This window comes from Bos indicus x Bos taurus, chromosome 3, assembly GCF_003369695.1.
Source record: "Bos indicus x Bos taurus breed Angus x Brahman F1 hybrid chromosome 3, Bos_hybrid_MaternalHap_v2.0, whole genome shotgun sequence".
NCBI classification, from domain to species: Eukaryota; Metazoa; Chordata; class Mammalia; order Artiodactyla; family Bovidae; genus Bos; species Bos indicus x Bos taurus.
In genome coordinates, this window is record NC_040078.1 from 41,429,945 (window position 1) to 41,718,302 (window position 288,358).

The window sequence follows — 288,358 nt, forward strand, 5'->3', positions numbered from 1 at the left end:
GATATCCTTACTGTGTTATACCAGGAGAAGAAGCAAATACTGTTCAAAGTACTCTTGATAATATTTTATAAACATAAAATCCTTTTAAGTCTCATTTAAAAATTACAGTGCACTAAATACGTACTAGTTTTACTATATTTTTATTTCCCTATACATTTACAGCCATCAGTAAGAAAGTTTCAATGTTTTGATAGAAATATTTAGAAGACATAGAATCATAGTATTTTCCCCTATTGATTATTGCGATAACTTTGCAGAGATTTAGCTTTCATGTCATTTTTACCTTTATATGCAACCCAACAAAGCAAGAACTGCCTACTCTGAAACTTGATACCATTCATTCACCAAGTTCCAAAGTCTGATGGCGTAACTTATTTATATTATTTAGTGTAAATAACTCTTGATGATTGCACATGTTAGTGAACAACATATCTTTCTTAGGCCATTGGTTAGGTAGCTCTCTGAAAGAGACGGAGTTACTGGAGGTGTTTTCGGCATTTTTGTCCCCATCTACTTCCTTTGCATATGAATGGACACTAAAATATGGTTGGTAGCTACCTACTGTGGTAGCACAATATTTTTCTTTCCTTCTTTCACTTGATCTACTAGTTGATTGGTTGTTATGATTTCCCTCTCAAGACATCTCACTTCTTTTCCTCTACTGAGGCTGTTTTGGATGATAGGACTTTTACAAGCAAAAATAGCAGCTGCAAGAAAAGAAACAAAAGAGAGAGTGTCAGTTACTAGAAACAGAAACGCCTAATATCTCCTGTTCCATTGCTATTTTCCAAGTAGAGCTTCTGACCTATTTGTCACCTAAGCACTTGTTATAAAACATTAGGCATAATATGGGATTCTGTTTCTAAAATATAGATGACTTTCATATATGCCTTTTGTGTAAAAAGACAACCTATTAAACTGCACATGTAATTATTTTATTCCCCTGCAGGATCAAAAAGAAAAAGGAGAAATCTTTTAGTAGGAGTAAAAAATATTTTAGCTCTCAATCTGTGTCCCCTTGGATAATTTACACTAAAATGATTTAAAAGATTTCAAAAGAATTTTGTGTCTATGTGCCTGCACACATGGGGCTTGTAAAATCTAAAATTATATAAAGTTGCCTGAATTCAATTTCATGATAGCACTATTCTGTTTATACTTAGCAAATAATTCCCTAAAATATCAATAATATGCATTAGGATTATTATAGTATATTCATTAGCTATATTGGAATCTTAAATCAGAATTCACTTAAATGTTGTTCAGTCATTAGTATGGATCATCAATGAGTAGGCAATTTGTTAAAACCTAAATACTCCAAGTCAGAAGGACTTGAGTGAAACTGAGGAACCCACCATTTAAATAAGTGTCTTGAATAACTCTGATGATAGTTAACTGAGGACTAAATTTTAAGAAATATGTAAAAATAGGCCTGTCGTTAATTTGGTGCAATGTGAATCAAAGACAGTCTAATGAAGGTGGAAATGTATAGTTTATGGAATTAGATTGCTTGACTTCAACATTAATTCCTTCACTTACAAAATGTGTAATCTTCGTTAAGCCAGAAACTGTGCCTCAGATCCTTTACCTGTAAAACGGAAAGTAGAACAGAACAAGTTTTGTAAAGATGATGTGAAATAATTCTTCTAAGGATTTAACATGGTGACTGACACAGAGGAAGTGCTTAAAAACAGCTGATTCATATTGATTTTCTCTCTTTTCTCCACAGGTTCTACAGATCACCTTCTTGTTCTCCAAAGTTCTAATTTCATGTGAGAATGTTCTATAGGATACCCTCATGTCATAGCCAGTCTCTTCTATATTTATTCTATTTGAATTTTAAGAGAATTTTGAATTCTGGACTTTCTCTAACATATCCTTTTAAACATATCCCTGGGTTTCCCTGGTAGGTCAGATAGTAAAGAGTGTGAGTGCAATGCAGGAGACCCAGGTTCAATCCCTGGGATGGGAAGATCCCCTGGAGAAGGAAATTGCAACCCACTCCAGTATTCTTGCCTGGAAAATTCCATGGACAGAGTGGGTAGCAGACCATAGTTCATGGGGCTGCAAACAGTCGGACATGACTGTGCAAGTAACACAATACAACAACATGACTGGTTGACTATTTTGTAGGAAAGTTGCCCTTATCTAATTGAGTATCTGTGCATCTCCTTGTGGAGAAGGCAATGGCATCCCACTCCAGTACTCTTGCCTGGAAAATCCCATGGACGGAGGAGCCTGGTGGGCTGCCGTCTATGGGGTCGCACAGAATCGGACACAACTGAAGCGACTTAGCAGTAGCAGCAGCAGCAGCAGCAGCATCTCCTTGTGGCTCTCACTGCTTCCTTAGTTCTACCAAAGATGTGGCTATGGGGTGGGAAGATTTTCTTCTCATTGAAGTCAGGGTTAAAAGTTTTGTTTTTTTTTTTTCTCCATTAAACTAGGTAAACACTATTATATGGTCCCATTACTGCAAAAACCTGTAATTATATTGGCACACTCTGTAGGCAGATGTGAAAAAGGAAATGACAACCCACTCCAGTATCTTGCCTGGGAAATCCCATGGGCAGAGGAGCCTAGCAGGCTGCAGATCATGGGGTTGCAATAGTCGGACATGACTTGGCAACAAAACCATAGGCACGTGTATAGACTACATACTGCTCCTTCTTAATTAATCTTTTTTGTGCTTAAGTTCATATGTGAAGCATATTTCAAAGAAAAGAAGAGGAAAGGGTTTAAATGATCATGACCAATGACATCCCCCAAATTCAGTAATCATACTTCACCCTTCCTCCCACAGAAATAATGAATAAAGAGAGGCAGAAGGAACAGACATGATTCTCTGACAAAGTCCTTCCTCATGGAAATGCAAGATGGGAGTGAACAGGACTAATCAATATCCATTTTGGTAATGTGCAGCAAGTACAGAGGCAAGGCCCATCAGGGACTGAAACACTGACATAAAATGCAAATTTGAATATAATGTATCTGGTCCTTTGCACCACACCACTATAACAGGCTATGCTTGCTTCTTTCTAAACATGGAATGATGCAAACTTGCATCTTTGAAATTCAAATTTTGAAGTCCTTGTTGCAATATGGCTGAGTTTTACTATACTTTCCTAACAGTTGGTCAATGGCAAATTGGCTGGTAGTATACAGTATATAAAACGTACTAATGGGGTAAAGTAATTAGTATTTAATAATGTAAATACTAGTTACAAAGACAAAAGTAGTAATTGTATATACTGTGAAAGATATCTGGATTTTCCTACAGACACTCTATATATACACTGCCTCGGTACCTTCACTTGGATCTCTGTCTTTCCCTCCAACCCTCAGGATATCTGCAACCAGCAGGAACTAAATGTTCAACAGGTGTGCATGATACATTTGCTACATATTTTGAATATTCCCTCTTAACATCAGTTTCCACCCGCCCCTCCCCAATCAGTACCATTTCAGGATGAAAACTTAATTAGATGCAACAGTTCATTATAGTGAAATAAACAAGCCAAATTCAAGGAGCTCACCAAAGAAACAAAAACAATGACTAGGAAAATAACTATTTAGCAAAATACATATTAACAGAAAGTATCACTCATACTTTCTGCCACTTCAGTCTACTAGATCTCTAGCCCTTTCCCCTTCCTACTATTTCAAGTAGTCCTTTGCCTAAAGAAGTCAACTGGTTCTGGACAAAAGAACCATTTCCTAAGCTCAGGGCTGAGATGAAAAGCAGAAGCATCCCCTTCACATTGCAGCATGAAAACAGGTCTTCAGAATACAAAAAAGAATTTAAGGTACTCTTTCCCTAAGGTACGTGTGTACATATGATGGCTTATGATGTTATTAGCACAGTAGTATGCTTTGTCAATCTTGGATGATCTAACACTTGAAAAATTATTTCTAAATGGAAAATTGATAGGTATGATGTTTAGAGATTCTACCTATGTGAAAGTTAGATAATTCTTATACACTTTCCCATCAGTGGTTACAAAATTTTACAAGGTTATTACTTAATTAGATCATGTTTAGATCATGCTCTGAGATTCTTGACACTTAACCTTTACTTAGGGCTTCCCTGGTAGCTCAGCTGGTAAAGAATCTCGCCCTCAATGCGAGAGACTCTAGTTCGATTCCTGGGTTTGGAAGATCCCCTGGAGTAGGCAACAGCTACCTAACTCCAGTATTCTGGCCTGGAGAATTTCATGGACTCTATAGTCCATGGGGTTGCAAAGAGTCGGACACAACTCAGTGACTTTCACACACAGACACCTTTACTTAATACATATAAATTTAATTCTTTCTTCACACATTAATTTTGAAAATGTTAAAAAATACAGAGAATGTACAATAATATGTTAATGTATTATTGTTGTTTATGGTTTGTATATATGTATAACATATGTAAAAGAAATCAAACGTTACTAATCGTGTTGAAATCTTTATTATTTCCTCTGTTCTCAGGGGTACCTACAATAGTAAATATAGCTTATTATTTTCCAAAATACATTATATTTTTCATATTTATTGGTGTCTATAAACAATGACAATATTATATTGCACATGTTACTCATATAAATCATACTTGACCTTTACTTTCAACTCTATTTTCATCCTCTTATTCTGTTGATGTATTTAAATCATTTAATTTATTTCAGAAATTGACAATAATTAATTTCTTCCCTTTCTATTAAGAAACATCTAGGCAGTTTTTCTGATTTCCCTATTACTAACATTTATACAAAAGGTTCTTTCTATACAAACGACACATTCTCTAAAGTATCTACAGAGTATGAGTTTTTTCCACAATTATTACATTTTGAATTATACTGCAGTTTTTTTGATCCTTTCACTAACTCAAATTCAACTTGAAAACAAAATAAGCACAATGTATTTGCTTTATGATTTTTTTATTACAGATACCTCTCTGTATGCCAAGTATAAAAATTTCAATTATCCTACAATTATCCACTAACAAAGCAGGCACAGTATTCTGGGAAATCATTAAGTTCAGACAAAAACAAATATTTAGGTTTAGATGAGAACCAAAATAGGATTATATTTGTCAGGTGTCTATTGTTATAAGTAATCCTGTATCATCTTCATATAGTGTCAGAGATAGGATGGTTAGAAGCTGTGCATAAAAGTCTTCATGAAGATTGTTTTATTTGAAGTTCTCCCTTACTTATAGAGGTGTTAGTACCTCGATTTCTCAGCCCAAAATAAGGATGTGGCAGGGTAGTAAGTTGACGATAGAACCTGGAATTCAAATTTGTGTTACCTTAGCCCCATGAACCTATTAGAAGGTCTGCTAAGTTTCTCAGTCTCCATGCAGACTCTTCTGAAGGTGGCAGACGCTCTTAATGAAAGTGTAGTCCTAAATGCTAGGCTTTCTTTCTTTCTTTACTCTCCCAGATCATGGTCTCAACACTGTCATTGTCATCAGAATCCTCCAATGCCTTCAAGTAGCTGTATTTGTATTTCCCTTGCTCTCCCAGTCCTTCTCAGTGAAAGAGGTGGTTCAAATTATCTAGTCACACATTACTAGAAACAGAAGTCCTCTGTGATACTGGTATTCAATTCCTTCCTACTGGAATTTTTCTTCACTCCTGCTAAATTATACCCTAATCAAATTTCATTCTCAAAATCCTACCTCAGACAGATTCGTGATTGGTAGGGGCACCATGAGGATTTTGAATGAGTGTGCAAAATAATCCCTTTATAAATATATTTTCAAGTACAGCCTCTCTCGACTTCTTTACTCCCTATATACACATATTATGATTTACATTGGGAGATGGACACTAGTTACCTTCCCTTGAATTTGGGTTGGCTTTAGTTAGTTGCTTAAGAAAACGATATTACAAATGTGACTGTGGAGCTTCTGAGTCTAGGTCATAAGAATCTTTGTAGTTCATGGCCAGGTCTTCAAGAATACTTGTTCTTGGGATGCTCTCTCAGAACCTAGCTACCATGCAGTAAGAAATGCAAGCCACATAAAGTGGAGACATGGAGGTGATCTAGGCAACAACCCCACCTGAGCAATCGACTCCCAGCCAGCACAACTGCAACCATGTGAATGAGCCATTTTGAATATCTTGCCAAGACTAGCTGCAAGATGACTCATCACTTGTCTCTACTCTCTCTTAATGAAAATGACTACATTTTCATTCAAAGCATCTGCCATCTTCAGAAGAGTCTACATGGAGACTGAGAAACTTAGCAGACCTTCTAATACCTTCTAAAGTAACACAAATTGGAATTCCAGTTTCTATCACCAAGTTACTACCCTGCCCCTATCCTTATTTTGGGTTGGGATATCAAGATACCAACACCTCTGCAAGAATGGTTTAGGCAAAAGAAATGCTATTAAAGATGTTTAATGGTCTTCTATGTCCTCTTTAAGAGAGGAAGAATGTTAAGGGAACTACACAAATTAAATTTTACTCAATTATTGGGAGACAACGGTTAGAAAAGACTGGAGAAAAGGCAAAAGACCATATTATGCAGGGACCTGGATTAGTCATTTTAAGGAGCTCACATTTGATTGTATAGAAGATAGGGAGATGTTGAAGGCCTTTAATCTGAGAAACAGCATGGCCAAATTAGTCTTTAAATCAACCATCTCAGGTGTTATGTAGATGATAAATTGCAGATTGAAGTAGAAGACAGACAATGCCTGTGACAGAGTTGGGTCCTTGCAACAAGGATCATTTGGCAGACACAAGAAGATGGTCATCTGTATGATGACCAGAAAGCAGACCCTCTCCTGACACCAAATCTGGACTTCCAACCTCCAGAACTAATAACAGAATTCCCAGTCTTCAATTCATGGCTTCCCAGAAGAAAGACTCAAAATCCAGATTTCTTCAGAGAACTATGACCATGTGGCTAAATTCTGGCCAGTGAGATAAGAGAAGAAACGATGTGCCTTAAAAGAGAAATACTTGACCCAACCTTTTCCTCTGCCACACAGACAGAAGATAAACTAAGGTCACAGAGTGGCTGGAAGAGACTTGATTCTTAATGTGCAGAGCTGCTTGGAGAGAGAGAAAGTAACGCTCTTAACCGCTACTATATGGATTTAAACAAAAGTAAAAGAGAAAGAAATACTTATGGTAAAACAAGGGAAAGAAATCACTGTTATAATTCAGATCATATAAAATAAGATCTTGACCTAAGTATACATGGAGAAGTAGGAAGGACTTCAGAGATATTATGGAGAAAATTTAACAGCATTTTTGATGGATTGAATGCAGGGATAAAGATGAGGGAGGAATCAAGTGTGACTTCCATTCTTCTTGCTCTGAAATGGAAATAAAAATGTGCTAAAAGTTAATATGATAGAGGGAAAATATAGGTTTGACTCACTGAGTTTGAAGTTCCTATAAGAAATTAAGTTAGTGACATCCAGCAAATCTTGGCTATATAAATGTGCATGGAGGAGCTAGGGCTGGAAATTCACTAATTCACTAACCCATTAATGATTAAGTGGCTACCCAGCCCCAGGAACTACTTTAGGTGACAGATTTAAAGCAGAACCCTTCCTTGTGGAAGAAGGGACAATAAAAGGGACAGACAGTAAATATTAATATAGTAAATAATAAATAGAGAATAATTAAGGTACTATTTTGATAGACTAGTTAGGAAGGGTAGGGGATCTAGATGGGAAAGACTTAAAAGCAAGCAAGGGAAAGGTACCTCAAGAGAATAAAAAAGAAGAGAGCAAAACATAAAAATGTGACAGTACTCTGCTAGGTCAAGGACCTTAGGAAATGAATCAAAGACTGTTTTCATTTATATAATGAAAGGTGAAATTTTTCTCAAGTGTTTATATAACTACAGGATTATTGTAGGATAACCCTTTTTAAAAGTGTTTTTCTAAAATAACTGTCATCAATATTAAATGACAGATAAAAATCAAAGTAGGGAACAGCATTTCTTAGCATAATGAAACATCTCTGGAATTCTGAAACAGTATAAACATATATGAAAGAAGCATATCATACAAGTTTCTTATCAAAAGACTAACACATAAAATTATTATGCTAATAATATAATCCATATTATTAAGAATTTACATATGTAATATTGGACATACATTTTTTTAAAGTTTTATTCTATATTCTGCATGTGTACGTGAACAATATAAACTTATTTTTAGGTGTGACTTCATAGACGAAAGTGTTAGTTGTTCAGCCGTGTCTAACTCTTTGTGACCTTATGGACTGTGGCTCATCAGGCTCCTCTGTCCATGGAATTCTCCAGGCAAGAATACTGGAGTGGGTAGACATTCCCTTCTCCAGGAGATCTTCCTGAACCAGGGATCGAAACCAGGTTTCCTGCATTGCAGGTGGATTCTTTACTATGTGAGCCACTAGGGAAGCCCTGTAGAAAATACTGGCTAAAAATTTTTAAAGCACTTTATAAATTTCAAAGCAATTTTACACCCATTGTAAATATAGAAGATCAACTTCAGTTAGATACATAAATATCAAATATTTTCTCATGTAGGACACAATATATAAGGAGTTTCATGGACTTTCTAAAAGGAGGAATGCTGTATGAATCGCTATGTACATATGATCTGGCCTACAATATTGTCAAACTGACTTATGGAACTATAAGAAAGCTTTACTACAAAATAAATGACTAACAGAAACAATAGAGTTATATTTTAGAAAAATGTGCAGTTTTATTTGAGTATTTTTTAAATACAGAGGCAGTAGTAGACTATTGCTTACATTTAGCTACAGCTTTTGCTTTTCAGTGGCACGTTCAATAATTTTTGGTTTATTAATGAGCTTGAGTGTTCTCTACAAAGGAATAAGCTTCTCTTATAGAAAGTATTTTTTATATATGCCAAAATCATCTGTTTTCATCTGTAATACAATTATCATCCATTGTTTACTTCAGATATTAAAATATTATCATCTTGTATCACGTTTTCATAGAATTTGTCTTATTAACTGCTTGTCACAAATGAAATTCCAGTACAATGAAATAAAGGGAAATAGAGTTGAAAGGAAAAAATGTGCTTATGTAGGAGTTCTTGTACAGTCATTAATATTGTGAACCATATATGAGATCAGAATAATTTTTATTCCCAGAAAAAAGCATTGATGTCATTAAAAGAATAGCAGTTGATCTTGAGGTGATAAAAATTGACATGATGGTTTTCATATTTTGTGTGCCTGTTAAATACAGCTTCCTGTACTCAAAATACAGCTTCCTGTACTCAAAATAATCATGCTGCACTGACTACTGAGAGGTGGAGATTGAAAAAAATCTGTAGAAGATATTTTGAGAAGAGAGAAAAGCACGTGTAACAACAGTCAAACAATCATGTTGTATTAAGTACAGGTAATAAAAATGCACTATTATAATCACCAAGCTACTGTACCTCTAAAAGCTCATTTTTAAATTGTGCAATGATTTGAAAGGTTTGAAAATGGGTGCAGAATAAAATTTCCAACAGTTTTTATTGTATGGGTCACTGAAAAATACTCTATACTGATTTACCTTTGATAGATGGATAAAGAAACAAACGTAAAAAGAGAAAAACAGCCTTAAACATGCTCTAGGAAGTTATTCCAAAGAGTGTCAGACATAACTCTGAATTTTTATCTATTACCTCCATAGAAAAGTTCTGTTTTCTGTTTAGGCTAGGAAATAATGGAAATTTCAATCTGTGGTTGATTGTCAGGGTTATTATTAAACTAAAAACCCTCAAATAATTCCACTTCCTTTCTGTTATTCTGCAATCTCTTTTTCTGATACATCTCTTCAAAAGAAATTTTCAAATTTATTTCTCATTACTTTTCATAGGAAAAAAAGCCTCAAGATATCACACAAACTTGCACACATATTCACAATATCAGGGTAAAAACAGGTGTAATATGATGCAAATCTTTAGGGATTATAACTTTGAAAAGTATTTGAATCCTAATAGAGATTTCTTTAATTAAAGAAGTCTTCAGTAAAAGTTTGTAGAGATTTTATACACAGTATGTGTCTGATGTCTCAAACAATTTATCCACTCTTTAATGTGGAATAAACGCTCATATTTCCAGTTCACATGCTGTAAGTCTTAAGAAATATAACTTCTAGAAAAATCAACAGAAAACATAACTCAAGTCGTATTAAAGGCATAATTGTAAGAGAGAGTGGTTGTCAACTCTTCCCCATCTTTTTATCTTATGGAAAATATTTACTTTTTCCAACTACTAAAACAAAGCTTTTTGAGTACAGTTAAATAACTCAGGGTATATGAGAGAGTTAGTTTGTCATTTACTCTCTCTGCTCCTGTGAGGCAGCTAGTCTGCCTCTTTTCTTGAGCTCTAGAACACAAGTATTTGGAAGCTTAGAAATAATGCTTTTCCCATCCCACTGTCCATCAATCACTGAATTCTAATCTACCTCAGGCATAAACACAATCAGATTGACAAGGATATTATTTTTCTGGGAATGACTGTGTATGAGGGGCCGAAATTTCAGGTGTATAGGGTCACTAGTAGAATATCTCATTTACATGTTAAAAAAAAAACTCTTCATTTATTTATGCGTAGCTTTTTCAGATGATCAAAAGCCCTAGATAGATTAAAAACACATGAATTCCTAACCAAATATATTATATATGCATATATAATAGCTACGGACTGTGTGCTTTGAGAAGAAAATACACATTGATAGTCTGCATTGCAAACTTTCTTTAAAGGACTAAATATGGTATCAGGTCCTCTGTAAATGACAGGAGACGATTTGTTTCATAATCCTTTATCTAGCTGACTACTTCTCTGCAGATGAAGATGCCAGCAAATGCTGAACTGGAACAGGAGAGTCAATCCTTGTTTGGTAACAAATTCCTCGCAAAATATCTCCCCAAGCCCCCAGGAGCTGTAGTGATGTCATATCCGTTGTCCAGGTCTCCACACCTCTCTCAGCAGTTGCTCCCTTTATCTTTTTCTTGGGTCAAAACTTTTGAGGTGGGCTGGCTAGATAGCCCCGGGAGAGAGGGTAAATTGGGGCGTGAGGCTTGAAGGCGCTTCAGCACCTCGGTCAGCGCTCACCGCAGCTCAACCCACCCCTAGAGCTCCCGGACTCTCAGCTCTGAGAATGCCTGCGGAATGATCGCCCCCCAGGGCGGCTGCCGCTGCTGCCGCTACTGCTGTCGCTGCTGTTGCTACTGCTACCGCTCCTGCCACTGCCTCTTTCTCCACTCTGCTCTGACTGGCAGGCAGAAAGTGCAACTGACGAAGGAAAGGTCTCTGCAGTGAGAGTGGAGTGCCTACATAAAAGAGTAAAGAGGGGGCAAAAACGCAGATCAGAATGCAGGCGACGTCCAACCTACTCAATCTCCTGCTGCTGTCTTTGCTTGCTGGATTAGATCCTTCCAAGGTACGGGCAATATTTTAACTCTTGTTTGAAATAAATGTGCAATATGTAACAGACCGGACAAAAATGCATTAATTATGCAAAAAAAAAAAAAAAAAAGGAAAGAAAGAAAAGAAACATTAAAGACAGCTTTTCTAGAAAGCCTGTGATGCCTGGCGTATCCCACTGCTTGGAAGATACAAGGTGAACTACCCGAGGAATAGCTCCTCAAGGTAGAGTCCTGGAGAGAGGGGGGAGGGACCAGGAGCGAATATAACGTGTACTGGCAGCGGGCAATGCGGCTCTCCGGAGAATTTAGCTTATTTGATATCCAAGAGCTTAACGTTCTCTTCTGAAGTCGGACGGGTAATGCAAAGGAGTTGGCAGTTAAAATAATGCAGTTTGTAATCATGTTTAGGAGATGTGAACCTTTTCTTTGTTGAAAGGAGAGAAGCGTTTTCCAGCTGATTCTGGTAAATAATACTCCCGTAGCAGACGTGCTGCAGTTTGTGTCCAAAACATTTGGGATGCTGCTGGTAACACGCACGGCAGAGCAGCAGAGCTCTACTCCCTGCCATGGCTGAGAGGCAGTGGGCAAAGGGGCTTGTGTTTGTTTCTTTCTTTTCATTAAGGAAATTAGAGAGCACTGAGAAAGTTCTGATTACCAGTGTTAAGAAACAGGAAGTGAGAAACCTTTGAAACTAAGGAGTGGAATAGGAAGGATGTGTCCTCTCAGAGCTGTTGAACTCTGAAAATTATCCAGTACTGGCAATTAAAGTGAACGCTAACCTCTTTTGATAAAAAGTCAGGAAATATGGAGAAATATTTTCAGCAATATATAAGAAAAGTGTTGAGGATAAAGTGAGATAATTTGAGAGCATCAGCATTCTAATAAAACTGTAATTATCTGGAATAAGATACAAGGCATCTAGTAAAAAGAGTAAGGGAATACAATTTCAAAAACTATTTTATTTAACTGGTTAAGAATAATTTGACACAATAGGAAAAATGATGTGATGTGACAAAGTTATATTTTTGAATATAGTAAAGTTATTTTAAAATAACCATGTAGTGCAGAGAAATTGTTTCTTTTCACAATTGAATAGAACTAAGCATAGCCTAATATTGTGGTTGACTGAATATTTCTAGGCCTAAATAAGTACATAGTGAAAATTTAGAATCATGTCATACATACATATAATTATTTCTGCACACTTTTCATATTTAAAGACCTGATGAGAATAAAATAATTTTCTTTTAAAGTTATGGTTATGCTGATCAACACTGTGAAATTTTCATGTAGTATATTGTCTTAATGATCTTAATGGAATATTTTATACACTAAGGTATAGCTTTAAAGCATTTTACATCCAGGTACAAAGTGCTGATTTTGCTTTCATATTTTTTAATCTTTTTTTTTCCATTTTTTTCTATGGATTTATGGTGACACATTACTTTGCCATACTTATATTCATTACAGCTCCGAATACATTCTATTATATAATTCATTTGGAATATTCTTGGTAATACATTTTTAAAAAGCAAAGCTAATTACTGAGTTATTACATTAAAAAAATCATTAGACTTAAAGTAAACTTTGTAATTCTTTAAAATGATTTCATAATGCAGAGTTTTACTAACAACTGCATGTTCATTTGATTTTTATGATATCTTTAATGCATAAATATCTTCATTTCTGTATCCCATTCTTCCCCAAATTAAAAATATATATAAGAAGAGCTTCTGATAAATACTGAGATAAATCCTCCAAGTAAATGATCCTTTTTTAGTTAACATGATCTTCTAGTATTGATAAGTTTATTTCCATGTATTCAACAACAGAAAACTTTCCTTCAGACTTAATTCTGGCTGTTTGATACAACAGAGCTGAGAAATCTAGAAAAGAAAAGGCAAACATTAACTTTTCAAACTGTCCTTTTCAGCTTCTAGATATTGCAATGCAGTGTGCAAAGAACACCAGATGGGTATTTGCTCTACACCATATATGACAATATAGAGAATATTAAAATGTTCATAGCAAGTGATTTTAATGTTGTAGTCTTTGGACAGTAGACACATTTTGCTTCAAAAAAGTGAACATGTTATGTTTTATCAAACTTTTAAGAATCAACACACTATATCATCTCTCCTCCCCAAAATCACAAATGGTACCACTGAATTCTCAGAATGATTGTCAATTAGGTTATGAAATAGAAATTATATCAAATGTTATTTTTTTACTAACTATATATTTTAGATAATAAAATAAGCATCCATAATGTAAATTGTTTGGTAAAATTGAAATTAAATTCTAATAATACAATAGCACACAAGACCAGTTTGTGGACAAATAAGTAATAATTAAGTGATGAAACTTAAACATAGAAAAATTCTAAATAGCTAATTTTTTAATATTTTAACATGTCAGGGCTGATATATTTCAAAATCATATTTTCAAATAAATCCATTTAAGTATTCTTCTCTATTATTACATTTTTCATTTATACTATATATAAATCATGCATGAATACACACAAATTGGCAAAATAGGAGAGCTATTAAAATGGAATAGACTTTTTTTAGGTAAAATATTATCACATATAACAAATATTAGAGAACTAAATTTTAGAGCATGCTTATTATATATTAATTTGTCTGGAAAAAAAGGCCTTCTAACAATAGTACCAATTCCATTTCATAGAAGATATATTTATGTTTATAATCATTCTTCCTGAGATTGAAACTTACAGATCATATATGACTTTATAAAGTGCTTAGATATCGCCATCTTATGGTAAGATAAATTACTTGAAAATCAATTTTATATTTAAATTAAAAAAAACATTTATTATCATCGGATGAACTTACTTTCAGCATGCATTTACTTTCTTTTCTCTCATTTAATATACCAGAAAATTGGTAAGATTAGTATTTTCTTTCAGTAAAGGAATGCAATTCAATACTAATCAATTATTTGTATTTTATATAGACATTATCTATTTCCTCTCAAAAAAATCATGAGAATCATGTTTTCTTAATTAAAATCTTATTAACAACGTTCCAGTTCCATTCAGAAAAACTCAAGGGTGTATCACTTTGCTTATTTTAAGAGCTATCAAATAATTTTGCTTGTAATGGAGTATCTGAACTACAGGCAATGTGCCAAATCATCATTCATTCAATAAATAAAGAAAAACCTGAAGCTTGTAAGAATTCAATTATTGCAGAGAAAGGACTATTTCTGTGTAGGAAATTCCTGAGGGCGGCTGCTAGATGGCATCTCTGTGCTTTTAAACTGAAGGCACAGAGTTTAGTAATGACCTTGATAGTAGGAGAGTGAACCTCTTTTTCTTTTACAAGAATATCTTTAGCAGACCATTATTTGAACATCATAACAAAACAGTAATCCCTTGAAACAGAACCATGAATTTCTCTTCTCTGCAATGCTGAATTATAAAGAAAGAGCTATAAACGTGACTGTGCAGATTTCAAACAGAACATTTATACCAGGTTCAGACACTTGGGGAGCAGTTAAAAAGAGGTGACATAGGCATAGCCACACATTGCAGTGACTGTTAATACTTTAAAGCAGTCATACTTGTGTGATAAATATATTGCAAAATGCCCTAGTATGCTTAGACTGAGAAAGCATTCACTATGTCCTTACCTAGAAATATTTTAAAGAACTTATTACCATGGTACTTGCTGACACCACAGACATAAAATGAAACAATGATTCAGCAATAATCCTCAACACAAACTGTTTTTCCTCTCCAAAACAACTTGGCCCATTAGAACTCTTGCTTTAAATAAAACAGTTGTGTTAAGCCATATAAACATGATAGGAAGTAAGAGAATTTCAATAATTATATTGTTATATCTTCATAACATAAGATGTTATGTGCCTACGTAAAAGTGCCTTTGTATTTTGGTATTGCTAAAGAAAATTATCAAAGACCTAAATTGGCTAGGGGTGGCTTCAGTATATAAATCTAGTTAAAGTTCATGTTTTTGTAGCTTTTAAATGAAAATGATAACAGCAAAAACAGCAAGAGAAATAAATTGAGATCAGTATCAATTTGCTTTAAAAGTCATCTTTTAAAGGTGACTTAAAAATCTATCTTCTCCTGTAACTCCTGTTTGCCAGACACATCCTCTATACAACAGGATCAACTCATATTAGAACAGAAAATACTAATCGATAGAATCTGGCAGGGACCTGTAATTACACACCAATAAACTCTGGTATGGTAAAAAAGTGAAAAGTTCAATACAGTCCATCTATGTTTTGAAAAAGTAAATGACTTCCTTACTCCCATTCTATAACACCCTTCTTAACACAATTAAACGTTTATTTTGAAATGTAAATATTCTTTCTTACTCTTTCAGTAACTTGACAAGGTTAAAATGGTACTGCTCGCCTTTATTTTTCTTTGAAAATTCTTTTTTTTTCATCATTTTTTTAAAATTTTATTTTATTTTTAAACTTTACATAATTGTATTAGTTTTGCCAAATATCAAAATGAATCCACCACAGGTATACATGTGTTCCCCATCCTGAACCCTCCTCCCTCCTCCCTCCCCATACCATCCCTCTGGGTCGTCCCAGTGCACTAGCCCCAAGCATCCAGTATCGTGCATCGAACCTGGACTGGCAACTCGTTTCTTACATGATATTTTACATGCTTCAATGTCATTCTCCCAAATCTTCCCACCCTCTCCCTCTCCCACAGAGTCCATAAGACTGTTCTATACATCAGTGTCTTTTTTGCTGTCTCGTACACCGGGTTATTGTTACCATCTTTCTAAATTCCATATATATGCGTTAGTATACTGTATTGATGTTTTTCCTTCTGGCTTACTCCACTCTGTATAATAGGCTCCAGTTTCATCCACCTCATTAGAACTGATTCAAATGTATTCTTTTTAATGGCTGAGTAATACTCCATTGTGTATATGTACCACAGCTTTCTTATCCATTCATCTGCTGATGGACATCTAGGTTGCTTCCATGTCCTGGCTATTATAAACAGTGCTGCGATGAACATTGGGGTACACGTGTCTCTTTCCCTTCTGGTTTCCTCAGTGTGTATGCCCTCTGTAATTTTCTAACAGTTCTCTTTAGAAAATAAGTATTGTGATGACCCATTCTCTGTTGGGATGGAAAGCAGCACCAGAGTGAGAAGCAAAGGGGTCAGGATTCCAGACAAGACCCTCATTTTTCATCCCAACTTTGCCATTCTTATGTATATATGTGTGTGTTTATTACATATGTGCTCATGCTTGGTCACTAAGTTGTGTTCTACCCTTTGTGACCCCGTGGACTGTAACTCATGTAATTTTCCAGGCAATAACACTGAAGTGGGTTGCCATTTCCTATTTCAGTTACATATATATAATATAATAAATATACACACATATATAACTTTGTGAAGCTTTGATCTCAGTGCTCTCACCTGTAAAAATGAGAAGCTGACATGTTCTTTTAATTTACCTAGGAGTATAGTTGATTTACAGTGTTGTGTATATGTTCTATATATCAGCTCATTTGTATCATTTGTTTTAGATTTCACATGTAGCTGATATCATATGATATTTACTTTTTCTAATTTCACTCAGTATATCACAATCCCTAGGTCCATCTATATTGTATCAAATGGCAATATTTCAGTCTTTTTAATGGCTGAGTAATATTCCATTGTATATATGTACCACATTTTTTATACATTCCTCTTTGATGGACATTTTAGGTTACTTCCATGTCTCGGATATTATAAATAATTCTGCAATGAACTTTGGAGTGCATGTTTCTTTTTAAATTATAGCTTTCTCTGGATATATGCCCAGGAGTGGGATAGCTGAATCATATGGTGGCTTTGTTTTGTTTTTTTTTCTCCATACTGGCTATACCAATTTACATTGTCACCAAGAGAATAAGAGGGTTCCCTTTTTTCCATACCCATTCCAGCATTTGCTGTTTGCAGACATTTTGATGATGACCATTCTGACCTCTGTGAAGTGATACTCCATTGTATTTTTAATTTTTATTTCTCTAATACTTAAGAATGTTGAGCACCTTTACATGTGCTTCTTGGCCATCTCTGTATGTCTTCTTTGGAAAAAAAATGTCTATTTAGATCTTCTGCCTTTTTTTGGATTGGGTCGTTTGTTTTTATGATATTGACCTGCATAAGCTGTTTGTATATTTTGGAGCTTAAGCCCTTGTTGGTCACTTCATTTGCAAATATTTTCTCCTATTCTGTAGGTTGTCTTTTGTTTCACTTATGGTTTCCTTTGCTGTGGAAAAGATCTTAAGTTTAATAAGACTCTATTTATTTTTATTTCCATTACCTAAGGGGTGGATCCAAAAAGATATATGCTGTGATTTATGGCAAAGTGCATTCTTCCTATGTTTTCCTCTAAGAGTTTTATAGTATCTGGTCTTACATTTAGGTCTTTAATCCATTTTGAGTTTAACATTTGTGTATGGTGTTAGAGAATGTTCTAATTTTGTTTATTTACACATAGCTCTCTAGTTTTTCCCAGTGCTACTTATTGAAGAGACTGTCTTGTCTCCATTGTATATCCTGTCTCCTTTGTCATAGATTAATTGATCATAGGTGTATGAGTTCAGGTATGGGCTTTCCGTCCTGTTACATTGATTTATATGTTTGTCTTTGTGCCAGTATCATACTTTTTTTTTTTTTTTTACTGTAGCTTTACAGTATAGTCTGAAGTCAGGGAGCCTGATTCCTCCAGTTCCATTTGTCTTTCTCAAGGTTCCTTTGGCTATTTGAGGTTTTTTTGTGTTTCCTGGGCTCCAAAATCACTGCATATGCTGATTGTTGCCATGAAATTAAAAGACACTTACTCCTTGGAAGGAAAGTTATGACCAGCCTAGACAGCATATTAAAAAGCAGAGACATTACTTTGTCAACAAAGGTCCGACTAGTCTAGGCTACAGTTTTTCTAGTGTAGGGATGTGACAGTTGGACTATAAAGAAAGCTGAGCACCGAAGAATTGATGCTTTTGAACTACGGTGTTGGAGAAGACTCTTTGAGAGTGCCTTGGATTGCAAGGAGATGTAACCAGTCCATGCTAAAGGAGATCAGTCCTGGGTATTCATTGGTAGGACTGATTTTGAAGCTGAAACTCCAATACTTTGGCCACCTGATGTGAAGAGCTGACTCATTGGAAAAGACCCTGATGCTGGGAAAGATTGAGGGCAGGAGGAGAAGGGGACAACAGAGGATGAGATGGTTGGATGGCATCATGGACTCGATGGACATGGGTTTGGGAGGACTCTAGGAGTTGGTGATGGACAGGGAGGCCTGGCGTGCTATGGTTCATGGGGTCGCAAAGAGTCGGACATGAGTGAGCAACTGAACTGAACTGTGTCTTCATACAAATATGACGCTATACACAGAATGCTATTAGAGCTCATCAATGAATTTGGTAAAGCTGTAGGATACAAAATTAATAAAAAAATATCTCTTGCATTTCTATACACTAACAAGGAAACAATCCTATTCACTGTCATATCAAAAAGAATAAAATACCGAGGAATAAACCTACCTAAGGAAATGGCAACCCACTCCAGTGTTCTTGCCTGGAGAATCCCATGGACTCCTGGTGGGCTCCAGTCCATGGGGTCGCAAAAAGTTGGACACGACTGAGCAACTAATACACAAGGTGGCGAAAGACCTGTACTCTGAAAACTATAAGACCCTGATGAAAGAAATTGAAGATGACATAAGCAGATGGAAAGATATATCATGTTCTTGGATTTAAAGAATCAATATTATCAAAATGACTACACTGCCCAAAACAATCTGCATGTTCAATGCATATCTTATCAAATTATCAATGGCATTTTTTGCATTCAGTTCAGTTCAGTCACTCAGTCGTGTCTGACTCTTTGCAACCCCATGAATTGCAGCACTCCAGGCCTCCCTGTCCGCATTACTAGACAAAAAATCTACATATTCTTGAGACTTCTTTGTTAAATTCTAGAATAGCTCCATGCTATGGTCTGTATGCCTGTGCCCCCTCCCCTTCCCACAAGTCATAAATTGAAGCCTAATCCCAAGGTGATGATATGAAAATGGGGCATTTGGGAGGTGATGAGATCATTAACATGGAGTCCTCATGAATGAGATTAAAGTTATTATACAAGAGGCCACAGGGAGATAGTTCACTCTTTCAACCATGTGAGAATGTAAGAAGTCTGGGACCTGGAAGAAGGAACTCAACTGATCAGCTGTAACATTGATCTTGAACTTCCGGCCTTCAGAATTGTGAAAAGTAAGTATCTGTTTACAAGACGCCCAGTCTGGGTTATTTTGTTATAGTAGTCCAAACAGACTAAGATATTCTATTTAATAACGTGTGACCACTCATTAAAAATTAGATTTTTTTTGTAGAGTCTAGCTTGTAAGATCACAAATTTTGAGAGACCTGAAGGCTGCACTCCTGACCTAGTCACCTCCTAATGGCCCCGTTTCTTTATATCATCACTTTGGGCATTAGGATATCATCTCATGAATTTAGGGAGAGAGAAACATTCAGACCACAGCAGTAATGGAGAAATGACCACTTCTATAAACATAATTTTCTTTTCTCTTGGATTGTCTTCCACTTCCTCTGTTTATATTGGTTCCCTTGCTTTTCTCAATAGAGACTTTACTATAAACTCCTTATAAAGACTTGACCCTAAATTAGACACAATAACATTTCTCCTGATTTGCACATCCAAATAAAAGTCCACCTAAGTGATTCAAGAATTGATTATTTCATACAAAGGGTAAAAATAGATGAGAGCAATCATATAATATCTAGATAGACCCTATCCATGACCAACTATTATTTAAGAAATATAGTATTTCAAAAACACCTGCAAACCGTACTGCGGTGACGTTTAAAACACATGTTACTTAGACTGAAAGCCATTCTTGAGAAAGGGGGGGGGGTGGTTTCCAAGATACAGAAATAAAGTAAGAGCAATTTGATCAACAGTGCCAATAATATAAATGGTGCTAATATTAATAAAAATACTCAAAAATGTTTTCAAAAGAATATAGTTTTCTAAAAACACTTATCTTTTGCTCTTTAAAAGGTTCAGGATGCAGAACACGTGTATACCTGTGGCAGATTCATTTCAATATTTGGCAAAACTAATACAATTTTGTAAAGTTTAAAAACAAAATAAAATTTAAAAAAAAAAATAAATAAATAAAAACAAGGTGTTGTAAAGCATATATCACAAAGTTATGCCTCCTGTCATTCTCATACCAAGCTTTCAGAAGAATAAAAATAATACCAGAAAAAGGGATCACAGACACTGCTATGTTCTTGCTTTTGCCTCTCCCTGGAAAGCTCTATCCTTCTTCCCCTTGTCAAAATTTACCTACATTTTAAGATGCAACTTAAAATGTCACTTCTTCCAGAAATCCTTTCCTGACACTCTCTGCACCCCAGGAGGAGGTAATCCTGATAAACTAAGAACTCTTATAAGAAAAGAATCATGTTTTATTTATCTTTGCATCTACAGCCGCTGGCACTGTGTTTGACACAGAATAGGTGTTCAGTGAACACAGAATAAATTGGATTTCTCCTCTTCCTAGACTTGTAAAACACTCTCTCCAATCACCCTTATTATACTTACCACTTTCTTTAAAACAACAAACAAATTAAAAAAAAAAAAAACAACTGGGTATTTACCATAATGTGTTTTCCCTACTAAATTATAATGTAGCTGAGGACAGGCTCTGTGTCATTTGTGGTCATGATTTTATCCTTTCCTATCTATCAACTAGCACAGTGCCTGTTCAGATATGGAATTTGTCAACATTTACTGAATGAGCAAATGAAGAAATGAAGCAAAAACCTTAAAGTCCTAGGTTAAATGACTCAAATCTGTGTTCTTTATCCATGTGCTCATTAGATAATATCTTAAGGGTAGGGAAGTAAGATTAATTTTAAGAACCTTGTTTTTTAAGGGCTTGGAACTAATACCAGGTTATTTATATTGAAGAATGCTGCAAGATTATTATCTTTTTAATTTTTTGATTAATTTCCTGTCCTATATCCCTATCCTTTAGTTCAGTTCAGTTCAGTCACTCAGTCGTGTCCAGCTCTTTGTGACCCCATGAACTGCCGCACACCAAGCCTCCCTGTCCATTACCAACTCCCAGAGTTCACTCAGACTCACATCCATCGAGTCGGTGATCCCATCCAGCCATCTCACCCTCTGTCCTCCCCTTCTCCTCCTGCCCCCAATCCCTCCCAGCATCAGTCTTTTCCAATGAGTCAACTCTTTGCATGAGGTGGCCAAAGTACTGGAGTTTCAGCTTTAGCATCGTTCTTTCCAAAGAACACCCAGAACTGATCTCCTTTAGAATGGACTGGTTGATCTCCTTGCAGTCCAAGGGACTCTCAAGAGTCTTCTCCAACACCACAGTTTAAAAGCATCAGTTCTTCTGTGCTCAGCCTTCTTCACAGTCCAACTCTCACATCCATACATGGACTACTGGAAAAACCATAGCCTTGACTATTGGTAGGTCATCCTAAAATGGGGAATATTTATTTCTTCTAAATGTATATCATCACCCATTCATCCTCCTTCCTTCTGCTTACAGACACTCAGGTTATGAAAATTAAGAATATAATCTATATTTCTTCTACTTTACTCTTAAAAATCAAAGTTATATCACTAAGAAAGCTATAACAATCCAGTTGGGGACATACAGTGACACACACACACGAAATGTAAAAACACATAAGCTCATGTCATATCCCAAGCATTACAACATATTTAACATTTATTTTGTATCATTCCTTTTCATTAGCTTTTGAATATTTAATGAAAAATAGAGTGAATGACTATGTTTCTACTGTCTTTATCAAACAACATTCAAAACTAAATGTACTTCTAGATTTATATGAAATATAAAGGCCATCTATTTTAATTTTTCATAACGGCAAAAATTGCCTCTAGCATAACCGATAGATGGTTGGCTAGCTTGTGTCTATATGTTTTTAGACAAATAGCTCAGTCTATTTGGTAGTAATATAGTATCCATGTAATTATACTATTTTTAATTGAAAATAACAAATTTTTATTGAGTTATGACTTAGAATGATATTTTCCAATAATGAGCTATGGTTCTTTAGGTTGCTAAATATAGTAAGAAAAAAAAAAAAAGAAACGTGAACTGTAGTAGACAGAATAAGGTCCTCCCAATAATGTTCATATCCCAATCTACAGATCTTGTGAATATGTTACTTTACATAACTAAAGGGAATTTGCGTATTTGACTAAATAAAGAGTCTTCAGATGGGAAGATTACCCTGAATTTTCTGATGGGATCATGTAACCAAAACATTCCTTTGCAAAGCAAAGAAAACTATAAACAAAACAAAAAGACAACCCACAGAACAGGAGAAAATATTTGTAAATGAAGCAACCGACAAGGAATTAAGCTCCAAAATTCACACAGAGTTCATTCAGCTCCATACCTGACAATTGTAATCCCTTATGATCATACAGTAGAAATGACAAATAGAGACAAGGGATTAGATCTGACAGATAGAGGGCCTGAAGAGATGTGGATGGAGGTTCATAACATTGTACAGGAGTCTATGATCAAAACCATCTCCAAGAGAAAGAAATGCAAAAAGGCAAAATGGTTGTCCAAGGAGGCCTTACAAATAGCTGAGACAAGAAGAGAAGTGAAAGACAAGAAGAATAGGAAAGATACACCCATCTGAATACAGAGTTCCCAAAAATAGCAAGGAGAGATAAGCAAGCCTTCCTAAGTGATCGATACAAAGAAATATGAAAACAATAGAATGGGAAAGACTAGAGATCTCTTCAAGAAAATTAGAGATACCAAGGGAACATTTCATGCAAAGATGAGCACAATAAAGGACAGAAACAGTATACATGTAACAGAAGCAGTAGATATTAAGAAGAGGTGGCAAGAATACACAGAAGGACTATACAAAAAAGATCTTCATGACCGAGATAACCACGGTGGTATGATTACTCACCTAGCACCAGACATCCTGAATATGAAGTCAAGTGGACCTTAGTAAGCATCACTACAAACAAAGCTAGTGGAGGTGATGGAATTCCAGCTGAGCTATTTCTAATCCTAAAAGATGATGCTGTGCAAGTGCTGCACTCAATATGCCAGCAAATCTGGAAAACTCAGCAGTGGCCACAGGACAGGAAAAAGTCAGTTTTCATTCCAAACCCAAAGAAAGGCATTGCCAAAGAATTGTTCAAACTACCACACAAGTACACTCATCTCACACACTAGCAAAATTATGCTCAAAATTCTCCAAGCTAGGCTTCAACAGTACAGGAACTATGGACATCCAGATGTCTGAGCTGAATTTAGAAAAGGCAGAGGAACTAGAAATCAAATTGCCAACATCTGTTAGATCACTGAAAAAGCAAGAGAATTCCAGAAAAACATCTACTTCTGCTTTATTGACTATGCCAAAGCCTTTGACCATGTGGATTACAACAAACTGTGGAAAATTCTTTAAGAGATGGAAATCCTAGACCACCTGGCCTGCCTCCTGAGAAATCTGTATGCAGGTCAGGAAGCAACAGTTAGAACCAGACATGGAACAATGGATTGGCTCCAAACTGGGAAAGGCGTATATCAAGGCTCTATATTGTCACCCTGCTTATTTAACTTCTATGCAGAATACATCATGCAAAATGCCCGGCTGGATGAAGCATAAGTTGGGATCAAGATTGCCAGGAGAAATATCAATAACCTCAGATATGCAGATGACCCCACCTTATGGCAGAAAGTGAAGGGGAACTAAAGAACCTCTTGATGAGGATAAAAGAGGAGAGTGAAAAAGCTGGCTTAAAAACTCAACATTCAAATAACTAAAATCTTGGCATCTGGTCTCATCACTTCATGGCAGACAGATGGGGAAAAAATGGAAACAATGACAAACTTCATTTTCGTGGGCTCCAAAATCACTGCAAATTGTGACTGCAGCCATGAAATAAAAGATGATTCCTCCTTGGAAGAAAAGTTATGACAAACCTAGATAGCATATTAAAAAGCAGAGACATTACTTTGCTGACAAATGTATATATAGTCAAAGTTATTGTTTTTCCAGTAATCATATGGATGTGAGAGTTGGACCATAAAGAAAGCTGAGTGCCAAAGAACTGATGCTTTTGAACTACGGTGTTGGAGAAGACTCTTAAATGTCCCTTGGACTGCAAGGAGACCACATCAGTCAATCCCAGAGGAAACCGGTCATGGATATTCATTGGAAGGACTGATGCTGAAGCTGAAACTGCAGTACTTTGGCTACCTGATGTGAAGAACTGAATCATTGGAAAACATCTTGATGCTCGGAAAGATTGAAGGCAGGAGGAGAATGGGACAACAGAGGATGAGATGGTTGGATGGCATCACGGACTCGTTGGACATGAGTTTGTGCAAGCTCTGGGAGTTGGTGATGGACAGGGACGCCTGACGTGCTGCAGTCCATGGGGTCACAAAGAGTTGGACAGCATTGAGTGACTGAACTGAGTTTGATTCCAAAGGGAAGAAAAAAAGTTCATGTCCCAACTCAAAGGCATTTAGGGAGAAGGAATTTTCTCTTATTCATTTTTGTTGCTGTTGTTGTTGTTTTATTTAAGACCTCAACTGACTGGAAAAGACCCATCTACATCCGGGAAAGCAGTCTGCTTTACTTAGTCTACCAATTCGATTCTTAGTCTCATCCACAAACACCCTCACAGGAAGACCCAAAGTAATGTTTGGTGAAATACAGGTATACCCCATGGCCTAGTCAAGCTGACACCTAAAATTAGTCATCACAGTAGTAAAATTTTTAAAAATCTATATAGCTATATATCTAATTGTCTCTATATCATATCAATCTATCTAATCTCATGTATAGTTATCTAGCTAGTTTTGTAACCATCTACCTATTTCAATTATCAAAAGAGTAATTACTGAAATCCCAACACCTATCTTAACCCCAAGATTTCTACAATTTTATTTTGATTATCTGTCCCTGCCTTGATCATATCATGCTGATTGAACTCCCATGAAAGTCACACTGAAGATTCTTTGAATCATAGATTGTATCACCATCATCATGCATGGATATATTATTACTCAATTATTAAAATTATTGTAAATCCCTTGGTCACAAATCTGTTTTCAGGATAGTTTCCTCTTAATAAAATACAAGAAAATCCCAACATAATGTTAAAATTGAAGCCCCAAAGTTTAAATCACATAAATGGGTTGCCATGTTGTAACAAAGGTAACAAAATAACTAAAGTAATCCTGCTATAGAAGTTTGGGATTAATCACTGTTACATGATATGTGCATCACTAGGGACTTCTGAAAGACTTTTACCGTATTTGTAGAATGTTTTCCATGTACCAAGAGCTATCTGAAATCTAAAGATATAGCAGTGACCAAGAAGACAAAAGCTCTGCCCTCATAAAATTAGTCTAATAAAAAATAATAAGCAAATATATGTTTCAAAGTAATACATTCTGTAGAAGAAAAACAAAACAAAGTACAGTGATAAGCAGTGGTACATATGGGGTAGCAACAAACAGAACAGGTTCCATAGTACACATGATACTTGAGCAAAAAAATAAAGAAGGTGAGATAATAAAATACAAATATCTGCAAGAAGAGAATTCCAGGCAGAGAAAATTGTGTTCATTAAAGCAAGAGCATATATAGTAATTTTGGGGGAAAGCAAGGAGACGAGCAAACAAGAGAATTGAGCAAGTGGAAGACTAACAATGAGGCCTGATTATGTAGATCCCTGGAAGTGGTTTCACAGATTCTGAGCGGGATAGGAAAAGTCCTGTGGATTTTGAGCAAAGATGGGAATGAAATGTATTTCTCTTAAAACAATCACTTTGGCTGCTCTGTGAAGAATTTATTTCTAGTGTTAAGGGAAAAAGTAGAGAGACCATGTGACATAAAAATTAAGTTAATGTTGATGGTGGCTAGAATTTGTGAATGCACTGGAAATTGGTTATAAAAGATCTTTGACTTATGTCACTGGAGAGAAGTGTGTCCCCTGAGATACAAACAAACAAACAAACTAAAAAAAAAAAAAAAAGAAAAACCTCTGGGAGAGGAGCTTAGGAGTTTGATTTTGGACATAAGTTTTAAATGTCTATTAGACATCCAAATAGATTGTTTGAGTGTTGGGAGTTGATATCTGGAGTCAGTGGAGATGTCTGGACTGAATGTATCATTTTGGGAATCATTCATACCTATACAATATTTAAGCCCATGAAACTGGAGGGGATCACCAAGAGAAGTAGCCAGACCACTGTGCCTCAAATATTTAGAGTTTAAAAGCTGAGGGACAACCAGCAATATAAACTGAGTAGTCCACAAATAGGGGAAGATACTGTCCTGAAAACAGTGTGAAGAAAATGTCTTAAGGAGAAAGATTTATTAAATTACTAAATTATCATATGCTTCATATGGGCTAAGTAACATGAAAATTGAAAATTATTTATAGTCTTTAGAAATAGAAATCATTGATGACACCGATAAGTGGTTTCAGTAGACGGATGGTGGCAACATTCTCATTTTAATGGATTCAATAAAGCATGGAAGAAGAGCAATTTGAGATAGAGATAAATGACTTCTAGGAGTTTTGCTATGTAGAGAAGAGAAATTGGGTACACCTAGAGGAAGATACAGCATCAGACATGTTTGTTTTTTCTTGATGTCTAAAATTAGAAAAACAGCACCATATTATAATGCTGATTGGAATGACCTATGAGAGGTTGGTTTTAAATAGGAACACAGATAATTCTATGGGAAGAAGTGGAAAGGAAAAGTATGTGTGTACAAATGTTGGCAGATTAGATAAGAAAGTGCAAGCATGTGGAAGCTCTCCTGTCATTGCTTTTATCTTCTCAGTGAAATAGAAAACGCAGTCATCAGCTGGAAGTGAGAGTGAATTATTGGTATAGAGATAAAAAGAATATCCTGAAGACTGCAATTAGGAGCAAAGAGCACTTTTCCACTGCCAGATTTAGTAATAGAGGAATGTGGCAAAGGGTTTGAGCTCACTTTAGAAGCAGCTGTGCTTCTAAACTCAGAGGAAAACCTGAGATTTCAATAAAAGTAAAAAGGTGAAAGAAATTTTCAGGGAAGTGAGCAGACATGAGGGAATGTCACAGTTGATTGACTGTGAGTTTCTCACATGTTGCTGTCTGCATTAAATCAATAATGAATCTTTCATGTACATTGAAAGACAGGAAGTCTGAGTTTTCCCCAGGAACTAGTTATTTTTTTCACTGACTTTATGAAAAGGTTGGGCAAGTTCAAATATCTCCAGATACAGAAAACATACAGAGCCATAAACTAGTTGGAGGGCATTCAACAAACATTATAGTAGAAAGTAGGAAGATGTATTTGCTGCTGCTGCTGCTAATTCGCTTCAGTCGTGTCCAACTCTGTGTGATCCCATAGACGGAAGCCCACCAGGCTCCCCCATCCCTGGGATTCTCCAGGCAAGAACACTGGAGTGGGTTGCCATTTCCTTCTCCAATGAATGAAAGTGAAAAGTGAGAGGGAAGTCGCTCAGTCGTGTCCGACTCTTAGAGACCCCATGGACTGCAGCCTACCAGGTTCTGCCATCCATGGGATTTTCCAGGCAAGAGTACTGGAGTGGGGTGCCATTGCCTTCTCACTCCCTCCCGTTTTACTCTGGGTTAGATTTGTTTTAGGCGTCACATCATACTCGAGGGAAGATTCATCCATTGAGTCTTAGAAGTAGATACGGTATAACCAGGAAAGAATGGCAGAGCTAACAGCAAGCAGAGTTATATATTTTAACTATAATGGGTCAAAACTCTATCCTGAAAGCTACCTTGGAACATTTTTAAAACAATACAAGAAAGGTATATCACTGATTGAGATGAGAGCTACCAGTTCTTTTTTTTTTTTTTTTGAGAGCTACCAGTTCTAAACAGCAATATTCTTATGTCCAACAGGTCATATTGTTTCAGCTTCAAATACATAGGAAATCTGAGTTCACCTTTGTTTCTTCCATAAATCCTGCAACCAAAATAAAATCTTACTTCAGTGTACTATATTAATGGAAAGAAATTTGTTGTTTGTTATATTTAGCAGTTTATCGCTGCTTTAGCATATGCTTATGGAGACCAGGCTCATATATGTCTCTTCATCAGTTATTGATGTCTTTCTAATTATCAAACAAACATAGAAGAAGAGAAATGTTTAGTTTAGCTTTATGTGACTAAAGCAAAGAAAAAAAAAAAAGGATCTATGGGATGTTCTCATTTTCCTTGCTATTGGGTGACATTATAATAATCAAAAGCATGTGTAAGGTAATGTAACGATGTTGAGAAATGGAAAATGGAATATTAAAGCATGTTTCTGTATATGTGTACAAGTGTGTTTGTGTGTGAAAGTGGAAGTTTTATCTGATAACTACTAGAATAAAGCCTCAACAATCCAAACTAATTATACCAATTATGAAAGTAAACAGCATGAATTGTAAAATATTTATAAATATAGCTTATTTCCAAATTACATAACAAACTTAGTCCTACAAATTGTATTTGAACTCTTGCCTAACTCTTGTTCTAATCTTTAGAACTCGTTATAAAAGCAGGTGAAATGACTTTCTAATTATCCTATCAATTGAATAAACAAGAATAATTTAAATTTCCTGTAAAAATTCTGTTAACATTTTTTTAAAGCTTGTTTCCTTCCATCCTTGTTTCTCTTCTTTTATCCTTTTATGCAAAGAAAATGTCATTTTTTACCTGTCACAATTATTACATGGTCCAAATGATAGGAAAATAGTGCAAAAAATGTTTATTTATTAAAATTGTAATAAATTACTTGTCCTGCTTGAAGCATGTTACTTCTCTCTAAATCATACATTTTTTTCAGTGATACAGTGGGGAAAATAACACTTCCCTTATGGGACTAGATGAAAGTTAAATAAGATAACTTTTGGGAGCACCAAGTCCATGGCTTGGCATTTAGAAGCTACTAAATAAATAGCAGCTTATTTCTTCAGTAAATCAATGTTAAAGAAAACATTGCTTGTGCTATATATCCTACTTCTTCACTAAATGTGCTAAATTTGTTAGCTGCCATTACTTATTCAGTTTCTCTTATTCAATTTTACATTATTTCCAGTATACTTCTGAAAACAGAAAATACATATTTCTTTCAAAATCTCTCCACCTGTCCTTGTCCACATCATCATAGAGTTGAGATTACCTTTTGAAACAGTGGTGTGTAATTGTTTATATTCAGATGACCAAAAGAGAAAGGAAAGCAACATTCTTCAAAGCAAAAAAGGCTATGTCTATAGGAACAAATCAAGACCACAATTATTTAAAAAAATAACAATCAATGATTTGCCACAACAGCTGACAAAAGAGAGGTGAAAGGAAGCAATTTTATGTTTTATCTTTACTTGCTTACAGACTGTCTCTGATCTTTTGAACACTGACTGTTAGCATTAATATTAAAAACCTTTTGATAAAATACAATAGAACTGGATTAACAAATGACCCCTAGAATCCCTTTCAATTCTGAAATGTGTTTTAATTCAACAAATCTTTGCTTAGCACATGTTCAGTTCATGTCCTCCAGATGCTTGATTTTAGTTGGTTCCCCTCCCAATTTTCTATGTCTTTTTTGTATTCATACCCCACTTGTTATTTATCCAAAATCACAATAAATGCTCAAGGAAAAACAAATGAATATAAATTTTAGTTATTGTAATACAGCTCTTTAGAAAACTATATCAAAGAACTCAAAGATTAATTAAAGATGAACATAAAGTACCAGTTATTTAACCCAAAACATGAAGATGCCAAAATAGAATAAATTTGGTTACTGAATCATCAGAGAACTCTACCCAAATGTTATAGTCAAAATGTTAAGATTAAGAGAAAGTTTGATTGAAACCCTCAAATAAACATTAACTATAAATCCTTTTCGATCCCTTAATTTTAATAAAGTATGCTAATTCTACCCTTAGCACCAATGTTAATACACATAGTTTATTACTACCATTTACTACCATTCAGGTTTACAGAATGTAAAATTCCTAGTTTACTATTACCCAACTTATAGAAACTAAAGGCATTTTTGAGAGCAAATAATTCAGAAAAAGTTGATTATACTAGTATGTCAAACCAGGTTGTCCATGAGGTAGGAATGTATACTGCAATATGCTCTACCTCACTTCATTATTCCTACTGAAGTATATTTTTAATCATGTGAAGTAAATGTATTAATGAATATATAAATCATTTTGAGATTCTCAATAAAGAGATGAAAAAGTTCTTTCTTGGAGTCTAGCATATGGTAAGCCTTCAAATATATATATATATATATATATATATATATATATATTTTAGTTTAGGGAAAGGGCATAGTTACTAAAAACTCATGATATAGAACTAGAATTTATCAAGGATTGCTACTTATTAGCTATGGAACTCTGAGGAATTTTCTTTACTTCTAAAAGCCTCAGTATGTTTGTTTATATTTATGTATGTATGTATATATATATAAAGTCAGAGTAAAATAAAACATTTATCATAGGATTGTTGTGAGAAGCACATAAGATACAGTTTCTGGCAGTATCTTGGAACTCATAGTAAGACAGGGACAACAAAGACACTAATGGTTATTATAGCCTGATAACTAGCTCTATCATTGATATTAGTACTTTTGTGTGAGCATAGTGTCTCTTTTTGGTTACCAATTATGTAAACCTTAAACAATTGTGCTTTTTCCAAGTGAAAAAGGTGTGGGCACAGCTAGAAATCAGCAATAATCTGTCCAGTCCTGGGCATCCATCCAGTGACCAGATGGTCACTACAATCCACCTGGATACATAAAATTCTCCCACAAATAATATCAGGTCAGAGTTTCTTAAGTGGAATTTAACCATAAAAAGGGTAATTTGAATTTATCTAATTATATACTAGGTAAATTTATTTTAAAAGGCTAATGGAAAAAGCTAAACAAACAAAATCTGCTAAATACATACTGACTGTATTGTGTCCTAGAATTTTGGGGGATATCTCTTAATCTTATATTCTTTTCTATCCTATCCTTATTAATTTTACAAATAACTTAAAATATGCCACTTGAATTTACTAATGTCCACCAGACTACCAACTGTGACTATGCTTTTGGTAATTTGTCAGTCAGTCAGTTCAGTTGCTCAGTCGTGTCCGACTCTTTGTGACCCGATGGACTTCAGCAAGCCAGCTTTCCTATCCATCACCGATTCCTGGAGCCTACTCAAATTCATGTCCATTGTGTTGGTGATGCCATCCAACCATCTTATCCTCTATCGTCCCCTTCTCTTCCTGCCTTCAATCTTTCCCAGCATCAGGGTCATTTCCAATGAGTTGGTTCTTCACATCAGGTGGCCAAAGTATTGGAATTTCAGCTTCAGTATTAGTCCTTCCAATGAATATTCAGGACTAATTTCCTTTAGGATGGACTGGTTAGATCTCCTTGCAGTCCAAAGGACTCTCAAGAGTCTTCTCGAACACCACAGTTCAAAAGCATCAGTTCTTTGGTGCTCAGATTTCTTTCAGGGCTTCCCTGGTGGCTCAGATCGTAAAGCATCTGAGCATCTGCCTGCATTGCAGGTGACCCAGTTTCAATCCTTGGGTCAGGAAGACCCCCTGAAGAAGGAAATGGCAACCCACTCCAGTACTCTTGCCTGGAAAATTCCATGGATGGAGGAGCCTGGTGGGCTACAGTCCATGGGGCCGCAAAGGTAGGACACAACTGAACGACTTCACTCACTTTCTTTATAGTCCAACTCTCACATCCATACACGACTACTGGAAAAACCATAGCTTTAACTAGATGGACCTTTGTTGGTAAAGTAATGTCTCTGCTTTTTAATAGGCTGTTTAGGTTGGTCATAGCTTTTCTTCCAAGGAGCAAGCATCTTTTAATTTCATGGCTGCAGTCACCATCTGCAGTCATTTTGAAGCCCCCCCCCAAATAAACTCTGTCACTGTTTCCATTGTTTCCCCATCTATTTGCCATGAAGTGATGGGACCAGATGCCATGATCTTAGTTTTCTGAATGTTAAGTTTTAAGCCAACTTTTTCACTGTCCTCTTTCACTTTCATCAAGAGGCTCTTTAGTTCTTCGTTTTCTGCCATAAGCTTGGTGTCAACTGCTTATCCGAGGTTAATATTTCTCTGGACAATCTTGATCCCAGCTTGTGCTTCATCCAGCTTGGCATTTCACATGATGTATTCTGCATAGAAGTTAAATAAGCAGGGTGACAATATACAGCCTTGACATACTCCTTTCCCACTTTGGAACCGGTCTGTTGTTCCATTTCTGGTTCTAACTGTTGCTTCTTGACCTGCCTACAGATTTCTCAAGAGGCAGGTCAGGTGCTCTGAGATTCCCATCTCTAGAAGAATTTTCCACAGTTTTCCACACAGTCAGAGGCTTTGGTGTAGTCAATAAAGCAGAAGTAGATGTTTTTCCAGAATTCTCTTGCTTTTTCAATGACCTAGCAGATGTTGGCAATTTGATCTCTGGTTCCTCTGCCTTTTCTAAATCCAGCTTGAACATCTGGAAGTTCACAGTCCCTGTACTGTTGAAGCATGGCTTGGAGAATTTTGAGCATAACTTTGCTAGCATGTGAGATAAGTGCAATTGTGCAGTAGTATGGACATTGCCTTTATTTGGGATTGAAAACAGATGACCTTTTCCAGTTCTGTGGCCACTGCTGAGTTTTCCAGATTTGCTGGCATATTGAGTGCAGCACTTTCACAGCATCATCTTTCAGGATTTGAAATAGCTCTACTGGAATTCCATCACCTCCACTAGCTTTGTTTGTAGTGATGCTTCTTAAGGCCCACTTGACTTCACATTCCAGGATGTCTGGTTCTAGGTGAGTGATCACACCATCATGATTATCTGGGTCGTAAAGATCTTTTTTGTATAGTTCTTCTGTGGATTCTTGCCACCTCTTCTTAATATCTTCTGCTTATGTTAGGTCCATACATACCATTTCTGTCCTTTATTGTGCTCATCTTTGCATGAAATGTTCCCTTGGTATCTCTAATTTTCATGAAGAGATCTCTAGTCTTTCCCATTCTGTTGTTTTCCTCTATTTCTTTGCATTGATCTTGAGGAAGGCTTTCTTATCTCTCCTTGATATTCTTTGGAACTCTGCATTCAAATAGGTATATCTTTCCTTTTCTCCTTTGCCTTTAGCTCCTCTTCTTTCCTGTTTGTAAAGCCTTCTCAGACAACTGTTTTGCCTTTTTGCATTTCTTTTTCTTGGATATGGTTTTGATCACTGCCTCCTGTACAATGTCACGAACCTCCGTCCATAGTTCTTCAGGCACTCAGTCTATCAGAACTAATCCCTTGAATCTATTTGGTAACTTGTAGCACATCCTTAAAACCTGCTTCTCATTCCTCCTGTGCTTTCCTTCCTTCTTTTTTTTCAGTTCTCTGTGTCATGTTTAAATATTATTTTTCCCTTCTTTTTCAACTCTCTATATATGTATATGGTACTGTTACTTGTGTTCTCCTGAGTACTTTTTTTTCCCGAATACTGTACCTCCTATGAAATAACATTCTGCTGCCTTCATCTTACTTTTGCTGTCTCTTTTTATTAAGTTACATCTGTATGTGAACAGAAATCTCTTATGAAATCATTGTGTCATTAATATTTGTAATGTTGCAAGCATTAACAAGAGCTTTATGTTTTGGGTGGTAATGGTCACTTGTATTTACAAATGACATTTCTGCTGGCTGAAATGAGACTATTTCTGTCCTCAAACATTGATATTTTGGCCAAAAAAAAAAAAGCCTGGCTGTAAGTCAGAAAGCCATCAGAAAAATGCTCCCCTTAGGAAACAAAGCAGATTATTTCAGATATTTTGTGAATCTGTCTACCTCAAGGGGAAAAAGTGACATATTACAAAAACAGAAAATCTTTCAAAAATGTTTCTACTACTAATTATTTAATATCCAAAGGATACTACTGCTTATGGTTCCTTACAGGTAAAAGCATCAGTGCATAGATAATAAGCTCAAAATCATGTTATAAACTACACGTATGTATGTGATTTAGTCTTAATAATTACTTTCTAGACATGGCACTATGTAGGTAAGTTGCCATACACTTTAAATGTTAATCTAAATTTTATCCAACAGTATCCAAGCCACTGCCCCCAAATAACAACTATTTGCCTGGAAGAAACCTGGATATGGAGTTAATTCAGATAACCTAAATAGTATGCTTTCTGTTGCACAAGAAAAATTACATGCTTTGCTTTCATCTGTAAAGCACATCCCTCCATGGAACATACGCTGATGACCTCCTACTGGCTTCCCACTGGTTGAAGTAAAGTCAAAATCAATTAACTAGGCAAGTTCTGTGATAAGGGAGATTGAGTCAGAGCTTTTCTCATGTCATCACCAGTGGCATCAACCACATGAACAACAAAAACATGTCCTATTATTGAGTCCCCTCCTTTGTGAAAGGGAACCTGAAGTACAACAGCTTTTTCTCCTTTCCCATTTATTCTACATCTTATTTCAGAGAACACACTTTAAGACCATGTTAGGACAGTTCCTTTTTAATGGGACTTACAATCTGGTTGTGAACCCAGACAGAGTCAAAAAATAGATAAATAAGTATCAAGATAATGTAGCATCTGCAAATTTTCAAGAGACTAGTTCAGGGCATAAACATGAGGAGATGGTAAGGTTATGTAGCATGACTAACCCTGCACCTTGTATCAAAAACCCAACAGAAGTACAATAATAAATTTACAGGTTATTATAGGTCTTTATCATCTGGATAAAAGGAGATCTAAAACACCTCCACAGTGGCATAAATGTAAAATTATGAAAGGAGAACCACTGTTGCAGTATCCAAAACTAAAGAAAGTGACAGCACCCTTGGTACTACCAAGGTGTCTAAACCTCAGTAATTCTGAAATTAAAGAGCTAGGAGCTGATACTAAAATATTTATAACCTAGTTACAGCTCCTTAAAATAATTAGTTATGAGCAGACTGATTTTAAACAATGTACTTTCTACGGAAATACTCAAACCCCTAGAAGACCCATTTATCCACTTATTAAGTCATGTGTTCATGCTCTGATTTAGTCTATAAACTATTAATGAGTAAAAGAGTAAGGTGCTAGTCCTTGGGAAGCAGTATGAAACACTGACCCTGCAGTGGGTAAAAATACTCAGCAATAACTGCTAATTTTGATACATACTTTCTGGGCAACTATCAAGTTGCTAAACATGTTCCAGGTATTAAAATCTTTGTTAGTGGTGTAGAACCTTTACAAGTTATAGAAATAAGAAGAGCTGATGCTCAGAGGGTCAAGAAAAACATCAGACACATGCAACATAAACTGGGTCTTAAATCTTAAGTAGAAAAGTACTCAGCATGTGAACCAAACAAAAACAAAAACAAAAAACCCAAAAACTGGGGTTGTAGAGATGTTTTGTAAAAGTGGATAGTTTAAGCTATATGATTTCAAAAACCCTGGGAAAACATTAAATCAAATCAAGTAGATTTTTCATCTGTTTTTCTTATCAAAACCTTCATTAACCTCAAATTTTCCTCAGGGCAGAGTGGGGAACATAGTATTTCATGTAAAATTCTTTACACTGTCACCTCATCTCTCTTTCTAGTCCTTGGACACTCTCTGACAAAGCTGTTTCAAAACTATTCTACTTCAAAAACATCTGTGCCTTTTGAAGTTTCTATTCCTTTGCTTTATGATATTTATTTTCCTTAGAAGACTAATATTTCTACTCTTTAACTCTTAAAACCAACTGATTCTTCATGGTCTCACTCTGCAGAGAGAATTAGCTCTTTCTTCCATGGGACCTTAACACTGTTTTTAATTTTTGCTATAACATTTAGACAGTCTATTCTTTTGGAATCATTTGTATTTGTGTCAGATTCCCTCATGAACAGTTCAAAGCCAGAAATTCAATCTTCCTCATTTTTACAAATGCCCCAGAGGAAGCATGCAGTAGCTTCTCTACATGTGGCTGTTGAAATAACTGAGACTGACAGATACGTAGACTCACTTTTTGTGGGACATATAGATTAGTCTGGTCCATCTGGCTTCTCTCCAAGCCTAGAGATCAGTTGAGGAAATCATTAAGTATATAAAACAGGATGTGGACCTCCCTCTTTTGAACAATTGTAGAGCTTTTATACTAAGGCCCCAACCTGACAAAAGTACTGGCTTATGCTCCAGAGCACTGAAGTTCTAGCTCTGGATCATGTTGACTAAGAAATAAAGCAGCCTCACTTAACACTCTGGACCCGGTGACTTGATCTAAATTCCAAGGGGTTGGACTCAGTCATATCTAATATGTTTTCAACAGATATTCAGTTCAGTTCAGTCGCTCAGTTGTCTGACTCTTTTTGACCCCATGGACTGCAGCATGCCAGGCTTCCCTGTCCATCACCAACTCCTGGAGCCTACTCAAACTCATGTTCATTGCATTGGTGATGTCATCCAACCATCTCATACTCTGTTGTCTGCCTCTCCTCCTGCTTTCAATCATTCCCAGCATCAGGGTCTTTTCCAATGAGTCAGTTCTCTGCATCAGATGGCCAAAGTATTTCAGCTTCAGCCTCAGTTTTTCCAATGAATATTCAGGACTAATTTCCTTTAGGATTGACTGGCTGGATCTCCTTGCAACCCAAGGGACTCTCAAGAGTCTTCTAAAATACCACAGTTCAAAAGCATCAATTCTTCAACGCTCAGCTTTCTTTATAGTCCAACTCTCACATCCATATATGACTACTGGAAAAACCATAGCTTTGGGCTAGATGGACCTTTGTTGGTAAAGTAATGTCTCTGCTGTTTATATGTTGTCTAGGTTGGTCATAGCTTTTCTTCCAAGGAGCAAGCATCTTTTAATTTCATGGCTGAAGTCACCATCTGCAGTGATTTTGGAGTGCAAGAAAATAAAGTCTGTCACTGTTTCCATTGTTTCCCCATCTATTTGCTGTGAAGTGGTGGGACCAGATGTCATGATCTTTGTTTTATAAATGTTGAGTTTTAAGCCAGCTTTTTCACTTTCCTCTTTCACTTTCATCAAGAGGCTCATTAGTTCCTCTTTGCTTTCTGACATAAAGGTGGTGTCATCTGCATATCTGAGGTTATTGATATTTCTCTAATTAATAAATACTACTCAGCTATAAAATAAGAATTCTTTCCAAAATTCTATTGAGCCATTTGTAGAGACATGGATGGACCTAGAAATAGTCACAGTGAAGTAAGTCAGAAAGATAAAAATAAATATATTAATGCATTTATGTGGAATCTCAAAATACTGATATTGGTGATCTTATTTACAGCATAGAAATAGAGACGCAGAAGTATGTGTTGGTCACACAGTCATATTTGACTCTTTGTGACCCCATGGACTGTAGCCCTCCAGGCTGACTCTGTCCATGGATTTTCCAGGCAAGAATACTATAGAGGGTTGCCACTCCTTTCTCCAGAGGATCTTCCTGACCCAGGGATAGAACATGGGTTTGCTGCATTGCAGGCAAATTCTTTACCATCTGAGCCACCAGGGAAACCCCAGATACACAGATGTAGAGAACAAATGTATGAATACTAAGGGTGAAATGGAGGATAGGATGAATTGGGAGACTGGGATACACATATGTACACTATTGTTGTTCAGTTGCTAAATCCTTTCTGACTCTTTGCCACTCAAAGGACTGTAGCACGCACTGTCTACCAATATCTCCTGAAGTTTGTCCAAGTTCATGTCCACTGAATTGGTGACACCATTCAACCTCATCCTCTGTTGCCCTCTTCTCCTCCTGCCCTCAATATTTCCCAGCATCAAGGTTTTTTCCAATGAGTTGGATCTTAGCATCAGGTAGACAAAGTACTGGAGCTTCAGCTTTAGCATCAGTCCTTCTAATTAGTATTCAGGGTTGATTTCCTTTAGGATTGACTGGTTTGATCTCCTTGTTGTCCAAGGGACTCTCAAGAGTCTTCTCCAGCACCACAGTTCAAAAGCATCAATTCTTTGACACTGTGCCTTCTTTATGGTCCAACTCTCACATCTGTACATGACTACCAGAAAGAGCATAGCTTTTTTTTTTTTTTTTTTTGGCCTCAAGGCATGTGGGATCTTAGCTCCCCTACCAGGAATTGAACCCACACCCCTGCATTGGAAGGTGTAGTCTTAACCTCTTGACCACCAGGGAAGTCCCTGTAGCTTTGACTATAAAGACCTTTGTCAGCAAAGTGATGGTTTTGCTTTTTAATACACTGTCTAGGTTTCTCATAGCTTCCCTTCCAAGAAGCAAGAGTCTTCTAATACCATGACTGCAGTCACCACTCACAGTGATTTTAGAACCCAAGAAGAGAAGTGATTGGACCAGATTCTATGATCTTTTTTTTTTTTTTAATATTGAGTTTTAAGCAGATTTTTTCATTCTCCTCTTTTACTGTTATCAAGAGACTCTTTAGTTCCACTTTACATTAGAGTGGTATCATCTGCATATCTGAGGCTGTTGATATTTCTCCTAGCAATCTTGATTCCAGCTTGTAACTCATCCAGGCCAGCATTTTGCATGATGTGCTCTGCATATAAGTTAAATGAACAGGGTGAATATATATAGCCTTGACTCCTTTCTCAGATGAACCAGTCAGTTGTTCCATGCCTGGATCTAAACTGTTGCTTCTTGACCTGTATAGAGGTTTCTCAGGAGACAAGTAAAGATGGTCTGGTATCCCCATCTCTTTAAGAGTTTTCCACAGTTTGTTGTGATCCACACAGGCAAAGGCTTTAGTATAATCAATGAAACAGAAGAGAGGAAGATGCTTTTCTGGAATTCCCTTGTTTTCTCCATGATTCAGCAAATGTTGGCAATTTAATCTCTGGTTCCTCTGCCTTTTCTAAAACCAGCATCTGGAAGTTCATGAATATCTGGAAGTTCTCGATTCAAGTACTGTTGAAACTTAGCTTGAAGGATTTTGAGAATAACCTTACTAGCATGGGAAGTGAGTGCAATTGTGTGGTAGTTTGATCATTTTTTATACACCATTAGTACTACGTATAAAATGAGAACCTACTGTATAGCAAAGAGAACTCTACTCATGCTCTTTCATGATCTAAATAGGAAGGAAATTCAAAAGATTACACTGTTGTATAGTAGAAATTAATACAACATTGTAAAGCAATGTCTAATAAAAATTTTAAAAGAACACAGATGAAAATAAAATGTTTTCTAGAGCGATGTCCTACAGTCTAATCTCAAGAATTAGCCAATGAAAGATAATAAACATTTCAATCATCAGAGATAATCCACTGGAAAATATCATCAAGCAACAAAGGAGTGAATTTTTTAAAGTCAAGATCAATGCATTAATTTTTGCCACTGAAATGTATGAAGAATAGCAGAGACTACATATAAGTATTATCATAAAGACACAATTTTCAACATAAACTGATGTTTTTAATATCCTCTTGAAAATATCACAGGACTGTCTTCTAATGAGATAAAAATACTTTATCTACCTAAGAAACAGTAGGTGCCATATCACCATTAACTTCTCAAAGACAAAAGAGAGCAATAAAATTAAATGTTGGGGACTCGAAAAACCTGAACAATAACTTTAAAAAATAGTAATTATGCCTTACTATTATAGATCTGCAAAGAGAGACAAGTCCAGTTGAAATAAATACTTACTAAACCACAAATTCAGAAGTTTACTTTTAAAAAATTATCTTAAAACAAAGTTTAGGAATATATACACACACACTCATATATACATACATGCACCCACACCCAAACTCTGATACTTAAAGCAAAACCAAAATAGATTATCAAACTACTGGCATTAAACTACATAAAAGAAAGATATCCTTTTATTTCCTCTTTGGGATACTTTTCATATTCCTAACATCTTGCTTCATAATAAGTGAAAAAGAATAAATAAAAAATGATTTGACCAAATTTGAAGTCAAGATCAATGTCAGTTTTCAGTCTAGTTCTTTAACTTCAGCTATCTCCAGGTCACACTAAAACCTGCACTGACTGAACCGCATATATAAATTTAATATTGAAAAAAAAATCACACATTTCACTTAAATTACTTATTCAGTTGAACTTATTAAGCATTTAAAGTGAATGTAGAAGTTTTGCTTTAACTCAAAAAGGTTTTCTAAACTCCACATTGGAATGTGTGTGTCTTTGTGAACTACTAAGAATGCAGTCTGATCTTTTGGAATGTGTGTTGTTGTTCTTCAGTCACTTAGTTGTGTCCAGCTCTTTGTGACCCCATGGACTGCAGCATGCTAGGCTTCCCTGTCCACGGCTATCTCCTGGAGTTTGCTCAAACTCACGTGCATTGAGCCAGTATGCCATCCAACCATCTTATCCTCTATCATCCCCTTCTCCTCCTGCCCTCAATCTTTCCCAGCATCAGGGTCTTTTCAAATGAGTCAGCTCTTCACATCAGGTGCCCAAAGTATTGGAGCTTCAGCTTCAGCATCAGTCCTTCTAATGAATAGTCAGGACTTATCTCCTTTAGGATTGACTGGTTTGATCTCCTTGCAGCCCAAGGGACTGTCAAGAGTCTTCTCCAGCACCACAGTTCGAAGGCATCAATTGTTCGGCACTCAACCTTTTTTTTTTTTTGTCCAGCTCTCACATCCGTACATTACTATATGGATCTTTGAAGGAAAAGTAATATCTCTGCTTTTTAATATGCTAAGTTTGTCATTGCTTTTCTTTGAAGGAGCAACTGTCTTTCAATTCCATGGCTGCAGTCACTGTCCAGGATGATTTTGAAGCCTAAGAAAATAAAATCTGTCACTGTTTCCATTGTTTCTCCAACAACTTGCCATGAAGTGATGGGACTGGATGCTATGACCTTTGCTTTTTGAATGTTGAGTTTTAAGCCAGCTTTTTCACTCCCCTCTTCCATATTCATCAAGAAGCTCTTAAGTTCCTCTTCTCTTTCTGCCATAAGGTTGGTGACATCTGTGTATCTGAAGTTATTTCTATTTCTCCCAGCAATCTTGATACCAGCTTGTGCTTCATCTAGCCTAGCATTTTACATGATGCACTCTGCACATAAGTTAAATAAGTAAGGTGACAATAAACAGCCTTGACATACTCCTTTCATGATTTGGAACCTGTCCACTGTTGCATGTCTGGTCCTAACTGTTGCTTCTTGACCTGCATACAGGTTTCTCAGGAGGCAGGTAAGGTGGTCTGGTATTCCCATCTGTTAAAGCATTTTCCACAGTTTGTGGAAAATCACAGTTTGTGATCTACACAAAGGCTTTAGTGTAGTCAATGAAGCAGATGTTTTTATGGAATTCTCTTGCTTTTTCTATGATCCAATGGATGTTGGCAATTTGGTCTCTGGTTCCACTGTCTTTCCTAAATTCAGCTTGTACATCTGGAAGTTCTTGGTTCACAAAATGTTGAAGCCTAGCTTGGAGAATTTTGAGCACTACTTTGCTAGCATGTGAAATGAGTGCAATTGTGCGGTAGTTTGAACATTCTTTGGCATTGCCTTTCTTTGGGTTTGGAATGAAAACTCACATTTTCCAGTCCTGTGGCCACTGCTGAGTTTTCCAAATTTGCTGGCATATTGACTGCAGCACTTTCAAAGCATCATCTTTTAGGATTTAACTTAACTCAGCTAGAATTCCATCCCCTCCATTAACTTTGTTCGTGTGATGCTCCCTAAGGCCCACTTAACTTCACATTCCAGGATGTCTGGCTCTAGGTGAGTGATCACACTATCATGGGAGGTATGGCTGTTCTCTAATTAAGAATAAGAAAATACTTTTACTGATAGCAGAGAACAAAAGAGTGGAAAATTGAGTTCAAGCATTCTGAGGTCTTTGCAACTGCTTTCTTTATAAATTGCCTTTTCACTTTTGTCAGAAAATAGCTGGGGAAAAGGAAAAAAAAAAAAAAAGCCTGTGTCATCCTAAATCCTAATGCAAGGGTTATCCCAAATCCCACCTCTTTCTAATTCTGTGTACAAGTGATCATCAATCCCTGTCATATCTGCACCTCTCATATTCCTGCTCAGTTCCTCAGCCGTGTCCAATCTGTGATTCCATGGACTATAGCCACCAAGCTCCTCTGTCCATGGAATTTCCCAGGCCAGAATACTGGAGTGGATTGCCATTTCCATCTCCAGGGGATCTTCCCAATCCAGGGATCAGACCACATGTCTCCTGTTTGGCAGGCACATCTTTTACCACTGAGCCACCATGGAATCCCATTTGCACTGCTACTCTGATTTACTCTGCCCTTCTACCCCAATTCTCCTGTGACTGCAATTACTCAGGACCTCATTTTCTCTCACCTGGACTAGAACAATGGATGCCTACTTGTTTCCCATTCTCTATTTTCTCAGTACATCAACATTGCTCTCAGAGTAATCTTTTCAATAATTGCTGAAAAGATAATTATTTCAGAATCCGACTCAAAACTCTTCAAAACATTTTATAAGCACATTTACATGCATTCAAAGGCCTTCACAATCTGGCTATGCACTGTTGATCTCCCATCACTCAGCTCCCTCACATATTTTGCCAGGCAGTAATGTGCTTTAAAATTCAATATGTGATTTTATATTATGCCAACTTATACTAACGTGCATAAGGTATTCCTTCTGATGGGAATATCCTTCTCTCCAAGTTATTCTACCTAGCAAATTCCTATCCATGCTTCAGTTTAAACTATTCTTCTTGCATGACGCTTACTTTAGCTGAATTTTTTTTTTCTTCTGCTAGAAGAAAAAAATGAAAATAAAGAATCTGCTATAACAAAATGAGAACTTGCAGTCTGAAGGGTCCATGAGGGGACCCCAAGGAAACTCAAGCATCATAAAATCTAAGAACCTCTTATTTCTATTTAATTCTTCATCTAGAAATGAAATGTCCTTTACCCTGGTCCCAGTACTTTCTTATAGCTCTGACTCACTTATTTTCACCGTCATTTAGAGTTGACACAACCCCCTTCCCTGACTTCTACCCAGGTGTATTCTATTAATGGCACAGAGACAAAAACAGTCCAAAGGGGTAAAATCAATACAAAGGCAAATTCAAAAAAATCATCCTCAAGGACTACATTATGAATTGAAGGATGTAAAAAGAGAAAAACCCACGTAAAATTTTAGAACTGGCTGCATAATTTTGAAGTCTGAAGAGACAGGAAGGAAATGGATCATTCAAATAAAAAAGAGAGAGTATATATATTTCGACCCAACCAGTCCATAAACATTTATTAAAGTACCTCCTTATACAGGCCACTGTGCTTGGCCATTTATGAGAATAATAAGAAACGTTAGATATAGCTTAGCTTGTTTACAATCCAGGTAAGTGAAATAACAACATAAATAGTCCTGCCATACAAAGGTTGCTTACCCTTTTCCCCTAACGCCATTATCAGGAGAGAAACTGAAAGCCCTCAGAGAATCTCTGAGCTTTGAAGTAGAGACAGGAAAACCAATAAAAAGGCAGAAAATGTTCAATGGGACTCTATCAATCATCAGTATTCCCATTTTTAATTTCTGGTCTTCATTCTTCCTGGTTTCACTTGACTTCCTTGTTATTCTTACTCAAAATTCTACCACTCAAGAAATCCGTGATAAAATTAATATCTTTAAAAAACTACAATTATTTCAAAGAATGTGAAAAAGCTACTGATTTCTGTTCACACAGTGGAGTTTATTCAAACATACAACATTCTTCCTATCACAACGAAGGCACTCAGAGATTGGCCTAATTTGATTCAGGAGGAGTAGCTCATTTGAGGAGAATGTGACAACTCAGTGGTGTGGTAGGGGTTAGTTTTACTTTTGCCTTAAGGCAGGAGTATATGGAACACGTGTGGGATAAACATGAGGATGGGGAAGAAGTTCTAATAGTATTTTCTTTCCTGAACAATAAGAGGAGCAAGTCCTGCTTTATCTTATTTTCTTTTGTTCAGCGACATTCTGCTCTTAAGAACTGAGGTTAGTGTTATACATTAGCTATGCTGTGGACTTAAATGTAAATTCAGTTCAGTTCAGTTCAGTTCAGTCACTCCGTCGTGTCCGACTCTTTGACACCCCATGAACCACAGCACGCCAGGCCTCCCTGTCCATCACCAACTTCTGGAGTCCACCCAAACTCATGTCCATTGAGTTGGTGATGCCATCCAACCGTCTCATCCTCTGTCGTCCCCTTCTCCTCCTGACCTCAATCTTTCCCAGCATCAGGGTCTTTTCAAATGAGTCAGCTCTTCACATCAGATGGCCAAAGTATTGGAGTTTCAGCTTCAGCATCAGTCCTTCCAATGTACACCCAGGACTGATCTCCTTTAGGATAGACTGGTTGGATCTCCTTGCAGTCCAAGGGACTCTCAAGAGTCTTCTCCAACCACAGTTCAAAAGCATCAATTCTTTGGCGCTCAACTTTCTTTATAGTCCAACTCTCACAAGCATACATGACAACTGGAAAAACCATAGCCTTGACTAGACGGATTTTCTCTGTAAAAATCAGAAAACCTAAGCTTCCTTTGACTTTGGATCATCATTTCTATGAAAATTATGTTCTCTGAGTCCCAAGCAGCTGACTTGGAAATTTCTTGAAACATAATTCTTTATGTTGTGGTATTTTCCTCTGTATGAGGAAGGTAACTGTAAAAAGAATGTCATAAGACCATTTAATCTGGTGCCAAATACATAATGTAGAAACAGTATGAACTTATAAGAAGAAGAGTTTCTTCTTTTAATTGAAGTAGAGTTGACTTACAATATATTAGTTTCAGGTGTACAAAAATAGGGATTTGATAGTTTTATAAATTACACTTCATAAAAGTTATTATAAAATATTGATTACATTTCCTCTTTTGTACATTACATCCTTGTGACTTATTTTATACTTACTATTTGTACCTCAATTCCCTTCACCTATTTTGTCCCTCCTCCCACTCCTCTCCTTTCTGTTTTATATTTTCTAGATTCCATATATAAGTAGAAACATATGGCATTTGTTTTTGTCTCTCTGGCTTATTTCAGTAATCAATAATATCTTTCAGGTCCATCCAAATTGTCATGTATGGCAAAGTTTCATTAATTTTTGTTTGTTTTTATTCAATCTCAACTTAATTCCTTTTTAAAAAAAATTTTATTGGTGTACAGTTGATTTAAAATGTTGTGTTGATTTCTGTTGTACAGCAAAGTGAAAAGCTACCCATATACATATATCTACTCTTTCTTACGGAGAAGGCAATGGCACCCCACTCCAGTACTCTTGCCTGGAAAATCCCATGGATGGGGGAGCCTGGTGGGCTGCAGTCCATGGGGTCGCTAAGAGTCAGACACGACTGAGCGACTTCACTTTGACTTTTCACTTTCACGTATTGGAGAAGGAAATGGCAACCCACTCCGCTATTCTTGCCTGGAGAATCCCAGGGACGACGGAGCTGGTGGGCTGCTGTCTATGGGGTCGCACAGAGTCCGACGCAACTGAAGTGACTTAGCAGCAGCAGCTCTTTCTTAAGATTCTTTTCCCATACAGGTCATTATTGTATACTCAGAAGAGTTGCCTGTGCTATACAATAGGTCCTTGTTAGTTATCTATTTTATATATGGCAGTGTGTATATGTTCATTTCAATTTCCTAATTTATCTCTTGTTCCTACTTACACCCTGGTAACCATAAGTTTGTTTTGTACATCTGTGACTCTATTTCTGTTTTTATGAATAAGTTCAGATTCCACACGTAGGTGATATTGTATGACACTGGGTTGGACAAAAGTTTGTTCTGGTTTTTCCATAATATCTTTGGGGGAACCCCAAACAAACGTTTTGGCCAACCCAATATTTGTGTTTGTCTGACTTACTTCATTCAGTATGACAATCTCAAGGTCCATCCATGTTGCTGCAAATGACATCATGTCATTCTTTTTTATGGCTGCATGGACAGGGAGGCCTGGCGTGCTGTGATTCATGGGGTCACAAAGAGTCAGACACGACTGAGCGACTGGACTCAGCTGAACTGAACATTCGTGTGTGTGTGTGTGTATCTCACATTTTCTCTATCCATTTACCTGTAGATGGACACTTAGGTTGCTTCCATAACTTGTCTATTGTAAATGCTTCTATGAAAATTGGATGCATGTATCTTCAAATTAATTTTGCTTTCTTCAGATAAATATCTAGGGGAGGAATTTCTGGATTGTATGGTAGTTCTATTTTTTAATTTTCACCTCAATACTGTCTTCCATATTGTCTGTACCAATTCACTTCCTCATCAGCAGTGCACAATGGTTCCTTTTTTGGAGAATCACAGAAAGTTGTATTTCATACTTTTCACAATATGAAAAGTTGAAAGTGAAAGTGAAGTCGCTCAGTCATGTCTGACTCTTAGCGACCCAATGGACTACAGCCCACCAGGCCCTCCGTCCATGGGATTTTCCAGGCAAGAGTACTGGAGTGGGGTGCCATTGCCTTCTCCATTCCTTTACAATATACAGGCTCATAATAACTAAATAGGATGCCAAGCTACTTGTTTTGTTTCCTTTGCCATCTTGTTGAAATTAAGGCATCACGGAACTACTATCAAATGAACAAAATAAACCAGTTGGCTAATTGGCTTCCTGAAACTAGAAACATTATAGGAGAAATTAAGCACTCTCTTGATATGCTTAATCCAAAAGTAACAGGCGACTAACCTGTATTGAAAAGGACATGGAGTAAAAGGGAAAAGAATGAATGAAGATTCTGGGAGCTAAAGGAGATGAATACTTTGAAAATGACCACTACATAGCACCCACTGAAACTCCTCTAAAAGGAAAAGAGTTAGACTTAGGCTATCATCCCCATTACTTAAGATTTATCAGGATGGAAAAACACAGTAGAGTGAGAAGGCGATATATACTTTTTTAAAAAAAATTATATTTAGTTATTTTTAATTGATTGATGATTGTTTCATAATATTGCAATATATACTTTTAGATCCATTGGAAAAGACCCTGATTATTGGAAAGATTGAGGGTAGGAGGAGAAGGGGACAATAGAGGATGAGATAGTTGGATGACATCACTGACTCAATGGACATGAGTTTGAGCAAACTCTAGGAGATAGTGAAGGACAAGGAAGCCTGGCTTGCTGCAATCCATGGGGTCATAAAGAGTCAGACATGACTTAGAGACTGACCAACAAATGAGTGTACCAATAAAACAAGAAAAATATTTGAAATATACATAAATTTCCCAAATATCAAAAATTCATTCCAAAATTAAGCTTTCATATCTGAACATTAACTGAAAATATAAGAATACTGGGACTTCCCAGATGGTGCAGTGGTAAAGAATCTACCTGCCAATGCAGGAGATGCAAGAGATGTGAGTTCAATTCCTAGGTTTGGAAGATCCCGTGGAGTAGGAAATGGCACCCCACTCCAATATTCTTGCCTGGAAAATTCCCTAGGCAGAGGAACCTGGTGGGCTACAGTTCATGGGGCTGCAAAGAGTTGGACACGGCTGAGCACACACATGTGAGACCACTAGCCTAACATCCCAGCAAAGAATTCCAGAGCTTTGTTAAGTGTAAAGTAGAAAGTCAGGACTTACTATTTATCTCTTATACTGACTATTTGGTTTTCTGATCAGTACACCACATGAAAAATATTTCCTCACAAGCTAATAAGCCTTTCACCTTTTAGTAAGTGGATACCTATCAATCAGATTCCTGGGAGAAAACAGATGGCACATTCAAATGAGGAACTTTAATGAAAGATTGATTTATTTACCAAAGAATAACAAGATTAAGGAAAACTGATGAGAGATGGAACAGTGCTTTGAAGATAGCAGCAGAAGAGAGCAATTACTACCCCAGAGCTAAAGGGAGAAGGGAGTTAGCAACTACCTTAACTGGACAGAAACACACCTGTGGGAGAAGCTCACCCCAAATAAACCAGGAGTCAGGGTAAAAGCAGGGAGTCAGAGGAATAAGTCTATCAACTTCACTTTCCTTCTGCCTGCTAATGTCTTGCCACCACCTCCTACTGGTCAAATTCAGTCAGAAGCCAAATATCTCCTGCTCGTCTCCCAAACATACTACAGGAGGAATACAGAGTGGACCAGGGAGATGCAAATTGAACACAGGTTCTTCTTCAGTAATATGAAGATTTGGGTTATAGTGGAGTGGATACTATGAGTACAAATATCGTGTTTATTGGTATTAATGATAGAGTAAAGTAAATTGAAAACATGAACTGTATCTTAGCTTTTCCCCAGAATGCTGTATTTATAGCTTCGGGTGTAAACCCAGTGACTCAAAACTGTATAAAGATATGGGAGATCTGGCTTGTATGTGTCTGCCAGATGGTATGGGATGAATAAAGATCTGGATAGCTAATTTTACACAATAACCACTTTTAATAGGAGTTTTATGTTGAAACCTCTGACATGCTTTAACCAGCAGTTGTAAAGCCAAGTCTGGCTATAATAAATGTGCATGATTTAATAGCTAATTGTTCAGAAACATCCCTTTTTTTTCCTTGCTTCAAAATCTTTGCCCTCTTTAGCAACTCACATTTTAATTCTACAATCTTCATTCTTCTCTTGATCCTTTTCTGGGAAGTAGAAATTCCCATTATCCTAGGCATATACATCCTATTGTGCACTCATTCAGGAGATTTGGAGATACTTTTTGCCACAAATGACAAAAGCTCTGTTTCCTGAGTACTATGGAAACTCCAATTACTACTTGTATTTTCCTGAGGTCCTTTAATGACCTTTAAGCAAATGTTATTCTCCCCCTAAAAGAGTTGCTGCCTGTGCAATTTCCTCAGCTTTTAAACCTCATCACAATTTAAACAGGTTTTGAATGATCGCCCCTCTTTGAGCCAGAAAATAGATATGAGTTTCTTGTACTGTCTAATCTGCTGTCTCAGACTTGCTTCCTGATACTGTACTCACATTACAGTACACACCCCTCATATAAATGATAGGGGGACGTGGCAAATCTCCATTCTCCTTGCGGTTTTGCCTTTCATCTTACTCAGTTTCTATTTTCTTCCACTGGTGTCTACCAACTTGTATAAAATAAAAATGCATTTCTCCTGCACACTGGCATTTTAATGTTTCTGTATTGAATTTTGTTCCCTTTTACTTGAATTAAATCAGTGCTTGTGGAGAAGTTCAGCTTTCAAGGATTCAAAAGTAAAATTCCCTGGTCCTCCTCTTCATAATTATGAAGTGAAAATAGCACTTTCTCATCTTAAGCAAGAAATTCATTTTTTTTCCCCTAAAACTGAAAGTCTGAAAATCGTAGCTCCTGGATAATGGTGAAGGTCTACTGAAATCTGTACATATGTAACCAAGAGAAACACAAATATTTGATAATGACTGTTTCAAAATATAATGTATATTCAATAAATGAATTTTCAAGTTCTTCATTTATAAATTGATGACAATATATCTTACTCTAAATTAACATGTTTTTCACTTACAATTCTTCAAAATCCCCCCATTATCCTAAAGATAAGATGCTTACTCTTCAATGTGGCACACAAAACCCACACAGCATTATCTGATCTCACCCCTTGCCTTCCTCCTTCTGCCAAACACTCCAGCAATATCCAAGGGTCGCCAACGTGTTCTGTCCCATATTTTGGCACTTGCTGATCCCTTGGTCTGAAATGTACACCATGATCCTCCCAAACTCTACATAAATTTACTACCACCACCACTCACAATCTGCTTCAAGACAAACACAGGAATCTCTTCTATAAAGCCAACCTCAGTGTTAGCTGAACTTGTAATAAAAAATAATCACTGATCAGGCATCAATGAAAATGAAAGCCATGAAATATGGGCAAAAGCTTTGTTTTTATTATAATTTTTGAATATTCATACATCTCAGGCACTATACTAGCCTGGCAATATACCCATGAAAAAAAAAGAACCCATGCCTTCTAGGACATGGTCATCCTTGGCAGAATTAAAAAAAAAAATTGTAAATCAGTATTTGCAACACATTTAATAATTGCAATGTTTGCTGTGTTAAAAACTACTAGAATGAATATCTCCCTTTCCCCTGTTTCAATAGAGAAACTGGTAAAAAAAGAGATGATAGGGTATACCTCCAACCCTATATGAGGAATTTACAGGAGGGATGAAATAAAATCTCTTCGCATCTCTTGGTCCCCTCATCAATACCAAGGATATAAAAAGGACATGAAAAACTGACAAAGTGAATGAAAAGAAACTTACTTACAAAAGGAGCTCTACTCTGTATGTGGTGCATCCACTAATGTCAACTGAATTTCAAGAAAAACATCCCATCAAGGAACTTGTAAAAATCCCAAGTCATACAGTCAGACAGTCAACTTTAATCAATTGCATCTCCACACAGTAATATCAAATTTAACTAGCAGCCCAAGGAGCACAAAGACACCTAGCTAAAAAGAACTGGTTTATTCCGTACCACTGCTGCCCTTCTATGCATCACCCTCAAACGTCAACTTTGGCAGAGAGTTAACCATTTCAGAAGGATGGAGACAAACAAATTGGAAGGATAAAAAAGAGCGACTAAGAGCTATCTATAGGCTTCCACTCTAAATCCAGTTGAAGAAGGAGCAGGGAAGAATACTTAACATAGAGAAACTTTTGTTCTTTCATCATTACAAATTTCACACTAATTTCTGAATCAGATTGTTTGTTATTGAAGTAACTTTAGAATTGTGTTATTTTTGTCAAAATGTAAAATCTCTAGGACCTGCTGAAACTTTCTCCCTGGGACAGAGAAGTTAACTCTCACTGAAAAAAGGATTGAGGATCAAGAAAAAGTCAAAAAGAAATGGCATTTTGATGATAATTTGCATGTCATTTAGCACAACAAACTAGTTATAAAATGAAGTATAATTTTTTCTCCAAAACTCATTATGGAAATTTAAAAATTTTTATTTGATATTTCTGTACTTTTTTAAAAAGGAAAGAAAACAACACAGCTGACTTTACAATCATCATTTACATTAATCATTTGTCAAAGTCCCTACTAGAAGAAAAGTGCTTTGCTAGGTATAGCAGTTCAAAAAATGTGGAAGGGCAGTTGTATACTATCTAATCAAAATTCCATATATGTTTTTGGCACTGAATTGTGAATCTCTGCAAACCTTGCAATCTCTATAGCTCTAACCATTACCCCTTCCCCTTCCAACACTGACCCCTCAAAAATAAGAATATACTGATAACGATAAGAAATGACTAACAATAAGCTTTTTATTTATCTTCAGAAAATACTTCTGTGTCTATTTCATACAAGAGGCTAAAAAAAGTCAGCAAATTGATAATCTGGACAATAAATGAAAAAATTGACAGGATTATTATTACATAAAAGTGAGCTCATTTATTACGAATGTTAGAAAAGAAGCCAACAAAAAGTTAAAGGAAGCTAAGCAGTTGAATCTTGAGCTTATCAAAGAACTTCTCACAGTCCTCAATGAGTATACTGCTAGATAATTTCTTACCTTAGAATTTTTTAACATATTAGCTCTAAAGCCTAACTCTTATGTGAAGTTTTATACCCAGTTTCCTCGATCACTTTGCAAATTCTTTCAGTCATAAAATTATATTGGTTATTTAGCTTCCAACCCATGATAGGAGTTTGATTTTTGCTAATGTTGCAGGAAGGGGGACCCCTTCCAGGGCCCAAAACTGGGTTCTTTTCTAACACTCGGAAATGAATTGTCCGAGGAGACACATGTGCTGACAAAGCAAGAGATTTTATTGGGAAAGGGCACCCGGGTGGAGAGCAGTAGGGTGAGGGAACCCAGAAGAACAGCTCTGTCGCGTGGCTCGTAGTCTTGGGTTTTATGGTGATGGGATTAGTTTCCGGATGGTCTTTGGCCAATCATTCTAATTCAGGGTCTTTCCTGATGGCACACGCATCACTCAGCCAAGATGGATGCTGACGAGAGGGATTCTGGGAAGTGGGCAGACACGCGGTATCTCCTTTAGACCTTTCCCGAACTTTTCTGGTTGGTGGTGGCTTATTAGTTCCGTATTTCTTATCAGGATCTCCTGTCATAAAACAACGCATGCAAATGGTTACTATGGTGCCTGGCCAGGGTGGGCGGTTTTAATCAGTGTGCTTCCCCTAACACTAAGGCATGTTCTCGCCTCTATGTCTGCAGGATATCTTTATCTACTCTTTTGTGAAACACTGCAGTATTACAAATCACAACAACAATATTAATGACATTTTATTACACAGTCCATTAGTCTATTAGGAACCAAGCATCGTTAGGAAAAGTACTTCTGTAGGTGTTTTCTTCTATCTCTAACTTTATCATATTTATCTGACTCAAATACTTTAATATATTTTAAACTTACTTTTTCATTAAAAAGATTTTCTAATGTTAAACATTATTATTTATGGCTCTGCTCTTTTTGACTAATAAAGAAGGCTTGACATGTGGTACGTAAGAGGGTCAAGGAATCAAGTTATTGAAGGTAAAATTAAATAGATTACAAAATACAGTATCCATTTTAAGTATGTTATTATAATTTACAAAAGACTTACATTATAAGGTTTAGTCAACTTAAATTTATCTATATACAAATTAGCTGTAAAATTACATCAAACAAATTATCTTCTTTATAAGATTCATCACAAAACAACAACCATTAACTGCTTGAGAAATTTGCAAGTCATTAATTTTGTAAAAATACACTTCAGAGAAATTTTCATTGCCCCCAACATCCTCCTTCATCAGTTCTGTAGATGAGCCTTCCTGATGACAAACTGAATGTCTCCTAGAGCCACTGACCATTCTAGATATATTATCCAAATAAATCTTATCCTATTAATTGTATTCCAATATTTAGAATCAGAATTTTCTTCCCAGTTTATTTTTAAGCTAAAGATTCATTTAAATATAGTATGCTTCCTCTAACCACTCAAAAGTTTAGAATTATCATATGTGGTTTTTTTGTAAGTAGATGAAATGTTAGACCAGTGAAAGAGTCCCATTCCTATAAGAGTGCCAAATACAGGGATTATGTTAACATAACAGAAATGGGATGTTTTACAAATGCTTTTCTCCCCAGGCATGTGAGCTGCAATTAAGAGAGTAGAATGATAATGAGCCTGTGCACCCAGGTCACCTTCCCCAGTAAGATGTACCACCACTCTTGCTCTAGACTTGTGGCAGGTCATACTTACTGTTGAGGCAGCCACAGTAACTCTGAGTTATGCTTCCAACAAGTCAGCATTTACACTCAATTGCTCTTGCACATTTATAGCCTCTCATGGTGCAAACTGAAGCTACCATGAGCCGCCTCCCCAAGTTATTCAAGTAATCTCTCAAGGGACCAATTAATTGTTTGTGTTAGTGTTCTAGATACACAATTACATAGGTTTGGGGTGATCTGTTCCAATCCCATTTTTCCCATAATACTATAATTTTTAGTATTGAGTTCTTCAGGATATAGAGTTTTTCAAGAATCCAGGTATCACTTTACAACAGAAACGTGTAGATGTTACCTTCTGTAGGGAGAATTAAGGGTGTGTGACACTGGCGTTATTTGAATTATATGACTATGTCATCTTATTTTGACGTCCTTTGCTTGAAGCAACTTCTGATCATGACTGGTCACTCAAATGCAAATACCCAACCTATCTGTCATACTGCACATGGGAGATTATGTCTGCATTTCTATTACATATATCAATCTTATGTCAATTTGGATAATATTTTTCAGCAAACAACTGCTCAGTCAAGTCCAAGCACTAACAAAATTGAGTTTATGAGGTTAAAAAGCTGAAGATCAGACTCTGAACACCTAGAAACTATTAGAGATTAATGCCATCCATTAAGGTCTTGACTCGGTCACCATCTGGCCTCATCCAAGATTGATCCATCTTTCTATCTTACTGTGAAACCTTTAAAAATGTCTAATTTCTGTACTACAACACAATGGAGACCAATCGTGATTCAAACACTGAATTCTAAATGAATCAGTTAGCCTCACTGAGCCTAATTTTCTACCTTAAGAAATGATGTTTACATACCAATTGCATAGGGTTGCTGTGAAAGTTTTACAAGCATAGCACAGTGCTTAGAATGCAGAGGTACTTCTTAAAGTATATTCATTGTTATTATAATTCATGGTGATCAGTACATCATATTTGCACCAGTCCTTTCCCACCATGAGGTCTCTAAATTCGACAAACCTTTAAAAAGTAAAAGTTGGGGGTGGGGAAGGGCAAAGGGAGGAAAAGAAGAATGCATTGGGAATTTAGAAATACGTTGTTTTGCGATCTGAGACCTGGCTAGTTCACCTTTATAATTCTAACTTCTGGCATATTCAACAGTAAAGAAAATTTATTTCTGTAGTATTCCTGAAAAGAAAAGGGTTATAAACTATGTCTATATATAGATTACAGCCTCAGATAGATGCAGATCTTAGGAGGTCCAGAGCAACTCCTAGAGCTGTATTATTGGTAGAAAGCTCTATAACTATCCTACCCCAAATTACATTCTTAAGTCAGTTCAAAGACTATGCATACATGTTCTATTTGAGGAAAAAATAATGTTCCTCAAGATTCCATTCTCATGCTCACACAGTTTAACCAGGAAATTCAGTCTATGTCTTTTTCAAATCCAATTTTCATTGCCTGCTCAGAGAGAGCAAATGTAGCTAGCTACATTCTAAAATTCTGAAGACAAAAAAGCTTACATGTCCTGAAGAAAACTTAAAATGCTTTCAATCTTGACACTCCTCTGACCCCCAAATCTATAATGCAGTCTTGTAAAAAATACTCTGAATTACTGAATAATCTTGACTTTTACTAATAAATTGTCTGAGATAGGAAAACCCTTAGACCTATCTGAGACTATTTTTTCTGAGGGGACTAATCATGTGAGTCATGCCTACCACTTCCAATTTAAAAAATTCCAAGGTAATAAAAATAGCAAATACAATAAATATGCATTTCTAATTATCAGTATTAAATAAAGCATATAGTCTGTTTTTCCCAAGATACTTTTAAAAGTCTCAGTTTTTTAAGGGAATTGGGTTGGCTATTGCACGTATAAAAATTAGAGAAAGAACAGGTCATCTAAACCATTCACTCACCAATGCCATCTCCTGAATGCAACAGCACCTCTAACATTCATTCACTTAGCTGAATAAATCATTGCTTAATCTAATAGTTACTGCATTTCTTTCTGGTGCACATTTACATTTTTATCTGGTTGTAAGTTAAATGCAAGCATTATATTACCGTTTTTCTTTTTTTTTTTTTTCTCCCCTGGTATATTTCCTGAATTAAATGCACTTAAGAACAAAGTGTTGTCTGAAGTTTCTCTAATTTCCATTCTCACTTCCTTACCATTCTTTGATATATGATGCTTGGAACTGGTGATTTGTCAGTTTTAATGGTGTCTAGCCTTTTAAGATCCTACGATAGTATCCTTTCACTTCCTAATTATTCAGCCTCTTTACAGACTGACCTTACTTGTGTAATATCTAGCCTTTAAAATTTCCTTAAATTTCACAGGCAGAAAGAGGAAGTACATGTAGTTTAAGCATTAATATCAAGTAATCTCTGTAACCATTCTTTGGCACAATAACTAATCATACATTTAATTATTTCAGCCATATTTGGCAATAAAATTAGTAACAATTAGATTTTTATGTGATGTTTTAACAAAGATTGAGTTAGATTTTAAAAATTTTAATCTATGAATTCCTCTGTGTAGTTTATTGTGAAGGTGAAGATGATTTTAATTTGTGTTCAGAGGTTCCTATGTAGGCTCTCAAACCATTCCTTTGGTGTTTTCTTAATCTATTTGCCTTCTGAGCTTCATTGTTTCTGGCACTCTGACAGAATACATTACATGAGCATTCAGTCTAAGTGTTCTTCAAACATGTCTCATTTTCAGCAGTCGAAACACCAAGTAAAAGGCTTTACTTGCTACTCTCTGGTAGAATATTCAACTCAGACACAACGGCTATAAAATTACCTTGTTTTTTCTAGGAATAATTATTTCTGGAACTGTCCTTCAAATACATACCAATGCCTTTTATATTATCAGGAGTACATCATTCTCCTACTGGAAATCAAGCACTAGGATAACAAGCCTCCCAAAGCACTACACGAGCATTTTATATCAGATACTGCCTAAAAGCACAGAATATTTACATAAGTGCAGGCAAAAATGAAATAATTGAGTCTAGAAGTTTATTACCTAATTTTGTTCAAATGAAAATTGGTTGAATTACAAATGTAAGATCATTGGAAAGAGAAAAGTTGATGAGCAGCACTTTCAAAGATTCCTCTTTGCAGCAATTAAAGATACAGGAAAAGTGTTTCTCCTGATTATATCCCTCCCCAAACGCTGTTTATTGGTCCTCAAACTTGCCATGAGCCTAATGCCTCTGAGAATGTACTGTTCACTCAGTTAAGAATGACACTGTTCAATGTTCTATCAAGACACAGCTAAAATTTCACAATTTCTGTTACATTTTCTCATCTTTATACTCCAGACTCATCACTCAACAGAATTACTTGCTTCCTTTTATATGGTTTTATGATGTTTGGTTTATTCCTCTCATAACACTTATGGTTTGGCTATATAACTACTTTTATATTTTGTATATATTAATATATGCTGTCTCTCTGAATAGCTTGTGAACTCAATAAAGTAATTCAAACTCCATACTATTTATAACTAACTAGCTAGCTAGCTAATTAATTACTTATATTTACTGACCATACTCTGAGCTCTAAGCCAAAATTTACAATAGCCATTTGATATCTCCTTGTATATGTGTCAGAAATATCTCAAATTTAACATGTCCAAAAATAAATTCATGGATTTCCAGTCCTTAACATGAACTTGGCTTAATATTTTCTGCCCTAATATTTTCTGTCCTCACATCCAATTGTGTGAGCCAGAAACCTAGAAGTCACTCTTGACAGTTTCTCCCTTATCACCTTCATCTCCATTCCTCTTGATTTTGCATGCTAAATATCTTTGAGCCATTCCAGTTTTTGCCATTTCTACAACCCCACCCTAATCTAAACACCAGCACCACAAGTCAGGTTAGGAGAGTTTAGCTAAAGACAATAATTAAAAAGTAACATATGAATATAGTTATAGGTTTTGTTGATTAAAAACAAATTTTAAAAAAATGATAAGATGCTAATCACAGAATCCCTACTTATTAGGATTAAACTATAAAGATATAAAACCAGCCTCCAAAAGTGCATCCCTCATGACAGACCCTCCCAAAGAATATCTTTAGAAGGATAGCTGTACAATTGGCTTTAAAACCCCACTCCAGTACTCTTGCCTGGAAAATCCCATGGACAGAGGAGCCTGGTAGGCTGCAGACCATGGGGTCGTGAAGAGTCGGACACGACTGAGCGACTTCACTTTCACTTTTCCCTTTCATGCATTGGAGGAGGAAATGGCAACCCACTCCAGTGTTCTTGCCTGGAGAATCCCAGGGACGGGGGAGCCTGGTGGGCCGCCGTCTATGGGGTCGCACAGAGTCAGACACGACTGAAGCAACTTAGCAGCAGCAGGCCTATTAATGAACACTTTAATTAATGGTGGCTCAGACGGTAAAGCATCTGCCTACAATGAGGGAGACCCAGGTTTGATTCCTGGGTCGGGAAGATCCCCTGGAGAGAGAAATGGCAATCCACTCCAGCACTCTTGCCTGGAGAATCCCATGGACTGAGGAGCCTGATAGGCTACAGTCCATGGGGTCGCAAAGAGTTGGACATGACTGAGCGACTTCACTTCACTTCACTCCACTTCACTTCAATGAACACTTAATTCCAAATGTGGGATGGACTATTGTATAGAAGGAGAGAGGGAATCCTCTGTGCCTCATATCAGGAGAGGTTGTATGAGAGGAGAAGAAAGAGTGAGACTTCAGCATTCCTCAGTTTTCCCTTTAACGAATCTTCATTGATATTGAATTTTGTAACCTGCAGCTTGAACTTTTCCCTTTATTAGCCAGAGGTCCCAGGCTAATCTGTCTTGCAGGAGAAGAGAGACATACAAAGCATTTGCTGTAATACAGTATGATAAAATTATGTACAGGCAATGGCTTAAGATAGTCAAAGACTAAAAAGATGCAAACCATGGCTCCTTTTTTCCTTCCAATTCCTGTAACGTATATTCAGTGTGTTTGAAGAAATCTGTCCATGTGCAATTAGATGCTCTTTTCTACTAAAAGACCAAAACAGATATTTGAAGAATTACAAATACCCATTCAAAATGCTAGGGCCTTTGTTGATATCAGTTGTTCTAGGTTAGATAAAGAATTAAACAAACTACCACCTTCAGACTCAAAATTTCCAAAGCTAAATTTATCATTAATGTTGAATAGGTCCACTAGCTAAAGAAGATAAAGCTCTGGCAGGGGTTCAAAGAGAGAGAAAAAGAATATTTGAATATTGACAGGCAAAAGATATTTCCCAATAATGGAAGGCAAGTGTGAAGTATTACCAGTAGGAGAATAACATGGAAAAGGCATGGAGTTTTAAAACTGCTGATACGTGAGGACCCATTGGAAAGTGTGGTACAGCTGGAACTAAAGACAAATGGTTCTATGAATTGGAGTGATAAGAGATGAGATGAATTAATTATGTAGATCAAAACCAAATTTTAGAGCTTTATATGATACATTAGAGAGTTTTAATTTCATCTAACAATCAAAGAGTTAAAAAAGGAGTTTAAAAAGATTTTTGATTAGTAGCATTACATATTACTGTGAAATTTAGATGGAATGAGAAAACAATGAAAACGAAAAAATTCCAAGAAAAATCCTGAGAAAGTTTTATGTGAAAGTGGGATTGGGTTGAATTGAGAGTCAGCAGATATAAGAAAGAAACATGAAGTAAAATAAATCAAATTTGGTGACTGGTATGAGAAATATAAAAGTTTAATAACTATGATTTATAGCTTGATGGTGGCTGGTGATACTCTTAACTGATATAAAGAATACAAGAACAGGAAGATACTTTGCAGGTGGTGGTAACGAGAAATTGTGAAAGTTCAGTAGTATTTGAGGAAACTCAGGTATATTCAGGGCTTCCCTGGTGGCTCAGAGGTTAAACCGTCTGCCCGCAATGCGGGAGACCTGGGTTCGATCCCTGGGTCAGGAAGATCCCCTGGAGAAGGAAATGGCAACCCACTCCAGTATTCTTGCCTGGAGAATCTCATGGATGGAGGAGCCTGGTGGGCTACAGTCCATGGGATCACAAAGAGTTGGACATGACTGAGCGACTTCACTTTATACTTCCTTAGGTATATTCAAGAAGCAATTAGATGTTAAGTATAAAGAGTTCAGGACTGAAGACATAGGTTTGCCACATATCAATACATTAGACATCTAGGAACAATATCAGAAGTCTTAGAAACCAAGGGTGAAAAAATTTTAAGAAGCAGGGAATAAGTAATATTAGTAAAAAGCATACACACAAGTAAAGTAGTGCTGAAGACAAGTTATCAAAAATGGTAATCATGAATTTATTAAAAAACGTGTGTTTCCATAAGTTTTCCATAAGTTTAGGCAGGTTAAATTTTAAAAAAGAACAGAAGTCAAGTAGGTGTAACAATTCAACAGAATCTTACTTGTATATGGAATAAAAGAATAGTGTTATAACTTGATAAGAAATAACCCAGGGTGATAGTGTTTTGGATGAGAGATGGTTTTTTTACAAATTGGGTTGATCTCCATTTCCTAATTCCTAAACAGCTAAGGCAGCATCATGATGATACTCAGCAGACCTATGGACCTGTAAATTCTGCCTTGATCCAATGACTGCTTTTTCCCTTTGAATCCCCAGGGGACATATAGGGAAACCAGCAGCAAAAGACTTTAACATTCTTCTTATAAACTAAGATTTCAATCTCAGATTCTTTGAATTTTAGCATGCCAAAATGAACCAAATAAAGAATTTATTTTACATATTATTTGGTCTAACTGAAACAGCCTAATAATGAAGCAGGCTATAGTTCAGTCTTCCTTATCTCTCCCCCAACTCCAGCAATCAAACTGAGTTTGGTATGCAGTAAAGTCACACATTCCCACAACACAGTGTATTCTGATCCAAAACAGGAAAAAATGTGGGAGACAGCAACTCCTATAAAGGAATGACCTTGAAAACAGTCGTACTTAGCTATCTGACATCATCTGAATGTATCACTTACCAGCATAGCACCCAATAAAATGTTTTAAATTTCCGCTAATCTATATTACCATTCTTTCTTCTTTGCTGCTGCTACTGCTAAATCACTTCAGTCGTGTCCGACTCTGTGCGACCCCATAGACGGCAGTCCACCAGGGTCCTCCGTCCCTGGGATTCTCCAGGCAAGAACACTGGAGTGGGTTCCCATATCCTTCTCCAGGGGATCTTTCTTCTTTAGCGTGGAATAAAAGAAGGTGGGCTTCCTCACTGAGAAGGAGTCAATTGTTACTACTATCTAAACTTCAGAAACATTGTTATTTACCTTATATTTAGTTTACATTTATATTAGGACACATCTTGTTTGAAATATTTATAGAGGTGTTGCTTTTAGGTATAAGTCATTATTGACAATGTAAGAACTCATCTTAGGAAAGCTATAAAATCTTTAAGGGAATAAACATTTTAGTGTGCATGTTATTTACAAGCAAGGAAAATTATTTCATGTCTCCAAAACCATGATGAAATTCACTTTGATTTCACAAGTTATATATACCAATTTATACTATCAAATTTTTTACTTTTACTTATATTATTTCTAAAATAAAAACCATAGGTAGAAGAAATCACACAGTCCTACTGTGTAAAGTACTTCAAATATTTGAAGTAATTTTTTTTACAGTGAAAGTAGACAAGTTTATTTGATTCTGTCATATAAGATAGAAAAGCAATTTGCATTTTGGCTACAATTCTATTCAAATGGGTAGGAGATTTGGTCAGTTCTTAATCATAAAAGAAATAGTGGTATTACTAAAATAATCTTAAATGAATAATCCAAAGGTCATTTAAAAATTTATGTTAGAATATATATTTTAACAGTTATACTTAAATATGAAGGTATCCTAGGAATAAACTTCATTTTAAAGAGAATAATACTGTAATTCATGAAGATCAACACAGGAAGAAGCCAAAACCCTGAACAATTTCCCTTGCTTTCTTAAGGCTCCCCAGGACCTAGAATCTGACCTGGTTATTTCCTACTATCTGTATCTAAATTTGTCATACTCTTACTTATGTCTCTTACCCAGGGACTAGAATAGGGCTAAATGTGTTGGACACAGGTCACAATGCCTGCTGGGCACAGCATCCTCTTTGCCCACTCACAGATATCTGAGAAGGGCAAAAATATTAGGTTGAGTTTTTGCTCAGGGTTAGCCACGTACTGGTTGGAAATGAATATCTGATCTATAGGTTGGATGAAATGGCCTGGCCAAAAATGCTCCAACCAAATAGAATCAATTGAAATTGGGCAAATCTGTTTGTCTTCCAGAATTTAGACTAGAGGTTACAAAGAGGTTTGACTAATTCACAGCAGGAAGAGGTGGAAGGGACATACAAAGAGAAGCAGAGATATCACGAGCTGTCTTCTAGAACAGGGATGTGCTTTTTTTTTTTTTTTTCTGTACAGGAACAGACAGTAAATATTTTAGGCATTGCATTTTAGGTTGCATGCATTACATTCTGCACCTGTGGCAACTAATCAATTCTGCCACTGTGGCAAGAATGCAGACATGAATAAATATGTAAGCAAATAAATATGGCTGCGTTACAATAAAAATGTACAAAAAAGGGTGATGCACCAAATTTGGCCAACAAGCTGTCACTTGCCAATTCCTGTTCTAGGGTACTGTTATCCAGCAGAAATATTCAAATGTAAGTTATGTATCTTATTTGATATTTTCTACTAGTCACATTAAAAAGTTAAAATAGGTGAAGTTAATTGTATTAATATATTTTCTTTAACCCAATGTGCCTAAAATGCTGTCATTTTAGCATACCATTAATTTTTAAAATTACTGAGAAATTTTATATTTTCTTAAATACTAAGTCTTGGAAACACAGTATGCATTCTACACTTAAAACACCTCTTAATTTAGACTATGCATTTCAACTAAACATAACCTTTCAATTTAGACTAGACATGTTTCAAGTGCTGAATAGCCACCGCTGATTAGTGGCTATAATACTGAACTGTGTGACTGTAGACTATAAAACAGATTGTGAGCAGCCAGTAGACTATAAAACAGATTGTGAGCAGCCAGTCTCCTGTGAAGCCCAGAGTCCTTATGGATTTCAGTTGTAGCACTTTTTTAAAAAGATAGCCTGGGAAGATCTTGTTCTTGGCAGTTCAAAGAGCCTCACCTAGATAAATGCATGAACGAACAATGGGACAAATGCTGTCAAGTCCATAGATCATCTCATCCTATATATATTTCACATGACAGTGTTTTCATTATTTTTTAAAGTGCAAATTTTAAGAGAAAGCGGGTTTTGTGCTGCATATATTTGTGATTCAGTAGCTCTCCTATACCCTTTTTCTTATTTCATTCCATGGAGATGTTCAATAACTGCTTCTTTTTTTTTTTAATAAGCACCAAATGTGATAGTCACTATATTTATCACATACTCACAAAAATGTATGTTCCTTTATTTTTTTAAATTTATATTAATTGAAGGCTTATTACTTTACAATATTGTGGTGGTTTTTGCAACACATTCACATGAATCAGCCATGGGTGTACATGTGCTCCCCATCCTGATCCTCCCTCCCACCTCCCTTCCCAATCCAACCGTCAGGGTCATCCCAGTGCACCAGCCCTGAGCACCCTGTCTCATGCATCAAACCTGAACTGATGATCTATTTCACATATGATAATATACATGTTTCAGTGCTATTCTGTCAAGTCATCCTACCCTCGCCCTCTCCCACAGAGTCCAAAACTCTGCTCTTTACATCTATGTCTCCATTTCTGTCTCGCATATAGGGTCATCGTTACCATTTTTCTAAATTCCATATATATGCGTTAGTATACTGTATTGGTGTTTTTCTTTCTGACTTACTTCACTCTGTATAATAGGTTCCAGTTTCATCCACCTCATTAGAACTGATTCAAATGCATTCTCTACAATGGCTGAGTAATATTCCATTGTGTATATGTACCACAGCTTTCTTATCCATTCATCAGCTGATGGACAACTAGGTTGCTTCCATGTCCTGTCTACTATAAAGTGCTGTGATGAACATTGGGGTATACATGTCTCTTTCAATTATGGTTTCTTCAGTGTATATGCCCAGCAGTGGGATTGTTGGTCATATGGCAGTTCTATTTCCAGTTTTTTAAGGAATCTCCACACTGTTCTCCATAGTGGCTGTACTAATTTGCATTCCCACCAATAGTGTAAGAGGATTCCTTTTTCTCCACACCCTCTCCAGCATTTATAGTTTGTAGACTTTTTGATACCAGCCATTCTGACTGGCATGAGATGGTACCTCATTGTGGTTTTGGTTTGCATTTCTCTGATAATGAGTGACGTTAAGCATCTTTTCATGTGTTTGTTAGCCATTTGTATGTCTTCTTTGGAGAAATGTCTGTTTAGTTCTTTCGCCCTTTTTTTTATTGGGTCGCTTATTTTTATGGAATTGAGCTGCAGGAGTTGCTTGTATATTTTTGAGATTAATTCTTTGTCAGTTGCTTCATTTGCTATTATTTTCTCCCACTCTGAAGGCTGTTGTTTTACCTTGCTTATAGTTTCCTTAGTTGTGCAAAATCTTTTAAGTTTAATTAGGTCCCATTTGTTTATTTTTGCTTTTATTTCCATTACTCTGGGAGGTGGATCATAGAGGATCCTGCTGTGATTTACGTCAGAGAGTGTTTTGCCTATGTTTTCCTCTAGGAGTTCTAGAGTTTCTGGTCTTACGTTTAGATCTTTAATCCATTTTGAGTTTATTTTTGTGTATGGTGTTAGAAAGTGTTCTCATTTCATTCTTTTACAAGTGGTTGACCAATTATCCCAGCACCACTTGTTAAAGAGATTGTCTTTTCTCCATTGTATGTTCTTAACTCCTTCGTCAAAGATAAGTTGTCCATAGGTGTGTGGATTTATCTCTGGGCTTTCTATTTTGTTCCATTGATCTATGTTTCTGTCTTTGTGCCAGTACCATACTGTCTTGATGACTGTTGCTTTGTAGTAGAGCCTGAAGTCAGACAGGTTGATTCCTCCAGTTCCATTCTTCTTTCTCAAGATTGCTTTGGCTATTCAAGACTTTTTGTATTTCTATAAAAACTGTGAAATTATTTGTTCTAGTTCTGTGAAAAATACTGTTGGTAGCTTGATAGGGATTGCATTGAACCTATAGATTGCTTTGGGTAATACACTCATTTACACTATATTGATTCTTCTGATCCATGAACATGGTATATTTCTCCCTCTATTTGTGTCATCTTTGATTTCTTTCATCAGTGTTATAATTATAGTTTTCTATGTATAAATCTTGGAGGAGGCAATGGCAACCAACTCCACTACTCTTGCCTGGAAAATCCCATGGATGGAGGAGCCTGGTGGGCCACAGTCCATGGGGTCACTAAGAATTGGGCATGACTGAATGACTTCACTTTCACTTTTCACTGTCATGCATTGGGGAAGGCAATGGCAACCCACTCCAGTATTCTTGCCTGGAGAATCCCAGGGACAGAGGAGCCTAGTGGGCTGCCGTCTATGGGGTCACACAGAGTCGGAGAAGACTGAAGTGACTTAGCAGCAGCAGCAGCATATATAGATCTTTTGTTTCTTTAGGTAGATTAATTCATAAGTATTTTATTCTTTTTGTTGCAATGGTGAATGGAATTGTTTCCTTAATTTCTCTTTCTGTTTTCTCATTGTTAGTGTATATGAATGCAAGGGATTTCTGTGTGTTAATTTTATATCTTGCAAATTTACTATATTCATTGATTGTCTCTAGTAATTTTCTGGTGGAGTCTTTAGGGTTTTCTGTGTAGGTTTCTCATCTGCCAACAGTGAGAGTTTTACTTATTTTCCAATCTGGATTTCTTTTATTTATTTTTATTCTCTGATTGCTGTGCCTAAAATTTCTAAAACTATGTTGAATAGTAGTGGTGAGAATGGGCATCCTTGTCCTGTTCCTGACTTAAGGGGAAATGCCCTAAAATGCTTTTGTCTTTCACCATTGAAGATAATGTTTGCTGTGGCTCTATCATATATGGCTTTTATTATGTTGAGGTGTGATCTTTCTATGCCTGTTTTCTGGAGGGTTTTTATAATAAATGGATGTTGAATTTTGTCAAAAGCTTTCTCTGCATCTATTGAGATAATCATATGGTTTTTATCTTTCAATTTGTTAACGTGGTGTATCACATTGATTGCTTTGCGAATATTGAAGAACCCTTGCATCTCTGCGATAAAGCCCGCTTGGGCATGACGTATGATCTTTTTAATATGTTGTTGGATTCTGTTTGATAGAATTTTGTTAAGGATTTTTGCATCTATGTTCATCAGTGATTTTGGCCTATAGTTTTCTTTTATTGTGGCATCTTTTCCTCTTTTTGGTATTAAGGTGATGATGGCTTCATAAAGTGAGTTTGGAAGTTTACCTTCCTCTGGAATTTTCTGAAGGAGTTTGAGTAGGATAGGTGTTAGCTCTTCTCTAAATTTTTGGTAGAATTCAGCTGTGAAGCCATCTGGTCCTGGGCTTTTGTTTGTTGGGAGATTTCTGATTACAGTTTCAATTTCTGTGCTTGTGATTGGTCTGTTAAGATTTTCTATCTCTTCCTGGTTCAGTTTTGGAAAGTTATACTTTTCTAAGAATTTGTCCATTTCTTCCAAGTTGTCCATTTTATTGGCATATAGTTGCTGATAGTAGTCTCTTATGATCCTTTGTATTTCTGTGTTGTCTGTTGTGATTTCTCCATTTTCATTTCTAATTTTGTTGATTTAATTCTTCTCCCTTTTTTTCTTGATGAGTCTGGCTAATGGTTTTTCTATTTTATTTATCCTCTCAAAGAACCAGCTTTTAGCTTTGTTGATTTTGGCTATGGTCTCCTTTGTTTCTTTTGCATTTATTTCTGCCTTATTTTTTATGATTCCTTACCTTCTACTAACCCGGGGGTGCTTCATTTCTTCTTTTTCTAGTTGCTTTAGGTATAGAGTTACATTATTTATTTGATTTCTCTCCTGTTTCTTGAGGTAGGCTTGTACTGCAATGAACCCTCCCCTTAGTACTGCTTTTACTGAATCCATAGGTTTTTGGTTGTTGTGTTTTCATTTTCATTCATTTTATGCATATTTTGATTTCTTTCTTTATTTCATCTGTGATTTGTTAGTTATTCAGAAGTGTGTTGTTTAGCCTCCATATATTTGTATTTTTAGCTTTTTTCCTGTAGTTGATATCTAATCTTACTGCATTGTGATCAGAAAAGATGATTGAGATGATGTCAATTTTTTTGAATTTACCAAGGCTAGATTTATGGCCCAGGATGTGATCTATCCTAGAGAAGGTTCCGTGGGCACTTGAGTAAAAACATGAAATTCATTGTTTTGGGGTGAAATGTCCTATAGATATAATTAGGTCTAACTAGTCCATTGTATCATTTAAATTTGTGTTTCCTTGCTAATTTTCTGTTTAGTTGATCTATCCATAGATATGAGTTGGGTAGTAAAATTTCCCACTATTATTGTGTTACTGTTAATTTCCCCTTTCATACTTGCTAGCATTTGCCTTACATATTGCAGTGCTCCCATGTTGGGTGCATATATATTTATAATTGTTATATCTTCTTCTTAGATTGATCCTTTTTTGATCATTATGTAATGTCCTTCTTTGTCTCTTTTCATGGCCTTTATTTCAAAGTCTATTTTATCTGATATGAGTATTGCTACTCTTGCTTTCTTTTTGTCTCCATTTGCATGAAATATCTTTTTCCAGCCCTTCACTTTCAGTTTGTATGTGTCCCTAGGTTTGAAGTGGGTCTCTTGTAAACAGTATATATAGGGATCTTGTTTTTGTATCCATTCAGCCAGTCTTTGTCTTTTGGTTGGGGCATTCAACCTATTTACATTTAAGGTAATTATTGATAAGTATGACCCCATTGCCATTTACTTTGTTGTTTTGGGTTCGAGTTTATAAACTTATTCTGGGTTTCCTATCTAGAGAAGATCCTTTAGCATTTGTTGTAGAGCTGGTTTGGTGATGCTGAATTCTCTGAGCTTTTGCTTGTCTGTAAAGCTTTTGATTTCTCCTTCATATTTGAGGGAGATCCTTGCTGGGTACAGTAATCTGGGTTATAGGTTTTTCTCTTTCATCACTTTAAGTATGTCCTGCCATTCCCTTCTGGCCTGAAGAGTTTCTATTGAAAGATCAGCTGTTATCCTTATGGGGATCTCCTTGTGTGTTATTTGTTGTTTTTCCCTTGCTACTTTTGTGTGTGTGTGTGTGTGTGTGTAATAAAGTTTTATTAAAGTATAAAGGAGATAGAGAAAGCTTCTGACATAGGCATCAGAAGGGGGCAGAAAGAGTACCCGCTTGCTAGTGTTAACAATGAAGTTATATAATCCAAAGACTATCTGGAGGTTGTAAAGACCTCATCAGACCTACTCCCATAATTTACATTTTAAGATAACACTGTCCTCAGGCAAGATACATCCTTGTAAAGACCAGGTTAATATTTGTTCTTTGTGTTTGATCTTCATTAATTTGATTAATATGTGTGTTGGTGTGTTTTACCTTGGGTTTATCCTGTTTGGGACTCTCTGGGTTTCTTGGACTTGGATGGCTATTTCCTTCCCCATTTTAGGGAAGTTTTCAACTATTATTTCCTCAAGTATTTTCTCATGGCCTTTCTTTTTGCCTTCTTCTTCTGGGACTCCTATGATTCGAATGTTGTGGCATTTAACATTGTCCCAGAGGTCTCTGAGGTTTTCCTCATTTAATTATTTTTTCCTCTCTGCTTCATTTATTTCCACCATTCTATCTTCCACCTCACATATCCTATATTTTGCCTCAGTTATTCTACTGCTGGGTCCCTCCAGAATGCTTTTGATCTCAGTTATTGCATTATTAATTATTGATTAACTTTTTTATTTCTTCTAGGTCCTCGTTAAACTTTTCTTGCATCTTCTCAGTCCTTGTCTCCAGGCTATTTATCTGTGATTCCATTTTGTTTTCAAGATTTTGGATCATTTTTACTATCATTATTCTGAATTCTTTTTCAGGTAGACTCCCTATCTCCTCCTCTTTTGTTTGGTTTGGTGGGCTTTTATCATGTTCCTTTGCCTGCTGAATATTTCTCTGCCTTTTCATCTTGTTTAGGTTGCTCTGTTTGGGGTGGCCTTTATGTATGCTGGAAGTTTGTGGTTCCTCTTTATTATGGAGGTTCTTCCCTGTGGGTGGGGTTGGACAAGTGGCTTGTCAATGTTTTCTGGTTAGGGAAGCTTGCGTTGGTGTTCTGGTGGGTGGAGCTGGATCTCTTCTTTCTGGTGTGCAATGAAGTGTCCAATAGTGAGTTTTGAGGTGTCTATGGATTTGGTTTGACTTTTGGTCATCTGTATTTTTCTGCTCAGGGTTGTGTTCCCGTGTTGTTGCAGAGTTAGCTTGGTATGTCTTGCTCTGAAACTTGTTGGCTCTTGGGTGGAGCTTGGTTTCAGTGTAGGTATGGAGGCTTTTTGATTAGCTCTAGTCAATTAATGTTCTTTGGAATCAGGAGTTTTCTGGTGTTCTCAAGTTTTGGATTTAAGGCTCCTGCCTCTGGCTTTCAGTCTTATTCTTACAGTAGCTTCAAGGCTTCTCCATCCATATAGCACCAATGATAAAACATTTAGGTTAATGGTGAAAAGATTCTCAACAGTGGGTGATACCCAGAGAGGTTCACAGAGTTACATGAAGAAGAGTAGCGGGAAGAGGGAGATAGAGGTAACCAGGATTCCCCCTCTTCTGAGGGGGAATCAAAAGGGGAGACAGCAATATAGCCAGTATTCAATTCCCTAATTGCTCTCCACAGTCTGGAACACTCAGAGAGGTTCATGGAGTTCCATAGAGAAGAGAAGGAGGAAGGAGATAGAGGTGACCAAGAGAAGAGGAGGGGGAGTCAAAAAGAGAGAGACTAATCTAGCCTGTGATCAGTTCCCTAAGTGTTCTCCAAGCCCAAAACACCCAAAGAGATTCACAGAGTTAAGTAGAAAAGAGAAGGGAGAGGGAGGAGATAGAGGTGACCTGGAGGAGAAAAAAGAGAGTCAAAAGGGGAGAGAGCAATAAAGCCAGTAATCACACTCCTAAGTAAAAATGGGTACTGAAGTTTGGATTCTTAAAGGTACAGAACTGATAACAAATACCAAAAAGCAAAGATTAAAAATCTAGAGTAGAGTTAGACTCTCAAAAATACAATATTAAACAAAACAAAACAAAACAAAAGCACCAACGTTATAAAAAAATATGAAATTTGTTTTAAAAATAGGGTCTTTTTTTGGAAGGTAGTAGTAGGTTTTAAAAATGAAAATTAAAAGAGTAATAAAGAACTTAAAAATAAAAAATAAGAAAATTTAAAAATGATAATACTAAAATATATCTAGTGATTTATCTGGAGCTATTGAGGGCAGTGTGGGGTCAGTTCAGTTTCAGATTGTTCCTTGTTCCAGCTTATACTTCTTCTCAAGGTCTATAGGTCCCTTCCAATGTAGTCAATGCTAACTACAGGGTTTTAATCTGTTGCACCTGTCACTTCCAAAGTGGTTCCCTCTTTGTTCATTTTGGCTTCCTCTGTTTGCAAGTCTCTTCAGTATCTAACTTCCGCCCTGACACAAGGGGGCAAAGGTGGTCATTTATTTAGGCTCACTTGTTCAGTTGTGCAGCAGGGAGGGAGGAACACTGCAAACAAACATCACTGGTGTGTGTGGGGAGTGCTCGCAGTGTCTGGGCCACACTGGGTTTCCCCCTGGCATGTATTCTTTCCCAGTCTACATTGCTCAGGCTCCAGGTTGCTCTGCAGGGGAACTATCTAAGGTGGGCCCTGAGTTGTGTGCAATTCCAGGTCTAAACCACTCAGGTTCAGGTTCTTGGGTACTCCACAAAGGCACAGACTCAGTTGGGCCTGCGTTTTGTGCCCTTCCCAGGTCTGAGCAGCTTGGGTGACCAGGTGCTTGGCAAGCACACTCTCTCCAGGTGGGGCGGTGCATCTTATCACCTCCCCGGTCCCAACCGCTCAGTTTCCTAGGTGTGCAGCAGGAGTGCTGTCTCAGGTGTGCCATGCGGCTCCTCTGGGGAGCTTATCTCTGGCTGTGGCCCTCCTGGCAGATGTCAACCATCCAGGATCGCAGCAAGACTCTGTTAGCAACTGGAAGCCTGCTCACAGTTTGGTAGAGGATCCGTCTCTGGGGCCGAGGTTGCCCCTTGCCTTCTGGCTCTGGCTGTCGCCCGCCTGCCTCTGGCAGGGGATGGGCCTGTCCGCAGCTGGCTAGGCTCTCCTCTGGTATTCACTCAGTCCTTTGTTTCTGTGAGAGGCTGATAGTGTCTTAGGTTAGAGCTTTTCGGGGGAAGTTCTCTCTCTCTCTCTCTTTCCTCTTTTCTCTCTCTTTTTTTTTCCTCTCTCTGGCTATCCCACAGTTTGGGTTGCTATCTCACGTTAGCTCCCTCAGGTTGTCCTTGGCACTCAGGCCTGGTCCTTACCCTAAGCATGCAGCCTGCTCCTCCCTGTTCAGCCCTCACTTGCTGGTGGTGGATGCGAGCGTCTGGGCTACTTCTCTGGTGGGAGTTGCAGTTAGGTGCATAATCTGTGGGTTTTATTTATTTTTTCCTCCCGGTTATGTTGCCCTCTGAGATTCCAAAACTCCCCACAGACCCGCCAGTGACAGGGTTTTCTGTTTTTGGAAACTTCTCCTCTTTTACAACTCCCTCTTCGGGATGGGTCTCCATCCCTAACTCTTTTGTCTTTCTTTTTATCTTTTATATTTTGTCCTACCTCCTCTCGAAGACAATGGGCTTCCTTTCTAGGTGCCAGGTGTCCTCTGCCAGGGTTCACAAGTTGTTTTGTGGTATTTGCTCAGCATTCAAATCATCTTTCAAATGAATGTGTGGGGGAGAAACTGGCCTCCCCATCCTATTCCTCCACCATCTTAGGACTGCCCCCCTATGTTACATTAAAATAAATTATTGATCCATAATCAGAACTGTATTAAGTATTAGGTAACTAAATCAAGAAAAATGAAGTAACTCAAGTATTCTATAAATTATGAGCTTCCTGAGTGTCACTGACTTGATATATATAGGTACATTTTACTATATTTACCATCTGCTGCTGCTGCTGCTGCTAAATCGCTTCAGTCGTGTCCGACTCTGTGCAACCCCATAGATGGCAGCCCACCAGGCTCCCCCGTCCCTGGGATTCTCCAGGCAAGAACACTGGAGTGGGTTGCCATTTCCTTCTCCAATGCGTGAAAGTGAAGTCGCTCAGTCGTGTCCGACTCTTAGCGACCCCATGGACTGCAGCCTACCAGGCTCCTCTGTCCATGGGATTTTCCAGGCAAGAGTACTGGAGTGGGGTGCCAATGCCTTCTCCGATATTTACCATCTACTCACAAAAAAGCATTGGAGAAGGCAATGGCACCCCACTCCAGTACTCTTGCCTGGAAAATCCCATGGACGGAGGAGCCTGGTAGGCTGCAGTCCATGGAGTCGCTAAGGGCATGACTAAGTGACTTTACTTTCACTTTTCACTTTCATGCATTGGAGAAGGAAATGGCAACCCACTCCAGTATTCTTGCCTGGAGAATCCCAGGGACATAGGAGCCTAGTGGGCTGCCGTCTATGTGGTCACACAGAGTCGGACACAACTGAAGTGACTTAGCAGCACCCAGGGACATAGGAGCCTAGTGGGCTGCTGTCTATGGGGTCACACAGAGTCGGACACGACTGAAGTGACTTAGCAGCAGCAGCACAAAAAAGCATGTGACTTCAAAATAAAGTATTGAACCATAATACAGAACTGTATTATGTACTAGGTAACTAAACACATGGTAACTAAGTACTAGGTAACTAAATCATGAAAAATGAAATAATTAAAATATTCCAAAAATTAGCCAAAAGATACCCATATGTAATCAAGTCAGTCCAGTAAAAGAGCAAGAAAGGAATCAGAGAGGCAGTCTTACTTGAGTTAAGTCCTAAAAACTAGACAGGTGTTTCAATCAGTTATTTATGATGGTAACCATGTGGCCCTGGTACTGTTTATGTAATGCTTTACAATCAAGAGAACCAGGGAGAAAGCTATTTAAAAACAAAAAATAAGATAGACAGCTATTAACTAGCTAAATATTTGGTATTTAAAATATTTTTGTGATTTGAATACATTTAAATATCTATGCATTTTAGCTTTAAAGAAACAATTATTCTAATTAATATCTCTCAATATACCATCTATACAAGAATAGAAAAATGGAAAACTACTGTCCTCTTAAATCTTTTTTACCATGTGGGACAAAGAAAGCTGAGTTGAATGGTTTTGCTGACCCAAACTGAAAACATGCTCTTATTTTTAAGACTGTAAGATCTCATAATTTATCATTCTGAATGAACCATTTATAGATGTAGAATATTTCAAAATCTATCAAGAAGAGAGCATGTTTGCTAAGGAAATGGCACCTTAGAAGTCTTGAATCTGGCTGACCTTTCCTTCTTTTGGCTTATTCAAGATAAATGGCTGCAGAGAATGACTAAGTGTTGGGAAAAGAAAAGCAGCACCAGCTAAGAACCTCCAGAATTCTGAGGCACTTATGAACAGTAGATCATTCCCTCTCATTGCAGGAACACTTGCCAACTTCTGATCATTCTGACAATTAGTTCCAACTAATCATGAATGATTCATTAAGTCACTCTCTAGCTTATATGAGTTCTAAGCTGCACACACCTGGAATACTGAGATAGGAAAGAAACAATTGTATTGAATTTAAAATAATATTTTCCCCAAAATGTAGATTAATACCTTAGTTTCCTTGAATATCCTATTGCATAGAAAGTAAACTTCAGTTAAAAATAAGTTGTACATTCTCACAAAGCATTTACAATTATGAATTCAAAATGTATTCACTCGTCTCATTCGATCTGCCAAAATACACATTTATGGTTGTTATTGATTTTTATCTGATGAAATTGGCTCTCAAGCAATTTAGAATAGAAAAATTAAGGCACTAAAAAGCTACATTTCCAAATAGTTTCTGTCCAAACTGTCATAGTATTATAATCCATTTATTAAACTTGTATATATGTTAAAGTATCCGTATGGTATATACTGTCATTTAATCTAAAACAGACCCTGCAGATCAGACTGATCTTCTTGCTGAGAAAATTAATCAGCCAGAATATAGAGCTTTTATGTAACATTCCTGAGCTGCAGTAAGTGGCATTATCTGGAATTCTTTTATTTGCTGAACCAATAAATATTTATTGAATTTCTTTTCTGAGCTTAGCCCTGTTCTAAGGGATATAGCAATGAACAAACCAGACAAAGTCCTTGTTCTTTGAAGACACTCTAGTAGACAGAGGTTGTCAATTAAAAATAATTACAATTAAATAATATCGCTAGCAATAGGGGTTGGTCAGGTGAGAAATCCATCCAGGTGGAGATAAATGGTAAAGGGTTCAAGTGGTTTGTGATTTTTATACATCAAGGTTAGGCTGGGCCTCTATGTTAAAATGACATTTTAGCAGATATGTGAAGCAAGTAAGAGAGTACATGTACCAAGACAAAAAAAGATAAAGGGGTTTAATGGTGAATCCTGTTGGTATATTCAAGATACACCAAAAAGACAAGTATGCTTGAAAAGGATTGTGGAGTAATCAGAAATGATATTAGAAAGGTCACTGGAATGAGATCCCAAAGACTTTTAAACATAATAAGCATATTTTAGATCAAATCTTCAGTAAAACTGCAGTCATCAAAGGTTTTTAACAAAGTGACTGGATCTAAGCTTTTATTCTGCAAAAGACAGCTCTTTCTACTTTGTAGAGAATAGAGTATAATGGGAGATAAAAGGGTAAAAAAAAAAAAAACAGAAATCAATGTTAATATGAAATTGTCTAGAGGCCTGGCAGTCAAAATATGAGAAAGGTTCTGATTTTGGAAACATTTTAAAAGTAGAATCTACATCATAACTTAGAATATATAATTAATTTACTCTTTATTGCCACTTACAATCTTTGTAACTTTTCCTTTCAAATGATAGCTGCTCTAAAAATATAAATTCAATCAAGTAATTTCAAAAGAAAAAAATTTTTTATTATTTACTTAATTCTTTACTGGTTTGATTGACTGTTTATTTAAAGATATGACACTAAATGAAGTCCCAATATTGACTTGCTTAACAACTTGGTAAACTACTTTTGTTGTGTATGTCCCTTTATCTCAGGATTTTCATTAAGAGGTAGGAGGTATCTTCCTACTTCCCTTATATTCATCACATTCAGCAAATTCCCTCTCTGTAATACGTATTTATTTCAAGAAGGAAAAACATCCTCTCATCTCATTTTTTTTTTCTGCTTCTTTCTCTACCTTTTATTTTTTCAGGAAACATTGGCTGCTCAAAATTCTTTGTTGCTGCTGTTCATTTAGTCATGTCCGACTCTTTGTGGCCCCATGGACTGCAGCACACCTGGCTTCCCTGTCCTTTACAATCTCCCAGATTTGCTCAATCATATTCACTGATTGGATGATGCCAACCAATCATCTCATCCTCTGTTGTACTCTTCTTCTCCTGCCTTCAATATCTCCCAGCATCAAGGTCTTTTCCAATGCATTTGCTCTTTGCATCAGGTGGCCAAAGTATTGGAGTTTTAGTATCAGTTCTTCCATGAATACTCAGGGTTGATTTCCTTCAGGATTGACTGGTTTGATCTCCTAGCTATCCAAGGGACTCTGAAGAGACATTCCCGACACCAATTTAAAAGGCATCAATACTTCAGTGCTCAGACTTTTTTACTGTCCAGCTCTCACATCCATACATGACCACTGGAAAAACCATAGCTTTGACTAGATGGACCTTTGTAGGCAAAGTAATGTCTCTGCTTTTTAATATTCTGTCTGTCTAGGGTTGTCACTGCTTCTTCCAAGGAGTAAGCATCTTTTAATTTCATGGCTGCAACATCATCTTCAGTGATTTTGGAGCCCCCCAAAATAAAGTCTGCCACTGTTTCCATTGTTTCCCCATCTATTTGCCATGAAGTGATGCTACGACATGCCATGAACTTTGTTTTTTGAATGCTGAGTTTTTAAGCCAACTTTTTCACTCTCCTCTTTCATTTTCATCAAGAGGCTCTTTAATTCCTCTCCACTTTCTGCCATAAGGTTGGTGTCATCTGCATATCTGAGGTTGTTGGTATTTCTCCCACAATCTTGATTCCAGCTTGTGCTTCATCCAGCCTGACATTTCGTATAATGTACTCTGCATAGAAATTAAATAAGCAGGGTAACAATATACAACCTTGACATACTTCTTTCCCAATTTGGAACCAGTCCTTTTTTCCATGTCTGGTTCTAACTGTTGTTTCTTGACCTGCATACAGGCTTCTCAGGAGGCAGTAAAGGTGGTCTGGTGTTTCCTTTTCTTTAAGAATTTTCCACAGTTGTTGTGATCCACACAGTCAAAGGCTTTAGCATAGTCAATGAAGCAGATGTTTTTCTGGAGTTCTCTTTCTTTTTCTATGATCCAACGGATGTTGGCAATTAGATCTCTGGTTCCTCTGCCTTTTCTAAATCCAGCTTGAACATCTGAAAATTCACAGACTGGTGAAGCCTAGTTTGGAGAATTTTGAGCATTACTTTGCTAGCATGTGAAATGAGTGCAATTGTGTGATAGTCTGAACAATCTTTGTCACTTTCCTCCTTTGGGACTGGAATGAAAACTGATCTTTTTCAGTCCTGTGACCACTGCTGAGTTTTCCAAATTTACTGACATATTGAATGTGACATTTTAAGAGCATCAACTTTTAGGATTTGAAATAGCTCAGCTGTAATTCCATGACCTCTACTAGCTTTGTTCATAGTGATGCTTCCTAAGGCCCACCTGACTTCACACTGCAGGATGTCTGGCTCTAGGTGAGTGATCACACCACTGTGATTATCTGGCTTATTAAGACCTTTTTTGTGTGTAGTTCTGTGTATTCTTGCCACCTCTTCTTTCTATCTTCTGCTTCTCTTAGGTCCACACCATTTCTGCCCTTTATTGTGCCCATTTTGCATGAGATTTTCCCTTGGTATCTCTAACTTTCCTGAAGAGATCTCTAGTATTTCCCATTCTATTGTTTTCCTCTATTTCTTTGCATTGTTCACTTAAAAAGGCTTTCTTATCTCTCCTTGCTATTCTTTGGAACTCTGCATTCGGATGGTATATCTTTCCTTTTTCCCTTTGCCTTTCACTTCTGTTCTTTTCTCAGCTATTTGTAAGGCCTCTTCAGACAATTTTGCCTTTCTTTTTCTTGGGGATGGCTTTGATGATCCCCTTTCTGTACAATTTTATGAACCTCTGTCAAAATAACAATACCAAATTAATTAATTTGTATGCAGCAGAAAACAAGTTGGTAACTAAGAACAATGAATATGGATGTGGAATCAATTCAGTTCAGTTCAGTCGCTCAGTCGTGTGCGACTCTTTGCGGCCCCATGAATTGCAGCACGCCAGGCCTCCCTGTCCATCACCAACTACTGGAGTTCACTCAGACTCACCTCCATCGAGTCAGTGATGCCATCCAGCCATCTCATCCTCTGTCATCCCCTTCTCCTCCTGCCCCCAATCCCTCCCAGCATCAGAGGCTTTTCCAATGAGTCAACTCTTCAGATGAGGTAGCCAAAGTATTGGAGTTTCAGCTTTAGCATCATTCCTTCCAAAGAAATCCCAGGGCTGATCTCCTTCAGAACGGACTGGGTGGATCTCCTTGCAGTCCAAGGGATTCTCAAGAGTCTTCTCCAACACCACAGTTCAAAAGCATCAATTCTTTGGCACTCAGCTTTCTTCACAGTTCAACTCTCACATCCATACATGACCACTGGAAAAAACATAGCCTTGACTAGACAGACCTTTGTTGGCAAAGTAATGTCTCTGCTTTGAATATGCTATCTAGGTTGGTCATAACTTTTCTTCCAAGGAGTAAGCATCTTTTAATTTCATGGCTGCAGTCACCATCTGCAGTGATTTTGGAGCCCCCAAAAATAAAGTTTGACACTGTTTCCACTGTTTCCCCATCTATTTCCCATGAAATGATGGGACCAGATGCCATGATCTTCATTTTCTGAATGTTGAGTTTAAGTCACCTTTTTCACTCTCCTCTTTCACCTTCATCAAGAGGCTTTTTAGTTCCTCTTCACTTTCTGCCATAAGGATGGTGTCATCTGCATATCTGAGGTTATTGATATTTCTCCTGGCAATCTTGATTCCAGCTTGTGCTTCTTCCAGTCCAGTGTTTCTCATGATGTACTCTGCATATAAGTTAAATAAGCAGGGTGACAATATGCAGCCTTGATGTACTCCTTTTCCTATTTGGAACCACTCTGTTTTTCCATGTCCAGTTCTAACTGTTGCTTCCTGACCTGCATACAAATTTCTCAAGAGGCAGGTCAAGTGGTCTGTTATTCCCATCTCTTTCAGAATTTTCCACAGTTTATTGTGATCCACACAGTCAAAGGCTTTAATGCCTAAGTTTAATTCCAAGCCTTATCGGTTTTGAGACTATGTACAAGGTACCATATCTTTTCTGCCCCTCAGTTTCCTCATTTGTAAAACTTCAATGGTGTTGTTAGTAGAGCTTATCTCAAAAGAGTTTTGTGAGAATCAAATAACTGGATACATGTTAAACAGTTAAAATTTTGCCCAACTCAATAGTATTATTTGTGTTACAGTCATCTTCACAGATGCAGGGGGAATTAATTCATTGCTTCCAAATGACAGGCATTTGATAAATATCAAATCAAATTAGATTCTTGCTGATACTGATGCACTGATTTTTCCTCCACCTTCTGCAATCCTTGGGTGGTTTTCAAGATTTAAAAATCGCTCTGTGGGAGAGGGAGAGGGTGGGAAGATTTGGGAGAATGGCATTGAAACATGTAAAATATCATGTATGAAATGAGTTGCCAGTCCAAGTTCTATGCACGATACTGGATGCTTGGGGCTGGTGCACTGGGACGACCCAGAGGGATGGTATGGGGAGGGAGGAGGGAGGAGGGTTCAGGATGGGGAACACATGTATACCTGTGGTGGATTCATTTTGATATTTGGCAAAACTAATACAATTATGTAAAGTTTAAAAATAAAATAAAATTTAAAAAAACAAACAAACAACAAAAAAAAAGAAAACAGAAAAAAAAAAAATCGTGCTGAGTAAGGTACCAAATTGAGACTGGATGATAGTACCGAGGATACCCAGAGGCATTTTATGAGAGGATGAGATGATCAGAAGTATCACTCCTATAATACCAAATTTTTGGAAGATTTTTTTTTTAACAACTCCAGACTCCTGCCTTGTCCTTGACTCAAGACCATTAACAGAAAGTGTATTCCATTTTAATTCATTTCATTATAATTGTAATCTTCCTTTATGCTATTATGTTTTTCTTTACTTTGTTACTGTTGTGTTTAGTGTTTTTGATTTTAAAATCACTTTATTGGGACAAAATTAACATATAATAATAATACATATTTTAAATGTACAATTTTATAAGTTGTACTAATTTTGACGTGTATATTCACATATAAAATGATCACTACAAACAAGATAAAGAATATATCTATCACCTTGAAAAATTTCCTCAGGCCCCTTTGTAAATCCTTTATTCCATCCTTTCCAGACCCGTCCCCCAGTAAACCACTGACCTACTTCTTGTAACTATAGATTACTTTGTATTTTCTAGAATTATATATAAATAGAATCATATCACATGTACCCTTTTGTCTGGCTTTTTTAAAATTCAGCATTATTTTTAGATTCATTCACACTCATCAGCAGTTAATTCCTTCTTATTGCTAAGTAGTACACCATTGTAAGGACATACTATAATTTATCCTTTCACCTCTTGATGAAAATTTGGGTTTCCAGTTATTGACTATTTCAAATCTGTTTTGAATATCCATATACAAATATCTGTATTGGACATATGTTTTCATTTCTCTTGCATAAATACCTAATAGTAGAATGACTAGATGGTATAGTATATGTATATTTGTTTTTTCTTCAAAGTGGTTTTGCCATTTTAGGTTTTTACCAGCCATGTATGAGTATTCCAGTTCTTCTACATCTTTGCCAATATTTGACATGGTCAATATTTATAATTTTAGACATTCTATTGATACTAGGTGTGTAGTGATATCTGATTGTGGTTTTGACTTACCTTTCTCAATGATTAATGATACTGAGCACCTTCTCAGGCCTCTGATATTTCCTCACACACACTGATGCAGTGCTGATCACTATCTGCCAAATAATTGGTTGGCCAAAACATTCGTTCAAGATTTTCCATAACACCATATGGAAAGATGCTACAGAAAACATATGAAAGATATTATGGAAAATCCTGAACAAAATTTTTTGTGTCCCCAATACTTGAGGTACACATTTTCAAATCTACACATTTTTCTCTCTGTGTAAATCTGTCTTCTACAGAACTCAATTTAGCAAGTTCTAGTCCAAGATTCTCAGGACTCCTCCTGAGATTCCCTTCCTCTATAATCTGGAAATCCCAACAACAATAAACTGAGATTATATTAGTCTTCATTCTGTTTCTTTCCTATCTCTCTGAAATTATTACTCTTTCTTATCTGGTTCCAATGTTGTTAAAGTCATTGTTTGATATTTTTTTCAAGCTTAAAAATATATCAGAAGAGAGAGCAAATCTGTTCCATTTGACTGCAGGTTAGTCAGAAACTGAAATTCCCTTTCATGCTCTTATGGACTACTTTTATAAATCTATTAGACCCTACATCACAACCAGACTTGCATTATGGTGTGTTTTTGTATTTTTTCATTATGAGCACTGGATTCACATAAAGGTATAATACCAGGTAATCTATCAGCTATGTGAGCTTAAGTAAGTAACTTTACTTCTTTGAATCTCTTATTTTTAATTATAAAATTAAGATAATCATATTGCATATAATATGTAAATCATATTATTAAGATAATAACTCTTATGGTAGAGTAAACTTTAAATTTGCTAATGCATATATATGTTTTGCATAATAACTGGAACATAGTTAATAATTAATATAATGTATTTTAATACATGACCAACAGCATATGTCCCAGATACTGCTAATGGTATGCTGGCATATCTCAGAATGAGGACTGGAGGAAGATAGACAGATGAACATATGAAATCAAAATAGGACAGTTAGAATCATTCATCTCTTGGTTAGCAATTATTTTCTCAATGGGCCAGCCTCTTTCTTTAAGTAGTACTTGAGCAAGTACTATCTAAGTTTGTCTCTGATACTTTCCTTTATTTCTTCTGACCAATTTCCATCATCTGCTCCTTTCAATTACTATATCTGTTTTAATTATTAATACAATATGGTTATAAGCAATTCTTACAGATTTATAACTTTTGCATGTAAATTTCTTTGTGTATGTTCTTATCTATGACAAGTTAATATTAACATTTCATTCCAAGAGCTTATTTTTCTAGGAATTGACAGAAATTATATATAATTTATGTGTAATTATAAAATACAGAAATAGACATAGATTCCTAAAAGACACTGACATCAGAAATTTAACCATTCTTTTATTACTAAGAATAGTAAGAACATAACTTTCAATGACATTTTCTGTTGGGGTTACTTTACCATACATTTTTAGTCACTGCTGCAAAAGGCAAATTTTTTAACTTAATTTTAAGCTTAGGGTAGTAATATGGTGCAAATACATTTTATTTTTTGAGTTTTATTAATTTAACCAGGTGTGTGTGTGTGTGTGTGTGTGTGTGCGCGCTCAGTCATGTCTGACTCTTTGTAACCCCCTGGACAGTAGCCCACCAGGCTTTTCTGTACATGGACTTTTCCAGGTAAGAATATTGGAGTGGCTTGCCATTTTCTACTTCAGGAGATCTTCCCAACCCAGGGATCAAACCCACATCTCTTGTCTACTGCATTGGTAGGCAGATTCTTTACCAGTAGCTCCACCTGGGAAGCCATGATTAAATACACCAGTACACAGTGTCACGGATTCTTCTGTGGCTATCCCCATGCAAATACATGTTGAAGGGTATTAGATATACATACATAGATATACAAAAGAAGATGTATAAATATACAGATACCTATATCTATGTACTTTTTAAGAAAATATTTCAGCTAAGACTGATAAACAACATACTTACAAATTAAATGAGAATAATAGAAAACAGTGTATCTACAATAGTAGTTCTCTAGAGATCCAGATCTCTTTAATATTTTGCAAACTACAAGGGAATCATCACGTTTCTCTCTAAATGAGGGTCACTCTTTCTATTGAATTTGTATATTTTCTGAGGACTTAAATAGATAACCGAGGTTACTGCTCTATAGGAGGTGATATTTGTATATGTGTTTTAGTGTGTTCAACCAGAGAAGCAGAACCAATAGGAGGTGAGTAAGAGTTTTTATTGCTACAAATTCTCTACACACAATCATGGGGTGGTTAGGTAATCCCAACATCTGTCAGACAGGCCATCAAGAAGAGTAAGCTGAAACTCACAGCACAGGCTGAAGAAACTATCCACAGGTGGGATTTCTTCTCTCAGGTAAGCCTCAACTCTATTTTTAAGGTCTTTTCAGCTGATTGATTCAAACCCACCCAGATTATTTGGGATACCTCCCTTATTTAAAGTCAACTGATTATAAGCTATAATTACATATACTTTCACAGCCAACATTTAGATTTCTACCTGACTGCATAACTTAAGATTGTAGCACAGTTGAGTTGACACATTCAAAAGACCATCATAATGTTCCAGTGTCCTGTTACAAGACTTGGGACTAAAAAGCAGAGGGTTTGCCAATCCTGTGTGTTTCTGAGCTAAGACATCCATAGATAATTCCCATCCAAAGGTGCTGTAAGTGTCCAAGTTCTAAAGAGTTACTTTCATCAGCCACTGTTATTAACCAAAGAGGAAATTATGGTCTAATTGCTAAAAGGTTAAAGGTTATTCTTAATTCCCCTCCCCCTTTTCTCCTAATAACAAAGCAAGGGCAGAAGTGTGGCTTCTTCTAATGCAATGCTATTATTCAAAGATGCCTCTCCAGTAATGTATTCATTAACTGTGGAGGAAAATAATTTCAGAGTCCTCATAGTGTACCACATGCATCAAAGAACAGTTCACCCCGTGGCTACCAATTATGACAGGCAACTGTCTACTAGTAATTGGGAAAATCATAGAAGATCCGTAAGACAATGAACTGTGAATGTTCCATATAGTGATCATGCTGATTACTGCTATAGGAACAGAGAAAGATGAAAGATGCATCATGGGAATATATAGAAGGAAAGAGCAACTACAGAGAACCCTTTGCCCCAGTGTGAATATATAAATACATTGGGAGGAAATAGTATCATTGCCCTGGAACTCGGGATATGACTTCAACTGCGAAAAAAACCTCAGTTCTTGAGTATCAGTGGGGGCACGGGTAAAGAAGGCTTTAAATCATTCTAGTTATCTTTGTTTTCTTATTTTATTTATTTTTTTACAAAAGCTCTTCACTTATTAAACCAAAACAGTACAGTGAAACAACATACCACTAATCCTTGACCTGACTTTCTATTCCTGGAGTCTTTCAATACATAGGGTATACTTAACTATGTCTCAGAGTGTTTCTGAAAGAATATTCTAATTTTGTATACATGTGTGTCTGTGTAGTTTCCTGGAAAGAAAACTACCACTTTCTTTATTCTTTCCTGAATATTGTATTAAACTAAAATTATTAAGACACACTCAGATCCTATAAGATGATGCTGTGAAAATACTGCACTCAATATGTCAGGAAATTTGAAAAATTCAGTAATGGCCACAGGGCTGGAAAAGGTCAGTTTTCATTCCAATCCCAAAGAAAGACAATGCCAATGAATGTTCAAGCTACCACCCAACTGTACTCATGCACATGCTAGCAAAGTAATGCTCAAAATTCTGCAAGTCAGGCTTGAACAGTACATGAACCAAGAGCTTCAATATATTCAAGCTGGATTTAGAAAAGGCAGAGGAACCAGAGATCAAATTGCCAACATCCATTGGATCATAGAAAAAGCAAAAGAATTCCAGAAAAAACATCTATTTCTGCTTCACTGATTATGCCAAAGCTTTTGACTGTATGGATCACAACAAACTGTAGAATTCTTAAAGAGATGGGAATACCAGACCACCTTATCTGCCTCCTGAGGAACCTGCATGCAGGTCAAGAAGTGACAGTTAGAACCAGACATGGAACAATGACCTGTTCCAAATTGGGACAGGAGTATGTCAAGGCTGTATATCGTCACCCCGCTTATTTAACTTCTGTGCAGAGTACATCATGCATAATGCCAGACTGGATGAAGCACAAGTTGGAATCCAGACTGCTGGTAGAAATAACAAAAAACTCAGATATCCCAATCACACCACGCTTATGGCAGAAAGCAAAGAGAAACTGAAGAGCCTCTTGATGAAGATGAAGGAGGAGAGTGAAAAAACTGGCTTAAAACTCAACATTCAAAAAATGAAGATCACGGCATCCAGTCCCATCAATTCATGGCAAATAGATGAGGAAATAATGACAGACTTTATTTTGGGGAGCTCTAAAGCCACTGCAGATGGTGACTGCAGCCATGAAATTAAAAGATGCTTGCTCTTTGGAAGAAAAGGTATTACCAATCTAGACAGCATATTAAAAAGCAGAGATGTTACTCTGACAGCAAAGGTATGTCTAGTCAAAGCTATGTTTTTTCCAGTAGTCATGTATCGATATGAAAGTTGGACCATAAAGAAAGCTGAGTGCCGAAGTACTGATGTTTTTGAACTGTAGTGTTGGAGAAGACTCTTGAGAGTCCCTTGGACTGCAAGGAGATCAAGCCAGTCAATCCTAAAGGAAATCTACCCTGAATATTCATTGGAAGGACTGATCTGAAGCTGAAGCTCCAAGACTTTGGCCACCTAATGCGAAGAGCTGACTCATTAGAAAACACCCTGATGCTAGGAAAGATTGAAGGCAAGAGGAGAAGGGGACGACAGAGGATGAGATGGTTGGATGGCATCACCAACTCAGTGGACATAAGTTTGAGCAAGCTCCAAGAAATGGTGAAGGACAGGGAAGCCTGGCGTGCTGCAGTCCATGGGGTCACAAAAAGTTGGACAGGACTGAATGACTGAATAGCAACTGAGTATAAGTCAGTACTCACAGCTGGGTAGTTGTAACTGTAATCTAAATACTTAAGTTCAAAATCCTTGTGGCCTAGGGTGTGATTTCATCATTCCTAACTTTGATTTTCAGGCTTACAAAAACTGGAATGAAAACACTTCTTGAAAGGGCTACTGTGAATAATAAATAAGAAGATAAATATGAAAGCAGTTAATTAGAAAATGTTCTATATAAACACTTTTGGGTTTCCCCGGTGGCTCAACTGGGAAAGAAGCTGCTTGCTAATGCAAAAGATGCAAGAGTCTGGGGTTTGATCCCTTGGTCAGGCACTCCAGTATTCTTGCCTGGAGGATCCCATGGACAGAGGAGCCTGTCAGGCTACACCCCATGGGATCACAAAGAGATGGACACCAGTGAGGGTGCACACATGCATGCATTATATTAACACTTTACTGGGATCTTTTTGATGCTAAGGGAGTATAACTCTTGTCTTCTCCTTAGTTATTTCTAACAGCCTGGAAAGATTACTCAGGCTGGTACAAATGCTCTACTTTGAAACAGTGATGTACTTCAGTTTTAGCAAATGTTACTTATATTTTGACTTGTAGGTGTTTTTTTTAACCCTTGGTAGATTCTAGCTTCTGAAATATATACGTTTTTAAAGTTTTTAATATGTCCCTATAATTTTAACTTTTCACTGATGGGAATTTTCCTTTTATTATAAATCTGCCTTCATGAAGATGCATACAAGTTTGTAAAAACAAATAAACAAAAAAAAAAGTGCTAAAAAAGAGTGTGATTTACATCTACAGTTGTGCTTTCTGCAGGGCCTGGACCATGTATAACCATCTCCATAGGCACAACATATCTGACCACTAATGAGCAATGGACACATTTGCTGGATGAACAAATTAATGCAAGACATTACTTTCAAAATATGTTTGTAATCTAAATTGCCTTTAATAATATACTTCTCCATATAATTTATGTGTCCAATTTTAGTTTCCAAACAAGTATTTAAACAAGCAAGTAAAAAAAGCAAGTGAATTAGTTTCTTGGAAAAAGAAGTTTAAGAGACTTAGTATTAGTATATGAGTTAGAAATTTTTACCTGGCCATAGTACTGGATGGTATCTGTGCCAGCTGTGTTTGGCTTACTTTCTAAAGATACTTTTAGGGTCTTTTTTTTTTTTTTTCAATTATGGCATGGATTTTACAAAATAAGTCCTACTTCGGTATTATAATTTACAAAAGTAATACTAAAACAAGGACAGAAAGAAACAGCTCTCTCTGCAGTCCCAGTCTCTCAGCAAGGACTCCAGGCAATTTACCAAAGAAGCAAAGCATCTGGGATTTATCCTGGTAAATACACTGATTCTTAGCATAGAAGAAGGATTTGGATGAATACTTGACAGAGACATCAGAATTCTTTTCAGCTCTGGCCAAACTTGTTATAAATACCTTGAGAGAGGGAGCTGTAAGAAACTGAGAAAGTAAGCCCATTCCCTGGTGGCTCAGAGGGTAAAGAATCTGCTATCTGAATACAGGAGATCAGGGTTTGATCCCTGGTTTGGGAAGATCACCTGGAGAAGGGAATGGCTATCTACACCAGTATTCTTGCCTGGAGAATTCCATGGACAGAGAAGTCTGGCAGGTCACAGACCATGGGGTTGCAAAGAATTGGACACGATCGAGTGATTAACACTTTCACTATACTAATACATTGTAGGGAGCAAAACCTTTAACACAAGTGGGTCAAAGTTGTTACCGCTCTTTAGCAGAAGCAGCATGTGCTGTTATGTGCATAACCCAAGGAAACTTTGTGCTGATGATCTAGCAATAGTCAAGTCATCATTTAGTGGCCAGGTAAAGGCTGAGATACATAACTAGTGGAAGTGAAGTAAAATCTCTCAGTCATGTCTGACTCTTTGCAATCCCCTGGACTATATAGTCCATGGAATTCTCCAGGCCAGAATACTGTAGTGAGTACCCTTTCCCTTCTCCAGGGGCTCTTTCCAACCCAGGGATCAAACCCAGGTCTGCCACATTGCAGGCGGATTCTTTACCAACCGAGCTATGGGGGAAGCCGAGATAAAAAACAGACAAACCACCAGGAAATAGAGCAAAGATAACCAAATGAAAACAGGTATGGGGAATAGGTATGTGAAAATAAATTTATGAAATTAAAAACACAGAGTTTATGTATGAAGTTTACTAAGTTCAAATCATCAATTACTTACTAGCTAGGTAAAAAAGGTAAGATCTTAACTACATTGTGCTTCACATTTCTTATATATAAATTAGGATAATAATATGTCTATATCACAATTTTTGCTGTGAGTACTACATAAGTTCTCAGGTGGTGCTAGTAGTAAAGAACCCACTTGCCAATGCAGGAGACATAAGAGACGTGAGTTTGATCCCTGGGTCGGGAAGATGCCCTGGAGGAGGGCATGGCAACCCACTCCAGTATTCTTGCCTAGAAAATACCATGGACAGAGGGGCCTGGCGGTCTACAGTCCATGGGGTCGCAAAGAGTAGGACACAACTGAAGGGATTCAGCATGCATTACATAAGTTCATTTAAAGTGTCTGCATGTAATAGATATACAATTAATATTACCTATTACTAATATTATTGTCACAACATAAAACAAACCAAATCTACCACTATAGGGCTTGGGTGAGTAAAAACAGCAAAATAATTGATTGTATTAATAAGCAGGCATTGAAATTATACATATAATACAAAATAGTAAAACATCTATTCATCCATCTACCCATCCATCTCTTCTTTCATTTTTTATATCTGAATATCTGTTATATATCAAATTCTGTTTAAAAATCTCTTTCATAGCTTTCTTAAATAAAGGAAACCTGCATGCAACAATCATGCAACTCTCCCACCTTCCTAGAATAGGGCATGAATAGGCATGGAATAAAAGTAAAACAAAGAGAGACACTTCTCCATATGGAAGGATGACATATATTTGAGAGTTGTTACCTGAATCTGAGTAGCATGAGACAGAGGCTTGGGAAGCTAGAAGTATGAGGAGTGATATTCTAGAGAACAAGGTCGAGGAAGGTAATAGTGAGCTGAAACTAAAAGAAGAATATGGAAAATAAGAAATTCCCCCAGGAGCGGATATGATTGATGAGAATTTAGACAGTAAGAGTCAGTTGTCTAATATTCAGTTTCATTTCTTGATTTGTGTTTTTTGCAGGGTACACAGTATATAACATTCACTCCTGCCTCTAATCAACATGGCTTTGTTTTAGTGTTGCTTAGGGTAATTGAAAGAGATAGGAATATGTTGCGTGTTTGAATCAATATGGCACAGAGAGGAGAATGTGATTATGGAGACAAAATATAAAGAGCTTCAAATTTGAGCAGTGTTGGAAAACCGGAGTCAATACCACTCATACCAGATAATCTACATTATGTTTGAAAAGCTACTAGAATTGCTACTCTCTGAGTAGTGAAACTAAGCCATTTTATTAATAATTAAGGGATATAATATTCTCATACAGCTGAAAGACTTGAGAACCTTCATAAGCATCCACTGAAGTGAGTTTGGTGGACATTTTTGTAAGTTTTTATGTGAAGGTGAGCATACAGAGAAAACGTTCCTAACTTTGCAGGTGGGATGGTGAGTCTCAGGGAAAGTGTTAAAGACACAGTGATATTTGAAATATTTTGGTAGATAGGCAGGAATTACACTGGGGAAAAGTAATGTAAATAACATAAGCAAAGACCCAGAAACATGAGAAAGCATAAAGGATATTTTTAGGTTATGCTTTATATAAACAGATTACTATAATACATGATACTGTTTGTCTTATAGGAAAATTAGAAATATATGTATAATATTATTAGATCTTTATCAATATAAATTACATATAGAAAAATATTTGGAAAAATGTTCCTGGGCACGTTAGATTATATTATTTCTAAATTATTGCCACACCAAATTGAAGCGAGTTTCTTTTACACTATGCATAAGTTAAAGAGCCTCCAGATGATTCCATCTCCTAATCTTGAGTCTTCCAGCTGATAAACCCAGATATTAAGGAACAGAAACAATCCATCCTCCCAGTAACCTATCACAATGCCTGACCTGTAACACTCATGCAAGATAATACATAGCATGATTGTTTTAAGCCATTAAGTTCTGTGGTAATTTGTCAGGTAACCAGAGTAACCAGAAAAATATATTCAAACATGTAGGATTAAGACTGGAGAAAGCAATGGCACCCCACTCCAGTACTCTTGCCTGGAAAAATCCCATGGGCAGAGGAGCCTGGTAGGCTGCAGTCCATGGGGTAGTGAAGAGTCAGACATGACTGAGCAACTTCACTTTCACTTTTCACTTTCATGCACTGGAGAAGGAAATGACAACCCACTCCAGTGTTCTTGCCTGGAGAATCCCAGGGACGGGGGAGCCTGGTGGGTTGCCGTCTATGGGGTCGCACAGAGTCGGACATGACTGAAGCGACTTAGCAGCAGCAGCAGGATTAAGACTAATCAAGAAATCCACATGCTTGGATATTTAGTTTACAAATATGGTACAAGCAGTCACCATTATTTGCAAACTATATATCACAGTTATTATATTACAGTAGAGTTCACAATAGTAACATCTGTTGTCTCACTAAGGGATTATAATGGGGCTTCCCTCATAGCTCAGTTGGTCAAGAATCTGTCTGCAATGCAGGAGACCTGGGTTCGATTCCTGGGTTGGGAATGGACTCGCAAGAGTTGGACATGAATTAGAGACCAAACCACCACCAAGGGATTATAATACACTACACAAACCCTAAATCTGAAGCCTGATTACTTGGGTATGGAATCTAGCTTGCCATACACTAGTTGTAGGACTTCAGAAGAATTAAGTAACCATCAAATGTTTGTTTTTTCATCTATACAATGGGGATAATAATAGTGCTGGCCTCAGAGGATTGTGACAAAGATAAAGTAGAAACACTTAAAGTCCCCACAAGTTGACTGGAGCACAGTAAGCACTTATTAACTTACTGAATGTTGGCTGCTATTATTATATTATTCTTTGATTTGTTCAGCAATACTGTAAAATTAAGTGTGAATATTTTTCCAACTTTATAGGTAAACTGAAACTCAGTGAAATTGAAAGTTTTGCCCAGGGACATGCAACTAATAGGTAGCAAAGCTAGATGTCAAATCTGAGTTTTATTATACCAAATCCTATTTTTAAATGCATACTCTTGATTCTCACAATAGCCTTACTAAATCAGAATGCAAGGTGGGTCCATCAATCCTGTTTAAATACCAGTCTAGGAGGTTCTAAAGCACAGGAAGGTTTGATAACTACTGCACCTATAGTCAGTGTAGAGAACAATAGATTTCCACAAAAGAAAATTTTAAATCAGTTTTGTTTTCTTTTTGAAATCTTTACAGCATGGACAAAAATCACTCTCTGCACTTTTTGTAAGAGTGCAGAGATTTTGCCTAAGTATATCATGATCCCTAAGTATATCATGCCCTTTGAAAAACAACTGTTCCATTACTGTAGGTTGCCTTTAATTGACCATGTGAAAACAAGAAAATGAACTTCTCCCCAGGAGACAGGCTTCCCTGTTGCTTTTTAGCAAGGATAAATGGTCTTAAGTATTTTTAATCTGTTTACCTGCTGCCCACATTGTTACAGAAAATTTCTTTTATCTGTTTTCCTGAAATAAGCCAAACTCACATAACCCAGTGGATTACCAGTCATCATTAGGAGAAGCAACTAGTGAGCTCCCCAAAAGCTATACCAGGGGCACAAGTCAAAACACCTACTCAGGTTTGATACACATTTAGCAGCCTACACAGCTATACTCAAGGAATGTAGCCCGGGGATGCCATTTTGGCACACTTCTTCTGCCTTGCTCCAGCTCTCCAGTATCTTCCAGAATGGAGCTTATATACTCATCTGGAATCCCAATTTTTGCAACTGCTTATCAGGGGACATCTCTAGATCGCCTGGCTCTGTTGGCCAGCAGGGCTCATGTTTGAGGCCCCTGAGGACTGTTATTATTTGACTTTTAAAAAACTGTTGCCTGAGGGTCTAGCTTCCACTCAACCTGAAACTGGGAGATGAAGTCATCTCCTTTGTGACACGATAGGTATCAGCACATTCTCAACTACTGGAAGCTTTTAAAAATATAATAGGCTGTGTGAATAAACAGAGGTTTAAGAGATAACCAAGAGCTGGGGCAGGGCTGAACAAAAAATTTCATCTCCTACATAAGACCCTTCCTTCAACACTGGAAGAGGTAGTTGTCTCATCTACTGGATATAAAGAAAGCAACACAGAATCAGATGAAATGAGCCTCATGGTAACAAAAAACCAAAATGTACAATAAACACACAGATGATATAAAGAAAGGAATGTAAACACACCACTAAGGAAAAATCATCAAAACACAAAGAAAGAGAGTAAGAGAAAAAGAAACAGAGAAGTACAAAAACAGCTAGAAGATAATTATCATAAAGACAATAAACATAAACATATTAATATTTACTTTAAATATAAAGTAACCACCCAAAAGAAATAGGGTGGCTGAACGGATATTTTAAATGACCCATATATATATTGCCTACAAAAGAAACACTTTAGAGGTAAGGACACAGACAAAGTCAAGGGATGAAAAAGATATCCCATGTAATGGGAAACCAAAAGAAAGCTGGAGTAGCTAAATTTACATTTGAAAAATAGACTTCAAATCAAGAACCATACTAAGAGAAAAAGAAGGACATTACATAATGATAAGGGGTCAATCCAACAAGAGGATATAACATTCATAATTATTTATGCATCTAGCATGCCATGCCATGCTAAGTTGATTCAGTCATGTCCGACTCTTTTAACTCTATGGACTATAGCCTGCCAGGCTCCTCCATCCATGGGATTCTGCAGCCAAGAATATTGGAGTGGGTTTTCATGCCCTCCTCCAGGGATCTTCCCAACCTAGGGATCAAACCCACATCTCCTGAGACTCCTGAATTGTAGGTGAATTCTGTACCACTGAACCACCTGGGCAGCCTGCATCTAGTACAGGTGTACCTAAATGTATAACGCATATATTAACATACCAAAAGAGAGAGAGAGAGAAATATAAAAATGGCAGGGGACCTTAATACCCCACTTACTTCAATGGACAGATTATCTAGATAGAAAATCAGTAAGAAAACATTAGCCTTAAATAACATGGTAGGTCGGATGGATAGATATTTACAGACTATTCCATCTAAAAAGCAATAGTATTCACATTCTTTTCAAATGCACATAGAACAGCTTCCAAACTAGATTATATGTGAGGCCACAAAGCAAGTCTTGATTATTTTCACCAAACAGAGAACATATCAACCATCTTTTCTGACTACAACAGTATGACACTAGAAATTAATTACATTAACAAAACTGAAAAATTCATAAATATGATGATATTAAACAACATGTTACAGATCAGTGGGTCAAATAAGAAATAAAAATGAAATTAAAAAAAAAAAAAAACCCTGGAGACTGCAAAATGGAAATGTAACATACCAAAGTTTATGGAATGAAGCAAAAGCAGTTCTCAGTTCAGTTCAGTTCAGTTCAGTCGCTCAGTCGTGTCCGACTCTTTGTGACCCCATAAATCGCAGCACGCCAGGCCTCCCTGTCCATCACCAACTCCCGGAGTTCACTCAGACTCACGTCCATTGAGTCAGTGATGCCATCCAGCCATCTCATCCTCTGTCGTCCCCTTCTCCTCCTGCCCTCAATCCCTCCCAGCATCAGAGTCTTTTCCAATGAGTCAACTCTTCTCATGAGGTGACTGGAGTTTCAGCTTCAGCATCATTCCTTCCAAAGAGATCCCAGGACTGATATCCCTCAGAATGAACTGGGTGGATCTCCTTGCAGTCCAAGGGACTCTCAAGAGTCTTCTCCAACACCACAGTTCAAAAGCAGTTCTAAGGAGAGAATTTCATAGCAATAAATGCCTACTTAGGAAGCAATAAAAGTCTCAAATAAACAACTTTATACCTCAAGAAACATAAAAAGAAAAACAAATGAATAAATGAAGCCCAAATTAGAAGAAAGGAAATAACAAAGATTAGACAGAAAATAAATAAAACAGAGGCTAAAAAGACAAGAGAAAGGATCAATAAAATTAGACCTGCTTCTTTGAAATATAAATAATATTGACAAACCTTTAGCTAGACTCACAAAGAAAAAGAGAAGACTCAAATAAATAAAATACTGAGGAGTTACTGCAATTGATACCACAGAAATACAAAGGAGACTGTCAATAACCATTATTACCAACAAAATAAACAACCTAGAAGATATGAATATATTCCTAGAAACATTCAACCTGCCACAACTGAATCATGATGAAATAGGAAATCTAAAGAGATTGATAACTAATAAGAACATTGAAATAGTAATCAATAACTTTCTAACAGACAAAAATCCAGATCAGATGGTTTCACTGGGGAATTCTACTAAACATTTAAAGAACTAATATCAGTCCTTTCAAACTTTTTCAAAAGTTGGAGAGGAGGAAATACATTTATACATTTTACAATACCAGTATTATCCTGATACCAAAACCAGACAAGGATACTACAAGAAAAGTATAGATTAATATGCTTTATAAACATAAATTGGGCTTCCCTGGTGGTTCAGCCAGTAAAGAATCTACCTGCAATGTGGGAGACCTGGGTTTAATCCCTGGGTTGGGAATATCCCCTGGAGGAGGGCATGGCAACCCACTCCAGTATTCTTGCCTGGAGAATCTCCATGGACAAAGGAGGCCGGAGGGCTACAGTGCATGGGGTCACTAAGAGTCGAACATGGCTGAGAGACTAAGCAAACACATAAACATAAATGCAAAAATCTTCAACAAAATATCTGCAAAGTAAATTCAACAATACATTAAAAGGATCATACACCATGTCCAGTGGGATTTATTGCAGGGATGCAAGTGTTAGGTAGTTAGGATAGGGAAAAGGAGTCCAAAATGGCGGTGGCTAAAAGACAAGGAGGGGAAAAGCCCATGAAAATAGAATAGAGGAAGGTCAAAGGAAGGTCCGAGGACCAGAGTGAAGACTTCAGGTAGAACAGCACTCCCGACTAAGCCCAATTTGCATAGGGTAGGCCCACGGGGAAGGAAAAAACATATAAAAAGAGGAGCCAAAGCTAGCTCTCTCTCTCTCTCCTGCGCACTGGGGTGCTCTTCTCCTCGTGTCTTTGGATCAATGTGCCCTCACGCCTCGAAGATGGATTTTCCTGCTATCTTCTAAATAAAATAGAGCTGTAACACTGAGCTGTAACACTGATTTCTCTAAGAGCTATAACACGGTCTGTTCAAAACCTGAGAGCTATAACACGGTCTGTCGAAGACCCGAGAGCTGTGACCCATGGAGGGGACTTTAATGTCCATCACTCCAAATCTTTGTTGTGACGAGACAAAAACCGAGGAGCATACACTCGCCTGACACAAGGATGGCAAAACATTCTCAAATCAGTCAATGTGATACACTACATTAATAAAATGAAAGATAAAAACCATATGGCCATCTCAAGGACCTCAAAGGCATTATGCTAAGTCAGTCAGTCAGACAGATACAGTCAAACACTGTATAATCTTATATGTGGAATCTAAAACAAAAACAAGCTCATAGATATAGAGAACAGGCTGGTAGTGAATTAAGTTTAAATAAGTTAAATAAAATTTTTACGATATTTGAACCAAAAACATATGGATTCTCATGAATATGAACATCCTCCAGTCTTTCACCGTTTCTTATTATGATCTAGTCATCCGCACGATATGGCTATGGGCACCTTTATCTCATTTTCTCTGTAAACTCTAAATTTGACTTTATCGTGTAATATATTTGTGAATACTGTGTGGGTTGCCATTCCCTTCTCCAGGGATCTTCCCAACCCAGGGGTTGAACCTGGGTCTCCTGCACTGCAGGCAGATTCTTTACTGGCTGAGACACCAGAAATGCCCTTGTGATAGCTAGTGCACTAAGATGAGAAACATTATTACACTGACAATGGATGCAGGTTTAGGGAAAGGAGGACAGAGGGATTCACTGAGGGATACTTTTAAAAAATGTGTAAGAGCAATGAAAAAGGGAAGAGACAGAGGAAGATGCAGGAGAGTAGATGACTCCCCATTGGGAGAGCTGATTTACATGAAGGTTCTACTCAGTAGAGGGGGAAAAAAAAACCTTTTTTCTTTGGTCTTATGTATCTTTATGAGCTCAGTGCATTCAGTTCAGTTCAGTCACTCAGTCGTGTCCGACTCTTTGCGATCCCATGAATCTCAGCATTCCAGGCCTCCCTGTCCATCACCAACTCCCGGAGTTCACTCAAACTCACATCCACCGAGTCGGTGATGCCATCCAGCCATCTCATCCTCTGTCATCCCCTTCTCCTCCTGCCCCCAATCCCCCCCGCATCAGAGTCTTTTCCAATGAGTCAACTCTTAGCATGAGGTGGCCAAAGTACTGGAGTTTCAGCTATAGCATCATTCCTTCCAAAGAAATCCCAGGGCTGATCTCCTTCAGAATGGACTGGTTGGATCTCCTTGTAGTCCAAGGGACCCTCAAGAATCTTCTCAGTGCATTAGCATGGTATAAAAATGTGAGTTTAGTGGAAGTCATGAAGAGCTTATTCTTGAAATACAGATATAGTTGATCCCATTTGTGCTGGTTTAGATACAAAAACTTCTTGAAAGTAACCTGCAGTTAAAAGACCTCTTAAATATTTCCATATTCCATTTAAAATGCTGTTTTGCATGGCAATTTTTTGAGTAAGGTATACCATTAATTTGAAAAGTAATTATAAAACAAAATATCAATATGTCTAAAATCCTCTGAGGTATAGCAAAAAGCACATTCCCACTGACATGACTCCTTTAGGTCTCATTGTGCAGAAAATCCCTTTCAAATTGTCAGGCGAGTGTATGCTCCTTGGTTTTTGTCTTGTCACAACAAAGATTTAGAGTGACAGACATTAAAGTCCTCTCGGCCTGTCACAGCTCTCAGGTCTTGGATAGACTGTGTTATAGCTCTTAGAGAAATCAGTGTTACAGCTCAGTGTTACAGCTCTATTTTATTCAGAAGATAGCAGGAAAATCCATCTCCGAGGCGTGAGGGCATGTTGATCCAAAGACACGAAGAGAAGAGCACCCCAGTGTGTGGGAGAGAGAGAGAGGGAGAGCTATCTTTGGCTCCTCTTTTTATATGGTTCCCCAGCCCCACCCCCCTGGGCCTGTCCTGTGTAAATTGGGCTAGCCAGGAGTGTTGTTTGATTTACCTGAGGTCCTCACTCCAGCTCAGACCTTCCTTTGTTCTATTTTCCTGGGCTTTTCTCTTCCTTATCTTTTAGCCACAGCCATTCTGGACTCCTTTTCTTTATTCTAACTACCTAACAAAATCAAACAGAATTGATTGCTTTATGTGAAAATGCAGAATCTCTGGATCCAAGTTTAGCCATTTACTAATTTTATACTCTTGGGACAATTATTCAATGTCCTAAGCCTGCATTATCTCATCTGTGTAGTAAGGATTATGGCATCCTTCTCTATAAAGAGATTCTAGATTTTCCTTTTATGGAATTGACCACCCTTTTCTTTAAAGTTTTGTTATAACCTACAAGTATTTTTTATCAGAGCACCTACCGCACTTCTGACACCCACCCACACTCTACACCATACAGTTGTACAATCAGGCAAACAGTGAACTCTCAGTGCGTAGGTGTATATGAATCAATGAGGAAAATCTTGTGCAAAACACTTAAGTATATTCAATCACTACCATTTTACAGAAAATAAACCTAAAGCTCCAAAATTTTAAACAATTAGCCTAGAATCCAGAACAAGAAGGCGGAAAAGCGAGAATTTAAATCTCAGTTGGATTCCTTTTATTTCTTTTTCTGCTCTGATTGCTGTGGCCAAAACTTCCAAAACTATGTTGAATAGTAATGGTGAAAGTGGGCACCCTTGTCTTGTTCCTGACTTTAGAGGAAATGCTTTCAATTTTTCACCATTGAGGATAATGTTTGCTGTGGGTTTGTCATATATAGCTTTTATTATGTTGAGGTATGTTCCTTCTATTCCTGCTTTCTGGAGAGTTTTTATCATAAATGGGTGTTGAATTTTGTCAAAGGCTTTCTCTGCATCTATTGAGATAATCATATGGTTTTTATTTTTCAATTTGTTAATGTGGTGTATTACATTGATTGATTTGCAGATATTGAAGAATTCTTGCATCCCTGGGATAAAGCCCACTTGGTCATGGTGTATGATCTTTTTAATGTGTTGTTGGATTCTGATTGCTAGAATTTTGTTAAGGATTTTTGCATCTATGTTCATCAGTGATATTGGCCTGTAGTTTTCTTTTTTTGTGGGATCTTTGTCAGGTTTTGGTATTAGGGTGATGGTGGCCTCATAGAATGAGTTTGGAAGTTTACCTTCCTCTGCAATTTTCTGGAAGAGTTTGAGCAGGATAGGTGTTAGCTCTTCTCTAAACTTTTGGTAGAATTCAGCTGTGAAGCTGTCTGGACCTGGGCTTTTGTTTGCTGGAAGATTTTTGATTACAGTTTCAATTTCCGTGCTTGTGATGGGTCTGTTAAGATTTTCTATTTCTTCCTGGTCGAGTTTTGGAAAGTTGTACTTTTCTAAGAATTTGTCCATTTCTTCCTCGTTGTCCATTTTATTGGCATATAATTGTTGATAGTAGTCTCTTATGATCTTTTGTATTTCTGTGTTGTCTGTTGTGGTCTCTCCATTTTTGTTTCTAATTTTATTGATTTGATTTTTCTCCCTTTGTTTCTTGATGAGTCTGGCTAATGGTTTGTCAATTTTATTTATCCTTTCAAAGAACCAGATTTTGGTTTTGTTGATTTTTGCTATGGTCTCTTTTGTTTCTTTTGCATTTATTTCTGCTCTAATTTTTAAGATTTCTTTCCTTCTACTAACCCTGGGGTTCTTCATTTCTTCCTTTTCTACTTGCTTTAGGTGTAGAGTTAGGTTATTTATTTGACTTTTTTCTTGTTTCTTGAGGTGTGCCTGTATTGCTATGAACTTTCCCCTTAGGACTGCTTTTACCGTGTCCCACAGGTTTTGGGTTGTTGTGTTTTCATTTTCATTCATTTCTATGCAAATTTTGATTTCTTTTTTGATTTCTTCTGTGATTTGTTGGTTATTCAGCAGCGTGTTGTTCAGCCTCCATATGTTGGAATTTTTAATAGTTTTTCTCCTGTAATTGAGATCTAATCTTACTGCATTGTGGTCAGGAAAGATGCCTTATGATCCAGCAATCCCACTGCTGGGCATACACACTGAGGAAACCAGAAGGGAAAGAGACACGTGTACCCCAATGTTCATCGCAGCACTGTTTATAATAGCCAGGACATGGAAGCAACCTAGATGTCCATCAGCAGATGAATGGATAAGAAAGCTATGGTACATATACACAATGGAATATTACTCAGCCATTAAAAAGAATACATTTGAATCAGTTCTAATGAGGTGGATGAAACTGGAGCCTATTATACAGAGTGAAGTAAGCCAGAAGGAAAAACATAAATACAGTATACTAACGCATATATGGAATTTAGAAATATGGTAACAATAACCCTGTGTACGAGACAGCAAAAGAGACACTGATGTATAGAACAGTCTTATGGACTCTGTGGGAGAGGGAGAGGGTGGGAAGATTTGGGAGAATGGCATTGAAACATGTAAAATATCGTGTATGAAATGAGATGCCAGTCCAGGTTCGATGCACGATACTGAATGCTTGGGGCTAGAGCACTGGGACGACCCAGAGGGATGGTATGGGGAGGGAGGAGGGAGGAGGGTTCAGGATGGGGAACACATGTATACCTGTGGTGGATTCATTTTGATATTTGGCAAAACTAATACAATTATGTAAAGTTTAAAAATAAAATAAAATTAAAATAAATAAATAAAATGTTCAGTAAGCATAAAAAAAATAAATAAATCTCAGTTGTATATCTCCTCACTCTGCCATGAAGACTTCAACATGATGTAGTTTCCCTTCAGAAAGCTCACAAAGCATTTTATGCTTTGCCTCTGGCCACTATTATATTCTTCCTTGCATTGTGAGGTGCCAACACTCACTCTATCCATTAACTAAATTTAATTCCTAAGGACAAAAGAGCACACTACTGATCTTTGTGTTTGAATCCATATTGCCTAGTTCAATAAATATTTGTGAAATTGAGAAATATAGCTTTCTAAACAGGTTCCAGCAATTCCTCTGGGTTGGTTTGGCTGTGGCTCTATCTGTGGCACTGGAAAAGATGAAATGATTTTTCAACAGTAGTATTATTATGCCTCTTTTACAACAAATTCAAGTTCCTCCAATTCTTTTACATCTATCGTAGAATTTTATGTGGTTTCTGAACAAATACCACTTTTTTTTTCTCCATAGTCTATATATTCTATTTTTATCTCATAATTTTTACAGAATTAATAGGAACTCCAAAATAATTTCTCATAAGTTTATCCTCTGCTGAAAGTCTTTTCTGTATGGACTTTTAATTTATCAGTGACCTTGAAATATAGTCTTATAATATCTGGAAGAAACTAAGCAAAAAAGCATTATTGGGATTATCTATTTTTCAAAACACATGTAAACATATTCTCTCCAACTTCTCATAATATACGTATATTTCAGATGAGCTTCAAATAAACTTTATATTGTTGTGTGAAGTAGCAAAGCTGAATTGTACTATTATGAACTCTACATGTAGTATTTTAAATTTGATTTTATAGAGCCCTAAATGGTTTCCTTAGTCATTTTTAATTCATGTAAATTACCTGAATTGGAGGTCTATTAACTTTCATTAGGCTGTCTCAGGAGCTGACTGTTGGCAATGTGCCAAACTCCTGGAGCCTGAGGGGTAGAGATAGATGAAGGACCGCCAGAATGGAGACACCAAAAATAAGAGTAAGAGCCCAGGGCACTTAGTTTCCTGCATTCAAATGAACAAGACTGCAGTTCAACCAGTATTTTCGGCATTAAACAGTCAGGATTCAAGAAACCTTAGTGGACTGAAGGAGGTGGGTTTCTCAGGGTGCCTCTATATTTGGACTATACTTTTGGTAGGCGTTGGTATTACTCTGGGCTTCCCAGGGGGCACTAGTGGTAAAGAACCCACCTGCAAAAGCAGGAGACATAAGAGACACGGGTTCAATCCTTGGGTCAGGAAGATCCCCTGAAGGAGGGCACAGCAACCCATTCCAGTATTCTTGCATGAAGAATCTCATGGACAGAAAAGCCTGGCAGGTCACAGCCTATAGGGTTGCACAGAGCTAGACACAACTGAAGAGACTTGACACGTGTGGTATTACTCTAAAGCTTCCTGAAATTTTGATCATCCAAACATAACAAAGAAACAAAAGATGACTACACTGAGAGCATTTATGACATTTTACACTGCCAGGATGATGGACTATCTGCTTAGTTTCAAAGTTTTACTTACACAGTTGCTGCCACTAGGAATCCATCACTAATGAGTTCAGGCCCATATATCATAGCTAGAAAGCATGTGACAGCTTGAGAACAGTCCAAGTCCTGGCATTTCAGGAGAGTACTTTAAATGCCATCAGAATGTTTCAGGGTGTGCAAGATTCAGTGAAGACATAAGAACAATTCATCATAATCAAAACAACACAAGACATCATCCTTCAATTCAGATCTACCGGAATTTGAGTCTCAGGTCAGAAATTTCCAGCCAGATGTTGTATGAGAAAATATTTCTGAGCCTTGGCTTTACCATCTAAAAATGGATGCGATAATGTTCACATTTAGGGGTTTCTTTAGAAGGAACAAATTAGAAAATGAATATGATGACAAATATAAAATAGGCCTTTGGAACATGGCATTTTCTGCTGTCTCTGTAGGTGTAAATATACAGAGTTACACTTCATCACACTTTTTGAATCCCTGTGCCAGAAGAAAACATCAGAATGATGGTGAAATTATGAAACACAGATTTTTGTAAAGTTTTCTCCATTAGAAAGTGGAAAATAATTTATGAATTTAAGTAAAAGGAAACACATACCCTGTGCAAATGTTGCTGGCTTATTTTCCCAGTAAACATCCTCCCAGAGAACAAAGACACAAGTAGATGGGAGAAGATCTTCTGTAGATCTTCCCAAATTCAATGTGTGTTGAATCATGCACAATGAACCTCTATAATCCTGCAAAAAGGGTCATTCTAGCAAACATAATGAGCATGCTTTTTGTTTGTTTGTTTTTCTCCACCGAATGACTATATTTCCCAAAGCTTGCACCTGTAGGTGTTTTGGATATGTTTATTTCCCATGGCAATGACTAAAGACATGTTATTCTAAACTAACAATAGAAGTGTTCCCATCAGAGAAAGATTTCACATGGTCTCTGAGGACAACCTTGAAATTGGTAGTGGCAGCTTCTTTTAATTTTTTCATTCACTCAAGAAATATTTACTAAGTGGTTTCTGTGAGGTAGACAAGGTGAAACACAATAGTGAACAAGACAGAAATAGGGCCTGCTCTTCTGGAGTTTATACCTTGTCCTTCACATCTCACTCTTTTCTTTGATGGCCTACTACTAAATTTTTAATGACATCATTTTCTAGTTCCTGAAGACATTTACATTCTTAAACAAAATTATTTTTCAAAAATTGTATTATAATCTTTAATATTTAGAAAATGATGAAGTCATAGTAGTTACGCAATATATTTCCTTTTAATAAAGGTTGCAGGCTCTGAATTAACTTGAATTTCAAAAAAACAAAGGGATTTGGAAATAGGACTTTAGGCATCAGAGAAGCCAAAAAGTCCTCACAGAGTCCTAAAAGGAAATTTTCCACAGAGCTGCTAGCCTTAACCTGATTATCCTCTTACCATTTGCTCATTAGGCCCCAAATCTTAAAAAGATGGACTGACTTTATCAGCCAATGTGCTTCTTAAAGAAAATTTCTAGTGATGTGATAAATCTTCCTCCATATTGCCAAGAAATGTTTGAATGGATTATTTTTCAAAGAAGGATTAAAAAAAAAAAAAAAAACCTTTCTAGGTTAATAGGAAGCTGGTTCTGTTTCATTTAAAAAAAAAAAAAAAAACTTGAAGTTCAAAGACAAGTCAAAGGCCATTTTAGAAAAAAAAAAATGCCTCTTTCTATCAAACCATTTCAGGCAGCTTTTACTTCTTTTCTCACAATTCTTCTCTAGGTCTTTATAGGACAGGGTTATAGAGGACTGTCATTTTCAGTCCTTTTACCTAATTTTATAAAAAATGAAAGTGGTTATATGTAAAGAATGAAAGCTACCCTTCCTTCTAAATAAGGCTAAATAATTTTAAGATGATTTCAAGAGCCAATTTTAAGATGGCTCTCAAATGCTTTTCAATTCCAAGAAATTTTGTGGCCTTCACTTATCAATAGGCAAAGTGATTGCCTTATTTTTCCAATTCTCTTGTTATTATGTATCCATTTTTCAGAAGGCAATGCTACAATTAAAGAACTTCCTTTTTAAAATGCAATAAAACAATAAACTTGCTTTTAAACCGAAGTTGGAAAACTTTGCTCAGTTTTTATTTTTTATGTCCTACCAAACTGAGAGACAATTATCTACCATATGTGAATGTAAACAGCTAGTTGTAAAACCCATCGTACAGACTTACAGATTCTTATGACATCAGAAAAGGCTGCAACTAATTCTCCTATTAAAATAAGTGAAGAAATAAGGGAGAAGACTAATACCTCCAATGTGCCAGTTACTCAACTTGGTGCTTCATCTATTTCACCTCATTTAAATCTGACGTGCAACTTGAAATCAGAGTCGTTAGCCCTAGTTCATGACTAGTCAAAAATCATAAAGTGATTTAACTTCAGAACTGAGACTTTTTCTGGAGACTTTTGTCTTAATACATAGCTCTATCTGCTATTCCAGGCCACCTGTACCATGGATTGAGCAAAGGCTTACATGAATATAGTGACAGGCTGAAGAGAAATGATTTGGAAAACTGTAGCTTATTGTAAAAGAGATTTAAGACTAGATACTACAAATGTGACTTTGTAGTATAGAGACTATACTATACTATAGAGACTGCCTTGTTAGCTATAGATTAGATAACATACTTATTTTAGTACCATCTCCATTGTTATAGACAAAAGGTTTATGACCAAATAGCTAAATGTGGCTGAATACAGCTTGATTGGCTTTGGCCTACAGCTAAAAAATTTCTATTTTTTTTATGCACCAGCTTAAGTAAGCTCACCTAAGGATTTAAATATTCAGTAATTTATTAAGAGCAAGAGTACAGAATCTTCACCGCTTTAAAAACAGACATCCAGGTGCAAACCCAGACTTTGCAACTTCCTTGACTACTAACTCTTGATGAAAGTGAAAGAGGAGAGCAAAAAAGTTGACTTAAAGCTCAGCATTCAGAAAACTAAGATCATGGCATCTGGTCCCATTACTTCATGGTAAATAGATGAAAACAGTGGAAACAGTGACAGACTTTATTTTTGGGGGGCTCCAAAATCACCGCAGATGGTGACTGCAGCCATGAAATTAAAAGATGCTTGCTCCCAGAAGAAAAGTTATGACCAACCTGGACAGCATATTAAAAAGCAGAAACATTACTTTGCCACAAAGGTCTGTCTAGTCAAAGCTATGGTTTTTCCAGTAGTCATTATGGACGTGAAAGTTGGACTGTATAGAAAATCAAGCATCAAAGAATTGATGCTTTTGAACTATGGTGTTGGAGAAGACTCTTGAGAGTCCCTTGGACTTCAAGGAGATCCAACCAGTCCATCCTAAAGGAAATCAGTTCTGAATATTCATTGGAAGGATTGATGCTGAAGTTGAAACTCCAATACTTTGGCCACCTGATGTGAAGAACTGACTCATTTGAAAAGACCCTGATGCTGGGAAAGATAGAGATCAGAAGGAGAAGGGGACGACAGAGGATGAGATGGTTGGATGGCATCACTGACTCACTGGACATGAGTTTGAGTAAACTCCATGAATTGGTGATGGACAGGGAGGCCTGGCATGCTGCAGTCCATGGGGTTGCAGAGTCAGACATGACTGAATGACTGAACTGAACTGACTATTAGCTCACTTCAGTTCTCTGCATCCTTGACGCCTGGGTCAGAGTTACTATCATAAAGCATGTGCTTAAATATATTCGCCAAATGTTTACTGTCAAGCCATTATAAGTAGAGAAGATCCAGATAATTATGTTAAAAATTTAGAGTCTTAGGTCCTTCTGATAATTGACTCAACTTATCTATACTTTTCATGAATAATTTACAAATACATAAATTTCATTTATTAGATTTAAATAGGACTTTCCCCCCACAAGTTTTGCGAATTACATAAACTTTAAAAAGATTTTACCCACAGTTGAATTACCTCACTCACAGGATAAGGCTGAGAACATATTTCAGACATTCCTATATCCAGGTTGTTCAGAATTCAGAAATGCTAAAGAGTTTTAAAATCCCCCCTGTAGAATTTAGTGCAACAAGTTAAAAATAAGTAATTGGATTGAGATTATAAATACACAGATTTAAAAGGACATGGCCACAGGAGAATTCTAAAATATTTATAAATTCTACAAAATCTCCTTATATTATATTCAGGAGCAAACATTCAAATGAAAAAAAATAGTCACACGGGAAGGACTACATCCTTGTGTAAATTTTAAAATTAGCATTCATTGGGGCAATCAGGTTAAAGTCAGTCATCCTACAGAAATATGTCTAAGAAATAAAGGGCACTGTCTAATGCATCAGATGACCTGGCATCCAGAAAATGCCTGGATAAAATCCATAGTGACTCATGGTTAAGCCATAGGTCCCTATAGGCAGACTGGATAATATTCAGGCTTTATAACTTACTAGTTTAGGCCAGTTACTTTCAGAGATGCAGTTTCATCACCTGCAAAGTTGGGAGAAATGACAGTGACTACTTTACAGGGTTTCTGTGAGCAATGAATGAGTGAATGTCAGCTGCTTGGAACAGTGCCTCTCAAATCATAAGCTCTAAATATACTAGGTATAATTTTATTTCACTTCACAAATTACTCTTCACAATTTCATAGGTCTTGATTTAAAAGAATTATTTACATATACATAGGCATGTGTGATACATCTGAGAGAAAAATGATGCAGGAGACAACCCATTTTTAGGATGGAATGGGGATTTCACTATAGGAATTTTAGTATCTCTTACATCTCTTACTTCATAGAATACAAATACAAGAGATTCCTGACAGACATTCAATGAGAATAATTAGTTCTACGTAGCTCCAGGACTGCCCCAAGAAAAGATGAAGAAATGAAGAGGTTAAGTCAAACAGAGGGATATCCTTAAGAAGGAAAAGCCTGACCTGTCATCTTGGACCTCAGCCATCCCCACTTAGCTAATATCAGGGAGATTGTTATTCTTCAAGGTCAAGTTATCAAGTCACATGAATTCCAGTTTGACTACTACCTCTGCTACAAAGTAAATTAAGAGCCAATATTTATTAAGTACTTACTAAGACCCAAGCACTTTACATGTATTAACTCATTTAATCCTAATAAAAATACAAAACAGCAAATGAGGCATGAAGGCATTAAGTAACTTGCTCTAGGAACACAGCTGGTAGAAAGTGGAGCCTGGATTCAGATTAGGCAGTCTGACTGCAGAGACCATGGCCTCTCTTACAGCACAAATTTAGACAGGTTTCTTAAATTCTCTGAATGTCAGTTTTCTCATTAGTTCATACAGACTTGTTGCAGAGGTCCACTTAGACAATGGGTTTAATTCATGATCAACAAAATTGTGTTGTTTATCATTATTCGTTATGAAGGATTTACTCCACTGTGGTAGATGGTAGAACTCTAAGGTTTGTTGACTCATTGATCCTAAATGGCAATGGGCCTAAGTGCCCTGTGTTCCAAGCTTCTCTGGAGATTCTAGCATCACTCCTCCCAACAAAGGGCTAAGTTTGAGCCTCTTCTCAGAGATACCAGTTTCAACTACATTTCCTTACTATGGTTCCCCTTTCTCCAACTCAGGGAAAATATTACATCGGAAGAGAACAAAGACACTTGCAGCAGCCTCTATTCTTCCAAATATATTTCCTTTTCATCTGAAACTTGGGTTATATAAGTCAGAATCAAGCATCTGGATCATTTAGGCTCATTGCTATAAGCAGTTTGCTCTGAATCAAGCAATCATTAGGCTTACCAGCCTTAAAAGAAGTTGATGGAATAAAATATTAGAACATATATCTAGTTTGAGGTTATTAAACACTTTACTATTATGTTTCCTTATTAACTAAGATTTTATACATTTTATTCAACACTGAGCATTGCTAAAATACATCTACATGTCTAAGCATCTAAGTGTTATGCTGAGAAAAAGAAAAACAGTAAAGGCATTTCTGTTTGGTCATATGGAGAATACTCAGTGAGGGTAGATAGAGGAAGGTGGATTGTATGAACAACTTGATTAATAGACTACTAAAAAGCCTCTTGATGAAAGTGAAAGTGGAGAGTGAAAAAGTTGGCTTAAAGCCCAACATTCAGAAAACGAAGATCATGGCATCCGGTCCCATCACTTCATGGGAAATAGATGGGGAAACAGTGGAAACAGTGTCAGACTTTATTTTTCTGGGCTCCAAAATCACTACAGATGGTGACTGCAGCCATGAAATTAAAAGACACTTATTCCTTGGAAGGAAAGTTATGACCAACCTAGATAGCATATTCAAAAGCAGAGACATTACTTTGCCAACAAAGGTCCGTCTAGTCAAGGCTATGGTTTTTCCTGTGGTCGTGTATGGATGTGAGAGTTGGACTGTGAAGAAGGCTGAGCGCCGACAAATTGATGCTTTTGAACTGTGGTGTTGGAGAAGACTCTTGAGAGTCCCTTGGACTGCAAGGAGATCCAACCAGTCCATTCTGAAGGAGACCAGCCCTGGGATTTCTTTGGAAGGAATGATGCTAAAGCTGAAACTCCAGTACTTTGGCCACCTCATGCGAAGAGTTGACTCATTGGAAAAGACTCTGATGCTGGGAGGGATTGGGGGCAGGAGGAGAAGGGGACGACAGAGGATGAGATGGCTGGATGGCATCACTGACTCGATGGACGTGAGTCTCAGTGAACTCCGGGAGTTGGTGAGGGACAGGGAGGCCTGGCGTGCTGTGATTCATGGGGTCGCAAAGAGTCGGACACGACTGAGTGACTGATCTGATCTGATCTGATACAGATAAAAGTAGAAGTAATGGAAACAGAAAGCAAAAAAAAAACTTTTGAGAAAAAAACCTGTGATGGTTTTTTGATGTCTAAGATACTAAATACACAAATAAAACATAAAAACAAAAAACAGTACTCACCTTGCCACTGTCAGCAACAGCTAGACTAACCAGGAGTAAAGAAGAACTGGTGAAGGGTCCCTGTTGTTTACTAAAGCACCACTGGCATCTCTAAGATTGGCTGATGAAAGAGACCTGAAAGGAGCAGAAATACACTTAACCCTGTCAGCTGGCAAGTGGACTAACTAGAAAAATACATGCATACTACCTACCAATAACCAGACTGTACATTCCTTTGTAATAAGATGCTAAACATAAGCAGAAAAAGAACAAATCATCTGCATGCTTGCCTTCATCAGATTTATGAAGTGCAAGAGTAGTAATCAGTTTTGACTTCACATTAAATTTTGGACTAAATATGTTAATCCATTTAACAAATATTCACTGAATTCCTTCACTGAACCAGTCTATTCTTAAAACTGGAAATGTTAAACAGACAGATATTTCTGGCCTCATAGGATTGATCTTCTAGAAAAGAGACAATAGGAAAAATAAGTAAGTACAATAGATGTATAATACTGCATTGTGTTAATTGTTGAAACTGAAGAAAACTGAAGCACAGGAGAACAGAAAATACTAGAGTAATGGATGAATATTACCATTTTAAGTAGAATAGACAGGAAAGTTCTTTTGTTATTCAAGTACAGCTGATTTACAATGTTGTTTTAATTTTAGGTGAACACTATTGTGATTCAGTAATTTTTTCAGATTATAATCCATTATAGGTTATTCAAAGATACAAGGTATAATTCCCTGTGCTATACAGCATATCTTTGTTGCTTACCTATTTTATATAGTCTATGGAGGTTTTTTAAATAACTAAATATAGAACTACCATAACACGTGTACACCTGTGGGGGATTCATGTTGCTGTATGGCAAAACCAATACAATATTGTAATCAGCCTCTAATTAAAATAAATAAACTTAAATTAAAAAAAAAAAAAGAACTACCATAAGATCCAGCAGTTCCACCCCTTGTTATATATCTAGGAGAAAAAAAAAAAAACACAGTAATTTGAAAAGATATATGCACCTCCATGTTCACAGCACACTATTTACAACTGCCGGGATATAATCTCCCCAATTGCCCACCAACAGTGACTGAACTAAGAAGATGTAATATTATAAAATGGATATTACTCAGCCCTAAAATAAGAAAGATCTTATATTGAGACTGACTTTTGAAAAGGGGCCTTAAAAATTGTAGGAAGCAAGCCATGAAGATATCTAGAGAAAGACCATTCTGGAAGAGGAGAATGTGAAAATCACTGAGTTAGCACATCAGGAAGGTCTTTGAGACTCAAGTACCATAAGCGAGAGTTGTAGGAATTGAGTTCAGGTAGGTAACCGTGAATCAGAGAGTTAACCAGCTAATAAGTCACTGTAATGACTTTAAATTGTATTCAGAATGAGTAGAACTTCTTTGTAAGATGTGTGCAGATTAAATTATTTGACTTACATTTTAAATGATTTCTTTGTCTGTTGGCTGAAATTGCACTTTAGGGAAGCAAATGTACAAGGGAGACCAGTGAGGAAACCATGAAATTAATCTAAGTGAGAGGAAAATGGTGCTAATAAATGTTGTAAGAAGTGCTCATATTCTGGAGCTATGGTTAAGGTAGAGTCAGCAGGATTTGCTGATGGATTGGAGGTGAAGTATGAGTCAAGGCTGATTACAATGCTTCTGGCTCGAACACCTACAAAAGTACAGCTGCCATTTACTGAGATGGGGATGGTCACTTGAGCAATTCTGCATCGTTTTTGTGAAGGAGAGGACAGAGATAAGTAATACAGTTTAGGATATGCCGATCATATGCCTAAACCTAAAATATATTAAAGTTTTCACTTGATTTTTTTATAACTCTGTGATATTCCTGATATTATAAAATCTAGTTTACATGTTTATTTTGTTCACGTCTTTTTTGCCATAGTTATTACACATTCTGTATGGGTGTACTCAGTATATATTCAGTATATAGCTATATATACTCAGTATACAGCTTACTATATAGCTCACAGTAGGTGTTTTATAATAAATCAATTATCCAGATCTCAGTCATAAAAACTCTTCAATAATTTATCTTTTAGAACAAGATTCAGTCGTATCTAACAGTCAATACAGATTCCAGCCAATTTGGTGCCTTGAATACCTATAAAAGTAATACAAAATGTGAAAATAATAATAGTGCTTAGGAACTGATGGGATTCTTTGGTGGCTCAGATGGTAAAGAATCTGCTTGCAATGCAGAGACTCAGGTTAAATCCCTGGGTCAGGCAGATCCCCTGGAGAAGGGAATGGCTACCCACTTCAATATTCTGTCTTGGAGAATTCCATGGACAGAGGAGCCTGGCAGGCTACAGTCCATGGGGTCACAAGGAGTTGGACATGACTGAGCTAGTAATTTGGCAAGGGTGAGCTCCCTTTGGTTCAGCAGATAAAGAATCTGCCTGCAATGCAGGAGATATAGGAGACACCAGTTTGATCCCTGGGATCTTCCTAAGGAGGAGGAAGAGGAAATAGCAACCCACTCTAGCAATCCTTCCTGAGGAAGAGGAAATAGCAATCCACTCCAGCATTCTTGCCTGAAAAATCCCATGGACAGAGGAGCCTGGCAGGCTATAGTCCAAAGGGTTGCAAAGTCCGACACAATTGAGCAACTAAGCACTTAGGAACTGAAAAGTAATCACCATCAATACAAACTTCAATTGCTCAACTAATCTCTCCTTGTGATACTGCTTCTCTGAGATCATTTCCAGAGTTATAAAACAGGAAGAACACTATACTAACCTCAGAGGGATAGAGTGAGAATTAAATGAAGTAATATCTCATACAGTAGAGACTGAACTTGGAAGTCAGACAAACCTAAATTTAAAATCCATTACGTCACACCTCTCCAATCTCTGCATCCTCACTTGGTAGAGGCGGATGGCAACATATCTATCTTTCAAAGTTTGTTTGAACTTTTAAAGATAAAGTATGTCAAAGCATATGATACAAAGTAAACATACAAAGCTTAGTAACTATTATTAGGAAGTGAAAGTGATGACTTATAATAAATGTTTAAAATATTTTTTTAATCATAAATATTTCTGATCTGTAAATCAGTTTCAAGTTGTGTGACTGCTTATATCAATTAATTCAGCCTTCATCTCTCAATTTAACACACATAACAATTAGGATGATAATAACCGGTCCTTTTACCTCTCAGAGTTGTTGAAAGAATCAAATGAGGCAATACAAATGAAAGCTCTTTGAAAAGTGGTGTTATTAATAGCTGTGCTAATACTCATAATAATTTAATAGCACAGATAAATCTGGCATTAACTCACAACAATGGGTCATCTTACTGAGGACATTACAATGATCTATTTTCAGGATAGAAAGTTCCAGTGAATTGGCAAGTATATAGAAATAGACTTCTGAAAGGATGCCAAAGCTGGAATATCCTCAGTTCTCTGTGTTTCCAGCTATAGGAAGTAAAACATTCTACCTTGCAAAAATGACTATTACTTTAATACTTGTAAGTTTCTCCATGTTTTGAATATTTGCCAACTTCTTTTCTAGGATGGGCTTTGAGTTGTTTCTAAGAGAAGAGGTTATTGTATTTTTAACTATATCAAATGATTATTATTATTATCTTTAAAGAATCAAGTCTAAACTTTAAGATAAAGTGCTTCACTGTTTCAATGGCATACCTTATCATTTACCTTAAGATAACAGAACCTACTTTATTGTGACTTTTGCTTGATTTAAAGATGCTTTTTTTTTTTTTTTTTTGGACAGTTCAGATCTTAAGAGAATTACAATTTAAAAAAATATTCAAAGCAAACTCAAAAATACAGCATTTAAAAAGTAACAATGCCAGCTGGTTAATGAAGGATACACACACACACACAAAAAAAATTCAAGTATTTTCTGTACCTTGATAGCATACTGGTCAAATTGTATTCAATACATAAAGTATTGAATTTGCTTCAATTTCTTGCCACTTAAAAATTAAACTTTCTTTTATTCAACTTTGTAATTTTATTTGTACTGTGTACACAGAATACATACAGTGTATCATGTACAATGAATTTATTTTATGTAATGTTTCTATGTGTATAATTTGTGGAATTCTTAAAATGTTAACATCTTCTGACTTTAATATGCCAAATGTGTAAAAAAAAAATCAAGATTAAAAAGTAGTGTCTTCGTTGAATACATGAATTAGCCAAATTCTCAAACACTTAAATTACTAACCAAAAAGTAATTTTCCAATCTTTCTTTTTCCAGTATCAAATATTGTAATCATTCACCAGGGCTACTGTAACAAAATAATAAACTGGGTGGTTTAAACAAAATGTATTTATTTTCCAAAGTTCTGGAGGCTAGAAGGCCAAGATCAAGGTGTCAGTAGGCCTGGTTTCTAGTGAGGCCTCACCCTTCAGCTTGCAGATAGCTGCCTTCTTGCTATGTCCTCACATCATCTTGCCTCTGTGCACGGACATACCTGTATTCATATTCTTCCTTTAAAAAAACAGTTATACTAGATAGGGGCCCACCCAAAGACCCCATTTTACCTTAACTACTTTAAAGATCCTATTTCCAAATACACTCGAATTCTGAAATACTGACAGTTAGGACTCCATCATGTTAATGAATATAACAGTTAAAGTAAAGGATCACATCAGATCAGATCAGATCAGTCGCTCAGTCGTGTCCGACTCTTTGCGACCCCATGAATCACAGCATGCGAGGCCTCCCTGTCCCTCACCAACTCCCGGAGTTCACTCAGACTCACGTCCATCGAGTCAGTGAGGCCATCCAGCCATCTCATCCTCTGTCGTCCCCTTCTCCTCCTGCCCCCAATCCCTCCCACCATCAGTCTTTTCCAATGAGTCAACTCTTCGCATGAGGTGGCCAAAGTACTGGAGTTTCAGCTTTAGCATCATTCCTTCCAAAGAAATCCCAGGGCTGATCTCCTTCAGAATGGACTGGTTGGATCTCCTTGCAGTCCAAGGGACTCTCAAGAGTCTTCTCCAACACCACAGTTCAAAAGCATCAATTCTTCAGCACTCAGCCTTCTTCACAGTCCAACTCTCACATCCATACCTGACCACAGGAAAAACCATAGCCTTGACTAGACAGACCTTTGTTGGCAAAGTAATGTCTCTGCTTTTGAATATGCTATCTAGGTTGGTCATAACTTTCCTTCCAAGGAATAAGGGTCTTTTAATTTCATGGCTGCAGTCACCATCTCCAGTGATTGTGGAGCCCAAAAAAATAAAGTCTGACACTGTCTCCACTGTTTCCTCATCTATTTCCCATGAAATGATGGGACCAGATGCCATGATCTTCGTTTTCTGAATGTTGGGCTTTAAGCCAACTTCTTCACTCTCCACTTTCACTTTCATCAAGAGGCTTTTTAGTTCCTCTTCACTTTCTGCCATAAGGGTGGTGTCATCTGCATATCTGAGGTTATTTATATTTCTCCCGGCAATCTTGATTCCAGCTTGTGTTTTTTCCAGTCCAGCGTTTCTCATGATGTATTCTGCATAGAAGTTAAATAAGCAGGGTGACAATATACAGCCTTGATGTACTCCTTTTCCTATTTGTAACCAGTCTGTTGTTCCATGTCCAGTTCTAACTGTTGCTTCCTGACCTGCATACAAATTTCTCAAGAGGCAGGTCAGGTGGTCTGGTATTCCCATCTCTTTCAGAATTTCCCACAGTTTATTGTGATCCACACAGTCAAAGGCTTTGGCATAGTCAGTAAAGCAGAAATAGATGTTTTTCTGGAACTCTCTTGCTTTTTCCATGATCCAGCAGATGTTGGCAATTTGATCTGTGGTTCCTCTGCCTTTTCTAAAACCAGCTTGAACATCAGGAAGTTCATGGTTCACATATTGCTGAAGACTGGCTTGGAGAATTTTGAGCATTACTTTACTAGCGTGTGAGATGACTGCAATTGTGTGGTAGTTTGAGCATGCTTTGGCTCACATAGTAACTTAGTTTTGGATAACTTTTGGAAAAATTGAATAAGTTTTAAGTATAATCCTCTTCCCCCAAATGTTGAACAGTTAAAAATGTTCAATGGTTTTATAAAAATATCACCAGGAAAATCCTTTAGGAATAAAATTTCTACAAAAGGTCAAAAGCAGGAACTCCTAAGATTAAATGTAGAAGGTGGGGACAAGGAAAAGTCACACATAAAACAGTAACTGGTTTAAGTACATGCAATAAAAATTTTGTTATGCAAAACATTTGAGAAGCAAATGAGTAGACAATGTTGGCTATAATGGACCATTATCTGTTACAAAAGATTAGACAGATGATAAAAATCCTTATCTTCAGAGCTTAAAGAAGTAATGATAGGAATGGATAGAGAAAAATAAAATGAAAAGACAACCTACAGAATAGGAGAAAATATTTGCAAATGATGTGACCAACAAGGGATTAATCTCCAAAATATATAAACAGTTTATACAACTCAATATCAAAACAAACAAACAACACAATCAAAAAATGGGCACAAGGTCTAAATAGACTTTTCTCTAAAGAAGACATATAGATGGCAAAGAAGCACATAAAAAATTGCTTAACATTGCTAATTTTGGGAGAAAAGCAAATCAAAACTTCAAAGAGAGTAGTTTTTATCAATCAGAATGGCCATCATCAAGAAGTCTACAAATAATAAATGTTGGAGGAGTGTGGAGAAAAAGGAATCCTCCTACACTGTTGTTGGGAATGTAAACTGGGACCTACTATGGTGAACATCATGAAGGTTCTTTAGAATACTGAAAGTAGAGCTACCATATGATCCTACAATCCCACTCTTGGGCATTTATCTGGAGAAAACCATAAGTCAAAAAGATACATGCACCACAGTGTTCAGTGCAGTACTATTTACAAAAGTCAATACATGGAAGCAACCTAAATGTCTAAGACATATGAATGGATAAAGAAGATGTGGTATACACAGATGATGGAATATTACTCAGTCATAAAAAGAACGAAATGATGCCATTGCAGCAGCATGGATGGACCTACAGATTACCACACAAAGTTAAGTGAGTCACACAGAGAAAGATAAATATCATATGATATAGGTTATATATGAAATCTAAAAAAAATAATACAAACGAACTTATACACAAAACAAAAAGGCTCACAGACATAGAAAATAAACTTTTGTTACCAAAGGGGAAAGTGGGGGAGGGATAATTAAGAGTTTGGAATTAACAAATATACTCTAATATATATAAAAGAGATAACCAACAAGGACCTATTGTGTAGCAGAGGAAACTGTAACCTATAAGGGAAAAGACTCCGAAAATTATATATATATATATCTGAATGACTCTGCTATATACCTGAAACAAATAAACATTGTAAATAAACTATCCTTCAATAAAAATCTTTTATTTAAAAAATGAGAGAGATGTAAAAAAACATTTAACAAACATGTAAAGCAAAGGAGAAAATAAAATGTGAAAATGTGTTAGTCACTCAGTCATGTACGACTCTGCGATCCCATGTACTGTAGCCATAGAATTGTCCAGGCAAGAATACTGGAGTGGGTTGCCATTCCCTTTTTGAGGGGATCTTCCTGACCCAGGGATCCAAACCAGGTCCCCCGCATTGCAGGCAGATTCTTTACCTGCTGAGCCATCAGGGAAGCAAAGCAAAGTAGTTCAGTTCAGTTCAGTACCAGTCATGTCCAACTATTTGCGACCCCATGAACCGCAGCACGCCAAGCCTCCCTGTCCATCACTAACTCCTGGAGTCTACCCAAACCCATGTCCATTGAGTCGGTGATGCCATCCAACCATCTCATCCTCTGTCGTCCCCTTCTCCTCCTGCCCCCCAATCCCTCCCAGCATCAGGGTCTTTTCAAATGAGTCAACTCTTCGCATCAGGTGGCCAAAGTACTGGAGTTTCAGTTTCAACATCAGTCCTTCCAATGAATACCCAGGACTGATCTCCTTTAGGATAGACTGGTTGAATCTCCTTGCAGTCCAAGGGACTCTCAAGAGTCTTCTCCAACACCACAGTTCAAAAGCATCAATTCTTCCATGCTCAGCTTTCTTTATAGCCCAACTCTCACATCCATACATGACTACTGGAAAAACCATAGCCTTGACTAGATGGATCTTTGTTGGCAAAGTAATGTCTCTGCTTTTAATATGCTGTCTAGGCTGGTCAAAACTTTCCTTCCAAGGAGTAAATGTCTTTTAATTTCATGGCTGCAATCACCATCTGTAGTAATTTCAGAGCTCCCAAAAATTAAGTCAGCCACTGTTTCCACTGTTTCCCCATCTATTTGCCATGAAGTGATGGGACCAGATGCCATGATCTTTGTTTTCTGAATGTTGAGCTTTAAGCCAACTCTTTCGCTTTCTTCTTTCACTTTCATCAAGAGGCTCTTTAGTTCTTCTTCATTTTCTACCATAAGGGTGGTGTCATCTGCATATCTGAGGTTCTTGATATTTCTCCCGACAATCTTGATTCCAGCTTGTGTTTCTTCCAGCCCAGCATTTCTCATGATGTATTCTGCATATAACTTAAATAAGCAGGGTGACAATATACAGCCAACTAGAATAACATTCAATTATGACTTATAATCAAAGATAGATGTATATGTGCTTATAAAATCCTTGCAAATGTCTAGAATCCATTGATAATAGGGGTAAAGAAACTGTATGAGTTAAATCCACTCCAACTTAGTGACTGAAGCCACAGAACTCTTGGTAACTTTCCTTCAAGAATTCTGCTTCCTGAAGGTGGAAACAACAAGGAGTTGGGACTGTTTTGCACAGATTGGTCATAGCATTGTAATGAGTAACAGAACAACAGTCTAGCCCATGCAGGACACCTCTGGGAGAAGGGTTCAGGGTGGGGAACAGCAAACTAGAAGGATACTTTCCAATGCACAACCAGCCCAAGACCCTGGTTCCTTCATATAAATAACAGTGAACGCTGATCACTTCTGCTTGCTTGTTTGTTGGAATGCCTGCCCATGTGTGAAGTGGGAAGCTCCACTCCAAGAAAATGCATAGGCACACTCCTTGCTACTCATGGGGCAAACAACCAGCTTAAAAATAATGGCTTCAGAGAAGTGCTGGCATTACCTAAGAGCTGGTTAGAAATGCAAATTGATAGGCCCAGTGTACTGAATCAGAATCAGTGCAGAAGGGGTCTTAGAAATTGTGTTTTAGCAAGTTCTCAAAGTTATTTTTACACACAAAGTTTGAGAACAAATGATGCAAAAGAAACCCAAAGTTGAGACTCTGCATTTCTGTCCCCCTGTGCTTGAGGGCCCAACTCTGATCTTAAAGTCAAAACAGTTAGTATTAATACTATCAAAATGGTAGAAACTGAGAAAATAAAAACAAAAATAAATCCACCAGCTATCAGCCATTTATCCACCTCTCACATCAGGACATGATCAGTCTTTTATAAATTTGCTTAGTTTTGAGTGAGCAAAGATCCTATGCCATTGAACAATAACAAAAAATAAATCATTTATTTAGTAGATGGCACCATGAACTCATGTTTGCATCAAAATAATCAAACCACTATCCATCAAGGCACAGGAGAAAAAAAAAATGCAGAGATTTAAGTACATTTGCTTCTCTTGAACTTCAGTATCAGGATTATTCTCATGATCCATAGAATAGTTATGCAACAGGATGTTGGGACCTGATGCATGGACCTCAAGTTGTTTCATCTTCTCTGATGGATAAGAAAAATTCTTGCTATTTCAAACTGTTGCTTCATGGGGGTGGGGTGGGTGGGAGTGATGCTGGCAATATCATTTCTTAGGCTGGAAGCTCTGAAACAAGGATCTGGAAATAGTGGCATAACCAAGCAGAGGCTGGGGTATGGGTGGTGACAGGCCTGAATATATCACATCTCGGCCTACTTTCCCAAAGTCCTAATTGTACTCTGCTCACAAAAGGATGCCCAGGGTCTACAGGCAGCATACTCGAGTTAGGAAACTGCAAAAAGTTTAGGGAAGATGTATGACCAGATATTTCCCCGTGGCTCTCTCCACATGCACATTTTACAAAATCCTCACCCCTAGCACAACGTGCCCTGTGCCTTGACATCAGGCTCAGGAGTACATGCTTCAAAAGATGTTGTACCTCCGGCCATCTGAAGAGGGCGGTGATTTCCACTAAGTTGCTGGCATTAACTGTGTCCACCGTCAGCACGGCCTAGCTCATCCACTCCATTTTCGGAACTACGGCTCTCTCTGATTTAGAGAGAGTCAGCCAGCCAGTCATGCCTCCAGGTAAAACAGCACTGGGTTTCTAGACACCGTCCTTCCACACCCCTGGGCCTCCGCAGCATCTGCAACCATAGTCTATGCTCTGACCGACAGCCTGAGAGAGGGCCGAGCAGCTCTCGCGGGACTTAAGGAAACCCGTAGCTTTGGACCTTTAAGGTTTCCGGCTGCCTCCGCCCCTCTCCCAATCTCTTATGGTCAAATGAGTTTTTACATCTAGACACTTTGAGTGTATGAGTTTAAAACGTCAATGCTCTTGCTTTTTTGTGGTCCACAACAACAGATTGAAGGCTGAAAGGAACCACATAAGCTTCCTTTGTTGTTGTTGCTGCAGTTTAGTCACTAAATCCTGTCTGACTCTTTTGCTACCCCGTGGACTGCAGCCCACCAGGCTCCTCTGTCCATGGGATTTCCCAGGCAGGAATACTGGAATGGGTTGTCATTTCCTCCTCCAGGGGATCTTCCAGATCCAGGGATCGAATCTGCGTCTCCTGCTTGGCAGGTGGATTCTTTACCACGGAGCCACCAGGGAAGCCCCACATAGGCTTTCACCCTTCAGTTGTTACATGCTGTCAGCGTTACATCCTGTCACTTGATCCCTGCTTCAGCCTATTCTCACCCATGAGTGATTTCTGGCATCACATCATTATTAGAAGTGATGCCTAAGGTGGTACAGGTGGCTGGAATATCACTCCAAAGTAGTGAGCTAACTCAATTCTATCAAAACAATATTCTTAAAACTGGGTAGTCAGAGATGGAGAATTGACCAGGTTAAATCCTGAACCTGTGACTCAGTCCAGTTTAATAATTATTTTTGGATGGCAGACACTGCCATCCAACAAGCAATACTGAGATAGCAATGTTGTTACCAAATGGATTAGAAAATAGTCATTATTCTCAATTATGCACCCAGTATATTTGGAGGAGTCTGACATTTAAATAGACAATTTCAAAAATAGTGGAGGTGGCCCAGACTATAAAGAATCTGCCTGCAATGTGGGAGACCTGGGTTCCATCCCTGGCTTGGGAAGATCCCCTGGAGAAGGAAATGGCAACCCACACCAGCATTCTTGCCTAAAGAATTCCATGGACAGAGGATCCTTCCAGACTACAATCCATGGGGTTGCAAAGAGTCGGACACAACTGAGTGACTAACATTAGTTCACTAAATTGTAAGAAGTTGGGTATAGCATCCTGTGGTGGGAGCAAGTGGTGAAAACCCAATTCAGACAAAAGCATCAAGAATGACTTGACAATGATGTATCAGTGGGGCAGACATGAAGGATAACTGCTGCTAAGTCGCTTCAGTCATGTCCAACTCTGTGCGACCCCATAGAAGGCAGCCCACCAGGCTCTGCTGTCCCTGGGATTCTCCAGGCAAGAACACTGGAGTGGGTTGCCATTTCCTTCTCCAGTGCATGAAAGTGAAAAGTGAAAGTGAAGTAGCTCAGTCCTGTCCGACTCTTAGTGACCCCATGGACTGCAGCCTACCAGGCTCCTCTGCCCATGGGATTTTCCAGGCAAGAGTACTGGAGTGGGTTGCCATTGGCTACTAAATGTTAATTCATTATGATATGTAATAAGCAATTTATTTAGTTGTATCTATCTCAATTTTTTTCTGAAAAGAAATAATATTGGTACTGTACAGCTTTTTACTTGAAAAATATTGACAAAATAATTAAAATTCTTTAGGAGGGTATCACTGTAAATATTTAGTTTTATATATTTGATTTTCAGTTTTTTGCCTCTAGTATTAATTAACTCAATATACAAGGAATGTATCTGGATATATATTCACAGTAAGTCCTGTAAGAAATGTCTAGATATATTAATGCTTTGATTTTCCTTAGTCCTTTTTTAGTATTTATTCATCCAATTCATTTCTTCTCCTGAAGCATTTGAATCATTTTATTCAGCTGCTAGATTTTCAGATGATCTCCAATTTTAATGGTGACAGAGGCAGTGCTTTCTATTGCTACTTAATGGTCTTGGGGCATCAGTATTTTTGACAGTTAAGTAATGGGTATTGATCTCTCTTTTTTGTAAGGTTTTTACGACTGAAGACTGAACTTGTAACCTCTGGATGCCAATAGTTACTACATGATGATACTGACATCATCTTCACCTGAGCACTCCAAATGACAGTGTCAGTTATCAATGAAAACCAATGTTAGCTGGAAAGTGGCAGTTAGGTTTTTATAGCCTCTCTTATAAATAGCAAAAGTAAATAGTGCCAAACATCCCATTCATGAGCTAGGATTATATAAAGTTCATGTGTTTTATTTCAGGCCAGGATTTAAATATCTTCTTCTGATTGGCAATAGTAATACTCCTTTTCCAAAAAAGTGAAATTGTTCTTTAAAATTCTTGGCTTCTTGTCGAGGGAGTTTAAGTCCCAAATTATTTAATGCAGAATTAGTAACCCCAAACTTTGCTAACCCAGCTTCCTCTTAACCTTTCAATTAAAGTGTCTGAAGTGGAAAATCAATAGCTACAGTTACATAATATGTAGTCTTTCATGAGAGGGAGGATGGTGCAATTATGACTAAACCAGATATAAAATTATTTCTTTATATCCTTACTAAAGTTAGAAAGCTAAACTTGGAATACTGTTTTATAAATTGCATTGCTCCTGAAACACTTTCAAGACTTTCAAATCAGAAGGTCTTCCCAGTAATTAATCTTTAGATTGGCATTATAATGTGTTAAGAGGGAGACGGTAGCACTTCCAGTGGAAACTTTGCTTTGAAATTTCAAACTTTTTCATAGTTAGTGATAGAAGAAACCCTAAATAAAATAAATGAAAGTGAAATTTTACTCCGTGGCTCCTTTACTTTTAGTTTCAGTTCCTTCCCTGTGTTTTTGGTATGCTAGGACTGGATTCCACTATCTCAAAGCTATTGCTCTCAGCTTACAACTAACACCTTTTAGAGTTTAATCTACAATGACTTTCTAAAAGGTACTTGCATTTTAGCAGATCTTGAAGATATAATAAATATTTAATGAAGGAAATTCGGATTATTATGGAGGGTAGCAGGTAAGAGACTATGAGTAGAAGAGAGCATCTGGGTTTTCTTTAAATTACACCTCATCAAAAGACACAAGTTTTGATGTACCTCAATTATATAGTCATTTCTTTTTCACAGTAAGCATTCCCATGGCTTTCTCAACTTCTGCCCTAAATTCTGTTAGCCAACAGATTCATCTCTACTGCACTGCTTCAGTAAATAAGAGCATACACCATGAAATCTGATAGATGTGAACTGAAACGTTAAATATTCCATTAAGAATCTCTGACTTTGGGCATTTTGTTTTACATCTATAAACTTCAACTTGTTCATCTTTGATGTAAAGATAAATTATAAAGCTTACTTTATAGGGGTGCTGTAAAGAATAAATGAATATTATCCAGGGCTCAACATGCTGAAGAGCCTCTGTGAAGCCATGTTGAATGCTGCTCAATCTGCTTACACAAGGGATGGAGGGAGGAGTATTTATCTTCTGGCTTAGGTTTCCCATTAGTTAAGATTTGCAGTGTTAAACACCATGCACTTCCAGATTTGCATATATGTAAATCCAAATGACACAGTGGGTTCCCATAGGCATCCTATAGGAATATAGAAGTGTAAAGGCAGGAAAACCATAAAAGTCATGTGATGCAGCCTAGAAAGCATGCTGTCAGGTTATAAGTGCACAGTCCATTGCCAGAGCAATAACTGGGTCAAGAGAATATCAAGCAGAACCAAGAGATGTTCAATAAAATCCCTTTCTCTTCTGACTGAGAAACTGCCATGCCTCATCTCCAAGCTTCATTACTTGTGATGTTTTTAATATTAATAATATGCACTCAATATGAAAATAACAATACAACCAGAAGTTTTAAATAAAACATCTTTTGAAATTATCTGGTTAAGTAAGATTAGAAATTCAAAATATGGGAGAGAGTTCAAGGAAGTAACTTGAAATCACACAATTTCGGGTAGTGTGAAGACTCAAATAAACCTCTAGACTCAAAATCTTCCCTCTGCAATTCACAGACTGCTGCTTTTGTGTTGGCTTCTTAATCTGATTTAGTTTGGACTGCTTAAGAAATTGGGCAATTATAGTCTTCCTTTCTTTTTTTACATTAGATCCTCAAAACAGTAACTGTGCCTATATCTCATCACTCACTGCCATTTTACAGTAAGTGCTCAATTAGTATTTGGTGCCCACTTGACAACCTCAGAGGACTAGTGTGAGGTTAAAATTGGGTAACAAGTGTAAAACCCCAGAGCATGTTAATTTCAATTCTTTTCCTTTCGTTGTACTATAGTTAAGTAGGTAGACATGTCAGGAAAGTCCTTAAAATAAATCTGTTTTTTTCCCCCTACCAATGGCTAGTAATACATCCACATAATTCCAGTCATTTAATCTGTCTTACCACAGAGCCTGAATTTGCCACAAGGTCTCAACTCATACTTCGAAATTTGAGTACTGGTCCTCTGGTATTGGTTCTTTTGAATATCTTTCTCTCCATTTAAATTAAAAATCCCATCCTAATATATTTCTACCCTTTCCTTCTATAATGTATTCTATTTCTATTTATCAGATATAACTTTATATAGAAGTCGCTTAGTCGTGTCCGACTCTTTGCAACCCCATGGACTGTAGCCTACCAGGCTTCTCTTTCCATGGGACTTTCCCGGCAAGGGTATTGGAGTGGGTGGCCATTTCCTTCTCCATACTGTATATACTGTATATAACTTTATATACTGTAACTTTATATACACACATAACTTTAGGTTGCAGGAGATTATGCCTTTGCCCTGCCAGATATCTGCTTCTCTTTTGTTCAAAGAATATCCACTGAGTTCCTGAGTAAATCATTGACTAGATTTATAATGTCTCTACTCACAGGGCAGCTATGCATGAAATAATAACAAAACTCATAAAATATTACCATTCTGAGTTGTTATGTTATTGTGCTGGTTTCCTTTCAAATATTTTAGCACCACAAAGTCAATAATTCGATAGTGTGAACATCCTTTCTGGATTGTGCCTGAAAAAAAATTGCTCACTAGAATTCTAAATTTCCCCAATGCATCAGTGAATCTTTGTTTTGACAAATTGTTCCGTATCAGAAGCTTTAAATATATCAGTTATATAATTTGCAAATAGGAGTGATTTCTATCAGAGATTTAGACACAACTTTGCTTCTTCATCAAAAAGAATTCTAAAGTACTAATTTTGCATTGTGCTATTTTAGGGGATGTACAAAGAGAATTATTTAAATATGGTTCCAAACCCTCAGGACTGTACAATCTCAGAAAACACTGGCAAGAAAAAATATAAAAAGACATGGAAAATGCTAACCAACCACAGAACAAAGGCAAGAAAGTGACAGAGTTGACCGTGATTTTAAGTTCAGTTCATGTATATATGTTTTGTAACTTTATGTTGTTGATAAAATTTTTAAGGACAAAATTCTGAAATTTATTATGTTTCCAGTTCATTCAAAATGTATTTTTACATTATTGGTACTCGATAAACTATAGAGAGGAAACCTCTTTGGGACAAGGGATAAGAAAAAAAAAAAAAATGTTATGCAACAAGACACGGACATGGTTTTCCTCCAAAAACGCTATTCTCTCATGATGCAAAGAATCTCATTGGATGATTCTGTATTTTACCTTGACATCAGGTATGTCTTTAAAGACATATATCTAACTCAAAGGACCATAATATTTTCCAAGCTAATATATACATATGTATCATTTTTATTACAAATCTTTTAAAGCCCCAAAGCACCTTTAGAAAGAGGAGCTATCTTTAGAAAAAGGACCTATCAACCTACACACAAAATAATGTACCAATACTTGAATTTAAAAGCTCATCACTTGGTGCAGCCATTATGGAGAATAGTCTAAAAACTTCTTAAAAAACTAAAAACAGTTACTATATGATCCAGAAATTTCACTAGTGGGCATATATCCAGAAATGAAGAAAACTCTTATTTGAAAAGATAAATGCACCCCAATGTTCATAGCAGCACTATTTACAATAGCCAGGACATAGAAGAAACCTAAACGTCCATCAACAGAGAAATGGGTAAAGAAGATTTGGTACACACACACACACACACACATAATTGAATATTGCTCAGCTATTAGAAAGAAAGAAATAATGCCATTTGCAGCAAAACGGATGGACTTAAAAGAGTACCATATGAAGTGAAATAAGTGAGACAGAAAAAGATAGCTGAATGGAGGCAGAAAATTCACAGCAATAGCTGAAGAAAAAAGTAGGCAGGGCAGAAATAAAACACAAAAATTGCCTGATACATTCCTATATTATTTTCCAGTGGCTGTTGTAACAAATTACCACAAACTTGGTGGATCAAAATAACACAAATGTATTCTCTCACAGTTCTAGAAGCCAAAAGTCTGAAATCAAGGCATCAATAATCCTCTGAAACCTCTAGAGGAAACAATTTCTTGACTCTTCCAGTTTCTAGTGGCTCAAGGCAGTTCTTGACTTCTTGCTACATCATTCAGATCTCTGCTTCTGTAGTCACATTGCCTCCTCTTCTATGTTTCCTTTGACATGTCTCTTATTAGGACACTCGTCATTGGATTTAAGACCCAACTGGATAATCCAGGATGATCTCTTCTAAGATCTTTAGTTATATCTGCAAATATCCTTTTTTCCAAATAAGGCAGTATTAACAGCTTCTGGGATTTAGGGTGTGAACATATCTGTTGGGGTTATTCATTCAACTCACTGCAATCTCTTCCATTCTGGGCTGCTGTTCTGTCAAGCCTTGTTGTGTCAGCCAAAAACTCTCCTACAGATACCTAAGACACATTCGTGTGTGCAGAATTACCCCACTGAGAACTACCTGGGCTGGATAGTTTTTCTGTCTATAACTTCTTCCAACAAAAGGTAGAAACTATTCAAGAACACTGAGCATGTATCATTACTGTCTCCCACTATTTCCTGATTTAGACTGGACAGCATTTCATAATATCTGCCCTGACTGTTTTAGCTACAGCTGTTTTTTCTGGTACTAATACACAGTACAATCAAGACTACGAAGGGCACTGAACAAGGATTGGATTTTGCCTACTGAGTCCTGGTCAAAAGAATTTTTTTTGCATCTATAAAATGAGGATTAAATATTTTCTCTCATAGGCATGCACAATGATTAAATTATACAGACAAATCCATTTTAACATGTAGAAGGCAATGTAAAAACAAGTGGATGCAGTGTTTGATTTTGAATCATATCTCCGTATTTGGTGGGGAAAGCAAATTCTTAGTAGACCAGTTTGCAAATATTAAGTATTATATCTCCATCTGAGTTCAGTTCAGTCACTCAGTCATGTCTGACTCTTTGCAACCCTATGGACTGCAGCATGCCAGGCTTCCCTGTCCATCACCAACTCCCAGAGCTTGCTCAAACTCATGTCCATCGAGTCGGTGATGCCATCCAACCATCTCATCCTCTGTAGTCCCCTTCTCCTCCCGCCCTCAATCTTTTCCAGCATCAGGGTCTTCTCCAATGAGTTAGTTCTTCACAGCAGGTGGCCAAAGTATTGGAGTTCCAGCTTCAGCATCAGTCCTTCCAATGAATATTCAGGACTGATTTCCTTTAGGATTGACTGGTTTGATCTCCTTGCAGTCCAAGGGACTCTCTAGAGTCTTCTCCAACACCACAGTTCAAAAGCATCAATTCTTTGGTGCTCAGCTTTCTTTATGGGCCAACTCTCACGTCCATATGTGACTACTAGAAAAACCATAGCTTTGACTAGACAGACCTTTTTTGCCAAAGTAAAGTCTCTGCTTTTTAATATGCTTTCTAGGTTGGGAATAGCTTTTCTTCCAAGGAGCAAGTATCTTAATTTCATGGCTGTAAATATCTCCATCTAAGGTTTCACAATTAATATATTCTGGGACTGCATATAGATAAAGCAATAATATGCAAGTGCCAGTTTTACAGGAATGTAGAAAATGTCATTAGCAAGGACAAAAATTATAATTGCTTGATACAGTTTCTCAGTGTTTCCTAAGAAAACGGAACTTTCAAAAGATCCCAAGGATCCTCTTCTTTTTAGAAAAATAAACTTCTGAATTTAAAATAGGAAACCACAAAATGTCCCAGATTTAACTGGGACTTCTGTCCCCTTTCATTAAAGTTTGCCTTAGGGCAGACAATGGTACTAGTTCCAAAAAGGCTTTGACAAACACTGTAGTAATATAAACGATATGTAACATAAGAAAAACTTTTAAATGAGTATTTAGAAATGTGTTATTTGGAACCCATCTGGAGAATGCTCCCCCTACACCACCACCTCGCCTTTGCTCTTACTACTGGGTGGACTGGGTCACTTCTGCAATTCCACTTGTTAAAACTACAGGAACTACTATCAAAGTCAGAGTGACTTGAGTTACTTCCTTCTATAGTCTGCACAGGTGAGGTCAAGCAGTCAACAGGAGTAAGGCAAATTCTGAAACCAGAATTTCTCTATTTGCATTTAATACCATCCAATCAGAGAATGGCATTTGTTATCACAATGATTTTTCATCTAGGAGATATAGAAACAGTTCTAATAATTAATGTGTGATTGGTACATGTGTTTGTGAGCAGAAGTATTTTAACTATATTACATGTATAATGAGGGCACTAAAATAGATTATCACTAAGATGATCTACTTGGTAATATAAGATATGAGATATAAAATACGAGAACACTTATTAAGCAATGTGAAGTTGGAAATACTGAAACCTATCATTTATATTCAGATATCTGAATTTTCTCATGACTGATAGGCTTTTCATTAAAATCAGGTCTGTGTCATTTATGTATGTATGTTTGTTTCAATTCATTTAGCAATTATATAAGAAATAAGATGCATTTTATAGGTGTACTAAACACAAAAGTTTAAGAGGAACTGTGGTTATAAAAGACATTTCTCTAAGAGAGCCCAGACATGTTTTCTGCAGAGTAAATTTAGCAGTCAAGGAAACACCTCCAATTTACGGGGGAGAAGAGAGTTATTCTTCCTCTGACTCCTCAAAGAGAAAGTGAAAGTGACACTCAGTCCTTTCCTGCTTTTTGGGACCCCATGGCTCCTCTCTCCATGGAATTCTCCAGGCAAGAATAGTGGAGTAGGTTGCCATTCCTCAAGGAGAAGCTGTTCTAAATCCAGCTCTATTCCCACTCTACTTAGAAAGTGAAAGAGATATGGAAGTATGAGTTTTCCCTTGGTTCTTACTGATTATAACTGATTTAACCAATTCAGAAGCAGAGATATTAAGAAGAAGTGGCAAGAATATGCAGAACTATCCAAAAAAGGTCTTAATGACCCAGATAACCATGAAAGTGTGATCACTCACCTAGAGCCAGACATCCTGGAATGAGAAGCCAAGTGGGTCTTAGGAAGCATCATTACAAACAAAGCAAGTGGAGGTGATGGAATTCCAGCTGAGCTATTTCAAATCCTAAAAAATAATGCTATGAAAGAGCCAGCAAATTGGCTCAAAATGCCAGCAAATTGGGAAAACTCAGCAGTGGCCACAGGACTGAAAAAGATCAGTTTTCATTCCAATCTCAAAGAATGGCAATGCCAAAGAATATTCAAAATACCACACAATTGCACTCATCTCACACACTAGCAAAGTAATGCTCAAAATTCTCCAAGCCAGGCTTCAACAGTATGGGAACTGTGAACTTCCAGATGTCTGAGCTGGATGTAGAAAAGGCAGAGGAACCAGAGATAATATTGTCAACATCCGTTGGATCATAGAAAAAGCAAGAGTCCAAAAAAACATCTATTTCTGCTTTACTGACTATGCCAAAGCCTTTGACAGTATGGATCACAACAAACTGGAAAATTCTTAAAGAGGTGGGAATACCAGATCACCTGACCTGCCTCCTGAGAAATCTGGATACAGGTCAAGAAGAAACAGTTAGAACTGGACATGGAACAAGAGACTGGTTCCAAAGTGGGAAAGGAGTATTTCAAGGCTGTATATTGTCACCCGGTTTATTTAACTTATATGCAGAGTACATCATGCGAAATGACTTGCCGGATGAAGCACAAGCTGGAATCAAGATTGCTAGGAAAAATATCAATAACCTCAGATACACAGATGACACCACTGTTATGGCAGAAAGCAAAGAAGAACTAAAAAGCCTCTTGATGAAAGTGAAGGAGGAGAGTGAAAAAGTTGGCTTAAAGCTCAACGTTCAAAAAACAAAGTTACGGCATGCGGTCCCATCGCTTCATAGCAAATAGACAGGGAAACAGTGCAAACAGTGACAGACTTTATTTTCCTGGGCTCCAAAATCACTACAGATGGTGATTGCAGCCATGAAATTAAAAGACGCTTGCTCCTTGGAAGAAAATCTATGACCAACCTAGACGGCATATTAAAAAACAGAGACATTACTTTGCCAACAAAGGTCCGTCTAATCAAAGCTATGGTTTTTCCAGTAGTCACATATGGACATGAGATTTGGACAATAAGAAAGCTGAGTGTGGGTGAATTGATGCTTTTGAACTGTGGTGTTACAGAAAACTCTTGAGAGTACCTTAGACTGCAAGGAAATCCAACCAGTCCATCCTAAAGGAAATCAGTTCTGAATATTCATTGGAAGGACTGATGCTGAAACCGAAATTCCAATACTTTGGCCATCTGTGAAGAACTAACTCATTGGGAAAGACCCTGATGCTGGAAAAGATTGAAGGCAGGAGGAGAAAGGGACAACAGAGGATGAGATAGTTGGATGGCATCACCAACTCAATGGACATGAGTTTGAGTAAGCTCTGGGAATTGGTGATGGACAGGTAAGCCTGGTGTGCTGCAGTCCATGGGGTTGCAAAGAGTCAGACATGACTGAGCGACTGAGTTGAACTGAACTGAAAAGGAAAAGAAGCCCATAAAAAGTTAATATAATGAGAATAGATCATACCCTGGTTGTAATGCTGAGAACTATGTTCTTCTGCTCCTAATAAGAGGCAGATTATTTTTGGCTTTGAATTATTCATTAAATCTTAAAGATAACCTTTAGCCAATTGTTGAGTATTCTTTTTTTTTCTTTTGAGTATTCTAACATATACTGACTGCTACCAGTAACTATCTTCAAAACACTGACTGCAGCTGTGATTTTAAGCAATAAAAGCCAATTACAATTCTCAAAGCCAGTGATCACCGTTTTCATAGTACCTTCTCCTTGTGATATAGTCAGTCACATCTCCAGAGGTTTTATTTACTCCCTAGAAACAGGCTATTAGCTTGATGATCACTCCCCACTGAGAAATTTACCACTTTTTTGTTTCTGCAAGGGAGCCCTTACAGAGCAAATTGTAGTCTTCCCCCAAGAAGTTAATAGATCTAAAATAAAATAACTCTTTTAGCAATATAACACCTGCAGGTGTTAACAATTTCTTACACCCAATCTGGTTACATTTGGCCTGAGTCCATCATTGCATTTTATTTCAAGTGATATTCTTATTTAATGGCTGCTTTTAATGAGATTTTGATATTCCAGGAAGATTAGCTGGAATCATTTGCAGTCCATCATGATCCAGTGAATGTTTGGCTACCTTCAGCTTACTCTCAACTTTTAAAAACTGGGGGAGGTTTTGCTCCTTGGTTGCATTTGAGTGTTGGAATATGGAAGGAGACTTGCACCATGAGTGGAAGAATGTGCATAGACAGGAATAGTAGCTGAATGAAGCCTTACTCATGAAAAATAAAAACTCTCAAATATGCAAAACATATGATGTGATGCATGCTGCTAAGTCTCACTCTGTGAGACCCCATAGACGGCAGCCCACCAGGCTCCCCCATCCCTGGGATTCTCCAGGCAAGAACACTGGAGTGGGTTGCCATTTCCTTCTCCAGTGAGTGAAAGTGAAAAGTGACAGTGAAGTCGCTCAGTCGTGTCCAACTCTTAGCGACCCCATGGACGGCCGTCTACCAGGCTCCTCCGTCCATGGGATTTTCCAGCAAGAGTACTGGAGTGGGGTGCCACTGCCTTCTCCTATGTGATGCATGAACACTCATCAAAGCCCTTGTTGCCACAAACTGGTATCAAAACTTTCTTTTGGAAATCATTGGAAAGATTCCTTTTATCTTATCATAGCACAAGAATTGTTAACAAATACCTCCTCAGACTTCGTCATTTTTTGCATTATTTTTTGTCTAAAAACTACAAGATTGTCTTGTCCACCCACTGACAGTGAGTTGTTCCAGACATTGGCTTGATGCTGGTAGTAGTGGTGGTTGGAGAGATTGTGGAGAGCAGAGTTAAACAGGAGGGAGAATTGATATCAGCAGCTTTACTTTTCCTAGATGGCTGATTTCTATGACAGTAAGTTATTTTCAGGAATAAGAAGAAAGTTACTGCCTTGACCTGTTTGCCATGAAGTTTCAATTTTCCAAAAAGGAAATTTCTTTGAAAAATAGTCACTTGTCACCACTGAATTGCTTTGCTGGCCACTACCTTTTAGCAATTCTGTTCACAGCTTAGTGTAATACAGTTTTGCATATATCAACCATTTATTCAAGTACTAAAAGAGATTTAACTTTCCTCCACATATGAAAGGATGAACAATATATTCCAAGTTAGTTAAAAATTAGAAATTGAAAATTCATTCTCATCTCCTCTTTCTAGAGAATTGTGGACTACCTGATAGGCTAGGACTTGTAGCCAGCAGCCACATCTTTAGAAATGAAGACTGAAATGTCCCTATCTTCTTTTATCTTACTAAATGTTACAAATAGCTTTGGACTGGCCCCTAAAATAAGTCAAGATTTTTTCCCCCTGCTTGACCTGATAAATTTTGATATTGTGTTCCAATCTACTCTGACCACATCCTCTCCCATCTTCAATCACTCAACAATAAATTCTTTAATTTCTTGCATGTACTTTTTGATAATCCTAAATAGTTTTCAGGTGTGTGATGGCACACTTTACAACAAAAAGAATTATAATTTCACAAACTGTAATGATGACTGAATCAGTAGGAAAACCACTCCATATTCTCTAGTGAATGAAAGTTGTTACAGAAAAAGAAAGATTCAAAAAAAATGATTCTATTGAAATAAAGGATATGTCTTGTTTGTGTATCCAAAGCCCTATGAATAATGATGAACTTAAATACAGAAAAATATAGTTAAATGTAGCTATGTCTACAGCACATGGGTAAATAAAACATAATCATATAATCAGAGAATTTACTATAATCAGAATCATTTACTATAATCAGAGAATCATTAAAAATAATAACTAGAAATAATTTATTGTGACACATAAGAATTCCTACTATGGAAAAACCTTTTATCCATTTTAAAATGCTATTATATTTTGTCTCACAGAGTTTTTCAAATCTAAATTCTCTTAGCAAAGGCATATTTCAAAATATGCAAAAGTATAAATATGGAAAATAGTTTCAAGAATTGTTTTTCTTTGATAAGAAATGAGAGAATTCATAGATTTTAACAAAAACTGTAAGCAAGAAGTTCTTAAGCATCACTAATCATAAAGCATAAAATAGTAAAAGAAAACTGTATTTTGTTTAACCTTTGGGAAGTCAGTATTATCAGCCTCAGCAACTCAACAGTTAACATGATGCACTGACTATAATCTCTGCCTATCCCTGGCCTCATGTTCTTCAGCTCCATAACGATTGCAACCCCCATTTCCAATCTATTTCATCCCTATTAAACCTGTTTTTTCAAGCAGAATGATATCTAATTATCCTTTGTACATTCAAGAGCTCATCACAGTGGCATCTATTTGGCACTTAAATATTTTTGAAAGAATGAAATCGCTCTCTTAACAGAGTGTTTCATCCTCTAATACCAAATAACTCTGTCTTTGTTCCTCTCTTGAAGTCCATACTCTTGATTATTCCTTGTGTTTCCAACTAGCTATTTTCCTTAAGGCTTCTCTTTCTTTCCTGCTCAGATTGGACTCTGATGTCAGCCATTTCAAATACATGTCATCATTCATCTTAGAATTATCTTCCCCCCTGTTCTTCTGAGATATTTTCCTTGAAATTCCTGAAATTCTCCACAATCTTCTCTCTCCTCACATTGCCAAATTCTTCTTGTAAAAGTCACAAAACCAGCCTAACAATACAATATATTAGAGCCTGTCTGAGTGTATCATCATCATCATGGCTGCTAGGAAATCTCTTGTATCTTTAAATTCTCAACCTATCTACCTAGCAAGGTGGTTAGGGATTTGATTCACTGACCTAATTCTCAATGGGCTTCCCAGGTGGCACAGTGATAAAGAATCTGCCTGCCAACGCTAGAGATGTAGGAGACCGGGATTCAATCCCTGGATTGGGAAGATCCCCTGCAGCAGGAAATGGCAACCCACTCCAGCATATTTGCCTGGAAAATCCCATGGACAGAGGAGCCTGGCAGGCTACAGTCCATGGGTTCACAGACAGACAGGACTGAGTGACTGAGCACATACAGATAATTCTCAATAAGAGCCTTGAACAAGTTATATTCTCTAAAGATTGTTTTCTATATTTAAAATGAGAGTATTTACAGTACATACTCCGTAGAGCTGTTAGAAAGATTAAATGAGTTAGTACAAATAAACCATTAAGCAATAGTTCCTAGCAAACAGCAACCCCTAAATAAATATTAAGGTTTTCTCATTGATTGCTGTGATTAGAATGAACCAAATGGAGTTTCCTTAACACATAAATTATTTCTAACATTTCTACTTCTTTTTTTGTATATCTGGTTACTGTAACCTCCTTTCGTGCAACAATTTCTCTTTTTACCTGCACTCTTGACCTATGTCTCATCTAAATTCCCTAGTTTCTTTTAGTTTCATTTCCATCTTCACGCATTTTCTCCATATTATGCAGTTCCTTCCTCTCTGGATGGCAAATATGTTCAATTTCTTCATTTCCTCTTTGTGATGCAACTATTTCAAGTTTCTACACCATCTGTCTCCTCACTATGCTGCCAAAATTATGGAAACAGAGCACATCTTGATGCTTCCACTTTCTCAGAATTTATTTACTCCCAAAATTTATCCCTTGTGATCATGATTAAGTGTGGATCTGTACTATTCAACAGATCTACTAAATATTGAAATGGTTCTCTGCAAACTACTATTGACTTCCTAAGTACATATCATACCCTCCTTCTCTTCCTTTGTCTTCTAGATCATAGCACCACCATTTTTCACCTCTTCTTTCCAGACCATCAGAGACCATTAAATCCAAACCCCTATTCTTGTAGCCTGCTTCTCTACCTATCTTAACCTTTCCAGCTCTATGTCTCTGTACCTCACATCCTGAAAGGCATTACACGTCTATATTTTTCTTCCCAAATATCTCTCACATTTATCTCCACTGCTTAATTTCAGGGTTTGTTTCCTCCTGCAATTCTTCATCATTCTGTGTGATTGATATAATTTTTTCTGAAGTCCTCTCTGGTTCTCCCAACTGATGTGACAACTGTTTATTTTGCATATTCAAAATAATGCAAACCTCTTTTAAGGTTGTTTGACTGATTTAGTTGTATTAGTTTTCAGCGGTTTATTAAGAAGAGATTTTATCATATTTTATCATATTTGTATCTCTCATGACATAAATAGACTCTGAAAAACAGTAGCAAACTGAATCATTGAAATAGACTTATATATAGGAATTTGGTAAAAGATATTTAGAAGTAAAGGACATATAGTATACAAAAATCTCATGAACATCTATTACATTTTTGAAACCTTATTTTTTAAACATGGTTAGTGATTTCTTTAAGTATAGGCATCTATTTTGAGAGGAATTTTGAAATTTTCACTAAATCTAGAAATTTAAAATGTCCTCAAAACAGGTTAATGTTAGTTAACATTAGTTAATTAGTTAGTTAATGTTAATGAAGGTTAATGTCCATTAACCTTCAAGCCTAAACCACTATAGCAACTTATATCCATGACCTACTCTGACTTTGTCATCAAAAATATGTTCCATATCTCAATCATAAACTCCAATATTCAAATTTATTCTACTTGTCTTTGGTGACATTGAGCTTTTCAATCAAGTAACATTTCCATTCTGTTGCATGTTATAAACCTCTTTCCTGGCTTCACTTCCTTCAGTATCTAGTTGTGACCCCTTGATTTCCTATGCTAAATAGTTTCTTCCTTTAATATTCAGTTTGGTTGCTTCATCATCTATCTTCACAACCAAACTGTAACCCACTGAATGCCTTCTCCATATAACCCAGATCATGAGCTTCTGGGTAAGATCAAATATATGCACAGACTGGTATCACTATCAATTTAGGTTCTTCACCTTCCTTTCCTCTAACTCCAGTATGTTTTAGCTCAAGCATTATTTCTTCTGGGGAAACTGTGATAAAACATGTCACGGGCTCAGTCTGGCAGGGTACCCTTTCTTCTATGCTGCATAACTATCTGTGTGTGTGTATGTGTGTGTGTGTGTATGTGTGTGTGTGTGTGTGTGTATGTGTGTGTGTATGTGTGTGTGTATATATACACTCTCAGTCATGTCTGACTCTTTGTGACCCCAAGAACTGTAGCCTGTCAGGCTCCTCTGTCCATGGGATTTTTCAGGTAAGAATACTGAAGCAGGTTGCCATTTCCTTCTCCAGAGGACCTTCCCAACCCAGGGATTGAACCCATGTCTCCTGAATCTTCTGCACTGGCAGGAGGATTCTTTACCACTGAGCCACCAAGGAAGCCCAGCAATCTGCATATCCATTATATTCATTTTTTTCAGTGACTATTTCTTAAGTCTGTGTCCATGGATTGGTCTAGATAATAAGTACTCAGGAATGAAAAAAAAAAAAAAAAGACAAACTTCTTATCACCTGGAAACTTATATTCGAGTGAATAAAACATCAAAAACATAAGCAAATTCATAGGTAATGCCAGGCTACTATAAGCCACAGGAAAAAATAAAACACAGTAATGGAATATTCTATTTCAAATGAGGATTTTAAAATTTCTTGTAATGATTCAACTTCTATAATCCAACTTAAGATTCTAGGGCCATTATGTGGTAGAGAAGTCCTCTCTAAAAAGCTAATTTTAAAACACAGATTGAAATGCAGTTTAATACATAAAAATGTACATATTAAGTATTAATTGAAATATATATACATTTCCAAGTTTAAATTATTTATTTACATATTGGACATATATTAATGTATGTATTCAATCCATTTTTACTGAGAATTCAAAGTGTTTACATGTATTTTTGCAGTTAAAAATTATCCTTGGATAAGAATTATTTCCTTTGGTGAGTTCCTAAAGATTAAACTCATGAGATAAAAGCTTTGGTAATTGGTAAGACCCTAAATTCATATGCCAGTGTCAACCAGAAATTAACAAATATTGCTTGCTTTGGCAGGGAGCTTCCACACTGACCCCAAAGATTCCTGTCTGGTATTCATGCTCTTATGGAATCCTATCTACTTGACTATGGTCCCATCTAGTGACTCTTCTAATGAACAGAATTCACAAAAGTAATAGAATTATACCTTCAATATGAAGTTACAAAGATACTTATCTCATATTCTAACTAACTTGTTATTCTAACTTCTTCTGCTTAAGAATGTTTAAAAAATTATGTACCTGCTCCCTGAAGAAAATCTTTAAGTCGACCCTCTATTCCCTTGTCTGCCAAGGGGTTGGGGTCTTGCTCCTCAGCCTCTTTTTTTCACCTTTTCTTACTCTGTCCTTCACTGCTCTCTCCTTCTTCTTCTATCATGTCGTGAGCTGCCCTAGGAATAAACTTATATAGCAAGGAACCAAGGGCAGTCTCAAGCCCATAGCCAGGGAGGAAATGACACCACCAGCTGAATAACCTGTGAGGAGCTAAACTCTGCCAACACCCACGACTGAGCTCAGAAGCCGATCTTCCCTCATTTGAGTCTTCAGAAGTGATCACAACTCCAACCATGATTGTGGCCTCATGAAAGACTTGAGGCTGAGGCACTCAGCTGAGCTGTACTGATTCCTGACACACATACATTTTGAGATACTCAGTTTGTTTTCTAAAAGCAGCTGTTTTGATGTACTTTGTTGCACAGCAATAGATACCAAATATAAAAACCTTTCCCCTTTGTATACTCCGTGGCACCCATATAAATGCTGACTGAATGTATTAAATGTTGAGGATTTTGTACTTTCATCATCCAATTCTGTTTGTTTTTTTTTTCTTTTATGGGAAATGCATACTTATTGATATCAGTTAGTTCCCCAAATTACACAGTATTAAATAAAATCATTTAAACACCTAGAAGTCAGATTTGAATATCATTTAAAATTACATTTAATCACCTACTATAATTGAAAAACTTCTAATCACTTCACAAGTAAAGCTGCTATTACTGCATGTATTTAAAATCAGTCAAAAATCAAATCCTAGATCTGCCACTTAACTAGTTATATAACCTTGAGTGAGCAATTTAACCTCACTAAACTTCCATAGTTTCCCAATCTGTCAAAAGGAGAGTATATAATGTACTTCAAAAAGTTTATATGAAGATTAAATTCAATAATGTATTTGACCAATAGTAGGCAATTGCACCCTGCCGGGGTCCAGCTCCGGTGGATCCAGGGAATTCAAAGCGGGGATGGCGTCAGCGAGGATCAGAAAACAATTGCTTAATTAAACATTAATTAAGGATATAAAGAGTGGTGAAATAAGGATAGCTCAGTGAGGAAATTCAGTGAAGAAAAGAGGCTGAATAAAATTCCAAAGCAGGCGTCCTCCTGTTCTCCCGAAGGAGAGGAGACACTAAGGCCTCCCCGGTCAGATCTTAGAAGCCCAGGCAAAATTAGTAGGCTTGACGAGCTTCCCCGCCTCAGAGGAAAAAATTCAGCCAGAAGGAGAAAGAAAGAACGACATGGGGAGACCAAGTTTCAGAGAACAAGGCCCACACTTTATTTTCCAAAGTAGTTTTTATACCTTAAGTTATGCATAGAGGATAATGGGGGAAGGGGTAGAGTCATGCAGTAAGCCAGGCTTTCTTCCTGCAAACTTATCATATGCAAAAGTTTAGGTGATTTGCATCATCTTCTGGCCCGGAGGCCTGTTAACATTTTAAGACCCTTTCTTCAGAAATCTTATTTTTCTCTAAAGGTGATTGGTCAGGAGCCACCCTCCAAAAGCATTAGATAAAGTTGCATTCCTATAGAGCAAAGGTGTGATGGGCTATAACAAGTAAAAGAATTAACTCAAGGGTCCAAGGTTACAAACACTGCCAGGGACACAGCAGGTAAGGGATATGGAGACTTAGCAGCAAACATTGGCCCAACAAGTGAAAAACCCTTCACCAATACAGTTTCTAATCAATCTTTTAACTGCTCAAAGAAATCTGTATTTAGACAGTTCAGAACATCTCATGCCTCTCACAGTTGGGAGGCTCTGAGCAATCACATGTGGCCGGAAAAACCTACTCAGGCAGGCTAGAGGACTTCCAAAAGAGTTTGTAGGTTGAAACACTATCACACCCAGGAACTTTATTAACTGGAGCTGTAAGTTAACTCTTTTTTTAGAGAGAGGTAGTGGGGGACAGCCCCCGGTAAAGTCAGAGGTGTAGGTGAGAGCACAAAGCAGAAAGTAGGCAGACTCTGGTTTTGGGGGTAGATGCTCGAGAATTTCCAGGGGGACTCCTGAGGCTCGATCCCACCTTTGCGTATGCCGAGCCTCCTTCCTCATGACCTTTGCCATGGGCGGAGCTCCTGCTCCCCGCAGCACCGGACTCCAGCACTCTTGCCTGGAAAATCTCATGGATGGAGGAGCCTGATAGGCTGCAATCCATGGGGTCATGAAAAGTCGGCCATGACTGAGCAACTTCACTTTCACTTTTCACTTTCATGCATTGGAGAAGGAAATGGCAACCCACTCCAGTGTTCTTGCCTGGAGAATCCCAGGGATGGGGGAGCCTGGTGGGCTGCCGTCTATGGGGTCACACAGAATCGGCCACGACTGAAGCAACTTAGCAGCAGCAGCAGCAGCAGCAGCAGCAGGCAAACATGTAGCTATTATAATTAGCCTCCAACAAGAGATCCTTTTTTAAAAAAAATCTTTTTTTAATCTCCTGAAAGGTAAATTGAATGTTCCAATTTATCCTGCACTCTGAAGTATATTTGACCCAGGTCATACTAACTCCACTTGAAAAATTTATATATATCTAAAGAATTCTTAAGAATTCCTAACTTAGGTTGGAACTCAGAGGTTGAATTATCGTTAAACATTTTAAAATCATCCACTTTTAAGTGTGCTATTGTTTGTTTGCTTATAGCCCTTGATGCTGTGTTTATGTGCTCAGTCGCTCAAGAAATGGGAAAACAGATTTGTATTTGTCTAGCATGTGCAAATGTCAAAGCACACAGAATTGCCATTAACTTTTCCCAATTGGAATATCCTTAATCCATCAAATTCTTTCATTAAAGTGTCATCTTAATATTATGATGCAGTTTGAAAATGCCAAGCAACTATACTTTTCTGTTATTTCTCCCTATATCCTGGCATAGTTTGAAAATGTATTTTATAGTTAAGAAACATTTTTCTTTTGGAATAAGGGTCCTTTATTTTTAAACCATAAATTTAAGGGGGAAAATCCTACCTGTGAAGTAAATATGTTCTTCTCCAAAGAAAAGCATAGCAAAAAAGCAATGCAATGTGACTCAACATTAAAATCTTTGATAAAGAAGGAAATAAGATATTCTATTTGTTATTATCTCCTATACATTTGCTCAGAAATTATAAATATTTAAAATCATCCTTCCAAATTGGAAAATATGGAATAATCCCTCTAAAACTTTTCTTTAGTAAGCTTAAGATATCTCTAATGTGGATGAATATTAAGGGAGAATAACTCATTTCTTTGAAAAAAATCCTATCTAAAAACTAACAAATAAATGTCCAGAAGTAAAAAACAAAAGCAACTTTTTTTTTTTTTTGCTTTCAGCCATATAATGATTTTTTTTCAAGCTAAACAGATACTTAATTAAAATATACTGTTAATAAGATTTGTCTCAAAAGAAATTACAAAAATTTTCCACAGAAACAGGAGGGAATTTTTTTCTTTAATGATTTTATACACCAAAACTCCTTATCATAATCTTAAAAGATGTATCTACTTTAGAAAGGATTTTCCATCTTATATCAGATGTGTTGCCTGATTATATTCACTTATTTCTTAGCTCTACATTCCAGAACTAATTGACTATAGGTCAATTTTTATGTTTTAATGTGGAACAATCTATTTTTACCTGTCTAAAGTTTGGTAAATTTATTTCTATTTCTAATACTTTATTTAAACTTCTGGTCGACTGTTTCCAAATTTATGTTGCACTACCCACATGTATTCCTATGGCTCAAACTGATTTTTAAAAACACACCCTTCAGTTTCATACATTATCCATCGTTATTCATTAGTTTCATTTTTATGCTCACTCGAGGGCTGTAGTAGAAATGTGCTAAGAGAATTAATAAAGGTTTGGCCTTCACAGACCAAAGGCCAGAAGGACCTTTACTCTGCTTAGGGAGCAGAGTCTACTTTGCATCATAATTTAATGTTCTCCATATAATAATTAATCATTTTACAAAGTTCATTGTGTATATATGTTAATATAAATTATTAGAATTCTAATAAGTTTTGCAAAGAAAATTTTGTTACAAGCCCATGATAATTGCTATCTTGTATTGGTATCTATTTTTTCATATTTTATGGTGATATATGTTTAGGACAATTGATGGTTTTGTTAATTTTCAACATGTAAATTCATGCATTGCTACTATTTTGTTTCTTTCAATATTTTTTCTATCAGAGATTATTTTTCTATAGATAATTGGAGCGCACGAGATAAAGACACGTACATATCCATTTGCAGTCAAAAAGGTTTGAGAAATCCTCCAGGGAAAGTTTTCCATGTCGGAGTCTAAGGAATTCCTGAACTCCTCAATATACTCTGGAAAGTTCTATGATAGGTTTTAATTTTGTGTTTTCTCTTTAAAAGATAAGCTGAAAATTCAGAGTTAAATTCAATCATGTTCTAGATCATCCTGTGATCATCTTTCATTGTAGTTTTGATTCAGGATTTTATTGTTTGCATTTACTTTTTTTTGTTGTTCTTTTCTTTTTGCTTTTACTGCATTCGTTCTCAGGGACTGTCAAAGTCAAGGAATGATATAAAACATGCTTTCCAATAGTTCAAGTAGAAAAATGTGATCAGAGAATAGAGACCCTGTATAGGTACAGAGTGCATAGGCATGCTGGGGGTTCGCAGGTGGCTCAGGGGTAAAGAATCCATCTGCCAGTGCAGGAGGTGTAAGAGATATAGGCTTAATCCCTGGGTCAGGAAGACTCCCTGGAGGAACAAAAGGCAACTCTCTCCAGTATTCTTGCCTGGAGAATCCCAGGGACAGAGAAGCCTTGCAGGCTTCATGGGGTCGCAGTGATTTGAACACAAATTAGCTACTGAGCATAGCATGGCATAAGCATAATAAACCCAAATAAGAAGGCCAGCAGAAATGCATTAAGTACAAGTACAAATTTTGAGTGCACTAAGTGCAGCTGCTCTTTCGGGAACATATCACCTACAGCAGTTCATAAATAGTAACTGTCACAATAAGTATGCAAAATAATTACAATGACCTGGACGGTGATTCAGAGACAATACAACATTCTCAAAATTAAAAGATAAAATCAATAGCAAATGAAAATTAAAAGGTGCCAATATATCTTTATAGCATCAAGCTTCACCTGGTCAGTTTAAGTCAAGAAAGCAATTATATTAATAACATTAATGCTATTGATCTAAATTGTACTATTTTCAATTTTACTTTTTTTACTTTTAGTTATATAAGAATAAAAGAGATATTAGAGATACCAAGAAAATTAGAGACCAAGGGAACATTTCATGCAAAGATGGGCTCAATAAAGGACAGAAATGTTATGAACTTAACAGAAGCAGAAGATATTAAGAAGAGGTGGCAAGAAACACAGAAGAACTGTACAAAAAAGATCTTTACAACCCAGATAATCACGATGGTCTTATCACTCACCGAGAGCCAGACATCCCGGAATGTGAAGTCAAGTGGGCCTTAGAAAGCATCACCACAAACAAAGCTAGTGCACGTGATGGAATTCAGTTGAGCTATATCAAATCCTGAAAGATGATGCTGTGAAAGTGCTGCACTCAATATGCCAGCAAATTTGGAAAACTCAGCAGTGGCCACAGAACTGGAAAAGGGCAGTTTTCATTCCAATCCTAAAGAAATGCAATGCCAAAGAATGCTCAAACTACCGCACAATTGCACTTATCTCACACGCTAGTAAAGTAATGCTCAAAATTCTCCAAGCCAGGCTTCAGCAGTACGTGAACCGTGAACTTCCAGATGTTCAAGCTGGTTTCAGAAAAGGCAGAGGAACCAGAGATCAAATTGCCAAATTCCGCTGGATCATGGAAAAAGGAAGAGAGTTCCAGAAAATCATCTATTTCTGCTTTATTGACTATACCAAAGCCTTTGACTGTGTGAATCACAATAAGCTGTGGAAAATTCTGAAAGAGATGGGAACACCAGACCACCTGACCTGCCTCTTGAGAAACCTATATGCAGGTCAGGAAACAACAGTTAGAACTGGACATGGAACAACAGACTGGTCCCAAAGAGGAAAAAGATTATGTCAAGGCTGTATATTGCCCCCCTGCTTATTTAACTTATATGCAGAGTACATCATGAGAAACGCTGGACTGGAAGAAGCACAAGCTAGAATCAAGATTGCCGGGAGAAATACCAATAACCTCAGATATGCAGATGACACCACCCATATGGCAGAAAGTGAAGAGGAACTAAAATGCCTCTTGATGAAAGTGAAAGAGAAGAGTGAAAAAGTTGGCTTAAAGCTAAACATTCAGAAAACGAAGATCATGACATCTGGTCCCATCATTTCATGGGAAATAGATGGAGAAACAGTGGAAACAGCATCAGACTTATTTTGGGGGGCTCCAAAATCACTGCAGATAGTGACTGCAGCCATGAAATTAAAAGACACTTACTCCTTGGAAGGAAAGTTATGACCAACCTAGTTAGTATATTCAAAAGCAGAAACATTACTTTACCAACAAAGGTCCGTCTAGTTAAGGCTATGGTTTTTCCAGTGGTCATGTATGGATGTGAGAGTTGGACTGTGAAGAAAGCTGAGTGCCGAAGAATTGATGCTTTTGAACTGTGGTGCTGGAGAAGACTCTTGAGGGTCCCTTGGACTGCAAGGAGATCCAACCAGTCCATCCTAAAGGAGACCGGTCCTGGGTGTTCATTGGAAGGATTGATACTAAAGCTGAAACTCCAATACTTTGGCCACCTCATGCGAAGAGTTGACTCATTGGAAAAGACTCTGATGCTGGGAGGGATGGGGGGCAGGAGGAGAGGGGGATGACAGAGGATGAGATGGCTGGATGGCATCACTGACTCGATGGACATGAGTTTGGGTAATCTGGGAGTTGGTGATGGACAGGGAGGCCTGGCGTGCTGCGATTCATGGGGCCTCAAAGAGTCGGACATGACTGAGTGACTGAACTGAACTGCAAAGGGCTATATGATATATGTTATATAAGAGTACAAAGAATAATAAATTTATTCCTAATCTCTATACATATTTGTTACATATATTTGTACATATATTACAAAAGTCAATCTAAGTAAACAATGCCATTTACAGTATCATCATCACTCTCATCATCTACCTTTTAAATGGGTCCATTTGATGACTCTAGCCTGAGAAACTCTGTACAAGACTTTAGGTTCTCAGAGGAGAGTAAGAACTATATTTACCACAGTTTAGTTCAGTTCAGTCACTCAGTTGTGTCCGACTCTTTGCGACCCCATGAATCACAGCATGCCAGGCCTCCCTGTCCATCACCAACTCCTGGAGTTCACTCAGACTCACATCCATCGAGTCAGTGATGCCATCCAGCCATCTCATCCTCTGTCGTCCCCTTCTCCTCCTGCCCCCAATCCCTCCCAGCATCAGGGTCTTTTCCAATGAGTCAACTCTTAGCATGAGGTGGCCAAAGTACTGGAGTTTCAGCTTTAGCATCATTCCTTCCAAAGAAATCCCAGGGCTGATCTCCTTCAGAATGGACTGACTGGATCTCCTTGCAGTCCAAGGGACTCTCAAGAGTCTTCTCCAACACCACAGTTCAAAAGCATCAATTCTCAGCGCTCAGCCTTCTTCATAGTCCAACTCTCACATCCATACATGACCTCAGGAAAAACCATAGCCTTGATTAGACGAACTTTTGTTGGCAAAGTAATGTCTCTGCTTTTGAATATGCTATCTAGGTTGGACATAACTTTCCTTTCAAGGAGTAAGCGTCTTTTTATTTCATGGCTGCAATCACCATCTGCAGTGATTTTGGAGCCCAGAAAAATAAAGTCTGCCACTGTTTCCACTGTTTCCTCATCTATTACCCATGAAGTGATGGGACCGGATGCCATGATCTTCATTTACTGAATGTTGAGCTTTAAGCCAACTTTTTCGCTCTCCACTTTCACTTTCCTCAAGAGGCTTTTTAGTTCATCTTCACTTTCTGCCATAAGGGTGGTGTCATCTGCATATCTGAGGTTATTGATATTTCTCCCAGCAATCTTGATTCCAGCTTGTGTTTCTTCCAGTCCAGCGTTTCTCATGATGTACTCTGCATATAAGTTAAATAAGCAGGGTGACAATATACAGCCTTGACGTACTCCTTTGCCTATTTGGAACCAGTCTGTTGTTCCATGTCCAGTTCTAACTGTTGCTTCCTGACCTGCATTCAGATTTCAAGAGGCAGGTAGGTGGTCTTGTATTGCCATCTCTTTCAGAATTTTCCACAGTTTATTGTGATCCACACAGTCAAAGGCTTTGGCATAGTCAATAAAGCAGAAATAGATGATTTTCTGGAACTCTCTTGCTTTTTCCATGATCCAGCAGATGTTGGCAATTTGATCTCTGGCTGAGTTTTCCAAATTTGCTGGCAAGTTGTGTGCAGCACTTTCACAGCATCACCTTTCAGGATTTGAAATAGCTCAACTGGAATTCCATCACCTCCACTAGCTTTGTTCGTAGTGATGCTTTCTAAGGCCCACTTGACTTCATATTCCAGGATGTCTGGCTCTAGGTCAGTGATCACACCATCGTGATTATCTGGGTCATGAAGATCTTTTTTGTACAGTTCTTCTGTGTATTCTTGCCACCTCCTCTTGATATCTTCTGCTTCTGTTGGGTCCATACCATTTACCACAAGCAGCACATAAACACACAAGAAAAAATTCAAAGTTCTTACACCTACACTGGAAATATAAGAATTATAAAATTCAGTCTTATCCTGTTCTATTCCGTTTTAGTTTCAAAAGCTATTCATGACCAATTAAATTAATTTAATAAGCTAATAACTGAAAACCATATGATTTCTAAGCCACTGCCCCTGTCCCTGCCCAACAGTTATCCATCCTTCAGAAGGTGCCATGATATGGATCAGATATGGATCCAGAATGTGCCCAATAGGAGGGATGGAGCTTTCACAGGAGCGAAAAGTTAAAAGTTGTCATTAATACATGCAGTATGTATAAGACTTGGAAAATGATTAACAGACCTGGAATTTAGGTCTACTTTAATATAAGCAAATAATAATAACAATGTTCTTATGGTCTACCAAAGTAGAATAGCACATTCTTGAATTCAAAAATCCTAGCTTGAATAAAGAATAATTTCATCAGCATGTACTTATATGCATAGTCTACTCTACCAACTGAATTGGAGGTTTCAGGTTGTAAAAGAATTCACCAGAAACAAGACAAAAGATTGCAAACAAATAAGCATATAAAGAAATTTAGTCCAGGACTAGGGTAAAACCCATGGAGAAATAAATCCCATTAACTGAGATTAGAAATAAAAATTAGCAGCTGGACAAGCACATAAGGACTCAGAAAAAGATTTACAGATAAACACGTTAAAACCCAGTGCCCATTCATTTTATGTAGTCACTTCATCCCCTGCTGAGCTGAGAGTAAGCAGAGTTCTTATGTCTATTGGTACTCATATTTATTCTCCCTGTGGAAGGTAAACAGCTCAATACTGGGATCCTGTCCTCTATATCTTAAGAGTGCCAAATAAAAGAAATCATTCAGATGCTTCTACACCATATGTATTTCCAGCTCCACAGGGGAAACATTTCCAAGTATGCTAATAACAAGCTTAAGCTGGCAGGTGTCCTTTTAATATATATGATGCCTCTTAAATACTCCTGAAGTTATACTGTTATGGAACAAGTAGTTTAAGTTGTTGAATAACAGTTATAAGTTGTATTATTGTTACATTCACTGAACTATGGAACAAGTTTAAAAAGAAATTTTAAAAGATAATTCAAAAATGACATAAAAACGAATATAAAGTAATCATGTATTATACTATAAACTGCATTTTCTTAAAGATGGAAAGTCGCAGAGTGGCACATCCTGAAAAAGTGCCATTCTCTTTGAGTTTACACAGCATACAAGGTATAAAAGTCAATCCACCTGAAACATTGTTTTAAGGGTTTAAACTGTCTGGACTAAATATCAGCACTGATTTAACAAACCAGATAATTTACCTGTTTACCATTTTATAGGTCACAATATATATTGTTAATACTTCAAAAGAGATTGCCTTAGAAATATCAAATAATAATTGGAAATAATCATCTCCCATCTGACACCTCCATTAGTAGAGCACTGAGATTATATTTCTGGTTCTCCATTATATATCGCCTGTTAAGTGACTCTGAAAACCAAATTTAAAACTGTGTGTTGGAAAAAAATGAAGAGATCTTTTTGGTCATGCTTATTCTTGTCAGGTTGACAGCTTCTTCAGTGACCAAAGATCTGTAAAGACCCTTTAACTATATGAGAGATCAGGCATTCAGGAATTGAGGTTCATTAACAGAATGAATGAACATATGCACCCATATACAAGCTAGCATTCAATCTATTTGAAAAAAGTCCTATTACTGTTATACTTCACTAAAAATATTGAGTTGAAAGTGATAGCAAATTATGAATACAACTACCTTCAATCTGTTAAATAATCCTGGGTTGAATAGGAAGGACAAATATCTGCCTCTAAACACATTCCTTCTTCTACAGGCTTTTATCGGGCTCTGTAGTTTCTTTACACCAAGGACATGATAATGCTCAGAGCAACTCATGGGTGTTTAAAATGGTTTGGACATCAGTCAAATTGTTGCTGCATTTTGCATGCAATGTAAATGTCACTGCTTTTAAAATATGAGTGAGGAAAATTATTGGGCTTCTTTCAATAGTCTTGGATATTAAAATGAAAAAAAGTGAGGGGAGGAGGGGAGGGAAAATATAAGATATGTGAACATACTGTAAAGCAAATTTTCCAAGTAAAGTTTTTCAAATTGCTAGAGTAAAAAGTGACCACTGTTTTTCTACAAAGGTAAAGGAAAAAAAAAATATCAGGGAAAGGGTGAATGTCAGATAAATGTACAACTTTCAACTTCAAACCTGTTGTTCAGAGGTTTTATAAGCCTCTGTGTATGAAGGCTTTAATAGAACAATAAATTTGACCAGTTATCTGCTATGGGTCTCTTATATTTACCAGTTTGTAGTCAGAATAGTTGGGGAAAATACAAAAACTTATCTTTTTCCTAGTCTTCTCCAGACATTCTGGTGTAGGATTGAGGTCAGACCCATTGCACATCTTTTGTTTGGCACACCGATTAGGTGAGAATAAAATAAATTTCAGAATCATTTATTATCAAAAATATTAATGTCTCATTCAAGGTAGAGTTTCATTTTTATCCAGTAGGAACACAGAATATATAAAGCTTAAGATAATAAGGACTGTGAGCTTTATATGATTAAATTTGCTCCTCATTTGAAAAAATTAAAATATGCCTAACTTTAACATCCACAGTGCATGTAAAGGCAATTTTGAGATTTTGTGAGAAATAAGGATTAGATTAAATTATGTAAAATTGCCTATGCAACATTTATATCTTTTATAAAATGCCAACCTCACATGATTCTAATGTAGTAAAATATCACTACATATCATTATTTAAAAGTAAATAATGTCCATGCCAAACCTGAAATTGTAAACACTAGCAATGAATATAAAATGTAGATAGTTTTGCATATACTCATCAGAAATTTTGCTATTAACATCCATTTTCTTCAATAGCTAAGGACCATGCTTGGCTTTACAAAATTAAATTGGCATTAATGTAGATGATCTAGTGCATATAAATACTGGTCTTTGTTACATATCACACCTTGAAAGCACTGAATTGACTTGTAACCTAAGTTAAAAAAAAAAAAGCAAATCCATTTAAAGTGAAAATATGCTATAAGAAACTGTTCCATATAAAAAACTGTGCTTCCTATGAGTAACAGTGGTCAGCAGATCATCAATATTTTTGTGCTTATATTTTATTTCTATTGCTTTTATTTTAATATATCCATCCAGTAGTAACTAGCATTTTATTCATGCTATCTTCCTTTATATGGAATTCTTAATAAGGCATGTTAATATTTCTTTCAAAACTGATATCCATTTAAAATGTTCCTCTTTGAGTAATCCACTGGTATTTTATTTACTTTAGAATATCAAGAGCCTGTTACAGTATATGACATTTAATAAATGTCAGCTGAATGAATTAGAAATAATCAACAAAGAGAAAATATGATCTCATAAGTAAACTGGTAAAGGAGTGAGCTACAATTATTTACTGCTGTGTAAAATATTATCCCCAAATTTCCTGTCTAATAAATTTAGTGTCCAAAATATTTGGCACAATTTATTATGGTCTGTCATAGCTCTGTGGGTTGATGGGCTTCATCTGTGTCACTTTTAATTAGGGTCTCTCATGCAGCTGCAGTTAGATGGCTGAAGTCATCTCAGCTGGCTTCTCCACAGCACTTGCAAACTATTTTATTCACTGCATGAAAATGGCTCGGATTCAATTTGGTAGGGGAATACACAAACATGTTAATAGTAGGATGCGTGTTCATTGAGGGAAAAAGTACACTCCTACAAAGTCACTACTGCAACTATCTGCTAGGATCTTCCTCTACTATACGATCCATAAAACTCTTCTAAAACTCATTCCAAGCCCTTGATCCTACTTCATTCTCCAGTCTTTTTTTTTTTTTTTGCCCTGGTACTAAACCAGATGTAAAGCATCAACAATTTCTTTGATGGGTGCAAAAAATCATCCCCCCTCTACAGACCCACCATCAGTCCCACCCCTCCCACAATTTCAAGTTTCTGTATGTTATCTTTTAGCCAAAATGTGTGATTCAATACTATAAAACCATCAACTTAAAATTGAGTATTATTTATTCTTAATTTTAAAAGTATTTGGGCTTTCCTTTTCTTTCTTTCTCACACATTTCATCTTTTCTCTTCCATTATCTCTCTTCTGTGCTCCATCCAAAATCTCAGGGAGTAAAATAAACACAAAATCTTCCCATATTTATATGAAATCAGGGGAAAATAACTTCCCATTTTGTATACACACCCTCTTGTTCACAGCCTACAGTTAGCTGCAGGCCTCATTGAACATTCAGAAATTCAATTGAAGTTTTTATAATACCTTTTACATGAAATCAACTTAGACAAGGGATCATCCTCTTCTTTTGTCTCTGATGTCTATATACATATTAAGGGAAACTGATGTGCTTCTTCAAATTATTTAAAAAAATACATAAAGAACATTAATGACATATAGGCAGAGAAATATGAAAAAACAGATAGACAAGTAAAGAGGGAAATTTCAGGAAGACCAAGAAAAATGGTCTCAGAAGATAACTGAGAGAGATTTGGGGCTCCAAAAAAGTCCACAGATGAATCTAGAAATCAAAAGATTTAAGAAGAAGCCAAGGAAAACACAGATTCTTCTAGATCACTGATGGTGCTGTAAATGTTAATAAACAGTCAGTATTCAATTCATTCGGAGAAGGCAATGGCACCCTACTCCAGTACTTTTGCCTGGAGAATCCCATGGATGGAGGAGCCTGTTGGGCTGCAGTCCATAGGGTCGATAGGAGTCGGACACGACTGAGCGACTTCACTTTCACTTTTCACTTTCATGCATTGGAGAAGGAAATGGCAACCCACTCCAGTGTTGTTGCCTGGAGAATCCCAGGGACGGGGGAGCCTGGTGGACTGCCCTCTATGGGGTCTCACAGAGTCGGACACGACTGAAGCGGCTTAGCAGCAGTAGCAGTATTCAATTCATTTTCTTGATTTATGAACTATTTATCCAAACGGGCAAGATCAGGCATTAGTGTCTTAGTCTGTGTGCAGGTTAGAAAAGAACTTCCAGAAATGAGACAGAATGAGAGGGAAATGAAGTTTATTTGAGTGGAAGATGCTGTTAGAATGGCAGGCCAGCTCAAGGGAGAACCAACATTTGAACAGGGGTCCTTAGTCCACTTTTATACCCAGGGTACAAGGAGTTGGATAACAGTCTTCTGGGCCATATGCTGATTGTATGAGGCATGTATCCTGGATGGGGGAAGAGTAAGGCAAACACCTTCTTCTTAAGGGGTAGGAGGGGAGACAGGTTATGCTGCTCAGGAGAACCTGAAATCCATCAATAGTTATAACATGGGAGAGGGAAGGACGATAAGGGTCTGGTTTTTCTATTCCTGCATTCCAAGACCTTCTTTGGTTTTACCTGCTCTTTCATCCTTGGGTCACCACAATTAGTATTATTTAGAATTCTCGCCTGCCACGCGGGAGGCCCGGATTCGTTTCCCAGCCTATGCAGCCACAGCGTCCCCTTGGGCTTCCCTGATGGCTCAGAGGTTAAAGCGTCTGCCTGGAATTCAGGAGACCTGGGTTCCATCCCTGGGTTGGCAAGATTCCTCTGGAGAAGGAAATGGCAACCCACTCCAGTACTTTTGCCTGGAGAATCCCATGGAGGGAGGAGCCTGGTAGGCTACAGTCCATGGGGTCGCAAAGAGTCAGACACGACTGAGCGACTTCACTTTCACTTTCAGACTTTCACCAAAAGGCAGCTGATCTTCAGTGTGATCTATATACGGATGATCCTTACTGGTGCTGCTGTAGGTGGGTGACTGGACTTCTTCAGGGAAGGCTGGACTTCATAAAATCTCTGCCTATTTTCCTGGACTTCCCCATTCTTGATAGCCACCCCTTCTTTGTTGAGAATAATTAGACCTTCATTAGGTTCCTCACTACAGCTAACTGTAATTGGTCAATGTCACCTAGCATTGTCCAGAAGGTCTAGATTGCTGTCCAGAAAACAGTCTTCTGCAGAAAGATGCATCAGGTGTCAAGGTCATAGCTGGACTCTCATACTTTACCCCCTCCTGCACTTCACCCACTCCAGTACTCTTGGTACGACTGGTCTCAACCAGTCGGACACGACTGAGTGACTTCACTTTCACTTTTCACTTCATGCACTGGAGAAGGAAATGGCAACCCACTCCAGTGTTCTTGCCTGGAGAATCCCAGGGATGGGGGAGGCTGGTGGGCTGCCGTCTATGGGGTTGCACAGAGTCGCCCACACCTGAAGTGACTTAGCACAGCAGCAGCACTTCAGGCTGACATCAGTGTTCTCCCTGCAACTAAAGCAGTTTTCCAGGTTCCAAGAGCTCTCCTGGTACCAGAGCAATAGACTTTTATAGGTAGCCAGGGCTGAAGAACTGGAAGACAGCACTGACATAGACAAGAAAGGGATTTCATTGAAGGTTTGCATATTTTTTTAGGGTTACCCTAAACCTATATACATATACATATATATATATATATACATATATATATATACGGAAATCAAATATATGATTATATAGTAATATCAGAACTGATAGATTTCCTCTACTCTTAAAAGAAATATATATGTTCACAAATATTAACAGTAGAAATAATATTGTGCTACTTTTGCTGAGTCTTACATATATATAATTTTTGGATATAGCATTTCTGAAAATTAGATTATTTTACAATCAATAGTTGTTCAATACAGTTTTCTTCAAAAACATTATTAATCTTAATGTTGCATCTTATATACAATAATATTTTAAAATAAATATGTTTATATATAAATATTTCATATGACTCAATTTCTAGGTACCGTATATATAGCTAAGGAAATTATATTATGTGGAATGAATTTTCTTGGGACTCTTGACTAAAGTTGTAATCAGTGAAGAAATGGTTAATCATTCCTACATGATTTCATCAGAAAACTAGACATAATGTTAAATATTTAGGCAAGAGTACAGAAAAAGAGATGGGATTTCTGTTGGTAAAAGGTCTGCAGTTTCTTGTATCAACTGCTCTTTTTATAATTCCAGATTATAGGGTATGGAGGATATCTCCTAAAATGGAGTTTTTTCCATCTACTATGGATGGACTATTTTTCCTTTCAATGAGAATATAATTTAGAAGAAACTTGATATTTGAGCAGTTTTACCTCTTACAAATTTATGCTACTGCTGATGCTGTGAATATTTGAGAACTTTAGAAAATGTATTAACAAAATGGGCTTTGTATCAGCTTTCTATAAATTAAGATTTTCTGAACATGGAATATAAGATATGTGGCTATTTGCTATTCAGAATTGCATTTATCACAATGAAATTCAATCAATCCATAGCTAAACCTAGGTTTCTATATAAACCCCTTTTACTATGTGAATTAGTAATATTCCAGCCATGATAAAAAGATAGGAGAAAAGGACTTTGGAATCAGATCCAATGTATTGCACCAAAAGGCAAAAAAGCTCATTAAGTCCAAGAAAGATAAATAAAATATCTAATAAAAATAAAATGAAAACTTTTACAAAGAGAAGATGAAATGACACAGAGCACAGCAACAAATAATTTAAGATACAGCAAAATAGCTGAAATATTGAGTTGAAAGAAGGTTATATTTTTAGGGAATAGTTTTTCATTTTGTAAAATACAGATACTATCAAAAATAGGAAGAAATAGGAACAAATTCAGAAGGTACCATTCAAACTCTGTTGTATAGTTAGCAACACATAATACCATAAAAACTGATATTGAAAAGAAAATATAATGATTAATAGACAAACATAAAGTCCTATCTTTTGTATTTTAGACAGAAATGTGTTTTCACTAATCCTTCAAAAAAGAATGGTACCGCAGTCCATCAGGATCCCACGAAATCTTCTGATGAAGTTTTATAGCTCTCTTCTAATTTTGTTAGAACCACAAGGCTAAGAAGATAATTTAGCTCATTCCAAATCACGTTTTCACATTTTTCTCCCTTGGCAACATGCCTCAGAATTTTTACAATCATTTCTGGTCAATACATCAACAAATATGATTAAAGCAGAAAAAAATATGTATAGAGGCTAATTCTGAATCAGTTTTCAGGGATTCTGGCAGCTTTTGTTTTCCAAAACTCTATAGTAGACTTTTTTGCTACCATCGTAAGCTTGCTTCCTAGAACTCTGTTGCCATTACTCAAAAGATTTACCCAGAAGATGCTACTATGCTGGTAGTTCACAGGCCATGGCTTCTGGCATGAGCCCAGGTTAATACTAGAATCTTGCCTCTATTATTTCTCCCCCTGCTGCTACCTAAAACCACCAATCTCAACTCAGTGTTAGAGCCTCAGTGCTACAAATGGCACCATTAGCCCTTATTGTAGTTGATACAAGTTGTATCAGCTTTTGGCACACAGTTCTTTCCAGTGTGATGTTTTAATGGGCTGACCAACATCCATGAATACCTGTGTGCTTTGTGGGCTCTCCATGATAACTGTATCTGTTCCTCTGACATTGACAAGATCCACAGTAGAACAGTCTAGGCAGAGGTGTGCTCAGGCATGCTATACTAGCATTGCATATCAGTCAATACCCTGAAGTAAAGCATATGACCGTTGAACCAACAATTTGGTCCTCCACATCATCGTGTGATTAAAAATATTGCCAAGGCCTCTTTTCCTAGGTAATATTACACTTCGTCTCATTCTAAGGCATAAACCAGCCTTATGGTGGCAGATGACACCACACTTAATGGCAGAAAGTGAAGAAGAACTAAAGAGCCTCATGATGACAGCGAAACAGGAGAGTGAAAAATTTGGCTTAAAACTCAACATTCAGAAAACTAAGACCATAGCATCTGGCCCCATCACTTCATGGCAAATAAATGGGAAAACAATGGAAACAGTGACAGACTTTATTTTGGGGGGCTCCAAAATCACTACAGATGGTGACTGCAGCCATGAAATTAAAAGACACTTGCTCCTTGGAATAAAAGTTATGACCAATCTAGACGGCATATTAAAAAGCAGGCATTATTTTGCCAACAAAAGTCTGTCTAGTCAAAGCTCTGGTTTCTCCAGTAGTCGATATGGATGTGAGAGTTGGACTACAAAGAAATCTGAGCACAGAAGAATTCATGCTTTTGAACTGTGGTGTTGGAGAAGACTCTTGAGAGTCCCTTGGACTGCAAGGAGATCCAACCAGTCCATCCTAAAGAAAATCAGTCCTGAATATTCATTGGAAGGACTGATGTTGAAGCTGAAACTCCAATACTTTGGCAACCTGATGCAAACAGCTGACTCATCTGAAAAGACTGATGCTGGAAAAGATTGAGGGCAGAAGGAGAAGGGGACGACATAGGATGAGATATTTGGATGGTATCACCGACTCAATGGACATGAGTTTGAGTAAACTCCATGAGTTGCTGATGGACAGGGAGGCCTGGTGTGCTCCAGTCCATGGGTCTAAAGAGCTGGACACAACCGAGCGACTGAACTGAACTGAAGGCATAACACTTTTTGGGATCTCTCCAAAGACTTGTCAATTTCAGGAGGCCAACATTTTTTCATTGAAATGGAAGACTTAATGTTCAGTTGCAGCTTCTCTGGTCACTGGATGAAGTCACTTAAATCCCATGGTGCCTCCAGAGCAGGATCATGAGATCCTCTCAGGTCCTGAGCTGCATCTAAAGTGATGTGACCTGCCACACACATCCTATACCAGCCGTTAACTATCAAACAGAGAAAACTTCCAGCAAACTCTAAGGAAATCTGAATAGTCCTATGACTTTATGGCTGATATTAAAGTCACAACTAAGCTTTAATGAAAATTGTGTTGTATAAATAAAATCTGAAGAAAGATGTATTTCATTAAAAGTCTAAGTATGGAAGTACCATGTAACCAACTAATTTAAATACTTAAACTAAGATCATGTCTTAGTAAGATTATTCATGCATACAACAACTTTGGGGGGAATTTAGTTAAAAATAGTTTCCTTTTAAAGGTAGCACTGAAATCTACAAGCCCAGAAAAAGTTTTACCTATTTATTATTTTTTCTTCCTTTTCACATTTCAGAATGATTATTAAACACTTCCTCATAAACATTAAAATATACAAAGGTAACATCTGATGATGCTCTTTTATTTATTAATGCCATTTTGGAAATACAGTTCTTTGCAAAACTGGTTTTTAAAATGTAACAATGGCATCAGTGAAATCTAAACATCTTTAACCAGAGCAATATACATGTTCAATATTCTGATCTACTGATCTCCATCTTACAAAGTAGAGGTCAAGACAACCTAATTAGAGTCAGGAAGTCTGTCAGGATTTAGGTGGAAAATAGATGAAAAGAGAGGGATTTCATTTTTCCCTACAGAGTTCTGATGGGGCCATTCTTATGGGTTTATCTTAAACAAACAGGAGGGTTGAAATTTTAAGGTTATGGTTCAACTCTACACTGCTTCAAATTATCAACAAATGAAAAATAATCATGGCTCATGCCACTGATTGCTTGTCGAATATTGTGCTTATCTGCATATTTAATAACTAATCTTTGCATGCTACTTTGTTGTTCGCAAAGAACCATCACATGCAAGCTCACTCACTCTTTAAATTAGCTCAATGAAAGATCCATTTACCAATGGTTAGGTTTCAGATATCAGGTGAACAGTTTGTTGAAAAACAGTTTGTTGTCACACATAAAAGGGTGAACAGAACTAGATATGGGATCCAAATATGGTGACTTCATCCCATGTTCATCCTACTAAAGGATACTCCCTCTGACAAGGTAATTTAACATCAATTATGTGATGCAATGATTTGCTACAGCCTATTCTGAAATCCTTAGGCAAGAAACAGCTACCCACTCCAGTATTCTTGCCTGGAGAATTCCATGGACAGAGGAGCCTTGTGGGCTACACTTAATGGGGTCAGGCAAGACTGAGTGACTAACACTTTTACTGTTTCACTTTTTCATGCTGAAACCCTTAGACAAACCATGCAGTCCTGTAAAAATTTTTGACATATAGAATTAAGGTAGAATGGTTATTATGAACAAAAAATGGAAAAACTGAAATATAGAAAAGCTTAAACTAGATGAATAACTACTCAATTTGGAATATTCACATTAAATTTGTTCTCACTTTTGGAGCTTCCCAGGTGGCGCTAGTGGTAAAGAACATGCCTGGCAATGCAACAGATATAAGAGACAAAAGTTCAATCCCTGGGTTGGGAAGATCTCATGGGGAAGGAAATGGTAGCCCACTTCAGTATTCTTGCCTGAAGAATCCCATGGACAGAGAAGCCTGGCGGACTATAGTCCATAGTGTCGCGAAGGGTCAGACATGGTAGAATATTCACATTAAATTATTTCTCACTATGGACCACCTTAAACTCATTTTTATCTTAAAACATATACAAATAAAACAACAGAGCCAGAACTATTTAACTGACTACCCCAAATTTCTGAAACTAACACTTATGTTTTAGCCAGACTTCATCCCAGAGGATACAGAAATACTTTAAAATATGTAAGTTTGTAAAGCATTTTAGAGCATATATTATGAAATTACCCAGCAGCCATCATGTCTCTCAGCACTCACTGTCCAGGTGTCTTTGGAATTGCTGTCTGGAGGAAGGAGACTGAGAAGGCATCCAACACTTGGCACCACTGCCTTCTGGCATACGCCAATTCTCTCTGATATGGTTTGCACTCTAAGGCTGCTCGGAGCAGGTGGCTTCCGCAGTAGGAAGAGAGTTGTGGAAAGATATTCATGAAATGAATATTTATGAACAATCCCAATCTTCACTTTAAGTATAAGAGAAAAATAAATTTTAAACCAAGAACCTTAGGAATTGCTGATCTAAGCCACCATCTTTTAAATATTTACAACCTCCTTGTGTTACTTCTGAAATCCTTTAATCTGAAGTACAGTAAATAAATTAGGAGAGCAACACTGAATCTACCAGAGAGTTCTGATAAATTCTCTTTAGCGTGAGCAAATCAGCCGTTTATGTAAATTGTTTCCTCATTTTTGCGCAAATTGTTTTTTTCAAATATGAATTTATTTATTTTAATTGGAGGCTAATTACTTTACCGCATTGTAGTGGTTTTTGCCATACATTGACATGAATTTCAAGAAACATTAAAACGCTTTGTTATTCAACTAAAGTCTACTTTGTGACACTCACTTAAATCACGCCACTGAAACCTTTTCTTGTAGTTATTTCAAAATTGGCAAGGCCATTTTTGCAAGATTATGGAAGTTACATATAAGAATTGATATTTTCCAATTCTCGTCCATAAAAACATTTTTGGGGATCTTGTTATAGCTTCAAAACGGGACAAAGGGTCTAATGACAGAAAAACAGCATATCTGAAATAATACTGTTTTATAACATTCAGTATGTGCTAAGTCGCTTCAGTTGTTCTAACTCTTTGTGACCCCATGGACTGCAACCTAACAGGCTCCTCTGTCCATGGGATTCTCCAGGACATACTGAAGTGGGTTGCCATGCCCTCCTCCAGGGGATCTTCCCTACCTAGGGATTGAACCTACATCTCTTAGGCCTCCTGCATTGATCGGTATGTGGGTTCTTTACCACTAGCTCCATCTGGGAAGGTCAATATTCAGTATATTGAATTGCCACTTCCTGTATGCAATTTACATTTGCTCATTTAAATCTTCCTGTGTCCCAGAATATGTACTTCAAACTTTTAGATGAATAAAATTCATTTTTAGAATAGTTTTAGGTTTACAGAAAAATTGAGTAGAAAGTACAGTCTACCAAATACAACTTCCTGGTGCAGATATCTGCACAATTTCCTTTATTATTAATATTTTGCATTAATGCATGTAATGAACTGTATTGTATGCCACTTGAATTTCATATCGAATCCCTAAACTTCAATGTGATGGTATTTTGAAATTCAGGCTTTGGGAGATAAGCAGGTTTAGATGAAATCATGAGGGGTGGGCCTCTCATGATGGCATTCGTGCCCTCAGAAGAGATCAGAACTTTCACTGCCATGTTAGGACTCAATGTAAAGGCAGTCATCTGCAAGTCAGGAGAGATCTTGCCAGGACCTGCTATGCTGGTACCCTGATCTCTGACTTACGGCCTCCAGAGCTGTGAGAAGATAAGCCTCTGACACCAAGACACCCAGTATTTTGTTACAGTAGCTCAAACTATGGAGAGGGCAATGGCACCCCACTCCAGTACTCTTGCCTGGAAACTCCCATGGACGGAGGAGCCTGGTAGGCTGCAGTCCATGGGGTCTCGAAGAGTCAGACATGACTGAGCGACTTCACTTTCACTTTTCACTTTCATGCATTGGAGAAGGAAATGGCAACCCACTCCAGCGTTCTTGCCTGGAGAATCCCAAGGACGGAGGAGCCTGGTAGGCTGCCGTCTATGGGGTCACACAGAGTCAGACACGACTGAAGCGACTTAGCAGCAGCAGTAGCAGCAGCAGCTCAAACTAATACAATGTGGTACCTTTGTTAGAACTTACAAACTAATATTAACACATTGCTATTAACTAATGTCCACAGTGTACATTGAGCTTCCCTTGTGGCTCAGCTGGTAAAGAATCCACCTGTATTGCGAGATACCTGGGTTCGATCCCTGGGTTGGGAAGATCCCCCGGAGAAGGAAAAGGCTATCCACTCCAGTATTCTGGCCCAGAGAATTCCATGGACTATATAGTCCATGGGGTCGCAAAGAGTCGGACAGACTAAGCAACTTTCACTCACAGTGTACATTATGAATCACTATTTGTATTGTTCATTCTATGGGTTTTGACAAATGTATAAGGACATGCATCCACCATTACAATATCACACAGATTTGTTTCACTTACCCTTAATCAATATGTATTTTAAGTACTTTTCCAGATTGCTCACCAACTGACATCTCAGTACTTTCCCTTTCAGTATAAGGGAGATTATCTATCTAAAAATTCTGTTGTATACAGAGTCATTTCACTTTCCTTCATTACTACTAGATTTAATTACTTTGTTTCATAAACCAATTTCTTTAAATTGATTTCACCAAGCAGTATGAGCTCAGAAATAATTCTAATTAATGAAATTGTTAGTCATGAGGGGATTCACAGAAGTATTACACTTATGCCAGGGAAGCCTGGCGTGCTGCAGTCCATGGGGTCTCAAAGAGTTGGACATGACTGAGCGACTGAACTGGCTGACTGACACCTTAACTAGGTAGTATAAGAGCCACAGAATCAAGACTCAGTGCTTCTCTATGGGGTGACAGAAAGAAGTAGTGGATGCTTTAGAAATATGTGGGGAAAAAATTTATATCATACATTCCAGTGCTCCCCACAACATTCGGTAGAGTCCCTAACATACAAATATTTTTAAAATCCCTATAATTCTGACTCTACTTCTATCTCCACTGGAAACCACTGTAAGAAAACACCTCTCTGATTTCCCCTAAGTTAGCTGAAAGGCAGGAGCTGAGAAAACCTTCAGAGAGAAAACAAATTTTGAGTTAAATTTTTATGGATAAGAAACCCTTTAATATTCTAGAAGAAAGAAATAGTATCCAAGGGCACAGAGGAACCAGAAACTTAGTTATTGGGATGTCTTATACTGTGACAAAGTAGAATAAGCAATTGGAAAGCCAGGCAGGGACTACATATACTTTATGAAAAAACTGTAAATCCCATGCTTGTATGATGAGGCCTGTGTTATCTGCAGCCAATTCAAGTATGGATAATTTCACATTTACTAGTCTCAGTGATACCAGTGAGGGCAATGAGGTCACTGTTGTGCAGTGTGGCTGAAACCGTGTGTCAGGGAAGATTGTTAGGGGCAAAAGTTAGCACAATGTTACTGATGAATTATAGACGGTTTTTAAAATGGTGAGCAACATCTCTGAAGCTAATGACATCTCAGAGATCTTTTAAATGTCCAAGTACAAAGAGATAATATGCACATTATGTGGGGACGATAAAGAAATTGATTTTTTAATTGACAAGTAAAATTCACAATTATTTACTGACTACATGGTATTTCTTGGAAGTCAATATAGGCAATAGCTAATATTTTTAATATTAATATAGTTTACACACTATACTAAGCATTTTAGATGGTCAATTATTCCATGGTAATCCTCACAATAACTTTATCAGTTAAGTAGTAGTATTTATTCCTAATATAAAGATAAGGTAACTGAAGTATCTATAAGTTAAATAACTTCCTTACAGAATTGTTAAGGTAACAGAACCAGAATTCACAGCCAGTTCTGGCTAAATCTAGGGAACAAGCTCTTTATCACTGAGTTATTTTGACATGGTGGGATAAATAATTATGAACCTCATTCTTCTTCAAGGAGCAGAATACTGCCTAACATGAAACAACCAGGCAGAGGAATAACACTGTAGTCCACATCCTCTTAATAAACACTGTATAACTGCCAAGGTGTAACAATCCTTCCTGGATTTTAAGAACATTGCTATATACAGTGCTATGGCAGTCTATCATTTTTAGATTAGTGCTCAAGTTATGACAGCAAAAGTGTCCTAGTTGTAGAGGATCACAAAGACTAAAATTACCAGTAACTATAATTTCCAGATTTGAAGAATCAGATGCTTCGATTTTTTTTTTTTTTTTTTTTGTCTGCCACCTTGCTGTATGACAAATGCTTTTAAACTCTCTGGACTTCCAGTTGTTCATGATCAAAATAGGTTTAACAATACAAAGCAACCACAAAAGCCTGTTGTATAGTACTTGTAATACAACGGGTAGTGCGTGTGTGTGAGACAAGTTGTTTCAGTTGTGCCAGACTCTGTGCAACTCTAAGGACTGTAGCCCACCAGGGTCCTCTGTCCGTGGAATTCACCAGGCAAGAATACTGGAGAAAGTTGCCATGCTCCTCCCCAGGGGATCTTCACGACCCAGGGATCAAACCCACATCTCTTACATTTCCTGCATTGGCAGGCAGGCACTTACCACTAGAGCCACTTCTAGGGGCCTAGAAACACATTGCTGTCCCAAGACTACACAAAAGGCAAACCAGTAAGTCACCACTGTGTAAGCAAAGAGCCAAGTGTTTGAATTTTAGAGAATGGCACTGTCCTCTAACATCATCAGAATGTAATATTTTTACTTGGTTTCTCTCAGGCACAACAAACAGTCAAAACAAATAAATATTTTAAATCACTGACACATATAAAACCTAAAATTAGTGAAACCATATTCCAGTACTGTGCTACACTTATTGTTTATTTAAAAGATTACTTTGAATACTTATTATTTATTTAAAAAAACTATTTCAAATATTTTAGTAAATGATCATTACCTGTTGCAGTTCAATGATTACCTAACTTACAAAGTTTTATGCAGAATGCATATGTAAAATCATTAATATGGAGATGAATGCTTATTTGGATAATTTACTGAGCTTACATTAAGTACCAATAAATGCTCTTCAATTTCCCATATTCTTTTATAGCTATTTTTAAAATGAACACTAACCGGATTTTAAAACAGAGATTGCATTCCTAATATACTATAACATTTAACAAAGTACTTATGATATTATGAAGCCAAGCATTTAAATTAAGGCACTAATCACTGTAAACTCAGAGGTGGCATTATGTATTTTCAAATTTTATGATCTATAGATTCAACATGAAATTACAGTATTTGAGCAATGATATTGAAAGCATTTAATTTTGGTAAAAGAAATAATATAGATATAGTTAAAGAAGCTTTATTCAATTTAAATCAAGCACAAAAATACATTTTAATCAGAATCAATGATTCTATTGACCGAGACAAAATACTGAGCTTCTACTTCCAAAATAGCGATGACATTTTTAAAGTAGAAATAATTGTAGTTTATTAGTTTATATTTACCAAACATAAATGGCGTTTCCTTAAATATACTTGGCTGGTAAAACAATTTTCTGGGAATTAGAGACAAGTTGTTTCATCTGGCTATGTTTAAATATAGAAATGAATGGTCATTAGTGCTCTACATACTGATAGATTTTTTTCAGTTTGTTAAACATAATGGCTGTTTTCGTTTTTTGGTGCTATTATAAATGCAAGCAGCTTTGTTACATATAATGATAAATCACTGGATTACCTTTCTCTGAGAAAGATTCTGACCAAATATATAAACATTCAACCAACAAAAAATGTTGTGTGAATTCTTAGGGACCTTAATAAAAACCTTTCTTTTTCTTTTCTTAAAGGAACATCTGGTGAAGTTAAATGTTTAAGAGTTTCATGTTTTGACCTAGTAGTCCTTGAGCTCACCAACTCTGAGTCCATGTGAACATTACCAGTCCTAGGCTGAGGGCACCACAGCCAGTGTCTCCCAGGATTTGTCCAGGCTGTGACTTTATGGGGGTATTAGATATGTGAGGATAAAGACTAATGATTTTAGAATAGGACATTCTTATATGGCACAAAATATTCCTGAATGACCTGCCACTGACCTGGAAAAATTAATATGCCTTTACCATCTACACTAATATCCTTCCCCATGTATAAAATTGTCAATATACTTGAACAATCTACCAGAATATAAAATAACATTAAAAAAACATTATAAAAGAAGAACGAAAGGCATAGAGGTCTGCAGCATAAATTGAATTCCACTCTGGTCTTGTGCTAATAAATAGATTGCTTTTGTAGATATAAAGATTGAAAAGGCACAGCCTTATTGGAAAGTAATAGTGTCTTTGAAAGTAAGCCCTCAGGATCAAAAATGTCATTATGTGCTCCCATGACAGAGTCTGTCTAAATCAACTTCCTCTTAAGGACTGGCCAAGGCTGTTCTAACCAGAGATACTACTGAAAAATCTGCCTGGTTGAGAAGGATCCACTGTGCTTAGAAACATAATAGAAAAGACAGAATAAACAAGAAACCACACAGAAATAAAGTTTGTGTGGTACAGACACCTGAGGAAAGCAAAAGTGAATTCCATATGTGGAGGGGAAAGAGATACTTATCAACTCTGGGGTCTGAGGCAAGAAATTAAAGCCAAGGAATAAAGATAAAGCAAAATCATATTGGATAATGCCAAATGGAATGGGATAGTGGCTATATCACCATGGGGCAAAAATGTAGGAATCCTGAGCATCTGTTTTTATGGGCCAGCCTCTTCATGTAGTGGTACTGAGGTGGCTGACAATTCCTGACAGAGAAAAGTGTCATCTATTCAGCCATTAGATGTTCACATTTAGTGAGGCATATTGGCACTGATGTTGAGGGTGACCCCAAACACTTGAGTTAGAAGAAGCTCAGGTACTGAGCTGGCTGAGGGTTAGAGGATCCCAGCCCCACAAAACCCCTCAAACCACACTATCCCTCAACCAATCCTGGCTAGGAAAGTCCTAAGTACTCTGCAAATAAAATGCAAAATAAACACCTGATGAAAAATATCACGTTTCCAAAATCATGCATTAAAAACAAGAAGGGTTACAAGATAATTGGTTATGTCAAACCACTCACATCTATATGATCTGATTAGAGAACTAACAAAAAAATGACTGTGCTAGCATACTAAAATGGTTAAACATATATAGTTTCTAATAAGTAAGGAAATATTTCAGCGAATATAGGATTTTAACTTTCAAGAAAATTTGAAGACAACTTGATGGAAAGGGAGGTAAGGACCTATTGAGTCAACTGAGCTATAAAGAGCAAAAGGCACAATCTGGGAGTACTCAGCTAAAGGACAAAGTGCATGTCCCCCTCAAGGGAGGAAAAATGACATTGGACAATGTATAAAGAAGCACATAACTTCAGCTTGCTGTGTTCAGCTGTGCTACTGTACTTTGCTTCTGTTACTTTTGGTGCAAGATGTTAATAATTTGGAAAAAATACATATGAACCAATCTAAATACACATTATATTGACATCTTCCCTGAATTAACCAACTATATGTCAGCTAATCCAATACATTTGAGTTTGCTAAATGGGTAAGGAAAAGAGGAAGAGTATTGAATTTTAGAGTTCAAAGCCATAAAACAGAAAAAGCACTGGTAGCCTCTAAGCTGTTTTCTCCACTGAGTTGCAGCCCACTTCTCAATCAGCAAGATGCCTGGAGATCCAGAATGTAAGACTCTCAAATTCTCGGCAGATCAGCTATTTGGGAAATCTGAGCATAGCGACTGCTTAAGGAATTTTAAAAATACAATGTTTCTTAAATCATCCTGTGGACTGATGAGAAAATTTTAATTTCATTCACCACTGAGATATAGATTATCATACGTGCAAATTTTCCATGTTCTCTCAAACTGGATTTGACTTTAATAAACATCAGTTGTTAGAGTGGAAAACATTTTAAGTCAGTTATAATAAAAATTCATTAAGGGAAGGATAATATATTTAAATTACAGTAAATTTCATTAATCCTGCAAAAGAAAAACATGTATGAATAAGCCTTTTTATTCTTCTCTGATCTAGGATCATCAGACAAACCTGGCATATTTCAGAGAGTTTCATTCTGTTCTGAGCATAGTAATATTAACCAACGAGAGTGTGTCCAAATAAGAATAACAGGAAGGTAAAAGCCTTACAAGCATATCATTAGAGGAAGAGCCAAAAAGTCTGGGCATATTCGACTTGAAAAAAGGCAAGGTTAGGGAGTTTGTTATTTTAAAGGGCCATATCATAACAGAAAGAAGTAGACCTCTCAGTTGGTATAACACAAGGCAGAACCAAAATGGTCAATGGAATATGAATGGCAACGAGGTCTTACTCATAGTAGGACATATCTAATATCAAAGTAGCTAGTTGTGTAAGATTGATTTTACCAACACTGAAAGTATCTTGGATGAAAAATGCTAGTATCAGGGATGTTGCAAAGTACATTTCAGTATTGAGTGAAATCTGGACTAGATGACCTTTAAGCCATACCTTTGACATTTTAAATCTTTACTCTTAACCATTTGGGGATAATGTACGGACTGTGATGATGCTTCCCTGGGCTTATTTGCTTATATGGATGTTTCTGAAATTTTGGCTGGGCATCAACACCAGGAATTTTTGAAAAGTACAAATATATGTCCCATTCCAAGCCCCTTGAGGAGTATTTCTGATCAAGCCTGGGCAGGAAATCTGTATTTTCAAGGGCAATGAGTGACGATACTGCATCCAGACGTCTGTTCAAGGCACTGGGCTCATAAGGTCACAGTGGACTCCATCCCTTTGTTGACTGATTAGGCTTTCAAAGTTGTGTTCTAGTGATGAAAGACTGGGCACTTTAAAATCAACAACCAATTTTATTACGGAAAGGTTATGTGTGAAAGGAGAGCTAAACAATCGTACTACTACTACTAACTGTAATAATTGCTTAGAGGACAGGAGCTGTGCCTAGCACTTCAAACGCATTGTCTAATTTTATTAGTAGGGTTCCCCAGGTGGATTAGTGATAAAGAACCTGCCTGCCAGTACAAGAGACTTAAGAGACCCCGGTCCAATCCCTGGGTTGGAAAGATCCCCTGGAGAAGGGCATGACAACACACTCCAATACAGGCTCATGAGTCAACCTCTAAAAACAGCTTTTGTTACTTCCCTGGAGGAGGTAGTGTCAGGATACTTGGATTGCTGAAACCACAGACTACGAGAAACTTAGCTGTTTGAAATCAGATCGGTAAAAACGGAACAGTCCACTCTTGCCTAGAGGATCTGAGCGACTCTGACACTGAGAAGCAGCCTCAATTTCCAACCCAGGTACAAAACTTAGATAAGGTTTTTTGGGACACCATGTTTAGCATTCATCCTAACTTTGTAGTTTCCAAGGAAACAGAATCCAGAGTCCACTTCTCAACTCAGTCTTCATGTTCAGTGCTTTACATCAGAGCCTTGCTCTTTTTTTAGCATTATCAAAATTCTGCTCTATTTAAATGCTATGTAAACTCTATCCTTCCCTCAAGTCCTATTTTAAACCCTGTTCCTTCCTTTACGTGGTGAGATGCTCCATGGTTACCCTGGTGTGGCACCTCTCGTGATATGACAAGTTAATAGGCCTAACTCTGTTGGACTATATACATGGCCTGAATGTTCTTTATCAGATGGGTTCTATCAGTAGTTATTAAAATCCTTAATTTTAAGATCAGTAGAATGAGTTTCAGAAAGTACTCAGGATCACATAGTAAGTGACAGAACTGGGATTCCAACCCAGGTCTATACAATTTCAAAACCCATGCTTTTAATACTATGTACACAGAGTCAGAGGATGTTGGAGCTGAAAAGGTGACTCAGGTATGCCAGACTGCTAAATTTAAATGAAGAACTAGGATTAGAATCCAGGTATCCCCACCTGCCAATCCTCATCACGTGGGTAGTTTCATTTTTGTTCAGCTGCCAATTAGCAACTTTTCAGGTTTTTCCTTTAGCTTGAACCTTCTGTGGGCCCAGTATGTTCCTGGGGTTTGGGGGATACCTGGAGACTTCAGTGAGACTCTAACACTGGTAACTTAAGGCAGTACCCAGAACTCCACATATCCCCTGATTATTTCCTCCCTGGTTGGACGAGAATATAACCAAATCAAATGTACACATTTCAGCTTTCATAACTGCTGAAACACAATGCATCAACTTTCTAGATATAGTTAATAGACTGTACTGTGCTTAGTTGCTCAGTCATGTCTGACTCTGCAACTCCAGGGACATAGCCTGCTAGGCTCCACTGTTCATGGGGATTCTCCAGGCAAGAATACTGGAGTGGGTTACCATGTCTTCCTCCAAGGAATCTTCCCAACTCAGGGATTAAACCCAGGTCTCCCACATTGCAGGCAAATTTTTAACAACTGAGCTGTGAGGGAAGCCCCACTATTTCCCTAAAATGAGTGAATTATGTGAAAACATCATCCTCTTTTATTCCACTCATCCCAGTATCAGAGTACATGGGTAACTGCCTATGCTAAGTGTCTAGTCAACCCTGAGTTCATGTCACCCAAGTCCTGCCATTGTGAAGCTGTATAAGACAGCAACAACCATCAAAATGCAAATATTTAATAATTATGGACACTTTTAAAATGAAACCCCTCAAATCCTACTAAAATATCCCTTACTCCTTAATGATAGCATCCATCAAGAGCAACTGATTTTTAGGTTGGCAAGTATCCAATGCTATTCAATGCAAATATAAGAGAAGTTAGTCAAAATCATCCAAAATACATAATTTCATGCAGTGGTGGAAGTGTTATGAGAGAACTGCCCTGATAAAATACATAGGAATTATTAAACAGTAACTGGCAAATTTATATCTTTTAACAATTGAAGAGAGAAATTACGGAATGAGCTCTTTAAGAGACAATGATTTGCATGTCAAAGGAACAAGAGAGGTTCTGAAAAAGTTAGGGAATTTCTTGAAGAGTTTTGCAAAAACAAATCTCTTTATGATTGTGCTATGAAACCAAATGATAAGATTTAAAAAAATAATAATCTCATACACACATATTATTCATCTATTCTTATCTATGCTAATATATCCCCACAATTTTAAGATACTTTATTTTGTGTTCCCCTTTCTTTTTCAAGATAAAATTCTAACTAGAACTTTACTTTTAAGAAATTTTAGGACCCATTTCAAATGTATTAAATGTAAATGTCTGCTTTCTGCTAACAACTCTCTGGACGGTGGGAACATTTTTTTTCAGTACGAAATTTTTGTTTGGGAATCCTCACTCCCCTCTCTTGCAGAGCTTGACCTTTTTTTCCTTCCTTGGTTGTACCTCTTTTGTTGGACACAGAATGTGTCCACAAACATCAGCTCTTCACTTAGTTCTCTTGTCTCTGGGTGGCTTCTGTGGCCCCATCTACCAAAGTGGTCTGTAGATCAGCCACTTCTGGTTGCCTGGGAGCTTGTTAAAAATGTAGAACCTCAGGCCCTGCTCTCAGCACCTGAAATAGAATGTATTTACATTTTAACAATATCCCCACCCCCCAGTGATTCATATGTACCTTAATATTTATCCCTGTTCTAGGTGATTCCTCAGCACTTTTTCTTCAATACTCTATTTCATGGAGAAGCAAATAGCAACCCACTCCAGAATTCTTGTCTAGAGAATTCCATGGACAGAGGAGCCTGGCAGGCGACAGTCCATAGAGTCACACAGGCTTAGACATGACTGAAGTGACTTAACACGCACACACATAGAGAGGCTGATCAATAAATCCCTGTTGAATGCATAAGTAATTCACCATGCAATAAACACTGCTTCTCAAATAATTCTAAATGGAGGTTTTATAGAAAATACTAACTTATACATGTATTTTGATAGATGTTATATATTATTGAAAGGTAAACTATATAAGAAAGGACATATTTTATCATGGGCATGTTTCTGAATCACTCTTAGAAGAAAAAGCTATTAATGATGTGCACATGAATGACATACATTTTGAACAGAAGTTATGAACAATCTCCAGCTTTAAATTCAATAACTTCTTGAAAACTTTAAGGACCACAGTAGGAGGTCAACTATAGCATTAGCATGCATGAATGTTCAGAAAAAGGAACTTTTATTTTGTTTTTTCTTAAATAGCGTTGAATGAGTAGAGAGGTAAAACATAAAACTTCCAAATTGGAAATGTAAAATACTAGAATTATCTGTGCTTAAATTGTAGCCATACAGCCTAGGGAACACGTCAGAATCACAGGAGAGTGGAAGATGAAAAGAAGGGAGAGAAAAAAGGGAGAAGGGAAAGCAGGGAGGGGGGAGGGGGAAAGAGAATACAATGCAAAGATGATCTGCTTTCAATAATGGCAATATCTCAACACTCTTCACGCTATACTGTGTCTTCATATCTTTTAGCAGACACTTGACAAGAAGCCTCTACACTAGAATTAAATTTTCAGCCATATGCTTTATGACTCAGATTATGTATAAATATTAGAATTCAAACTTACTGCTGATTGACATGTAATTTTAAATACAGTTTTCTTGATAATTCAATGTCCTTTAAGAGTTTTGATATTTCTATCGCATCACCTCCTTCTCAGAGAAAATGCTGTTTTCACAATAATGTTCACTTTTTCTAGTCTCTTTTTCACTCAGTAGCCCTATATTGTTATGGTTTAAGTAAATATAATGGGTTTAAAATTGGAAGAGAAGTAAAAATGTAAAGTACTAGCACAAATGGTGAATATTAACAAAGGAAGGGCTGAAGAATATAATTCTCTACTTTTTGAAGCATAAAACAAAATTCCTGTGACTTAAATTTTATTTTGGGGTCCATAGTAAATGACACTGTCCATTTCCTGGAGTGAAAAATTCAGAAAATTAGAGCTAAACTTTTAAAACCAGTTCAAGCACTATATTTTTCCTGGCCATTTCACTATGAGGTACCGTCTCCTTTTCTTTTACTCCTCCAGTACGTCTATAAGATCGGAACCATTTAGCTCATGTGTGCATGTTTGTTTATACTCTGTTACATTCCCAGATTGGTAAATTACCCAAAAGATGACGCTGTACCCAATCAATCTTGCATTTTTCAGTATAGTACTCTTTCTGGACCAAGGAATATATTGAATATCTAATAAATGTTTAGTAGATTAGTGTCTTTAAAAGTCAATGACAAGATAATGACATACTTCTGCTTGTTTTTCTAACAACAATTTATTATCAGAAATTCATTATCAATAATTTATTATCAGAAAATAATACATAATTAATCTGGGAAATACAGAGAGAATAAAAAAAAATTAAGAAGCAGAAAAAAGTATTTGATTTCAATAACAAGGGACAACCTCTATCAACACTGTTTTCCTTTTCTTATCCATTGTCAAGTTCATACATATGTCACTGGACTCCTTTTAGATGAGTATTCACAAAGGCAACTATTTCTAAGTTAAGTTACTTATGCCCTCCTAAAACTGTTTCTACAAGGCCAGTAGTTCTTAAATGTGTTGACACAGAAAAGGACAAGGGAATGAGGTAATGAGTTTGTGCAGCATCATTTATGTGATATTTATTTTAACGACCTGGCCTTAACTGTTTTACTGACCGCCTTTCATAGAACTACATAACTCTTATGACACTTTCAGTGACAAAGCTTGCCTGATGTTTCAAGTTCAGATCTTTAAACATTTATGTTTAACTATGTTTGTCTGCTGGATCTTTCTTGAAAAATTACGGAACAACCTTGACTACACATACTGAGGAGGGGACAATGCTGACAAATAAGTAGCTAATGCTGCTACATATACACTAACTCTCCAGAGCTCCTGCTATTTCTGTGAATTTGCTAAAAAGCAGTCTACAAATGTAATCTTCTCTTATACTCTGAGGTTCAGAGTTATTTACTACTACCAGAATTTTAGTTCCAGCTAAACATTTCAAATGTCAAGAGGGAGATATGCTTTAAGAAACAACTTACAACCTTATAGAAAATTGCACGTCTCAAGATTCAATTTTATTCTTTCATGTTACCACTGGGATAGTCTTCTTTCTGATCACCAGGCAATTTTCCAACCTCTTTTGGGATTTCTCTTCCTAAACAATTTCTTCCAGAAAAGATCTTGGCAATAATCTGACACTTCAGTTTGCCCTTATAAGCTGGGTGAGTTAGAAAAATCTGAAAATAGATTCCAAAGAAAATGAAGCAGGGAGTGAACACTTACCTGAGAGTCAGTGTCTCCCTGATGACAGCCTTGCTCTGTCACATTCAAAGATGAACTCAATAAGTGAAAATATGTTACTTTTAATTTTTATGTTCAGCTTTAAGTATTCATTTACTGAGATCATGCAATGACTTCACTGCAATGCTTCCCCCAAATAATCCCAATTTTTTAAAAAAGATAAAGTTTGAAATTAGTAGTTGCTTTAATACTGTTATTGTATGTGTGTGTGCATAACACTTAAGAGCATACTTAGAACATGACAGCTGGGGTTCAAATACTACACTTACCCTTAATTAGCTGTGTGACCTCAGCTAGCTTACTTAGTGAAGTCAGTGAAGTTACTCAGTCGTGTCTGACTCTTTGCAACCCCATGGACTGTAGCCTACCAGGCTCCTCTGTCCATGGGATTTTCCAGGCAAGAGTACTTGAGTGGGTTGCCATTTCCTTCTCCAGGGGATCTTCCAACACAGGGATCGAACCCGAGTCTCCCGCATTGTAAACAGACACTTTTACCGTCTGAGCCACCAGGGAAGTCCTAGCTTACTTAACCTTACAGTATCTCAGTTCCTCATCTACAAACTGGTTATAGTACCAATACCAACCTCATAGAGGTCATGTGAGAACTAAATGAATTCATACAAATGAAGTTCTAAGAACAGTGCCAGGCAGACAGGCTTAAATAAGAAGCTCCTCAAAGCTGGCCTATGGGATGTATATGTTTTAAATCCTTTCTAGGATATTGTGAGCAGTCATTCCCTTTGAATCAATCATATTAGAATTAAGAATATTTTCCACTTTTAAAACTCTTAAATCTAAACCTTTCTATCAGTAATTTATACAAAGTTTGGTGATCTTCACTTCCTCATTGCTAACAATTTCTGTCTCTATTCTTTCTTCTATAACTGTGGGGAAAAGATAAACATCTTTTGCACTAGAATAATGATGACAAATACTGATTGTGCACCCCTTGTTTTCCAGGTCTTGTGATAAGGGTTATATATGCAGATGATTATTTCATCCCCACAAATTCCTAAGGAATCAGATTCTCTTATTATCCCCAATTTATACCCAGGGTCTGGACAGTCACACAGCTAGCCATCTAGTCTAGTAGCGTCAAAGCAGAAAGTAAGGAAGGGCCTGTGTGACTGCAAAGATCAAACCTGGGCTCTTAAATATGGCACTGTATCATGGAATGGACTATACAGGAAATTCAGTTTAATTTCTTAATTTCCCAGTAGAACAACCTGGAGCAAGGCAATGAGGAAGATGATGCAGAATTTAAGTCTTTTGCCTTATAGTCTGAGGGGCTCTCTTTGTTCCACTTTGTATCCTCCTTCCATCTAGCTCAATCCTAGATTTATATTTTCTCACTTCTTCAATTTTGAGTAGAAAGAGGAAAAAACCATGTTTGCCCTGAATATATTCCTCCCCCACACATCCATTTTTTTCTCCTTTGAAGTAGCAACAGCAGCTGCCAACAGAGGATCCCCCGGGCTTATACAGCATCAGTCAGCTTCACAGATGAAGGCAAAGATAAGAAGACAGAAATCCCTCCTTTAGAGAACTTTGCTAATGTTTTTCACTCAATTCATTCTTTCTCAGTGAACAGTTTTAAGACAACACTGAAACCTCAAGGCAAGAATGGCAAAGCACTGAATTCCAGGAGCCACAAGTAGTCCCTAATTGATTGCCAAGGGACAAATGAAAGGAAGTCAAGTGAATGGACACTCAGATCTCCATCTTCTCCAATTCATTTTATTTAAACCCATCCTTTCCATAGCCTACAGTCTCTTCCATCTCACCCTGTGTTATCAGAGACAAACTTCATTAGCCAAAGGCAAAAGGGAAAGAAGACTGCTTTCATATTTATTTAGGGTTCCAGTGACTTGAGGCGTATCAGGAGAAGTCAGAATACGAGTTAGAGACAGGACTTGTTGGCTTACACCAGAAGTGCTTGCATTCTAAATCTCAATTTTGGAAGGAACAAATGTTCTTAACTTTTAAGTATAAACTATCCTTATACTCAGGTATATGTTCATTATGCAGACACAAACACACACATGCAAAATGCAATAATATTACTCTGGCTTATTTTGCAAAAAATAGAGGGGTGCTTTATTTCAATTTTTGCATTTAAAAGGGTCTCCTTTTAACATGAGGGAAATTCAAGGACAAAACAGTAGTATATTAATTTGTGCACACATTTACTAGGCATGTACTGCCATGTACTAGGCACTCTCCTAGGCATAGAAAATACCCCAGTGAACAAAATAGGCAACATTCCTGCTTTCCTGAAGCTTTATTTCTAGAGGAGAAACCAAGTAAAAAACAAGATGAATAATTATATAGGATCTTAACCTGTGGTAAATTCTATGGGAAAAAAAAAAAAGTACAAATCAGCAAAGGATAACATGAAATGATTAGATGAAAAGTGTAGCAATCTGAGACAGCATAGTCAGCAAAGATTTTATAAGAAAGTGATCTTTGAATTAAAACAGAAAGGAAGTGAGAAGACATTTGAGAAACTGGAATTCCGCCAGAGAAGAGCAATTCCAAAAGCCCTGAGGTAGAAAATTATCTTGCATCCCTGAAGAACGAGAGTGACTCCATTGAAGAGAATGAAGGGAAGGGTTATAAGAAATGAGATTAGAGAAGTAAGAGAAAGCAGATTATGCAGACCCTTACGATCATGCTAAACATTTTTGCTTTAGCGAGGGTGCAATAGGAATCTAGTAAATAACTTAAAGTAGAAGAATAATATAATCTGACTTGTAACTTAACAGAATCACTTTGATTCAAGTCAGATCAGTCGCTCAGTCATGTCCGACTCTTCTCGACCCCATGAATCGCAGCACGCCAGGCCTCCCTCTCCATCACCAACTCCTGGAGTTCACTGAGACTCACGTCCATCGAGTCAGTGATGCCATCCAGCCATCTCATCCTCTGTCGTCCCCTTCTCCTCCTGCCCCCAGTCCCTCCCAGCATCAGAGTCTTTTCCAATGAGTCAACTCTTCGCATGAGGTGGCCAAAGTACTGGAGTTTCAGCTTTAGCATCATTCCTGGGGATTACAAAAGGACTGAAATGGTACAAGGTCAATAACTGGTGGCTCTTGTAACAGATGAAAAGATGATGATGACTTGGAGCAGCCTGGTAGCAGTGAGTGTGATGTGAAACAGTGAATGTTGGGTATATTTTGAAAGTAGAGATGAAAAGATATGCTGTTGAAACTGATAAGATGTGAAAAATAAAATAAAAAGTTAAGGTTGAAATCTAACTTTTCAACGATGGAGCTGAAATAAAGAAGAATTTAGGAATGATTGCATGTATATAATTGTTTGGTTTATTTCTTTTGTTTTGTTCACTAGAGAGCAGAAAGGCATATCAGAAGCTCATTTTTTTTAACATGTTCAATTTAAGAAGTCTATTAACCATCCAAGTGGAGATGTCAAGTAGATAATTGGATATACAGGTCTGAATTGATAGGAGAGGTTTGTGAGGAAGAAATGAATTTGGGAGTCATTAGCATATAGATGAAGAAGCATCAACAAATGTGACTGAGAAAGAGCTGTCAGAAAGTAGAAGGAAAACTAGGTGAATGTGGTATCCTTCAAGTGGTGGGATGCGGTGGGAGCGTGGGAGGGAGGCTAAACAGAGGGGATATATGTATACGTACAGCTGATTTGTTGTATAGCAGAAACTAACAACATTATAAGGCATTTATAATCTAATAATAAAAAAATGAAAAAAAATATTTCAAGGAGGAGAAAGTAACTGACGAATGCTATTCATAGGTCAAGAAAGTTGAGAACTAAGAACTGACTGCTGGATCTAGCAATGTGGTATTATCCATAGCCTTGATAAAAGTAGTATCGAGTGGAGCAGAGAAGTAGGAACAAAAACTTGCCATTAATGAAAGTTTTTGTTCACTAGGGAAAGATAAATTTAAAATAGTGAATACAGACAACTCTCAAGAAGATATGCTGCAAAGGGATAGTGAGTAATAGGGGAAATAAATGAAGAGAAAACAGGATCAGGAACGTATGGCTTACTTTGCTATTTTTAAAGAAAAGCATATAGGAAATTATGTATTTGTAATTAAATATAGAGATTGTCTGAATTAAAGTCTAAATAAAATTTTTAGTAGTTTTAACACTATATTATAAAATTAACCATTTTTGTTATCTAAGTAGGACACATTATTATATTATGAGGTCATTAAGTTTGCATGGTCTAATGAAATGTAACTCTTTTCTGAAGAGTTGTGGTATGTGAGTACCTCACCATCCAGGGATTCTCTACCACAGGCAACTAACATCCAGTATATAACAATAAAATCTACTGTCTCTCTAAAGTCATACGTCTACTTGTATTACTACCTTGATGAGCAACATTCACCACCCAAATTCCCAAACCTGGAAATTCCCCCAAGCAACTTCCTCTCCTAGACTTCTCACATCTATTTAATCACTAAGTGCTATTAATTTCACCCCAATTCTTTATGGAATCCATCCTTTTAAATTCCACTGACAGTATTCTAGGAAATCACTTCCTGACCAAATTACGAGAATATGCTCCTAAAGTGATGCTCTTACCTCTGATATGCTTTGTTGTTTCTACAACCCCATCTGCCTATCCCAAATCATAAAAATGCCAATGTGATAAACTCAGACACAAAACAAATGACTTCAGAGCCCTGCTTAAGACTCCTGAATTACATCCAAGATAATGTCCAAACATCTTTGGTTGACCCTGAAGCCCTGGGAGTTGGTAACTGCTAGTATTTCCAGGCTCATTTCTTGCTACTTCCTCCATCAACATTCACACCATGCTTGTATTAATAGAGCTTCTGTAACCACTGGGTTTCTAGTCCTGAACACAGGTTGTTACATCTATATAGAAAAATCAGCTCCCCCCATCTGCAAATGAGAACTCAACCTATAAAATGGAAATTATAATCAATTTACTAGATTATGAGACAAATGCAAACTGTTTAACCTTAACAAATCATAGCTATGTTTTATTTTCCATAACTAACAATTATCATAATTTAAGCTTTTTTTCTTTCAGTGTGTGCCTTTTAAATCTGTTTTTCTGAAAACACATTATGGCTTTTATGTTGTTTATAAACATTATCAAACCATAAAGTTTCACTGTTGTTTTCTTTTAGTTCTTCAGTGCAGGTATTTGCATTTCTGGGAAATTATAAGAAGGCTTCCAATTATATTGTATTTTTCTTCATTTCTCTTTAATTTGCAAATAAGAGTACCGATTTCCCCTGACATTCATGCTATTAGTCTTCTAAGGATGCTATTATTTTGTTGACTGATAGTTCATTAATAAGTATAATGATCATCCGACATGTTGCATCTTAAATTATCCAGTAATTGCACGTATATTAGTTTTCAATTTTGTAAATTAAGTTCTTGAAAAGACACTCTTCTCTTTTTTTTACCAGGTAATTTTTTAAAGAATTAGATTTGTGAATCTACTTTATGTTTTGTTACTGCCATATTGTAATAATAATGTCAAATTTCATAGTCCTTTCCATGAATACTCTTATTTAATATTATGTTTAATATATAAACTATTGTGCTTTTACGTTAAATTTACCATATGATACAATTTTTGAAAAAGACAAAACTAAGAAGTATTTGGTTTTATGGGCACTGTGGTTAAACAATAAGGGCCAGCTGAAATCATCTGAAGGAAAAAACGTAGCCTGGATTTCAAGGTAATATATGCAAGAAAGATTTGAGGGGTCTCAGTACTCACCCCAGTTTAAAGCTGTTTTTAAGGATAAAGGCACACGCCTCTATAAATATATATATATACATATATATTTAAATTTTATTAAAGATATTTTCTTTATTTCTTCTGCCAAACTGTTGAAGAAAATATATATTTCTTTCTAGATATAAATAATTACAGAATTCTCCTAAGGAATCAAAACATATTTTTTTCTTTTTTATAATATTTCTTTTCATTTAATTTTCGTTCAGCCATATTTCTCTTCATGTCTTCTCTCTGCATTTTTATTTTAAATCACATATATTATATAAGACAGGGGCCTCTGATTTATACCATCTGGGACCTGAGATTTGGATGTGGGCAATTTTGTAGTATTTATAAAAAGAATATATTAAAATTACCCATAAGCCCAAATTCAATACACACACTTACCAACATAACTCTAATAAACAGATCATTGGATTTTAAAGCTAGACGAGGCCTTCGAGAGCAGAGAATCCAACCTCTACTCATTGAAGGAAAACAAAGTGAAGCTAAGGAGTTTTAATTCACTGATCAGTCACTCAACTAACTAAAAGAGAACAAGGAATTAGACCCTAAGATTCCCTGAAGCCAAGTCCTGTGCGTTTTTAATGTTCTCTCATGATATAGACTTCCAATATTAGTCTGTCACTCTGCACAAGGTGAAAATAGATTTAACTGAGTTTGCTGTGTGCCTGTGAAGCTGCTAAGCATTCATTCATGAAAGCAAAACTGGGAACCTATGAAATTTCATTATCAGAAGCCTTTTTCCAAGGCTGCCTTTTCTGTCTGCTCACATGTTATATGCCTAGGGCAGTGTCCTCCACAGGCAGTAGCTATCAATCCCTGACAATTTTTTTAAGAAGCAACAGTGCTAATTTTAGGCTACTATATTAAAGAAAATAACAATTTCTTACACAGTATCTAATGATCTTGGATATTCTTTGCAGATTTTATTTTCATGTTTTGTCTAAAACCACTTTTTCCATGCTCAGAGAAATCTGTAGACAGTAAGTTTGGAGTTTGAAACGTGTGCTGTGACAGACCTCAATTAAGAGGGTTTTTTTGTTGTTTTTATGAAGAATAAGGAACAGCAGATTATCCTGATAGAAATCCCAGAGGCAGTGAACTCTTCATGGTAACTGACTACAGTGGAGCAGGAAAAGCTCAAGTTTCCTCCTCCGTTTATCCTTATGCTCTAAAAATTACCAAGGAAGCCCCATCAAGAATATTTTGTGTGATGATCCAGCAAAGTATGCAGTAAAGGAGGAAAAGGAAGAACAGGGCACTTCCCGAGAGGGTGGGGGAAAGAGGTTCTGTGAGCTTTCCCGCGTGATTAGAGCTAAGGAAGTTGATCTCTTTTCATGCCGTGGATGTGGCTGCTGCAGTCACGCCTCCCGCTGCCAGCCCAGCACCAGGATCTTAATCAGTCACTATGAAAACTCATTAGCTCCACAGCAATGAGCCTTCCACTGCTGAAGCTTGGCGCTGTGCTTAGTACCATGGCAATGATCTCAAACTGGATGTCCCAAACTCTCCCATCCTTGGTAGGACTGAACACCACGAGGCTATCAACGCCAGATACCTTAGTAAGTCACTCTGGTGGGTTTGGCTGTCTTGGGAAGTAAGTGCATTAAAACAGTGGGCTTTTTTTTTTTTTTTTTAATAAACTGCAAAGGCTGAGATTTTGCTTCTCTATTCACAGGTCTACTTCAACGATACAGTATTTATGTGGTAACTATAGTCATGGCTATTCTTTTATGAACACTTTAAAGTTACATCAAAGAATAAATGAACTGCCTGAGAAATTAGCTGTGACAGGAAATACTAGATTCATTAAATTCTTAATGAAAAGCTTTATTTTATATTATTCTGAGGTTTTAAAGGATTCTTTCTTTTTAAAGTATGTTTTGTTTCTTATGATTTCACTTCTTTTAACATATGTAAAATCCTCATAATTTGTCCTACAGAGTATGCTACAGAGTATATTCTAGCTAATCTAGTTTTACTATAGCAGGCTCTTCTTCAGAATTCAATTCCTGTGTTTGAAATGTATTCAGTCAGAGAAACCAATCTGTACTAAATATGAATGAATAATAATAAAAAAAAAAGTTCAACAATTTAAAGCCTGACCAAAAAAAAAACCTTTTTTTTTTTTTGAGCTAACAATCATGAACAACAGAAAACTTACTTAATACAATCATCTCCCTGTGTTGTTTGATAAAGACTTCTCCTGTCACAAGTTTAACTCCTGTACTCCTGTAGTTTTTGCTCATTAATGTTTTTTTAACCCTTCCCACATGATAACAAATGTCTTTTCTCATAGTTTATGAAACATGGTTTAGTTAGCAATACCCGAAAATGTTTCAAATAAAAACTATTGTTTTGTCAAATAGAAGGTTACAAATTAAAATAGAAGGAATATCCTAGAAAAACAATTTCTATGTTAGCAAATAAAAATTACAGAAATCATTAGTATTGGGAGTCCTTTACTTTTTTTTAATCTGTTTTTATCATTGGACTGCTCCAACAGATCAGAAAAAGTCAGATACTTCAAAAGAAAAAAAAGCAATTCACCTTTAAGACCTGTTTGCAGTTACTACTAATAATTACTCTATCAATCAATGTATAATTAACTGAGTAGAGTCAGATCAAATTAATTACATAATTTGCCAGCAACACCCAGTGCTCAGGGCACCAGCAGAGCACACGTGAGGCACAGTGTGACCTGCTTTCACATCTTAACCTCCCTCAGTCACCGCTGCTGCCTCAGTGTTTCCATGATTGAGAATGCCCTCCTTCCCTGTATGATGTGTGTGGCAGGAAGGATGTAAAAGGGATTATTCATAGTTATAAAGAAAGCATATAACACAAGCTTATTAATGTGGCAGCAATAAGCAATGACAAAACAAAAAATGTAAACTATTTAATATTTACCGAACCAAGTATCTTCAATGTTCAAGTACCTGGTGATTTTTAACTACTTAGTTTTTGAATTAACTCTTTCAGGAAATGAACCATTGAAGCAATTCATGAACAAATTATATTTCAAACATGGGACCTTGGTTCTGATATATATATATATTTTTGCATCTATAGATATTGGTTTGGTTATCTTCTATTTATTGTTGATGGAGGAGAATCAACTTTCCAAAGATTCGTTTAGGATTTCTTACTCATTTATGAGTTTAAAGTAAATTCATTCCTTTACTTTCTGATTAGCAATCTTGGTTGAAAAATATAAAATATTGGTATGGCCTACAAATGTTCTGACACAACCGAATCTTGCTTTGAGTGACAAAAAACAAACTAAAATTCAGAGAAGTTTACACTATGGTGTTCACTGCTGCTGCTGCTGCTGCTAAGTCGATTCAGTCGTGTCCGACTATGTGCGACCCCAGAGACGGCAGTCCACCAGGCTCCCCCGTCCCTGGAATTCTCTAGGCAAGAACACTGGAGTGGGTTGCCATTTCCTCCTCCAATGCATAAAAGTGAAAAGTGAAAGTGAAGTCGCTCAGTCGTGTCCGACTCCTTAGCAACCCAATGGACTGCAGACTACCAGACTCCTCTGTCCATGGGATTTTCCAGGCAAGAGTACTGGAGTGGGGTGCCATTGCCTTCTCCATGCTATTCACTAGAATGGAGAAATCAGGTTACAAAAGTGTATGCGAGTGAGTGTGTATGTGTTTCTATGTGCATGTTTTACGGAAGTGCAAACTTTACAGAAGTACTTTCTCCATCTTAACTATACAAGATAATTGCTCATATCTTAGGATTCCTATGGTGAAAAATGAATGAATATATATTTCCTAGATTAAGATCATTAAATGTTAACACTGGAAAAGATCTTAAAAACTATCCAGGCCAGTTATTTTTGCATTACTTTTGGCAGTGGTGCCTCTTTTTTTTTTTTTTTAAATTAAAACTTATGTAATACATGCAGAATAAATATTTGTTGAATGAATCTTGAAGTGGAAATCTAATATATAAAACAGGTTATGGGTCAAAAAATAAATGATGGAGGAGTGAGGCCTTACTGGGCCTCTACCATCTGTTCCCTCCCCACATAATCAACCCCCTTCCCTGATCAAAATACCTCCAAGGGAACCTTAAAACTCTCAGGAGCTTAGCTGGAAATATGACTGGTCTAATCCAACCTCCTTATTCTGCAAGTGGGAAGACTGACTTGCAGTCTAAATGTGTATGCAACTAAAAAGAGTTCCCCTCTCTGGTTAATGGCAGAGCCAAGGGTGGAAGCAAGCCACCTGACTGCAGTCCTGGCCAGGGAAGTCATCTCACACACCTGTGCTCTCCCTACTCCTCCCGGACCCTGGTGCCACATGAGATTCTCTCTACCCAGTAGACAATTCCCTTTGTAGCAAGCAGAGCTATGATGTCCAGCCCTTCTCAAACTCTATCTATATTCACTTTAGGTGGTACAAATGATATAAGCCTGAAACATCCCCCAAAATGAATGAATGAATAAATAAATAAATAATGTTCAGTCACTCAGTCGTGTCTGATTCTGTGCGACCCCATGGTCCCAGCACACCTGGCTTCCCTGTCCTTCTCTATTACCTGGAGTTTGTTCAAACTCTTATCCATTGAGTTGGTGATACCAGCTCAAATAAATAAATAGTGCAGGTCTTAACATTTGTTTTATGAGAGTCTGTGGGATGCACAGATGGCAAAAAATGCAGATTTACACAAATATGGATATGGTCTTTCAGAGGTAGTGTACATTTGATTGCTCAAAAGCTTAAACAGGTTTTTAAATTTCCAAGATATTTTTGTTAGTAAGTAAGTTAAACACAGCTCCTTATTAGGGGAAAAAGCTCTCTGTTTCTCTTAGAATCTTGAAACGTGCCTTTATCCTTCTCTTTGGCCCTGTTTTCTTTTCCTTCTAATTGTTCCAGCCTTCGGAGGAGCTGTTGTCTGCAAAGGCAAAGCCTTGGCTCTGAAAAAGCTCAGGCTCCCTCTGGCACATCTCTCTGATGCAGAGTAACTTCCCCCTGAGGCTGAGCTTCTGAGAAACCCCCATGCTGTGGATTCCACACCAGGAAGAACCTGGTAAAAAGCAATTAGATAAGCACAGGACATTCGGCTCACACCAGCTGTTCTCAGTCAGCCCCACCGCTGTGGTGGAAGAGGCCTAGAGCGGACCTTGGGCATAAGTGATTTGTTTTGCTACATTTTCAAATAGCTTCTCCTCACAAATAACTACTTCAGTGAGGCAGTCACTTTTAAGTTCTGGAAAAGGAGTAGACTACCTAACACAAACTCTCAAAGCTTTCCAACTTTCTTAACTCACCAATTTTATTTTCCGTTCTGGATGAAAATATCTGACTTCTCTGTTTTGTACCACTATTTTACTCCCCCAAATCCTTAGGCAATGTCCATTTTATGAAAGACCAACTAAACACATTAAGGAGATGGATGAGAGAACAGAATGGTAAATCTTGAAAGACACAGAGAATGTGATAATTGCCTTTCTAGAGTAGAATTGTGAAGTAGGTAAGAGAGTAGATTTATTCCTGTTTAATGGCACCCCACTCCAGTACTCTTGCCTGGAAAATCCCATGGGTGGAGGCACCTGGAAGGCTGCAGTCCATGGGGTCGCTAAGAGTCAGACCCGACTGAGTGACTTCACTTTCACTTTTCACTTTCATGCATTGGAGAAGGAAATGGCAACCCACTCCAGTGTTCTTGCCTGGAGAATCCCAGGGACGGGGGAGCCTGGTGGACTGCCCTCTACGGGGTCGCACAGAGTCGGACACGACTGAAGCGACTTAACAGCAGCAGCAGCAAGTACTTAAAAAAGTAGGGCCAAAGGGGAAAATTACAAAGAGATCCAGTCCTTCAGGTTTCCACCAATGAAAGGGACTGCCTATGAAAAACTGAAACTCCTATCATGCAGCGTTTAAGTGGAAACACAACCAGAATACACAGAAGTGCCACTGAGTGGAAAGACAGTCCCAGGTACGACTTCTAAGTCTTTCCCAACTCTGTCATTGTGATTTCCAGAATACGAGCAGAAATGATCAAGCAACCTAACTTTGATGATGCCTTCAGTCTTTTAACTGTTTGTTCTGTATTTATAGTTGTTTTTCATAGAGCTCTGAGGTTCTCTTCAGTGAAGAATATACATTTCTTATTTCAGTTCCAACTAGTCTCATAAGAAATGGGAAGAGAACTGCAATGCAGTGACATCTTTATTAACACATCCTCCATAACACAGCTTCTTTTAGCAGGGTCTGTCAGCATCTCTGTAATTTCTGTCCTCACATTTCTTTGCTCCCCACAACTAAAGCCATTAGCATGCTAAACCACATTTCATTATCCGAAACCAAACGTATCCTCAGACAGAAAATTTATAAGGAGTTTTCATCAGGTATCTCCTCTAATGCATCAGGTATCTCCTACTGTAAATCAAACAGGTTTTAGTAAACAGATTTTTTCCTACTTTATTTTCCCCTGCCTGTACACCACTTTTAGTAGCTAAAGCCCTTATTCTTTTTGCCTCAGTCTGTACTTTTAAGAAATGCCCAGGCACTCAGCATAAAACCTGAGACCTAGCAATGTGCAACTAGTTGATTCTGTCCTCTTCAAAGGATCAGGATTCTGTCCCTTCACCTGCCTGTGCACTTGTGTCCTGCCAAGACTACTGCTAACCACTCCTCTAGAGTTCCAATTTCTGCCTGTTTCCACAATTTGGATAATGCCGTCCACCTGCCTGGGTACACATCCTCTACAGTTTTTTCAGCTATTGGTGAATGGACAAAGGCACTTATCTGCAGGGCATAAACATAAAGAGCTCTGGGCTGAAAACTGGAGAAAAACTGGTATAAGTCCCATAGATGCCACTTACTAAACAGGTGACTTGGAAAAAAATTGCTTAAGTTCTTTGAATTTCAGATACCTCATAAATAAGATGATGCCTATTCCTAAGGATAGGTGGTTCAAAAGAAGTGAAACAAATACAAGAGAAGGGATCTTAGAAAAAGAAAAATATGCTGAAATATACAATAATTTTACTTTTACCCCAGTCTTCAGGATCTTTCTTTTCTGTTACAAAGCCCTTGAAGTTCTGAGAGCTTCTCATGCAGTAATAGCTCTATATTTATAAAGCATAGGTTTGTAACTAAATTATAAACAAAAAACCCCAACTTGAAATCCGATTGTTAAAATTATCATTTTAATTCTCCTCTTTAGAGCATTCTTAAATATTTCATGAGTTTGTAATATTAAAAACTGCTAAATAGTTCATTTAGTTCTTCTAATTAACACAAAAGGTTCAGAGAACTGCATCAGTAATCACTGTGCATAGCAATGCTTTGGGTAGTAATAAACCCCTGCACCCTCCAGGTCCAAGCAGTCAGCTCCTTGGGAGTTCAGAAAATGCTATGAGGATCATCTTCACTATACAAAAAAGGGAATTTCAGACAACTGGTGGTGCAGTGTGGTGGTTAAACTTTCAAACTCTGATGCCAGACTGCAAGTATGCAAATCCAAGCTTTGCTGATTACCACCATCATGACCTTGAGCAAATTTCTTACTGTCTCAAATTCGCAGTTTCCTCACCTGTAAAATGGGCAGAATGATACCATCTGGTCCATAGAGTTACTGTGATATGCAAAGGCAGTAACGCATGTGAACTGCCAACTGAAGACTAGGAGCTCCATAAATGTTTCTATTACTATTACATGAGGTTCATGTTGACACTTGAGGAATCATTTTTCTTTTTAAGTTAAAATGGGAGCAGGTCTTTTCTCATTGGTATCTAAAACCCATCTAAATATAACTCTCTACCCGAGGTCTTAGTTGGTTTTATTTTTACCCTCTTTTCAATGCCAGTATGGGTGCCACAAATGAGGACACTAGAGCTACTCACAAAGCTTCCTTCATTCATCACTAAACCTGACACAGAAATCTCTATCAAACCCACACAACTGTCAAGCCCTCATCTTTTATACTAGCTTATTTCTCTTTTGAGTTACCTTTTCTTGCCAAAGAGGTAAGCTGCCAAAGTTGAGATCATTCAAACTAACTCTGTATAGATAAGGCCAGGGTTCTTCTCAATAATACTTAGAAGAAGACAATTGAACGTACAAACAAGACCAGAGTCTATTCTTATTAAGCTGACACTTCAGGAAGAATGATAAATGAACATCAAATTCTACTCACCTTTTCTGCTTCCCTCATTCCAGAGAGCAACTGACACCTTGCCCAGATGTGATAAGCTTCTCACTGGTTAGCCAAACACCTGGCAAGCAAATATCAATATTAATGCTGCCAGGTTTAATAATCAGTATTTGCACTGCTGTTAAAGATATGTCAGTATTATAATTGTGCGGCCCCTTTTCCTTTATACAAAAGCTAAACACATTCTAGTGAGAAGCCTTAGTTTTCTGACACATTTGAGATTTGTGTCCAATGTCAAGAGCAGCTTAGTTGAAACTATAGGACCTATGTCAAGATATATTTGTTCCACACAGTCATTCAGCTTAAACCTTTAATTATATCATTAAAAGTACTCTGCTAAGCTGTGAAAGGTTGTTGTTGAATCACGCAAAGACACCGGGATTTTTGGCCCCCGGAGGAGATTGAATTCAATCCAGGGCCAGAGACTTGATCGCTCAGAGCTTTTGTGTAATGAAGTTTTATTAAAGTATAAAGGAGATAGAGAAAGCTTCTGACATAGGCATCAGAAGGGGGCAGAAGAGTACCCTCCTGCTAGTCTCCAGCTGGATGTCATATAGTCCCTAGAAGTCTGTTAATGAAAGAAAGGAATGTCTTAAAACTCAGAATGGCACCAGGCCCCTCACCCATAAGATATATTTTGGGATAATCTTGGCACCAAATGATTTATCCTGGGCCATAGAATGATTAACTTGAATCTTGAAGGGTAGACCACCATACAAATTGTCTCATTTACATAGATTAGGGGAACAATATCTGAGTATAACATACTGGTTTGTCAAGTAGGTTCTGAGCCAAGAGGCTGAACCGACTTGAAGACAGAGTTTGGGGTAAATGCATAGTACATTAGCATAGCTTAAGACAAACATTTCCATAAGAAAAAGGCATTGGTTAACTTCAGGTGAAACCAGGTGTCATTATGGCAACACAGTATTTTAAGAGAAACCTTTTAAATTTGTATAGAGAAGGAAAAAATATCGCTAGTTTGTTTCCTCCTGCTGCTTAAGAGAGAGAAAAATGTCTGACACTTACAGGCTATTTTCTCCGTTTTGAGATCCCTGGCCTTCCTGCCTGTTACCCTCTCAGCTGTACCTATCCCCATTCTGTAGATAATCTCTTTGCATTTTTCTTCTTATTAAAAAAAAAAAAAAAGACTATCTTTAAGATCCTATCTATTCTAGTCATATATAATTCTAAGTACATTTTTTCTATCCTAATCAGTAGTCAGGCATAAACGCTAGAAAGAAGGAGCAAGGGGAATGGAAAAAAAAAAAAAAAGAAGTGGTAATGAATCCAACAGCCCAGAAATAAATGGCAGCACAGGATACTTCTATGAATTATCTGAAAAAGGAGATTAAAAGGTAGGTTTGGTATCAGTTGCTTTTCATTACAGACCAAGGACAAGGACTATGACATCTGAATTTCATAAGTTTAAAATTTATAGCCTCTGCATGATTGGTGTTGGAATGACTTTAAGCACCCTGTAGTGATTATCTCTAAAGCTCTTGAAAAAAAAAAAACCTGTGTGTTGGTTGATGGTATGTGATAAGCTATGGCCTGGGAGAGAATAGGAGAGTATATCTGTTCTGCAAATTCCAAGACAGTAGATTCTACAGCAGCTCTGTGTAGAGAGTTCAGCCAGGCTGAGTTTGCTTAAGAATCTGCTTCCTACCAAGTAAAGTGCCTCAGTATACATTTAGGCAAACACACCACTGCAGTTACACCAAGCATTATGCAAAATAGTTCTCTGCTGGTCACCATTCACCTCCTTGTTTCTAACCCCCCTCAGTCCTTCTCTCATCCTCCTTTGTTCTAGTCCCTTCAGCCTGAGTCTTTAAATACCTTCTTTTATAGACAAAATGCATCTCTCTCTTCTCCTGATCATTTAAGAAATACCTCCTTTTATTTTGATTCCCTGGGAAACATAGAGGAGAAGGCAAAGAAAAGCCGAAGAATTTCAAATCCCAGTTGCAGAAGTTAGTCAGAGCTTAGCTAGAAAGAGGCCCACCAATTTATCTAGTATTTTCACAGGAGAAAGAAACTCAGACGCAAACTGGATAGTCTGTCTATGTAACATCTGTTATGTAGTTTTTTCAGTATCCATATGATTGACCTTTAAGAATAATTATCTAGATGTTCAGCATCATATTAATATGGCCATAACATTGGAATTAACAGCAAGACAATATAGCTATACAGTCTAATAAGGGAGCCACTGTGGCTACTGGAATATGGCTAGTCCAAATTGAGGTATGCCATGAGAGTAAAATGCACAATCAATTTCAAACAGTGTACAAAAAAGGAGGAAAAACAATGTAAAATGTCTCACGAATATTTTTTATATTGATTATACATGTTGTATATATATGTATATATATAATATTTGTATATATCAGGTTAAATAAAATATATTATTAAATTAATTTCACTTATATCCTTTGATTTTTTTTAAACCTGCCCACTAGAAAATTTAAAATTATCCATGTGGCTCTCAATCTATTAAACAGTACCACTCTTGCTTCATACAAAACTCTACTGCATATAAGCTGCACATTCTTAAGCAGGTTAACTAACTTTCTCTTCTGTGAAATGGGAATAACTATTATTCCTGATTCTTGGCATCCTTGATTGTATCCTTCCATTAGCAAGTCAATGCATGTGAGCTGTCCCTTGGAATAGGGTCTAATCTTGAGCAGGCAGCATTCCTCAGCCTCAACAAACCCCAGAGAAAACTCAGTTGAGGGTCAAGCCTCTGATACCCTCAGCAGTTGGAGGAATGAAAAAGAGTCTCTCTGAAAACTGCCTCAAGGCAACCACAATTTCTGATTGTCAATGCAGAATCTACGCTCAAAGCACAGCTCTTCTGAAAAATAACTAGGCAAAAATGAGTTACTTATTTTTGTACTTGATAGAATGTAATTAATATAGCAGACAGGAAATAGCCAATATATCCCATAGTTGGATATAGACTAATATTTAAGCAAGACATAAGAAAGATAGATAATACTACTAGACAATGCATATTAAATGTCCAGTGAATAGTACAGAAAATCCTTCAGAAGAGGCTGAAACCATGTCTCAGTCTCAGATGCTCAGATCAGATCAGATCAGTCGCTCAGTCATGTCCGACTCTTTGCGACCCCATGAATCACAGCACACCAGGCCTCCCTGTCCATCACCAACTCCCAGAGTTCACTCAGACTCACGTCCATCGAGTCAGTGATGCCATCCAGCCATCTCATCCTCTGTTGTCCCCTTCTCCTCCTGCCCCCAATCCCTCCCAGCATCAGAGTCTTTTCCAATGAGTCAACTCTTCACATGAGGTGGTCAAAGTACTGGAGTTTCAGCTTTAGCATCATTCCTTCCAAAGAAATCCCAGGGCTGATCTCCTTCAGAATGGACTGGTTGGATCTCCTTGCAGTCCAAGGGACTCTCAAGAGTCTTCTCCAACACCACAGTTCAAAAGCATCAATTCTTTGGTGCTCAGCTTTCTTCACAGTCCAACTCTCACATCCATATGACCACAGGAAAACCATAGCCTTGACTAGACGGACCTTTGTTGGCAAAGTAATGTCTCTGCTTTTGAATATGCTATCTAGGTTGGTCATAACTTTCCTTCCAAGGAGTAAGTGTCTTTTAATTTCATGGCTGCAGTCACCATCTGCAGTGATTTTGGAGCCCAGAAAAATAAAGTCTGACGCTGTCTCCACTGTTTCCCCATCTATTTCCCATGAAGTGGTGGGACCAGAAGCCATGATCTTCATTTTCTGAATGTTGAGCGTTAAGCCAACTTTTTCACTCTCCACTTTCACTTTCATCAAGAAGCTTTTGAGTTTCTCTTCACTTTCTGTCATAAGGGTGGTGTCATCTGCATATCTGAGGTTATTGATATTTCTCCTGGCAATCTTGATTCCAGTTTGTGTTTCTTCCAGTCCAGCGTTTCTCATGTTGTACTCTGCGTATAAGTTAAATAAACAGGGTGACAATATACAGCCTTGACGAACTCCTTTTCCTATTTGGAACCAGTCTGTTGTTCCATGTCTAGTTCTAACTGTTGCTTCCTGACCTGCATACAAATTTCTCAAGAGGCAGGTCAGGTGGTCTGGTATTCCCATCTCTTGAAGAATTTTCCACAGTTTATTGTGATCCACACAGTCAAAGGCTTTGGCATGGTCAATAAAGCAGAAATAAATGTTTTTCTGGAACTCTTTTGCTTTTTCTATGATCCAGCGGATGTTGGCAATTTGATCTCTGGTTCCTCTGCCTTTTCTAAAACCAGCTTGAACATCAGGAAGTTCACGGTTCACATATTGCTGAAGCCTGGGCCACTGCTGAGTTTTCCAAATTTGTTGGCATATTGAGCGCAGCACTTTCACAGCATCATCTTTCAGGATTTGGAATAGCTCAACTGGAATTCCATCACCTCCACTAGCTTTGTTCGTAGTGATGCTTTCTAAGGCCCACTTGACTTCACATTCCAGGATGTCTGGCTCTAGGTCAGTGATCACACCATTGTGATTAACTGGGTCGTGAAGATCTTTTTTGTACAGTTCTTCTGTGTATTCTTGCCATCTCTTCTTAATATCTTCTGCTTCTGTTAGGTCCATACCATTTCTGTCCTTTATCGAGCTCATCTTTGCATGAAATGTTCCTTTGGTATCTCTGACTTTCTTGAAGAGATCCCTAGTCTTTCCCATTCTGTTGTTTTCCTCTATTTCTTTGCATTGATCGCTGAAGAAGGCTTTCTTATCTCTTCTTGCTATTCTTTGGAACTCTGCATTCAGATGTTTATATCTTTCCTTTTCTCCTTTGCTTTTCATTTCTCTTCTTTTCATAGCTATTTGTAAGGCCTCCCCAGACAGCTATTTTGCTTTTTTGCATTTCTTTTCCATGGGAATGGTCTTGATCCCTGTCTCCTGTACAATGTCATGAACCTCATTCCATAGTTCATCAGGCACTCTATCAGATGCTCAGTTGTGTCCAAGTCTTTGAGACCCCCAAGGACTATAGCCTGCCACAGTCCTCTGTCCATGGGATTTTCCTGGCAAGAATACTGGAGTGGATTGCTATTTCCTCCTCCAGAGGACATTCCTGACCGAGGGACTGAACCCATGTCTCCCATGTCCCTTGCATTGTAGGTGGATTCTTTACCACTAAGCCACCAGGGAAACCATAAAGTGAAACTGAAACTCTCTCAGTCATGTCCGACTCTTTGCCAACCCATGGACTAGACAGTCCGTAGAATTTTCCAGGCAAGAATACTAGTGTGTGCAGCCATTTCCTTCTCCAAAGGATCTTCCCAACCCAGGGATCGAACCCAGGTCTCCTGCATTGCAAGTGGATTCTTTACAGCTTAGCCACCAGGGAATCCCAAGGGGAAACCATAAGGGCTGAATAATTGAAGGTTTATTAGGGAGGTATTTCAAATAGAACAAAATGAGTAAAATATACAAAGGTGTGAATCTAGGTGGGCATGCTTTCAGGACACACCAAGACCAATTTGGATGGAAAAAAGTTTCTTATAGGAAGATACAGGGGGTAAAACTAGAAACATAAATAGGAGGCAGACTGCAATAGAACAGAAACATCATTTTGAGATAAGCTTCTAGGGAGGCAGGTGATAAGTGCATAAAAGTAATCTGGGAAGATCAATATTGCCAGAGTAATTTGGCCTCTGCCAAAATACTATCTTTAACTCCTCTGAGACTCTATATCCTTTGCGAAACAATGTTGGTCTAATTACTTTTACCCTATGTTCTCAGGTGATACCTTTCCAGCTTTATTAATAATTGACCCTTCAATACATAGGAAGCTCTCTGGGAGAGAATTTTGCTTCAGAAGATTACACATGAACTATAATCATAAAATATATATATATACTACTAATTACCATTTGTGTTGAAAAAGACAAACTAACAGATCTTATGCAGAAAGACTGGTGATATGTGACTAAGTATTTAGCAGATACTTCTAAAGTTGCATTAAAATGTCCAAATATGACAGAAAGCATTAGGGAGTGGTGTAGGATAAACAATCAATAATATACAGTCAAAATCAATAATATGGAACCAAAAGAAAAAGGTGGAGTCTCCTTCTGTCCATTGAAAAGGAAGTTGTAAGTGAATGAACATGTGCTGCCTACTTGAATTGTTCAATCTCGTTTTTAACTTAGAGAAAAACTATTTGAGAGAAAACTATTTAGAGAAAAACTGTAAAAATAAAAAGATACTTTGCCTAAAATTATGCAAATTCATGCTCTCTTTAACTCTCTGTGTGTTTTGTATGTTTGCTGTTGGTTTCCTCAGACTCAGATTAGTCCCAAAGAAGGGTGGCAGGTATATAGCTCAGCACAGGATCCTGATGGACGATGCATTTGCACAGTGGTTGCTCCAGAACAAAACCTGTGTTCCCGGGATGCCAAAAGCAGGCAGCTTCGCCAGCTGCTGGAAAAGGTAGGTGTCCTCTATCCCCTGTGAATATTCTTACTGAAATCTACCATTCTTTGTAAAGGAAATATGGGAAAGCAGGTTAGCGTAAGGAGGAGTCTTTCAATTTTTCCCCCTTCTCAAATAAATGTTTTACCCCCTTGAAAGCAGTACCTCAAGATTCCTGCTCTACTGTTCTATTTATGACTCTTACTGTTTCCAATCTTGCTCTAAGACTAATTTCCATCATATTTCTCAATATCCAATTGATCTCCCCTTAAGAAAAAAAAACAGTACAAAGCCTTATTCCTTTGTCAGAAATTTAGCCTCAGCTGTCAAGATCACACTAAACTCATTGAGCTCATACTTTTGGATCTCATTAACAACCTTGCAAGGAAGTAAAAATAATGGCATACAATATGCAAGCTATCTGGACAGATAATGAATAATTCTAAGTATTTATCATCATCCTCTAAGTCATTCCTTTGAACATTAAGTTCTTCAATTTCATTCAAGAGCATTCTCTCCATATAATTTACTTAAGCTGGATCCATAACAATCAAATGCAGAATGCCCTTGATTTATTCTCTTTCACAGATGAAAGTCATCTCATGAAAGGTTATTTATGTTTAGTTTAGAGACAAAAGAAAAAAAACAATGAATGGTTCTTTCAATTTTTCTCATTCAGACTTTCACTGTGTCAGTCCCTGAATATAGTTGGACAGCCGGAGTGGCCAGACTCATGGAAGGATGACAACATATTTGAACTTTAAATACCCTTGGGGATAATAAGATAAATTAGGTAGTATGTGTTTTCAGAGGATATCATGCTCAACAATTCACTCTGTGTAATATCATTTCCATGATCATCTACACAATTATGGCACAAAATAGGAAGCTTTAACAGAAAATAGAGAAACTAGAAAAATGAAAGCATTGAATCTGTTAATACAGACATTCCTATTTTATGGAATTTAAGCTGCAGTAACTCTCTTCCACTGCCACATAAATAAAATAACTTTCCTCAGTGTACATTATTTGAAAGTGTTTTGATGCCCTAAGATTTTAAGATTTTTTTTCATATTTTCATACAGAGATTAGTCTTTCTGATGCCCTTATCCTCAGAGTTATCATCATCTATTTGCTCTCTTTTCTTAAGACTCTTTTTAAACAAGATCCAGTCTTCCCTGTTCTTTCAAAATCTGTCTCCCAGACAAGAGCAAATTTAATTGTCATTCAAGTTAATGACTCCAGCTATCACCTGTTAGAAATCATGACATATGAACTATGGTTATTCTTGTGTATTGTTTTCCAATCTAGATTTTCTTTATATCTCTGAAAAAAATTGAAACATGCAGTTTAGTATTGTTTGGTTACTAACGAAATTAATTAGGCTGGTAAAAAGATTTAATCTTTTAAGTCCAATTTTGCTTTTCTATTAGTTTGTATTTCTTCTCAGATTACTTTCTACTCCAATCTTCTTTTCTACACACAAAAAATATCTTCTTTCTACAAGTTTGATGAGAAACATTTTCTTAGACATGACTGTCTTATTTGTATTACTATTTTAAGTATATTATTGCATGCTATGCTAAGTCACTTCAGTCGTGTCTGACTCTGTGTGACCCCATAGACGGCAGCCCACCAGGCTCCCCCGTCCCTGGGATTCTCCAGGCAAGAACACTGGAACGGGCTGCCATTTCCTTCTCCAATGTATGAAAGTGAAAAGTGAAAGTGAAGTCGCTCAGTGGTGACCGACTCCCAGCGACCCCATGGACTGCAGCCCACCAGGCTCCTCCGTCCATGGGATTTTCCAGGCAAGAGTCACTGGAGTGGGGTGCATTGCCTTCTCCAATATTATTGCATACACACATCTAAAAATAGACATTGGCTCAAAAATCAGTTGAAAAATTAAAATAAACTGGGAAAGTCAGGAAGTAGATAATACTCTCTACATGTCCAGAGTGAAATGTATTCCAGAGCTATAATAAAACCTAAAATTTGTGAAGGACGAATGAGGCAAGAAGAGTACAACTAAAGGTAACCGATTGAAAGCAATCACTGAAATTTATATGACCACACCATTCAATAAGCAATTTGTTTAGCTTTAAAGAAATTCTAGAAAATTACATCTTTAAAAATTCAATACCTAAATGACAAAAGACAAAATTTATTAACAGTATCTTCAGTTCAGTTCAGTCACGCAGTCGTGTCCGACTCTTTGCGACCCCATGAATCGCAGCATGCCAGGCCTCCCTCTCCATCACCAACTCCCGGAGTTCACTCAGATTCAGCCAGTCCCTTGCTGACTTCTCTGAAAACGTGATATGGTCAGTGGCTCAGTCACTTCTTTGTGACACTTTGCGATCCCAAGGACTATAGCCTACCAGGCTCCTCTGTCCATGGGATTCTACAGGCAAGAATACTACAGTGTTGCCATTTCTTTCTCCAGGGGATCTTCCCATCCCAGGGATGAAAACTGGGTCTCCCGCATTGCAGGCAAATTCTTTACTATCTGAGCCACCAGGGAAGCCCCTATTGACTTCATAGCTTTACAAATATCCAAGGTACCAGACAGCAAATAGAAGCCTGACCATTAAGTAGCCCATTTCACTATTAACCAAAGGATTGATTTAATCATATAAGGGAATACTCATAATAAGAATAATATTAATAACAATAGTTCCCATCTATTATATTTGTATCTGCTCCATTCCAATTTCATAGCAGGCAGATGTCCTTCGAAGTTTACCTAAAAGGAAAATGGTGCTCTTTGAGGCTAAAAACCTTATCATTGCCACTCAATCAGTAGACTGTGAATCCATACCAGATCAATTTTGCATTTTCTAACACCATGCCAGCGTCATTCAAAATGCCACTTATGGTACCCACAATTATTTAATACAAGCTCTGTAAAATATTTTAAACAAGTACATTTATACTTCTAAATATTAGAAAGATTACAATTGGTTTTACAATACATCAGGCCTTAGTGTGTCCCAGCTAAAATCTTTTACCTAAAAAAAGTTTGTCTGTCAGCTATTTAGCTTCTCTGTACATACCTCCATTGTCTAGGTCAATATTGCCTAAAATGTGATTTTTGGAAGAGGAAGCTGGTGACATCCTTCCAATAAAATAATTTTAAACAACAGTACATGATACATCACTCTTGAAGATTTCCATCACAGAGTTTAATATTAAAGGATCCGTGGAGACCTACAGTAATGAAATACCTGTTTAGTTGTGTTAACCCCAATGCTATCCAAGCATACTGAACTGTAGGGCTTTATTATTAATTTTTTAAGTAGCCTCTGCATTAATCATGGCCTCTCTGGTGGCTCAGACAGTAAAAAAATCTGCCTGCAAAGCGGAAGACCCAGCTTTGATTCCTGGATCAGGAAAATCCCCTGGAGAAGGGAATGGCAACCATTCCAGTATTCTTGCCTGGAGAATTCCATGTACAGAGGGGCCTGGCCAGCTACGGTCCATGGGGTCTGCAAAGAGTTGGACGCTAATTATAAATGGGGGTGAAAATCTAAGTTAATTTGTGTTTAAGTTTAGAAAGGACTCAGATATTTCCTTTATCCTAATTAACAGGATAAATAAAGAATTAAAAAAAAAAAAAAAACTATGAATGAAGGGGGACAATAAGCTTGCCACACCGTGGAGAGAGACATGAGTAGGCAGCTGAATGGAAGAACATCAGTGATAAGCAGACTAACAAAGGAGGAAGTCTCCTTCCCACAAGTGTAATGCTGGTGGGGGTCCAGTCTCTAGTCTCAGCAAGAAACTGATTCTCAGTGGGTCTCCATGACCAGTGGGAAAGTAAATGGTCTGAGGTACAGCCATCAGGAAGAGCAAAAGGCAGCCCAGAACCATCCTTCCCAACTAGACTATTCCATCTCTAGTCACATCCCAAAGGTAGTTCTTATAATTATATATGATTATTCAATATTGAAGGTCACAATTAAGTCTCAGCAAAAATTCTCTCAGTACATTTTCCCATAACACAAATAAAGTTGAAAATTAACTTCATAGGGTAACTTAGAGGCAAAATAAAAGAGAGGGTGTTTTAACTATCCATAATATCTCACTTGTCTATCAATTTCTAACTCTGTGTGCTGTGCTTAGTTACTCAGTCAGGTCCGACTCTTTCCGGCCCCATGGTCTATAGCCCACCAGACTTCTCTGTCCACAGGGATTCTCCAGAAAGGAATACTGGAGTGGGTTGCCGTGCCCTCCTCCAGGGGATCTTCCTTAACTCTGTGGACTCTACCAAAGTACACAGAAATCCTAGGAGAATATTGGCCATGCAAATGATGACTGTCTTCATAGACAAATACCGCATTTAAATGTGTCAAGTGTTTCTTTAACACAAATGGCTTTTCCTCTTTCATGCTTAACCATAAGGGAGCTGAAAATTATTTTGAAAGCACTGCATTTATCTAAGATGCAGTCACCAGGCTTTCAATGTTGCCTCAGTAATTTTGTGCTGAATCAAAGATTTTTTTAAACAAAGCTTTCTGAATGTAGGAATGATAGTAAATTAAGAAATATTTCAGAGCCATGTAATACTATAGCCTAACCAATGACAGGAGAAAGACATATTTCTTAAAATATTAACTTGTTACTTTTTATTGCTACTGAAAGCCAAAGATAATTTTCAGTTCTGTTCAGTCGCTCAGTCATATCCTACTCCTTGTGACACCATGGACAGCAGCATGCCAGGCTTCCCTATCCATTACCAACACCCAGAGTTTACTCAAACTCATGCCCACTGAGTCAGTGATGCCATCCAGCCACCACATGGTCTATGTCTCCTTCTCCTCCTGCCTTCAATCTTTCCCAGCATCAGGGACCTTTCAAATGAGTCACCTCTTCACATCAGGTGGCCAAAGTATTGGAGTTTCAGCTTCAACATCAGTCCTTCCAATGAACACCCAGGACTGATCTCCTTTAGGATGGACTGGTTGGATCTCCTTGCAGTCCAAAGGACTCTCAAAAGTCTTCTCCAACACCACAGTTCAAAAGCATCAATTCTTCAGTGCTCAGCTTTCCTTATAGTCCAACTCTCACATCCATACGTGACTACTGGAAAAACCATAGCCTTGACTAAATGGACCTTTGTTAGCAAAGTAATGTCTCTGCTTTTTAATATGCTATCTAGGTTGGTCATAACTTTTCCTCCAAGGAGGAAGCATCTTTTAATTTCATGGCTGCAATCACCATCTGCAGTCATTTTGAAGCCCCCCCAAAATAAAGTCTGCCACTATTTCCACTGTTTCTCCATCTATTTGCCATGAAGTGATGGGACCAGATGCCATGATCTTCGTTTTCTGAATGTTGAGCTTTATACCAACTTTTTCACAGTCCTCTTTCACTTTCATCAAAAAACTCTTTAGTTCCTCTTCACTTTCTGCCATAAGGGTGGTATCATCTGCATATCTGAGATTACTGATATTTTGCCTGGCAATCTTGATTCCAGCTTGTGCTTCTTCCAGCCCAGCGTTTCTCATGATGTACTCTGCATAGAAGTTAAATAGGCAGGGTGACAATATACAGCCTTGATGTACTCCTTTTCCTATTTGGAACCAGTCTGTTCTTCCATGTCCAGTTCTAACTGTTGCTTCCTGACCTGCATACAGGTTTCTCAAAAGGAAGGTCAGGTGGTCTGGTATTCCCATCTCTTGAAGAATTTTCCACAGTTTGTGGTGATCCACACAAAGGCTTTGGCATAATCAATAAAGCAGACATAGATGTTTTTATGGAACTCTCTTGCTTTTTCGATGATCCAGTGGATGTTGGCAATTTGATCTATGGTTCCTCTGCCTTTTTAAAACCAGCTTGAACATCTGGAAGTTCATGGTTCACTTATTGCTGAAGCCTGACTTGGAGAATTTTGAGCATTATTTTATTAGTGTAGGAGATGAGTGCAACTGTGCGGTAGTTTGAGCATTCTTTGGCATTGCCTTTGGAATTGGAATGAAATCTGACCTTTTCCAGTTCTGTGGCCACTGCTAAGTTTTCCAAATTTGCTGGCATATTGAGGGCAGCACTTTCACAGCATCAAATTTTAGGATTTGAAAGAGCTCAAATGGAATTCCATCACCTCCACTAGCTTTGTTCGTAGTGATTCTTCCTAAGGCTCACTTGACTTTATATTCCAGGATGTCTGGTTATAGGTGAGTGATCACATCATCATGATTATCTGGGTCGTGAAGATCTGTTTTGTACAGTTCTTCTGTGTATTCTTGCCACTTCTTCTTAATATCTTCTGCTTCTCTTAGTTTCACAGCATTTCTGTCCTTCATTGAGCCCATCTTAGCATGAAATGTTCCCTTGGTATCTCTAGTTTTCTTGAAGAGATCTCTAGTCTTTCCCATTCAATTGTTTTCCTCTATTTCTTTGCACTGATCACTGAGGAAGGCTTTCTTATCTCTTCTTGCTATTCTTTGGAACTCTGCATTTAGATGTTTATTTATTTCCTTTTCTCCTTTGCGTTTTACTTCTCTTTCACAGCTATTTGTAAGGCCTCCTCAGACAGCCATTTTGCTTTTTTGCATTTCTTTTCCATGGGGATGGTCTTGCTCCCTGTCTCTTGTACGATGTCATGAACCTCTGTCCATAGTTCACCAGGCACTCTGTCTATCAGATCTAGTCCCTTAAATCTATATCTCACTTCTACTGTACAATCATTAGGGTTTTGATTTAGGGCATACCTAAATTTTCTAGTGGTTTTCCCGACTTTCTCCAATTTAAGTCTGAATTTGGCAATAAGGAGTTCATGATCTGAGCCACAGTCAGCTCCCGGTCTTGTTTTTGCTGACTGTATAGAGTTTCTCCATCTTCAGCTGCAAAGAATATAATCAATCTGATTTTGGTGTTGACCATCTGGTGATGTCCATGTGTACAGTGTTCTCTTGTGTTGTTGGAAGAGGGTGTTTGCTATGACCAGTGTGTTCTCTTGGCAAAACTCTATTAGTCTTTGCCCTGCTTCATTGTGTATTCCAAGGCCAAATTTGCCTGTTACTCCAGGTGTTTCTTGACTTCCTACTTTTGCATTCCAGTCCCCTATAATGAAAAGGACATCTTTTTTGGGTGTTGGTTCTAGAAGGTCTTATAGGTCTTCATAGAACTATTCAATTTCAGCTTCTTCAGCATTACTGGTTGGGGCATAGACTTGGATTACCATGATATTGAATGGTTTGCCTTGGAAATGAACAGAGATCATTCTGTCATTTTTGAGATTGCATCCAAGTACTGCATTTCAGACTCTTTTGTTGACTATGATGGCTACTCCATTTCTTCTAAGAGATTCTTACTCATAGTAGTAGACATAATGGTCGTCTGAGTTAAATTCACACATTCCAGTCCATTTTAGTTCTCTGATTCCTAAAACGTCAACGTTCACTCTTATCATCTCCTGTTTGACCACTTCGAATTTGTTCTGATTCATGGACCTAAATTCCATGTTCCTATGCAATATTGCTCTTTACAGCATCAGACCTTGCTTCCATCACCAGTCACATCCACAACTGGGTGTTGTTCTTGCTTTGGCTCCCTCTCTTCATTCTCTGGAGTTATTTCTCCTCTGATCTCCAGTAGCATATTGTGCACCTAACGACCTAGGGAGTTCATCTTTCAGTGTCTTATCTTTTTTGCCTTTTCATAATGTTCATGGGGTTCTCAAGGCAAAAATACTGAAGTGGTTTGCCATTCCTTTGTCTAGTGCACTACATTTTGTCAGAACTCTCCACCATGACCCATCTGTCTTGGGTGGCCCTACATGGCATGGCTCACAGTTTCATGGAGTTAGACAAGTCTGTGGTAATTTTACCCAATAGATAAAAATAAGATAATTTTACCCAGTAGATATTTATTGAGCAATTATTCCATCCCGGGTTCTGTGTAAGGTCTTGGGAGTAAAAGGTATGAATAAGACACAGCATCTAACCTCAGGGAATTTACAGAAGGACAGCCACTTTTGTGCTTCCCATTCACACACAATTCACAATTAGGTTAATATAAGTGAGATTGTAGTATGTCTTGAAAGACAAGATTTGTAAAGGACAGGACTATCCATTAAGACAGCTGAAAGAGAAACAGAAAAATATGACCTCTGGGGAAAAAATAGTGGAGGAACTGAGGCAAGCCAAAGCAGAAGAATTCACTATCTTTTCTGAATAGTCTAGATCTGAGGGATGTATTGACAATGGGCTCTTTAAAAGTAGCTGGTCCACTAAGCTCTGTGACTTTACCTGATGATAGAAATTTTTCTTTGAACAAATCATCCCTTTCTTATTTGTAATTCACAAGTTTTACAATGAAAATAAGTTTTTATGTGTTATATAAATAATACATGTTTATTTTAAAACATATGGAATAACAGATTAAAATATATTAAATGAAGCAAGTGAAAGTCACTCAGCTGAGTTGGACTCTGTGACCACATGAACTATACAGTCCATGGAATTCTCCTGGCCAGAATACTGGAGTGGGTAGCTGTTCCCTTCTCCAGGGGATCTTCCCAACCCAGGGATCGAACCCAGGGTGTCCCGAATTGCAGGCAGATTCTTAACCAGATGAGCTACCAGGGAAGCCCAAATGAAGCAAAACCCACCTGGAATCTCACCATTTTTGACCATGCTTTCATATATTCATTTATGTATGCAGATGGATTTCTATATAATAATTACCAGGGACATCTTTCTGCAATATTTATTTTGTTACTTCTCTTCTCACCCATATCTCACCACCCACCAGGAAAATAATATCAACCACTTAATATGTACTCTTATAATCCTTCCATATCTTGATGCACATCATTTAAAATTTTTCATTTTGTATTGGGGAATAGCAAATTTATAATGTTGTGACAGTTAAAGGTGAACAGCAAAGGGATTTCCAGGTCTCTTCAACAGTACCCTCTCCAAGTTAGGAGGTGTCCCAGCCCTACTACCATTCATCTTGCTCAATTCAGCCTCACCCCTGGGAGTACAGCACATGCAGCCTGAAGTGACTGTACTGGAATAAATGCATTCTAGATCTGTTGGACACTTCACTACCCCCAAAATTGCTCTGCATCCCAGACTTTGAGGATGTCAGATTTAGTACTGATAGAAACAACTTATCTTAACATTTAACAGATTGAGCCATCATAAGCTTACTAAGCCCTGGAATGAATATTCTTTTTTTTTTTAATTTATTATTATGATATATCAAATTCTTATTTATATTTAGTCATTTCTAATGCTAGAATGTTCATTTTATTATTTCCTGCCTAGCAGTAATTTTCTTTTGCTACATTATTGGAATGTTTCGTATGAAGAATTGCCTTCTGAAAGTATGTCCTGTGGAAATGTAATTATGGATTTGGCACTGACAGTTTTATTAGTGGAAAAAACTGATTTTTTTTTTTGCATATACCTCAGTAGTATAGACAATAATGTACAGCCAGTGTTCTTGTTTAACAGGTTCAGAATATGTCCCAATCTATTGAAGTCTTAAACTTGAGAACTCAAAGAGATTTCCAATACGTCCTAAAAATGGAAACACAAATGAAAGGGCTGAAAGCCAAGTTTCGGCAGATTGAAGATGACCGGAAGACACTAATGACCAAGCATTTTCAAGTAGGTGTGACTTCAGCTGTCTTATTAATACAAATAAGACACTGAGTACAACGGACAGCCACCATGACACTCAGCTAGAAATAACTGTTCATCGGCCCATATGCATAAGGTTCAGGACTCAATGGGGACATCAATCATCTCTCCACTGAAACTGACCATTAGCTGGTTGGAATGCATAGAAAACTTGCTCTAAAAACAGCCTCACCCTCCTTGAGCTAGATGGATATTGTGGATAGATTTAAAGGCATTTCAATGTGTATGCCAATGGGAAATATAGGAAAATCAATAACTAAATTTGTCAAAGACTTTATGATGATTTTATGCCTTGCTAATATGAGGAGAAATATAGAGACTATAAATTATTAAAAGAAGCAATAATACCACCATTATTAACCGCACATAGAAGAGGGTTGGTTTCACTATTTACAAATAAAGTTTTTTTTTTTTCATGTTTTAAGCCATTATTGAGTATCTAGAAACACTGAAAATGGAGAAATGGTGCTTTTGAGCACACTATGTGACACTGTCGTAGACTGAAATAAAATCTGACCATGATAATGCCATTTGATCTTCTATGAAAAAGACACAGTCTGCCTGACAAAGGCACAGGACATAGTTTATAAAACAGACTAAGATTTTACAAACATAATAGCCTCTGCTTTCCCTGCCAACTAGGAAGTAAGATTCATTGCTAAGGCTGAGGGAATGGTCCTGAATTCAAGTTCTTGGTCAAACATCAGAAGTTATTTTCACACATAACTGTGATTGGCAGGGAGATAGGGTCACAAAATAGGATCTCTGGATGACACAGTTTAATATGGCAGAAATTATCATTGTTTTGTCATTTCCTTCATTGCTGCTCAGGAGCCTGAATAGAGAGCCAGTTTTAAAGTTTTATCAGAAAGATACAAAAGAAGGACAAGAGGGTAAGGAAGTTCAGGGTACTGATGAGAGAGGGGACTAACGTGATGAATCTTGAGGTTAAAGAGAGAAGCAAGCAAAGCCAGAAGGTTAAGAAACTATAACAAATCAGAGCAAGGCCTAGAAAATAAAAATAAATTGAAAGATTACTGTGAATGAGACAATAAGCAAACTTAGAAGGATAGAGAATTTATGGAGAAATGGTAAACACAGAAGGATATAAGGTTGACAAGCAAACAAATTAATTTTAACCAATATTTATTGAGCACATAGTGTGCACAAAACAGTGTTGGGCCCTCTGCTGGGTATATAACACATAAACTCTCTTCTGTGAAAGAGACATAACAAACTGGTCACACTGACAGTAAAAAGAGGCATAAACATTACTTGACAGCACAAAGGGAGAAGTGATTAATTTTGTTTAGACAACTTCACGGGAAGGGTTATCAAAAATCTTTTCAGGGAAAGATTTACCAATAATCAAGAAAATGGTTTTGGACTAGTGCTCACTTTCTTCCCCAGAAAATATTAAATCACACAGGAGAGCAAGAAAACCAAAAGATTTTCTATGTCAATTTTCAATATTCAAGATTAGGGTATACAGCAATACAGTGAGCCTGATGCTGCAGCCATCAACCAAGTAAGAAATGACAAGCCGGCACTTACAGCGCCTAGGGAGCATTCCCAGAAAGGAAGAGGGACAGAAGGAGAGGAGCTCGGAGTTTCTGGCTCAAAGTGAAAATCATTCAAAGTTAGATGGACAACATAGAACTCATGCCAAAGAACTGCTTGCAGGACCAGGGCTGGCAGAGTTGGTGACACATGATGATGTATGTGCATCTATGGGAACTTTAGGGAGAAGATAGGAGACAAAGAAACAAAAAGATACAAGGCTGGGAGAAAAAATAAAAGAGAGAGAAAACTGCCTATTCTGTAAGTGTGTCTAGCAGCAGACAAGTTGCCGATAAGAAAACTTAATTTTCAGGCGGCATCATAGGACATAATGATTTTGATTTTCCTAGTTCATGTAATCCATGTATATACTGAACTTGTATGTCAAAATTCATGCAGCAATAATGATAATAGCATCATTTTTTCTGAAGAATTACATGTATTCAACATATAGTTTCAATAACTTTAAATATATTATATATTAACTACTTTAATCCTCACAAAAATCCTGTAAGGTAGACACTATGCTTATTCCCATGATTCAGATGAAGAAACTCATGTACAAAGAAATCATGCAACTCATCTAGGATCGTATATCTAATATGTATCAGAACTACAAAGTCCAACTCCTAAGTTAAACCTCTTTAAACCAGTGCTACATTGCCTCTCCAACTAAACCATAGTTCTCTGAATTAAATATAATAATAATAATTAAATGCTCAATATATACTTGCTGAATGTGTTTATTCACCAAGTCCTACCACGAGTCAGATTTTGCTCTAGCTGCTGAGCTGCCATATTTGAGAAGAAGAAATGGCACATTCCAAAAGTAAGTTTACCATTTAATACGTTTACCTTGGAAGAAAATCCTCCTCTAGCACACCATCTTCAACTTGCCAAAAAATCTAAGTATGTTGTATCTTCCATATCCTTTATGATTAAAAAAAAAAAGTCTCAGATATCATACTTGAGACTGTTTTCTTCTATGAAGAGATCTTGGTTGGGTAAGACAGTCTAGCTATACTCTTTGCTATAAGAGCAATGTAGTAGAATGTGGAATTCAAGAAAGGATTATTAAGCACACAGATCTGTGTTACTCTACTTTCATATTTTAAGTATTTGATACATACATTAGTTAGACTTTCCATTGCTCTCTGACAATTGCCCTGAGTTAGAACTGACTGCCAATAATTGAATTATAAATTTTTGAAAAGATTCCAAAATTTATATACGTATAAACTGGTAACTCAGATGGTAAAGAATCTGCCTGTAGTGCAGGAGATATAGGTTCGATCCCTGGGTCAGAAAGATCCCCTGGAGAAGGGAATAGCAACCCACCCCAGTATTCTTGCCTGGAGAATTCCACGGACAAGAAGACTGATGAGCTACAGTCTATGGGGCCATAAAGAGTCAGACATAGGCGAGTGACTAACACTTTTACCCATATCTATATATAGATTTTAGCTTAGGGGAAATAAAATGCCACCGAAAATGTCATCTGAATTGCTCTCTTTTCAATATACCCATAAGTAGAATGTAAAACTCATCACTGTAACAGTTGTTATAATGTGCAGCAAATGGTACTATCAGCACTCTTCTCATTAAAATTCTAATGAAGCAATTGTGTCTTCCTTTAGGGATAGCACAAAATGCTCAAACTAAGAAGTTTATTTCAAAATGAGACCCTAAAATGAGCAAAGCTCTGCAACTCTGCCTTTTGACTGTGATATTTATTAATGTTTCTCATCATTAAGACCCTCTGCTCCCTCCCACTCAACATGGACATACAGATAAATGCTGAGAATTCCAGTCTTACAGAACACATGGAAATTTCCCCACAAGATACAGAAGCCCATAAATCAGGGTGGCAATGGGAGCTCTTGTTATTTTAACACATTGACAGTAACGACATCTTCTAAACGTAATTGTAAAATGCAATTTTCAGCTCCTTAAATTAGTTAGCATACAGCATGGTTTCTGACAACACCTATGGATTATTCTCAAGTGATCATAGCAGTAACAGCTCTTCCACAAATGAGAAAATTTGTAATAAATTTACAACTGAATCAAACTCATGGAATATTTTTACTGGGTACCACCATCAACTTAAAGGAAAGGAAAAAAAAAGGTGACACGGCCAGAAACTCATTCCTAAAATAAGAATGAGGGAAAAACTGCATTGGCAAAGTATATTTCTTGTTCTCTAGACAAAAATCAGTGTTTCCGTTTCAAAAAACTCTATGCTCATTTATTACATGAATCATAACCACCTTAGTCCTTGAAAGAGTTAATTTACTACACTGGTAAGCAACTCTGCCCTACATAACGAGCTCTAAATTACCTATGCTAAGGCAAATGAAGTCAGAATATAAGTAATAATTCAAAACAGTAAACAGCAACATACATTTCTTTGAGCTTTGCAAAGCTTTGCATGATTTTTTTATACTTGATGAACTTACATTCCTAATGATGCTGTGCTAAGAAGGATATTAAAAAGAGGGAGGAGTAGAAGGGAGGAATGGAACAAGCCTAAAATTGGAAAAACTCTGTTAGTGTAAAGCTCTTCCAGGGTTCAAAATTTTCTATAAATACCCTTATATTATTGATAATTAGTTAATGGGTAAGTAGACTTGGCTAAACAGGGTATTTGACCTATTTATAATAATTCATATTTAGAAGATGGACCATACTGATATTTCCTGAGTAAATAATGCATTGTTCACTTTATAAAAAGTCACCAGAAAGCAATATTTTACATAAACCCCTAACTGCTACCATAGGAAGTTCTGTCATTATGATAAGGATCAGTTCGTTGCATAGAAAATCATCTAACCATTTAAAGAGATGTTCTTGTACTGAATCGTGAGATAAGTGGATTTACTACTAATGATCATGTGGCCACTTACATGCTCCTGAAATACCCAATTTCAATAAAAAAATCAGTAAGGCATTATGAATCTTTTTTAATAATCTTCCTGTAGCATCATGAAGAAGAATGTAGCTGCTTGATCTGGTTAAGTGACTCTCAGAAACAACTGGCTGCTTTTCACAGGAGCTGAAAGAGAAGATGGACGAGCTCCTGCCTTTGATTCCTGTGCTAGAACAGTACAAAACAGATGCCAAGTTAATCACCCAATTCAAGGAGGAAATCCGGAATCTGTCTGCTGTCCTCACGGGAATTCAGGAGGAGATCGGTGCCTATGACTATGAGGAGCTACATCAGAGGGTGCTCAGCTTGGAAACCAGACTTCGTGACTGCATGAAGAAGCTAAGTGAGTAGAGCAATTCCATTTGTCCAGCTTGTGTTTTTAAGTAGTGTCAATGAAAACTGCTCTCTTGCATTTTGCAAATAGTCATGAACTCCTAATTATAGGGAAACTAGTGCCTGCTTTCTAAGTGTAAAGCAAGTGTTCCTTAAAGGCTTAAGCATTCCTGGTCATTCTGATTAATGGCTGCCTGACTTTCAGAGCACCCTGTGACTGTTTGATCACTTGAAATAAAGAGGTCTGACAGACACAGCAATTCTATCAGCTACACTATGAAAATAATAAGTTTTGTTTCAGACAGAGAGGATAGGTGATGATCAATCACTGCTTGGGAAGAGGGAAGCCATTTCAGGTAGTGGAGCAAGTTAGAGACTGGGGAAAAGGATATTGCCCTGGGAACAAATGTGAAACAGCCATGTTAAAGGAAACGACAACCATTCCTCTACCATGCAGAGCTGCCATCACATGATCTGATCCACTCAAGAAATAAAAAGGAGGCACCTACTCAAATGCATATGTGCTCTACAAGGGGCCAAGCATTTGACTTGAGTCATGGACTCGAATTCTTAACTACTAAAATATGTGGTTCAACCTGGTCTGAGTTTACAAACTTTTCTGTTGCATGCATAAGCTAATTACTCAATTGAAGTCATCAGGAGGCTAGTTTGTAACATATGAAATAAATAAGGGTCTACGAATTGAATAAGGAGGGGTTGTAAGTCCATTTAGAAATAATGTTTTAGTTGTTGATGTGATATGATAGGATTTGGAAGGGGGGTGCTCAATAACCATAGAAAGTGTTCTCTCAAGGAAAAGAAAAACTTTTCTAGAATATGAAATAAACTGGGAAGAGGACTGAAGAATTTGAAAACAAGAATTTCTAGTAAAAAAACATTCAGAGAATAAATATAAATACTTAAAATTTGGATGACTTACAAGAACATTTTAAAGACTACTTCTTTTACAGATGCAATCCAAATGATAAAAACAGCTGAATTGCAAAATGTTGCATTCAGTAATCACAATCTCAAAATAAAGTGGGGAATAACCACATGGGAGGCCCTACAGCAGTCATCTCAGGATTTCCAAGAGAATCCAAAAAAATTAATCAGAAGGCAGTAACATAAACCCCCAAGGGTAAACACATGTGCAATAACCCTCAGTTCCTATTTCTCATCATGCAAAGTCCATACTTTTTCACCTAAAGTCATGACTTGAGTAGATTCCACTACTTGCTCTTCTCCACCCACTGTCCACATTATTGCCAAAGAGACTTTTTAAAATATAAATCTGAAATGATTTTCCTCTATTTAAAATCTCCTATGCTTCCCTTATGCCCTAGGATACAGTTGCTCCTAGGGCATGAGGCTTAGGATGCCCTTCATGTGTGGTCCTCCCTACATCCTCATTGCTCCTGCTGCTGCTAAGTCACTTCAGTAATGTCCAACTCTTTGTGACCCCATGGACTGCAGCCCACCAGACTCCTCTGTCTATGTGATTCTCCAGGCAAGAATACTGGAGTGGGCTGCCATTTCCTTCTCCAGGGGATCTTCCCGACCCAGGGATCAAACCCATGATTCTTACATCTCCTGCACTGGCAGGTGAGTTCTTTACCACTAGTACCAGCTGGGAAGCCCACATCCTCACTTCAGGTCCTGTCTTTTCTCCCCTTACACACTACGTCCCAGTTTCACACGTGGTCTACACTCTAACCATAGGACCGTATTGAGGCTTGGTTTGTCCCTTTTCCTGAAACACTCTCTCCTCTGTTTATCTTTTCTTTATCAATAAATACACTTTCACTTGCCACAGGTGACAAAGTCTTATTCATTTTGCAGGTCTCAATTTAAATGTTATGCCTCACCAGAATCTTCACAGCCCTCCCCCCGTACCCTCTGCATTCCTGCTAGGTGCTCTCAAATCTTGATATCTCATCAATGATTGGACTTTCCATGTTTCATTATCATTTTGTGTGTAACTGGATGACTCTTTTGTTAGAGTTTTGTTCCACAAGAATAAGTACAGTGTCTATGATATTCACTCTAAGTACTGTATCTCTCAGTGCCTAAAAATCTTATTAAATTAGTAAAGTTTGCTGAATAAATTAATTCTATAAGCAGTCCTATAACAATTTCTAAACTTTCAACAGAGTAAATATTAGGTATTTCAAAAACTAACAGAATAATCTCTTTTACTTACAAAAAAAAATTATCTCCTTCAGCCACATATTTGTGTCAAGATGGCATAGGACTAAGCAAGGGAAAAGTCATTTAATACAACACTTAAAAACTCCTTTATATGGTTTGCTTTTATAATTCAAACTGTGGAGTTTACTGCAAATGGAAAATAGGTAAACATTACTGACATAAATTCTGCTGTTATATTTTATTCTTTTTTTAATCAAGAAATAATTTAGTTCTATGTACAGACTGATTTTATAGCTTGCTAAATGATGTCTGCACCAAACAAGAAAAAAATCCCAAATAAAGAATTGTTTGAGGGCTCTCAATATCTAAGTTACTTTAGTGGTTCAAAGAAGTATTAAAATGCATATTTCAGTTCAGTTCAGTTGCTCAGTTGTGTCCGATTCTTTGCAAACCCATGAATTGCAGCACGCCAGGCCTCCCTGTCCATCACCAACTCCCAGAGTTCACTCAGACTCATGTTCATTGAGTCGGTGATGCCATCCAGCCATCTCATCCTCTGTCATCCCTTTCTCCTCCTGCCCTCAATCCCTCCCAGCATCAGAGTCTTTTCCAATGAGTCAACTCTTCACATGAGGAAACTCCAAAGTATTGGAGTTTCAGCTTCAGCATCCAAAGAACACCCAGGACTGATCTCCTTCAGAACGGACTGGTTGGATTTCCTTGCAGTCCAAGGGACTCTCAAGAGTCTTCTCCAACACCACAGTTCAAAGGCATCAGTTCTTCAGCGCTCAGTTTTCTTCACAATCCAACTCTCACATCCATACATAACCATTGGAAAAACCGTAGCCTTGACTAGACGGACTTTTGTTGGCAAAGTAATGTCTCTGCTTTTGAATATGCTATCTAGGTTGGTCGTAACTTTCCTTCCAAGGAGTAAGTATCTTTTAATTTCATGGCTGCAGTCACCATCTGCAGTGATCTTGGAGCCCAAAAAAATAAAGTCTGACACTGTTTCCCCATCTATTTCCCATGAAGTGATGGGACCAGATGCCATGATCTTAGTTTTCTGAATGTTGAGCTTTAAGCCAACTTTTTCACTCTCCTCTTTCACTTTCATCAAGAGGCTTTTTAGTTTCTCTTCACTTTCTGCCATAAGGGTGGTGTTAGCCCATAAAACATCTGGGTAAAGATTTTCTGTAAATGACAGTACATAGGACTGGTCTATGTAGGGCTTCAGTTTGATGTGGAAGAGGTCCATTTGTTGTTAGTGAACCATTAAAGACCTTGTATATCAATTCGCTCTGTCATTCCTACCATTTTACAATAAACCCAAGCCACTGGTTTTGTATGCTAAGTCCAGGCACCTACTTAGCACAAATGGATTCTATTAAAACAAAGACAAGCAACAGAAACGCTCTACACCTAGTCATCACCTTGGAGTGTGCCAAGTTATGTTTTTGAAGGAATAACACAGAAAACTCTTGGGATTTGCTATTTAGAAGTGAACTTTACTTCTGACATATAGGGCTTCCCTTGTAGCTCACTCAGTAAAGAATCTGCCTGCAGTGCAGGAAACCCAGGTTCGATCCCTGGGTTGGGAAGATCCCCTGGAGAAGGAAATGGTAACCCACTCTAGTATCCTTGCCTGGAAAGTCTCATGGAAAGAGGAGTCTGGTGGGCTGCAGCCCATGGGGTCACAAAGAGTCTGGCATGACTGAGTGACTAACAATTACTTACTCACTTACTTTTGACATATACTCTTTCTAAGTTTGCTTAGCTGGAAAAAAATGTCTACTACAGTTAGGTAATTCTACACTTATCTCAGCTCTTTCACAATGCTGTTTGTTTTTTCCAATCCATATAACTTCTGACACAGAATCTCCCCCAATATTAAAAATTATATTTGGGACAAAAAGGGTTAATCTATGCAGACACAAATTCAACATATTTCTCCTTACTGAAACATGGATAATGTCTCTATGGTGTCCTTAGGCCTCAGGACTGCAATCAGCAATATATATCAAAGACTCATTTTATTAATTTTCCACCATGGACCACAGGTTTGAAAGAATGTGTCAAATAAATTGTATTAATTAGTTAACATGTTTTTGGTAACTACAACAAAAAGTTTATTGAACCAAAACTGTATCTAGGTAATGAAGAACAAGTAAAACAACCTGAAAACATGCTATTCTATTTTTATTTTACCTAATCAAAAATATACAACCTAGCAACAATATAGATATCAGTTCAGTTCAGTCACTCAGTCATGTCCAACTCTGCGACCCCATGGACTGCAGCACACCAGGCCTCCCTGTCCATCACCCACTCCCTAAGTTTACTCAAACTCATGTCCATTGAGTCAGTGATGCCATCCAGCCATCTCATCCTCTGTCACCCCCTTCTCCCCCTGCCTTCAATCTTTCCCAGCATGAAGGTCTTTTCAAATGAGTCAGCTTTTCACATTAGGTGGCCAAAATATTGGAGTTTGAGCTTCAGCATCAGTCCTTCCAATGAATATTCAGGACTGATTTCCTTTAGGATGGACTGGTTGGAGCACCTTGCAGTCCAAGGGACTCTCAAGAGTCTTCTCCAACACCACAGTTCAAAACCATCAATTCTTCGGAGCTCAGCCTTCTTCACAGTCCAACTCTCACATCCATACATGACTACTGGAAAAACCATAGCCTTGACTAGACAGACCTTTGTTGGCAAAGTAATGTCTCTGCTTTTGAATATGCTGTCCAGGTTGGTCATAACTTTTCTTCCAAGGAGTAAGCGTCTTTTAATTTCATGGCTGCAGTCACCATCTGTGGTCATTTTGGAGCCCAAAAAATAAAGTCTGCCACTGTTTCCACTGTTTCCCCATCTATTTCCCATGAAGTGATGAGACTGAATGTCATGATCTTTGTTTTCTGAATGTTGAACTTTAAGCCAACTTTTTGTCTTTCTTCTTTCACTTTCATCAAGAGGCTCTTTAGTTCTTTTTCACTTTCTGCCATAAGAGTGGTGCCATCTGTGTATCTGAGGTTATTAATATTTCCCCAGCAATCTTGATTCCAGCTTGTGCTTCATCCAGCCCAGCAAATATAGATATCAAATAGCAATAAGATTAGTATTTACTTTTTTATTTAATTAGATGAATGCTCTTTGATTAATTGATATGACCTTACAAAATACTGAAAATAGTTCTCACATCACAAATACTTCACTTTAGATTATCGGTAACCCTCAGATCCCTATTCACTTAACAAAGAGGCCAGTGCCACAACCAGTGATTCTAACTCATTTATTTGCCCCAAGAATGGTTTGGAACATTTGGGTGCTTTTCTCCATCACACCATGTTTATGCCAATTCATCAAAACCATTTACTGAGACTCTCTGAGCAAAGAGGTTTGCTATTGGCTTAATTACAATATAGAAAACATCTCCAGGTAGAGAGAGACAGCCCTGACACTGTGAGAGTCACACTGGTTCTTGAAAAAATAAGTGAATCTTCATATTTTTTCATTAGAAAAAGAATTACTCCAATTTCAATGGAAGTACTTGGTTAGGTACATATATTTACATCAAAAAATACATACATAAATAACTTTGTGTGACACCAAGTTATAATTTGAGTAACACTTTACTTAGTTTTTATAATCCCTGAAAATTTGTACAGATTGGACCAACTTATCTCTGTGAACACTTCTAGCTGCCTACCCAGCAGTACCTCATAAAGAAGTGCCTGAATATCAAAATATTAGAACATACAGACTCAGAAAATAGATGTTAAATAAAATTAGGACCATTCACAGTAAATGTAGAGGGAAAAAAAAACAAACATATCAGGAGTTCAATGTTCCAAAAAGGTCTAAAATCCAGCTACTATGCTGCTCAGATGTAGAGTGGGATATTGAATAATTATGATATCAGCAATATAGTAACAGGAGCAAGAAGGCTTATCCATCAGTGACATCTTTGTTCTTCACAAAAGCCTCAACATACAACAGGCAATTAGTAGAGTGTAAAAATGGACTGGGGAAAGAAAATAAAACTTCAACTATGAGGAATACATTTCCACTCACCTTTGCAGCTGATTTGTTTTTAGGGAAAATGTCAGTGTACATCACACGAATTTTAAGAAACTAAAAAACAAACTAGTGTCATTGCCTGCAAAGTTTAACTTAATAAGGTCATGAGAAGGAGTCATAAGACACTGAGATCACTAGGGCACCATTCAGCTTATTTCTTCTAGGGAATTAAAGTTTTAGAGAAAATAAAAATTAGAAGAAAAAAAAAGCTTCAACAGCAATGCACCCTAGTGGCCTGAATAAGGTAGAGTAATGCTGTTTCCTAAGTACTTAATTTTCTCCTGTGAGGGACTGAATAAGTCCCCTGTGCTTAATTAAATCATATCACATTCCAAGGCATGCAAACTATAATTATATGCCTGTGAGAATCTAACTGGAAAAGCACAGTTAATGCTCTTGTACAACCCCTGAGATCACCAATAGAAATCTAATGTAGATTATAATCAGGCTTTCTGACTTTCCAGCCCTTTACCCTCCTCTCCCACTTCCTTATGTTAGTTCTATTTTAGGGCAATGGTTTGGTGCCATCTAGTGAAATACAAGACACACCCTTCTATTACAGGAACAGTTCTAAGCCTTGATGTTTAACAGAAGTAACAGCATTAGAAACTTGAAATTGTAAGTAATTTCAACTGGGGTTACAATCTTTATCATGTTTATGCCAAATTAGTTGTAAAAGAAAAACCAAATTGTGACAATAATCTTATTTGTACATTCAATAAATATTTATTAACTCTCCAGTGTGCATTGGCACTTAACCAGGTATTTGGGGATACAAAGATGAGTAGCAGGCAGTGCCATTCTACTGCCAAGAAGCTTGCATTATTGTGGGGAATAAGCACATAGGCAGACAACTGCAGCAATGCTGAGAGCCTACTGCTTGACAGACACTGCCAGCTTTTTTATGTATGTTAGTCCTAACTGCTGCAGCAACTGTGGGTCGGGTATTATTACTAGCAATTTATGGAACAGATACTCAGCTTAAATTTGCCAAAAATACATGTTGGAGGCAGCAACTCTAATCCCAAATCCTTCTGAGTTCAAAGACTGAGATTTCTTTCTCACGCATGGTATCTTTTGTTGGGTACATAGTAACAGAGCCACAGTGGGCTTCCCTTGTGGCTCAGCTGGTAAAGAATCCGTCTGCATTTCAGGAGACCTGGGTTCAATCCCTGGGTTGGGAAGATCCCCTGGAGAATGGAAAGGCTACCCACTCCTGTATTCTGGCCTGGAGAATTCCATGGACTGTATAGCCTATGGGGTCCAAAGAGCTGGACATAAATGAGCAACTTTCACTTTCACTTTAGTGACAAAGAAATGCCCAGGATACCTCAGTACGTTTAACTCAGTAAACAGAACCCATATTTATTTACTGAGTTAAATGTACTGAGGTATCCTGGGCATTTCTTTGTTACTAAAGTGAAAGTTGCTCATTTGTGTCCAACTCTTTGAGACCCCATAGGCTATACAGTCCATGGAATTCTCCAGGCCAGAATACGTGTACACCCATGGCAGATGCATGTTGATGTATGGCAAAACCAATACAATATTGTAAAGTAAAAAAAAATAAATTAATAAATTAAAAAAAACAAAAACAACAAAAAAAGAACCCAATTGCTGTAGAAAGATGTCAGAGTCATTTTTGATTCTTCCCTGAACTTCACTCACACACAATTACCACATCTTTACCCCTTGCTCACGGATTTCTCAAAGCCACCTCTTTACATCCACACTTCCACCACCCTAATCAAGAACACCACTCATCACCTCTCAGATGGAATACTACAAAGACCTCCGAAGCACTCCCCTTACCTGAAGTCATTCCTGCTCCACCACAATAGATATTTATACTCTTTTTGAAATGCAAATCTAATTATAGCACACCATGTTTAAATGATTTTCCTTTAAAATTAAATCTAAATAGCTGTTCATGGTTTGTTTCAATGACATGGATTCTGCCTCACTCGGCCTTTTCTTTCCAATTCTCATCATGCACTCACTCTAATCCTTTCAATTTCTCAATCTTGCATGCTTCTTCCCCTCCTGGACTCTGAATTTCCTCTCCACCTTACTTATCCAAATTCAAAGCTTGCTTTTTAATTTTAGACCAGATACCAACTTTTCTATGGAGACTTCTCTGATTGTTCCTTAACATGGCTGAATTCCCTTAGCATAGTCTCCCACATGCTCCCACCCCTCTTCCCCATGGCACTTCAGATATTTTACACAAAATTCCCATTTGCTTTTCTTTAATCTTTACTATGTTATGGAGTTATCCCTGCACTGAGAAGTCAGGGATCATCTGTGTCTTGTTTCAGTTGAATCTATATAGAATATAATAAAATATCTGAAACATAATAGGTAAAAATTAGTGTCTATAGGGTCTCTGAGAGCAAATACTATTTTTAAAATAAAAAGCTTTATGTTGCTTTCAAGAAATAAATCAGTGTACATCAACTGTAAAATAACTATCTTTTGGGGAAAAAAGACAACAAAAACACAACCTTTTTTTTAGTCTTGGTTTTTGTTGCCATCTGTTCTTTTAAGAGCAATGCAGTATTTCATTCAGAATACCTTATATTTTGCTCTACTTACCACTTAAAGCAATAGACAGTAAAAATCTCAGTGAAAGGAAGAATTAACAGAAAAGTCAAACTGTGTGCCTGGGATTTAACTTGGAGATTTAATGGGAGATATTTATAAGAATACCTCCTCAAATTAAATTGAGAACTTCTCTGGTGGCTCAGACAGTAAAGTATCTGCCTACAACATGGGAGATCCTGGTTTGAGCCCTGGGTCAGGAAGATTCCCTGGAGAATAAAATGGCGATCCACTCCAGTACTCTTGCCTGGAAAATCCAATGGACGGTGGAGCCTGGTAGGCTATAGCCCATGGGGTGGAAAAGAGTCAGACACGACTGAGTGATTTGGAATCCTATTCTTCCTAAGTGAAGAATAGCACTTTTCACTGTGAAGAATAAGCACTTCCTAAGTCCTATTCTTCCTAAGTGAAAGAGAAGAGTGAAAAACTTGGCTCAAAACTCAACATTCAGAAAACTAAGATCATGGCATTCGGTCCCATCACTTCATGGCAAATAGACAGGGAAACAATGGAAACAGTGAGAGATTTTATTTTGAGGGGCAGGGCGGCACTCCAAAATCACTGCAGATAGTAACTGCAGCCATGAAATTAAAAGACGTTTCCTCCTTGGAAGAAAAGCTATGACCAACCTAGACAATATATTAAAAAGCAGAGACATTACTTTGCCAACAAAGGTCCGTCTAGTCAAAGCTACAGTTTTTCCAGTAGTCATGTATGGATGTGAGAGTTGGACTACAAAGAAAGCTGAGAACCAAAGAATTGATACTTTTGAACTGTGATGTTGGAGAAGACTTTTAAGAGTCCCTTGGACTGCAAGGAAATCCAACCAGTCTATCCTAAAGGAAATCAGTCCTGAATATTCATTGGAAGGACTGATGCTGAAGCTGAAACTCCAATATTGGGCTACCTAATGCAAAGAACTGACTCACTGGAAAAGACCCTAATGCTAGGAAATTTGAAGGCGGGAGGACAGAGGATGAGATGGTTGGATGGCATCACTGAATCAATGGACATGAGTTTGAGTAAACTCTGGGAATTGGTGATGGATAGGGAAGCCTGGCATGATGCAGTCCATGGGTTTGCAAAGAGTCGAACTTGAATGAGTGACTGAACTGAACTGATTCTTCCTAAAATTCAAAATTACAATATAGAATGCTACTTCTATAGTGTCCATGAACTTGATGATTCATTCTTCTGGAACCCTGAAATCCTAGTGATTTTATGACATTTTGGGAGTACTTTATATATTTTGTTCTACCATAAATTGTTTATTATTTATCTTCCTTTTCTATTTCCTACATTTTTCTAGATTACAACTAAATTATAAGCCTTTTAACAATATAAAACCTGTGTTTTTCAGAGGCAAGCGTGAATTGCCAAATTACTGGTTTTCAGGATACAATTCTGCTCCATTTAGTTTGGATATTAAATAGGTTTCTCCTTAAAGATGCATGCATAATATAAGCTTAAGCTCAGAAAAAGTTCACGCAGTTTTTAAAATAATTTAAGAGTAAAATTCTGTTAATTTTGGATAGTGGAGGAATTTAGACACATGTTATTCTTGATCCCATTTACCAGACACGCACTGAAAACTCATTCTAAGCCATGCAATACAGCATCTATATGTCCATTCTTATCCCCCAACTTTCCTTCAGCAGTGCGGTGGGTGAGATTAGACATGCAAATAAAAGGTTAAATAATATAAATATAAGCAGATTTTACTATCCAATATATGATGGAGACAAACCTAAGCAGCTTTAATAAACAGACTTCAAAGATCAAATCATATCTACTTCTTGCTACATGAGTTCTCCAACAGCCTTAAGTGAAAAGAAATAACATTCAGTCATAAACATATTTGCCACTCCATTTATTTATATGGTCATGGCCTTAGGATTCAAAGCCTGAGCTACTAGTCCAGGATATTACAAAGTACAATTATATATTAAAGAAATAAACAAAAAGACAGATGGTTTTTATGCTTCATTGATCCAAACAACTGATCTTCCTGTGGAATCCCAAATGATATCTTTTCCTGAACTACTTACTGATAAATATGGATTGCAACAGATCATAAAAAAACTTAATGTCTCAAAATCCTCAGAGTATTAAAATGGTTACTTTTTTCAACTACCCATTCAGTATATTTTCTGAACATACAAAACCATGCATATGTAGAAATGTTAATATTTTCATGTGTCTCACAGCAGACAGAAGAGCACAGCAGGAGAAAATCAATGAAGCAAGACTTCTAACTTCCTTCTATGCCAATCATTTTTGCAGGAACATTTATCTTTCAGGCATTTTGGGAAATTATCCTTTCTGTCTGGCTTCCTTTGTCCTCATAGGAAGTGAGAGAAAAGTCGGAAAAATAATGTTTACTTGAGCAAAAGCCAGTTCGAGGGAACCAAGAAACAGAAATGACTTTTATTTTTTATTTTACTGTGTAACTTCTGTGCTTGGTCAGAATGAGAATACCTGTGTTTACTTAATACTACCACAAATTATAACTAAAAAAGCGGCCAGTTTTTATAAATTCCTGAAATTTTAATTTATTAATTTCACTTGACAAGATGAACTTTAGCTTAGGAATCTAATAACCATTTCTAAGAGAAGCTTCTATCCATTCCATGTCCCCTTAGTTAAAGTAACAAAATGTTAAGCTTCAGAACTTGCATCTCAGAGATGAGAAAACTCCATCCTAGAAAATAAGTACATTATCCAATATAATATGATGATTTAATATTATGACTCAGAAACCAGATCTCCTATCACTCACCTCAGGATTCTAACCTGGATGAAATACATTGAACAAAGAACATTTCCTGAGAAACTGTGGAAGTAAGAACAGAAAGACAAACAACAACAAAACCATAAAAAGATAGTTCAGTGTTCAGTTCAGTCACTCAGTCGTGTCCAACTCTTTGCGACCCCATGAACCGCAGCAGCATGCCAGGCCTCCCTGTCCATCACCAACTCCCAGAGTCCACCCAAACCCATATCCATTGAGTCCATGATGCCATCCAGCCATCTCCTCCTCTGTCGTCCCATTCTTCTGCCCGCAATCTTTCCCAGCATCAGGGTCTTTTCAAATGAGTCAGCTTTTCGCATCAGATGGCCAAAGTATTAGAGTTTCAGCTTCAACATCAGTTCTTCCAATGAACACACAGGACTGATCTCCTTTAGGATGGACTGGCTGGATCTCCATACTATCCAAGGTACTCTAAAGAGTCTTCTCCAACACCACAGTTCAAAAGCATCAATTCTTCTGCACTCAGCTTTCTTTATAGTCCAACTCACACATCCATATATGACCACTAGAAAAACCGTAGCCTTGACTAGACGGACTTTTGTTGGCAAAGTAATGTCTCTGCTTTTTAATATGCTGTCTAGATTGGTCATAACTTTCCTTCCAAGGAGTAACTGTCTTTTAATTTCATGGCTGCAATCACCATCTATCATCTGCTTATGAAATTCATTTTTTCCATTTGTATTATAAGTTTTTCCCTCTTTACTAGATTATTTATAAAGGCAAACAAGTCTTTATTAAGCAACAAGAGTAACATCAGTACAAGATGTTACAGTAACTAAATTTTCCCATAACATCATATTTCTCCACCCTCTTTTCTCTGCTTCTTAGTTAAAATAATCTTTTATAGCTCCTGCTTTAGTTTACAGTCTTTTCAAAACCAACTCTAACTCAGCTTCTGATCTCAACATTGTCTTCATTTGATTCTTCTAATCATGAATGACTTCTTGCTGCCGAATTCCATGATCATTTCTTTGATTATTTCTGAACAATCTCTGTATTCCCCTGAGGTCAGTACTTCATCCTTCCTAAAACATGTTCTTCTTTAGGATTTCTTAACACTACACTATTTTCCCTATTCCATTCATAGCTTCTTATTGGGCTCCTTTACTGGGTGCTATAAATACTGTGATGTCCCAGAATTATGTTTATATGCTTTCCTCTTCTTTGTGTGTGCCCTCTCTTCAAGGCTCTGGCTTTCATTAATATCAGTGTGCTGAAGACTCTGAAAACTGTCTCAGAAGGGTGTCCACTATCTAGATTTGTATACTGTCATCTCTACCTCTCTACTAGTAAGGATAATAGTCATGAAACAACATAAAATAATTCATACAGAATTCTTGAGTTTTGTTTCCAAACCCATTCCTTCCTGAGCATTTAATCTGAGTAAATAACCCTATAATCTGACCATCTGAACAAGCCAATATTTCAATTATTTTTCTTTTTGTGTGTGTGTGTAATAAAGTTTTATTAAAGTATAAAGGAGATAGAGAAAGCTTCTGACATAGGCATCAGAAGGGGGTAGAAAGAGTACCCGCCTGCTAGTCTTCAGCTGGGTGTTATATAGTCACTAGCAGTCTGTTAATGAATGAAAGGAATGTCTTAAAATTCAGAATGGCACTAGGCCCCTCACCCATAAGATGCATTTTCGGGTAGTCTTGGTGCCAAATGGTTTATCCTGGGCCATAAAATGATTAACTTGAATCTTGAAGAAGGGCAGATCACCATACAAATAGTTTCATTTACATAGATTAGGGGAACAATATCCATAACTTTCAATTCCTAGCTAGGCTAGGCGCTTTCTTGACTACCAATTCAAGTTTGGGACCTAAGCCACAGTACACAGTAACAGTATAGATCACAAGTCCCTTGAAAGTCTATGATCTGATAGATTAGGTTAGTACTTCTAATTCCCAAGGAGTTATAAAATGGTCAAAGAGACCGAAAAGTTTGACCGAGAAAGGAGAGTTCGGTCCACACGCTTTGCCCATTTCTGGTCGGTTCCTGAAGGAGACATTGGGTGCCTCTTGGCATTGGCAGGTCAGTATAACGCCCTGACAGGTTTTTGCCATAAGCCGTATGAGATCACCTGGAACCGCAGAGCAGGGCCCCTTACTTGTTGTACGTAGGGCATGCCATTCATTTACACAAGCACACCGTAGAGTTAGTAAAGCACAGCAGAAAACGTGTTCGCTAAGAGAACAAAGGACTAAAGCTCCAAGCATCCTTACCTTGTCCTGAAGGATCCCGGACGAGCCCCCAAGATGAAAGGTTGTTGTTGAATCACACGAATACACCAGGATTCTTGGCCCCCGGAGGAGAAGAATTCAATCCGGGGCCAGAGACGAGGCTTGATCGCTCAGAGCTTTTATGTAATAAAGTTTTATTAAAGTATAAAGGAGATAGAGAAAGCTTCTGACATAGGCATCAGAAGGGGGTAGAAAGAGTACCCCCAATTATTTTTCAATTTGAGATTTTCTTTCTCTTTCTACTTCCCACTCTAATATCTAATCCAAAGCCTGGTCCCATTGACTTTATCCAAGAAAGAAAAAAATATTTAAAACCAAAATACATCTACTTTTCTCCATCTTCATTCAGTTCAGTTGCTCAGTCATGTCTGACTCCTTGTGACCCGATGGACTGCAGCATGCCAGGCCTCCCTGTCCATCACCAACATCCAGAGTTTATTCAGACTCATGTCCATTGAGTCAGTGATGCCATCCAACCATTTCATCCTCTGTTATCCCCTTCTCCTCCCGCCTGCAAGCTTTCCCAGCATTAGGGTCTTTTCCAATGAGTCAGTTCCTCGTATCAGGTGACCCAAATATTGGAGTTTCAGCTTCAGCATCAGTCCTTCCAATGAATATTCAGGACTGATTTCCTTTAGGATGGACTAATTGGATCTCCTTGCTGTCCAAGGGACTCTTGAGAATCTTCTCCAACACCACAGTTCAAAAGCATCAATTTTTCCATGCTCAGCTTTTTTTATACTCCAACTCTCACATCCATACATGACTACTGGAAAAACCAGAGCTTTGACTAGATGGACCTTTATTGGCAAAGTAATGTCTCTGCTTTTTAATAAACTGTCTAGGTTGGTCATAACTTTTCTTCCAAGGAGTAAGCATCTTTTAATTTCATGGCTGCAGTCACCATCTGCAGTCATTTTGGAGCCCAAAAATAAAGTCTGTCACTGTTTCCATTGTTTCTGCCATGAAATGATGGGACCAGATGCCATGATCTTAGTTTTCTGAGTGTTAAGTTTTAAGCCAACTTTTTCACTCTCCTCTTTCACTCTCATCAAGAGGCTCTTTAGTTCTTCACTTTCTGCCATAAGAGTGGTGCCATCTGCATATCTGAGGTTATTGATATTTCTCCCAACAGTCTTGGTTCCAGCTTGTGCTTCATCCAGTCTTCATTACCACTTTCATTATCTCTCATCTGCCCAATGTGATAACATTCAATGGGTCTCTTTGCCTATATCTCCCCTACAATTAATTTTCCACGTATAGCTAGAGTGATCTTTTTTAAATACAACTTACATTTTGTCACTTTCCCATTTTCTTAAAATCCTCCAATAGCTTTCCATTAACCTAGAATAAAATTCAAATACTTACAGTGATTTTGCAAAGCTTTATTCTATTCACCTCTACAACCTCACCGTCTACTTTTCCAAGTTTTCTCCGGATACACTGGCCTTCTTCATTTTAAATTCAGTTTTCCTTTTAACTTTCAAGCATATTCAAATTCAGTTCCTTTGCAAGAACAATAATAATAGCTAAGATTTATTGACCTATAAAAATGGCTAACATTTATTAGACAATTAACTGTGTATAAAACACTAATCAAAACACTTGGCATATATTTTTATATAATCCTCCCAATAAGTGTTTGAGTTAGGTATTATTACTGCTGTTACCCACCAGACACTGAGAGGTTACCAACTGTTCAAGACCCCCAGGGAGTGAGTGATAAAATCAGGATTCAAATCCAGGCAAATTTCTTAAACCATGCCTCCAGTTACTTTAGAATCCTGCCTTCCTCTAGCTGATTCACAGTCTAAACATATCTCTCTTCAAGGATCCATAGCTTCCTCCTTGTCAATTAGATCCCAAATTAAACACCACCTTCTTTGAAAGGTATTCCCTACTCACCCATCTAAAGCAGTTCCCCTGTCCCTCTTTATCAAATTACTTAAATATACACTAAATTTATTCTTATCTGATCTATTAGCTAGGTTGCTTATTTTTTCATTTATTTTCTCGCTCTTCCCATCAAAATGTAAGCTTCACCAGAACAGAGGTGTTATGTCTTTCTCATCACTGTCTTTCTCATCATTCTCAGTTCAGTTCAGTGGCTCATCCAGGTCCAACTCTTTGTGACCCCATGGACGGCAGCACGCCAGGCTTCCCTGTCTATCACCAATTCCCAGAGCTTACTCAAACTCATGTCCATCGTGAAGGTAATGCCATCCAACCATCTCATCCTCTGTCATCCCCTTGTCCTCCGGCCTTCAATCTTTCCCAGCATCAGGGTGTTTTCCAGGGAGTCAGTTCTTTGTATCAGGTGGCCAAAGTATTGGAGTTTCAGCGCCAGCATCAGTTCTTGCAATAAATATTTAGGACTGATTTCCTTTTTGATGGACTGGTTGGATCCCCTTGCAGTCTAAGGGACTTTCAAGAGTCTTCCCCAACACCACAGTTCAAAAGCAGCAATTGTTCCATGCTCATCTTTTTTTATAGTCCAACTCTCATGTCCATACATAACTACTGGAAAAACCATAGCCTTGACTAGACTAACCTTTGTTGGCAAAGTCATGTCTCTGCTTTTTAATATGCTGTTTAGGTTGGTCTGAAAAGCAGAGACATTACTTTGCCAACAAAGGTCCGTCTAGTCAAAGCTATGGTTTTTCCAGTGGTCATGTATGGACGTGAGATTTGGACTGTGAAGAAAGCTGAGTGCCGAAGAACTGATGCTTTTGAACTGTGGTGCTGGAGAAGACTTTTGAGAGTCCCTTGGACTGCAAGGAGATCCAACCAGTCCATTCTGAAGATCAGCCCTGGGATTTCTTTGGAAGGAATAATGCTAAAGCTGAAACTCCAGTACTTTGGCCACCTTATGTGAAGAGTTGACTCATTGGAAAAGACTCTGATGCTGGGAGGGATTGGGGGCAGGAGAAGAAGGGGATGACAGAGGATGAGATGACTGGATGGCATCACTGACTTGATGAACGTGAGTCTGAGTGAACTCCACAAGATGGTGACGGACAGGGAGGCCTGGCATGCTGCAATTCATGGGGTCGCAAAGAGTCAGACGCGACTGAGATACTGAACTGAACTGAATTTTTCTTCCAAGGAATAAGTGTCTTTTAATTCCATGGATGCTGTCACCATCTGCAGTGATTTTTGAGCCCCCCAAAATAAAGTCTGTCACTGTTTCCCCATCTATTTGCCATGGAGTGATGGGACCAGATGCCATGATCTTAGTTTTATGAATGTTGAGTTTTAAGCCAACTTTTTCACTCTCTTCTTTCACTTTCAAGAGGCTCTTTAGTTCTTCTTCACTTTCTGCAATAAGTATGGGGTCATCTGCATATCTGAGGTTATTGATCTTTCTCCCGGCAAGGCAGTCTTGATTCCAGCTTGTGATTCATCCAGCCCAGCATTTCACATGATGTACTCTGCATATAAGTCAAATAAGCAGGGTGACAATATACAGCCTTGACGTATGCTTTTCCCAATTTGGAACCAGTCTGTTGTTTCATGTCTAGTTCTAACTGTTGCTTCTTGACTTTCATACAGATTTCTCAGGAGGCAGTAAGGAGCTCTGGTATTCCCATCTCTTGAAGAATTTTCCATAGCTTTTTGTGATCCACATAGTCAAAGGCTTTGGCATCTGGAACTCTCTTGCTTTTTCAACGATCCAACGGATGTTGGCAATTTGATCTCTGGTTCCTCTGCTTTTTCTAAATCCAGCTTGAAATTCTGGAAGTTCATGGTTTACATACTGCTGAAGTCTGGCTTGGAGAATTTTGAGCATTACTTTGCTAGCCTGTGAGAGGAGTGCAATTGTGTGGTTGTTTGAGCATTCTTTATCATTGCCTTTCTTTGGGACTGGGATGAAAATACATTTTCCAGTCCTGTGGCCACTGCTGAATTTTCCAGATTTGCTGGCATACGAGTGCAGCACTTTCACAGCATCATCTTTTAGGATTTGGAATAGCTCAACTGGAATTCCATCACCTCCACTAGCTTTGTTCAACAAAACAAAAGTGAATTCTTCACTTCAAGTGTACTTTTTACATTAATATTACAACAACTGGTTTACTGAAAGGCTGTCACTTTGGGATTAAAACTTATGGTGGGCTGAGATCAAATTCCGAATGGTACTGGAAAGACAAAGACAATGGTACCAGAAAGATATACAGAGAAAACTCAAAGTACACAAAACACAAAGTTCTTAAGGATTTATAGGATCTTCCCTGGCCAGATTAGATACAAAACATTTTTATTTGAAACCAGAGGTAACACAGATTCACAGGCATATTTTGAAAATGCTTTTCATCTAACTTATAAACCTATTCACTGAAATCTCCCAGAGTTAAATGTTTGTAAATTTATATTGATTTACTAGATAATAGACATAAGTTACTTTCACACAGATAAGACCACTACCCTTATCAAGTGTTGTTAGACATAATAACTCCATGTTGTTAGACAAATATAACTCCATTGAACTTATCCTTTCAAGACTCTCACCTTCATTTTTTACAGAAAACAAAACATGGGAGATTAGTTGAATTTGCTTGTTTCTATGTTTGACCATTCATGGGTATGTTCTGAAGAAGAGTACAGTTAAATGTGGCTTAAAATGAGATAAATTTCTAGTATCTAAGAAGGCTGTGTTAATGAAAGAAGTGTTATTATATAGTTCAGTACCCAGGGCTGAATTTCTATAAATTTTATTTATCATCAACAGATATTTAGGGCACTCAATGCTACATATTTTTTTTTTCTCCAAATAGTTTTGGTCTGAAGTAAACTCTACTTAACTTTCCTTGCCAGTGGAATTCAAAAAAGGAAAAGAAGAGGAACAGAAAGGATAGCATGTAAACAATCATATTTTGAGAAGCTAGAACCTATGAACCTATTTTGTCTTCCTGTTCACCTTATGCCCTCAGTATCTAGCACAGTCCTGGTACATAGTAAATTCTCAGTAAATGGTTGCTTAAAAATACTTATTTCACATTTAAATCATAACTATTTATCTCACCCTCTATCATACGTCAGAGGAAAATCCTACTGCTGCAAGAGGAAAGCAAAGTCATTTTTAGTTGAGGTTTAGAAGCTTTTAACCTCTAGTGTAATTTCTTTCTTAATTCCTGGTCTAAACAATATAAGACTTAGCAGTATCTCTTTGCCATATAGATACAATGCTGGGGTAGAGCCAAACGCTTCAGAAGCCAAGATACCCCAAACCACCAAAGTGTTATGTTTCTAGAAATGTTGATTCATAAGATTCATGGTGAGAATCTTAGTCCCAAAAAGCATTAAGCCCAGAAAACAACTTAACATCTAAAGTATGTATATGACTGAAGGAAATACGAGCTTTGCATCTTCTTGCTTTGTCCAAGCTATAGTTCAGTCTTCAGGCACTGGAGGCCCCCTACGGCAACCAGGTCAATTTTGCTGAGAAGACAGGTTAAAAACCCCAGTTTGGGGTTTAACTTTATGGTCTGTCCATCTAAAATGTTATATTAAACTTTGTAACTACAAAATCTCTATTCACTTTCAGTATCAAAACAGTCTGACATCATCATAATTTATTATTGATTGTGTTACCATTTGGTCATTTCCTCTGGGTATAAAGTTTTGTGGGGGTGAACATTATCCTACTTTATGTTTCATATGTGGTACATTATATTGATCTATCTCCAGAACTAATTTAAAATGGCATCTGAGATTCTTTGTATCTACTTTTTTAATGATCATGTAATGTTATTTACCTTTGAAAGATATTTTTTAAGACCTTTTAATCTAATTATTCCTTCTATAGAGAAAGATATTCAATAGCCACATATTATTCCAAGGTCATAATCAGTTACTATTCTGAAACAAAAAACAATTCTACTGGAATCACATGATCAGTACCTTTTAGTACAGCTCCTGCAAATGTAGTAACCAATGTTATCACTTACTAGCTTATCTTAACACCTATATGAAGTGACTGATGAATGTTAAAATTCATAATATGGATTCTACCTTTTTAAGATAAAAAAACTGAAGAGAGAGAGATTGCATTATTAATTGTACAACAGAGCAAGAAGTTTAGAGAACACAATTTCACTCTAGTGCTTACAGTACTGAAATCAAATTAAAATGCAGAGGATTCACAGCTTCCAATTCTGGAGACTATTTGCATCTTCAATTTCCAACTACCTCCTAGACCTGCAAGGAAGCATGGCAAATAAAAATCTGGGAATGATTTTTCAATAGGCAGTATATAAATGTGACTTTTGCTTTTTTAATGTCCACTTTTAAGTTTTTGCAACTATATTAACTTTTTAAATTATAATTCAATATTGTACGTGTATGGCTAGAATGAAAAGCAACAGTCACCTCCCCTGCACCCACTGGCACTAACAAGTTAGAGGAAGAATTTCAAAATGGCAACCACCAGCATTGGCCTCAGCAAGGTGGCCTGAGATTGCAAAATTGCTCCCACGGGTGTCTCAGTCCACAGGTAGTATTCCAGTTGCTTTACCCATCTCCAGAAGATGCTTAAAGATCAGGAAGTGGATCCTCTTCACCTATGGTCCATGAACTTTTTAATCTGGTGCTTTGTTTTTCTCTTGTCAAGAGGCCCACCTCTGCCTCTTCTACCCACCTCAATGCTGTCCCCTTTGTTGTGGAGGCTCTGTTCATTCAGCTTTCAGATCCCTTTCCAAGGGAATAATACTCCATTGGAACTATTCCATATGTAGTTGAAGACTTGCTGTATCCATGGAAGAAGGTGAGTTCAGGATCTTCCTGCACTGACATTTTGAGTGCTCTTAGATGCTGAGTCCCTTACTTTTCTTCAAAGCAGAGCAGCTCCATCCTCAGCTCTTATCTGCTTTGCATAGACATGATTGCATCTCATTTAATCCTACACCTTTAATTAATTACCATTCTCCATCACTTTCTGCCTTCTAGAAATCTGTTAAAAATTTCTTCTCCTCTCAAGGCTTTGGTACCATTCTCTTTGCTTTGACCCCCACCCCCACATTTTACTTCTTTACCATCATTTTGATGAGATCTTGCAAAATAAAGGCAATAAAAGCACTATCATCCATGTCAGTTACTTTTCATATTTCACCTACATTTGATATTTATATTTTGTTCAATGAAATAATTTATTGTTCACACCTAAGGAGGAAGCCACATATTTTACTTGTGGTGTTTTCTTAGTAAAAGGGATGTCTTTCTATCTCAACGTATGTATACTTTAAATTTTCATGCACTTTTGTCATCTGTGCATTTACAAATATTTATGTAAGCCACCATTAAAGAGTATATAGCTTTCACTTATTGAGTGCATTCAGAGAATACATTCAACTTATACTCTTTCAGGATACATTTGGGGCTTACCACATGGTGCCATGGTAAAGAATCTGCCTGCAATGCAGGAGACCTGGGTTCATTCCCTTGGTCAGGAAGATCCCCTGGAGTAGAAGATGACAACCCACTCCAGTATTCTTGACAGGAAAATGTCATGGACAGAGGAGCCTGGCCGGCTATGGCCCATGGGGTTGCAAAGAGTTAGACACGAATAAGCACAACACAACCCAGGATATATTTACCTTTTTCTAGTTCAAACTGATACATTTTACTCACATACTGTTCATGAGTTTATACCAACTTGAGCTAATAGGTTTAACCAACGATCTTGCTATTCAATATAGATAATGCCACTTGACTTCTGATTGGCTCAGTTTATCCAGTCTTGAGAAATTATAAAGTAACTCATTTGTATAAAATGTACAAAGATGCTATCACATCTAGTTTTCTAAAAAAAAAAGAGAGAAGAAATATCTTCAGCTTCAGTTCAGTTCAGTTCAGTCACTCAGTCATGTCCGACTCTTTGTGACCCCATGAATCGCAGCACGCCAGGCCTCCCTGTCCATCGCCAACTCCCGGAGTTCACTCAGACTCACGTCCATCAAGTCAGTGATGCCATCCAGCCATCTCATCCTCTGTCGTCCCCTTCTCTTCCTGCCCCCAATCCCTCCGAGCATCAGAGTTTTTTGCAGTGAGTCAACTCTTCACATGAGGTGGCCAAAGTACTGGAGTTTCAGCTTTAACACCATTCCTTCCAAAGATATCCCAGGGCAGATCTCCTTTAGAATGGACTGGTTGGACCTCCTTGCAGTCCAAGGGACTCTCAAGAATCTTCTCCAACACCACAGTTCAAAAGCATCAATTCTTCGGCACTCAGCTTTCTTCACCGTCCAACTCTCACATCCATACATGACCACAGGAAAAACCATAGCCTTGACTAGATGGACCTTTGTTGGCAAAGTAATGTCTCTGCTTTTCAATATGCAATCTAGGTTGGTCATAACTTTCCTTCCAAGGAGTAAGCGTCTTTTCATTTCATGGCTGCAGGCACCATCTGTAGTGATTTTGGAGCCCAGAAAAATAAAGTCTGCCACTGTTTCCACTGTTTCCCCATCTATTTCCCACGAAGTGATGGGACCAGATGCCATGATCTTCGTTTTTTGAATGTTGAGCTTTAACCCAACTTTTTCACTCTCTTCTTTCACTTTCATCAAGAGGCTTTTTAGTTCCTCTTCGCTTTCTGCCATAAGGGTGGTGTCATCTGCATATCTGAGGTTATTGATATTTCTCCTGGCAATCTTGATTCCAGCTTGTGCTTCTTCCAGCCCAGCGTTTCTCACGATGTACTCTGCATACAAGTTAAATAAGCAGGGTGACAATATACAGCCTTGACGTACTCCTTTTCCTATTTGGAACCAGTCTGTTGTTCCATGTCCAGTTCTAACTGTTGCTTCCTGACCTGCATACAAGTTTCTCAAGAGGCAGGTCAGGTGGTCTGGTATTCCCATCTCTTTCAGAATTTTCCACAGTTTATTACGATCCACACAGTCAAAGGCTTTGGCGTAGTCAATAAAGCAGAAATAGATGTTTTTCTGGAATTCTCTTGCTTTTTCGATGATCCAGCAGATGTTGGCAATTTGGTCTGTGGTTCCTCTGCCTTTTCTAAAACCAGCTTGAACATCTGGAAGTTCACAGTTCACGTACTGCTGAAGCCTGGCTTGGAGAATTTTGAGCATTACTTTACTAGCATGTGAGATGAGTGCAATTGTGTGGTAGTTTGAGCATTCTTTAGCATTGCCTTTCTTTGGGATTAGAATGAAAACTGACCTTTTCCAGTCCTGTGGCCACTGCTGAGTTTTCCAAATTTGCTGGCATACTGAGTGCAGCACTTTCACAGCATCATCTTTCAGGATTTGAAATAGCTCCACTAGAATTCCATCACCTCCACTAGCTTTGTCTGTAGTGGTGCTTTCTAAGGCCCACTTGACTTCACATTCCAGGATGTCTGGCTCTAGGTTAGTGATCACACCATCGTGATTATCTGGGTCATGAAGATCTTTTGTGTACAGTTCTTCTGTGTATTTCTGCCACCTCTTCTTAATATCTTCTGCTTCTGTTAGGTCCATACCATTTCTGTCCTTTATCGAGCCCATCTTTGCATGAAATATTCCCTTGGTATCTCTAATTTTCTTGAAGAGATCTCTAGTCTTTCCCATTCTGTTGTTTTCCTCTATTTCTTTGCATTGATCGCTGAAGAAGGCTTTCTTATCTCTTCTTGCTATTCTTTAGAACTCTGCATTCAGATGCTTATATCTTTCCTTTTCTCCTTTGCTTTTCACTTCTCTTCTTTTCACAGCTATTTGTAAGGCCTCCCCAGAGAGCCATTTAGCTTTTTTGCATTTCTTATGGTCTTGATCCCTGTCTCTTATACAATGTCATGAACCTCCGTCCATAGTTCATCAGGCACTCTGTCTATCAGATCTAGGCCCTTAAATCTATTTCTCACTTCCACTGTATAATCATAAGGGATTTGATTTAGGTCATACCTGAATGGTCTAGTGGTTTTCCCTACTTTCTTCAATTTCAGTCTGAATTTGGCAATAAGGAGTTCATGATCTGAGCCACAGTCAACTCCTGGTCTTGTTTTTGTTGACTGTATAGAGCTTCTCCATCTTTGGCTGCAAAGAATATAATCAATCTGATTTTGGTGTTGACCATCTGGTGATGTCTATGTGTAGAGTCTTCTCTTGTGTTGTTGGAAGAGGGTGTTTGCTATGACCAGTGCATTTTCTTGGCAAAACTCTATCAGTCTTTGCCCTGCTTCATTCCGTATTCCAAGGCCAAATTTGCCTGTTACTCCAGGTGTTTCTTGACTTCCTACTTTTGCATTCCAGTCCCCTATAATGAAAAGGACATCTTTTTGGGGTGTTAGTTCTAAAAGGTCTTTAGGTCTTCATAGAACTGTTCAACTTCAGCTTCTTCAGTGTTACTGGTTGGGACATAGACTTGGATTACTGTGATATTGAATGGTTTGCCTTGGAAATGAACAGAGATCATTCTGTCATTTTTGAGATTGTATCCAAGTACTGCATTTCAGACTTTTGTTGACTATGATGGCTACTCCATTTCTTCTAAGGGATTCCTGCCCGCAGTAGTAGATATAATGGTCATCTGAGTTAAATTCACCCATTCCAGTCCATTTTGGTTTGCTGATTCCTAGAATGTCGACGTTCACTCTTGCCATTTCCTGTTTGACTACTTCCAACTTGCCTTGATTCATGGGCCTGACATTCCAGGTTCCTATGCAATATTGCTCTTTACAGCATCTGACCTTGCTTCTATCACCAGTCACATCCACAACTGGGTATTGTTTTTGCTTTGGCTCCATCCCTTCATTCTTTCTGGAGTTATTTCTCCACTGATCTCCAGTAGCATATTGGACACCTACTGACCTGGGGAATTCCTCTTTCAATAGCCTATCATTTTGCCTTTTCATACTGTTCATGGGGTTCTCAAGGCAAGAATACTGAAGTGGTTTGCCATTGCCTTCTCCAGTGGACCACATTCTGTCAGACCTCTCCACCATATCCCACCCGTCTTGGGTTGCCCCACAGGCATGGCTTAGTTTCATTGAGTTAGACAAGGCTGTGGTCCTAGTGTGATTAGATTGACTAGTTTTCTGTGAGTATGGTTTCAGTGTGTCTACCTTGATGCCCTCTTGCAACACCTACTGTCTTACTTGGGTTTCTCTTACCTTGGTCGTGGGGTATCTCTTCACGGCTGCTCCAGCAAAGCGCAGCCGCTGCTCCTTACCTTGGATGAGAGGTATCTCCTCACCGCCCGCCTCCTGACCTTGAACGTGGAATAGCTCCTCTGGGCCCTCCTGCGCCTGCGCAGCCACTGCTCCTTGGGTGTGGGGTTGCTCGCCTGGGCCGCGGTCCCTGGCCTCGGGCGGTGGGTAGCTCCTCTTGGCTGCTCCTGCGCTTAGACTTTATAAAAAGCTGGAGATTACTTACTGTGTAGTTATCAATAAAGTAATAGAACAAAATATAATGTTAGCATTTATCATCTTTCTAGCTGCATGCTTAGTATTCTGCCAGTTATAAATTATTCTTATGATTAACATACATAGAGAAAAATTAGCCAGGATAAGCCCAAAGCTACAATTAGTTTTGCCCTTTATTTGTTTTGGGGATCTGTTCTTTTCTTTCCAAACACACAGGAACCAACAGCTACTAAGGAGAATTTTATCAATTCTAAGGACAGGCAGAGGTGGATAAGCAGCATGGGCCATTTAGAACAATTTTTTAAGTGGAAAAAAAAGAACAGAAAGGAAAAAGTGGTATAAATGAATAGGAAATATTTTTTGTTTAGACCAAAGTCAACATTGATAGACACTCAGAATGTGTATGATAAATTACTTTTAAATTTTGCTGTTAAAAAAAAAATTCACAAAATGCCTGGGTTCCTTTTTCATTTAGACTTTGGCACTTATGATGTCTAAGCTCTTCCTAAGATTTTATTCATAACTAGAGTGATAAAAACTATAATTTTTCAGCAGTCATTATTTTGTATCATTTATTATATCAATTTATACTTGTCAATCAATTTATACTTGTATCTTTCATGGCATGGGACTACAGGGTCTGAGGGCTTGAGTTTTGAGGGATTTTTTTTTTTTTCCCCTTCTACTAAAGCTTAGGGCTGCTCTACCAGACCTAAAGGCATTTTACCCTTTAAAACTTTACCTCATTCAGGCAGACTGTGATTACAGTGTTATTATTATATTCTATAAAAATAACTTTCACAGGAGCTGCTCATTTACCAGTAGAAACTGAAAATCAGCTTATAGAATTCTTTCTGGCTTATAAAAGTAGTCCAAAGTCTCAAAGCATGAAGAGAGAGGGTGAGGTGAGGGGAAGCTGAGCTGAAGATCAGGTAAACAGGTCCATGGATAGTTTAACTTTTCTGACTACTTAGAAACAGCAGCTGGATTGGTAAAGTGACTTTCTTCATTTATTTCTGTCCAGATTATAGAAATAATTTCTCATTTTAAAACTCCACACTTTGGATTTACAGCACTGAAAAAGCCACTACTTATGATTCAAATTATAGTTAAATCTTAGCACCCAACATGAATGATCATTTATTTAGAATAAATGATATTAATTCTCTTTGTTTTGTTTTAGGATTCGTTTCTTTGCTGTTGGTGTAAATATGTGTGTCGGAATCACTGGCCATTTTCACCCAACATGTTTATATTACTCTATTTTCAGCCTGTGGCAAACTGATGAAAATCACAGGCCCAATTACAGTCAAGACATCTGGAACCCGATTTGGTGCTTGGATGACAGATCCGCTAGCATCTGAGAAAAATAACAGAGTATGTTGCTTCCTCAAATACCTTTGCTTAGAATTATGTTTTATTAAATTTTACGTCTACTAGATTATTCACTTGTTTTCAAGGACATCAATTTCTACTTGGAAAGTACTATACTTACTGTTTGCAAATATTTTCAGTTTGATAATATTAACATATCTACAGATATATGTTAAACTTACTTTAGTAAAATGTTCTATCCTATAATTTATCAGTATAGTGAGCCTAATTTTTACTGGTTTTAAACCTGTTTTATGCTTTTAAAGAGCTAATTATAAGTGGACAAAATTCTCCCTATACTCCTATAATTTGCTCCTTAGTGTAAAAAAAAAAAAAAAAACACTAAATAAGTAAAAATCTCAAGAGTTAACCAATTCACTAAACAAGCCACATATTCCTAGAATCTAGGGGTAATTTTAAAGAAAACATTGCTGAAACTTTACGGGTATTTGGCAATATCCATATTAAGAAAATCAATATATTAGAAACATACCGTGGTTCTATTAATGTTCTATTACTGAACTCAGTATACATTAGGATTCTCAAGAGTCATATCCAAACAAGTTATATCCAATTAAGTTTAGTAGCTTAATTAGTAAAATTATTTCATTAAAAGGTGCTTGTACCTATAGGATGATCCAATGAACAATTATTACTAGAAGGTTCTGTGGTGTCCATAAAGGGAAAATAAGTTGAATGTACAAAAGTAGACCATACATTTTTCAGAGCAAGGGGTGGAATAAATAAATTTTCCAAATGTGATGATTTTTGCAATTATCACTAATCAAGTTGATCAGGTAAATGAACAAAGTGATGTGTTTTGCATAGATATATGGTTCACTCAGTGATAAGCACCAAATGATCAAAAATTTTAAAAACAATAAAAAAAGAAAGGACAAAAAACCAAATCAATTTCAAGGCAGTACATTGTTCCTTTTCATATAGGCCATGCCACTGTTTTTTGTCAAAGTCTGCAGTACTATCACACTGCAGCAGTAAGTAGAAAGAGAACATTCCAGAGCCTGAGAATAACAATAGTAATATGTCCTGATTCTTAGTGTCTTTATTTTGGAATTCTCAAAAACGTATATAATTTAATTATTCCATTTTCCCATTTTTTTCCAGGTTTGGTACATGGACAGTTATACCAACAATAAAATTGTCCGTGAGTACAAATCAATTGCTGACTTTGTCAGTGGGGCTGAATCAAGAACATACAACCTCCCTTTCAAATGGGCAGGAACTAACCATGTTGTCTACAATGGCTCACTCTATTTTAACAAGTATCAGAGTAACATCATCATCAAATACAGCTTTGATTTGGGGAGAGTGCTTGCCCAACGAAGCCTGGAATATGCTGGTTTTCACAACGTTTATCCTTACACATGGGGTGGGTTCTCTGACATCGACTTAATGGCTGATGAAATCGGGCTGTGGGCTGTGTATGCAACTAACCAGAATGCAGGCAATATTGTCATCAGCCAACTTAACCAAGATACACTGGAGGTGATGAAGAGCTGGAACACTGGCTATCCCAAGAGAAGTGCAGGGGAATCCTTCATGATCTGTGGGACACTGTATGTCACCAACTCCCACTTAACTGGAGCCAAGGTGTATTATTCCTATTCCACCAAAACCTCCACATATGAGTACACGGACATTCCCTTTCATAACCAATACTTTCACATATCCATGCTTGACTACAATGCAAGAGATAGAGCTCTGTATGCCTGGAACAATGGTCACCAGGTCCTGTTCAATGTCACCCTTTTCCACATCATTAAGACTGAGGATGACACATAAGCAAATGTAATTTGTTGTCATCAATCTAAACAGTGTCATTTGTGATCAACTCTATAGGACCCCTTCTGTTTTCTCTTTATTATAACTTTCATCATTTCTCCAAAGCATTATTTTATTATAAAGTTGGTGTTTCAAAAAACATCTGAACTTGTATAAATTAACCTGTTGGAAACACATCTTAACTTCTTAATTTACAAGGCCTATCATGTCCTTGTCATGAAAAGCACTAAAAGAGCTTAAGTGGCTAAAGTCATACTTTTACAAAAGATTAATGATCTGCCTTATATTAGAGTCAGAAATTAATGGTGGCTTAAATGCATGAATGTCTTTTTTTTTTTTTTAATCTGTCATTTTTTACTGTGTTTTGCTCCACATCAGAAAATATTTTGGTAGGAATTAGGGGAAAAAACACTTTCCCCTCATTTATTTCTAAAACAGATTTAAAGATCTTATTTATATGAGAAAATAATATTAATCATTTTGCTGTTATACGATTCTCTGATGCGGTGCTGTACAGTCATTTTTAAATCTCTTGCTAACACTTTATTGGCAATACGTATTTCTACCATTGTAACCACCATTGTGCAATTGTATCTCTTCACTTCTGTGAAAGTAAGTAATATTTTTTTATAAAATACACTGAAGTTTAATCTCAGTAATCATTATGGGTCACTTTTCGAGAGTGGTCAAGAAAGAAGTATCTTCTCAACCTACTCCTTTACATAAGCATTATAAGCTAAAAAGAAAATCAAGCCAGATCTCTTACATAGATTCTTTATTTTACCCCAAGTTTATTGGATCACTGACATGGAATCCTAAAACTGATTCAGTAAGGATGAGCTACTCTGTTCACTCCACTGGAAGCAACCCATATAGTTGCTTGCAAAGATGCAGCATGGTCACAACTGGACTGGACTCTACTCATTTATTACACATTCAAATTTTGTTCTTATATAATTAAGTATATCAATGTTTTAACTTAAATTTTACATACAACTGGCAATAATTAACTCCTTATATCAGGATTCTAAAAATACATGAAGCACATATGAAAACTCTTAAGATTAAATTTTTGTAATGTCATCTAGACTTATAAATTCTGAAGAGCTGTTGGCAAGATTTGTACAAAAGAAAATTGTGGGAAAACTTGGGAGTTGCCCAAGTGGTTTAAATGTTTAAATAATCAATTCAGAACACAAGATGAGAAGACAACCCCTTGTTACCCTGATTCATTGTGTGCAGAAGTGGTATAATAAAAAAAACAGAGCTTTAATAATATCTTATGTTAATCACACCAAAAACATATAATCAATATATATGAAACATGTCATGGTTTTTGGATGTACTTTCTTCATACTTAAGGCAGTTTTATGGAAACCAGTGTGGGTTGGTTTTACAATTTAAAAAGTATATTCTATAATAAACAATATATAACTTAAATTGTTGTAAATGTTTAGTTTCACATATACATAATATCATCATTTCCTTTGTAAAGTAAGGATATAATAAATCAGATAAGGCATTGTATAAAGAAATAATTCTTAAAGAGTAATTCACTTCAAATGTCACAAGTAAAATATCATTCTCAAATATCTTACCATCAACATTTTAGGATGAAAAACTCAATCTTGAAATTGTTAAAATTTAACAATTTTTTTTAACCTACAAAAAGATATTAGCATGATTTAATGACCATTCTGTGTTCTTTTGCAATGCTGTCTTCTCTTTGAAACACTTACATATGTTCTCCTCTGCTTTTGAGAGTTAGAAAATTTAGGGGACTCCGTTGTCATTGTACACACACTACAAAACTATTAAGCCAATATTTTGTACATCAAGAGTTTGTATGAAGAAAGTCAATTTCAGAAATGAATGAATTTTTAGTAGATGGCCTCTAGTGGATATCTGGGTCTCCATTACTTTCAAGGAAATAATGTAATATGATACAATGTAAATTCAAAACCTGGATGTTCACAGCTTTTTTGTGAGATGTACGGCTTGTAAAGCACTTTATTGTTTTCTATGGAAGAGTTCATCACCATATCCAATTATAGTGTATGTGCTGCTAGAGCAAGCACAGATTTTACTACTGTCACTGCAATGGGGGTAATATAGGTTTAAAAGTGTGATTTGCATTAAACACTTAGTTTAAAAGTGTTTTCTTAATAAATTATCAGTTTGTGCCTGAAATAAATAAGAACTTATTCTAATCACTGTTTTTTTTTTTTTTAAATGTCCAACAAATGAATTTTATGAGGGAAACATTGACTGTTTAAAATCATACTTGTTATTCAATCAGTAAAGAAATCCAAGCTCAGAAAGTTTTAATTCTAAGTGAACTGTTTAACTGGTATTTTTCTGAATTAACCAGATCATTAACAAACTTCTATGTCATTTAAATAATAATATGATCATGGTCTGACTGTGTTTGTGTGACGTTTGTTTTTGTGGAACTTGAATCATAATACTTACTACTTGCACATGCACTTATATCTATGCATTCAGAAAATGCCAGTGTGTCAGAGCATTACCAAAATGTAGAGATAAAAAAGAAAGAAAATAGTGAGTTTCCATATGCAACATTTCATATAGTGATAAGTTTGTGATAATATTTATCATGAACTCAAAATCTCTATCTATGGTTCCTATCACCATATTTATATATTTCATCTTTATAATTCATAGTATTTTCTCTGATGAAATCTTATTTTCATAAAATCGATTTTTAGTACTATCAAGAAAATAGTCTTCAGATCTGAAAGTACCATCAAAAGTACAAATCTTTCAAACAGAAGAATTATTTTAAAAGCATAAATATAAAATTATACTTATGTTCATAAACAAATGAAACCAGTTGCTTTTCTACTAAGGTAAATTTTACATGGTATTAGCTTTATTCTCCCTAAATAGATTTATTCCTTAGCTTTATTCTCCTTAAATAGATTTTTTAAAAACCCTATCTGGTCTCCTTAGCACTCAGGATTACCAAATATTTTCTGAAAAAGCTAAATTTGGATACAACTGTCAGCAAAATTAAGTATCCCTTCAAGTTAGAACAAATATGAAAAATTATCAACACTGTATAGTTTCTAAAAACCAAGCCTCCTAGAAATATGTGTCCTTTAAAAAAGAATAAAAAATGGCACCCTTTTGGTAGAAACCAACATAATACTGTAAAGCAATTATCCTTCAATTAAAAATAAATAAATTTTAAAAATGGCGTCTTGCTAACTTGACAGGGTAGGTATGATGTGCACTTTACTAAATGCACAATCTGAGTTCTTATATGACAATATAAAATAATGTCAGTTTATTGATAAAGCATATTTTTCCTCTCCATCATCACATGATAAGTGGACCATGAGAAAACTACTATAAAGTGGTCTACCTAGCACAATACGCAAGGAACAGTAATTATAACTTAGATACTGTAGGATGACACAAAGCCTTAATCTCTGACTTCTCATAGCTACAAACAATCATTTCTGGAAAGGCTCAGAGGCACTGCATATCATTCAGCTTAGTGGCCTGTATCCACACTAACATCTAGATCATGGAATGAGTTGTTTCTAAAATTGAGTAAGATCAGCATAAATCTCTTAGCTGATAGTTTGTCCTAATCAATGACTCTTCAGAAAAGGTCCTGAGCTTAATAAAATGTGTTCTGTTGAATTGTTGAACTTCTACCAGAAAAAAACACAATGAAAACATTAGCTTGTGGAGGAAAAACCAATTTCACCAAACTTTTAGTTATTAACTATAATTGATGAATTCCATTGATGGCAATCTCTTGAACAAAGAACAGAAAAGCGTTTACTCTACCACATAACCAATCAGAAGGAAATCCTCCACAAACTGACTTTACCAGGCTGATTTTTTCTGAATCACACCTGAAAATTATGTGATATCCCTCTTCATCAGGTTTAGAAGAATTTAATCATATTTGCAGTCTGCCTTGTCTCCAAAATATCAAACTCACTGACAGAAAACATACCTTCTTTGAAGCTCAGTTCACTGATTGCCACATAAGTTTTACAAGTATAAATTATTATTATTGAACATGACTTGAAAATAATATAGAAAGAACATAAATTTGTACCTTGTCATGCATTCCTAGTACTTTCATAAAAATAACCATCTTAAAACATCACTCGTAGGTATAGATATGAAGCAATATGGTGAATATAAACACGTTCTCAGGAACAGAGCTGCAAGAAACCTGCTGGTAAATCATACTCATCTATGTAGTTTAGTACCAAGTTACATCCCTAAGCTATTTGTTGTTGTTCAGTTCCTCAGTTTCATCCAACACTTTGCAACCACATGGACCGCAGCACGCCAGGCTTCCCTGTCCTTCACCATCTCCCAGAGCTTGCTCAAACTCATGTATATTGAGCCAGTGATGCCATCCAACCATCTCATCCTCTGTTGTTCCCTTCTCTTCCTGCTTTCAATCTTTCCCAGCATCAGGGTTTTTTCTGAGTCAGCTCTTTGCATCAGGTGGCCAAAGTATTGGAGCTTTAGTTTCATCATCAGTACTTCCAATGAATATTCAGAGTTGATTTCCTTTAGGATTGACTGTTTTGATCTCCTTGCTATTCAAGGGACTCTCAAGAGTCTTCTCCAACACCACAGTTCAAAAGCATCAATGATTTGGCATCCAGCCATTTCTATGGTCCAAATCTCACATCCATACATGACTACTGGAAAAACCATAGCTTTGACTATTCAGACCTTGGCAGGCAAAGTAATGTCTCTGCTTTTTAATATGCTGTCTAGATTTGTCATAGCTTTTCTTCCAAGGAACAAGTGATACCAAGGGAACATTTCATGCAAAATACAAAAATAGGCACAATAAAGGACAGAAATGGTATGGACCTAATAGAAGCAGAAGATACTAAGAAGAGGTAGCAAAAATACATGGAAGAACCATAAAAAAAAAAATCTAAATGACACGGATAATCATGTTGGTATGATCACTCACCTAGAGCCAGATATCCTAGAATGCAAAGTCAAGCAGGCCTTAGGACACATCACTATAATCAAAGCTAGCAGAGGTGATAGAATTTCAGCTGAGCTCTCTCAAATCCTAAAAGATAATGCTCTTTAAGTGCTGCATTTAATATGCCAGCAAATTTGGAAAACTCAGCAGTGGCCACAGGACTGGAAAACGTCAGTTTTCATTCCAATCCCAAAGAAGGGCAATGCCAAAAAAATGTTCAAACTATCACATAGTTGCACTCTTTCACATGCTAGCAAGGTCATCCTCAACATCCTCCAAGCTAGGCTTCAAGAGTACATGAACGGAGAACATCCAGATATAAAGCTGGATTTAGAAAAAAAGCAGAGGAACCAGAGATCAAATTGCCAACATTGTTAGAACATAGAAAAAGCTAGAGAATTCCAGTGAAACATCTACTTCTTCCTTATTGACTACACCAAAGCCTTTGACAGTGTGGATCACAACAAACTGTGGGAAATTCTTAAAGAGATGGGAACAGCAGACTACCTTACCTGCCTCCTGTGAAACCTGTATCCCAGTCAAGAAGCAACAGAACTGGAAATGGAACAACAGACTGGTTCAAAATTGGGAAAGGAGTAGATCAAGGCTATATATTGTCACCCTGTTTATTTAACTTATATTCAGAGTCCATCATGCAAAATGCTGGGCTGGATGAAGCACAAGCTGGAATCAAGACTGCCAGGAGAACTATCAATAACCGCAGATATGTAGATGACACCACCCTTACGGCTGAAAGCGAAGAGGAACTAAAGAGCCTCTTGAGAAGGTAAAAGAAGAGACTGAAAAAGCTGGCTTAAACTCAACATTCAAAAAACTAAGATCATAGCAAAGCAATTAACATCCTAGTATTAACAGCAATTTTTTTTCTTCATAAGAACTCAAGATTAAGTTGTTGTTGTAAAGATTAAGTTGTCCCCTTAATCTTCAAAACAAAACCAAAAAGCCTCTAATAGGACTTTTTTATGACTGAGCCAAATCCAATTATTGCTTTGTGACACAGCCTTCAGAGCACATTCTTGCCTGATCTGCAGGCCATGTTCCTATTATGAGGCCTGCCCTACATTTCCTGGCGTCTGGAGGACATTCTCTTATAATGCTAACACAGCTTTTCGGCAGCACCATTAGAATCTGACTGGAATTGAGCAGAGGTAGTATGCTCCATGAAATTTAACTCCTCCTCTGAAATTAACTACCACAGCAGCACATAAACAGCAAAAGGAAAGAGTATAACACTTGCCTTGGTCTAGAAGCTACTGCAGTTAAGATGCATAATAGCTTCAGGAAATAAAAATAATTTTATTAAAAAAATAACTCATTTTATATATATATAGACACACACACACACACATAGATAAAGTCATACTGAGTAGAGAATTGAGGCTCCTGCCATCAGTGATATTTTGTTTGTTTCCCAAGCTACTTTAGAAGACATTCATTTACTTCCACCCTAATATGAACCAAAATAATAAAAATATATATCTGTAATATCTTTATCAAACTCCATTAGAATTTACTCTTGAAAGATGCAGTATACGTTGAAAAAGAAGTTAAACATGTCTTTATATAAGTAATGAGTTCTTACACTCAAATGACATTGTTGCTCTTCAGGTAAAGTCTAACCCAGTAAAGTGGTTAAAATGCATAATTAATTTATTATTAGCTTTTCCTATCATTCTTCCTTAGAAAATGTGGACTAAACAAGTATAACATAAAGAACTTTTCTTTCATTGTACATTGTTTTCTATTTTTCAATGCTATTTCATTTCTATTTTAAGGCCTTACAACATCCTTGGGAATAGGGAGGGCAAAATACATCATTCTGATTTCACAACCGAGTAAACAGGACATTTATGTTTCAATGTTTATATTTCTTCATAGATATTCCACAGGCACCTCACACTCAATATGTTTCAACCAGAATCCTTATCTTTCCTTCACTTGTCCCCCAGTGTATTTTTCCTCCCTACTGCAGTTAATTAAAAAAAACCATTCCATCCACAACCCTGCTTTCTATTACACCTTTGTCTCTTTCAACACACCTGCTCCTTCTATTATCAGATATCTAGGATAAACAAATAAAACCTAATCATATGTAAAATCTAAATCAATGCTATTCCAGATACTGGTCTCAAATATTACCTTCTAATTTGTTGGTTTCACTTACAGTTTCCTGCTCTATTCAATTAACCTTCTAATCTCCATCCCCATGCCCCAAAAGAGATGCCCTGTTTAGAAATACCTCTTTTATCTACTGACCTCTGATTATTTCCTACATAATTATACTTTTTGCTTTGGCCAAGGGCCACTTTCATCAGCTATGGATTTATAGAATATCCCCTGATAAAGCAATCTCCCCACTTTCCAAGTCACATTAAAGGATTTTATGTGTTTCTTCATAATTGACATTTAAGACTGATGTCTTACTCTCTAAATGTCTATTTATCATTCAGAATTCACTTAAAGTACCACCTTATTGTTGAAGCTTAAAAATCTCATTCTCTCAAAGTATTGATCTCATATTATCAAAATTATCACATCACATTCTATTTTTTTTTTTTTTTTTGAAGTTAGTGTGGACTCCTCAAGCATAGGGCTTCCTAGGTGGCTCAGTGGTAAAGAATCTGCCAATGAAGGAGCTGCAAGAGACACGGGTTTGGTCCTTGGGTCGGGGAAGATCCTTTGAGGAGGAAATGGCAACCCACTCCAGTATTTCTGCCTGAAAAATTCCATGGGCAGAGGAGACTGGTGGGCTATAGTCCATGGGTCTGTACAAAGAGTCTGACATGACTGAGCACACACATGCCTCAAGCATAGGGACAATGAGTTATACTTATATTTCCTAGCACAGTGTCTGACACAGAATAATTCCACAGTAAATCATGAGAAACGCTGGGCTGGAAGAAGCACAAGCTGGAATCAAAATTGCTGGGAGAAATATCAATAGCCTCAGATATGCAGATAACACCACCCTTATGGCAGAAAGTGAAGAAGAACTAAGCCTCTGGATGAAGGTGAAAAAGGAAAGTGAAAGAGTTGGCTTAAAGCTGAACATTCAAAAAATGAAGATCATGGCATCTGGTCCTACCACTTTATGGGAAATAGATGGGGAAACAGTGGAAACAGTGTCAGACTTTATTTTGGGGGCTCCAAAATCACTGCAGATGGTGACTGTAGCCATGAAACTAAAAGACGCTTACTCCTTAGAAGGAAAGTTATGACCAACCTAGATAGCATATTCAAAAGAAGAGACATTACTTTGTCAACAAAGGTCCATCTAGTCAAGGATATGGTTTTCCCAGTAGTAATGTATGGATGTGAGAATTGAACTATAAAGAAAGCTGAGCACCAAAGAATTGATGCTTTTGAACTGTGGTGTTGGAGAAGACTCTTGAGAGTCCCTTGGACTGCAAGGAGATCCAACCAGTCCATCCTAAAGGAGATCAGTCCTGGGTGTTCATTGGAAGGACTGATGTTGAAGCTGAAACCAAAACTTTGGTCACCTGATGTGAAGAGCTGAATCATTTGAAAAGACCTAGATGCTGGGAGGGATTGGGGGCAGGAGGAGAAGGGGATGACAGAGGATGAGATGGTTGGATGGCATCACCAACACAATGGACATGGGTTTGGGTGGACTCTGGGAGTTGGTGATGGACAGGGAAGCCTGGCGTGCTGCGGTTCATGGGGTCACAAGGAGTCAGACACAACTGAGTGACTGAACTGAACTGAAACATTAATAACCAAAGAAGTATAAGACTAAACAACAAGGTGATTACCTTCCCATATCTAAAAACATTAAAAACATTGTTCCATTCTCAGAATATCCTAAGAAATTAACTTCTCCAAATTGATTTTATTGAAAATAATTTCCATTTTTACTAAGGTCAGATTCTAAACATAAATATAAAGAAGACAAAACTGAGCTTAATTTACTCTTTCGTTAAACTGATCTCTCCATAACAGAGTAAATTTCAGAAGTAAATTTTATTTCTACAGCAACCACAGTCATTTGCATTATTTCTTGCCTTAAAATTCATCTTCTAAAAGGAAAAAGCCTTTATATTTTCACCCACTCAGCTTCTGGTTCCCTATTTTGCCTTTTTTCTCCTGAAAGTAAGACATCTCTTAGAAATATATGTCTTGGCAGAACAAACAGGTTTTATCAAAGAGGCATGGGCTAACAGGGCAGGGAAGAGTGAAACACTCATCGTTCCCCTCTCATGTGTTCCCTTTCTTCCTTATTCTGTGTTTTTAGGGGGTGCACAAATAAGAAATCTGATATTCATTAATCTGTCAATGATTCTAAGTAAATGCACCTTCTAAGTAACATTATTGAAGAACAGTTCCTCCTACAGTGCAAGAAACTCTCCCAGAAGGCAGACCATTTGTTCTAAAACTAGATCTAACTGTATGTTTTTGAGTGAGTTTGCTGGCTTCTGCAAATGAGAACACTGGGGTCTATCAGTAGTTTTCAAAAGCAGCCCTATAGAGTTTGAGGTTTCTAGAGGGATTCCTCAGAATCTACCACAAGTGATAAAAGAACTTAACTGATGTGGGACAATGAACCACAATCTCCCCATCACCCCACCACCTCCAATGAAAGCAAACTCATTTTACCTACTTTTAAAAATGCTTCTATTTTAAGATTTTATTGTCAGAAAACATGTTTTTTCCCCTAATTATAAAAGCCACTTACCTAGAGGTCCCCCAGTTTTCTTTCAACTCTAACCTTCTCCTAATCACTAATTCTCAAAGATCAATAACAGCTGTGCACGAACTGGGGCTTGGATACTTGTACATCTCAGACTCAAAAGGAAAACACCATGAGGAAAGGAGAGATAAAAGTGGAAGTTTACTAATTCAGTTTCCAAAAGTTTCCAAGTAGTTTCTACAGAGTTAGCTGTATTGTGTTAAAACTAAGACAAAAATTTCATACTGTCCTGTTCCTTGACTAAGCTTACTAGGGATGTCCAATCCCCTAATAAATCATGGTTTTATCTATTTTATCCATGGATTTTATTTAATCCATGGTTCTTTCTTCTTTGCACTCCTTTTAAGAACTCATCCTATCACATGGCTTCAACTACCTACTTAATGACTTTTAAATCTATGTCATGTCTTCAAATTCAGAATTTCTAAGTGGTACTTATAATACAATTGATCCATCAATAAAAAGGTGGCATATCCATAAATGAACTAATCTTACTTGAATGATCATCCCTAGGGAATAAAGTAAAATCTCCTTAATATACAATACATTCAACACTCCATCATCCTTAACAAATAAATACTTAGACTTCAGTCCTCGCATTCCTCCTACTCCCCTGCTACTCCTTCTACGTACAGCACTATCTATAGTATCTTTCCTATCTGGTCAGTTCTTGCCTGTTTCAAAGATTAGATTGTGCTTCTTCTAAGCAGCTTTCCTAATTATTTTCTCAGCTATGCCATTTGCCCCCTTTTTGTGTAGTCATACTACTTGGTAGTTGCCTCAATCACAGCACTTTTAATACAAGTATCTGTTTGCTTGCCTGTCTTCCATCCTGGACTGAGTCTCCTGGGGTCACTATATTAACACAGTATTCCCTGGCAAACTGTAAACTCTCTATGTTGCTGACTTGACTAGCCAAGCCATTATATTTCATCAATATTACCACTATTCTTCTAGACATGTTTAACTCTTCCATCATCCTGATTCTCTACATCCAATCTTTCACTAAAATACAAAAAAAAAAAAAAAAAAAAAATGTTGTCTTATCTTTCAAAGGATTTTTCTTCCATCTTAAGACTCATCTCAATGTCTCAAGTAATACAAGTTCTTACCATATTCTACCTACAAAAACGCCAAATGCTACCGACATCTCTCTCTCTCTCTCCAGCCTCTCCTCACAAAATCTAATCTGCATTCTTCCATCAGGCTCACCTCAATAAAAATTACCACACACCCCTTTCATTAAAAAACCATGGTTTTCTGTTTCTCATTACATCAATTTCAGGCTGCTCTAATTCCACCTGTCATTTACAACTTTTTTTTCCAATTATTACCCAATATACTTTCTCTAGTCCAATCATAAAGTCTACTTGCATACTATAAGCCTTCTTTTCTCTAAATTCATATTCACATTCTCAATGTTTTCATGCCTCTTCTGTTATCAGAATTTTTGCTTATGCCTCTTGGCCAAATGTAAAGCTCACTTAGTCCAAATAATTTCAAATAAAGCATCGATATTAAAATATAAAGAAAAATAGGACTCAGACAAATTCACAAAGAAACATGTGGATTTTGTTGCTGCCAGAATATATAGTGATGTAGTGAAATGATTTTCAGGGAAACACTAGGTCACATTTATAAAACAGACACAAAACCTTGTCCTTGACTTCACAGTTTAATTAATTACTTTTGCAACTGTGTGTGTGCTATTTCATAAGATTAGTGTTGTCAGAAGCTGACTAATGATGCTATACAATCTCTTCAAATAAACCCCATATCTGAACCAACATATCATAGCAACTCAAATTGTTGATGTTGCTCTGGAGGAATGACAAAATTTCTAGTGTTTCTAAAAAACAGAACCCCATCTAATGAATCCTCAAAGAGAACTGGACTATTAAAGAATAAACAGTCTGGGCTACAGTAAAATTCCTTCTTGGGGCCTTTAACCTTCCTGGGGCTTTCTTTAGGCTAATTTTGAAATTTATTATGTCTAATGAAACTTTCTCAAAACCCCAATATTTCAGTTTCACCAAAAAAAAAAAAAAAAAAGGAGGAGGGGGGAAGGACAGTTAGGACCAGAATGTGTGATTTAAAAAGGAAGGAAAAAAATCAGGCAATGGGAGAAACTAGAATTAAACTCAGTAATAAAACAGTAAGTTTAGGTCCTACACAAATTGATTCTAAGTTGAGACAATCCATTCCCTGATTCAGCAAATATTTATGGTCCCTCTTTATTTCAGGTATACCTATTAAATAAGCTAGGCACTAATTACTGTGGACACTGAAGATAATTAATGGCAGGCTTAGGGACTCCTTCCATGAACTCTGAAGTCCACAGTACTTGACTAGGTGTGCTGTGACTTTCATAAAAGCAGGAGGCAGACATGGACCACCTTGTTAAATGCTTCTTGATCAAACGTAGCTGCAAGATTCAGTTTCATGTCATTGAAACTGCTTATTTTCTCTACTTCTCACAGAATGCCAAAACAACAACGAAGCTCCATCATAGTAAGGATCATAGTTGTCTTACTCATGTTTTTATCTGCAGAGCCTAAATTCGTGCCAAGAATATAGTAATATCCCAATAAATAACTGAATGAATCAATCAACCAATAAGTTACTGAAAATAAACAAATATCTCAGTCTGAACTCCAGACTGTGCATCTTAATATTTGATACAGTTTAGTTGCTTATTTCCTCATTAATTTTAGAATTGCTTTGAATTTTTTATATTTACAGTCATAACAGAATAATTGGTTAAACAAAGTGATTAAGTAGCTGATTAAGAGAAATTTCAAGTCTTGAGTCCACACTAACACAAGCCAAATACTTCAGTTTTATACTGTCAAGAAATAACAGTGGAACCATATGCTTATTATAGAACTTTCTATAGCTATTATCACTATACTACTAATACTAGACTAACAGCAGGAATGATTGATAATATCTAGAAATATTGATACTGTTTGCACTTCTGTGCTCACCTTTTTCTTAAAATCAAATGATAGAGATACATATTTCAAAATGTAGGGTTAAATTTCTTACATCTTCCTTTATTCATACCTGTGGAGTGACAAACATTGAGAGAAAAATTTGCTTTCTATAAGAACTGAGGTGCCTTCATTTTTTTGTCAGATATATTTTTCTTTGTCAGAATTTTAGTGTTCCACTTTTATAGCTAGGCTGTTCAGCCCTTATGGTTCTTACAGCTAGCAAGAAATTGGAAATTCCTTATTTTTCCCTAAGAGAGAAAGAGACTCACAATATAAAGTCAGCAGTTCCCTAAAAATCATCAACATCTGTTGCAGTCATAAGTAACTTGCCTTTAGAATCTCCCCATAACATCCTGCAGAGCTTTGCCTACACCCACTGTTTCAGCCAGAAAAAAGAAATAAATGCCTTGTGAGAGTGATGTAATGGTCTCAGGGAACAGAATACAGTTGAGTAGAGAAGCATAAAGTCTGCAGTGCTATATATGACACAGGCACCAATTCTGCATAAATTAGATGTCCTGAGCCATTTGCTGATGTTCCAGTTCCATGTAAGTTCTGATTCCCCTGAATGCCACAGAAGTGCTGTAGTATAAAAAGAGAGTAAGGTGTGGTAGGGAGAGTTCAGTTGTAAAAGTTATTCTTTACATATAAATGCTATGTTCACTTTATTGACTTACCAAATTCTTAAAACGTATAGGATCTCCAGTTTGTGTTGACGTTGTAGATTTTTCTACAACCTAGATCCTCAGACACACTAGGAGTTATAAATCTTACCAGCAACTTATAGATATTCAAATCTAGAGAGCAGAATTTAATCCTCAGAATAATCATGTTAAATTTTAATCCCTAGCAGAGACCTACTTCTGCCTTTCATGTTGTCAGGAAGACTGTGTCAATATAATTTCACTTTTATTGCACAACATCTATAAACTATAAGCTAGTACTGAATAATCTTTCACCAAAGCCTAAACTGTTCATCTGTGTGAGATACAGGTTTCCTAAGATACACATGTTCAACCCAAGATACAGGTTTCCTAAATATAAGAGATGGTCATAAAACAAGAATTCACAATTCCTGACAAAGTACCTTAGTCAATGTTATTTAAAAATAATAATAATGCTCAACAAGGCTGACATTTTGGTTATCAAAAAATGAGAAAGCAAACAGAAAATGTATTCTGGATTATGCTCATACTCATCACTACTTTCGTTGTCAGGGTCAAAAGGGGGCCTTGATTACTAAGAATAAACTTTTTCCCTTTCCTGTCCTCCTTGCGTCTAATGGAGAAAAGTGAAAGGGAAGGCAGAGAACTCTGTGTGACCCTGGAAAGAACTCCCAGCATCCCCAATGCCCCTGTCTAATGAACACAGCCTGTGGTCATGAAGTCTGACATCTTTTTGTCCAACAAACCTAGGAACATAGGTCACTTCAATCTGCTATGACATCACACATCCACTTTCAGACTTCTGACTGCCACTCAGAATGTCCTACAGAACTCAAAATATGTTATAAGCAAGATCCCCTACCTTTCCAACCTCTGCTCTCAATGTTCCCTTCACCTTGATCAAACTCAAACTAAGCTTATGGTACTAGTTTTTGAACCCTGCCTAATGACTTGGAGAGATATTAGTTAGGTTTTTGTTTGATTTTTCATTCTGTTCTTTGGGATCTACCCTCAAAGATCCTGAGTTAGTTAGCCTGAAATGGGGCTCAGCCACAATATTGCTTTTAAAGTTTCTAATAAGGTCCTAGCACATAATCAGTTCTAAAAACCTCTGCTCAGTAATATAACCTGATCGAAAAGAAACCTGCTTCTCCCTGAAGGACATGACTTCCTCTCTCAAAAGAAGGCTATTTCCTCTCCCAGCAGGAAGTGTCCTCAGATTAGAGTTTCAGGTGGGAACTGGTATGAAGTTCTGGTATGAAGAGCTTGGGTACCCTCTGCTCTTCATTTCTACTTATTCTCCCTTCATTCCAATGGTGCCATGACTCAATTTTGAACCTCTTGTCTCCAGGTTTCAACACTTGTTACAGCTCTTTGTAGAATCATCTATAGACTCTCAGGTCTCACTCTTATATTTCAGAATTTGCATCCTGGTTTATCACTCTCTCTAACACTACCACTGTAGATGATCTTCTATTACTGAAGCCCCTCAGTTCCTTGACCTCCTCTTTCTCAGTGGTCCTGAGCCACTTGCTCACATGATCATACCCCAGATAAGAATGTACACACAAATGATTTTTCACATGGAAACTTCCTCTCTTCAGAAAGTTGGCATCTTCCTTACTTAAACAGCTGGCTCAGATGGTAAAGAATCTTCCTGCAATGCAGAAAACCCAGGTTTGATCCCTAGGTTGGGAAGATCCCCTGGAGAAGGGAATAGCAACCCACTCCAGGATCCTTATCTGGAGAATTCAATGACAGAGAAGACTGGTGGGATACGGTCTTTGGGGTCGCAAAGAGGACTGAGCGACTAACACTTTCTTAAACAGCACTGTTTTGTTTTTTGTTTTTTAACGAGAAAAGCAATGGGCAATCAATTTGCAAGAAAAAGAACTGGGGAACTGAATGAATCAAGCCTATAAGCTGTAGTGTTGGAGTCATCACATATCTGGACCAGACTATAAGCCAGATTCCACTGTTACTACCTCAAGATATTAGAATTTTTACATGTTAAATAATTATTGAAAAAAACAAGTCTTTTTTAGGCTATCCATGTGGTACAGGGGTAAAGAATCCTGCTGCCAGTACAGAGATACAAAAGACACAGGTTAGATCCCTGGATTGAAAGATCTCTTCAAGTAGGAAATGGCAATCCACCCCAGTATTCTTGCCTGGAAAATTTCATGGACAGAGGAGCGAGGTGGGCTACAGTCCATAGGGTCACAAAGAGTCAGACATGACTGAGCATGCACTCACTTGCCACAGATTAAAATTTTGTCATTAAATTAAGAATTAGATTATGCATTATTTTAATATAAATCACAGCAATATTTTTTTTGATCTCTCTTCTATATAAAATAAAAGCAAAAATGAGTAAATGGGACCTAATTAAACTTAAAAGCTTTTGCACAGCAAAGGAAAGTATCGCCAAATTAAAAGACAGCCTACAGAATGGGAGAAGATATTTGACAATTACAGGACTGATAAAGGGTTAATAGTCAACATTTATAAACAGCTCATACAACTCAACATCAAAAAAAGCCTACCCAATTAAAAAATGAGCAGAAGAACTGAGCAGTTTTCTAAAATGGAAATGCAGAAGGCCAACAGGCACATGAAAAAATGCTCAACATCACTAATCATCAGGAAAATGCAAATCCAAATCACAATGAGATATATTATCTCATATTTGTTGATTCAGCTGTCATCAAAAAGAATGTAAATAACAAATATAAGCAAGAATGTGGAGAAAAGAGAACTCCTGTGCACTGTTGGTGGGAAACAGTATGGAGGTTTCTCAAAAAACTAAAATAGAACTACCATGTGTACATGCTAAATCACTTCAGTTGTGTTCGACTCTTTGCGACCCCATGGACTGGAGCCTGCCAGGCTCCTCTGTTCATGGAATTCTCCAGGGAAGAATACTGGACTGGGTTGCCATTTCCTATACCGGGGGATCTTTCTGACTCTTGGACCGAGCCCATGTCTCATGTCACCTGCATTGGCACCAGGGCTCTTAAGCACTAGCCCTAGCTGGGAAGACCAGAACTACCATATGACTCAGCAATTTCAATCTTGGTATATACAAAAAAAAAAAAAAAAAAACCCTCAAAGCACTAATTCAGAAACACACATGCACCCCAATATTAACAGTAGCATTATTTACAATTGTCAAGATATGGAAGCAACTTACATGTCCATCAACAGATGAATGAATAAAGAAGATGTGGCATATATATACATAATGAAATACTAGTCAACCAATAAAAGAATGAAATTTTGCCATTTGTAGCAACATGAATGAACTTGGAGGGCATCTTGCTAAGTGAAATAAGTCAGAGAAAGACAAATACCATATGCTGCTGCTGCTGCTGCTGCTAAGTCACTTCAGTTATGTCTGACTTATAGTGACCCCATGGACTGCAGCCTACCAGGCTCCTCCTCCAACCATGTGATTTTCCAGGCAAGAGTACTGGAATGGGGGTGCCGTTGTCTTCTCTGAAATACCATATGGCGTCACGTATATGAGGAATCTAAAAAATATAGCAAACTAGCGAATATAACAAAAAAAAGAAGCAGACCCACAGATACAGAGAACAAATTAATGGTTACCAGTGGGGAAGGGGGGAGGGCCAATATAGCATGAGGGGGTGGGAGGTGCAAACTATTGGGTGTAGGATAGACTCAAGAATGTGTTGAACAACACAAGGAATACAACCAACATTTTGTAATAACTGTAAATGGAATATAACCATTAAAAATTATATAAACTTTTTTAAGGAATTAGATTATGATCCTATTTATTATAAAGAGGTTTGGCCTATTGTTTACATGTGTCATATTCCATAAGGAATATTTCTTTAGGCAATTAGTCCATTTTCTATTAAAATAAGTGTGTTTCAATCATCATGTTCCACACAGGAATAGGAAAAATGACTTCAATAATTTCACTTTGCATTTCTATAGCAACTTTAATCTAAGAAGCTCAAAGCACTATTTAATTAAACCTCAAAATTCTCCCATGAAGAGGTGTCATTATTTCCATTTGACAAAGGCATAAATGAAGTCACAGAAAGATTAACTCACCTGCCTATGGTTATGTAGTGAGTTAGTAGTGGAGGTCAGAATAAACTCTGAAATCTTGGGCAAGCTTTTCTCTATAGTCTGGATCAACAATCTCAGTATCTGCACTCTTTCCCAAAGTCTCATAAACTTGACTCTTGCCTTTCACTGGAGCATTGACCATTGAGGGAATCTGAAGAACAGATGATTTAAAAACAGTTCTTGCTTTTAATTCTTGCATACCACTTTCCAGGATGTCATTCCTTCTTTGATTGTATTCTCTTCCCTTTTTACTCAAATACTCTTTATAAATGTATTCTCTCTCTTTTTATACATAATTAGATGGCCTAATCCCCAAAAGCAAGGCTGTTTGCTTTTAATTAAGGAAAGAATTGTACATTAAAATTTCATGGGAAATTTGCAAAATCTCCATCTAATCTCTTAATGAAATGAATTTGATAGCTGTTCTGTTTACATTAGTCACAGCACATGCTATAGATGAATTTAAGAAATGTATTTAGTAAACAGAGTTAAAACATATCAGAAAGTAGCTATTATCCAGGGAATAGATATTTAGATAATTTCAAAGGCCAAAAAGTCCATCATCATATTAAACTATTATAAAAAAATCATCTCATCTTTGTGACAAAGCAGTTTCTTACTTTCTAATCTTCCAATTAAGAAGCCTGTAAGTCCTTTTCAAAAATATTTTTAGAAAAATCCATTTAGAAAAAAAAAAGTATCTTCTAATCTCTAGTTACATAATATATAGATGTTGAGATCAATAAAGTCAAATGGGTAGCATTAGGATATGATATTTCTTACTATTATGAGCTTTCCCAATGGTTCAGTGGTAAAGAATCTGCCTGCAATGCAGAAAAAAAAAAAAAAAAAAAAACAGGAGATGCAGGTTCAATCCCTGGGTGGGGAAGATCTCTTGGAGGAGGAAATGGCAACCCATTCCAGTATTCTTGCCTGGAAAATCCCATAGACAGAGGAGCCTGGTGGGCCACAGTCCATAGGGTCACAAAGAGTAAGACAGAACTGAGTTCACACACACGTAACATTTCTTACTATTTAGTTCAGTTCAGTTCAGTCACTCAGTCATGTTCGGCTCTTAGCAACCCCATGAACTGCAGCATGCCAGGCTTCCCTGTCCATCACCAACTCCCAGAGCTTGCTCAAATTCATGTCCATCACAAAGGTGATGCCATCCAACCATCTCATCCTCTGTCGTCCCCTTCTCCTCCCACCTTCAATCTTTCCCAGCATCAGGGTCTTTTCAATTGAGGCACATCAGGTGGCAAAAGTATTAGACTTTCAGCTTCAGCATCAGTCCTTCCAATGAATATCCAGGACTGATTTCCTTTAGTATAGACTGATTAGATCTCCGTGTAGTCCAAGGGACTTTCAAGAGTCTTCTCTAACACCACAGTTCAAAAGAATCAATACTTCGGCACTCAGCTTTCTTTATAGTCCAACTCTGACATCCATACATGACTACTGGAAAAACCACAGCCTTGACTAGACAGACCTTTGTTGGGAAAGCAACGTCTCTGCTTTTTAATAAGCTGTCTAGGTTGGTCATAGCTTTTCTTCCAAGGAGTAAGCATCTTCTAATTGCAAGGTTCCAGTCACCATATTCAGTGATTTTGGAGCCCAAGAAAATAAATTCTGTCATTGTTTCCATTGTTTCTCCATCTATTTGCCATGGAGTGATGGAACCAGATGCCACAATCTTAGTTTTTTTAATGTTGAGTTTTAAGTCAGCGTCTTCACTCTCTTATTTCACTTTCATCAAGAGGCTCTTCAGTTCTTCTCTGCTATTTGGCATAAGGGTAGTGTCATCTGCATATCTGAAGTTATTTATATTTCTCCCAGCAATCTTGATTCCAGCTTGTGCTTCATCTAGCCTGGCATTTCACATGATGTACTCTGCATAGAGATTAAATAAGTAGGGTGACATATATACAGCCTTGACAAACTCTTTTACCAATTTGGAACCAGTCTGTTGTTCCATGTCCGGTTCTGACTGTTGCTTTTTGACCTGCATACAGATTTCTCAGGAGTCAGGTAAGGTGGTCTGGTATTCCCATTTCTTTATGAATTCCACAGTTTTCTGTGATCTACAGAGTCAAAGGTTTTGGTGTAATCAATAAAATAGATGTTTTTCTTACTATTAAGTAATACATTAATCAGCCCAGGCTGCCATAACAGAATATCAGAAACTAATCAGCTTAAATAACAGAAATTTATTTTCTCACAGCTCTGGAGACCAAGATCAAGTCCAAGACCAAGGTGCCAACAGGGTTGGATTCTGGCAATGCCCCTCTTCTTAGCTTATAGACAGCTGCCTGCTTACCATGTCATCACCTGGCCTTTTCTCTGTGCATGCACAGGGGAGAGAGATCTCTGGTGCCTCTTCTTCTAATAAAGACACTAGTCTTGTCAGATTAGGGCTCCACCCTTATGACCTCATTTAACCTTTCAGTTCAGTTCAGTCGCTCAGTCGTGTCCGACTCTTTGCAACCCCATGAATCGCAGCACACCAGGCCTCCCTATCCATCACCAACTCCCGGAGTTCACTCAGACTCACGTCCATCGAATCAGTGATGCCATCCAGACATTTCATCCTCTGTCATCCCCTTCTTCTCCTGCCCCCAATCCCTCCCAGCATCAGAGCCTTTTCCAATTTAACCTTTAAAGACCCCATTTCTAAATATAGTCACATTACAGGTTAAGACAAGCATACAAATTTTGAGGGGATATGATTCAGTCCATAACAAGTCCATCCATCTTAGTTGATGATGAAAAGACTTGCTGCTATGTTCAGGAGACCACACACACAGGGATAACCCTGATCAAAAGGTCATAATTTAACATTCCAAAAATGTACATATATTTAAAATTTTAAAGTCTTTAAAGTCTTTATTTCCATGGCTCACTGATGAAATTTAATTCAAGTTCCACATTTTAAACAATTTACTCTCCCACCCAGATCCATTCACCAGAACAACTGCCACTCCAGGTCTAAAAAAAATTCCTTATATGAGGTCTACTCTTCTTTGAGTATGTTCAAAACACAACTCCATTTCAACTTTCAAAAGGAAGCAATATTATACAGCAGAAATTCTATTCATATTTAAATCAAAAGATCTTAAATTTAGGTTTAGCTCTGATATCAATTCAATGACAATATAGAGTCTGAAGAACTAAATTTAACATCTTCAATTTTACCATTAAACCTGGATTCAAAGATAACTATGATTAAGAGGTTGTGAGCACTTTAATATATGTATTTAAAGAATAATAGTAAATTAAGAGGTGGCAAGAATACACAGAAGAACTGTACAAAAAAGATCTTCATGACCCAGATAATCACGATGGTGTGATCACTCACCTAGAGCCAGACATCCTGGAATATGAAGTCAGGTGGGCCTCAGAAAGCATCACTACGAACAAAGCTAGTGGAAGTGATGGAATTCCAGTTGAGCTATTTCAAATCCTGAAAGATGATGCTGTGAAAGTGCTGCATTCAATATGCCAGCAAATTTGGAAAACTCAGCAGTCACCACAGGACTTGAAAAGGACAGTTTTCATTCCAATCCCAAAGAAAGGCAATGCCAAAGAATGCTCAAACTAACACACAATTGCACTCATCTCACACGCTAGTAAAGTAATGTTCAAAATTCTCCAACCCAGGCTTTAGCAATATGTGAAACTGTGAACTTCCAGATGTTCAAGCTGGTTTTAGAAAAGGCAAAGGAACCAAAGATCAGATTGCCAACATCCACTAGATCATGGAAAAAGCAAGAGAGTTCCAGAAAAACATCTATGTCTGCTTTATTGACTATATCAAAGCCTTTGACTGTGTGGATCACTATAAACTGTGGAAAATTCTGAAAGAGATGGGAATACCAGACCACCTGATCTTCCTCTTGAGAAACCTATATGCAGGCCAGGAAGCAACAGTTAGAACTGGACATGGAACAACAGACTGGTTCCAAATAGGAAAAGGAGTACATCAAGGCTATATATTGTCACCCTGCTTATTTAACTTATATGCAGAGTACATCATGAAAAACCCTGGGCTGGAAGAAGCACAAGCTGGAATCAAGATTGCCGGGATAAATACCAATAACCTCAGATATGCAGATGACACCACACTTATGGCAGAAAGTGAAGAGGAACTAAAGAGCCTCTTGATGAAAGTGAAAGAAGAGAGTGAAAAAGTTGGCCTAAAATTCAAGATTCATAAAACAAGATCACGGCATCTGGTCCCATCACTTCATGGGAAATAGATGGGGAAACAGTGGAAACAGTGTCAGACTTTATTTTTCTGGGCTCCAAAATCACTGCAGATGGTGATTTCAGCCATGAAATTAAAAGACGCTTACTCCTTGGAAGGAAAGTTATGACCAACCTAGATAGCATATTCAAAAGCAGGGACATTACTTTGTCAACAAGGGTCCATCTAGTCAAGGCTATGGTTTTTCCAGTGGTCATGTATGGATGTGAGACTTGGACTATGAAGAAAGCTGAGCACTGAAGAATTGATGATTTTGAACTGTGGTGTTGGAGAAAAGTCTTGAGAGTCCCTTGGACTGCAAGGAGGTCCAACCAGTCCATTCTAAAGGAGATCAGACCTGGGTGTTCTTTGGAAGGAATGATGCTAAAGCTGAAACTCCAGTACTTTGGCCACCTCATGTGAAGAGTTGACTCACTGGAAAAGACTCTGACGCTGGGAGAGATAGGCAGAAGGAGGAGAAGGGGAGGACAGAGGATGGGATGGCTAGATGGCATCACTGACTCGATGGACGTGAGTCTCAGTGAACTCCGGGAGTTGGTGATGGACAGGGAGGCCTGGCGTGCTGCGATTCATGGGGTCGCAAAGAGTCGGACACGACTGAGCGACTGATCTGATCTGAGAAGGATGAAAGGACAGGTAGAAAGACACGGTAATCAAAGGATCCTTATTTAGGCCTCAATAATATGCAACAAAAATACCTTAGAAACTTCTAGCAGCTTCTTACTTCTGCTGCTTAAAACACATAGCTAGCAGTCCGTTTGGTTCTGAATAGCCTACATAATTTAAAATGCTTATTTGGTAACCTATGAGATATTTCTTTCTATAAATGATTTCCCATTTATACTTTTATTTTTTCTACCCTTTATCTGTTCTCATTCATTTCATACATACTCCCACTGAAGACTTCATATTCTATCATACATAGTTACTTGTAAGAATCTTCTTCACATATTGTAAGCTTCTTAAAAACTAGGATGGGGACTTGCCTGTTGGTCCAGTGGCTAAGACTTCATGCCCCCAGTGCAGGGCACCCAGGCTTGATCCCTGCTTATAGATCTCTGTTTAGGGAACTACATAGATCCCACAACGGTTCAGTTCAGTTCAGTCACTTAGTCACGTCCGACTCTTTACCACCCCATGGTTGGCACCATGCCAGGCTTCCCTGTCCGTCAACAACTCTGGAAGACTACTCAAACTCATGTCAGTCAAGTCAGCCATCTCATCTTCATTCATCCCATTCTCCTCCTGCCTTCAATCTTTCCTAACATAAGGGTCTTTTCCAGTGAGTGAGTTCTTTGCATCAAGTGGTAAAAGAACTGGAGTTCCAGCTTCACAATCAGTCCTTTCAATGAATATTGAGGACTGATTTCTTTTAGGACTGACTGGTTGGATCTCCTTGCAGTCCAAGGGACTCTGAAGAGTCTTCTCTAACACCACAATTCAAAAGCATTAATTCTTTGGTGCTCAGCTTTCTTTATAGTCCAACTTTCACATCCATTCATGTCATGACTACTGGAAAAAAAAAAACATACCTTTGACTACATGGAGCATTGTTGGCAACATAATGTCTCTGTCTTTTAATATGCTATCTAGGTTGGTCATAGCTTTTCTTCCAAGGACCTGCTGCTGCTGTGCTGCTAAGTCACTTCAGTCGTGTCCGACTCTGTGCGACCCCACAGACAGCAGCCCACCAGGCTCCCCCGTCCCTGAGATTCTCCAGGCAAGAACACTGGAGTGGGTTGCCATTTCCTTCTCCAATGCATGAAAATGAAAAGTGAAAGTGAATTTGCTCAGTCATGTCTGACTCTTGGTGACCCCATGGACCGCAGACTACCAGGCTCCTCCATCCATGGGATTTTCCAGGCAAGAGTACTGGAGTAGGGTGCCATCGCCTTCTCCAGTTCCAAGGAGCAGTTTAATTTCATGGCTTTAATTTCATGGCTCAGTCACCATCTGCAGTGATTTTGAGCCCCCCAAAATAAAATCTCTCACTGTTTCCATTGTTTCCCTACCTATTTGCCATGGGATGATGGGACTGGGTGCCATGATCTTAGCTTTCTGAATGTTGATTTTTAAGCCAACTTTTTCACTCTCCTCTTTCACTTTCATCAAGAGGCTCTTTAGTTCTTTGCTTTCTGACAGAAGGATGATGTCATCTGTGTATCTGAGGTTATGATATTTTTCCTGGCAATCTTGATTCCAGCTTGTGCTTCATCCAGCCCAGCATTTTGCATAATGTACTCTGCATATAAGTTAAATAAGCAGGGTGACAAAAACAGCCTTGACATACTCCTTTCCCAATTTGGAACCAGTCTGTTGTTCGTCTCATTCTAACTGTTGCTTCTTGACCTGCATACAGATTTCTCAGGAGTCAGTTAAGGTGGTCTGGTATTCCGATCTCTTTAAGAATTTGTCACAGTTTGCTGTGAGCCATACAGTCAATGCCTTTGGCGCAGTCTATAAATGAGTGTAGATGTTTTTCTGGAACTCTTGTGCTTTTTCGATGATCCAATGATGTTGACAATATGATCACTGATTCCTCTGCCATTTCTAAATGGTTCATGTACTGTTGAAGCCTGGCTTGGAGAATTTTGAACATTAGTTTATTAGAGTGTGAGATGAGTGCAGTTGTGTGGTGGTTTGAGCATTCTTTGGTGCCAGGGTCCTGCCCTGATGGATCTAGGGAATTCGAAGGGGAGACAGCGTCGGCGATCAGGAAACAATAGTGTATTTAAGTGTTAATTAAAGATATAAAAAATGGTTAAACAGGGATAGCTCAGTGTGAAATTCAGTGGAGAAAAGAGGCTGAATAACTTGGTTTATGTGGAAAACCAATAAAATTCCAAGACAAGGAATTTGCACCACCTACATAGGCCGCAGGCATCCTCCCGTTCTCCCAAAGGAGAGGAGACACTAAAGCCTCCCCAGTCAGATCTTAGAAGCTTAGGCAAAATTAGTAGGCTTGGCGAACCTCATTCTCCAGATGGGAATTCAGCCAGAAGGTGAGAGAAAGAACGACATGAGGAGACCAGTCTTTCCAGGAACTGATCCGTTTCTTTATTTTCCAGGTTCGCTTTTATACTTTGAATTATACATAGAGATAAGTGGAAAATACAGTCACGTGGGATCAGCAGTCCTGACCCTTATTGAAACCACGCTTTTTTTCTGCATTCCTTCCGATATACAAAGTTCTCAGGTGATTTACATCATCTTCTGGCCAAGAGGCCTGCTAACATTTTATGACCCTTTCTGATGATGATTAGTCAACCAGAAAACTTATTTTCTCCAAAGGTTTCTTAAGTCAGGCACCACTCTCCAAAGGCACCAGATAAATTTGCATTCCTACAGGGCAAAGGTGCAGTGGGCTGTAATCAAGAAAAGAATTTACTTAGCCTAAGTTCCAACGTGATTAATATCAAGGTTAATACTTATTTCTCTTATATGTTAGTTATATTCATTAATGTGTATAAGGGGCAAGGGATATGGAGATGTAGCAGCAAATATTGGCTCAACAATGAAACCCTCCACCAGTATAATTTGTAACTAGCCCACTAATACTATACTAATAATTTTCTAACTTCTCAAAAGAATCTGTTTTTAGAAAGTTTAGAGCATCTTGTGCCTCTCATGGTTGGGAGGCTGTGAACAATCACATGTGGCTGGACAAGCCTGTCAAGCAGGCTAGAGAAACTTCAGAGGAGTTTGTAGGTTGAAACACTCTTGTCACGCCCAGGAATTTTATTAACTGGTGCTGTAAGTTAACTCTTTTTCAGAGAGAGAGATGGTGGTGGGGGACAGCCCCCCGTAAAGTCAGAGGTGTAGGTGAGAGCACAAAGCAGTAAAGTAGGCAGACTCTGGTTTTGGGGGTAGATGCTCGAGAATTTCCAGGGGGAATCCTGAGGCTCGATCCCACTTTTGCATATGCTGAGCCTCCTTCCTCATGACTTTTGCCATGGGCGGAGTTCCTCACACTGGCTCCCGGCACTTTGGCATTGCCTTTCTTGGGACTGGAATGAAAATCAGCTTTTTCCAGTCCTGTGGCGACTGCTGAGTTTTCCAAATTTGTTTGCATATTTAGTGGCAGTTTCACAACATCATTTTTTAGGATTTGAAATAGTTCAACTGGAATTCCATAACCTCTGCTAGCTTTGTTCGTAGTGATGCTTCCTAAGACCCACTTGACTTTGCATTCCAGGATGTCTGGCTCTAGGTGAGCGATCACACCACTGAGATTATCTGAGTCATGAAGATCTTTTTTGTATAGTTCTGTGTGTCCTTGCCACCTCTACTTAATATCTTCTGCTTCTGTTAGGACCATACCATTTCTGTCCTTTATTGTGCTCATCTTTGCATGAAATGTTCCCTTGGTATCTCTAATTTTCTTGAAGACATCTCTAGTCTTTCCCATTCTGTTGATTTCCTCTATTTCTTTGCATTGATCACTGAGGAAGGCTTTCTTATCTCTGCTTATTATTCGTTGGAACTCTGCATTCAAATGGATACATCTTTCCTTTTATCCTTTGCCATAAGCTTCTCTTCTTTTCTCAGAAGACTTCCTCAGACAACCATTTGTAAGACCTCCTCAGACAACCATTTTGCCTTTTTTTACATTTCTTTTTCTTGGAGATGGTCTTGATCGCTACCTCCTGTACAATGTCTCGAACCTCCCTCTATAGTTCTTCAGGCACTCTGTCTATCAGATCTAATACCTTGAATCTATTTCTCACTTCCACTATATAATCATAAGGGATTTCATTTAGGGCATACCTGAATGGTCTAGTGGTTTTCCCTACTTTCTCCAATTTCAGTCTGAATTTGGCAAATAAGGAGTTCATGATCAGAGCCACAGTCAGCTCCTGGTCTTGTTTTTGCTGACTGTATAGAGTTTTTCCATCTTCAGCTGCAAAGAACATATCAATCTGATTTCAGTATTGACCATCTGGTGATGTCCAGATAAAGAGTCTTCTCTTGTGTTGTTGGAAGAGGGTGTTTGCTATGACCAGTGCTCTCTCTTGGCAAAACTCTGTTACCCTTTGCCCTGCTTCATTTTGTACTCCAAGGCCAAGTTTGCCTGTTATTGCAGGTACCTCTTGACTTCCTCCTTTTGCATTCCAGTCCCCTATAATGTAAAGGACATCTTTTTTGGGTGTTAGTTCTAAAAGGTCTTGTAGGTCTTCATTGAACCATTCAGCTTCAGCTTCTTCAGCATGACTGGTTGGGGTATAGACTTGGATTACCCTGATATTGAATGGTTTGCCTTGGAAATGAAAGGAGATCATTCTGTCGTTTTTGAGATTGCATCCAAGTACTGTATTTCAGACTCTTTTGTTGACTATAATGGCCACTCCATTTCTTCTAAGGGATTCTTACCCACAGTAGTAGATATAATGGTCATCTGAGTTAAATTCACACATTCCAGTCCATTTTAGTTCACCGATTCCTAAAATGTCAATGTTCACTCTTGCCATATCCTGTTTGACCACTTCCAATTTGCCTTGATTCATGGACCTAACATTCCAGGTTCCTATGCAATACTGCTCTTTACAGCATTGGGCTTTACTTCCATCACCAGTCACATCTACAACTTGGTGTTCTTTTTGCTTTGGATCTGTCTCTTCACTCTTTCTGGAGATACTTCTCCACTCTTCTCCTGTAGCATACTGGGCACCTACCAACCTGGGGAGTTCATCTTTCAGGCCTATCTTTTTGCCTTTTCATGCTGTTCATTGGGTTCCCAAAGCAAGAATACTGAAGTGGTTTGCCATTCCCTTCTCCAGTGGGCCACGTTTGGTCAGAACTCTCCACCATGACCCATCTGTCTTGGGTGGCCCTACAGGGCATTGCTCATTGTTTCACTGAGTTAGACAAGGCTGATGGCTCAGAGGTTAAAGCGTCTGCCTCCAATGAGGGAGACCTGGGTTCTATCCCTGTGTCTGGAAGATCCCCTGGAGAAGGAAATGGTAACCCACTCCAGTATTCTTGCCTGGAGAATCCCATGGATGGAGAAGCCTGGTAGGCTAAAGTCCTGCTGCTGCTGCTGCTGCTGCTAAGTCGCTTCAGTCGTGTCCGACTCTGTGTGACCCCATAGATGGCAACCCACTAGGCTCCTCTGTTCTTGGGATTCTCCAGGCAAGAACACTGGAGTGGGTTGCCATTTCCTTCTCCAATGTATGAAAGTGAAAAGTGAAAGTGAAGTCGCTCAGTCGTGCCTGGCTCTTAGTGACCCCATGGACTGCAGCCAAAGAGTCAGACATGACTGAGCCATTTCACTTTCACTTTCATGGTCCATGTCACCAGTTTGATTAGTTTTCTGTGATTGTCATTTTCATTCTGCCTGCCCTCTGAAGGATAAGGATAAGAGGCGTATGGAAGCTTCCTGATAGGAGAGACTAACAGTGGGGGAAACTGGGTCTTGTTCTGATGGGCAGGGCCGTTCTCCATAAATCTTTAATCCAATTTTCTGTTGATGGGTGGGGTTGTGTTCCCTCCCTGTTGTTTGGCCTGAGGCCAAACTATAGTGGAAGTAATGAAGATAATGTCTATCTCCTTCAAAAGGTCCAGTGCCCTGGACCCTGCAACAGGCCACTGCCAACCCAGGCCTCTGCCAGGGACTCCTGGACACTCAGAGGTAAGTCTGGGTCAGTCTCTTGTTGAGTAACTGCTCCTTTCTCCCACATACCGCAAGTAAGGAACCACATGCCACAACTAATAGTTTGCAGGCCACAACTAAAGATCCCGCATGCTGCAAGGATGTATAATAGTTTGTATGCCACAACTAAGACCCAGAGCAGCCAATAGATAAATAAAAATATGTAAAAAAAAAAAATTAAGATCAATCCTTCATTTAAATGTTTCCTTGGCAACTAGCATAGAATCTAGAACATGGTATGACTCAAAATGTGTGTTTAAACATGAGAATATTCCTCCAAAACTCCAAAGAATAATTTCACTTCCCCAGATGCTTAAAGTTTTTATTCTTGAATATATTTCTATATACAGTTTTGAGGATTGTATTGTAAAATATTCAAATTCCCACTACTTTTTAATTAACATTTCTGTCCTTTAGAACTCCATAGAATTCAGGTTAGCCACTCTCTAAATCATGAGTCTCCACAGGAGATTTGTAAAGTGTTCAGGCTTATAAATTAGTGTTCAAGTAAAAATCATAACACTGCTTAGAGGGTAGTACCTGTTGGAGATATGGAATTTTGAGAGGTTAAAAACTGTATTATCACTGATCTGTGGAAGTATTATTTTCAGAATTCACCTACTACCAGAGTATTTTCCATTTTCCTAACTGTCAAAAGCTATCAGAAAGCTAAAGGAAAGCATATTCAGAGACAGGCCATCTGAAAAGACATGAGAGCCAATCTTCTGCCTCCTCTTAAAAAAAAATATAACATTTATGTCCATTTTTGAGAATACAGAATTTCTAAGAGGACATTAGAATTTACCACTGACAGTTTTATTGTACTAGAATAATCTGATTATGTTCCCAATAAAATAGGCCAAATCAGTGAAATAGTCTTAGATTGTAACTGAAAGCAATTTTTAAGAAAATATATATACTTTAAAGACTTTGCACATGTAAGTACTATAGTGGTAGATAGTCTTTGGTCACATTCTATGCCTAAGGAAAATGATGCTCATATAGGTCCCAGTAGGGAAACCCCCAGTGGCCTCCTGTCAATCACCATCACATGGCAACGTGTCACAAAGGTAAATTCTTGGACCCTCTCCCTAGAACTACTGAATCAAAAACTCTGGGTTAAAGCCTAGTAATCTGTGTTTTTACAAGTCTCCCATATCATTCAGTTTAGGCTTAAACCTTAGAACAACTGATCTAAGCTTACAGAATTAGTCAATGGTAAACCTTTGATTTCAGATGGCTTTAGTCCCATCTTTGCTTCAAGAACCTTGCTTCTGACTTTGATGCAATAAAGGAAGATTTACTGATGATGTTAATAATAAGTTTGGAAGCCATGCTGAACCCTCTGTTAAACTCACTTCTGATGGTATCTACTTTCTTAGCTAAAACCTATCCTGAGTATATTTTTGTTCACTGTAATGGGTAAAGAGGTCTGATTTAAAATCGTGAGTTCTCATCCCTGCATTTTTTTAACCAAATTCTTTATAAATCATTTTCATGAGTTTATTTTCGAATTGTACTCTAACTCTCTCCAGCTGCCTCATTCTGTTTCTGTTGTTTCCACTTTCTCTCTTCTTCTCTGGCTTCTTTATATTAATCGTGATCATTGCTTACACCTGCTCTAGCCCAACTTATCTTAGTGAATGAATTTTAATGCCAAGTTGTTTAGATAGAATTTGAAACTGCAAAGGAGATTTATAGTTCAGGGAGCATCATTTGGAGAAGGCCCTAATTTATCTTCACAGTTATGTAAAATTTAGATCTCCTGTGTCTGTAAAAACCTCCTGGAAGCAGCAGCTATTGTATTTCACAGGCTAGTCTCTACCAGTGATTTACACCAGACTCTAAGACAGCAGGCACTCGTTTCCTCACCTTTTCCCTCCAGGAATGATTTGAATATTTCACTAGAAGAAAGAAAGGAAAATTAAGTTAGACTATCACAAATATAAACACAATCAGAATGTCTTTCCGCATTAGGAAACTGTGTCCATCACCAGGAAAACTGAAGCAAGCTACCCTTTCCATCTCTGTAAATAAGATAGACAGTTTGTTGCCCCTAAGTAAAGTAGATAGCATATTCCTTTTGGGACTATCCCCAGAAACTATAACTGTGGCCTTTTTTTTTTTTTTCCAAAGATAACACTAAGAACAGAAACATCGCTGAAGAATCGCTGTGTGGTCATGATTCCAGCAAGCCTAGCTGAATCAGCCAGGCAGCCTTTGCACTCTACTGAGCTATGTCAATCCTGCCCACTTCCACCACCACATTTACCTTTATGCCACACACAGTCATGTAAGTCAGAAGGTAGAGGATTCAGCCAAAAGCCCTGTCAAGTTCAACTGCTGGTTCCACTAGTCACTAGCCAGAGGACACTGCATAAGACACATAAACATCAAAATTCAATCCTCCCAGCTGTAAGTGACAAGCCTGATGTGGCCATTCTTCCTATAAGGAAATATGATGATAAAATTAGGATCAATAGTTTTCAAATGAAGCTAAATATGATCCCTGGAGTATGTTTTAAAATGTATGGAAATATTTTTGGTTATAGCAACTGAGAAGGGAGAAAGGACTGTGGATCTACTAGACAGAGACAAGGGGTGCTGCTAAACATCTTACATGCCAACAAAGAATTATCTGGCCCAAACAGTCAAAAGAGCCAAGCTTGAGAAATTCTGGATGAGATGCTTTGTAAATTAAAAGCACAACGAATATTGATTGTCTATCAGGCCCTGTCTTAGAAACCAGGTAGTGTTCTCAAGTTAAACATAAATGCACAGAGATGAGACACTAAGGTTCAACATACTTCCATCAGCCCAAAGTATTCAGTTTATTTCTTTGACTTTCCAATGCTGTGTTCAGTGCCTCCAATATATTGAATAGCAATATCTGCTATACATGTTTTGCTTGCGAACTTAACTGACACAGTAAAAACAAATTGCAAAGATGCCTTAAAAATTGCCAGTGTTAATTTTTTGTCACTAGTATCCCCATGTCAGACATCATCATAGATATTCAGGGGCTAATAATCTGGTTTACTGTCTTCAGCAGCACTTATGACAATGATATGGACATAACAGATATAGTGAATAAACATTCCAGAATCACTGTGTGATGATACCATTCATTTTTCTGAATCATCAAAAAAAAAAAAAAGGACTGAATGATGTATCAAAGCTTCAGTTCAGTTCAGTTCAGTCGCTCAGTTGTGTCCGACTCTTTGCGACCCCATGAATCGCAGCATGCCAGGCCTCCCTGTCCATCACCAGCTCCCGGAGTTCACTCAAACTTACATCCATCGAGTCAGTGATGCCATCCAGCCATCTCATCCTCTGTCGTCCCCTTCTCCTCCTGCCTTCAATATTTCCCAGAATCAGAGTCTTTTCCAGTGAATCAACTCTTTGCATGAGGTGGCCAAAGTATTGGAGTTTCAGCTTCAGCATCATTCCCTCCAAAAAAATCCCAGGGCTGATCTCCTTCAGAATGGACCGGTTGGATCTCCTTGCAGTCCAAGGGACTCTCAAGAGTCTTCTCCAACAAAGCTTAATAAATAATGAAAATAATATTTTACACTGATAGAGTTCTTACAATATGCCAGTCATGTTCATTTGATCTTCACAACAAATCTTGAACCAATTTTATATGTAAGGAAACTGAGGCACTGAGAGATTAGGTAAGTTTCCCAAAGTCATACAGCTAATAGTGTCAGAACTCAAGATAATATGGCTCTAGAGTCCACACGCTGTATCTACCACACTATTTATCACTGGTATCTAGAAGCAGCTAAATCCATGTCATACAGCAAAGCACAACTATGGAAGACATTCAGTACAAGTAGAATTAGTAAATCAGTTCAATGCGGGAAAATATTAAAATGAAATAGTCCCCACCTGATTGATAGTTGCCCTCAAAAGAAGGCATGGCAGATGCATGTTGATGTATGACAAAACCAATACAATATTGTAAAGTAAAAAAAATAATAATAATAAATTAAAAATAAATAAATAAAATTAAATGTTTATACACACACACACACACACAAAGAAGGTGCTGACACATTTAGGCCAAGTCATAATTGAAGTTGTAGCCTTTAAAAAACTGGGGCCATTGGTTCTGATCAAGCTGTTTACATGGCCAAGTGTATGACCTTGCTCTTCCGTAACGTATTCTCACTGCAGGTGACATTTCAGTAGATATCTGAAGGAGAAATAGCTGCTTTCACTTTGCTCCTATATACTGTGCAAAATGGTCCATTACCTCTGGTTCCTACACTAGGAAGCAGCAAAAACAAACAGAGGAGAAACCCTCACCTGCATGGAAAGAGGTCAGTAAGCAGACAGTGTAAACCAACATGCTGTGCAGACCTGGGGCCTCCAGGGCAACCTCAGTAATTGCTTCATCTGCTTTCCCTCTTACTTTTGCCAAACATGATTGGATGTGATGCAAGTTCTTCACTATAAAACAGGGTCTCTTCCACAGAAACACACCCATGTTCCTTTTCTTTGACCTAAAATTGTACAGGAGCTCAGCTTAGCATCTAGAACTTTGAAAATAACAAAATCAAAGAGAATAGCCTCCTGGTAAAGAAACATTGGACTTCACTAAACCAGATGTTTCGCCTGCTAAAATTATGTAAAGTCAATTGTTTCACTCTGGTCATAAAATTCATTTAAAACAAGTCTGTCATTTTAAAAAATTTGCTGAGCATATAGAAAATAGCTTGATTCATTCATGCACAAAAATCTCATTTTAACAGTGTTTATGACATGGCTCGTTGACTAATCCTTCAAAATATAGCTATGAACAACAAGAAACTTTCTATACATCACATAATTAGCCCATAAAACAGATGTTCTTCACACAATGTGAGCATTCTTTAAAAAAATCATTTTATTTCATTTAACTCTAACATACTCAATAGAGTGCATTTTATAATATCAAATTAAAATCTTATCCAGAATGTTAGCAAAAACTTGAAAACTTCAAGAAATTGAATAGCCAATTGTTTTAATCTTTCAAAGTCAAATATTTTAATCTTTGAAAGAAGAGGAACAGCTTAATTTGTCAAAGTCATTAGAGATTAAACTTTATCTGGTCCTTAAGTCATAATCATAGGTAAGAAACAAATGTGCATTATGGTGACTTGAAACTTTTGGACATTTTTATATAAACAAGCCTGCCTTTTTCCTCAGAAAGAACATATAGGGTACCTATTCAGAAATCATTTGTTCCAGTTAAACACTGAGAGAGCACTGATGAGAGAACTTCAATAATTCCTTGATAATCACCAACACTGGCAGAAGCAAGACTTAAATCCTGTCTCTTGAGTCTCAATTCCATTACTATTCTATTAGACCCCCTGTTCCTCAGTGCCCTATGATATGGTTTTAACTTGCTTGCCAAGAAATGAGAGCATTAAAGGCAATAATCTTATTAAATTATTTCTATCTTAATAATTATCTTTTATTTTCCTATCTTTTGTGAAAATATTCTTTTTAAATTATGGTGATAAAAAATGGCACTGTTTGTATTTCTGAAAGATCTTTCCAATTATCAGTCTGAACTCCCTCTGTTGCATATATCTAAAACCTAACTCAAACTGGTTTAAGCTAAAAAGAGAATTTATGGCTCAAGCAATGTTAAAAAAAAAAAATTCCTGGTTGTAAAGTTCAGATTTGGCTTATTCCAGGATTCAAATGATGTTTTTAGGACTTGGTTTCTCTTTATCTCTCAGCTCTGCTTTGGCTTGCTTTTGCTTTTGTTTTAAGCAGAAAATTAGCTCTTTAATTTTTTTCTAATATACACATATGGTGGCAGATTTTTTTTTTTAATTAAGGTAACTTTGGTTTATAATATTAAATAAGATTCAGGTGTACAGCATAATAATTCAACTTCTGTATACACTACAGCATGCTCACCACCAAAAGTCTAGTTACCATCTGTAATACAGTTAACTCTAACCATTTCAACCCTTGTCCCCATCCTCTGGCAACCCATCAATTTGTTCACTGTATCTATTTGCTTTTGCTCATTTACTGTTTATTTTAATATTCCACATATGTATAAATCATATGGTATTTTTCTTTTTCCATCTGACTTATTTCACATCATAAAACTTACTTCGATTTTTAAAGGCTTTATTCTCAGATATCAGATGGCCTCAAAAGACTCAAGCTTACATCATCTTGACTGGTAACCCTACTAGTGGAATGAAATATGTTCTCTCCTACTATTTCCAGAAAAGTCTTACTGGGTTATGGTTAGGTCACCTGACTAACCTCAAATCAATCATTTGAGCCAAAGGATACAGTAGTCCAATAGTCCATTTGTCCATCCATAAATCCAGAGAAAGAATCAAATCCTTATGAACAATATATTAATCATGAGGAAGGTATAATCCCCTAATGAAATCAAGGTGCTGTTAGCAAAGAGAAAGTGTACAACTTCAAGTTAAACAAAAACATCAGTTATCCACTTAGTCCTGCCAAAATAATAGTGACAATGTTTCCTAATGTTTGAAAAAAAATTCAACTCCCTCAAATTTCAAAGGCTAGAAATTCCCATCATAGACTTGTTGTTGTTCAGTTACTCAGTCATGTCTGACTGTTTGAGACCCCATGGACTGCAACACGCCAGGCTTCCCTGTCCTTCACCATCTCCTAGAGCTTGCTCACATTCATGTCTATTGAATAAATGATACCATCCAACTACCTTGTCCCATGTCGTCCCCTTCTGCTCCTGCCCTCAATATTTCCCAGCATCAGAGTCTTTTCTAACTCTAATAACCAGCAAACTTTTATGATGCCTACCAAGTAGTCACACAAGAATCTTTGGAAGTCAAAGCAAATAGCTCAAAACTGTCAACTTTTTCAACATCTCAAAATTCAACGTATCTTCACTCATAGCCAAACATGTCAGTTAAATTCCCCATCCCAAAATTCTGAAATACAAAGATAACCTAGCTACCAAAAACACTGTTTTCTATAAGCAAAATTTTAATTTATTCCTACAAACAATGAGAAAACGAAGAAGAGATGAATATTCAGCCATCTGCCAGCTCTACTGCTAAGTCAGACGCTGCTTAAGGTGAGCAGAGAGACCCCAGTTAGAGATCTGGTACTGTCTGAAACCTATAGTTTTCTGTGTTTGGAAAGTTTAAAAAAGTTTTAGAGTTACGATACACTTTGAGAACAGAGCAAGAACACTCTTTTTTCAAAAAGAAAAATTATGTTCATAACTGAAATTTAGCCAAAGAATTTACTGGTATATTAACTCTTGGGAAAAAAAGCCAGGTTAACTTTCAAGTAATTCCATCATTGTCTATAGACTGCTTCAAGCTCTTGTGTATTCCTAAAGATTGCAGACTTTGGATCATCAATCAAAATTTCAAAATCTTTTGAAAGGGTCCAGTAGGGTTTATATCCTTGAAAATATAATCTATCTGTTGATTATGGTATCTTCACAGTATGAAAAAAATTTAAAATACAAATGCTTCATGTAAAAGAGCTCATATAAACAGGCTCTATTGCTCTTCCTATGGATAATGTCCCCTTCATGGATCACAGCCTTGCTGTGGCAAAGAGGCATGTGTAACTCAATGAAGCTATCAGTCATTTCATGCAAGCCCACCCAAGACAGATGCATCATAGTGAAGATTTCTGACAAAATGTGGTCCACTGGAGAAGGAAATGGCAACCCACCTCAATATTATTGCCTGGAGAACACCATGAACAGCATGAAAAGGCAAAAAGATATGATGCCTGAAGATGAACCCCCACCTCCCTCCAGGTCAGAAGGTGTTCAATATGCTACTGGGGAGGAGTAGAGGGCAATTACTAATAGCTCCAATAAGAATGAAGCAGCTGGGTCAAAGCAGAAATGATGCTCAGCTGTGGATGTGCCAGGGGTGGGGAGTGGAGTGAAACCAAAGTCCAATGCTGTAAAGAACAATACTGCATATCCTGGAATGTTGGGTCCATGAATCAAGGTAAATTGAACATGGTCAAGCAGGAGATGGCAAGAGTGAACATTGGAATTTTTAGGAATCAGTGAACTGAAAGAGACAGGGATGGGCAAATTTAATTCAGATGAACCTTATATCTCCTACTGTGGGTAAGAATCCCTTAGAAGAAACGGAGTCGCCCTCATAGTCAACAAGAGTCTGAAATGCAGTACTTAGGTGCAATCACTAAAACAACAGAAAGATCTTGGTTTGTTTCAAAGGCAAAACATTCACCATCACAGTAATCCAAGTCTATGCCCCAATCACTAATGCCAAAGAAGTTGTGATTGACCAGTTCTATGAAAATATACAACAACTTCTAGAACTGACACACACACACACACACACACACAAATGTCCTTTTCATCACAGGGAATTGGAATGCAAAAGTAGGAAGTCAAGAAATATTTGGAGTAACAGGCAAGTTTGGTTTTGGAGTTCAAATTGAGGTAGGCAAAGGTTAATAAAGTATTGTCAGGAAAACAAACTGGTCATAACTAACATCATTTTCCAACAACACAAGACATGACTCTAAACGTGGACATCAACAAATGGTTAATTCTGAAGTCAGATTGATTATGTTCTTTGCAGTCAAAGATGGAAAAGCTCAATACAGTCAGTAAAAACAAGATGGAGCTGATTGTGGCTCAGATCATGAGCTCCTTATTACAAAATTCAGGATTAAATTGAAGAAAGTATGGAAAACTACTAGACCATTCAGGTATGACCTAAATGAAATCCCTTATGATTACACAGTGGAGGTGACAAATAGATTCCAGGAATTAGACCTGGAAGATAGAGTGCCTGAAGAACCATGGATGGAGGTTCATAACATTGTATAGGATGCAGTGACCAGAATCATCCCAAAGACAGAGAAATGCAAGAAGGCAAAGGGGTTGTCTGAGGAGGCTTTACAAGTAGCTAAGGAAAACAAAGGCAAGGAAGAAAGGGAAAGATATATCCAAGTGAATGCAGAGTTCCAGAGAAGAGATAAGAAGGTCTTCTTAAATTAACAATGCAAAGAAATGGAAGAAAAGAATAGAAAAGGAAAGACTAGAGATCTCCTCAAGAAAATTGAAGAGATCAAGAGAACATTTCATGCAAGGATGGGCAAGATAAAGAACAGAAACTGTAAGAATCTAACAGGCAGAAGAGATTAAGAAGCAGTGGCAAGAATACACAGAAGAACTGTACCAGAAAGGTCTTAATGACCCAGATAGCCAGAATGGTGTAGTAACTCACCTAGAGCCAGACATCTGGAGTATGAAGTCAAGTGAGCCTTAGGAATCATTACTGTGAACAAAGCCAGTGGAGGTGACAGAATTCCAGGTGAGCTATTTCAAATCCTAAAAGATGATGCTATGAAAGTGCTGCACTCAGTATGTCAGCAAATTTGGAAAACTCAATAGTGGCCACAGGACTGGAAAAGGTCATTTTTCATTCCAATTACAAATAAGGGCAATGCCAAAGAATGTTCAAACTACCAAGCAATTACATTCATTTCACATTGTATTCATAGTAAGGTTATGCTCAAAATCCTTCAAGCTAGGCTTTGTTCATGAGCAGCTCATGAACAAAGAAATTCCAGATGTACAAGCTGGGTACAGAAAAGAAAGGAATCAGAGATCAAATTGCCAACATTCAACAGATCATAGAGAATGCAAGGGAGTTCCAGAAAATCATTTACTTCTGTTTCACTGACTATGCTAAAGCCTTTGACTGTTTGTATCACAACAAACTGGAAAATTCTTAAAGAGATGGGAATACCAGGCCACCTTACTTGCCTCTTGAGAAACCTATATGTGGGTCAAGAAGCAACAGTTAAAACTGGACATGGAACAATGAACTGGTTCTAAATTTAGAAAGGAGTACATCAAAGATGTATATTGTCACTCTGCTTATTTAACTTCTATGCAGAGTACATTATGCAAAATGCCAGGCTGGACGAAGCACAAGATGGAATCAAGATTTCCAGGAGAAATATCAACAACCTCAGATATGCAGATGACACCACTCTAATGATAAAACTGAAGAGGAACTAAAGAGCCTTTTGATGAGGATGAAAGAAGAGAGTGGAAAAGCTCCTTTGAAACTCAACAAGAAAAAAAAGTAACATTGCATCTGGTCCCATTATTTCATGGTAAATAGAAGGGCAAAAAGTGGAAGCAGTAACAGATTTTACTTCCTTGGGCTCCAAAATCACTGTGGATGGTGATTACAGCCATGTAATTAAAAGATGCTTGCTCCTTGGAAGAAAAGGAATGACAAATCCAGACAGTGTATTAAAAAGCAGAGACTTCGCTTTGCCAACAAATGTCTGTATAGCCAAAGCTCTGGTTTTTCCAGTAGTCATGTACAGATGTGAGAGCTGGACCATAAAAAAGGCTGAGCACTGAAGAATTGATGCTTTTGAACTGTGGTGCTGGAGAAGACTCTTGAGAGTCCCTTGGACTGCAAGGAGATCAAATCAGTCAATTTGATCAAAGGAAATCAACCCTGAATATTCACTGGAAGGACTGGTGCTGAAGCTCCAATCCTTTGACCACCTGTTGCAAAGAGCCGACTCATTGGAAAATACCCTGATGCTGGGAAAGACAGAATGCAAAAGGAGAAGGGGGTGGCAGAGGATGAGATGGTTAGATAGCATCAACATAATAGACATGAATTTGAGCAAACTCTGAGAGATAATGGAAGACAGAGGAACCTGGAATGCTACAGTCCATGAGGTTACAGACTCAGAGGCAACTAAGCAACTGAACAATCAGTGGACAATAAACGATTATCCAACAAAGTAACTGTTGAAGACTCAAGGTTTGGACACTGACATCCCCTATGGCTCCTAAAGCTAACATTGGGCTAATTCCATTCAATGAAAACTATTTAAATGACTACTTCATAGACCCTATTCACTCATTTCTGGAGAAGGAAATGGCAACCCACTCCAGTATTCCTGCCTGGAGAAACCTATGGACAGAGGGCTACAGTCCAAAAGGTTGCAAAGAGTCAAACACAACTGAAGTGACTTAGCACACATTCATTCATTTCCTCTGTAATCACTAGATACTTGGCTTCTATTACTACCAATTTACAGAAAGAAGACAAATTAAAGGGTCTTAACTCAGTCCTCATTCTTCTTGACACTTTTCAATATCCTTTTTTTTTTTTTTTTCAGTTCAGTTCAGTTCAGTCGCTCAGTCGTGTCCGACTCTTTGCAACCCCATGAATCGCAGCACGCCAGGCCTCCCTGTCCATCACCAACTCCCGGAGTTCACTCGGACTCACATCCATCGAGTCAGTGATGCCATCCAGCCATCTCATCCTCTGTCGTCCCTTTCTCCTCCTGCCCCCAATCCTTCCCAGCATCAGAGTCTTTTCCAATGAGTCAACTCTTCACATGAGGTGGCCAAAGTACTGGAGTTTCAGCTTTAGCATCATTCCTTCCAAAGAAATCCCAGGGCTGATCTTCAGAATGGACTGGTTGGATCTCCTTGCAGTCCAAGGGACTTGCAAGAGTATTCTCCAACACCACAATTCAAAAGCATCAATTCTTCGGCACTCAGCTTTCTTCACAGTCCAACTCTCACATCCATACATGAACACTGGAAAACCATAGCCTTGACTAGACGGACCTTTGTTGGCAAAGTAATGTCTCTGCTTTGCAGTATGCTATCTAGGTTGGTCATAACTTTCCTTCCAAGGAGTAAGCATCTTTTAATTTCATGGCTGCAGTCACCATCTGTAGTGATTTTGGAGCCCCCAAAAATAAAGTCTGACACTGTTTCCACTGTTTCTCCATCTATTTCCCATGAAGTGAGGGGACCAGATGCCATGATCTTAGTTTTCTGAATGTTGAGCTTTAAGCCAACTTTGTCACTCTCCTCTTTCACTTTCATCAGGAGGCTTTTTAGTTCCTCTTCACTTTCTGCCATAAGGGTGGTGTCATCTGCATATCTGAGGTTACTGATATTTCTCCCGGCAATCTTGATTCCAGCTTGTGCTTCTTCCAGCCTAGTGAGAGTACATTTCTCATGATGTACTCCACAGATAAGTTAAATAAGCAGGGTGACAATATACAGCCTTGACGTACTCCTTTTCCTATTTGGAACCAGTCTGTTGTTCCATGTCCAGTTCTAACTGTTGCTTCCTGACCTGCATACAGGTTTCTCAAGAGGCAGGTCAGGTGGTATGGTATTCCCATCTCTTTCAGAATTTTCCACAGTTTACTGTGATCCACACAGTTAAAGGCTTTGGCATAGTCAATAATATTTTAATTCTGATAGCTCTCCTTTCCTTTATGCAAATACTCTTTCCTATTTTCCTTCTACATTTAGAATAGCTTCTCCACTGTGCTCCTTTTTACCTTTCCCTAACTGTGAATAAGCTTAAAGAAGCTGATATCTTTCTAGTATGTATTTCCAATATGTATGTATCTTTCTAATATGTATTAAATGCTTTGTAAAGCATTTAAATCATAAGTAGGATCTCAGACTTGAATGTGTCATCAATATATGGAATATAGTTGATGATTAACTAGTAACTGATAAAAATACAGCAATTAAATACTATAAAAAATAAACATAAACCTCAGTTTAGTATTGGGAGACCAGAAAGGGAACTCTCACACCATGTGACAGTAACAAATCCCAACAAGAAGAAAGACTCCCCTTCTCTTCTGGCAAGAACTCAGCCAACAATAAGCCAGGAACTCTTGGTTTATTGTAGCCCTCCCAGCTTCCTTTTCCCTCTATAAATGTAACTCTCTTCCCCTTGTTGTGCAGGGACTCTCCTAAAGCTTTGCCGCAGTTGCAGACCCCAAACTGTGATTCTCTGTGACTGTGACTCATCTTATCTGGAGAAAGATCTGACAGTCTGTTTGTCTGAGGTCAATATTCTCGTGACCTTTACAGGAACCAGAGAAGACTCCCAGTGTTTCAGGGGCCTGTGCGCAAACAAGTGCAATACCCACAGTTGAGCCCATTGTCCCTCACTGCTTTTTCCATTGACCCTGGAGTTTGAAGGAATGATGTTCTTCTGAACCCCAGCTCACATCCTCTTTCCATTTTAAGCTCTCCTGGCTTTATTCAGGATATATTTACGCAAGTACTCTTATGACACTCCGCTTTGATTTAGAGATCAGACTGTTTTATTGAAACTGGCTAGCCCTCAGCCTATTTCCTGTGGAACACTGCCTCTCCTGAAAGTGCCTAAGTCTTCCAGCTACTCTTTTGGTAACAGAGGTTGTTTCTCCAAAACACTACTGAGTTTTGAAGTCTTTAGCCTATTACTCTAGAAGGGCTATCTTTTGAAGACTGGCTATTAAAATTTTAAAAAGCCTTTGTTCTGGCTCTTCCTGGACCAAGCTGCCTCCATAAGACTTGGCTGAGATTGGCATACAAGCTGTTTGGATTAAGCCTTTAGTGCTATAAGCTGTTTAAGCTGTTTGAAAATTATCCTTTGCTCTAGAGGGAAAACTAGGAACTGGAACACAGTTATCTAAGTATTTTGAGGATGTCCACCTTACAAGGACTTCAGCCAATTTCATGTTTAAAAAACATAGTCCTTCTTCATGCACATTTCTAACTAAATGAACTGAACTGAGCAAAGGCAATTTAGAGTATCAATGGCTATTATAGGGAACTTGTTAAGTCTCCTAAATTTAATTTCCTTAAAACTAAATTGGACTGCAACATGAAACAGCTCAAAAGTTTCCAGAACTGAGTGAAATGCTTATTGCAATACTCTAGAGAAGCCACCTCTAAGGAAGACCACCAAATTCTTAGTCTTCGGTTCCAGCAAGTGAAGGTTCCTAACAAAACCAAACCCTCCTAGTTTCTCCTGTTACTGCAAAGAGTCAGGGAAAAGAGACCATCACAAATTTAAGAACTTTAGGTACCTTCAACCTTCTAACCACACTTTCCAATGCCCTTCCAGTTCTCCAAAACCGGGCTCTGCAGAACTACAAGGGCCTTTACCAATCCCTTCTCTTAATCAGCTGAAAAAGCATTTCTCCAGATTGGGGATGACTGTCTTCCAGTTTTAACTAACACCAGAACCAAACTCTTGAGATTCAACCCCACAACTGTACAGCAGAGCCTGCCTTGGAGTACTGGAACAGTTCAGATAGTGGGGACCTATCTCAAAACAAACCTCAAGAGGTTCCTGTGTCTAAATCTATTTTTTGGGATGAGGTCCTGAGATGGCAGAGGGATAGGACAGAGAGACCACTTTCTCCCCCACAAATCCATTGAAAGAACATTTGAATCCTGAGCAAATTCCACAAAACAACTTCTGAGTGCTGGCAGAGGACGTAAGACACCCACAAAGGCAGCCCATTGTCTTCGAAAGGAGGTAGGACAAAATATAAAAGATAAAAAGAGAGACAAAATAGATAGGGACGGAGATCCATTTCCAAGAAGGGAGTCTTAAAAGAGGAGACGTTTCCAAACACTAGGAAACAATCTCAACAGCGGGTCTGTGGGGAGTTTTGGAATCTCAGAGGGCAACATAACTGGGAGGAAAAATAAATAAATAAATAAATAAAACCCACAGATTACGAGCCTAATGGCAACTCCCAGCACTTGCGTCCACCACCAGCAAGTGGGGGCTGAACAGGGAGGCGCGGGCTGCATTGCTTAGGATAAGGACAGGCCTGAATGCCCTGAGGGGCAATCTGAGGGAACTAACCTGAGATAGCAACCCAAACTGTGGGATAGCCAGAGAGAGAGAGAAAGAGAGAAAAGAGAGAGAGAGAGAGAAAACTAACCCATGAAAAGCCCTAACCTAAGGCATGGCCAGACCCACTCACAGAACAAAGGACTGAGCGAATACCAGAGGAGAGCTAGCCGGCTGCAGACTGGCCCATCCCCTGCCGGAGACAGGGACTCGGGCGGGGCCACCCAGAGCCTGAAAGGGGCAATCTCAGCCCCAGAGAGGCATCCTCTACCAAACTGCAAGTAGGCACCCAGTTGCTAACCAAGACTTCTTGGGATTCTGAACAGTTGACATCTGCTGGGAGAGTCGCAGTCAGAGATCAGCTCCCCAGAAGAGAAACACGGCACACCTGAAATGGGCACGCCTGCTGCTACACAGGAAACCGAGTGGCTGGGACCAGGGAGGTGATAAGACACACTCCCCACCTGGGGAGACTGTGCTCACCAAGCACCTGGTCGCCTGAGCAGCTCGGACCTGTGAAGGGCACAAAACACAGGCCCAACCAAGTCTGCGCATTTGTGGAGAACCTGAGAACCAGAACCTGAGCAGCTTAGACCTGGGAAGTGCACACACACCAGGGCCCATCTCAGACAGTTCCCCAGCAGAGCAACCTAGAGCCTGAGAAGTGTAGACTGGGAAAGCCCACACGCCGTGAGCGGGGGCAAACCCAGTGTGGCCTAGACACTGCGAGCACTCCCCACAGATGCCAGTGATATTTGTTTACAGTGTTCCTCCCTCCCCACAGCACGACTAAGCAAGTGAGCCTAAAAGTGACCACCTTCACCCCCTTGTGTCAGGGAAGAAATTAGACACTGAAGAGACCAGCAAACAGAAGAAGCTAAAATAAATAGAGGGAACTGCCTTGGAAGTGACAGGTGCAACAGATTAAAACCCTGTAGTTAGCACTGACTACATTGAAAGGGGCCTATAGATCTTGAGAAATATAAGCTGGATCAAGGAACTATCTGAAACTGAACTGACCCCACACTGCCCACAACAGCTCCAGAGAAATGCCTGGATATATTTTTACTACTATCATTTTTCTAAATTTTTTTTTTTTTTAAGTCCTCTATTACTCCTTTAATTTTCATTTTTATAACCTATTATTACTTTGCCAAAAAAAGACCCTATTTTTTAAGCAAACTTCATATATATTTTTTTTATAATTTTGGTGACTTTGTTTTGTTTTTTTACTATTATATTCTTGAGAGTCTAACATCTACTCCAGATTTTTAATCTTTGCTTTTTCATATATGTTATCAATTTTGTACCTTTAAGAACCCAATCTTCAGTACTCATTTTTACTTGGGAGTGTGATTACTAGCTTGATTCCTCTCTCCCCTTTTTGACTCTCCTTTTTCTGCACCAGGTCAGCTCTATCTCCTCTCTCTTCCTTCTCTTCACTACCCAACTCCATGAATCTCTCTGTGTGTTCCAGGCTGAGGAAACACTTAGGGAATTGATTACTGGCTGGATCTGTCTCTCTCCTTTTGATTCCCACTCTTTTCCTCTTGATCACCTCTGTCTCCTTCCTCCCTCTTCTCTTCTCTGATAACTCCGTGAATTTCTCTGAGGGGTTCAGACTGTGGAGAGCACATAGGGAATTGACTACTGGCTAGCTGGCTCTCTCACCTTTTGATTCCCCGTCTTCTCTTCCTGGTCACCTCTATCTCCCTCCTCTCTCCTCTCTTCTCCATGTAACTCTGTGAACCTGTCTGGGCATCCCTCACTGTGAAGAAGATTTTCATCTTTAACCTATCATCGGTGCTGTGTAGATGGAGAAGTCTTGAGGCTACTGTAAGAATAAGACTGAAAACCAGAGGCAGGAGACTTAAGTCCAAAACCAGAAAACTCCTGACTCCAGGGAACATTAATTGATAAGAGCTCATCCAAAAGCCTCTATACATACACTGAAACCAAGCACCCCCCAAGAGCCAATAAGTTCCAGAGCAAGACATACCATGCAAATTCTCCAGCAATGCAGGAACACAGCCCTGGGCTTCAGTATACAGGTTGCCCAAAGTCACACCAAACCTATAGACATCTCAAAACTCACTAGTGGACACTTCATTGCACTCCAGAGAGAAGATATCCAGCTCCACCCACCAGAACACCGACACAAGCTTCCTTAACCAGGAAACCTTGACAAGCCACCCATCCAACCCCACCCACAGCAAGGACCCTCCACAATAAAGAGGAACCACAAACTGCCAGAATACAGAAAGGCTAACCCAAACACAGCAATCTAAACAAGATGAAAAGGCAGAGAAATACTCAGCAAGTAAAGGAACATGACAAATGCCTACCAAACCAAACAAAAGAGGAGGAGATAAGCAGTCTCCCTGAAAAAGAATTCAGAATAATGGTAGTAAAAATGACCCAAAATCTTGAAAACAAAATGGAGTTATAGATAAATAGCCTGGAGACAAAGACAGAGAAAATTCAAAAAATGTTTAACAAGGGCCTAGAAGAAATAAAAAAGTCAATCAATAATGAATAATGCAATAAATGAGATCAAAAACACTCTGGAGGGAACCAACAGTAGAATAACTGAGCCAGAAGATAGAATAAGTGAGGTAGAAGATAGAATGGTAGAAATAAATGAAGCAGAGAGGAAAAAGAAGAATTAAAAGAAATGACAACAACCTCAGAGACCTCTGGGACAATGTTAAACTCGCCAACATTTGAATCATAGGAGTCCCAGATGAAGAAGACAAAAAGAAAGGCCATGAGAAAATACTTGAGGAGATAATAGTTGAAAACTTCTCTAAAACGGGGAAGAAAATAGCCACCCAAGTCCAAGAAACCCAGAGAGTCCCAAATAGGATAACCCAAGGTGAAATACCCAAAATATATATTAATCAAATTAACAAAGATCAAACACAAAGAACAAATATTAAAAGCAGCAAGGGGAAAACAACAAATAATACACAAGGAGATTCCCATAAGGATAACAGCTGATCTTTCAATAGAAACTCTTCAGGCCAGGAGGGAATGGCAGGATATACTTAAAGTGATGAAAGAGAAAAACCTACAACCCAGATTACTATACCCAGTAAGGACATGATGCAAACATGAAGGAAAAATCAAAAGCTTTACAGACAAGCAAAAGCTCAGAGAATTCAGCACCACCAAACCAGCTCTTCAACAAATGCTAAAGGATCTTCTCTAGACAGGAAACACAGAAAAGGTGTATAAACTCAAACCCAAATCAACAAAATAAATGGCAATGGGATCATGCTGCTGCTGCTGCTAAGTCACTTCAGTCATGTCCAAATCTGTGCGACCCCATAGATGGCAGCCCCCCAGGCTCCCCCGTCCCTGGGATTCTCCAGGCAAGAACACTGGAGTGGGTTGCCATTTCCTTCTCCAAAGCATGAAAGTGAAAAGTGAAAGTGAAGTCACTCAGTCGTGTCCGACTCGTAGCGACCCCATGGACTGTAGCCCACCAGGCTCCTCCCACCATGGGATTTTCCAGGCATGAGTACTGGAGTGGGGTGCCATTGCCTTCTCCAAATGGGATCTTACTTATCAATACTTACCTTAAATGTAAATAGGTTGAATGTCCCAACCAAAAGACAAAGACTGGCTGAATGGATACAAAAACAAGATTACTATATATGTTGTCTACAAGAGACCCACCTCAAAACAAGGGACACATAAGGACTGAAAGTGAAGGGCTGGAAAAAGATATTGCAGTCAAATGGAGACCAAAAGAAAGCAGGAGTAGCAATACTCATATCAGATAAGATAGACTTTAAAACAAAGACTGTGAAAAGAGACAAAGAAGGACACTACATAATGATCAAAGGACCAATTCAAGAAGAAGATATAACAATTATAAATATATATATGCACCCAACATAGGAGCACCACAATATGTAAGGCAAATGCTAACAAGTATGAAAGGGGAAATTAACAATAACACAATAATAGTGGGAGACTTTAATACCCCACTCACACCTATGGCTAGATCAACTAAACAGAAAATTAACAAAGAAACACAAACTCTAAATGATACAATGGACCAGTTTGACCTAATTAATATCAATAGGACATTTCACCTCAAAACAATAAATTTCACCTTTTTCTCAAGTGAACACAGAACCTTCTCCAGGATAGATCACATCCTGGGCCATAAACCTAGCCTTGGTAAATTAAAAAAAAAAAAAACTGAAATCATTCCAAGCATCTTTTCTGGCCACAGTGCAGTAAGATCAGATGTCAATTACAGGATAAAAACTATTAAAAATTCCAACATATGGAGGCTGAACAAGACACTGCTGAGTAACCAACAAATCACAGAAGAAATCAATATGCATAGAAACTAATGAAAATGAAGACACAACAAGCCAAAACTTATGGGACACTGTAAAAGCAGTGCTAAGGGGAAGGTTCATAGCAATACAGGCTTACCTAAAGAAACAAGAAAAAAAAAGTCAAATAAATAACCTAATTCTACACCTAAAGAAACTAGAAAAGGAAGAAATTAAGAACCCCATGTTTAGTAGAAGGAAAGAAATCTTAAAAATTAGGGCAGAAATAAATGCAAAAGAAATCAAAGAGACCATAGCAAAGATCAACAAAGCTAAAAGCTGATTCTTTGAGAAGATAAATAAAATTGACAAACCATTAGCAAGACTCATCAAGAAAAAACGGGAGAAGAATCAAATCAACAAAATTAGAAATGAAAATGGAGAAATTACAACAGACAACACAGAAATACAAAGGATCATAAGAGACTACAATCAGCAACTATACACCAATACAATGGACAACTTGGAAGAAATGAACAAATTCTTGAAAAAGTATAACTTTCCAAAACTGAACCAGGAAGAAATAGAAAATCTTAACAGACCCATCACAAGCACAGAAATCGAAACTGTAATCAGAAATCTTTCAGCAAACAAAAGCCCAGGACCAGATGGCTTTACAGCTGAATTCTATCCAAAAATTTAGAGAGCTAACAACTATCCTACTCAAACTCTTCAGAAAATTGCAGAGGGAGGTACACTTTCAAACTCATTCTATGAGGCCACCATCACCCTAATACCAAAACCTGACAAAGATCCACCAAAAAAAAAAAAAAAACCTACAGGCCAATATCACTGATGAACATAAATGCAAAAATCCTTAACAAAATTCTAACAAACAGAATACAACAACATATTTAAAAGACCATACATCACGACCAAATGGGCTTTATCTCAGGGATGCAAGGATTCTTCAATATCTGCAAATCAATCAATGTGATATACCACATTAACAAATTGAAAGATAAAAACCATATGATTATCTCAATATATGCAGAAAAATATTTTTACAAAATTCAACATCCATTTATGATAAAACCCCTCCAGAAAGCAGGAATAGAAGGAACATACTTCAAAATAGTAAAAGCTATATATGACAAACCCACAGCAAACATTATCCTCAATGGTGAAAAATTGAAAGCGTTTCCCCTAAAGTCAGGAAGAAGACAAGGATGCCCACTCTAATCACTACTATTCAACACAGTTTTAGAAGTTTTGGCCAGAGCAATCAGAGCAGAAAAAGAAATAAAAGGAATCCAGATTGGAAAAGAAGAAGTACAACTCTCACTGTTTGCAGATGACATGATCCTCTACATAGAAAACTCTAAAGACTCTACCTGAAAATTACTAGAGCTAATCAATGAATATTGTAAAGTTGCAGGATATAAAATCAACACACAGAAATCCCTTGCATTCCTATATGCTAACAAAGAGAAAACAGAAAGAGAAATTAAGGAAACAATTCCATTCACCATTGCAATGAAAAGAATAAAACACTTAGGAATATATCTATCTAAATAAACAAAAGACCTATATATAGAAAACTATAAAACACTGATGAAAGAAATCAAACAGAACACAAATAGATGGAGAAGTATACCATGTTCATGGATTGGAAGAATCAATATAGTGAAAATGAGTATATTATGCAAAGCAATCTATAGGTTCAATGCAATCCCTATCAAGCTACCAACAGTATTTTTCACAGAACTAGAACAAATAACTTCACAATTTGTATGGAAATACAAAAAACCTCGAATAGCCAAAGCAACCTTGAGAAAGAAGAATGGGACTGGAGGAATCAACCTGCCTGACTTCAGGCTATACTACAAAGCCACAGTCATCATGGCAGTATGGTACTGGCACAAAGACAGAAATATAGATCAATGGAACAAAATAGAAAGCCCAGAGATAAATCCACGCATTTATGGACACTTTATCTTTGACAAAGGAGGAAAGAATATACAATGGAGAAAAGACAATCTCTTTAACAAGTGGTGCTGGGAAAACTGGTCAACCACTTGTAAAAGAATGAAACTAGAACATTTTTATCACCATACACAAAAATAAACTCAAAATGGATTAAAGATCTAAATGTAAGACCAGAAACTATAAAACTCCTAGAGGAAAACATAGGCAAAACACTCGCTGACATAAATGTCAGCAGGATCCTCTATGACCCACCTCCCATAGTAATGGAAGTAAAAGCAAAAATAAGGGACCTAATTAAACTTAAAAGCTTTTACACAACAAAGGAAACTATAAGCAAGGTGAAAAGACAGCCTTCAGAATGGGACAGAATGATAGTAAACAAAGCAACTGACAAAGAATTAACCTCAAAAATATACAAGCAGCTCCTGCAGCTCAATTCTAGAAAAATAAACGACCCAAGCCAAAAATGGGACAAAGAACTAAACAGACATTTCTCCAAAGAAGACATACAGTTGGCTAACAAACACATGAAAAGATGCTCAACATCACTCATTATCAGAGAAATGCAAATCAAAACCACAATGAGGTACCATTTCACACCTGTCAGAATGGCTGCTATCCAAAAGTCTACAAGCAATAAATGCTGGAGAGGGTGTGGAGAAAAGGGAACCCCCTTACACTGTTGGTGGGAATGCAAACTAGTACAGCCACTATGGAGAACAGTGTGGAGATTCCTTAAAAAACTGGAAATAGAACTGCCATATGACCCAGAAATCCCACTGCTGGGCATACACACTGAGGAAACCAGAATTGAAAGAGACACATGTACCCCAGTGTTCATCACAGCACTGTTTATAATAGCCAGGACATGGAAGCAACCTAGATGTCCATCAGCAGAGGAATGGATAAGAAAGCAGTGGTACATATACACAATGGAGTATTACTCAGCCATTAAAAAGAATACATTTGAATCAGTTCTAATGAGGTGGATTAAACTGGAGCCTATTATACAGAGTGAAGTAAGCCAGAAAGATAAACGCCGATATAGTATATTAATGCATATATATGGAATTTAGAAAGATGGTAACAATAACCCTATATGCGAGACAACAAAAGAGACACAGATGTATAGAACAGTCTTTTGAACTCTGTGGGAGGAGAGGATGGGATGATTTGAGAGAATCCAATTGAAACATGTATATTATCATATGTGAAACAGATTGCCAGTCCAGGTTCAATGCATGAGACAGGGTGCTCAGGGCTGGTGCACTGGGATGACCCAGAGGGATGAGATGGGGAGGGAGCTGGGAGAGGGTTTCAGGATGGGGAACACATATACACCCATGGTTGATTCATGTCAATGTATGGCAAAACCACTACAATATTGTAAAGTAATTAGCCTCCAATTAAAATAAATAAATTTTAAAAAATCTATTATTTCATTTAGGCCATTTGATACACACACACTCTTTTCCTCTTACTTCCTCTGCCCCAATCCATTTATTAGGCAGAGACTTAGAGAACTATCAAGCCAGGTTTTTTTTTCTCTCAGAAGGGGAAAATATTGATAATTCTAGAATTTAAGAGTGTTTATCAAAGTAGCCCACCAGGAGAATTAAATGTCCCCTTGACATATTTGAATCAGCTCTGATAGTCCTAGAGCTGACACTGGAAACACTGATCAATTTGCCCTATTAATCAGCTACCACTTTCCTTATGGGCAAAATCTCCAACTGATACTGGCAAAATTCACAATGCACCTCCTAATCAAGATTTAAATAAACCCCTAAAAGCCTCTTACCAGAATCAGCCAACACCCTACAAGGAAAGAAGCCCTTCAAGGCATTAAGTCCATAATAGAAGATGACAAGAAGCAAGGCCTGATTATACCTTCTTTGAGCCCTTGTGACACAACCATTTTACCAGTGAAAAACCTTAGGCCACATGTAAAGGTTTGACCAGGACCTCTGAACAATAAACTACTGTTATCCCTTGACATCATTATTTTTAACCCTCATACACTACTAACATTCATTTTCACTGGAAGCAAATTTTTTACTTGAATTATTTCATGCAGTGCATTTAGTATTCCAGTTGATGAAGCTAGCCAATACCTTTTCCCCTTCACTTGAAAAGTACAACCTTTCACCTAAACAGTAATGACTCTGAATTATACTGTTTCCTTATTTCTTGCAAATCCTGAAAGTTGATCTGGATGGTATCAAGTTCCTGAGAATTTCTACTCTGTTGCAATACGTGGATGATTCGCTTCTTTTGCTTTCCTTCTCAAGTCTTGTAACAGGAAGGTGGCATCCACTTGCCAAAGTGTCTAGCCTTAACGGATATAAGGTATTCAAAGAAAAATTACAGTTTTCCAAAACCCAAATTCTAAATTTATGGCATCTAATATCAGAACAAAAGTTATATCTAGATCCAGATAGATTTCATGGTGTTTTAAGTTTCCCCAAACCCAAAAGTAACTGCCAAATGTAAGGTTTTCTCTGCCAAAATTGGCTTGTAAAATTCTCATTGCCAAACCTCTATGTTATACTAAACAATAACAACCCTAATCTAATTTCATGGGCAGAACCTGACAACATAGCAAACAAGCCTTAAAGGAGAGCTTGATGAACCCACTGCCCTTGGGCATCCCAATTATCAGATTTTCTTTTTACCTTCCTTGTGACTTTCTTTTTACTCTCTTTATATAAAAAGGAAGAGAATGGTCATTGGGTACTCACCCAAAAACATGGAGATCACCACCAATCCATAGCGTATTATAGCCAGCAATTGAACTCTCAGCATGTGCTAATGCCCTTGCCTTAGAACCATTATGACCACTGTCCTTTTCGCTAATGCCATGGAGAAAATAATCGTAGGATTGCCTTTAACCATTTTTGTACCTCATGTAGTACAGGCTCTCTAGAATTCTCATCACATTTAACATTTCTCAGCCAGCCACCTCACCTCCTATGAAATACTTTTGTTAACTGTTCCTCACATAACTCTTCTGCATTGCAATAACTTTGGCCACCTCATGCGAAGAGTTGACTCATTGGAAAAGACTCTGATGCTGGGAGGGATTGGGGGCAGGAGGAGAAGGGGATGACAGAGGATGAGACGGCTGGATGGCATCACTGACTCGATGGACGTGAGTTGAGTGAACTCCGGGAGTTGGTGAGGGACAGGGAGGCCTGGCGTGCTGCGATTCATGGGGTTGCAAAGAATTGGACACCACTGAGCAACTGATCTGATCTGATCTGATTGTAATAACTTGGCTATTCTTCCCTCTATCTGATTAAGTCCTTCTTTACTGCTTAATACTAATGGACCACCTCCTGACTCCTCTCAATGATCTACAAGAAATTCCATAGGGTAATGTTAAATTCTCATGGTTCACTGATGGTTCTTATTTAAAAGGTGACAATGGTAAATACTGAATTAACCAAGCTATTACAAGTCTTTCTGGTGTTGTTGAGGCAGCATCATCACCTATGGCTACTTTGGTCCAATAGACTGAATTATTAACTCTTACAGGGGCTTATTCTTTAGGCCAAGGACAAAATTGCCAATACTTATAATGATAGCAGATACATTTTTGGAGTAGCTCATGATTTTGGAAAGTTGTGGAAGCAATATGGTTTTCTTGCTTCCAGTGGAAATAAAATTTAAAACAGCCCCTATGTTCAGGAATAATTAATACTTTTACCTGCAACTCCAGCTATCATTAAGATTGGGGCATTCTCAACTTGACTCTTTGGAAGCTAAGGGAAATCACCTTGCTGATATTCCTGGAGGAATGCTATTCTTTTCTTTTCTCATTGTTTAAGTCTTTATTATTTGTTACAATACTCCTTCTGCTTTATGTTTTTGTTTTTGGGCCACGAGGCATGCGGGATCTTAGCTCTCAACCAGGAATTGAACCTGCATCCCCTGCATTGGAAGACAAAATCTTAATTGCCTTCCAGGAAAGTTCCAGGGATGCAATCCTTAAAAGAGACCAAAAATAGTCAAACCTGTCTCATGGTCCAAAGGGATATTTCCCCAAATTATAATTTAGAAAAACTGGCCTCAAAAAAAAAAAAAAAGAAAAGAAAAACAAGATTAAAAATTCAACAATTGCTGGTTTGATAAAAAGAGAAAGCTCTAGTTTGGAACAAATCAAGCTAGTTTTTTTACCAGGGGCTCTCAGATTCTCACTCCTCACCATCGCACATGCATTAAACTATGGCCAGTTTTAACAAAATTTTCACTGTGCGTACCATGCTTAATCCTCTGGTGTTAGCCAAACACACTAACACATTATTAAGACTCAACTGGCAAAATTTGTGGAGGCCCTCCAAATAACTTGATCAAAAAGCATTGTTTCTGATCCTTTTAAATCTCAGATCCACCCCTTTTGAAACTCATAAACTCTCACCTCTGAAGATAGTCACAAGATGCCCAGTGCACTTGGGTCCTGTTTCTTTTGAACCACTACTCATAAAAGAGAAAATACGTCAATGGTGCAAAAGGCTAACTGCTTCTATTAAAAAATTACCATGTTTTGGTAGAGCAATCTTTTTACAATATGCCCTTGAGAGTTAAAAACCTTAAGCATCACACTCTGCAATCTGGAGATGTTGACAACCAGAAAAGATACCTCCAGAAGGACTCTATCCAATCTCTCTGGAAAGGCCCCTATTAGCCAAACCTGTGTGGCCAAGTTCCAAGGAACAGACTCTTGTATTCACACGACATACCTGATTGGACCTGCATATCATCTGGTCACATGAAAGTAAAGATTTCTCAGAATTGAAGTAGACAGCTTTGGATGACATTGCTTTCCCATGATATTCCAACTAGACCTGTTAGACCTGTTAATGTTTGAGGCCAAGCTTTTGATAATGACAAAACATGTCCAATTACTTCTGATGTTTATGATCTTGACAACACATGAACTTTAGAAAAAAGTACCTTAGAGCTCTCCCTCCTCCCTCTCCTTGTTACTCAATGTGACCCTAATAGGTTTCCAATCTATGCACTTTCCCTCCAGTGTGAAGCAATCTACCCAGGAAAGGCTTTTCCTGACACCAAAGGACAAAAGGTTGCTGAAATTAGAAAACCTGACTCTTGATCAGTGATACTTTCAGAGAAGGACTGTGATCAAAAGGGGAAAATATAAAAATTTAGTAGAGAAACCCCAATTAAATAGAACTGGGAGAGCAGAAAGGGGCAGTTCTCATGCCCTGAAAGAGTACCAGAACCCATAAGGAAGGAGAAAAGTGCCTCTTCTTTCCTGGCAAGAATTCAGCCCACGAAAAGTCACTGACTCTTTGTTTACTACACACAGCTCTCCCAACTTCCCTTTCCTCTGTATAAAAGCATTCTCCTTCCCATGCCCCATAGGGACTTGCATGTGCCTTGCCATAGCTACAGATCCCAAATCGTAATTCTCTGCCAATTCCAAATAAACCCATCTTTCTGGCAATCTATTTGTTTCAGGTCAATACTAGTTAATTATGTGAGAGTTCAATATAGGCCTTAGCAACATACATTCCTTCCAATTGAGTTTACAAGGTCTAGAAACAGTAATGAGTCATTTCCCAAGCTAGACAGCAAGCTCTTAAAAAGTAAAAAGTAATTTCTGTCTTTTGCATTTGCAACACCTAAAGCAGTATCTAGCCCAATGGAGATAATAAACTTTTTAAAAATAGCAAGTAAACCAAATGCATAGGGCATATGGCATATGCAGGAGAACTTTTAAAAAGTACTAAAAACACACTGATATACATGTTAAGGATTTTGGATTTATATTGTACCTAATGGAAAACTTCAAGTGGTTTTGTACAGAACACAATATAAATTATTTAATACATATGAAAGCACTTAGAACTACATCTGCCGTATAGTAAGACCTCTATAATTATTTATCATCATAATGTTTATCAGAGCTATGCTCACTGTTCTTTTTTAAGAATTTCTACTTCCATGTTTTACTGATTTATTTTCATATTCACATGTCCAAAACATTGAGTTTGCTTTTAGTATTTTCAAGGCATTTTCTTTTCAAAAACAGATTGCAAGAAAGTTGCTCCTACTTTTAGTCTCCTCCTCTAAAATAAGTCTAGTTCCAAAGTCAACTGTCTGCTTTAATCTCCAGAACTCACTCCAAGTTAAAAATAGCTTAACGCCAGTCTATCACCAACATGAAAAGTTTCAACTTGAAAGGCA

The 288,358-nt window shown here is 37.5% G+C and overlaps 1 protein-coding gene across 3 annotated transcripts; it reads left to right on the forward strand.

The window, feature by feature from the left end:
- The first annotated feature begins 10,893 nt into the window (after positions 1-10,893).
- On the forward strand, positions 10,894-235,197 carry OLFM3 (olfactomedin 3). 3 transcript variants are annotated; one of them, XM_027536369.1, is made up of 6 exons: positions 10,894-11,403; positions 189,751-189,897; positions 199,344-199,499; positions 204,145-204,364; positions 230,868-230,974; positions 232,097-235,197. In XM_027536369.1, exons 1-6 carry the CDS (start codon positions 11,335-11,337, stop codon positions 232,772-232,774), a joined length of 1,377 nt encoding a protein of 458 aa, XP_027392170.1. In that variant the 5' UTR covers positions 10,894-11,334; the 3' UTR covers positions 232,775-235,197. The 3 variants fall into 3 exon arrangements, with proteins under 3 accessions (XP_027392170.1, XP_027392168.1, XP_027392171.1); XM_027536367.1 differs by lacking the exon at positions 10,894-11,403 and adding an exon at positions 176,692-176,835; XM_027536370.1 differs by lacking the exons at positions 10,894-11,403; positions 199,344-199,499 and adding an exon at positions 176,692-176,835.
- The last annotated feature ends 53,161 nt before the right edge of the window (positions 235,198-288,358 follow it).

Coding starts and splice junctions, on each gene's coding strand:
- OLFM3 (XM_027536367.1), top strand. CDS start 176,707: ATGAGCCTTCCACTGCTGAAGCTTGGCGCTGTGCTTAGTACCATGGCA. Junction 204,365..230,867: donor TGACTGCATGAAGAAGCTAA/GTGAGTAGAGCA, acceptor CTCTATTTTCAG/CCTGTGGCAAACTGATGAAA. Junction 230,975..232,096: donor CATCTGAGAAAAATAACAGA/GTATGTTGCTTC, acceptor ATTTTTTTCCAG/GTTTGGTACATGGACAGTTA.